The sequence below is a fragment of the Ochlerotatus camptorhynchus genome, unplaced genomic scaffold (assembly GCF_037179485.1).
Source record: "Ochlerotatus camptorhynchus isolate MF236.1 unplaced genomic scaffold, CSIRO-AGI_Acam_v1.1 ptg000432l, whole genome shotgun sequence".
Classification (NCBI taxonomy): Eukaryota; Metazoa; Arthropoda; class Insecta; order Diptera; family Culicidae; genus Ochlerotatus; species Ochlerotatus camptorhynchus.
Window position 1 is genome coordinate 706,012 of NW_027040918.1, and position 288,358 is coordinate 994,369.

At 42.0% G+C, this 288,358-nt stretch overlaps 5 protein-coding genes across 5 annotated transcripts; 3 read left to right on the plus strand and 2 right to left on the minus strand.

The window, feature by feature from the left end:
• The first annotated feature begins 18,199 nt into the window (after window positions 1-18,199).
• LOC135711357 (hemicentin-2-like) lies at window positions 18,200-142,152 on the plus strand. The gene is made up of 7 exons (XM_065234156.1): window positions 18,200-18,960; window positions 83,389-83,778; window positions 116,163-116,371; window positions 129,480-129,690; window positions 141,327-141,429; window positions 141,535-141,722; window positions 141,870-142,152. The coding sequence occupies exons 2-7, from the start codon at window positions 83,556-83,558 to the stop codon at window positions 142,091-142,093; spliced, it is 1,158 nt and encodes a 385-aa protein (XP_065090228.1). The 5' UTR covers window positions 18,200-18,960; window positions 83,389-83,555; the 3' UTR covers window positions 142,094-142,152.
• A 17,622-nt stretch (window positions 142,153-159,774) lies between these two features.
• Window positions 159,775-160,101, minus strand: LOC135711414 (toll-like receptor 6). The gene has a single exon (XM_065234287.1). It carries the CDS (start codon window positions 160,099-160,101, stop codon window positions 159,775-159,777), a length of 327 nt encoding a protein of 108 aa, XP_065090359.1.
• Window positions 160,102-212,160: 52,059 nt separating this feature from the next.
• On the minus strand, window positions 212,161-214,491 carry LOC135711314 (uncharacterized). The gene is made up of 2 exons (XM_065234103.1): window positions 212,250-214,491; window positions 212,161-212,217 (listed from the first exon to the last, which is right to left on the minus strand). Exons 1-2 carry the CDS (start codon window positions 214,380-214,382, stop codon window positions 212,212-212,214), a joined length of 2,139 nt encoding a protein of 712 aa, XP_065090175.1. The 5' UTR covers window positions 214,383-214,491; the 3' UTR covers window positions 212,161-212,211.
• A 12,382-nt stretch (window positions 214,492-226,873) lies between these two features.
• Window positions 226,874-228,757, plus strand: LOC135711415 (uncharacterized). The gene has a single exon (XM_065234289.1). The coding sequence runs from the start codon at window positions 226,874-226,876 to the stop codon at window positions 228,755-228,757; it is 1,884 nt and encodes a 627-aa protein (XP_065090361.1).
• Window positions 228,758-228,919: 162 nt separating this feature from the next.
• Window positions 228,920-233,044, plus strand: LOC135711416 (uncharacterized). Its single transcript, XM_065234291.1, has 3 exons — window positions 228,920-229,036; window positions 229,802-230,020; window positions 231,011-233,044. Exons 1-3 carry the CDS (start codon window positions 228,920-228,922, stop codon window positions 233,042-233,044), a joined length of 2,370 nt encoding a protein of 789 aa, XP_065090363.1.
• Window positions 233,045-288,358: the final 55,314 nt, after the last annotated feature.

Below are 288,358 nucleotides of genomic sequence, written 5' to 3' on the forward strand. Positions count from 1 at the left end.
GAATAATTTTGGAAGAAATACCTTTGAAGAAAAAAAGACGCTACAGAAGCACAAAAAATCCAGTCTGGTATAACAGACAAATAAAAAACTTAAAAAAATCGAAAACAGAAAGCACATAAACATTACAAAAAACACAATAATAGTGAAAATTTGGCTATCTATTTGGACTTATGCGATCAACTAGATTTAGCCATCAGTAATGCATTTGAAGAATTTAATTCAAAAACTGAACTTGAAATAAAGTCCTGCCCAAAGAACTTCTTTAATTACGTAAAAACCAAATTAAAATCTGACAATTTTCCATCAATAATGCATCTTGACGAACGTGTCGGGGATAGCTCGGAAAAAATTGTAAGCTTTTTGCAATTTTTTTTCAAGAAATCTATACGACATTTTCCGATGAAGATCGCGACCGCGATTATTTTGCATTTCATCCAGAATTTTCAAGGGACATTGGCGTCAATCAACTTCAAGTGCAGGATATTTTGCAGGCTTTAAAGAATTTAGACGCCTCAAAAGGTCCTGGACCTGACGGAATTCCTCCAGTATTTTTATAGAGTCTAGCAATGGAACTCACTGCTCCATTGTTTTGGCTTTTTAATATGTCACTGGAATCCGGAACCTTCCCAAAAATATGGAAAAGCTCATTTTTAGTACCTATTTTTAAATCTGGCCGAAAATCTGACGTACGTAATTATCGTGGAATAGCCATTATCTCTTGCATTCCAAAGCTTTTCGAGGCAATTGTAAATGAAAAATTATTTCTTCAAACCAAAAATAGAATTACTGACATGCAACACGGCTTCTTTAAAGGACGTTCGACCTCGACAAATTTACTTGAATTTATTGACTATTCATTAAATGCAATGGATAATGGAAACCACGTAGAAGCTCTCTATACAGACTTTAGCAAGGCATTTGACCGAATTGACATACCAATGCTTCTTTTCAAATTGAAAAAAAATGGAATTGAGCCAGGACTCCTGAAATGGCTTGAATCATATTTAACTAACCGCCAACAAATAATTAAATTCAACGGAAAGAAATCGACCCCAATTCAAGTCACCTCAGGAGTCCCGCAAGGCTCTCATCTGGGACCTCTTCTTTTTATTCTGTACGTAAACGACATTTCCTTCATTCTCAAAAAAATAAAATTGCTAATCTATGCCGACGACATGAAGCTCTTTTTGGAAATAAAAAATGATGAAGACATCAATATATTCCAGAGTGAAATACACATATTCTACACATGGTGTAAAAAAAGCCTATTAGAACTGAATGTAAAAAAATGCAACTTAATATCATTTAGCAGAAAAAGAACACCATCAAACATTTCAATTGCATTAGGAAATCAGAATGTAGAAAAATGTGAAAGAGTCAGGGATTTAGGGATTATCTTAGACTCCAAACTAACTTTCATAGACCATTACAATACAATTATTCACAGGGCAAATAACATGCTAGGCTTTATCAAGCGCTTTTGCTATAACTTTCAGGACCCATACACAATTAAAACACTATATATTGCCTATGTGAGGTCAATACTGGAATATTGCAGCATTGTATGGTCTCCATTTTCAATCACGCACGAAGAAAGATTAGAATCAGTACAAAAGCAATTTCTATTATATGCCCTTCGTAAATTAGGTTGGACATCATTTCCTCTTCCATCATATGAAGCACGCTGCATGCTTATAAACATACAAACATTAAAAGAGCGTCGTGAATATGCAATGGTTTCGTTTGTAAACGATATCGTTTCGCAGCGCATTAACTCAGCAGAACTTTTATCAAAATTAAATTTTTATGTACCTACTCGACAACTCAGAAATCGAAATTTATTTGCCGTAACCCATCATCGCACAAATTATGCAAAATTTGGGCCATTAAATCGCATGATGGCGTCTTACAATCAATACTGCGAAACCATTGACTTTTCAATGTCTCGGCATAAACTAAAACAATATTTTAACTCCATACGGAATCATAACTCGTAGGAAGTAAAAATATAATAGCTGACAATATATTTTTTAATATTCTTAAGAAAAACAAATTTGTATATGTATTTGTACTAGTCTACATCGGTTGATGAAATAAATAAATAAAAAATAAATATTGGACACGCGTTTAAGAAGATCTTGAAGGTGTTGATCATTAGGATTCCTCTTCACTCGTTTAATGTAGTTTTTTTTAATTCTGATCAATGACCACAAATTGAAACTCATCCATGGACAATAATTCCCTTTGGTATTAACTTGTTTAGTAATGATTTTCGAGTGTTTAGTTAGCAGCGAATTATAAGTTGATATAATGTAGGTAAAGCACAAATCAGCATCCTGAACTGTCCCAACATTATTTAGGAAATTGCTGAATTCCATGTCAAGCTTACCACGGTCGATGACAGTTTTAGTAAGTGTGACTTTTTCCCTCTCATCATGTAATTTGAAGGACAGTATAAGCATACAGTGGTCACTTACATCAGTAAATATGGTATCATTCCTCGATCGTGGAATATCATCAGCTCTACAAATAACATGACCAAGAATGTTCGAGCTTATAGGCCTGGTTGGAAAGGTGTTCATACATACAAAGCCGAATGATTCCAAAGTGATTTGTACCTCACGACCACATTGTTATTTTGATAATTAACGGGTATATTGACGTCACCAACAAGAAAACAAGAACGATTATTATTAGACGAATCAAGTATATTCTCTAAAATGTTTAAAAAAATATTTATTTCGAACGATGGAGGACGATAAAAACCATGAATATTATAATTCCGTCCACTTAAGCCAAGCTCAACATTTATATGGTGAAAGCCGTCAACATGAACATTGCGTAGAACGGTAAAGGATAAAGAGTGATACGGTCAAAATTTGGTCAATATCAACTTGACGTATTTCTTTCAATTTTGCATTTAAAAAACCTGAACACCCCTCATTTTGAAGGTGTGTGTGTGTAGAATGTTGCTCCTATTTTGATTTTGGAATTCACTCTTCAGTTGTCAAAATGCCGTCCAAGCAAGAAGAGCAGCGTATCAAAATTTTGCTCGCGCATCGCGAAAATCCGAGCTACTCGCACGCAAAGTTGGCAAAATCGCTAAAAGTTGCCAAATCAACCGTTACAAATGTAATTAAAGTGTTTGGGGAACGTTTGTCGACAGCCAGGAAGTCTGGATCGGGGGGAAATCGAAAACCGGAAGTCGCTGAGACGACAAAGAGAGTTGCCGGTAGTTTCAAGCGAAACCCTAACCTCTCTCTCCGAGATGCCGCAAATAAGCTGGGTGTATCGTCTACAACCGTGCATCGAGCCAAAAAACGAGCCGGACTATCGACTTACAAGAAGGTAGTGACTCCAAATCGCGATGATAAACAAAATACGACGGCCAAAGCGCGATCCCGGAGGCTGTACACGACGATGCTGACGAAGTTTGACTGCGTGGTAATGGACGACGAAACCTACGTCAAAGCCGACTACAAGCAGCTTCCGGGACAGGAGTTTTATACGGCAAAAGGAAGGGGAAAGGTAGCAGATGTTTTCAAGCACATGAAACTGTCAAAGTTCGCAAAGAAATATCTGGTTTGGCAAGCCATCTGTACCTGTGGCTTGAAAAGCAGCATTTTCATAGCTTCCGGGACTGTCAACCAAGAAATTTACGTGAAAGAGTGTTTGAATAAACGTCTGCTGCCTTTCCTGAAGAAACACGGTTGTTCCGTACTGTTTTGGCCGGATTTGGCATCTTGCCATTACGGTAAAAAGGCCATGGAGTGGTACGCCGCCAACAACGTGCAGGTGGTTCCCAAGGACAAGAACCCTCCCAACACGCCAGAGCTCCGCCCAATTGAGAAATACTGGGCTATTGTCAAGCGGAACCTAAAGAAGACCAAAAAAACTGCTAAGGGCGAGCAACAGTTCAAGGCAAACTGGCTTTCTGCGGCGAAGAAGGTGGACAAGGTGGCTGTACAAAATCTGATGGCAGGGGTCAAGCGTAAGGCCCGGCAATTCGGATTTGGAAAAGCGGAAACCTAACTGAATATTTTTCCTGAATTTTATACTAATTGAACTTGAAAAAGAAATTTAATTTGATTTTTTAAATAAACGATTTCACCGATTTACACGCGTTTTCCCTTGACCAAATTTTGACCGTATCACCCTTTATGCCACTTCTGATGAACATTGCCAATCCTCCATTTGAGTTGTCCCTGCATGAGAAAATGGAAATGTATCCAGGAATATTATACACCGATTTGTTATCTTCTTTTACCCATGTTTCTCCCATAACGACTACATCAATCGGGAACCGGCAGTGGTCAAGTGTTTCAAGGATTTGATCAAATTTGTTGAGGTCATTCATACCTCTAATGTTCCACTGTAATATACGTAAATGGTTTGCATTAGATTCATTGATCGGAAATGATTTGTTAAAATCATCAAGTTTATCATGGGAGAAATTGTTGACATTAGCCATTGTTATTTCATGATTAAAAGTAAAAAAAAAAAGAAACCTTTACTCACACAATTATTTCTTCTCGCTTCTCTTACGCTTAGGAGACGGAGAATCCACAGAGGAGTGAGATAAAGTGCCATTCATGAAGCTGCCTAAGTCGTTACGATTCCTAACCACTTCCGGTTTGGAGTGCTCATTTACCTTCACTAATATAATGCCGTCTCTGCCCGCCCAAACGTATTTCAGGTTCATTTTTTTTTTGTATTTCACGCATTTCTTGCAACAGTTCAAGAGAAAGCGGAGTCAGCTCATCCCGAACAGCAACATTCGTTGATTTCTCATTGAAGATCAACGATCGGTCAATGGATGATGATGGAAGTTGCGCATACTCTCTTTTTTTCGAAAAGAATACCTCCTTCACAGATTTATATTTGAAAACAATTCTAATTGGAACCAGTTTGTTTGCAGAAGTGTTTGAGGTATATACCCGAGAGGCTGAAAAAAAAGAGCACCAGAAGGGAGATCAACACCAATACATTGAGCCAACTTAGAAACCAATTCAGGGACATTTTCGTTAGCTTGTACTGGAAGACCAAGAATAACCGCATTATTGGAGATAGAGTCCTTGTTAGCCTTATCCGCTTTCACTTCCAGTTTGTGAACAAACTCTGTCAAAGACGACTGAGATTTTTGTAGGTCGTCTACTTCAGTTTTCAAGCGTTCATTATCCGACTTTATATCTTGAACATCGGTCACTATACCATCAAATTTGGACGAGAGAAATTGTTGCGAATCTTCTATTGCGTTGACGATCGTATTTACCTCAGCTCTTACAACCTGTAGTTGAGCAGACACAACATTGGTCACAGTGTTTTTTATCTCAGTACTAAGCTCGGCAATCAATGCGGTACGAGCATTTTGCATTTCAACAATTTTTTTGTAGATTTCAGAACATTTGGAGAAGCAAAAGTACATGTTTTCTTTGACTTTGCGAATAGCATTTCCAATGATATTGCGGCATTTGAAATGCGCACTTGAGAAGCAATACAGACACTTACGAGTTTGCTAGGATCACTTTCTTTTTTTTTACATTCAACGCAATAAACAACATCACTTTGATCTTCCGACATTCTTGAAGATGAGTACTGCAAACAAATTATAAACAAATTATTTTTTTTTTGAATGGGATCCACTACAACGAAAAAACTACAATAGACTATAAACGAACATATAGAGTGTATATCGAAAGTAAGAGACTGGCACAATACACTGAAAAAGTAATAACCAAAAGCAAAGCTTTTCCAATTCAACAATCGATTGTGGAAGAGTTTTCGTAACAACGGCAGGCATACAACAAATGGTGGTGTGTTAGATCCGACTATTAATTTGACTGATAAGGATCCCACGACCTACTGGCTACCAGAGGTGTCAGTTTCACTTCCGATTTTTTTCTATCCAACTTCGCTAAATCTGCAGTACTTGACCACAGCCACCAGCATACCTACAGACTATTTGGTGATAGCTGTACGCAGCGTAGATAGCCCTTGCCTTCGACAACAGAACCACTTTCATGTGCTACTGATGGATGTACTAATTCCAAAGACGCAAACCAATCAAGAACTCAGAAGCTTTCGCCCACGGAACCGAGCAATATCAGCCAAATGAACAGTGTGTGAAGCACACCACAGCTTATCAACACAAGAGTCAATACGAATGAAACTCAGCCCATCAATACAATTGCTTCAAGGAACAACAAAACCATTCGATGATCACTTTAACAGGTAACAAACAGGCACTTTTCACTTTTATTTTGATGCAAACTCGCAACACTCGAAAAAACTATGCAATAACCAAGGCTAAACTACACCTTTGGAACAAAATTATGATTAATTTAAACGTAAATCACTTAAAATTCTAAAAAAATAATTTGCACTTTAGGACAACAGTATTAGCTACCAGAAACAGGGGTGCAGATTTTAATCAATTTTAACCTTAACATAACCAGGAGTGCCAGCAATTTCGATTTTTTTTTTCAATTGTTCCTATATCTTATCTACCAAGGCCGCGCCATGTCAAATTTTAAGATTTTTCATTTCCATTTTATCATTTCTCAAAGTTTTCTCCGACGCATGTTTTCGACGCTAACATAGTTATGCGCAGCGTATTTTAAATATTTAGCATCTGAAATACAAAACGCGCTCTCAAAAACTGCATTTGTCTCAACCATTCAAATCTGAAAGAGCATTTCGTCATCGATATCGCCACAAGGGGACATTTTCCCTGACCGGAAAATCGATATAAACCTCTGGAAGTGACACACCGTTTGCCTCTGCGGAATGGCGAGATCTTATCAAAAGCACTTTACCGGCCGACCAATGCCAATGTGGGAATGGTGGTGGGAAAGTTCATCGCTTGTGGCATTCCCAGAGACCACCATCGACTGACTCTGCAGTGCCCTTTCATGCTGACTGTCCGGAGAGTAAACTCGGTTCGGGAGGGCGGTTACCATTTTCCACTCTGATGCTGTTCAACAACCGCGACTGATTTATTGGTCGTGACGATGATCAATTGCAGTGCGATGTTTCGGCATGCCATCAGTAGATAGGTTCAGGGAAGAAGAGTTAACTTGTACAACAGTGCCACTTCAAATATCTAGGGATAAATCATACACGGGTTTAATTGCCATTTCCTGTGACACTGTGAGTTGGCAGTTTTGTGAATAGGCACCCTCCAAGACTGCGCAGTCAGCTTCTGATTTATACAGCAGCAAAAATTGACCCAGCCTTTGCTGGATAACAATCCGCTGTGGAATCAATTGAACGTTCGCAGCGATGAAAGCCATCTAATCAATATATTGCTTGAGTCCGACAGTAAAATTAAGGGGCAGTAAAACCATGCTTGAGCCACTCCGAAGCACCAGAAGGGACGGAAACAAAAACCCAAGCGACCATGAGACGTCGCTCGGATGCCTTCCTGTCTGATCAGGACGATGGTCGACCGAACTATACTGCAACCAAATCATTCCCCATATGCCAATCACCACACTAGAGTCTTATTTTTACGACCGGACCAAGCTGGCCCCAACCAGAAAGGATATATTCCCACAAAATCAGACTTCCCCGCCCATCCCCTCATGATGGAACCAGTGATGCAGTACTGTTCCTACATTGAAAAGTGATTGAATATGCGAATCATGATTTAGATATCAAACAACTCAGCACTGGTCCAACCCATCCAGCCACAGATCGGTCTCGGTGGAGGTGGAAAGTTACAAACAACTCGTACATTCTGCTCTTATTAGTATCCACAGTAGGTGGTGTCTGCGCCCTCGAGAGAATCATTACTGACACTCGTCGATCTGCTGCTCTACTCAACTCAACATTGTGCAAGATGGCAAGTTTAGGGTGCCTTTGTGCTGCGCGCAACAGTTCCGACCGACCATCCCTTTTTGTGGCTAATCATTCAAAACAGACCGTCCAGCCAAGGTTCGGTCTCTCTTTGGGTGATGCTGAATGGAGAATTGATTGGAAGATTTACGACCGCGCTCGGTCCAAAATTGGATTCAAATTTTGCGCGGATCTCCGAAGGCTACACAGCTGGAAGTTTATCCTTCGAAAGCGTAGATATTGTCCGGAAATAGCAACTGACCTTCGGAGAAATGTTTATTTCCAGATCAAATGGCTAGAGATGCAGTTGGTTTTAATGGAAATTCTGGGTGATTGGCTTGTTACGAGGAGCGCTGAGATGACGCAGCTGTTAGGTGGTGGTATCTTAAATAAAAATTACTTTTAGATTCATCTGCTTCTTATTTCCCAATCTGCCTAGATCTTGTTCCACTTGTTTCACCTAGCGTCTTGTGCCGGCCAGATTCGAGACAGTGCTGTCATGGTAAATTTTTGAGCTGGTTACTCACTGATTTTTCCATATGTGTGCCCCCTTTAAGGTCTGAGGTCACATATCATAGGTGGTTCATTGTTAAACGAGTGTTTAAACCCAATGGTCTCGAGCTCTGGTAAAGATGATCGAAAAATCCAACTGGAAATTTTATGAAATTACGCCAAACAATATTTAGTGAAATTTTCAAACTCCTGGGACTTTCCAAGTTTAAAAAAATCTCAGCCCCCATTTTACACATCATATTTCAGTGTCTTTATGCCTTTCTCTCAAAGCTTTGAGTTGTTTGAAAAAAAGTTGGAGGGTTGTGTACAAGACACGACCGCATTGTTGACGTAGGACTTTGTTCGATTTTCTAGTTTGTTCTTTCGGATATTGTTTTGGAATAAAGTGAATTTCACAACTCAACTCTTTACAGGAATTTTCGTTGCGTTGTACACTGAAAACGAATCTTACTCAGAGAGTGAGTCACTTTTACTCATTCGTATGAAGAAATTTTTGAAAGCGTAGTAGTAGTAGTAGTAGTAGTAGTAGTAGTAGTAGTAGTAGTAGTAGTAGTAGTAGTAGTAGTAGTATTAGTAGTAGTAGTAGTAGTAGTAGTAGGTGGGGTGTGGTGATTTTGTAGTGGATTAATTTGATAACCTACCTAACTACAATATACATAATTATCATTACTGTACCAGCTCCTGAATAGCCGGTTGAACTGAGGCTCGGCAGCGCTCTCTGAACCGCTCGATAGATCCACTAAACCTGTTTCCAGAATCTCCATTCCAGCCAGACGATGAACCTCAGATGTTCGCGCCCTGGTCGGCAAGTTCAGGATCATTTTTAAAATCTTATTTTGGACCCGTTGTAGTTTTAATTGATGAGTTTTTGCGCAACTTTCCCAGGTAGACATGCCGTACTCCATCATCGGGAGGATTATTTTTCTGTAGACAGCAATCTTGTTCTTCATGGACAGGCTAGTTCTACGATTTATGAGCGGATACAGAGGTCGGATAATGCCGTTACATTTAACGACAGTTTTGTTAACTTGCTCCCTGAAGATAAGCTTGCTGTCTACACTAGACAGCAAGCTTATCTTCAAGGAACAAGTTGACAAAACTGTCAAGATAAACGGCTTCTGAGGCCCATTCCACCGTTGTGCCGTTTAACTTGATTTTGACATCCTCAGCCGGAACAAGTCTTGGTGATTTAGAGTGGGGGAATAGTATGGTCTGGGTCTTCGCGGCGTTGACACAAATCTTCCAGCTGGTGAAGTAATCTGTCAGGACATCCAGGCTCCTTTGGAGTTTCGCAACTAGCGCTCTGATATCTCTACCTTGGTAGATGATCGCGGTGTCGTCTGTGAACAGAGACAGAATTACGCCTTCTGGAAGTGCAGGCATATTGGGGGTGTACAGATTGAACAGCAGAGGCCCCAGGATACTACCTTGGGAAACGCCTGCAGCGATGTTGTACGCTTCGGATGTAGCTGCTTTCAAGGAAACCTGTGATGTCCTTGCCGACAGATAATTTTTGGTTACCTGCACCAAATAGCTGGGAAGATTGTATAGCTGCAGCTTGTACACCAAGCAGTCGAGCCAGACGTTATTCTACATCGAGCAGAGCCATTTTAGAGGTTTTAGACAAAGACTTGTTCCGTCTGAGGACATTTTTTACTGGCGCCCAAGGCGAAAACCAAACTGTTCCTCGAGTAAGATGTTGTTCTGTTCGGTAAATATTAAAAGACGGCTGTAAATTTCCCTGTAAACATCAGCGCGATGTGATCGAGGAACTGGTTGCTTAAGTGCTTAAGTTCCTAGTTAAGGCTACCGTCGAAACCTGAGGCCTACCTAATTTTGGATGTTTTGACATAGGTCGACAGTTCGTCAGCTTTGATCTCCATCTCCTCCGAGAAATCGTTGGGATATTGATGAAGGTTGTTGACAATATCTTCATGGGGATTGACAATGTCTTGTCCTAGATTATGCGAGCTGACGAAATGTCGAACTATCTCGGTAGTCTTCTCTGCAGGGGTTATCAAACGATCCACAGAGTTACCGTCTAGTGGAATCAACAGTGGAATGGGCCTAGGTTTGGTTTTCAAGATTATTTCTAACTTCCAAAAAGGCTTAGCACAATCTGGGAGAGCGCGGATCCTATTGGCAAAATTCTCATTTTTGAGGTTCGCCATTTTGGTTTGGATGATTTTAGTAAGACGATTATAATATGTTTTATAAGCAGGTAGACCAGAACGTTGGTACTGCCTGCGTATGGTGTTATGGAGAGTTATAAGGTCTTTAGTGGATCTATCGATTTTCAGAGTGCTATTCACCATTATAGGAGCTGGTACGTGTTGTTCCCTGGCCTGGGAGATTTCCGTCTTAATACAGCGGAGCTGGTGGTCGATGTAATCGGTAGAGACAGGGTGTACATGGTAGTTGATAGCATCGTTGACGCAGCACCGACACCGATCCCAGTCGACATGGTGATAGTCGCGTCTCGATTCCTGGAACCGGTTTACTGATAAGCCGACCTCAGCTCCCACCGGGTAGAGGTCGGAGCTGAGTTCTTGAACGACGACTGGTTTAGAGATGTTGGCCAAATTGGAGATGTAGAAATCGATGGTTGAATGAGCTCCGGATCGACTCAACCGGGTGGGAGAATCCGGGCTCAAGATGTTGTAGTGACCTTCTTCAACGTTGAAGTTTAAGATACTGCCGTTCCTGATGTTTCTGCTGTTTTCCCATGCTTGGTGTTTCGCGTTGAGGTCACCGGCGATGATGTACTTGCTCTGCCGCCGAGTTAACTTCATGAGCCAGAGACGAACCAGCGTTTGGCTGAAAGTCTTCTTAATAAAGATAACGAACTAACTAACTTCATGATGTCCTGTCGCAGTTTTGATGCCGACCCGTCGATGTTGACTTGCTTGGGGCAACATGCCGCGATGATCGAGATAGAGCCAACACAAGTGGAAACTTCCACACCGATGGCTTCGATGACTTGTAGATGAAAACTCGACAGCAGGCGGCAGCAGATGTTCCTTCTAGTGGTAATCGCGACTCCTCCCGCTCTGGAGCTGGAGCGATCAAGTCTGATCAACCTAAAATCAGGTATGGTATGGTGTTTATTCAGGAATGAGGCTAGCTAGGTCTTTTTTGCTCGGATTGAGCATGCATTTCAATTAGTAAAGCGCATGTTTTGGGGCTCATTTGACCCAATAGTTGTACAGAAGGTAGCCTAAGACCAGCATCTGGTCGTCGCAGGTTTTGCACCTTTTCATCGTGTTGTGCATCTCGGTGAAAATAACAGCACTCATCTACAACTTCTTCTTTTTCGACGCATTTCAAGCTTATTGCGTATGGCATATTAGCTTTTTGTGTGCTCTCAACTTAGTGTTCTAGATGCACTTACACAGTTATTAATTGAGAGCTTTCGATGCCTGTACAATTTTTGCGTTAGTATAGTTGTGTGGGAAGTACAATCATATCATATGCCCAGGGCAGTCGAGAAATTTTCCAACCTGAAAAATTCCTAGACCGGACCGGGAATCGAACCCAACCACCTCCGGCATGGTTTTGCTTTATAGCTGTGCCTTTACCGACTGAGCTAAGGGAGGTCCCACTCATCTACAAGTAATAACTAATAATGAAAGTATCAGTTGAAATATTAAATATTGCGCTTCCTCTCAAGGTGTTTCAGAAAGCTGTATTGGTGTCGATAGCATCCGTGAAACAACTTTTAACTAAAATGAAAGAGCTACACGAAGTGGAGTTTCTTATAACCTTCAAACTCAATCGGGACTTTGTGGAGAACCTTTTTGCTGTGATTCGTTTGTACGGTGGAATTCACGATCATCCCCCCGCAAGCTATGGATAGACGACTTGATCATTCTAGGAAAAAATCTATCCCAGCAGCTCAAGCGGCACCAAAATGCAGTGAACGATGTTACTGGGGAGGAATTTATTATAAGGCTGTTCCGCAATACGTTGACTATGCTTGATGATCATAAATTAATCGCGAAAAATTCAGAAAATGAATTAAGCGAAGACGAATGTTTCCAACTACTCAAGAAAGACCTACGTTATCAGAGGACGATGGTGCGCAGTATGTATGGGGTTACATGGCTCGTGGCTCATTGAGAACGTATCCTGAATTTGGAACATATACATTTAAAAACGAAAATGATCTGGATATGGGCCTTAACAAATAAAACTACGTAGAAGATCTGCCCCATGGTGAGCTTGTGGAATCTTCCAAAGGATTCGTAAATGTAGCAGAGCAACTTGAAACATACTTCAATTACATCCACAACACTGGGCAATAACTTGATCATCCAGGTTTTCGAAATCAAAGAGACGTAAAAACTCGTACTTTGCGAAAAATGGTTAGAAAATTTCCGGAAGTACCACAGGATATTATCAAAAGTTTTGTTACCAAAAGGATTAACGCTGATCGACCTATGAAAAAAGATCATGCTTGAACAGAGTCTACATAAGTATAAAAACATTAAAAAGCAAACCACCAAGAAAACTATTGGTGAGATCAATGGAAGTGAGGAACAGTGTGCCACTGTTTGTAAAAATAAGAGAAAACTAAAGCATTTTATTAATTAATTAATATGTTTTATTATTTTAATATGTACATATGAATATTAACAATATAAAATGTTCGTTGCAAAAAAAACTGTAATTGAAAACCAATGATGCTTCTAGAATCCACCGGGAATATGTTCGCAGGCTAATGTACATACAATGTTTACACTTTTTTTTTCAAAACATTTCATATGTTGATGCCGTATTTTGACTCCAATAAGCTTCCGCCAACAGCATTTTTATTGTGAACTAGCTGAGTGTGCCCGGCCTTACTCGAGATTCAATATTAGCTTGATTTTATGCGCCAATTTAAAAAATATGCTATATTGTATACCTCTCCCCTATCTTATCGAAGGAGCTACCCCCTATGACCACCACGTGCCAAATTTGGTTCAATTTGCTTGATTAGTTATGCAGAAATTTCTGATTCAGGGTCTCGAACCATCATAAGAACCTTTCCCTGCCCCAAAAACCCCTGCACACAAATTTTCATGCCGATTGGTTCAGTAGTTTCCGAGTCTATAAGGGTCAGACAGACAGACAGACAGACAGACAGACAGACAGACAGACAGACAGACAGACAGACAGACAGACAGACAGACAGACAGACAGACAGACAGACAGACAGACAGACAGACAGACAGACAGACAGACAGACAGACAGACAGACAGACAGACAGACAGACAGACAGACAGACAGACAGACAGACAGACAGACAGACAGACAGACAGACAGACAGACAGACAGACAGACAGACAGACAGACAGACAGACAGACAGACAGACAGACAGACAGACAGACAGACAGACAGACAGACAGACAGACAGACAGACAGACAGACAGACAGACAGACAGACAGACAGACAGACAGACAGACAGACAGACAGACAGACAGACAGACAGACAGACAGACAGACAGACAGACAGACAGACAGACAGACAGACAGACAGACAGACAGACAGACAGACAGACAGACAGACAGACAGACAGACAGACAGACAGACAGACAGACAGACAGACAGACAGACGCGCTAGGCATAGATGGCCCACAGCGGCTCACGAAGAGCTACTGAATCCTATCAGTAGTGGTGAGGCTTCTTTCTGCTTGTGGGCTGCACCTCGCTGCTTGCGGGCAGCCTTTCGTTGTGTACTGGAAAAAATGTACGACGCCACGCGCTGAAAGCACCGGAATTGGATTGTAATTGAATAAGCACCGTTCGGCGAGATCGGACTGTGTAAGGGAAATTGCAACAATTGGACATTTGTGTAATTTTCAATAGAGGCCTTTTGAAAATTGATAAAGCATTCATCTAAACAGATTTGTAGAAAAATTTCCAATCGATTGGTTTTTTTTTTTTTTAATTTAACTCCATCCGCTATTGACAGAGTTATAAGTGGTCAAATCCTTACCACTTTTCGTAACGCGATGAGATTTTGGTTTTTTTTTTGAAATTGCACCCCCAATATGTTGCGGAAAGACGTAATCCTACGTCAAAATAAAAAGTAAAATTTCAACTTCAAACAGTTTTCAATACCATGCGCTCTTTCCTGCTTTGTTTTGACTCTTTCGACCTCTTTAAACCTGAGGACGGCTGTTTGGAAGGCCTCTCCAATGTGCAAACAAACTGATGAAAGCAATGCATGCTTCTTATTTTGTTTTCATCGGATTGTGTTCCAACAAGCTTCGGTGAACTGACTGGTTAGGTACACGTATCTTAGGATCCCAGAGTTCTTGGTTGTAACGTTTTTATCTTTCTTTTGTTACTTTTCATCGTTAATCAAAAGCTTCTCATTTAAAGAGCACATTTAGGAAAGTAACTTTATCTCCACACCACTCTTCCACCGTTTTATGTTTGTCTCAATGTGCATGTATTTTCATAAAGCTGTGCATTAGTTCTCCTCAATTTGTTAAGCTGATTGTTCTTTGCTCTCAATTTGTGAGGAAATAACAAGCCTGCTGGCATTGATGATGTGGATCAGCATTATTTTAGATATGTTTGGAGCGCAGTTTAACTGATATGAACGCACAGTAATAGATAGGTCTTCAAAACTTCCTTTATGCATTTTGGTACACAGTTTTTTTTAAAGAAAATCACATGTAGAATAGGGTCTCAGTAAAGGCACGGTTTTCCCAACCCGGAGAAATCTTTGGTGGTGGAAACTTCCCAGGACACAGAGTATCATTGTGCTTTCGACACGATATACACATTCATGCATTGGTTGGCATAGAAAGCTCTCAATTAATAAATGTGAAAGTGCATCTAGAACTCTAAATTGAGAGCCGGAAAACATTCGCTGCAGAAGCGTAAAAGCTTAGAAGAAGAAGAAATATGTAGATTTACAATTCAGCGCACAGTTAGTTTTGACGTAAGACTACGTATTTAATTTCTATACTGGGGGACACATTAAAAAATCAAAATTCAGACATGTAACGAAAAATCCCAAACACGGACGCAACGATAGAGCGCAAATCGAACAAACGACACATTGCGCATGCTCACATGAATGATCTCAATGCTCGGTTGATCGACCAATGAAAGGAAGGGAGGAGAAAAGCAGAGGTAATAAAAACGCTTGCCAAACAGGGATGCCAAAAATACAGAATAATCTGTATTTATACTGGTTTGTTTAGCGGTTTTTAAACCAAGAATCTGTATATCAAATGTAAATGTATATACAGATATTTTGAGGTATGTCTTTAATACAGCTAAATTTTTGCGTCAGCCTTACTTCCATGTTACCGCATGACTTATAACCTTGCCTCGAGAGTTAGAACTCAATGAACTGGATTATCGGGGTGAGGTAATCGGGCACACAATTTGATGCAAAAGTGTAGTTTTATAACCGTTACCGCACTTCCAACACTTCTTTGTTCATTTTGGAGCGAAATACGCAATATTAAAACTATACAGATATTGACACAGATTTTTTGAAGAAGAAATACAGATGAAAAGATTTTTTATAAGAAAAATACACATTTGCTTTTGGCAACCCTATTGCCAAATCGTTTTCTTCGTCATTTGCTTTCAAGCAATACGAGCACCAATACGAAGACGACGACGACTACAAAAGCACCCACATCGACCGTAGGAAAGGCTTCCCGCAATAGGAAGCATGACTAGGCCGCCGTCATCCAGTCGGCATCGACTTGCACTGGTGTGGCCACCATTTGAAAAAAACCGCCCCTTTTCAGGGCCACCAATTCAAAAACGGAAAGAGTTAAGAACTAAATGATCAACATATTTGTTCCGTCCACTAGCGGTCCTACGTCAAGCTTCCGTTCGTGCCCCTATGCATAGACCCCTCTACTTTTTATTAAAAACGGGACAGCAATGGGGTTGTACGCAATGGTAACGTAGGACAACGTGGTCTTATTTAACAAATCTTATTTGTTAACTGCAGCAGGAGCTTGTGTTTTGTGATGGAATATAAACTTGAGCGGGGTTCTCTCTGTTTATACTCTTTAGTATGACGCGCTTGACATAGATGGTCCACAGCAACTCATGAAGAGCTACTGATTCCGATCAATACACACTTAGAAATAACTACTTTTACACGAGACGTAATCCATATTGGACGTAAATCATAGAACGTAAACAAAAAATTCATGTAAAATTGAGTGTTCTTACACCGAAACATCAGCGAGTCGATGAAGAGAACGTTTGATTGAATTGATTTTCACGTTTCATTCAACTGATTCTTATGTCAAAAGGCCCGCTTACATGTGTCGGTCTCAAGGAACCGAAATTTACATGACTTTTTAGTAGTGTGTAGCTGTGCCGCTTCTTCCTCCTTCTATGGATGCTCATGTGGGCTGCAGCTCGCTGCTTGCAGGCTAGCTTTCGTAGTGTACTGGAGAACACCATCACTCACCATGCGGTGATTGAATAAACACCGTTCGGTGAGACCGGATAGAATTCAACTTTGAAATCTGTGTTAGGGAAATCGCATTTCGCAGGCAATCGGTGATTATTTTAATTATCTTAGCAACAGTTGCGTAGGAATATTTCTGATCGATTGGTGATTGGTTTAGGGGCAGTTGAGTTATTAACGTTCAAAATCGTTCATAATTTCGTTACAGGTTCCATTTTCGGTTTTCACAAAGTGTACCCCCATATAGAAATCACAGACGTAGTCCTACGGCAAAAGAAAACGAATCGTTTTCGGAGCTGGTTACTCATGGAGTACCTGAGTAACCACCGTGACGCGGTAGCCACCATCTGCGGATTAACTTTTAATACCGTTCTTTATTTAAGAATCTGCCAACTGTTTGTCGACGTCGACAACAATACAGCTCATTTGTGATCAGGATAAGAACATTTGTCTGGTAAAATCAGCCACGATAGTGGCAGTTTGTGCATTGAATGAACATTGTCCTTAATCCGATGATAAAACTGGATGGAGCTTACCACCATTAATGCTCTACTCGCGAACCCACACATACTCATATATTCAGTTTCTCATTATCATCACCCCCAAATAACCCACCGACACTGGTTCCTCTTGTCTAAAAACTATTCCACTTCATTGGAAACACAACCCCCTTGCAGCGCGCACGGTTCCACCTCAACAGCATCCTCATTGGAAAGGTCGAAACTCTCATCCATCCATCTATCCATCCAGTTCGTTTCCTCGCTCCCTGCGGCTCTCGCAAACATCGACCATCACACGTTATCCTGCCGCAAGTACACCTTGCTTGTACACCTACCATTCCAACCCCAACCAACCACTCCCTGAGTTACACCCAGTCAGGCGAACCAACGTAGAGGAATGCATTTTCCTAGCATGTTTCACCGTTCGCAACACATTTTTTCTCACTCACCCCTTGCTTGAGCACTGTCCCCACTCTCCGCTCTTCATCTACCAAAAGTCGGTCTCGGTACGATACTTCATCCCGGAAGAGCAATCGCATGGTACCTATGGCTGCACTTTGTTTGTGCGTTTCTCTTTGTATAGAATAACAAAACCAAGAGAGAATGGAAAACCGGATCCCTCCACCCTTCCGCCGTGATGCTCCCGGTTATCAACGATGAGCTTTTTTCAGGCGAAAAGCGGAAATCGCACACTCGTACGCATGTGCGCGCGATCTGCAGACGGGCCAACCTGCGTTACGCGCGTTACGCCGTTTCGTCCTGTTACTGCACGGGAAGATGGCGTGTTGTTTCGGAGCGTCGGGTCGGGGCACGAAGTTTGACAGCTGCAATCTCTCTCTCTTCGTTGAGACTCCCGCTCCGAGTGGGAAGTGAATGGAATCCTGTTTGGGCCAGCTCGAGTTAGGTTGGGTGGTTGGTAAAATCGCTCGCTGCTCCGGAGCTCAGTGACGAGCCTAGCATGGCCCAGTCAAAGCCAACTGTGTCAAACGGTGCGGGTGTGCGAAAAAGTAGGCGCTGCGATTCGTGTAGGTCAGTGCGTGCCATTCCTCATCTGCTTACAGCAATCCTCTGGGAGTAGCATCAAGCTTTTCATCGAAGGAAGGAAGAATTTATGGCCAAGGCCTCTGCGTTCCCTCCGGGGGTTCAGTGACAATGATTTTCCGATTGCAGTAGTTTGCCAGCGGACCAGTGTCAGTAGGTGAAGCCAGTGTCAATAAAAACACCGAGCGAAGATTAGAATGAATACAGTGTGGAAACGAGGAAGTGAGTGAAAATCCTGTGGGTGGTAACTGGGCCAGTCAATGTGTGATGTGTGTGCGTGTGGATGTGTGATTTGCTATAGGAAAAAAGTGTAAGCAGTGGAGAGATATCCGGCTGTGAAGATTGAAATCGATACCCAGGTGGGTGGTTTTTGCTGGAACCTACGTCGTTCGGAAGGCGTTGGAAGATTGTGTGTTTGACAGACGTTTTTTCCGCACCCTATTGTGTGCTGGAAAGGAATGCGAAAAATGTTGCATCCGGAGGACAGTCTCGGGGAGAAAACTGCTTCTTCCTTGGTGGATGTCATCAGCTCGGGTCTATTCAAGTAGAAATCAAAACCAATGGACTAGAAGGAGGGAGCAGTGAGGGAAGAGAGTGAGCAGCAGCAGCAGCCTGAGAGCGAGGTACATAAGTTGACGGACGGTAGGAGGATGGCGAAATTGTGCCATAGTTTGAACTGATGTGACGTTTGCTGTGTGCCTTTGGGGAGTATCGTGTGAAGCGGGTTGGATCGATTTGCAGCTTTCTGTTTTGGTTGGGTACACCTATAGTCAATGACGAGACGGGCATCGATTGGATGATTGCTATCGGGTGTACGACATCGTCAGGATGGGTGCATTCTTATGAATCTCGTCTATATTGGTTCGGAGGTATTTTCATTTGCCGATTCTGAGGCTCAGACCGCCTCCGGATCAATGCCGGCAGTATTGGTTTATTATCATTTCTGATGGTGATGCTTGTGGAAGGCGGTATTTAATGTGAACCACTGGGTATTGGATCATTCAGACAGTTTCTATGAGAGTTATTAAGATGGCTGTAAATGTCGTTCACTAACTTTAAATAAACTTGAGGAAATTTCTCAATAGTTTCGAGTATATTTTGGCAAGCAATAAGCCAATAAACTTGCAGCGATTGCAGCGTGACTTTTTTGAATCGAAGGAACCAATTAAATGAGTTTAATTTAATAGCAAAAGCACATGAAATGTCTAAATAGTCAAAGAAAAATAAATCTTCTAATAGCCTAAGCGAATGAAAGATCTGTGCTTGGAAACAAGAATAAGAGATTATATTCCCACGGAGGCAAAATTGCGATAACTATTTAACCTAAAGTCTTAGGAAGATTCTTATTAACAGAAATTAAAGGATCTTGAGTTTCTGTCTTTATATTTGATTACAAGATTCAAACATACACATTAAGAAAAATTGATGTTAATTTAGGTGCTCTGAGACTAACATATACGAGCGTCAATTTGGACATAAAATTGAGTCATATTAAATGCGAAATTCAGCTCAATTAAACGTACTTTCGATCGTTCCCGTCTCGGGGCACTTAATTTAACATGACATGTTTGTTTACGTCTCATCATTTAGTTCAAAGATAGATTCCGTCACGTGTAAGATTAGATATTTCTTAGTGTATAAATCTAGTTCTTTTCGTAGGTTGCCAAAAAATTGGCAAATCTTAATAGTACCAACTTGGCAGTCTCTTTTGAGTTGCTATTAATAGTTGTAGAATTATATGAGGGTAAGGATTATCATTATCGCGCTAACGTTTAGTTTTCTGATTGATAAGGTGCAATTGATGCATTTTTGAAAAATCCGAATCAATTGCTTTTCGACGTATTGCAGATTGCAAATCACTTGCGTCATTCTGTATAAAATTTTAAAACTAATGTTATGGTGAGATGGTGTTTAAAATCCGAAATGATGCGTCAAAAAACTGGGTTTTGAATTTCTGGACATCGCGCCAGTTGCACTTTAAATGTGTTTTACTGAAACCAGATTTACCGGTAATACCGTGCTATTCTGAACGATCGACATACCGGTTTTTAACCTTCTTAAATCCGGTAATGTCAGTAATTTGAATATCAAATGGTTGATGAAAGTTATGAAGAGCCCAATACGAAAAAGTCATGTAAATTTCGGTTCTCTGAGACCGACATGTGTAAGTGGCTCTTTTGACAAAAGAATCAATTTAAAGAAACGCGAGAATCAATTCAATCAAACGTTCTCTCAATCGACTTGCTAATGTTTCGGTTTGAGAACACTTAATTTTGTTTACGTTCCACGATTTACGTCCAATATGGATTACGTCCCGAGTAAAAGTAGTTATTTCTTAATGTGTGGAATACTCACAAGAGCAAAACTAGGCAATTATTTTCCATTTACAGTCACCCCAGTATTATGGGCCACCCACAATCATGGGTCATTTTCATTTGATTAACACGGTGAAATGACTGACCCATAATAGTTATTAGCTGACCCATAATACTGGGGTGACTGTAATTCTACTTATTTTGTATCCATGCCAGGTACGTATTTCGACTATAATGACGAAGGGAATGACATTCATGAAGATTGCACACTGTTTTTTTTTTCCTTTGGTTTGTTTTTTCCGTCGATCTTGTTTTCCGTGCTGAGCACCAATGTTACCGACGTGCCAGGAAGGCAGCTCCCACACCTGGACCCTACCTATCGACCCATCAACTCATGAACCGGGGACCAACGGCTTTACTTCTCATCCGAAGGAAGACGTGATCAGAGATGTTATGCCTCAGAACATCCCGGCGGCGCCGACTGGGATTGAACCCAGGCCTGCTGGGGTGAGAGGTAATCACGCTTACCACTACACCACCGGCGCCGTTAATTGCACACTGTTGTCGGAATACGTATCTGTTATGGAAGTTAAGACCTGAAGGGTCTTTTCGAATTTTCAAAAAAGGACGCGAACTCGTTGCCGGTCGAAACAGAAGTGAAATATAATTTTATTTCAATTATGAGCAAAGTACAAAATGTAAACTAAGCAGCGGCTACTCGTTGACAACAGTTTGGATTCCTCACGGGTTGAATGTCTCGATGTGGTGCTCTGTCGTCCGGTGTGCTATATTGATGATTTGGTGGAGCGGGTGTTAACTGCTCCCCCTTTGAAATGTTGAGCCTCCTGGGTCAACGACTGGTAGAAATCTAAGCGTCAGCAAGTGTCATTGGTTGATATATGTAATGTTAAGGAAGAGCATGTGGTTTTTCGTGCAGTGTACTAATGTTGATTGAAGCGGCTTGTTGACGTGCCTTATCGAAGATTTAGAATCCAATTAAGATGATCAATGTTGTGCTGAACGATTATCTTCCCACAATGACCATGGTGTTACATCTGCCTTTGTCTGCAGGTATCCGAATTTGTTAATGTTTTCTAGATGAAGTAGATGTATTCTGTTAATGTTAAAGGTTTCGTAAGTTTAAATTCTGAATATGTTTAAATCAGTTGATGGCGTGATAAACGGCTGTTCTATGACTCGGATTATTGCATTCGTAAAAGTGTATTTTTGAAAGGTAATAGAACAGTTTTCATAAACGATCAGATATGAGCCTTGTAGGTGTCTGTTCGTAGCTCCGCAGGTATTGCGTAATGAGACAATGACTGGAATGTGATTGAAGACAGCTTCGTATGAACAGGGGATGCTAGGGGATCCTTTTATGACGTTGCCGATGCATCTATCGTTAGACACGTCTTTTAGTTCAAACGTTAAACACATGGTCCAGTTTCCCAATTTTGCACAAGGTGTTGTTAAGAGGTACAGGTTTGACTCGCTTTTGAAGAATAATTTGCCAAGTTTTATGATACGCTGTGCTCGATTAATCACGGCTTCAGCTCGAAGGTGTTGAAATGTGGTTTTGCTGAAGTTGGGCATGTCTACGATGTACAAGATGACTTCCCTATTGGTGACGACCGATGTAGTAACAAACTGCAAGGCTCCATCTATCAGGTGCTGGTGAATTCCTTGTGTTTCTAATCTTATTGTGATTTCTTCAGTTTCATCTGGGTTTAACAATTTATTGTTTAAAATATTCAATTTTGAAAATATATTCGCATTTCTAATAGCTTCGATTTCGTCATTTCTTCTTCTTCTTATTATTAGCATTTCAAGCTTTTTCGATGCCAATACCAATGCTTGAATTTGTACATTGTGTGGCAAGCACAATGATACTCTATGCCCAGAGTAGTCGAGAAAATTTCCAACCCGAAAGATTCCCTCGACCGGATCTGGAATCGAACCCGCCGCCTCTGGTTTGGTAATACCGTGCCTTTAGGGAGTAGGCTATGAAGCCCCGATTTTGTCATTTATGAGATCTAAATTGAACATGATTTTAAGTGAATCCAACTCTTTTGATATTTCTTTAAAGTTTTGGGAATGTGAGGAAGTAATGTTGTTCAAGTAGTTGGTCAAACTCACAAGGCTTACATGTAATTTTTCGTTGATTTTTACTTGGTCATTATTATTGTAAACAAGGTGTTTTATTGAATTATCTATAGCATTAAAGTCATCTGAATCAGGAGATCCAGCCATCCAGCGTCCCATCTTCTGACTTTATTGTTTTATAGTGGTTTAACCTGCGCCAGGCTGTTTTCTACAGTTTTGATTATATGAGCAAGTATGGGGTTTGTATAATTTTTTTCATTGACAATTTCTTCCTGATAAGACACAGTGGTTTGGATAAATGTAACGTTAACTTTGTGTATATTTTTTTTGTGTAGCCTTCTAATATTCTTCCTCTTTCTCTGGAGGGATGCAAGGATGGGAGGTATGCTGAAAGGAAAATGATAGGGGTGGCATTAGAGAAAGGTTGCAGGATTCACCAGAACTTCTCTAATGTTGGATTCGTATATTTAAATTCTTAATGTTTGATTCATGTAGATTTTGATTTTTCTCGTTTTCCACTGTTACTCTTTGATTAGTTTGAACAAAATGTTTTTTTGAAAATTGGTTTGTGTTTTACTTACTTACTTAAGGGTCCTGTGCACCACCAGCGGTGCAAAGGGCCAACGTGAAAGACTTCCATCCTGGGCAGCTGCTCACTTTTGCCTTGACATGGGCCCAGGTCAGATTCCTATCGACTTGCTTAATTTCCTTATTGAGACTCCGCCGCCATGAGCCCCTGGGTCTGGCTCTGCTGCGATGTCCTGCCGGATTCCAATCCAGCGCTTGCTTGCAGATTTCGGTTCCGCCCCGTCGAAGTGTGTGGCCGACCCGCCTTCACTTTCGCTCTCAAATTTCTGTTGCTATCGGCTTCTGATGACATCGACGATGGAGCTCGGCATTCGAGATCCAGTTGTGAGGCCACCAGGCACGAATTATATACCGCAGGCATCGGTTGATGAAGACCTGCCGCTTTTAAGTGTTCTCCGCTGATACACACCACGTCTCGCTGGCGTATAACAACACAGATTTCACGTTCGAGTTGAAAATTCGGATTTTGGTGCGTTGACTTATCTGGTTGGATCTCCATACGTTTCGTAAACTCGCAAAGGCAGCCCTAGCCTTCTTGATTCGTGCACCTATGTCGCTCTTGGCCCCGCCGTCCGACGCCTTCTCCACTGCTTGCCCCGCTTCCGTAAAGCTGGAAGGGTTGCCCGTGTTGACATCCTACGATTTGGTCTTGTTGAAGTTGATGGTGAGACCCGCCGCAGAGGAGCGTTCGGCTAGGTCATTGAGCTTACTCTGCATATTTGAGCGCCGTTGTGCTAGTAGAGCAACATCATCAGCCAAATCGAAGTCGTTGAGATTTTCCATAGTGATAGGCTGCCAAAGCAGCCCACGCTTCTGTTCACGGTCAATTGCACCTACCATGATCTCGTCGATTACGATGAGAAACAGTAGCGGTGATAGTATATATCCTTGTCTCACACCAGCGACTACCCGGATAGGGTCGGACAAGGCTCCGTTATGCAGAACTCTGCACGTGAAAGCCTCATACTGCGCTTCGATGAGGTTGACGATTTTATCTGGGACTCCCTTGCGTCTCAGGGCGCCCCACAGATTCTCGTGATTGAGACGGTCGAATGCTTTTTCGTAGTCAATGAATACCAAATAAAGGGACTCTTGGAATTCATTGACCTGCTCCAGGACGATGCGGAGCGTGACAATATGGTCCACACAAGATCTTCCGGCACGGCATCCTGCCTGCTGCCGTCGGAGAGTCGCGTAGATCTTCACTTCTGACTTGTTGCTAGGTGTCACATAAGCTCGGATGTTCAGATATAACATTATACCTCTTATTTCTGGTGACAAAAATGCTTTCTCGCTATCTCGTTGTCACGGCTGAAGGAACGATGTTATAGTATCCTTGAATGCTTGGCGAATGTGAACAACATGGCGGGATTTGATTGGTATCATTCATCCAAATTTTGAAAATTTGTATATGCTAGACAAGAAGTAATTGTTATCGACCTGGTTTATATATATATATGAATGATATCTTATGGGTGATTTGGAATAGATGTTTCTTGGATATGGATTTTTAAGGGATGTCTGTCATATTTTGTAGTGTTACTAGTATCACACTTTCGCACAAAGTCTTTAATTTTAGCAGAGATCTACGGAAAGTAATATTCACGCAAATTTGTTTGTTGTTTTTTATCAATGCCTCGGTGGACTCTTTCGTGAGTCTTTTCAATAAATTTCTCTTGCGAATACGGATCGATTACGTCAATCAGAAAATTTTGTGTTAATCGAATTTTCAATTAGTTTGCTTTGCTAAAGTATTTCCTATATATTTCCTGAAGTTGTCCGAGAATAGTTTCAGATGTGTATAGACCAGTAAGCTTACTCGGAATAAAGTACTCTTTCCCTCCCTGAGCTCAACCGGTCAAGGCGTAGTTACAAAAGAAGACCATGCTTGAGGTGGCTGGTTTCAATTCCCTGACCGGTCTACGATTTTTCACGTTGCAAAATTTCTCGACTTCCATTGTACACTATTGTACTAATGCAAAAATGGTACAGGCATCGAAAGCTCTCAATAAATAACGGTGAAAGTGCATCTAGAACAACAAGTTGAGAGTACACAATATTATAATTTGCGATAAGCAATAAGCTTGCAATGTGAAGAAGAAGCAGGATGTTCGTTTTGGCATTTCAACTGAAAATCGTAAGGTGTGACTAGAGTCGTTCCGTTATTACAAAATATCGATACTACCGATATTTCAAATCAAAATTTCGATATATCGAAACACGACATTTTTTGCGAAACTTTTGAAAGGCCTATCCTCGTTAATCGGACCTCTTCATCGACTTTCTCTTTGGTTTACCACGGCTACATAAACTAATTTCTCGTTAAGCTCGCAGCATAATTCGACAGAAAATGTTGTTGGCTTGCCCCTAAAACAACAAATTCATTTGCACTCAGGTTATCCGCGAAGGAGAAAATCGATGAAAAGAATCGATCAACAATGATAGGCCCTATTTTCGTGTTGTGCGAGATTTGATTGATTATCAAAACGGCAATGAAAACACAATTCCAATTGACAAAATATTTTATAACAAAAATGTCAAATGCTATTAAATACCTATGCAAATATTTTATTCAGTTGTATGTTGGTCGCTGTTGACATTCGACAGTGGTAAATTTTTATTTGGTCTGTTTTAAAATGGTTAATTTCAAATTGTTCAATTTTCATTTAGTAAATTTTCGTTTGGACAATTTTGAATTGGTCAATTTTCAATTGTTCAATTCAAGCATAACTTGTCAAAAGTACGAAGGTTGCAAAAATAAATAAATTGATGTTACATTGTTACATTGTGACTCATACATTACAATTAAATAAGTTCATGCTAACAAAATACATTATCAAAGGTCAGAAGATAAAAATTTAAAACTATGGCAATGGGTAATTAAACCTATGTCCAATGGAACGAAGAGCCATGCTGCGGTGGGTGATCCTGTATGCAAGCCCGCTTGGTATTCAGTTCCAGCAGTCGAGAAGGAAAGAGAAAAAAGGAAGCAAAGCTCTTCGTTGTACTAGTTGTTGGACAGGAACTCACCTGATCGTCAGTCTCATTTGTCATTTGTCCAGTAATCGACGTTGAAATGCTGCAGCGGATGAGTTGAAGTCAAAGAACTGGTAAACCTCATCAAATATTGCCGTCATAAATCGAATCGGATCGTGTTGGCCATACCATGCATAACGTGCTTCAAGTGACAATAAGTCTCGCTTGAGCTTGCTTGAGCTTGAGCTTGATTGCCCGCCCACGGTTGCTACTCTGTTACTGCCAGATCAGCTGTAATTACACAGAGAACCAATAGACGATGCTTGGGACTAGCACTCATCCTCAATGTGTAAAAACTGGTGATCTTAAATTAGGCAATACCAGCGCCGGCCGCGCCCGAACACAGGTCAAGAAAGGAATGGGAAGGATTGTGTTGACATGACACTCGCTTTGATGGAAGCCGAGAACACCTCTGCACTTCCACGAGGAATCACTGGGATGTTGGATAAGAGGGTTGGGTTTGCAGCAGGGTTCGTTTTGGTAAACGATAAGCTGAATTGATGTCCTAACGATCATATAACGCGAAGGAGCTTGGGACTAAACCCACGGTCTTCTGCTCAGCAAGCAAAAACGTTTGCCACTAGGCAGACGAGCACCTTTTTAATCACCGAGTTGATGTTATTACCATGTAGTCATGTTAACAAATAAAACGATTGACGAATCTTGAATGTGGATGGGTCTGAGATTAGACTCTTGATGTTCTGCTCAGTAAGCAAAAACGGTTGCTCTAAGGCCACCGAGCCCCACATATCACATAATACCGTTGCTCAAATTTGTGTATCCATTCAAACTCGGAACCAACGACAACAACGAGTTTTGCAAAATACACGATACACAAGCGATTTTACCATAAATCTCTTTGATATTTAAGGACCTGGGACCGCGTTTTTCTGCTCAGTAAGCAGGCCACTGTAACCGACGATCTTTCAAATCCGAAAACTAAAAACTACGAAAAAGTACTTAGGCCTTCATTAAGTTCCACTTTCACGCGACGTTCAATAACAGGGTCCTATCCAGGATTACATCTGAAAAATCCAAATCTGGCCAAAGCCCACCCTAAACCTAAACCTGTTCTAATCCACCTGCAAATGACTAACGAATGGAAGACTTTGACTACCCAGCCATGCAATAGTCTCATTCCGTGCCTTATGGCACCACCCAGGGGAGACTTGGTCCTGTACCCAATGCTTAACTTATCTCCATTCCACTCAGCTACTCGCAATTTCTTGTGATATAGTGGGCGGAATATTATTATATGAGACAATTCAAGGCAGACGTCTTTCCAAATTTGGCAGATCGACAGGTAATCGGTGAGTTACCACGATAGTTGCTATTCAACAACTCGACAACGTCCCATCGTCAACGCCTGCTATGCGAATTTCCCATTGCAGACGCCAACGAAATGACGTCATCGAGCTATCGATCAACTACCCTGGTTATCGCCTGGTACCTTATAGCACGATGCTAGGAGACGAACCGGAAGAATCGATGAGCTACCTCTCCCCCCTTCAAGTGACAATAAGTCTCGCTGTCGTAAAACTCTTTCGGGTGCGTAGACGTTCAGTTGGGCCAGTATTTCTGCTGCATCAGTTTCCCCCAAAATAATTTTCGCGACAAATAGAGCCTGTGGTCAACAACAAAATTCCTCAAATCACAGGCATTATTTGGCGTATCCCTGAAGGCAGCTGCAGCTTGTTCAGTAGAAGCGATATAACTATTGAATGCACTCTTGAAGTGAGTAGCGAATAGCTCGCACTTTTCAGAAGCGGATTTAGCGATACCATGGTGCAGAATCATCTCTACAGGTAGGCCACTTTCTTTACGTTTAGAGTTCACAAAAATCCGAAACTGGTTAGGGTTTCTCCGAAGGTTGTCTTGTGTGCGTAGAGAGTAAAGTTTGTACAGGAACCGGTTGTACAGACGATAGTTATTACTGGCACGGGTAAATTGCTGCCAGTAGAAAGGACAGTGGTTCCTACTATAACTCCGAAGGGTTCTCGATCTAATACGTTTGAGCCGTCGTAAATGAGCATTTCCCCAAGGTGGCTTTGGAGTGGGTCTACGTATAGGAACATGTTCCGCTAAGGCAGTGTTAACAGTACGTGAGAAATGACTAACTGCTTCGTCAATGTTCGTTGTCGATTCTAAAAACGTCCAATCCGTGTGATGAAAAACTTAGTTCGATGTTTCATAATCTGCTTTATTGTTATATAGCTCTGGCTCCTTTGGAAACTGTTAAAAAACTGATGGACATGGCACTTTAACTTTCACTGAAAGGGCGGAATGACCAGTGTCAATGGCAACTAGCGGTTCAATATTTTCAAGTAGCTTGATCAAAACTAGGTCGAGAAGCCGTCCATTCAAATTTAAAACTCCGTTGATTTGTTTCAAACCATTTAAACTGAAACCATCAAGTAATGCTGCACATGCAACAGAAATATGCGATTTTTTTTACATCGACAGTAACATAGTCGGAAGTAGTAGAGTTCCATACTAATCCAGACTGGTTAAAGTCTCCAAACACGAGTGCGTGATCTTGTTCTCTGAGGTTAGAGAAAATTGCTCTGGTGGATTCAATGTATTTGTTGATACTGACTAAGTAATTTTTTCGATCAGGTGGTAAATATAATACATCAATGCTAATTCGCAAATTAGACAACTTAAGAATCACCCAAAGTTGCTCAAGTGAACTATCAACAGGAGTTCGATCGATGCAACAGTTAAACAAAACTGAAACGGCAATAAGTACTCCACCACCTCGTGCTTTCCTGCTATTGAGGCGATTACGATCATTCCTGTACACATTGTATGAGTTTCCGAAAAGTTGGGCTGAGTATATCTTTTCGTCAAGCCAAGTCTCAGTAAGAATAATTATGTCGTAGTGTGATTCGGAGACTGCCACAAAAAAATCATCAATTTTTGTGTGCAAACCTCGCACGTTCTGACAGTAGATCACCAGCTCTCTGGACGACGTTGGAAGACGCGTACTGTTCTGCTCAGAAATCCGCGTGGTCTGAATCACTGGGAGCACGGCCACTGAGTTCGGCGTTACATGGACCTGCTTGGTTATTGGATCGGTGGGTATGGATATAATTCAGCGGTAACGGACTGTACGAGGTAGCCTCAGCTGAGCAACCGATGAAATCCGGCTCTAGCATTCTCTGAAATGGTTGATTATCACTGAGGGAGAGTGCGGTATCCACAAACGCTTCGGTAGGACATATACTCAATAAAGCATTACTTGGACCAGCCAGTTCTGTCAGCTGGTAAATGTCCAACGATGACAAAGGCCACGAAGCTGCTTCGGGATGATTCAATGTTTTTTATTTCCTATAATATGCTAAATAAATCCTTTTGAAAAGTTACGCTAGAATTATCAATTGGCCAATTTTAAATTGTTCTATTTCAAATTGGTCAACGTTCAATTTGTTAATTTTCCATTGGTAAATTTCCAATCGGTAACTTTTAAACTTGTTAATTTTCAATTGGGAAATTTTCTATTGCTCAATTTTCATTCGGTTAATTTTAAAATGTTCATTCGGTTAATTTTCAATTTTTCAGTCGGTAAATTTTCAATTGTTCAATTTTTATTTGGTTAATTTTCAATTGGTCAAATTTCAACCGGCCAATTTTCAGTAGGCCAATTTTCAATAAGTCATTTTTCAATTGGTAAATTTCAATTGGCCAATTTTCAGTAGGTCAAATTTCAATTGGTCAACTATCAATTGGTCGACTTTCAAATGGTAAATGTTCAATTGGGCAATTTTCTACTGCTCAAATTTCAACAGGTCGTTTTTTAATTGGTCTTTTTTCAATTGGTCAATTTTCATTCGGTCAATTTTCAATGGTTCAATTCTCAATTGGAAAATTTTCAATTGGTCAATTTTCAATTGGTTAATTTTCAATTGGTCAATTTAAAATTGCTACATTTTCATTGGGTCAATTTTCAATTGTTCAATTTTCATTTTGTCAATTTTCAATGGGCAAATTTCAGTCGGCCAATTTTCAGTAAGCCAATTTTCAATAAGTTAATTTTCAATTGGTAAAATTTCAATCGGCCAATTTTCAGTGTGTCAAGTTTTAATTGTTGAATTATCAATTGGTCGATTTTCAAATGGTAAATTTTCAAATGGTCAATTTTCAATTCATCAGTTATCAAGTGCTCAATTTACAATTGGTAAATTTTCAATTGTTTCATTTTAGCGGCGCGGGTGGTGTAGTGGTAAGCGTGATTGCCTCTCACCCCAGCAGGTCTGGGTTCAATCCCAGTCGGCGCCGCCGGGATGTTCTGAGGCTTAACATCTCTGATCAAGGGAAGTAAAGCCGTTGACCCCGGTTCATGAGTTGATGGGTCCATAGGTAGGGTCCAGGTGTGGGAGCTGCCTTCCTGGCATTGGTAACATTGGTACTCAGTACGGAAAACAAGATCGACGGAAATAAATTAAAAATTAAATAAATAAATCGGTCATTTTTCAATTGGCAACACACAAATTTAGCGTTTTCAAAAGTTTCGGGATCAATTCTCTAAAAAATAAGAAGATGAAGGGCAAAAGCAAATGGAGCGTCCTGAGCATCTGCAAATCTATTTCAATTTATTTAAAAAATTGCAAAATTCTAATAATAATCGAAGCACTTTAAACAATTCGCCCTACCAAATCTGCACTTTTTCATCAACTCTCGTAGCCATAAACTCAATCACAATCGCACCTAACCTCCCCCCTCATCGCTTCGTAAACTGTCAAAAGTGCACTCACACTGGAAAACCATATTTTGCCACCATTCCAATTTTCCGGACGCGAAGAAAAGTGAACCTGAGAGGAGCATTATAAAAAGCAGTGAGCAAATAGATAAATAAAAAAAAAGAACCCAGAAAAAAATACTGCTGACCAACAAAAGTTCCGCAGCTGGAACAGGAGACAGAGAATTGGCATTGGAACTGCACACCGATGCAGTTTTCCAGCTCCAGGCGCCAGCAGCAGCAGTAGCAGTGACAAAACCCGAGGTGACATCAAAAGGTTGCGTTTGTTCGTTCGCTTCCCTCCCATTTTCGATTCCGCTTGTTTACGCTCCTGAATGTGAAGCATCTGCAAGGATTGCGCCAAACTGATAGTGACACTTCAGGGGCATGCCATTTTTTTTCGTGCAATCATTTTTCCGGTGACGACGATGACAACAACGGGGGAGGAGCACATCACTTCCGTCAGATCGATCGTCCGCCCTCCAAACCAGGGATGGAACGGTGGATCTGGGTGTAGGTTTCGAGTGCGAGATGCTATACATTTCGATAAAGGTCGTAATTTTCATTGAGTCGATGAATACCGTTCTGATTCATAGTTTGGACACTTTGTTATTATTGCTTGAAATCCCTATGTAATGCTATTTATGCCTTAAAAAACCGAGGGTGGACTCTTAAGGAACAATCTTGACATATTGTTAATGTTTATGTCATATACCTAGGTACACTCAATTTTGTTTTTACGTGATTTTAATTTTTCCGATTTTGCCCGCATGCAGGATAAGCAGAGCATTTTTAATATCGACATTTTTTTTTTAAATTTACAAATGAAATTAAAATAATTTAACATCACATGATCAAAAATGGAGGCGGTAAAAAATCGCTTTTAATCGATATTTTTTTACGTAGGCGCACGTCTTTCGACAACATATTGGGGGTGCAATTTAAAAAAAACCAAAATCTACCGCGTTACGAAAAGTGGTCAGGTTTTGTCCATAGCGGATGGATATTAATTCTAAACTAGCCAATCGATTGAAATGTCATATACGAATCTGCTTAAATGAACACTTTATCAATTTTCAAAAGGCAACTGTTGCTATGATAATGAAAATTATCACCGATTTGCTGCGAAAAGCGCTTTCTCTAACACAGATTTTAAAATCGAATTCATTTTCAGCCATTGACTGGTTCGTCTTTTATCACGCAGCTTGATTTCACAGTTTAGCTATAGTTCAGTGAATGTATCCAGTAGCTCGTTTCTGAAGAGCTGGTAATCACTCTGATAGATTGCTACTGGAGTGGTGATTTCTACCACTGGATTGTTGAAGTACGCAGAAATCGCGCGCTTAGTGAACATATATGGTTATCTTGCTAGTTGATGTTGGCAACTGTGTAGTCTCGGATCCAAGTGTTCATGGAGCATCGCAACGTTTGCGCAGATTGCTTGTGGTCCAGCAGAGTCTAGAGTGTCACGCATTCTAAACATCTCATACGAATGAAACTGATAGCTCTGTTAAGCTGAGGAAATGTCTTTTGAGCTCTTCACGATAGCAATGGTCGGTCAGCGTTTCCGTATGCTGTTGGACATTGGGTCACGGTAGAAGCAAAACCGGTGTGAATTCACCGAAATGGTTTCAATTTGTGGAATCACACAACTCGACTCGTGCAGAATGATTGCAGTCCCTGGTGCAATGGAGCAGCGATCATGCAGTGCGATCCGATGAAGTGGTCACGGTCCGGATTACGATCTGGACTGCTTCCTTATCGCAGATGGCTTTTCCGGATTCCACTCCTGATTGACGTCCTGTCGTTGGTTTGACGTTTTATCGTGGTTCTGACGTGGAAACAAGGGCGTAGCCAGGTTTAGAATTAAGGGGGGGGGATTATTTGTTCATTATGAACGATTAGGTCAGAACGGGGCTAGGCCGAGTTCACTAGGTCAAATGCGTCGATTTACTGCATCAAAATGTATCAGTCAAAATGTCAAAATGTCAAAATGCATCAGTACTCTTCTAATTAGGACCAGCAATTGCCAATTAGCTTTTGATTCTGTCTTTTCCCAGAATGATTCAAAATTTTCCGTATATTAAGGGCCTGACACGCCGCCTTCTTTTCGTAGCCAGCATAAAAACGTGATCACATATCAATCCAAGCGGGCCCAGAGCGTAGGCCCACACCTTTGCTCGCTACGACTACTTGTTATTAGTAGAGATAGGGGTGCCACCTCCTTGTATACATTTAAATTAATGATAAATCCAAATGCGATTGAGCCGAAAGGATCGGTACGTCAGATGAGTCTTTACAAAGAAAGGTTAATTTGTCTACGTACAAACTACCTTGAAAACTCGTATACGTCTTCTTTTTTCTTTATTGCGAGCAGGGAAAAGCTCATTGGAATGAAGCTTTCTTAAAAGCTGGTTTTTTTTCAAATGGGCATAAAACCACCTCATCTTTTCGCATCAACATAACAGTACATTCCAAGTGATGAAGTATTAACTTAAGACTAAACAAAATATCACCTTATTTCTTACTACTACCAATAATTTACTAACTGAGCACTTGACGAAACCTATTTTTATTAATTAAACGTGACTGATGAAAGTCGAAGACATGGTAACAACGATTGAACACACGTAACATACTAATAAAAAGCTCATTATAGCCATAATTGGTACGGAATGACGATATACGAATAAATTGGAAAGAACGGAGGTTACGACGACGAACATCAAAATTCAACTCACGTAACATTGCAGGATTGAACAGCATCCGATATGCAAGAAGCCGTAGTGACAATCTCCAGAAGGTCAAGGTCAACTAGTTTACAACGCTCTTCATATCTAGAGGGATTATATGGATCATTCCAAGGCAAACGCCAAACAGCAAAGCGAATAAACTTATGTTGGATAGCTTCTACTCTCTGTATGCTGTTCTAATAGTAAGCAGCCCAAACCACAACTGCATACTCCAATGTAGAGTGAACTAAGGTACAATAAAGGGGCTTCAAACAGTCAACATCCGAGATGCAGCACGGAAAATAAAGCCCAGACATTTAGAAGCTTTGGAGGTTTTATATCCTACATGATCTTTAAAAGTAAGATTCGAATCTAAGAGAACTCCCAAATCCTTAACAGTAGATTCTCTCTTTAGAGATTTCCCGGCAATGGTATGATCAAATGAAATTACATTGCGTTTCCGTCAAAAGGAAATTACCGAGCATTTTGTTGACAATCAAACTCATGCGATTAGTTGCACATCATTTGGAAAAAAAGATTATTTTCTTACTAAAGGAAATGTACCTCTTCTTGATAGGCTATTACATAATAGAGTTTGAAGTCATTGGCATTTGATTAAACTTTGAGCACTAGATTGCCGTCATTCAGGTACAGCAAAAATGGTTGTGATATAGACATTGAATTGTTCTGATACAGTATTACCAATTTTAAGCGACATTGAACGACCAACAAGATAAGAGTTAAGCCAATCTAGCAACGAACCAGAGAAATCAAGACGTTCAAGGTTTACTATCAAGATTCCATGGTTGATTTTATCGAAAGCAGCTTCTATCGTTTTGATGATAAAGGACGTGTATGGAACCAGAATTGTCTCAACTAAGTTCTGCGACTCAACATGGGCTCATGCCAAAGAAATCCACCTTACCTTTCCATCTCTTTGGCATGAGCCCATGTTGAGTCGCGGAAACGTAGTTGAGACAATGATGCTTGAGGAAGTCGAGGACAATCAACTCAAATAGTTTAGACGTAGCACATAATACACAGCGATTTCTCTGTTGTTTAAAACCTCTCGTTTGTCGTCCTTTTTGAGCACGGGAAAAACGAAAATATGTCCATGTTTTAGGAAAAGATCCGGATGAGAGCGAGTGGTTGAAAGTAGTAGCCAGAGGTTGCAAGATAGCAGAACTAACAATACCGTAAGTTTTTTGGTTTGAAGGACATTTCAACCGAGCGCAAGCTGATTCAACAGTATTATGTGATATGTGTGGAGGTACATTAGCTGCACCATCAGTCACCAGATGTGCGTCAAATGTTTCGTCGGTAAATACTGCTGAGAATTGATCTTTGAAAAGGTCAGTTATGACCGGCAGAGAGAATGCTTCTTTATCGCCGGGCTTCATGCTTGAAGGTAGTCCTATTTCCTTCCCCTGTTCTTCGATAGATGGCCAGAACTTCTTAGGATTGTCTTTCAAATCACGTTGAATCCGACGCAGTTAAGTATGAAACAGTTAGTTGTTTAGCCGTTTGTATCTATTATTGCAGGCAAGGTAATACGACCGGTTGTAGGAGCTATGATTCGTGCCGATCTTTTAACCGACTTGAGATGCTTATTAAGAAGATTGTTGGACCAAAGTGGGTACACAGCATTTTGGGAGTGAACTGATCTATGGCGTAAGCTACGACGAAAGTAAACATTTCAACTGTTGTTTTGACGCTCAAATCCTGCAGCATAGAGCATAAAAACAGGTTCATTTTCGAGAAGCCCGTTTTCCTGAATGTATACCAGGTAGCTTCGGTGACAGGGATGAATTCATAAGGACAACATTCCTTTATGAACAATTGAAGAGGCGGATGATGGCGGCATTCCTTAACAAGTAGGGTTGCAGCTTCAGAAACTGTAGTATCAAGATTGAGATCTTGGCTCACAAAACAAGCGATGTTGGAGTTACAGACAGAGTTGAGCTGGATGAGTCCCGCTGTTCTGTAATGATCCAAGGGTTGATTTTGAACTAGGTTCATCGATGAGTGGGCAAGGTCGGGATACAGGTTATTCGATAAACTTCGAAGAATTTAATTGGAATATCCTCATGAATTATCTTCAAAATCTTTACCCTTCACAAAGTTCTTTTCAAAATTAGTCAATTTCAAATACAGGGTGCGTGACGAATTTTTGCAGTAAATTTCAAATAGTAATTTCTCATGCTTGTGCATCATTAGCACATATCATCGGCAAGAGACAAGAGATTTTTTCGCTAATTTTCTCACACGCACGTCTCTTGCCGATGATATGTGCTAACCTCTCAGTATCTTCTAACTGTCGCATATAACGAATAAAAATTGACTTTCAGTCGCTAACCTAAATCGAAAATTAATTTGATGATAAATCATCACTATGGCCCGGTGGTCGGAGGTGAGGCCAGCAGCTCATTGCTCTATTCATACTGCATTGGACATCCCGTATCCAACATGTGTGATGTAGAACAGAGACGAGTTGTGTTTGTTCACATCGACCGATACTGAGTGGTTGCGGTACAAGCACATATCGTCGGTAATAGACGATTGTTGTGTATTGAGAACGCTTGCGCAAAAAGACTAAGGGAGGGAAACGGATTCGAAACTTATATGTCATTAGCGAAATACATCCGTAGACCATAGGTCCACCGTTGTATAATTGGCAATGCACCCGTGTACTGAATGGGAATTGTGGGTTCGAATCCCACCGGTGCCCTTAGATTTTTTCGCAAATTTTCTCACACGCACGTCTCTTGCCAATGATATGTGCTAACCTCTCAGTATCTTCTAACTGTCGCATATAACAAATAAAAAAAATGGACTTTCAGACGCTAACCTAAATTAAAAAAGGCTTGGGAAAGTGACAAGACGGAGCACCTGCTCATACTGCTAATAAAGCACAGAAATGGCTTACGGAAAATATTTCGTAAATTTGGGAGGAAGAAATTTGGCCCCCAAGCAGTCCCGATATCCATCCGTTGGATTATTTTGTATAGGGCGTCGTCCAACGGGATACCAATAGAACCCCTCACACCACACTTAAGTCGCTAAAAGCTAAAATCAAGGCAGTGATGACATCTATGGATCGAAACATTTTAAAACGTGCATACTGCAGTTTCCGGAAGCGTCTAACTACAGTCGTCGAAAGGGAAGGCATTTTTTTTTAATAAGTTTACTTACAACTTCCATATGTTGCGAAAGAAAATAAATCGCACAAAATTCATTGCTAGAATAACTATTATGTGTATTTTTTCTCAAATATGCCATTTACTACAAAAATTCGTCACGCACCCTGTAAATTTAAAGCCGCTCTGAGATTAATTTTAAATTTTCTTTAAAATAGTTCTGAAATTATTTGCAGTACACTCCTAGCACAATTAAGTTATCTTTAGAATGACATGGAATTTTTTATTAGTCCTTTAAAATATAAGACCTTTTTATATAATTATGAATGAAAGTAATTATAGGTTGGAGGAACGAGTACATGAAAGAAATAATATTCATCTTTGAGGAAAGGATGTGCTCGGAAATACACTGGAGTCGCTTTTTACGCGGGTGATACGTCCCGCGTAAAAAAAAACCGCGTAAAAAAAACCGCGTTAATTCCGGAATCCGCGTAAAATAAACCGCGTAAATTCCGGAATCCGCGTAAAAAAAACCGCGTAAAAAAAGACCGTGTAAAAAAACCGCGTAAAAAGCGACTCTAGTGTATAATGATAAACCGCGTAAATTCTGATATCCGCGTAAAAAAAACCGCGTAAATTCCGGAATCCGCGTAAAAAAAACCGCGTTAATTCCGAAATCCGTGTAAAAAAAAAACCCCGTAAAAAAAACCGTGTAAAAAAAACCGCGTAAAAAGCGACTCCAGTGTATATATAAAATCCTTCTCAAGGGTAGTTTTCAGCGTCGTCGGTGAGGTCACCGTCTGGATCGAAGTCTAGTAACAGCAAGTTGAACAGGGACTTCGATCTACTTGTTTTGAGAAATAAGGAGTTCGGTGGACTTGTAGTGACCGATTTTGCTTACTGAGCAGAAAATCATGGATTCAATCCCAAGCCCATTCCTTCCATAAATAATCTTATGGAAATTTATTCTAGTTTTCTTGAAATATTTACCTCAATTTTCTTCCATCTTTCCACGTAATCTTGGTCCAGTTTTATTAGGGTTTTTTGCCGGAATGAATGTATATTCAGTATACTATTTCTTAACTGTTTCCTCTCTTCATCGAAATTGCTTCCAAAAAAATTTATGAAAATAGCGGAAATTGATTCCCATTTAATATTTTTTTTAATTAGCAGACAAGGGTCAATATTGGGATCTTGTGAAATTTTCAAAAGACTGAATATTACTTGCATTGATAAAAAAAATATTGGTGATTGGGGTCCATTTTGTATCCTGCTTCCGTTGTCACATTCCACATACCTTTCCTGATCGCATACTGCTCTATTGTACTTCTGTTTCACAAGCAGAATGGACACTTGCCGCAACAATCGCAGTTTGTGATTGCATCTGGCTTCAAAAAATGGATTTTCTCCATCCAAGTGTAAACCACTTTCCTCCTTCCGGAAGTTGGTAAGTTCCGCCATAATCGTCAATTCATACGTCTCCAATGCATCCTTCTAGCAGATTCTTCTCAGCAGTGACCATGAAGGATTCTCAATTGGAGTTCTTGTAGCCGCTTTGAATACAGATGCGGTGATTCTTCCAGCTCGAAGCTTCTCCCAATAGTAGATACGGAACGTTGACAAATGGTTATACTGGCAATTGGTCCAACCAGCGATTTTAAATAACGAAGGTCACATAGTGTTGAGGCACCTATTTGAAGCTCGTTCAAAGGCTTTCCAAAAGAATCGGGATCGAAAAAATGACAAATTAGCAGTTTCAACATAGATGAATCAGGATGGAAGTTTAAGAGTCAATATTTGAATGTCATCTTGATCGTACAATAAGTTGACCTATTGATGGATTTTCTCCATCTCTGACCAACTTTCCAACAAAGTCGCTCAAATCTTTCACAGGGCATTCAGGTACATGGAAGTCGTATTCGGGAGTTTGTTCTTCGTTCAGACTGAAAATGTCCTGAATTTCAGCATAATTAACTGCTTTCTTAGGTGGGACCAGTCGTTGGTTAAGAATATCTATGCATGACGGTTCATCAACATCCACCTCTTCACGTCCAATTTGTCCAAATTTGTTGGAAGTGTTTGATATATTTGATTCCTTGTTTCTTTTTTTCCTTTTGGTTTGTTTTTTCCGTCAATCTTGTTTTCCGTACTGAGCACCAATGCTACTGACGTGCCAGGAAGGCAGCTCCCACACCTGGACCCTACCTATCGACCCATCACAATTCATGAACCGGGGACCAACGGCTTTACTTCCCGTGATCAGAGATGTTATGCCTCAGAACATCCCGGCGGCGCCGACTGGTATTGAACCCAGGCCTGCTGGGGTGAGAGGTAATCACGCTTACCACTACACCACCGGCGCCGTTATTCCTTGTTTCTTATCCTCTTCAATATCCTCTTCATCTTTCGGTCCAAGACAGGATCAGCACGTCCAATCCTTTTAGCACTTCTCGGTTTCCTCTCGACCGTCAAACGTTCCGAAAATGATTTGAGCACACCATGTACAGCAGACAAGTCAGGATTTGCATTACGTCCGTACAACATCCGCTCGCGCACGTGTTTTTCATTCGTCGCCATCTTGAAAACTAAACATGGATTGTAAACACCAATCATAGTCTTTTTCATCAATCTTCATTCCTTTATTTAACGTCGGTCTCTGTTCCGCAATCTAGTGCCAATCACCGACGGACATCGATTGCCATCCATTGACGGCAATCGAATGTGCAGGAAGGCAGCTTCCACACCTGCGTAGGATATCGCACCCATTCAACACACATGGGCCGGGACCAACGGCTTTACTTCCCTTCCGAAGGAAGACGTGACCAGAGATTTTTATGCCTCAGAAAAATCCCACCGACCTCGGCTGGGATTGAACCCATACCCATTGGGGTGCTAGATAGCAGTCACGCTTACCACTACACCACCGGCGCCGGCTCTTTTTCATCGACTCCCAGCTATACCTCAGCGAAATTTTTTACTCCTGAATACTGACTAAAAGTAAATGGGTACACACAAAAAGAGCTGTAATTCGTGATTCAATAAGTTTAAAAAGTCCATTGATGGTTGCTTTACAGCACTTGTATTAAAACTTCAAAGTTACAGCATTAGATGGTTACATTTCCCAGTTCGAACGAAATCTCGAACCTTCCTCTTGATGGAGCCCATCAGCGCCCGCACAGTGGAAACGGACACGGAATCAGCGCATTGACTGCCTCGCCCATTCGTCGAAGTCGCTGCTTTGAAATTGCCCAGTATTTTTCGATTGGTCGAAATTCCGGGCAATTCGGAGAATTCATTGGCTTGGGGACAAAATCGATCCTGTTGGCAGCATGCCACTTCAGAGCCATCTTGGAGTAGTGGCAGCTAACCAAATCGGGCCAAAAGATGGCTTTGCTTGCGGATGAACTTGGGATGTCATCGTCGAGGATGTGACGAATGGTTCCGTTTTCAGGCCACATCGCTTGCCAAATCTTCACAAACTTGTCGGAAAACACGAACTTGAATCTTCCCGGCACATTCCCACGTCCAGTCGCGATGTAAAACTTTTGACCGGGAACTGCTTAAAATTGAAGTTGACTTATGTTTCGTCATCGATCAAAGTGCAGCCCTTGTGTTTCGTCAAAACACGGTCGTACAAGAGCCTTGCAAGCTTTTTGGCCATGGAATTCTACTTCATGTGCCGGTTCGGATGTTTACTGGCTTTGTACGACTGTACCTTCTGGCCACATCTCGGATCGAAAGACCGGAGTTGGCTTTAACGCTCCTCAACGCCTTGCTGCGCAGCGATCCATGGTTCCAGTTTTTTCGTAGGTCCGCTGATTCCTTTCCACACTCAGGCTTTCCTTGTAGGTTTTGAGCACTCGACAAACTGTGGTTTTCCGCATCTTAAGCACTCTGAAATGATTAATTTCCTTATTCAAAGCTTTATAAACGTTGACTGTCTTCCTTATTCAGAACCAGAAGTTTGATCTAATAACAAACTGAATAAGTGTAATTTGCACATACATTGTCGCTTTTATTCAATTGTTTTCAATTGATTGAATAAAATGCTTTATTAAACGTCTTATAAATGTTTTCTAGCTCCATTATTGGATTTCATTGCATTGCTTTACAATATTGCTGTATAAAGGGTGAATACACTCAGCAAAATAGCTCTTATACCACCCAACAAACAATTCAAAGTCACAAATAAGCATATATATTGAATAAATGCTGTATAACATTGTACAATGCTGAATAAAAAGAGCTGTCGAATTATGTGCTGAAAAAGCTCATTGAGATCGATAGATGCACATTTATTCCACTGTTTGCTCTGATCTGATTAATTTACTTATTAAAAGCTGTAAAAGTGTTAAATGTCTTCCCAATTCAACGCCAGAAGTTCGATCTAATAACAAACTGAATAAGTGTAATTTGTACATACATTGACACTTGAATTCGACTGTTTTCAATTGATTTAATAACATGCTTTATTAGACGTCTAATAAATGTTCTCCAGCTCCTTTATAAGATTTCATTGCATTACTTTACAATATTGTTGAATAAAGGTGAATAAAGTCAGCATAATAGCTCTTATACCACTATGCGTCCATGTTGTAATCACATGATTTGTAAATGCTTTATAAACGACGTATTAGATTCATTATTCGACAACACTGATTCAGTCTTACAACAAGGCGAAATCAGTAGAGTAGTGGTTCCCGTTTCCGCTTTCCAATTAGAAGGTCATGAGTTCAATCCCAAGCTCAACCCTTTTTTTTAACATAATTAATTTAAATAGTAATCATCGATCACATGACTCACGATAATGAATGCATTGATCTAGTTTAAAATATAACCGAGCATCCTTTCTTTCGACTTGGAGATGTGAAGAGGCAACATTGTTCTCATTCAAAACAACGATGAATGAATTATTCATTCCCACAGGACCTTGAAGGAGCTAGAGTTGCGATCGGGAGTGCTGATAGGTATTTACTTTCATGCAAGCTTTTATAGATTATTGAGTTGCCCATATGATGAATTCTAGGATAACTCAGATGAAAAGGCAAGCGGCTGGTGATCGGAAGGTACATGGTTCGAATCCCATACCATACAACGACATGTATAAGTATTTAATAAATTTTCTAATATCTGTGTGGTGCGAGCCACGTCAGAAATAATGAAATACAATACACTTAAGAAAAACACACCACACCCTTCCCTGTCCCCGTTCATCTTATTTTCGGATTAATTTTCCCACAGTTGAATAATCGTTTAATAAATGTATAATAATGTCTAATTAAACGTTATTTTACATGAGAATCAAGTGTATACAGAGCATTGAATAATCAAAAAATTTATCGTATAAACTCTGTTACAACTCATTATAAGTCCAATAAAAGCTTCTCGACATACCTTATTCAACACCAAATATTTCGATGTTGTGGTTGAATAAATTCTCCAGATTTGTGTGAACAAATCCTGAACAGAAGTTATTATTAAAAATAGTACAAGTACTATTAAGCATGCAGTTGAATAGACGATTGTTTGTTGGGTACTCATCCGATTGCTCCAATCAAATCTGATCTGTGCAAGATCTTACATGTGGTTATATCATCGGATGAGTCAAATTGAGAAAACCCAAACCACTTTTGAAAACAATAGCCAGTGCCCATCTCCCTAAGGATCTTCCATTGACACTTCTAACTTGTTACATCGTTAGCTTTCCAGAATTCATGACTTCCCACCTTATGAAAGCAAAATTTAATCAATTCGTTATAAATAGCTATATGTCAGCCAGCCAGCCAGCCTACCTTCCATTCGTTTCTCGCCGGAGGGCACATTGGTGAACAAATCGAGAAACAAAGCGCTTCTCTACCTGCCTACGAGAGAAAGGGTTGAACAACAACATCAACAGCGGCTATGACGACGATGATGCTTTTCATGCCCATCCACCCCTTCATAATCCAGAAATTTCAACTACAATAAGTGCGGGCTGCTGGAAGAGACCTGGGTGCTTGCGGTTGGTGCAGCTGGGAGAATGAGGTCCTAAATTAAAAATGCCTGCTTCGTCATCAGCTTTGTTTCGCATTTTTTTTTAACTTTCCGTGTTTGTCTCATCGCTCGAGGGGAGCTTTGTGGTTTCATAAAACACAAAAGAAAAGTCTGATCCTGTAACGAAGACAGTGTCCACCCCTCCCTGCCGTCACCCTCTCTGATGGGGAACCGGGATGCGAAACATAAATATGCTAGTAGGCAAAAGACTCGGAGAACGGTCAGAGAATTCACTCAGTATTTCTGGGGTTTGCTTGCTTATGCTGTGAAAGAAAACCTCAGACTTTTGGGACCGGGTGATGATGATGAGTTCGGAGCAAATTCTCCTTTTTTCCGGCTTTCCCCCGAGGCGCCTGGAGTTATGCTGCGTTCCAGGCTTCTCATTATAATAATTTCTTCGAGCAACCCTTTGAATCCACTCCACTCTTCATCGCCCTCCTTCCTTGCCACCGCCGTCTTTTCATTTCCACCTCTTCTGCATTGGGGGAGTTCGGGGAATGCCATCAAAAGCTAATTCCTTTGTTTGCTTGATTAAGTGGGACGATCCTTTTATCTGGGTGAGGCTTTTTGTTGATGTTGTTGTAGTTACTGTGTTTCTGGAGCCTTTTTTTCCTTTTTCAGCCACTCGAAGCCGGAGGATCCCAATGTCCCTCATGGCGATAGCTTGACCGCAAGATTATGTTTCGTGTAGATCTTGGGATTTAAATAGTGAATTAGCACTCGTTGAGGGTTGAAGTGTTTCCTTTTGCCGATCTGGTGGTTTAGCGCTTTTCAGGAGACAATCTTGATTGCGTTGAGATTTTAAATTTTCACAAGATAGGGTAAGGTTAAAGGTGCTTATTTTCAATTAGATATCCCAGTGGGTTTCAAGAATAAATGGTCGTGGATTTCACTTGCAGAGGAAGACTGGAATCTCACCGAAATGGGGATTAAACGTTCTGAACGGTCTGGTATGACGAAAACTTATGAAAAGTGCAACCTTTTTCTGCTTTGTTTTTTTCTTTTCTTTAACGTACTCACTAAACATTTGGGTCTTTCCTTCAGTTCCCGAGCAGGAGAAAATGTCTTATTAATACCAAATTCAGGTTTGAAAATAGCATAACTGGCAATCTCCATATGGGATGAAGGAGGGTGACATTAAAGGCAAAATTCCAATAATAATAGTTGAAAAATGTTGCATGAATAGCAAACTAATAAATAAATATAATAACTGACGGATAACTAACGCTTTTTTGATGCCAGAATACCATAATTTGTTATTTAAAAAGACTTTCAATGCCAAATCCAATAGCTCTTTCAGATGTAGTTGTCCTAAAACGGAAAGATAATGTTGGGTTATTTGGGTATTTATTTGATATTTTGCAAAATATTTCGATAACTAACTAATATCAAAACAAGGGTCCAAGCATACCGAAATAAGATGTCATGCCTAATATGTTATTTGTATTTGTATTTAATCTTCGATATATAAAAAAAAAAAAAAAAAACATCGTACAGACAAAAATAACTTATCTACTAATTCTAAGCTTAAACACAGTTTTAGTCATACCAAAATCAAACATATTGGAAACCTCGTTGAAACGATTACAGCAGACATCCAGAGGGTTGTTCATTCCATAGTCAGTACGGTGATTCGATCGGCGGAAGAACTCCGGTTGCCGCGTCACCCGAAACGGTGTGTTAAAGCGGAGTTTCTCAAGTATGTCTGCACAGTCGATATGGTCTGTCAGGACATCAAAGATGAGCATGCGTTGAAGGAATACTCGTCTGCTTGATAGTGTTGGTAGATCAATCAACATGCAACGGCTTTCATATGATGGCAGGTTCGTTCTATCTCTCCAGTGAAGGCCTCGAAGAGCATATCGATTGATGTGAACTGCATGGTACGGGGCCCAGACTTGCACCCCATATTCTAAAACACTGCGTACAAGTGAGCAATACACCGTCTTTAGACTGTACACATCTTCAAAGAATTTCGTGTTACGCTTCAAAAATCCCAGCAGAGAATACGCTTTGGCTGTTACTGAAGCGATGTGTTCGACAAACCTTAGTTTGCTGTCAACGAGAATCCCCAAATCCTTAACGGTGCTCGTACGTTTCAAGCAACAAGTTTCCATTCTGTACTCGAAAGCAATCGGTGTACGTGAACGACTGAATGTAATCACGCAACATTTCTTGATATTGGCTTCCATTCCATTCAAACTGCACCATTCCAGAAGTCCGTCGATATCCGTTTGAAGCGCACAGCAGTCTACCAGCGACGTGATTACTCGGTAAAACTTGAGGTCGTCAGCATACAAGGATTTTGGAGATTTTATCTTCATGCAGAGGTCGTTAATGAACAAAACAAACAGCAAAGGTCCCAAGATACTGCCTTGAGGCACTCCGGAATGAACCTGGAATGGAACAGAGTAGGACTCACCGAATTTCACCGAAGAACTGCGCCCTGTGAGATAAGACAGAATCCATTGTGTCAGCCACTCAGGAAGTCCTATCCTTTTGAACTTTTCAACTGCAAGGATGTGTGGCACCTTATCAAAAGCTTTGGCAAAGTCCACGTATACAGCGTCGACTTGCTGTCGTTTTTCCATCCTATTCACAAGAGTCGATACATAGCTTAGCAGGTTCGTTGTGGTCGAGCGCTTTTTCATGAAACCGTGTTGTTCAGTAGAGATTATACATTTGGTAGACTGGTACAGCACATCATGCACCGAGCTTTCGAAGATCTTCGGCAGACAGCTGAGAATGGAGATCCCACGATAATTCTCTACATCGTTGAGCGAACCAGATTTATGAATTGGTGTGATTGAAGCAGATTTCCAAATCGTAGGAAAGCACTTCTCGTTAAGTGAACGGTTGAACAAAATGCTTGCAGGTAACGCTAGAGAATTCGCACAATGTTTAACGACAAATGGAGGCAATTGGTCAGGCCCAGCGCCTTTTGAACCGTCGATTGATTGCAACTTGAGCAGTACATCGTTTGGTGAAAAATTCATCCGTGGCACGTTTACATCATACTGCGGAATACTGTCCAGGTACGTTACAGACAAAGGTGGTGAGTTATTACTTGACACACTTTGAAAGTAAGACGAGAACATATTCGCTGATTCCTGCTGCGTAGTGGTAGTCATTCCTTGGTAGCGCATGTTCTGAGGAATCCCTTTCGTCGATTTTCGGTCGTTAACGTAATTCCAGAATGATTTCGGGTCCGCTTTCACGTTGTCCTCGATGCGATGAATGTAGTCGCGAAAACATCTTGCGTTTAAAGAGTTGTATTGAGCCTCTGTATCACGCATTTCAGTTTTTCGTGACTCACTTCTGCGTTTAAAGTATCGTTTCCTAGATTTACGAAGACGATTCCGAAGGTGCCGAAGGTCCGCGTTCCACCATGGCTGGTTTTTGTGAAGTTTCCGTCTGCGTTTTCTCATCGGTACACTAGTTCGGATGATTCCAAAAAGCTCACCGTAAAAACGAACAGCTGCTTCGTCCACTGAATCTGTTCTTAATAATTGTTCCCAGTCAACTTGCTGAATTTTCCCATTCAACACAGTGAAGTCAAAGCGATGAAAATCAAAGCATTCAGACTCCTCTTCGACAAAATTGTTCTCAACATCCATTTTTAAAACGATCGGTTTGTGATGTCTGTCCATTTGCAACAGCGGTAAGGGTGGTTCAAACATATCTGCACAAGCTGAACTGTTGGTAAAAACCAAGTCGAGTAGCCTATCGTTGTCATTAACGAAATGGTTCTGCTGCTGCAGTCCTGTAGGCAACATAGATTCAACCAATGCTAATTCAGACTCCGTGGACGCATTTATCGGCAAGAAGCAGTTCATGTCCTCGTCATATTGCCAGCATAAGCCTGGCAGATTGTAATCACCCAACACAATCATCTTATCACATGCTCTAGCAAGCGATGTCAGTTGCTGAACACAAGTGGAGTGTGTTTCGTAAAGCGCAGGGTCAGAATTAGGAGGCAGGTATACTGTACAGAGAAAAATCTTTTCGTCCTTCAACTCAATGCAAACAGCTGTTTGTTCCAGTATAGCGTCTTCCGAGAAAGTAACAGATGTGCTCATCAGCCCGGTTTTGACACCTATCAATACACCACCACCTCGACGAAATTGGCTAGTGGCAGAATTACGATCACAACGATAGAGTTTGTAGCAGTCTGTAAGCTCCGAGTCGAGAATATCATCCTTCAGCCAAGTCTCAGTAAAAACAATGACGTCATAGTCACACGATGCGAGGGCAACAAATAGGTCGTTTGTTTTGGTTCGTAGCCCTCTAACGTTCTGATAGTAAATAGTCAGTGAACGTATAGTGCGAGAGTCGGGTGCGTGGCTGTCAGCTGTGGTCGATTCGTGAGTTTGGGATTGATCGGATACTCGTTTGTTTGAAGGAGTGACGTCAGTGCGATGGATCACTGGGCAATGTGATTTATGGACGGTTCTTGCTCGGGATAGCTTAACCTTCCTAATGTATTAGGAAAAAGTTACACACTGTGCATTAGCGGGTCAAAAAAGACCCAGACTGCATTTTTTGGACCGATTCTTGATCTATTGGCTTCAAAAGAAAGATGGAGGTTCCTAGAATGGCACCCAGGATTTCTACAATTTGGCCATTTAGGCTACCTGGCACCGGTTCCGATAGGGCACAAAAGGACACTAGCAAAACCTCATGGTACCGTCCGAGCGCCACTCCACTGAAATCTTTTTTTGACAGCAAAATGTTAGTTTTCGAAAGTTAGGTAAAGGAGTAAATTTCAGGTCTCTATCATATTTCGGTACAAAATAACAGCTTTTTTCAAATGATGCCTAGAAAGGTTAAGCTCATAAAGTGGTGAATTTAAAGCACCGTTATTTTCAATCTGGATTTACTCCAACTAACAATTTGAGCTGATTAAAGGTTGAATAAGCTATTATTTAGCTGAAGAAGCTTTTATTCAGCTTTTAATGTGTGTTGTGTGTTCCTATCTAGAAGTTGAGGTAGGAGTCGGCATATTTTAACCGTCAGTTCGATAAATTTCATCCAACTTCGACTCCAACTTCTAGACTCCAATTCTTCGAATACTCCAGCCTCAACTCTGACTCCACTGCCCTTCATTTAATAAATACAATGAAAATATTTGTACGAATTTTGCTTTAAAATAAATAAACCACCCTTTGAAAGCATTTCAAAACGTATTCTAGTGCTTGATGCACACACCGTATCAGTATTATTCTTATGGATATTTAATTTTTCATTGTCTCGATTGCAAGCTTATGATGCAAGACTTCAATTAAATATTAAACGGTACACCCTAACGAAAAATCTCGTACTAGATGCTAGTGATGGTTTAAAATACAAAATAATCAGATCTCCGGAATATAATGAATATTTCATTGGAAGTTTTTCAGATGAATGAATGATGTCCGATTGAGGCCAAATTTTGTACAGGATCTTTTTTCGAAGCAATACACATTGTTGGGGCAGGTTCGTGATTTCCGTTAAAAATTTAACCGTCGGGAAAATCAAATGTGCACTGTAACTATGCTAAGTGGGGGTGTGAGCATCAGCTAACACTCCAGTTGATTCTTGCACCGAACTTTTAGGTTTGCGACTAACCGTCACTAGGAGTCACTTCTTCTTTTGAAAGGAAACACTTTGCAACTTGGATTTGGATTTATTAAGTTTTAACTTGGGATACACTTTAGGTCTGGTTTTTTGGATAGCTCAATTTGGAATTATTTATTACTAATAATTCAATTAACTCTTAACCTAATTTGCTACTACTACTAACGTAATTAATTTTTACTCTACTTATTTCCAGTACAACGACATTTGTATAGCACTCATTTGTAGTACCAGAATAGTGGGTTCGGCGCGAATCTATAAAATAGATTTGGAAACTGGTTGAGAACAAACATCGCCGCCACCTGAAATTTCTAATTTCAACTGTTCTACCTCCTGTCAAACTGGATTGAATGTTTACATAGTTCAACGAGATTGCATAATCTTATGTTAATTTAATTCGTGCTTCCATAAAATACTCAAACATTTTCTTAATCTTCAGGCTCAATGTCGTCGTAGGGTAGTAGGCAAACCTTGGTGATCGGTCTTCGGATGATTTCCTTGCTGGTGCGAAGTGTAACGACGCGGATCAGTCCGTCGCTCCCTGGATGTGCTTCGGTGATTCGTGCCAGCGGCCATCGAACGGGTGGAAGGAATTTATCGACGACGAGGAAAGCATAGTTCGGTGTTGTTCGCTTGCCTTCTTTCTGCAGTTCCTGTAGATAATCCGTCCGCCACAGATGCCAGAATGTTTGAACTCGTTCCTGAAGCTTCTGATAATGATCGAGTCGATTGAGAGGAACCACAATGACATCAGCTTCGGGCAGAACAGAGAGCGAAGGTCCAACGAGGAAATGACCTGGAGTAAGAATTGTCAAATCGTCTGGGTTTTCAGTCATCGGGGTGAGAGGCCTCAAATTCATACAAGCCTCGATCTGCGTGATTGTTGACATGTCCTCAAAAGAAAGAGTGATGTTCCCAAGTTGTCGGTATAGGTGTTTCTTCGCTGTTTTAACAGCCGCTTCCCATAGCTTACCGAAATGTGGGGCTCTCGGCGGTATCATGTGCCACTGGATACCGTCTGTCGCGCAGAATGTAGCAATTTCTCCGGATGATTGCTCACGGTGCAGTAGTTGGTGGAGTTGTTGCAGTTCGTTTCGTGCCCCTTGGAAATTCTTTCCGTTGTCGGAGTATATGTGGGTCGGACGTCCACGGCGTGAGATGAATCGCCGTAGAGCGGCAAGGAATGCGACAGTAGAGAGGTTGCTAACTAGTTCTATGTGAACCGCTTTCGTTGCAAAGCAAACAAATATGCTGACGTATGCTTTGATTGTCGATGCTCTTTTGTGGGGTGATTTTACATACACCGGTCCAGCATAGTCGATGCCAGTGACGATGAAAGGTCGACTCGGTGTGATTCTTCGGTGTGGTAGCTGCCCAGTTTGTTGTGTGGCTGGCGTAGGAGATGCGCGCGTGCATCGAAAACAGTTGCGCATAATGCTGTTCATCAATCGTCGCCCGTTAATTGGCCAATATTCTTGTCGCATTGTTGCTAACGTTACACGGCCGCCACCGTGCAACAGTTTGAGGTGGTAATCGGTAGCAACAGAACGTGTGAACGGATGGAAACTGGGGAGTAGGATGGGGTGATTGGTAAGGTAAGGCTGCTCAGAAAGATTTAGTCTGCCTCCGACTTGGAGAGTGCCATAAGAATCGAGGAATGGACTCAACAAGCGCAAAGTTGATCGTTTGGAAACTGGGTTCCCTGCTCTCAAATTCCTGATTTCTTCGGTGAACGAATCCTCCTGGGCCAATTTCACAAGTTTTAGGCGAGACTGCGATAATTCTTCCACGGTGAGTATGCTGCTGCTTGCTGGTCGATCAGATGACTCTCGCTGCTGACATGCGTTGATGAACCGTAAGCAGTACGTTCTTACACGTTGCAGTCGCTGGTACGATGATATACGCTGGAATATTTCGTTCACGGTGGGGGTGTTCTGAAGGGCCGCCACCGTTACTCGTCGTTCCAAAATCTCGTCAGAAGTTTTCAACTCTATTGTTGACGTTGGCCACTTTTCCTGCGAGAGACTAAGCCAAAATGGACCGTTATGCCACTGCCTAAAAACTCATCCATTTTCATTCCTCTCGTTATCAGGTCGGCTGGGTTCTGGATTCCTGCAATATGGTTCCACTGTGATCCTGGGTGGTGGTTTGGATTTCGGACACACGATTAGCGATGAAAGTTTTCCAAACGTGTGGTGGGGAGCGAAGCCATTCGAGGGTAACTGTGGAATCGGACCAAAAATACGACGCAGAAATTGGCATATCGAGCGCTTCGACAATCTTTGCGTGCAGCTGGGCAGCTAGTACAGCAGCTGAAAGTTCCAACCGTGGTATCGATAGGCGTTTAAGTGGAGCGACTCTGGATTTTGCGGAGAGCAGCTGGACGTGTACTTGGCCATTGGGTAAAGTTGATCTGGCGTAAGTGCATGCACCGTAAGCTTGCTCGGATGCATCAGCAAAGGTGTGGAGTTGCACAGTAGCGTTAGAGAGAAACACACATCGGCTTACTGCGTAGGAAGATAGCTTCGGCAAATCGGAGCAATAAACCTCGGAAACCTGGTCATCTCATCCACATGGGAGTAGCCATAACTCTTGCAGGAGCATCTTAGCACGAATAACGACTGGAGCGGTAAGGCCGAGGGGAGCGAAATGCTTGGAAACATCAGATAAAATGGAACGTTTCGTTGGATGAATTTTGTTTTCGATGGGAGTGGAGTCAAACCGAAGTTGGTCGGTTCGGGGTTCCCAACTGACACCAAGAGCTTTGATTGGTTTCTCGGAATCGAGTTTCAGGAAAGCTTGAGTTTCAACTTGGGACGGATCGAGATCTTCCAAAACTTGCGGGTTGCTCGAGGACCATTATCGTAGCTTAAATCCACCTTTCGCCAGTAATTCGTCCAGTTCCTTTCTAGTCTGGATTGCTTCTTCGATGGTTTGGGCGCCTCCTATGTAATCGTCGACGTAGAAGTTCTTCAGCAGTGCGGGTCCTCCTAGTGGATAATCCTGTCCTTCGTCTTCGTAAAGTTGCTTGAGGGTACGAGTGGCGAGAAATGATGAAGATTCCAAACCGTAGGTCACTGTTAGAAGTTCACATATTTCGATGGGACCACCAAGGACAAAGCGCCAGAATATTCTCTGCAGGGTAGTGTCTTTAGGATCGACTAAAATTTGGCGGTACATTTTTTCAATGTCTGCGACAAGTGCAATTGGTTCTTCTTGCACTACTGGCCCTACCAAGAGAGCATCATTCAAGGAGTATCCAGATGATGAATGTATCGATCCATTGAACACAACACGCACTTTCGTTGTCGTGCTTGATTCATTCACGATAGGGTGGTGAGCAATATAGAATGCCTGGGAGGGCTCGGGCTCGCTGCTTGGAACGAATCGCAAGTGAAAGGAAGGAAATTCTGGTACTCCATTTTCAAAGCAGGATCTTGATCTAGACGTTTTTCAAGCGACATGAACTGACGCAAGGCGACTGCTTTCGACTCACCCAGCATTGGATCAAAATCGGGGTGGCGCGGTAAGCGAACCATATATCTACCATCGTGTGTGCGGGTGACGTTGGAAACAAAATGCGACTCGCATTGTTGTTCTTCAACAGAAAGGTTTGGTGTGTTGCTAACTGCTTCCATTTTCCAGAAACGTTCGACGGCGTCTTGAAGCGGATCTGATATGGATACGTGGCAGGCGGTTACAGGTGGAACTGACGACGGCATCTGATTCCTCCCAACAACAATCCAACCGAATACACTCTCAACGAGCGTGTGCTTCTGATCCTGTCCAATTTTGGTACCAGGATTGACAAAGGTGTAAAAGTGCTCTGCTCCTAGGATCAGATCGATTGCTCCAGTCTTATTGAAGCTGGGATTGGCAAGGAATAGGTCTTGTGGAATACGCCAGTTTCTAGCTGGAAACGTCACAGCAAGCAAGTCTATCGTGATGCGAGTTAGAACGAGGAAGTCGAGGTCGATTTCAAAATCATTTTTCCTTGAGCGAATGGAAGAATGAACGCTATGTTTCACGTTGGACGACGCTTCACCAACACCGTGAAGTGGAACGTTCACATTTTGGCGCCTTAGCTTCAAAAGCTGACAGAATCTCTCGCTCATTATGTTAGACTGAGAGCCACTATCTAACAATGCACGTGCAGGGTGCGTATCACCGTTTGAATCGACGACCAAAAGTACGACGGTGGACAGCAAAACATTCGAATTGGAAAGTGGTGTGGGGTTGCTGAGTTGTTGACTGGGGATGGAGTTCGTGCATGTGTAGGTGGTAGAGGTGGCGGGAGCGTGGTTTCGATTCGATGATGGCCTAGACGGATGAAGAACTTGGCTGTTAGGGCGTTGCGCAGACGAGTGGCTAGGAGCTTCGATGTAGTTATTGGTGGTGTGCAGCATGGTATGGTGTCTTCTCTGGCAGTGTCGGCAAGAGTATGTGGATTGGCAATTTCGGGCAAAGTGATCGTGGCGGAAACAATTTTGGCACAAACGGTTGGTATCGATTAGCCTTAGACGGTCAGGAATACTCATCCTCTCGAAGCGGGGACATTTGATGCGAAAATGACGTTGATTGCAAGCATAGCATTTCGGCAACTTTATTCGGAAATGGCCTTCCATTGGAAAGGAACTGATTCACTGGTGTGTGAGACTTCTGCGACTGGTGGTTGACGGACATTGACTCAAGTACCCGGATCCTACGTTGGAGGAATTGTACGAGGCAAGTGTAATTAGAATCATCGACGGTAGTGGCGTGATCTTCCCATGCTTTGAGGGTTCCATCGTCACGGCGAATGCACAGTAGGTGCTCAAGAATCGTACTCCATTTGTCAACAGGCTCTTCTAGGTGGCAAAGAATTTTGGTATGGCGTTCAAATTCACCCACTAGGCTATGCAAAGCCTCGGCAGATTCCCTTTTCATGCGAGGGCAATCCAAAATCGCTTGCAAGTGACGTTTTTTGAGCAAGTAGTCGTTTGTGTAGCGTGAAGTTAGCGTCTGCCAAGCGATGGAATAGTTGGCAGATCTGATGGAGATCGATTCGATTAATTGCGCCGCTTCACCCTTAACGGCAGCACGGAGGTAATGGCACTTTTGTATGTCGGGGACATCAATGTTGGCGTGAATGAGGGCAACAAAAGTATCATGGAAAGCCAGCTATTGATTGTAGTCGCCATCGAACTCTGGCAACGAAATGGTGGGAAGCTTGATGCCATTTAACCCAGCAGGGGCAGGGATTGCGCTTTGAGTCGGTATAGGATTGGCGGGTTAGGAGAATCGCAGAGCAGCCATTACTTTGAAGTATAGGGATTCGAATTTGTAACGGGTTTGGTTGTTCTGTTCCCTACCATCATTGGTGGTCTCTTCATCTTCAATTTTCGACTGAACATCCACCAGTTCCGTCCACACGTCGTTTAGGTTCTCGATGCGTAGCTGCACCTGAGCTTGATCTCGATCGGCCTGGTACTTTGAAACGAACTGGTCGGTTCTCCACAGTGATGCTGTTAAGGCGGTGCGACGGTTCGTAGGTTGTAACATCCGTTGTTCGTCCATGGCGGTGCGGTTGGAACGCGATGTAGCAAAATGGCGGTTCTAGGTGGAAGACACATAAAAAGGACCCGGTAGAACCGAACAAAAGGATTGGGATGGTTGGAATACTACTAACCTTTTCAAGGCTAGGATAATGCCTTTTTTTTATTGATAGAGCACCTATGATTGCAGCAGGTAAGCGGGTGGCAGGATGGCGGAACGGATGATAGCGACGGCGGTAGCTTGTTGGATGATTTTCTCGATGGGCGGTGGTACCCCGTTTTACGGTACACTGGATGGTGGCACTTCGTTTCACAGTTGGAAATCCTCGATGAGCGGACGGAATAGCGTGTAAAGAAAATCGGAAAAATCTCAAGGCACCCTTGGACAATATCTGCGCACTATGGAATTACACGTACCATGTGCCTGAATCAAATAGGCCTTGTATTAATTAAATTTGGAACGATGGCGGAAATTCAATAGCACTTATTTTGTATGATGGCGGTTGGCGTCCCTCGGAACGCGGACACAATGGCGAATTGGAAACCGAATCCTGGTCACGGCACCAAAATGTTGGGGCAGGTTCGTGATTTCCGTTAAAAATTTAACCGTCGGGAAAATCAAATGTACACTGTAACTATGCTGAGTGGGGGTGTGAGCATCGGCTAACACTCCAGTTGATTCTTGCACCGAACTTTTAGGTTTGCGACTAACCGCCACTAGGAGTCACTTCTTCTTTTGAAAGGAAACACTTTGCAACTTGGATTTGGATTTATTAAGTTTTAACTTGGGATACACTTTAGGTCTGGTTTTTTGGATAGCTCAATTTGGAATGATTTATTACTAATAATTCAATTAACTCTTAACCTAATTTGCTACTACTACTAACGTAATTAATTTTTACTCTACTTATTTCCAGTACATCTACATTTGTATAGCACTCATTTGTAGTACCAGAATAGTGGGTTCGGCGGAAATCTATAAAATAGATTTGGAAACTGGTTGAGAACAAACACACATTTTCTATATGGTCAGATTTGAAAATTCGTGGATCACTTTTTCCCTAGCGTATGTTCATTTGATGCATTTGTCGCTTGATTGGGTTGTGGACTAATTGCAATCTTTAATGCTCAAAATATTGGATGAATAGTTGACGGCACCGTCGACGTCAACTGAGAAGAAGAAAATGCCTCAATCAGCCTATCACTCTGCAAATAACTCCGAGAAAAGAGCGCCTCACTAGCATTTCGACAAAATTATCTAAACAATGTTCGAAAGATTTGCACCCTGCGTTCCATTCATTAGCATTATCTCCAAATTTGAATAATGCAAAACTCTTTCGCTTACCAGGCAGTCTCACACCAATTTGGCCACTCACAGTTTTGCTAAAAGGAAAAGTTTTCACTTCTGAAAAATCAGCAAACTTTGTCTTGATTCCATTAGTCATTAGCCCCTAGCCATCCCCCTTCCCCTCCCCGTCCAAATCCCCGGAACTGCACCTGAATCGAATAACCAAAAGCCTTCCCTCGGAATCGGAATATTGAAACATCGGTACCTAATTAATTTATTTCAATTATATGCTGCCAATGCGCGCTGGGAAAACTTTCCAATTTCGCTCCGGTCGGTTGGTTGGGTGTTTGGTCGTCATAGTCGCTAGCGGACTGCAAAACCGCAGCGCAAACCGCAGAACGCCTTCGTCGTCGAAGAATTGAAATAAAAATTGATAGAGAACAACTATTCTGTCCTCCCGCGCGGGCTGTGGTCGGTAGAGATGGTGTGAGAACATTGCGGGTATCGGTGAAATACTGGAAACTTTTCCGAATCATTTCCGTGGTCCAAGGAAACTGTCCCGGGCTGGGGGATGGCGGTTTGGTAAATTGATATAAAGATTTAATATTTATTACAAAAGTTGGTCGGTGCTTCTCCGTCCCCTGGTGTGTCAAAACGATTGGATTTCGGTGTTTTTCTCATTTGCAGCCCCTGACACGGAACAGCACAGGGGATTTACCGCGCGGATGGATCTGCGCCGCGAATGGGAGGTGTTTAATTGTTTAAGAAAGCGATAAGACGTTCGGAGCAAATCCGAACTAAATTCATTACGATCCCCTGTGTGAACGGATTCGTCCGTCCGTCCGGCCGTTCTCTCGGTTCGCGCATTTTGTTGTCGATAACTTAATGATGGATGTGGCCTCGGGATTAATGCTTTCTGAAAGCAATTAAGTTTTTCCGTCGGACGGAGAGCGATGGTTTTTGAGGTGTGGAACGAAAATGGTTCAGCGGGTGATTTAGCGTTGCCTGGGTGGCATAAAAGTGATTTATAATTGAAAAATTAGGCTACGCAAAGCTTTATTTATTCTTCTTGAGAATGCGTTGATTTATGTGTGAGTCATTTGACCGAATGTCGGTTTGCCGAATACTGATTAGTTAGATTTTATGGGGGTTTTCAATACAAGACCACTTGCCCACTTGACGAGCAGATGCGTTAACAAATCGATTCCATTGCTTCCGAAGTCATCATGTTGCACAATCGGTGATCGCTTTGGATTTCTGTGATTTACGGGGATCGATGACCTTATGGCTACCGTTTTTGCATACTGAGCAGAAGATTATGGGTTTAATACTAGCGCTTCAAATTGCTATGTTGATATGGTCACATAATTCACTTATCACGCTTTAAAAATCGCATCACTTGCCAACGTGAGTCCAGATCTAATTTACTCTTTCCAATAACAAAACATGTCCATGGCGAGGCGTTATTGGCCCCAATGATGTAACCTAAACTAAACATGAAAAGTACTAATACTAAACATCAATAAGTCAATAGTCATCTCGTAAAAAAAGGAACATTGCTAGACAAACTAAACTGATCTAGAAAAAAACGAACTAAACCTCCGGCGAAGCAACTGGCGAGTCAGGTCAAAGTAAAGTCAAATAGTGTGGAGACCCTATCATAGAACCTCTGTATACCACCGATTGCGCTTAACATGCTATAATTGGTTCGCTGTATGGGCAGGCTCAGCATTGAATTAATCCGTAGGGCTCGGGGTTGAACATTGGAATCGGTGGGGGCAATCGGTGCGTCCTTGCTAAATATCCGCAATTATCAATGCCCTTGCTGTATCTCTTCGGACCGACAGGGGCTCCAGATGGATCAGTTGCAAACGACTTTCGTAGCTAGGCAATCGGAAGGGATCCGTCCACGGCAATATACGCAGCGCTTATCCCAGGAACCGTCGCTGAACAGACTCAACTCTTTCAACACCGTTGTTGTAGTGAGGAGTCCAAACAAACCGAGCACTATTCTAATAAGGAGCGAGACAAGGAGCAGTACAACGATTTAAGGCAGTAGATATCCGTGAAGTATTTGGCAGTCCTGAAGATAAACCCTAGAATTCTGGAAGCTTTGTCGACGGCATACGAGATGTGCTGCTTGAAAGATAGTTGTGTATCCAGAATAACACCTAGGTCCTTAATTTGGCTGACGCGCTCAATTTCAGTGCCTAACAAAACATACTTGAACATAATAGTCTCTTTCTTGCACGAAAAATAGATAAACGAGCATTGGGATGGGTTAACCTCCATACGATTCAGAATACACCAATCACCAAAAGCATTCAGCTGACGTTGAAGGAAACAACAGTCTTCAATTGAGTGAATTCGAAGGAAGAGTTTAAGGTCATATGCGTAATACCCCAGACAGACTATGGCTTATATCATGTAATATAGGCTGTCTTGCAATGAGCACTCATACATCTAGTTTTCACTGGAAATCCTATGTATGAGTGCTCATTTCAAGACAGCCTATATTACATGATATAAGCCATAGTCTGTCCAGGGTATAAGTTAATCGTGGTCTATCAATTACTAGATTCACGTCGTTGAAGTAAATCAGGAAAATCAGCGGTCCCAGGTGACTGCCCTGGGGCATTTCGGACGTGCCAGCAAACATACGGGACTGATGATCATCAATGAGAACAGTAAGATAGCGATCGGTGAGGTACGACTGAAACCATAGCAAAAGGCAGGCGTGGCTACCAAGCCTGTTCAGTTTTGCGATAGATATGCGGTGATTCAATTTATCGAAGGCAGCAGATAAGTCAGTATGACATCCGTCTGAGCACGATCCGACATACTGCTTTAGATGTAGGAAGTAAGGCACAGCAAGTTAGCGGCAGTGGATCGACCAGCCATGAAACCATGCTAGTCGATACTAATATACGGCTTACAGTGAGCGAGTAACGGTTCCATAACAACGAGTTCGAACAATTTAGCAACAGTGCTAAGCGAAGTGATGCCACGGTAGTTTCCAACGTTCTGTTTGTTGCCCTTGCGCCGACAACAGTGGATACAACAACCTGTCCAAGTGCGTTTTGAGGAACGCCGATGGAATTCCGTCAGGACCCAGATTGTACAACGACTTGAGTTTCGAGGAAGCCCTGGAAAACATCTCGGAATTGATATCAATTCTGCTCATGGTTTGGCCAGAGAGTGGTACGTAACTGGCAGCCAGTCGGGCATGGTCGTCACTCAGTCTCTCGTCCGTTAAGACACTAACAGCTGACAGATATCTTGCGAAGATGAGGCCACGTTACCACTATGTATCATAGACGACGGCAGACCAGCTTCATGACGTTGCTCGTTGACAAACTTTCAAAACTGACGGGACGTGACCTAAGCATTACCTGCAATCCACGTCAATACTGAAGAAAACACAGTTTCACAACTCGTTTGTATTCGTGATTGATCCTGACAGTGTCGTTGAAGGGATAGTGTGCGATGCTGGGGGAATTTCCTAAGAGCGGCTCTCTTTCTTCGACTTCAGTCGACGAAATTCGCTCGCATGCCATGGTGGATGGGTCGCTATCAGGCTGTCAAGATAGGATCAACAGCCTGATAGCGTCAGATGGTGGGTGAAAGAGCGCACGCATCAAGAAGGCTATGGCTGCTTTTGCGAGCTTATGAAATGTATGGAGATCCAATCAGAAAATTCAACGCAACAAAATCTAAATTTTCAATTTAAACGTAAAATCGTAAGCTAGATGTGCGGAGCGGAGATCATTCAAAAGCTGCAGATCACTTGCGGTATATAATAAGTTTTCATTTCAAGCTTATTGCTTGCTTTTTTCAGTATCTGCCGTTCAGGCGTTCGGACGTGTTTTTTCGCTAGTTCGGAAAATTTTTCGCGCGCTTCGGAAGGAGATGGACGTTGACGAGACGCCGCCCGACGCGGGTGGTTTCTCTACGGGCGCCAAGCCCAAGAGGAAGAAAACCGAAACCAAGCCTATTGTTGACGAGGACAAGTTGAAGCAGCAGTTGCTGAACAGCAACACATTCATCACGCTGCAGCAAAAATCCCAAACCACCACGGATCAGTCGACCACGGTGGTTTCCCCTCCGGGTGTCAAAACACTGGTAGTCACCACCCCGGTGGTTACAAATCCGGTGGTTTCCAAGCCGGAAAATCCCGCCGGAAAGGGAAAGCTACCGCCGCTGGTGGTCAAGAACATCGATTTCGCAACTCTCGTCGATAAGATGCACACGTGTGATGCCAGGCCGACGTACAAAATCACCCGATTTGGCACCAAAATCAACTACACCTCCGCAGAGGAGTTCAACAAGTTGGAAAAGCATCTGAAGCGGTGTGGACTTGAGTACTACACACACGACAAACCAAATGAACGACCCTACCGGGTAGTGCTTCGTGGTCTTCCGCTGGTCGATCCAAAGTAGCTGCTGGGGCGCCTGAAGAACGAATACAATCTCACCGCCCAGGCGGCTCACATCATCAAGAGGAAGGGAGATTGTGCAGCCCTGGATGAGTCCTTCTATTTGGTGCACTTCGCCAAGGGGTACACCAACCTCAAGCAGCTGAGAGAGGTGAAACACATCGCGCATATCATCGTGCGGTGGGAAGCATACCGCAACAAACGGGCCGATGTAACGCAGTGCATGAATTGCCTCTACCACGGCCATGGAACCCGAAACTGTCACCTGAAGAGCAGGTGTAACAACTGTGGTGAAACCCACGCTTCAGAAACGTGTCCGACTAAGGACGCACCAGCGAAACGTTGTGCCAACTGCGGTGGCGCTCACTCGGCTACAGACCGTAGCTGCCCCAAACGTGCCGAATACATCCGGATTCGGCAACAAGCAACAACCACGCACCAGCCGGGACGGAAGGAATTCAAAAAGGTTCCTGCGCCTGCTCCGAACCCAAAGGATTTTCCTCCGCTGCCGCCCAGGCCGAAACCCGACGATGACCCACAGTCTGCCGGGAATAAACAACCTCGTATCGATCCTCGCACCAGAGCCGGTGCGCAAACCACAACGGATTCCTCTTCCGAGGAAAGCGAAGACAAGCTCTACAGTTCTGCCGAGCTGTGGGCCATCTTTAGCGAGTTCTGCGATCGTTTGAAGCAGTGCAAGAAAGGTACTGACCAGGTTAAGGTCATTGGTGAATTGCTCTGCAAATATGGGGTCAACTGAGCCCCGCAGCATGCGAATTGCCAATTGGAATGCTCGCTCAATAAGAGCGAAAAAGATAGAGTTGGGCAACTTCCTTGCTCAACAAAACATCGACTTAGGAGTTATCACCGAAACCCGGCTCAACCCAAAAACAAATTTCTCCCTCCCTGCTCACACGATGATCCGGCTAGATCGCCCCAACTCAACCGGCGGCGGAGTAGCTGTCATCGTAAAACATGGCATCCGCTATGAGATCGTACCACATCCGAAATCAACAATCGTCGAAGCAATCGGCGTAAAAATACATGCTGTTGATGGAGACATCGTGCTGTTTGCCGTCTACGTACCGAGGCAGTGTGCAGACAGTAATGGAACAGCAAAACTCTTCGCGGAAGATCTCCAAAAGCTCACCAACAATAGAACCGGCTTTGTGGTAGCCGGTGATCTCAACGCCCGCCACACCTTATGGCGAAATCACAACTGTAACAAAAATGGCACCCTCCTTGCAAACCACCTCAGCTCAGGTACGTGTGACATTCATTTTCCAGACGAACCAACGTTCCTCTCCCCAGCCGGAGTAACATCCACCTTGGACGTGTTCCTATCCGACCTGGCACTCTCGAAACCAGTCACCCATCATGAATTGAGCTCCGACCACTACCCGGTGGTGTGTGAACTGGATTTCAACCCAACAACAGCACCGGTATCGATGAGACGAGACTATCATCGCGTTAACTGGGTGGCATTCAGTCGCCTGGTGGACTCACGACTTCCCGAAGATATGGATCTGCCATCCATCGAAGCCATCGACACTCAGCTGGAAGCTTTCGAAGACATCGTACACGCTGCAGAAGAGGCTACTATCCGTTGGGTACCGGTGAGACAACAATTCACCACGATTGACGTCTACACCCGGCAATTGATCCAGCAACGAAACACCGTCAGACGGCAATTCCAACGGACCGGATGCCTTCTGAAAAAACAAGAAGTCTCCCACCTCAACAGCCAGATTGGGGACCGGATGGCGAAGATCAGGAACGAGCAGTTCTCAAGCAGCATCGAACATATGAGCGACCACTCAAGGCCGTTCTGGAAGGTGGCCAAGGTCCTAAAGAAAAAACCAGCAAAAGTTCCACCACTGAAAGACGACACCGGAGGCATCCTGGTATCCCCATCGGAGAAGGCCAACGCCATCGCTAGCAAACTCATCGAAGCGCACAACATCGGTGCAGGCATGGTGAGTCCCCACGAAGCTGCGGTGCAACGTACCATCAATCAGCTCAACGAACAAGTCGACGATGTGCCGTTCGACGGTCAAGTAACCGAGGATGAGGTGCGTGCAGCAGTGAAGCGCGGCAAAAACATGAAGGCCCCCGGCAACGACGCTATCTTCAACCTGGTTCTGAAGAAGCTCTCCAGCAAGGCGTTCCGTTTCCTGGCAGCAATCTCTACCAGATGCTTCCAGCTAAACTATTTCCCGACCAGATGGAAGACAGGGAAGGTCATCCCTATCCCAAAACCGGGGAAGGACCCAACTGCCCCATCGAGCTACAGGCCGATCACGTTGCTATCAGCAGTCAGCAAGATCTTCGAACGGCTCATTCTCCAACGTCTGATGGAACACATCGAAGAGCATCATGTCATCGTGCCGGAGCAGTTCGGCTTTCGGAAGGGACATTCAACCGTCCACCAACTGGTCCGAGTGGAGAACACCATCGAACGGAACAAGGCACTCTCCACCAACACGGCTATGGTACTCCTGGATGTGGAAAAGGCCTTCGACAACGTCTGGCACGACGGGCTAGTCCACAAGCTGGTGCAAGCGAACTTCCCGGCCTACCTCGCGAGAATGGTAAGAAATTATCTCACAAACAGAACATTTCGAGTACATCTTCCAGGTGCTGCTTCGGAACTCCAAGAGGTCCCAGCGGGTGTACCTCAGGGCAGCCTTCTGGGCCCCATCCTATACAACATCTACACCTCCGATGTTCCACAACTCCCTGCTGGATGCAGCCTCGCGCTGTATGCAGATGACAGTGCCATCATGGCCAACGGTAGATCCCCAAACATCTATCGGTATCGGCTTCAGCAGGGCGTAACGGCGTACGTCTCGTACCTGACCAGCTGGAAGATCAAAGTGAACGAAACCAAGAGTCAAGCCATCCTCTTCCGACATAGACCAGCATCAAGACTACTACTTCCAGCCGACTGCCTCATCCGAGTGAACGGCCGGCCTGTGGAGTGGGCAAACGAAGTCAACTACCTCGGAGTCACCATCGATGACAAGCGAATCTATCGTACCCACACCGACAACCTCAAGAACAGATGCATCGCGCTATCGAGATCGTTGTACCCGTTGATAGCACGACGGTCTAGGCTGTCGCAACGGAACAAGCTAGCAGTTTTCAACATGATCATCGCTCCGGTGGTCAACTATGCCATGCCGGTGTGGGGTACGTGTGCTGAGACCCACAAGAAGAAGCTACAAGTGGTCCAAAACCGGCTGCTGAGGACAATACTGGATGCCCCGTTCGGCACGAGGATACGTGATCTACATCGAACCGCAGGATGCAAGACGGTACAGGAGCGAATCGATGAATCGTTTGGAAATTTCAACGAGAGTGCAACACTCTCGGAGCATCCGCTCATCCGAGCGCTGGTAAACTAGGGTATGCAATATTAGGTTAAGTAGGTTAAGTAGATTATCAAATTCACAGAGATACATGAGTATCCAAACACACAATTATTCCCAAAGAAAAACAAACACATACATCACTGATGTAAAATGAATGTTAACTAAAGGTTGAAAAAGTTAAACTTAAATCACTTAACTAAATATCATGTACAAATAACAAAAAGATTAAAATAAATGAACATTTAAACAAAAAAAAAAAAACAAGCTTATTGCTTATCAAATATTAGCTTATTGCGTGCTTTCAACTTAGTGTTCTTGATGCACTTCCGCAGTTATTAAATGAGAGCTTTCGATGGCTGTACCATTTTTGTATTAGTGGCAAGAACAATCTACTCCAAGCTCAGGGAAGTTGAGAAATTTTCCAAACCGAAAGAGTCCTACACCGAACCGGGATTCGAACCCACCCACCTCCAGCTTTGTAGCTGCGCCTTTACCGGCAGATCCCCTGTACATTTTGAAAGCTCTTGGAATCTGATTAGGATTAGGGTGTTCCAGTTATCGCTATACGATCCTGTTAAAGACAGACTAGAAGTAAATTGGAACGCCCCTCGCGCGCCACTAGTATTGGGAATCGAAAATCTTTGACAGTGGTTTGTTTAAACTTCTATAGAGAACAACTGGTGCACGTTTGATCAAAGTAGTCGATCACGTTCAGAAATAACGTCAAATGGAACTCGAAAGAAGAAGCAGGCTAAAGTGCTGATGATGCTGAAAACAACAATGAAACCCTGCGTGTGGAAAGGAATCAGCGGACCTACAAAAAAAAAACTGGAACCAGGGATCGTCAGCAGCTCAGCAGGGTGTTGAGGTGCGTTAAAGCCAAACTCGGTCTTTCAATCTGAGATGTGGCCAGAAGGTACATCGCCAACATCCGCAAACGGTGCGTAACATCTTTGCCAGGAAGGATACAAGTCGCACTAAGCCAGTAAACATCCGAACCGGCCATGAAGCAGAATTCCGTGGCCAAAAAGCGTGCAAGGTTCTTGTACGACCGTGTTTTGACGAAACACAAGGGCTGCACTTTGATCCATGACGAATCATTACATCGCGACTGGACGTGGGGATGTGCCGGGAAGATTCAAGTTCGTGTTTTCAGACAAATTCGCGAAGAAAGCCATGATTTGGCAAGCGATTTGCAGTTGTGGTCTGAAAACGGAACCATTTGTCACATCTTCGATGCCAAGTTTACATCGAAGAATACCTGAAAAATCATCTCTTTCGAACAGTTTTGATAACCCTGAGAGAAGGCTGATTGGTCGATAACTTAAAGGAGAGGACGGATCCTTCCCAGGTTTCCAGATGGGTTTGACTTTAGCTGACTTTCAACACGAGGGGAAGTAGCCCAGTTCGGAGGCACAGATTAAAAATCAGTGCCAGATGGTTGTAGAATGTGGAACTCAAGTGTTTGAGTTCCAGATTCAGGATGTTGTGGAAACCTGAGGTCTACATGTTTTTAGATGATTTGAAATAGGCCAACAGTTCGTCAGCCGTAATCTCGGATTCCTAGAGGAAAATATTAAGAATCTTATGGAGGTGGGTTGCGTAAACAGCAACCTCAGATTCATGAGGGCTGACGATGTTTTATCCGATATTATGGGAGCTGACGAAGTGTTGACCTACCGCGGCAGCCTTCTCTTCAGAAGTTATCAGATGAACCACTGGGAAAGTGGTGGAATGGGTCTTGGCTTATTTTAAAGGATTTTGAATAGTTCTGATTTCTGAGGTCCACCATCCTAGCTTGGATGGTTTTTGTTGGGCGGTTACAGTGGGTCTTCAAGACAGGCAAGCCAAAACGCTGGTTTTGCCTTCAAATTGGGTTACGGAGTCAAATGAGATTTTTGGTAATCCTATCAAGGTTCAGAGTATTGCTCACCTGTCTGGATACTGGCACGTGTTGTTCCCTGGCCCGGGATATCACCTCCTCGATAGAAGGCAGACACCGGTCAACGTCTTCGGGCGTGTCCGGAAGGACACCGTAGTCGACAGTGCAGTCGACACAGTGTTGGAACTGATCCCAGCTGACGCGATGGTAGTTGCGTCGGGAAGCTTGGAATCGATTGACGGATGAGCCCACATCGGCCACCATTGGATAGTGGTCCGAACTCAGCTTCTGGTGGGTCACAGGTTGTGAGATGTTGTCTCCTATGTTGCTGACGAAGATGTCGATGAGAGATGGTAGTCCGGCGCTATTATCGTGTAGTGAGCCTCTTGCAGGTCGTCGTTCAAGAAGGTGCCGTTTTGGTTGCGTCGACTGCTGCCCCAAGCCTGGTGTTTGGCGTTCAGGTTAGTTAGTCTGATGATGTCTCTCCGCAGGTCTACTGCCGACCCGTCTCTGATGGTGACTTGTTTGGGACAGTAGGCCGCAATAATGGTAATAGGGACGACAGGAGTGGAGACCTCCACACCCACCGCTTCGATCATCTTCAGCTGGAAACTTGGTAGCAATCGACAGCCAATATTTCTCCTTAATGCGATAGCCACTCTTCCTCCGCAGGAACTGGTCCGGTCTACCCTTACGAGCCGAAAATCGGTGAGGTGAACATTTATCTCCGGCTTCAGGTGTGTTCCAGCAATGACAGCGATGTCTATGCTATGTTCCTTGAGGAAATTAACGAACTCAATGATTTTGCTCTTAAGCGAGCAAGCGTTCCAGTTGGCTATTTTGATTGCCTCAGCTCTGGTAATCTCTTCGGTCCCAAGCTAATCGATTCACCCCTCGAAACATAGGAAAATCTACTAACACCTCATTTTATCTGTCAAACTTTCATAGCGAATCAAAACAAACATTGTGTAGTACTAGAATTTCGACTAGAATGGGATACGTTAATCGTTTTCTTGGGACCAATAGGCTAGTCAAGTAGTGACCCAATTTAAAATTGTTAGTTTCGTATTGTTTGTTGGTAGAGACATGGCGATGCTGAACGGAATGATGGCTGGGACCCACTTGATCTGATGTTGGATTCACAACGAGGGGCGCTGGTTTAGTAGAAGCGGTACTAGGTTCGGGACGACGAGCCTAAAGAACTGGAAACGTGTCCATGTTGACAATAGGAGCACGATTATTGCGATATCAACCAGGTTGGTTCCTCGTGGAAGCCTGTTGTCGAATCTGGATGAAGGCCGCTCGTTTGGGATATCTCCTATCGCTGGCTGCCCAGATGGTTGGAATCACAGTTCACGCACTTAGGTTCAGCTTCTTCTTCCTTCTTGCAGGCGGTAGTATTGTGAGCCCCAGCACATTTGCCACAACGAGCCTTCATGTGACAATTCTTCGTACCGTGCCCAAACGCCAGACAATTAGTGCACTGTGTCACGTCACGGTGCCAAGGGCGATACTGCTTCCACTGAATCAAAATGTTGAACAGCGCGTGAATCTGCCTCAGAGCAGCCACACTGGTGGAGTCCTTATCGAAGTGCACCAGGTACAACTGGTCCCGGAATGCACTGGTTTCATCACGTCTCGCAATGGGAAAAATGTTGATTGGTTGCAGATGAAGGTGCTCCAATTCCGCTTTAATCTCCGCAACAGGAAGATTTGGAAGACCACGGATCACCATTTTCAGTGGTTTGCTTCCAGGAACGTCATGAGTGTAGAACTCAAACCGGTTCAGCTGAAGGCACTGAAGATTTGGATCCCCGTGGTGCACAGTTTGAATAGTGGATGGATTTGATTTTTAGCCACCTCATTCCTGAGCAACGCGAGTTCCTTCGTCGAGGTGAACAGTGGGGGCACTTTTTCCCTTTTCTTAACTGGATCTACATCTGCTTCTTCGGGGAGCTCCGAGAACGGATTACTCTGAAGCAACCTTTCCGTGTGGTTGCTGGCACCAGATTTCTTGCGAGGCCTTTTCGGGGCATCTTGAACGGATGCGGTTGCACCTAAACTTTGGCGACCCATCACCTTTTGTTTTTTTTTTTTTTTTTTTCAACGGGTGAGTGGAGGCATTCAGTTGTTGCTCCACTACCGCCGATTTAGCGACTGCCACAAATGAGGCGAGAACTGACGACATGTTGCAAGCCAAAACGAAAACTCGCGGCGGGTACCACGACCAAGCGAACGACTTAAAACCAGTCTTGTAAGCGGTCACGGTAGTCGACACATTTTCTGTGATAATTGACTGCCTTTGCCTCCGACACTTGCAAAACTTGCTATCATAGTACAGTACCAAACTAAAATGTCATATGATAGGCTCTGTCATACGACACTGTCGCCGAAGACCGTCACGAATGTATGTATTTTAGTTTTTCTCATAATAAGAGCTGCTGATGTTGTGCTTGTGTGAATTCTAAAAATAGCAACCGATGATGCCCTAGTAATAACATTTCTGATCAGAAATGGTTTAATTTATACCAAATTGAGGAAAAACAGTTAAAACACCGAACGACTCGAGAGAGCGAGCGAAAAGAAAATCGGACTGTACAGCTTGATGGTCAAGCAGAGAATGCCGTCAACGAGTAGTAGTAGTCAAATTTACGTTTATTTTCTGGGTTTTTATGTTTCAAAATTTGGTTTAACATTTCAATTGGCTAGCCTTTGGCTCTTCATCTTTGTTCTAGTTAATTGGTTATTCTAATCTGATGCTTGCGTTTAGCGCTAATTTACAGGATACCCTTTGTGGGATTGTTTTGGTTTGAATTCAAAAAAATGATAACCTACCTACTTGAGCACCTAACTACTTAAACTAGGTTTCCAAATCACGAATGATCTGGTGGTTTGATCGCAGCTTTAGGTGGTGGCACTTGGCACAACTCTCCCAGATTGGCATACCATACTCAATAGCCGGCAGAATGATCTGCTTGTGGACAGCAAGCTTGTTTTTGAAAGACTGGGTGGACTTCCTGTATATCAGAGGGTAGAGCGACCTGATCAAGATGTTACACTTGGTGGATGTCTGGTCCACATGGGATTGGAATAGCAATTTTCTATCGAGGGTGAGACCAAGGTAGACTACTTCACTCGACTATTCAATAAGAGTGCTATCAAGTTGGATCTTGACGTTAGCAGGCGGAACAAGCCGAGGTGAATTTGAGTGTGGAAACAGAATGGTTTGTGTTTTAGATGCATTGATGCCGTCAACCAGCTTAGGCATCTAAAAAAAAAAAATCTCGAACAAATAGATCTCTAGATCTGGCTTATCTGAGATATTTTGAAGTTTTGAAAAGTTTCCACAGATATTTCTCAAATTCTCTCCACATCTATGCATTTCTTTTGGCTTACGTTAAGTTCTCTGAATACTGAAATTTCTGACGTTTACAACTCACAAATGTAATCATGTTTTCAAGTGCGAAGTTTGTTATCCTCACTTTCGCTCCAACCAAAAATGATGGTTTATTATTGTTATCCTCACTTTTGAACCATCAATACTCAATGGACTTTAGTACGAATTGTACTTGACAACATGAAGCTATAGTCCTCGTGTAATAACAATACACACGACTTTAAACAAAAACCAGACACACAACCGCATCACCTCAAATTCATCGGACGAATCTAGCACCTACCTCAGCCTTAAACCACTGTAAATCATCGGAATTAATTAAACTACGCCAGAAATCCACTTCAAATGAAATTCACCCTTACTAGCATTATATTTAAACACCGCGCTACATAGCCTTACAAATGAATTAGACAGCTCCCATTGATTACCATTCCAGCAATTGTTTATTATTTGTAGAAATCAACAGCCCTGGCCACACCCGGAGGGATGGTGTTGGAAAATCTAATTTTCGATTACCCCACGTCCTGACAAACAAACTCGAATGCATTTATCACTCCCGGCAAACTCCTCGTTCTAGCCACGTCGCTTCTTGCTTCATCATAGTTTCCCTCCCTAACCAAACCCGATTTTGTTAGTTGGCAAAATAATTAAATAGAAAAAGCAAACATTCGAAGCACTGCACCGTCACCGAGCCAGGACCAGTCGCCACCGGAGTTCGTGCGTTATCACCAAGGCGTCATCATCAGGAGGGAACGCCTGTACGCAATTTCCTGATCCTCGCTCCTATGCTCGGAAAAAGGGGGACCGTGAGAGATGGGCAGGATCCGCACAAACAAAATGATTTTAATTAACGTGTTATAGCCTTTCATGTTTTTCCAACAATTAAACGCCACAACATAAAACGATCTGCTGTGATTATAACGATTGATATTTTCGAGAGCGAACAAAACTGTTTCTGACAATTCCGCAATCGAGAAGTCGTTGTTTCTTCCTCACACAACCGACGATTACCAAATGTTGATTATTTTAACGACTAATTTCAATAATAAACCATTCCCGTAGCCCGCTCTGACTCCCTGCCGGATCTCATTAACAGACGACGGTGGGGTTTTCAAATACGTCCAATTCTAAAAACGCACACCGCTCGCCCCTCTCCCCCCACTAATCACATCACACACACAATGGTAATTAGTGTCATCGTGGATTATTGAAATTTCAGGATTGGTTCGCTCTCACAAAAGGATTTTCATCCCGGCCACCCACAGAGTTGTCATCGACGAATCGAGTCGAGTGATTTTAATTACTGCATTTGACGATGACCCTACACAAACCTGGCAGCAGCGGAAAAATCCTCCCCTCCCGTGTGCCAGTGATTGCCAACTTGGTCGGGATGTGTGTGAGTGTGTGTGTGGTCGGTTCTAAAATATAGCTTTCGATCATGGTGCAAAATCAAATTATAATTGGTGGAAAATTAGATGTGGAATTCCCGTGACCCGAGTCAAATGACGAGGCTGACAACGTGTGTCATTACCGGAATTGAGGTGACTGCTGTCACGGGATGCGATGGTATTTGACGGAATGATTGATTATGTTGCTCTTTTTGGAGAATAGTTTTAAGTTATCCGGGAAATAATTTTAGGACTAACTCTAAACCCATGCCGATATTTTTTTACCGTGTCAAATTGATTGGCACGAGACTGTGAATTACTGTTTCGGATTGAAGGAGAATTTTAGATGGAGTTGGCATCAGGGTGTAACAATTTTTGTAAACAATGGCTTCTCTCTATGATTTCTAGGAATTCAAGGCATGCCCAACATAACCATCCGGTAGGGGAAGTCAACTAGTTCTCATAACTTTACCGAAGTTCTCATTCTCCTTGACCTTTTCTGCACTTCCAGGGTTTCAAATCTTTGCTGAAATTCCCTAAATTTTCTAACGTTCCTTAAATATTCATCATATTCATAAAATTCCCTGAAGACCGTAGATTGTAGTATGGCGTACAAAGTAGTGTTTTTGTTGAGTTGTGCTGTGAAAATAAATTAATAATTTCGTGTGAAATAGTGGCGTGTGCCGCGAAAGGATTATTCCAACGCGTGCCCGTGGTGTTTTTCTAACAGGATAAGTAGAGGAAAGGTTGTCTAACAACTAGTTTTTGTTTAATTTTGTATTTTCCCCCCGGCGCGCTATTGCTTTGTATAGTGAGCTTTGGCGGTAAAATTTTATTTTGTTTTCTCCTCCCCTGTATATGTCTGGTGCTAACAGTGTTAGCGTTTAATTTGGTAAAATGGATGTGTGTAATGTATGCGAGCAGTCTATTGCTATGAGTGGGCTCCCAGTTACATGTGTAGGTCCGTGCAATGGAACGTTCCATTTCGCTTGTGCGGCACTCACTAAGACTGCGGCGAGGCTTATAGCAGATAATGCAAATGTTCTGTTCAAGTGTGATAGTTGTCTATCAGATCAGAGTTGTGACGAGCAGAATGATCTGATCTCGCGCGTCAAAAGGATAGAGGAAGAGATAAAGAAGGTTTTTCAACTTTCGGACTCGATCACTGGCATGCGAGATCACATTGCTGCTCAGGTGGGCATCGCGGTTAAAAGCGGGATGGCAGACATTAGAATAAATGTAAATGGTCTTGAAAATTTAATTTGTGAGAAAAGTTCTTTTTTTTTAAATTGATGCGGAAAACCAATAAGCTGTAAAGAATGATCAGCGCAGTTCATCTAGGACGATTCAGTCAGAATCGGACCAAAATACCAGACGCAAAAATCGTAAATTAGTAATTAGTAATAGTGATCATGATGATGATGTTATTTTTCAAGAAAATGCGAGTTTTGAGGATGTTATAAAAAGACATAGTCGTGCTAGTCAAAGTAAAACTAATAGTAACAGTAAAAGTAACAAACCAGATAATCGTAAGACTCGTCCGGTCATTGTGATTAAATCAAAAGAGTCCAAACATCCTTGCGAAGATACTCGTAAGTCTTTGAAAACTCAGTTGGATCCAAAAACACACAAAATCAGTAATTTTAGAAATGGTAAATATGGCTCCATTACTGTTGAGTGTGCAACAGGAGCAAACGTAAGTGATGTGAAAAATGGTATTGAAAGCAATCTGGGTGAAAAATATAGTGCTGTTGTTCCCACTTCGGTGCCAAGATTGAAAATAGTGGGCATGAGCGATCAGTATTCCCCCGATGTCTTCATTGACTACTTAAAAAGTCAAAATGAAGGCATCGCTATTAATGATGTAAAAGTAGTGAACATGTTTGAAAATCCACGCTTCACTTATAACAAGTTTAGTGTTGTAATTGAAGTCGATGTCGATACTTATAAATGTTTGTTATGTGCGAAAAATGTAAATGCAGGGTTTGATCGGTGCTCGATAGTTCCCGTGATTAATTTGTTGAGATGCTTCAAATGTGGAGAATTTGGGCACAAGAGCATGGATTGTAAAAATTGTGAGAGATGCTCTAGGTGCAGCCAACAACATAAAACTTTAGAGTGTACGTCAAACGGTATTGAAATGTATTAATTGTTTGAAAACGAATAAAGAACGAAAAATGAACTTGGACGTCAACCATGCCGCATTTAGCTCGGAATGTTTGCTCTATAAAAGACTTTTTGATCAGAAGAAAAGCAGCTTGCGTTTCAATAAATAGCAGCCAAGTTCCAGGAATGTGAATCAATTCGATTTTTTATACTTGAATATTGCGGGGTTGACGTAGCATCACGTCAGATTGTTGAGGAAAAACGTCCTCTTTTAGTTTTTTTTTATCTGAAACTCATATTGTAGAAACATGAATGTCGTTTATTGTGAGATATTTGTTTCTTGTTAAATAATTAATTAATATTCAAATAAATATTTATGAACCAGCCTAAAGCGCGATCACTCAGATAGAGTTCACTTCATTCACTCGGTTCAGGAGCAACACGACCACGTAAAATGTAAATAATGAGTTCCCTACCTAAGCCTATAGCGCACATGTAATCCGCCGCCTAAAAAGTAGAACGATAGGAAAAATCACCAAAAATTGCGCGCTTGCTTCTGACCGTTGACCCAAGCAAAACGTATTCAGATTTCCTTGACCCGGTCGTAGCCTTTGTCTCTCTTCGAATTTGGGAGGGAAACGAGAGAATGGATAATGCAAAGTTGCTCGATAAAGGATACCCCACTTCCCCTTATCCTGTCACGTTTCGTGATAATAAACGAATCTAGAGCTTCGTCATTTCCCTCGGGAAATGACGCAAACTGATAGTGGAGATGATTTGAATCTCGCGCCTTATCTGAGGATTTGGGACTTGGTTCGATCACTTCGTTCTAGCTTGTGGAAGAGGCAGGAGTGATCAGTTTTAGTTCGCGCCGTGATGTGTAATTGGAGGTGATTTAAATTGACATGTGTTACCTTTCTGTGACTAACTTAGGCTTTCCCTTTAGCAGTTAATAGGCTTCTCGAACAAGTTTGTGCGTTGCTGGAAAATTGTGTGCGAGTGGTTTTGGGAAAACAGGTAACAGTGCGATCAAATTGTGTTCTTTGTGCGTGTGCTTATTCCGCTGCCAAACGGCATCATGTGTATCTATAGATTTGTGTCAGTCTTGCGCAACCAGCACATCACACCTGTAGTACCGATCGCTTCTGACCCCACCTGCTGGCTACGGAGTTCCCGGACGTACGGTGACCGGAAGAGGGTTGCGTTTGCCAATATCACGCCCTAGGCAGGTTGGCAAGACATCCGTTCGCCCTTTCGTGCGCCAATCAACGTGGAGACACAATCTGGTGGAAGTCCATCTGCAACGTCGAAGTTCACCCCCGATGCCACAACGGTCAAACCTCGATCACAAACCACGAGGCATCGACATCAGCGTCATCATCATCCATCGACGCGACTTCGATCAGCGGTGCACTTACTTGCGTAGTAGTGACCGTTGTGATTCCGACGACGACATTCCCGCCACGCCTCAAAGCGTAGGTACGCTGTAAAACCGTGAGTACTATCAGGCCTGATATAATATAAGACCATGCGCATGGCTCAGTTCTTCCCGCTACCGAATGACTACGAGTAGGTAGCGTGGTTACGACCGCAGAATTCTAGTGGCATTCATTCGAATCGCGCTTGCGCCGAATGTCACCCTGAGCACACACACTGTAGGATGAACACATCGCACGCACGCACCACACCCCCAAAATGAACAAAGAAGAATGTTAGGTAGAGAGAAAGGGAAAGCCCGTAGTACGTAGGCCTAGGCAATAGAGAGAAGAACAATATATGAGTACTCTGAAATGAAAAATTAAACTGTTTTGTTCTTTCCAAATGTGTTAGTCGATAATGGTAATGCAGGAGAAGGTAATTTGAAACCCAAAGTCGGCTTGATGAGTTCGAACCGATAAGAAAGTCACTGAGAGGGGATACATGTTAATCGCGTCGTAATTCTCTTCTTTACTTTATTCGTTTTACTGGGGAGGTTGCCCCGAGATCAACCAAGACCACTCTCGAGTCTTGTACTGTTGGAAGGGTGGTCGTCTAAGTCTCCCAGTGATGAGAAGTCGGTGGGTTTAGTTTCCGTTATCAGCTGGATTCTTTTGCTATCACGTAGACTTTCCTTTTCCACGACTTTCAGGTCGTATAACCAATGAGGCCTTTGCCGAGACTTTGCGCTAGCCAGCTCGTTTCCCTTCCCACTTTCGGGAGTAATTAGACCCTTCCCTGAGGGTCTCAACGGCCGGGCAAACCGTCAACTGGTAGGTGGTCTCCTTCGGGAGGCTTAAGCGCCAGCCACTTTTACTTGAAAACGGGAAGACTGCATGGCTGACCGGTTACATTTGGCGCCCAACAAAACAAGGCTTTCTTTTGGTTTGTTCGTGTAAAATATTTTTCTTGCTTGTCAATTTGTGGAACCCTCATAGTGTAAAGTCGTATTTATTTATTATTTATTCACTTGTTTATTTACAAAGTCATTTATTTACAGATATATTTATTACCAATTTACTTTTCATATAATTATTTTGATAGTTTATTTATTATTCATATACAAATCTACGTACTGGTACGTGTTACTGTTGAACAGAAATATTTACAACTTGTTGTTTCATCTTTTTGGCTAGTAAAATAAACTATCGGTTGAATATTTTCCCGTGATTGAAAAATTATTGGCTAGTAAAACTTTTCTTTAAAGTCAAAACGAATCCTGTATTCCCTTGTTCTGAATATTTGAACCAAGAAGAGGTCGACTATGAGCTAATAATTCGTAGTCAACCAGAAGACGTATTCGCACTCGATTTGGCAGGAAAACAAAGACTTCTGAGAAAATTGTTCAAGAATGACATTAAAGAGGGTCGTTCTTATCGTTCGCCATACACAATATCGGTAGAGGCAGAGCATGTTATAGGGAGAATCGATACACTTGAAAAGGCTCTCGAGAAAAAAGTGGAAGCTAAATATGAATCTAAGGTCCTACATTACTGGTATCGGTTAAAATGGAGTAAGGCAACTGGGGAAGAAGAGAAACAAATTCGTAGAGACTTGTGCAGGAGGATCGAGTCCATCATGAAACATTATCAGTTTGGACCACCTCAATCTCCGATCATCCCCCAAATTAATAGCATCATTGCGGGTAACAATCAAGAGGGAGCAGAAGGTGGACAGAATATTGGTGCTGGAGTATTTGAAACTAACACGACTAGCGATAAAGAACAATCCCCAGGGCCAGATATTTATTCAGAGGATGAACCAACACCTGGAATGCAAGGACTGGAGCTATCTCAAAACAACCAAAGAAATTCGACGAGAATCAGCCAAAATTCGAAGTTTCCCAGAAGAATGGAGTAATATGCGGAAGATAATGGCTGAGTTGGCGTTCAAAATATCTCAAGCAAACCTCTTAAATTCATTGAACAAAACAGAAAGGAGACAGACGTCCAAGGATCCAAACCCTTTTGAATTTCCGCCTCCTTTAAACAAATTGCAGCCAAGAACTAATCCTACTCCACGAATTCCAATCCAACAAGAGCGTAACCAAGAAGCAGAGTACAATCAAACCGTTGAACATCTACCAAGGTAACGAGTACGATACGAGCAGCGAAGAGGAACCCGATAGACTACGGCAACCATATGTACCAAGAAACAGACACCCACGAGCTGACGATCCAAGAACACAATGAAATCATAGAGGAGGAGGACTCCGAACACCGGAGGTCAGCGAGCAAGAGGAATCATCGGAACCGATCTATGAAAACACTAGACATCGAAATGCGTTCAGACATCCACACACACGACAAGGTCCTCTGTGCAGGCATGGTCATCAAAATCGCGTTGAAAAATGGAAGTTGCGGTTCTCAGGGGATCAGAGGTCAATGTCCGTAGAAACATTTTTGTACAAAGCAAAAAAATTAGCCGATCGAGAGGATGTCCCAAGGGAAATCCTACTGAGGGATATTCACATGCTGCTAGACGGTCCAGCATCTGACTGGTTTTTTACGTTTGTCGATGAATTGCAAACATGGGACCAGTTTGAAACCTCGATCTCGTATAGATTTGGTAACCCAAACATGGACCAGGGTATTCGATCGAAAATTCAGGAAAGAAAGCAGCAACGAGGAGAACCGTTCATCGGGTTCATCTCAGAGATTGAGAAATTGGACCGCTTGTTGTCACATTCACTTTCAAAACGCCGTAAATTTGAAGTGATTTGGGACAATATGCGCCAACACTATCGGTCCAAAATCTCTCTGGTTGAGGTAAAGGACCTCAGTCACTTGATTCGTCTGAATCATCGCATTGATGCGGCCGACCCTCAACTACAACAACAGTCAGGAGAGATGCCAGTACGTAGACCTGTGAACCAGATTTCTGCTGACCAGAGTGACTACGAGAGCGATCAATCGGCATCAATCAACGCGATCGGAAACCGAATTAACAGGAATATTCGACAAGTAATTCAGCAACCCAACCCAAGGGAACAACAAAACACTTCGACATACCAGGGTAATCAACAGCCCAACCAAAGGGAACAGCGAAGTGTAGCGACTCATCAAAGAAATCCAGGCCAGGCAAACACACTCAGTTGTTGGAACTGCCAGGAACGAGGGCATAGCTGGAGACAGTGTCAAAGACCAAAGGTGGTATTTTGCTATGGTTGTGGAAACCTTGGTAGGGTGATCCGTAACTGTGAGCGCTGCTCCAGACCGACGGATGGTACAACCCAAAACCAGGGAAACGAATAAAGAGGGGTGACGCTGGGAAGTCGTTAATCCCTCCGGTAGCCGATATTCCCAAAACATCATCAACTAATCAAATCTATGATCCCTTCTCTCAAATTTACCACATCAAAATCCGTAACACGAAATGTCCTCATATAAAGGTAAAGATTTTCGTGTCCGAATTTGAAGCCCTGTTGGACTCGGGCGCGGGCATTAGTGTCTTAAATTCACTCGACATTGTCAACAGGTATTCGCTGAAAATACAACCTGCATCCATTCGAGTAACAACCGCCGATGGTTCAGCTTACGGTTGTCTAGGGTACGTTAACGTGCCCTAGTTAACGTCGTTCAAAGGAGTCACCAAAGTGACTAGTTGTACCGGAAATATCTCGTCATCTGATTTTGGGGGCGGACTTCTGGGAATAATTCGGGATTAAACCAATGATTGACGTAGGTCAGGGTCTCGAAGAATTAGATACCATTGAACGTGGAAATAAGTCACCACTTTGCTTCACTATCGAACCGTCTGGAGAGCTACCAAAACTGGAAAACCTAGAGGAAGATGACACACTGGAAATTCCAGTCTATGAAGGACCAACCGATTCAACACCCGATCTAGACAGTATAGAAACCGAACACAACCTGATGAAGGATCAACTGAGGGAACTTTCGAACGTGGTTAGGCACTTCGAGCTAACGTGCGTGGGAAAACTCGGACGAACGAGTCTGATTGAGCACGAGATCGTTCTCAAGGAAGGCGCTAAACCTCGAAATCCCCCGATGTACAAGTGCTCCCCCTACGTGCAACAGGCCATTAATGACGAGGTAGAGCCAAGATGAGTGGCGCATAAGCCACCTTACTTAAATCCCGGGAAACTCGTTAGGCTGGCCGGTTACAACTGAAGCTTTTGATCAGTATAGTATTCCGGGATATATTGTTGCTGCTTGTTTATCACATTCAAGACACACTGGCGGTGTTGCTATTTATGTCAAAGAATCAGTTCAATTCAACCTTCGTACCAACGAAGTTATTGATGGCAACTGGTTCTTGGGCATTACAGTTGTACGTGGCATGAAGATGGGTAATTATGGTGTTTTGTATCATTCTCCCAGTTCTAGTGACCAGCGTTTTGTTGAAGTTTTAGAGAACTGGCTTGAGGCATTCCTTGATTCTAGTAATTTAAATATATTGGCTGGTGATTTTAATATTCATTGGCGTGATAACCATATTTCGAATCATTTGAAGCGTTAAGCTGGGTTTTTTTTTAATTTAAAGCAAACGGTAAATGAGTATATGCGTATTTCCAGGCACAGTAGAACTTTAATTGACCACGTTTATTCCAATTTTGATTCTATTTGTTCAGTTACGGATACTGATTTGAAAATAACCGCTCATGAGACTTTAGTGATTAATGTCTTTGCCCATGTTAACGATAACGATAATTTTGTAAAATTGAAGTGCTGGAGGAAATATTCGAAGCAAGCTGTTTCGAATCTCGTTGAGAGAAGCCTGGATTTTCCATTCGCGGCCGGTAACTTAGATGAATTTACAGCTGTTCTTAATAACGCTTTGAAAATGTGTACCAATCAACTAGTTGAGCAAAAGTTTGTTTCTTTGAAAAACTCGAACAGCTGGTACAATTTGGATCTTTTGCGTCTTAAACGGAAAAGGGATAAATGGTACAAAAAGTTTTGTAGATCTAATAATGACAATCATTGGACTAAGTACACAATCGCGCGTAATAAGTTTTCACAATCGATAAAGAAAACTCGTTGTGAATATGTTTAAAGGAAGAATGATCAGCATCAAAACATCAGCAAAGAGTTATGGAAAATTTTGAAATCTTTATTAAAACCTAGTAATTGCAAACCGCGGTCCATAACTTTTAATGGCACATTAGAACAGTCAGAACAAGTAATTGCATCTAAGTTTAATGATTATTTCGTAGACAGTGTTTCATTGATTAATCAATCTATTGAATTGGTCGATGAACCTGACGAAATAAAACAGCCAGTTAATAGTAGTTGCAGATTTGAAGTTTTTCACCCAATTACATTAGATGAATTTAGAGTTATTTGTTTTTCATTAGGAAAATCGGCTGGAGTAGATAATGTTAATGCTAGAGTTATTCAAGATTGCTTTCATGTCATTGGCCACATCTTTCTGGACCTTATTAATGAATCATTGCAGAATGGACATGTGCCACAAATTTGGAAGGAATCCTTAGTGATTCCTATTCAAAAAGTTGCTGGAACGATTAAAGCCGAAGAGTTTCGTCCCATCAACATGTTGCACACATTAGAGAAAATCTTAGAACTTGTTGTTAAAGGCCAGCTGATGGAGTATTTGAATAGCAACTCTTTGTTGATACCAGAACAATCGGGATATCGGGAAGGTCATTCTTGTAAAACTGCATTGAATTTGGTGTTAGCAAAGTGGAAAGACAACTTGGAGCGTAAAGATACGATTGTTGCTGTTTTTTTGGATTTGAAACGCGCTTTTGAAACAATTTCTAGGCCCTTACTGTTAAGTACAATCAAGCGCTTTGGAATTACGAGTACTGCATATAAATGGTTTGAAAGCTATTTATCTGACAGAACTCAACGGACTGTTTTTAATGATTCTGTTTCCAGTCCCGTGGGGAACAACCTTGGGGTGCCCCAGGGAAGTGTATTAGGGCCCCTGTTATTAATTATGTATATTAATTACTTGCGACGTGTTTTACGGTTTTGCGACATTAACCTTTTTGCAGATGATACTGTGTTATTCATTGCAGCTAAGGATTTAGAAGTTGCCGTCTCACACTTGAATGAAGATTTGCAGTATCTAAGTAGATGGTTGAAGTGTAAGCAGTTAAAATTGAATACTAGTAAAACTAAATTTATGGTAATTTCGCGGAATCGATTAAATGAGAACGTCTCTGTTGCAATTGATGATGAGACTATTGATCGCGTTCAGGAGATTAAATATCTTGGCGTGGTTATTGATGACAAACTTAAGTTCAACTCTCACATTGACAATGTCATCCAGAAAATTGCCAAGAAGTATGGAATTCTATGTCGATTGAAAAACGATTTAACTATTGCCAGTAAAATACAGCTATACAAATCAATCATCTCTCCTCATCTAGACTTTTGCCCATCCATTTTATTTCCGTCCAATGCAACACAAATATCGAGATTACAGCGCTTGCAGAATAAAATAATGCGTTTGATTTTTTTTTTTTTTTTTTTTTTTTTTGGTTTTGTTTATTCCGTCGATCTTGTTTTCGGTGCTGAGCACCAATGCTACCGACGTGCCAGGAAGGCAGCTCCCACACCTGGACCCTACCTATCGACCCATCAAATCATGAACCGGAGACCAACGGCTTTACTTCCCTTACAAAGGAAGGTGTTATCAGAGATGTTATGCCTCAGAACATCCCGGCGGCGCCGACTGGGATTGAACCCAGGCCTGCTGGGGTGAGAGGTAATCACGCTTACCACTACACCACCGGCACCGTTAACGTTTGATTTTGAGATGTAATAGATTCACTTCCTCAACTTTGATGCTAGACGCCTTACAATGGTTGTCGGTGAAGCAAAGAATTGTATATTTGGCTATGGTGTTCATTTTTAAAGTAGTTAACGGTTTGCTGCCTCGATATTTGTGTGATCGAATTGAAAGAGGAAGTGACTATCATAGATATAATACTAGAAACGCGGTTGAAATAAGAACACCACATTTCTTGACTTGTGCTTCACAGAATTCATTATTTTTTAAAGGAATAAATGTTTTCAATTCGATGCCTAGACACATTAAACGTTCAACAACATTAGCAGAATTTAAGAGACATTGCATTTTACATGTTAAAACTGTCTTTTGAACGGTTATCCAGTGATTTTTTTTTATGAATTGACAAATTATGTATCTTGACGAAGTTATTTTTAACGGATTATTTTGTATGGATAGCTGTTATAACGACTTTTTAATAATTATTGTAGCACTGCAAAAACTATTTTGTTCGCCACGATGGTGATGATGGATTTTTGATATTTGATTTAATAGAAGTAGTAGTAAAAAAAAAATAGTAGTCTACAAAGGTTTGAGCATCGCGCGTATTACGGATATAGAGGACTGAATTTAACATTTGATAAAAAAAAAAATGCAATTTTGAAGCTTATTTGGAAGATACCTTGAGTTAGTAGTAAGTTTTCTGGCAAATTTTGGGGGTTCGTGAGCATTCCTGACATTGCTGAAAATTATGATAGCATCAGATTGCGGGGTTGCTAGTGTAATAGGATGCTTTGTTGATTATTCATTAACTCTTGATTGCTTGTAATACTTATGAGTATTTTAGGTGGACACAAAGGTGAACTAAGAGGTGGACGCCTGAGCTTTTCCACGTTTATATCGCTGTGAAGCAACTGTAAACTCTAGAGGGAATTTATATCTGTAACTGAAACCAGTTCGATTTTGTTTGCCAGCCTGGTTAAATTGTCATATTTAATTATCTTAATGATAAATCGTCCAGCTCAAACCTTTGTATGGGTAAGAGGTGGGGCCATCATCATCATGAAGACCCCACATTGTTATTGAAAAATTGCATCCTTTATTTGAAGCTCTGAGATTATGGAAAAGTTCATAAAACTTCGTAGAAGTGGGAACTTTACACAAGTTTAGGGATCTCCATAGAAGTTAATTGTATTATGTCAAGGAACCTCTTTATTATTCAGGGACCTTTTTTATATCTTTAGAGCACTTTGATGAAATCTCTTGGACTGAATTCCGCACAAATTCAGGAAATTCCATGCGTCGAACTTTTTGGAAAATCAACGAGAAACGTAGACGTGCAGTAAACTTTGATGAAGTTTTGTAATAATTCAAGGAACTGCATAAAACTTCATAGAAGTTCAGGGAATTTTGAAGAGATAGAAGACTTCAGGGATTTTCGTTTCAGTTAAGGGAACTTCATAGCAGTTTGTCAGAAGTCTCAAAAAGCTCAATGAAATTCCTGAAGATGAAGATTTTGGACCATCGTTTTATTTCAAGGAACTTTGAAATTTGAGTAAATTTTCTAAAACTTATCGAAATTTTGTAAATGTTCAGGAAACGATGCATAAGTAACAAGATATTCTTTCAGATATGCTCCCTAGACAGCCAGGAAGTATAAAAAGACCAGCACTGGCTGATGTTCTTCTGATCTAAATTAGACAGCTGCTAAAAAAGACTTAAGAATGTGGCTTAAGTTTTTGAATATCATTTTTTTTTCAAATGTATAGACCAACTTTCAACACGGCATTTTCCAAATTTAAACCATACACTCTGGCAATCCGGCGAGCGGATGAGACGAGATTTTGAATTATATTCCGGTGCTGCGCCGAGCCTGTTGGCAACATGGCGATTTGATTGGTTGATCTGTTGCAGGTTGTAACGATGGCTGTACGACTTTCTGGCCAACCGTTTGTTGTAGCGAGATGGTGGCGCTTGGTGGAATTGGTCCCGATACTCACTGTTGGTATACAAAGGCAAGGTCGCCCATTATCGAACCGAAAAGGTTAGTTCTTCTTAGCGATTACGATGCCATCGAAACCCGCAGATCGGACCGTATATCGACTTAAGGAATTCCAAGATAAGAAAGTTTGGCAGTAACAAACAACATTTTAAGTATGTTGGCGAAAGAAAAACCAGTTTGATAAATTCACATTATTCATTGAAAATAATTTTAAATCAATTCCACTACAATAATATCTATCAGCCATTGTTCATTCTAGAGGAACAGTCTGCAGTTTAGTTCGTCGTTAAATTTTATGAAAGTTAATTTTCATAATAAAGTTTCTCCTTTACATCGTTTACCCAAACCCGTAAATTGTACAAAAACACGCAAAACTGGCTTGACATCAGCGGGAAAAGTTACCTCACCGAAAACACCCGCAAAATAGCTAAATTTATTCGACCGTAAGCGAAACAAAACTCAACAACGACAACAACAAACTGCCACCTCGAGTTGACAATAAAATTAATATTCAACTGTTTATGATAACTGTCGCGACAAACTGACTTGGCCGGATCCGGTTCGCCAGCAGGTAGCGCAGCAGGGAAGTGCATGAAATTTTAAATCTCATGCTGAGCTCCTCCACTACACCACACTTCTAACTGCACCGCCGAGCGGATGGTGAAAGTGTTCCTCTCGGAGTCGGAAGGATGCTCTCGCTTCACTCTGATCAGAAATTCAAATGTTTCATATTTAATAAAGCACTGTGTCCTTGCTTCTGCTGTTGGCTTCCGTGTTCCGGATGAGTCTGTGCTTTTCCTGGCTGGGATTGAAAAGGTGGGCCACGTTGTCTTTTGCCTGTTCCGGGGTTGGTGGAACAGTGTCATTCCGGGGTGTCGTTTAGATTTGTTCAGTCGTTCAGGGGACCTGGCATTCCACCGTAGAAGCAACATGTTTTGCACATTTTTTTTTTATTGGTGTGAGATTTTCCACTGCAAAGGCATTTATTAGTTTTTCAAGCATGGGGTCAGTGGGAATTTGTTTGGGATTTTCGACGGGAAAGTGAACTTGGTGAAGCTTTAAGACATGTTTCTTTTAAATTTATTCGGACATCTTATTTTGTTATCAAAAGCATTTATTCCTATTTTCGTTATTTTTCTCTTTCCAGTGATTTTCTCCACTAGACTAGAAACGACAAAACATGTAAGATAATCTTCCCACGAGTTGATCATATATCAAACGAAATACCCCTCCACGTTCGAGCTGCAATAGTTGTAATTGTAAGCAGTGTAAGTGTCAATCAAAATCATAAATCAATCAAAAAAACAATAAAACATGAGGCTTCAAGGAAGCGGCACCAGTCAACAATCTTCCGACCTTCTACGGCTGTCACACTTTCTCTACCCGATGATGTTGCTGAGTGCCTACGTGGACTACGTGGGCCAAGTGGAGGCAATGGCAGCGGCGTCCCCGGACGGACCACAGCAAATCGGCATCAGCTTCGCGCCCCGATCCGAGCAGGACAAAAAGACGGACGGACTAACGCTGCAACACTTTGGTAAGTGCATCCCTTATGATGATTTTTCCCACCGTAATACAGGCTTCCAAATCAATTAATCCCATACGCCAGGTCGGTTTCTATGCTCTCCAATTAGTGCCTCGTCCCTAAACTGAATGCTACAATATTCTATCTTACAACGGTTGAGCACACAGAGAGTCAAAAATCGGCTATAATCACACCCCCTCCAACCCCCTCCATGACCATTGTGTTGTTTACGGCGTTCTAACTATACCAGCATTAACACGATTCGACGGCAGCAGCAAATACACCTGTCAAGCGGAGAGAGCTGTACGGTTCTGGGAATTCTCTGCCTAGAGGTGGCGTCACACCAACCATCCTGATTCTACATACATATTCCGTATACATGAATAAGCCAGCTCGCCTACGTGCAGCTACACGTTTATTTGATTATCTTTTCGGTGATTAACTTTTCCGCATAAAACAATCTAATGAACACACGAACAAGCTACAATGAGGGCAGCAACAATAACAACATCAACTATATGAGCATAATATGGGTCGATCGGCCGTGGTGAACACGTTCTGCTCTCGCACTGTGCTCAGCTGCTGCTCCCCTCAGTTTCCATGGTGGTGTTGTTTCTGTGGAAGGTAGAAAATATGGCGAACAAATATACCTCGCCGCTCTTTGGAGGTCCCCATGCTCGTGTCCTTTTTAATGAATGTCTCCATTCTGGTTGCTTCTAGTCTAGCAACTTCCGCTGCTTCTGCTGCTGCTGCTGCTGAGGTTGGATTTAACTAAAGCGAGGAGCTAGAACATGGTGCAAGTCACGTGTCTCTCGGAAACTGGGGCGATTAGGGTTGAGCTTTCGTTGAGGTCCTGAATTAATCGGCTTGCTCTGGTGGAATGAATAGTTTGTTGTACAATTTTGGTGAACTAACATACCTAGAATTTTTCGTTGGTGACCCCAGTTGCAGTGTGATCAGTCTGCCTACGATAATACAGTTTCATTCTGGAATACCTTCTGGAATTACTACGGGAAAAGCGCGAATTATCTGTTGGCATCCACACATGAATGATGTATTCAATAACAAAAAGAGACCAAACTGGAAAGCGAAAATTACGAAGCGATAACTACCCTCAAGATGGGCTCAAACGATCATCTTCCATCGTTTATTGCATTGTTGGGAAAATATAAAACAATCAAATCTCACCAAAGAACAAGATCACGCTTGATTTTCGATGACAAAAATCAACAAGCAAACAACTGCTGTTGATATTGAAAGCTGTGATCAGAGATGCCAGGCTTAGTTTGAAAAAATCTGGCAAAACCCGAAAAAAATATCTGGCAAAAATCTGGCACAGCAAATTAACATAGGAAGCTGCCAGATTTCTCAAAAAATCTGTCTGGCAGAGTTTAAATTTCTCTGGCTGTGCCAGATAAATCTGGCAACCTGGCAACGCTGGCTGTGATATCACAGCTCGGAATATCAAGCTAACAAAACTCACCAGTTGCAAATCTCACCAAGCTGTGGTGAGATTGAGTTTAATGATTTTTGCTTTACACCCGAACGCAACCGTAACTTTCATAACAGCTGGCAGCAGTCGCTTCGTGTTTGCCATCGGTGAAGAGAAAAAAGAGTAAGCATTATTATACCTCCTCTTTCTAAGAAAACGAGGTGCAACAGAATCAACTCTCAGCTTCAATCGAGGCTTCAACTTTACACGTTGTGAATAGTCTCGAAATATCAAAGGAGCTTGTAAAATCAATATCAAGCATTATATTTCGCTCACGCGTGATATTGAGAGCGCGGAAAAATACCAATTTGCTAATGATCATGCTATCACTGGTTTATTGATACCTACTGGTGAAACAATTTGTGGGAAGTTAAAAAGTTACATGGCAAAATGAGTTACTCGACGGTTTTGAAGTCACTTACTTACTTACTTAAGGGTCCTGTGCACCACCAGCGGTGCAAAGGGCCAACGTGAAAGACTTCCATCCTGGGCGGCTGCTTGCTTTTGCCTTGACCTGGGCCCAGGTCAGATTCCTATCGACTTGCTTAATTTCCTTATTGAGGCTCCGCCGCCATGAGCCCCTGGGTCTGCCTCTGCTGCGATGTCCTGCCAGATTCCAATGCAGATTTCGTTTTCGCCCCGTCGAAGTGTGTGGCCGGGTCACCTCCACTTTCGCTCTCAAATTTCTGTTGCTATCGGCTTCTGATGACACCGACGATGGAGCTCGGCATTCGAGATCCAGTTGTGAGGCCACCAGGCACGAATTATATACCGCAGGCATCGGTTGATGAAGACCTGCAGCTTTTAAGTGTTCTCCGCTGATACACACCACGTCTCGCTGCTGTATAACAACACAGATTTCACGTTCGAGTTGAAAATTCGGATTTTGGTGCGTTGACTTATCTGGTTGGATCTCCATACGTTTCGAAAACTCGCAAAGGCAGCCCTAGCCTTCTTGATTCGTGCACCTATGTCACTCTTGGTCACGCCGTCCGACGCTATTTGGCTGCGAAGATATTGGAAACTTTCGACCTTCTCCACTGCTTGCCCCGCTACCGTAAAGTTGGAAGGGTTGCCCGTGTTGATATCCAACGATTTGGTCTTGTTGACGTTGATGGTGAGACCCACCGCAGAGGAGCGTTCGGATAGGTCATTGAGCTTACTCTGCATATCAGAGCGCCGTTGTGCTAGTAGAGCAACATCATCAGCCAAATCGAAGTCGTTGAGATGCTTCATGGTGATAGGCTGCCAAAGCAGCCCACGGTTCGGTACACGGTCAATTGCACCTACCATGATCTCGTCGATTACGATGAGAAACAGTAGCGGTGATAGTATACATCCTTGTCTCACACCAGCGACTACCCGGATAGGGTCGGACAAGGCTCCGTTATGCAGAACTCTGCACGTGAAAGCCTCATACTGCGCTTCGATGAGGTTGGCGATTTTATCCGGGACTCCCTTGCGTCTCAATGCGCCCCACACATTCTCGTGATTGAGACGATCGAAAGCTTTTTCGTAGTCAATGAATACCAAATAAAGGGACAGACCTGCTCCAGGATGATGCGGAGCGTGACAATATGGTCCACACAAGATCTTCCGGCACGGAATCCTGCCTGCTGCCGTCGGAGAGTCGCGTCGATCTTCTCCTGTATCCGATTCAGGATAACTTTGCACAGAACTTTGAGAACAATACACAGTAGCATGATGCCTCGCCAATTGTCGCACACAGTCAGATCCCCCTTCTTTGGGACCTTCACTAAGATGCCCTGCATCCAGTCGACCGAAAAAGTCGCGGTGTCCCAGATATTACAGAATAGTTGATGCAACATTTGTGCGGATAGCATGGGGTCAGCTTTGAGCATCTCTGCTGATATGCGATCGACCCCTGGAGGCTTGTTGAATTTTATGCTTTGGATAGCTGCTTCAATCTCCTGCAGTGATGGGGCCTCGGAATTGACGCGAGTGATGCGCCGCACTTTGGGCGGATCATGCCGAGATGTTGATGGCTGGTTGGCCGTCGAAACTTGAAGAAGTTGTTCGAAGTGCTCAAACCAGCGTTTCAGCTGGTCAGTGGGGTCGGTAAGCAATTGTCCAGTCGTGTCCTTCACTGGCATCCTCGGGTTCATCCTTGCTTCACTCAGGCGTCGTGAGATATCGTAGAGGAGGCGTATATCGCCAGTGTTTGCGGCTTTCTCCCCTTCGTCGGCCAGGGAGTTCACCCACGCTCGCTTGTCCCGTCTGCAAGAGCGCTTGACTTCCTTCTCTAGAGCCGAGTACCGTTGACGGGCTTCGTTCTTGGCTCCTCTGGTTCTCGCTCGCTCTATCGCGGCTTTTGCTTCTCTACGCTCCTCAATCTTCCGCCCGGTTTCATCTGTGATCCACTCTTTCCTCTGGGTGCACAGCTCACCCAAGTTGTTCTCGCTTGTTTCTTTAAAGGCATTCAACATTGTTCTTCTACGCTGCCACCTTCTGGAACGTCCGCAGCTCGATTCTCAAGTTCTTCAACAAAAGACCTTTTTACCGCTGGATCTTCAAGTCGGCCTGTGTTGAACCGCCACCCGAGTCTCCCCTCCCGTCGCCATGCGTAGGCGGAATTCGCCGATTAGAAGGTGATGGTCAGACGCGATGTCGGCGCTGCGTTTATTCCGGACATATCAAGAAGGCTCCGTCTCCATTTTCGGTTGATGCAGATGTGGTTGATCTGATTTTCGGTATGTCTATCACGGGAAACCCACGTGACTTTGTGCACTGACCGATGGGGGGAGAGCGAGCCCCCGATCACCATGTCGTTATTGCCACAAAATTCTGCAAACAGCTCACCGTTCTCGCTCATTCCGCAGAGACCATGGCGTCCCATGACACGCTCATAGTCCGTGTTGTCGGAGGCGATCTTCGCATTGAAGTCGCCAGTGTAGATCTTGATGTCACCCTTTGGAACCTTATCCAAGACGTTCCAAGGCATTCAGTTGACTGTAAAAATTCTCCTTGTCCTGTAGCTCGGCAGCATCGGTTGGCGCATAACATTGGATTATGGTAAGGTTACAAGCGCGTGTTCTAAATCTGGCAACGATTATCCTCTCATTAACAGGCTCCCACTTGATGAGCGCAGCACTTGCCTGGACGCTAAGTAGGAGACCAACTCAACGATGGCGGGGAGCGTTTTCACCTCGAATACCAGAGTATAGTAGTACCTGTCCCGACGGCAGTTTGTGTTCTCCAAAGTTTGGCCAATGAACTTCACTCAGTCCCAGGATTTCTAGCTTCATGCGTCGCGCCTCGTTGGCGAGTTGTGCCAGTTTACCCTGCTGGGCTAACGTCAATACATTCCATGATCCAATTCGTGTCCGTTGTTTTGCGCTAAAAGTCGTTGCCGTTATATCAGTTCGATGTCTTTCTCTGTTGGTTTCTGTAACAATTGTAAAGGTTTTAGAGACAGTAGGTGGTTGGCCTAAGGTCTCCTATCCACCGTGAAGGGGCTGCCATCTTAGGTGTAACTTCCGGGGAAGAGCATTTCTTATTCAGCCGCTGGATGCCAGTCAGACGCTGTTTGAGCCGCACCTCCATGGTGAACAGACGCTCGGGTTGGCGAACCATTTCCTCTATCACCGTGCTATGATTACCGCGCCAGTGTTCGCGTCGCACCTCCTCACTCTGCTATTGTCGGATTGACAACATTGCCCAGGCTACGCCAACCAGCTGTGTCCATGTTTCAGCTGGCAGTCTTTTGTGATCATATGACTCACTTGTCACTTGCATTCGTTTATTTGGTTCTACATCAACAGACTGGGTTTAGTCCTAATAATGGATTAAGCAATACTAGGAAATACAATATAGTCAAGAAGTAACAAGCTGCAAAGGCCGTGAAGTCCATCTTAATTCCTAATTCTTAAAAATATATCACGGAATCTTTGACGCAGCGGCCCAAGTGAAAATCAAATAAGAAAGTAACACGATTGAAAACCCTTTGTAGCCGTATGTCGGAAAAAGAACTTTTGAGGAAATTGGAAAGAAGCCTCCAGGAAAAGTTAAACGAATCTTCCGGTAGCAGTCGTATGCTACTTCTGAAAATGGAACTTTCTTCCTGGGAAACATGAAAGAACCTTCTTGGATAAATACAATTAAAAAAAAACGTCTGGTAAAGGGTGGAACGGTAAAAGTTGGTCGACTCAAATTTGGTGTATTTTTTTTAAATCGTGCACATAAAAAACGTGAATACCCCTCATTTTGTGTAGGTGTGTGCGTACGGAATGTTGCCTCTATTTTGCCATTCAAATTCAATCAATCGTACTTTTCGTCGAGTTGCGTACGTTTCGGTTTGGGATCACTTAATTTTACATGACATGTTTGTTTACGTGCCATAAATTACGTCAAAGATGGATTACGTCTCGTTTAAAAATAGTTATTTTAAAGTGTGTACCCTAATAAACGGGTATCATGCACTAACGATAGCATAGATCGTACGACCATACCAAATAAAATTGGGATGATATTCCGAATTGGTGGTTAGGCACTTATTATGGTTATTCTTTAGGCGGGCAACCTTTCCATCAGAGATGTCGGAAAGAAGTTGGGAATATCGCGCACAACAGCGCAAAAGAGCCAACAAACGAGCCGGACTGTCAACATACATGGTTACAGTGACACCCCACCGAGATGATATGCAAAACATCACGGCCAAAGCAAGAGCACGTAAGTTGTACACGACATTGTTGATCAAGTTTGATTGCATCATTATGGACTATGAAGCATACGTGAAGGCAGATTTCAAGCAGCTCCTAGGTCAAGAGTTTTACACGGCTACCGGAAAAGGACAGGTTCAAGATAAGTTTATGCAGACAAGTTGTCAAAATTCCCGAAAAAATACTTAGTTGGGAAGGCGATTTGCACATGTGGGCTGAAAAGCGGAATTTTCGAGACAACTGGCATTGTCAACCAAGATATTTATGAAAATAAATGTTTGCAAAAATGCCTGTTGCCTTTTTGAAGAAACACAGTTATTCCGTGCTGTTTTGGCCAGACTTTACTTCCTGTCACTACGGGCAAATGCCTCAGAAACGGTATGGCGCCAACAACGTCCAAGTCGTACCCTCCAAGACAAAAACCCTCCAAACTTGCCTAAGCTGCGCTCAATTGAAAAAGAGTAGAAGGATCTGTGCCTAGGGGCACTAACGGAAGCTTGACGTAGGACCGCTAGTGGATGGAACAAATGTGAAGAACATTTAGTTCTTTGATTTGATCGATCATCTATTATCTTAATTCTTTCCGTTTTTTAATTGTATGCGTACCAAATTTGTAGTATTTATTTACAGAGAAAGTTGATGAAGAGAATCGATCAAAATCACTTGCACTCCTGTGTCCAAGCTTGGTTACAAGATTAGAACTCTGGAAGGCATTTTGCGTGGTCGTTGAGGGCGTGTGGTTCTGAAAATGGACCAACAGGCACAGATAAATCATATTCCAACTCTTTGCTGTAATAAGCTTGTTGGCCCTGAAAAGGACCGTTTTGTTGCGAAAGTTGGTGATGATTTAACCTCCAAAATCGTATAGAGTGCGTCTGTCGCTTCAAAGCATAGACGGCATCCATGGCTGCTTACGCTTGGCGTGTTCAGAGTAGGTGACAGCATCATGGATCACATTTTCCAGGAACATCTTCAGCACACCTTGTAGATCAGACCTGAGATACGTTTGACACCGCCACGGCGAACCAGACGACGGATGGCAGTTATCGCGAAAAACCTTGCGATGAGGCTTGACGCCTTTCCTCCTTTGCCACGACCAGTCATTGTTGCTTGTTGGGTGCCACCACCTTCCTACTGCTGCTATTGCTGCTTCTGCTGCCTGCTCACCACACCGTCCGAAGCGAAAATGAGTTGAGGTCTGACAGCAGTGCTCTTTTATATCTTTTCAGGTTAAACCAGAATGATATGCTACCAAGTGGTACTCGATTATGATGACTGGGTTTGGGAAGAACGATTATTTCATGAAAACAGTGATAACATTATCACTTTTTATTTTTACATTGGACAATGCTTGACATTACCACTGTTTCAATAGTTTCTTGTCATAAATCATCAGTCAGAAGCATTGCTTTTGATGCGCAGAAATGTTTCTGAATGATTGGTGATAAATTTATTGAAATTGGTCCAGTGGCAACTGAGTTATTAATGTTCAAAATCTTTTATAATTTTGTTACATGTTCCATTTTTGGTTTTCACAAAGTGTACACTCATATAGAAATCATGGACGTAGTCCTACGTCAAAACTGGGCAATCGTTAAGCAAAACCTCAAGAAAGCTCAGAAAACAGTTGAAAATGAGAAACAGTTCAAAGCAAACTGGCGTTCAGCATCAAACAAGGTTGATACAACAGCGGTACAAAATCTGATGCATGGTGTAAAACGTGTAGCCTGGCAGTTCGCATTTGCAACGTCGGAAGCCTAATACAATAATATTCCTGAAATAAAGTTTGATCATCCATGTAATAAAATAATCAGTGTGCACTTAATGATATATGACCAATTTTTGACCGTTCCACCCTTTAATAGTCGGAAAGCATTTAGCTGATGACGTTTTTCGGGAATTTATTCATTTGAAAGTTATTCTTAAGAACTAGGTCATCTCCCGGAAGTTTCTTCCAACCTACCCTGTATGATACCTCCATCTTTCCACGAAATATTTCCGGATTATATTTTCAATGTCCCTCGGAAGTTTTTTCAAACCTTCGGAGTTTCCCCAGGAGTCCTACTGGTTTCCCCTGTAAGAGTCACTGAGACTTTATTTGAAGTATTTTTTTTTCAGATTTTCATAGAAATTTTTTTCACAGCTCCCCTGGAAATTCCTTCCAACTTTTCCTAGAAGTCTACTGCAACTTCCTCCTGAAATTTATGTGTTTGTGCTCCGGAAGTTTACATCAGCTAGGAAAATTTCATGCAGCTGCTTCGGAAAGGACCAGGTGATTTTTGCCAGAATTATTCTCCAACTTCAGCCGGAGGCATTTTCACTTGACACTAATGTGTCTTCCAAAATTTCTTCCAATGTTCATCGAAAGTTTCGTCTAGCTTCTCCTTCTAGAAGAGTCGACCTATTTTCTTCGGAAATTTCATCTGTCTTTCCTGAGAAGACTTTTACAACTTTGTAACCGTTTAGCTACAGTGTCCTAGGTTTTAATTTGTGCATGTTGTTTTAGGAAACTGTAGGTTTTTTTTGTGTATCAGTGGTGAAAAATGTATAGATTTGTGTTAGTAGGATTAGTTTGAAATCGATATTTTTATAAACATAATTGGGTGAGACAGGATCGAAAGGGTATTGTTATCAACTGTGGGAGGAAAACTGAATAGGAGAAGGAGATTATGTGGATAGGTGGTAATAAGCAACAAGGAAGGAAAATGGAGGAAATAAGGAACCGGATGGATAACTTAATGGGAAAAGAAGGGCTTTTTAAAGCTGGGATAGTCAACCATTGCCCAGAGGAAAATCCAAAAAATCCAAAATCTTGGAACGGCCGAAAATCAGCAAAATCACAAACAGAAAATCACGGCTGATTGTTGATTTTGAGGTAATAAAATCATCAAACGGAAAATCATTACCATGGTATTACAGTTAAAGACGTCCGCCATCATTTTGGATTCCAAGATGGCTGATAAAAATCAATTTTGGCGGCATCCGGACAGCAAATATGCATCTAAACCCATGCGATATGGGTATCTACGGAATGGGTTTGATGAGTGGAAGTGGAAAATTTACATCCGCCACCATTTTGGAATCCAATATGGCTGAACAAAATCAAATATGGCGGCTTCCGGACAGCATATTTGTAACATGGGTATCTATGGAATCGGCTCGATGAGTAGAAGCGGAAAATCAACATCCGCCGCCATTTTGGAATTCAAGATGGTGTACCAAAAACCAATATAGTAGAATCCAGACAACAAATATGCATCTAAACCCATGCAATATGGAACTGCACCAGAACAAAAATTGTACACACTAAAATAAAAATAATGCTGAGAGCATCATGCATATTCGTTGTTTAGAGGCCGCCATATTTGATTATGGTCCACCATATTTAATTCCAAAATGGCGGTAGATGTTAATTCTCCACTTCTATACATCTATACAAGCCCATTCCGTAGATACCTATATTACATGGTGCGCCATATTGGATTTTGGTCTGCCATCTTGGATTTTTGGAAGCCATCTTGGGTTTAAATTATCCATTTTAATTTCATCCGGAATGCTGACTTGAATTTCGGAATGCCCCAGACTCTAGAATTTAACATGTCTTCTAATCCTATGATTTTCGATTATTTTGATCTTGATTGATATTGATGCTGGTTCCTTGTATCGAAAATCACTGCTGATATTGGTGGAAAATCACGGTTGATTTTTGTAGTAATGGTGCATTAGTGCCTGTGATTTTAGATTATCTTGATCTTGAAAGATAGCTGATATCGATTTTCTGCTCTTGATTTTAGCCAACACTGCTCAGAAGTAAACCGGTGTTCGTACCTACAAGACGTGAGTGGATAATAAGTCAGTACATTTGAAGTACAGTGAATGACCATTTTCTGTTTCTGGTGTTCGTCCAGGTAACTGAGTTTGAGCAAATTGTTCCAGATTTCCCAAGTGACGATAGAGCGTGACTACCTAGGATCAGGGTTACTTTCACTCACTTGCTATAAAAAATGTTTTTCAGAATTATGAAAATATTAAATGTTATAATGATAATTAGTACTAGTAAGTTACTAGAAGTCGTGAAGTATGTGGTTGACACATAAAACCTGTCAATATTGCTTTCAGTGCGTCACATTGAGCGATTTAACGATTCGTGAGCGCTCACGAATCATAAGATCGCTGATTGTGACGCTCTGAAAGCAAAATTGACAGGTTTTATGAGACAAATACATACTTTACACCCTCTTCTTGATACTTTCAAGTACAACACATCATTATATCATCTAATGATTTCATAATTCCGAAAAACATTGTTTTATAGCAAGTGAGTGGAAGCAACCCTGCCTAGGATACCCAAAAGTAGAACACAAAAGGCTTTTGCACCAACAAATTATAAAGAGGTATTGGTACTTCATTTAATTTATTTATTCACACCTCCTCTTGACCCCACATCCCCCTATTCCTTCTTCCTTGCCTCCTACCACTTCCTTATCTGTTCATCTTCTCTACTCTGTTTCGTCCTTGTACTCTTAACGTTACGTTTATGAAAGTTCTACTCACGATGAGCCCATTTATCTACTGCTGAATCTGCCGAGGGTAACCTTGCTGCTGCACATGAGAGTGGGTTGTTCTCTACGGGGCTCTATCGACTTCGATGCATGGGCTCGACCAGAAAACTGCTGGGTTCCAGCTTGGATTCTACCGCTGGCTTCCCGTTTGGATCACGTGCGCACGGTTCTTCGTCTCGACCGTGTACGTAGGTACTCGTAGCCAACACGCTTTTGCCTTTGCCGTCCTTCCGTGAATCACACACGTCACTTCCGGCCGGTTGGCCAGTGCATGATGCTCTGTTCCGGTTGTGCCCGATGCTTGTCCCACTCGCAGCCGTAAGCCGTTGTTCTGCTCACACGCGCGGACCCTCGATCCTCGTCCTGTGCAAACCGTTCTCCGGCGCGCTGGAAAATCAGAAGAGATCAAAAGAAAGGCCCTGTGGCCCATCGGGGTTAGGATCAGGTTCATCTCCTCCAGAGAAAATACTTCTTTCGAAGGCCTTTCTGGTTGCTAGTTTCTCTCGGAATTCAAGCGGTGCGTTAAGCCTGCGCACTGACAATGCGCTACGTGTCTTTGAGCGTGTGCTAGTGCCAATCCCGTGAATTCGCAAAACAATGGGGAAAACTTTCGAATCACTACAAGGTTAGAGAAAAGCACTGGTTCATCATCTTGCCTTTTCAAGTGGTTGTATGTCACTCACCCTCTCGGCTCCGCCCGTGTTCGCTCCGTATGTTCCGATGGATCGAACTAATCCGATCCGATTTTGATCGTTCTCGTGCCTGTACTGTACCTCAATCAGGTAGCCCCAATATGGCTCTGCCCGTGCGAAGTTGGTGTCACTTTTTCTGCCAGCCACTGTCCGGCGAACGGTCAAGGTACAAATCCGATTCCACTTTGTTCGCTTTTGGGACCACCGACCGATTGTTTCCCCGCACGAGACGAAAACACCCGCGCACGGTGCGAGACAAGCAAACGTTTTTCCAGTCTGCGCGATTGCTTGCTTTCTCCTGTCATTCGCTTTCAGCGGAAGCCAATGTGACGGATGATATTCAGCAGATATTGTGTGCAAAATAATTAGCGGTGTATGGTGGCTGTCAAGCAATGCACCCATGCAGCATCTAATTACACCTCTCGGCCTACACTGAATCTTTTCCCTATATGTTGTTTGTTGGAAATTTTCCTTAACTATGAACTGTTCTAACATAAACTAAACTAAACGTAACAAAATTCAATTTTGGCTTGGTTTTAAACAACAATTTGATCTTCTGGACCTTATTTGTTCCGCGTATAGATCCTCACAATTGGCATGCTTCCACCAAGTCAGTCTCGACTGTCTTGGTGTAAAAGTCAAGGTTCTTCCACTCTCCGGCTTGATAACCGCAAAAAAGGAGAGCATCCCCGGTCTCGGAAGTTCTAATTGACAAGGATACCATGGCCTCCCCTAGGCCAACATCTTAGATACGCTTATGATCTTGACCCTTCAATCACAGCCAACCTTCCGAAAATGGTGACAAACCCTGTCTTTGGTTTTCTCGCCCTCCTTGAAAACTGTAGAATCCGCTGATGTAGATTGGCTTCGCTTCTGAACTTTGTTGATGGCGTTTCTTCATAATTTCATACGTAGGTTCCTCTTCAAATCGGTTCTCCAAGGTTGCTGTAAGCTCGTCAAAGAACTTGCGCACTAACCCAGCTTTTAGGTGCCCAGTTATTTTTGAACAGTGGAACTGTTTGGTAAATGTTAAAATATGTGTGAAAATTAGAAAATTTATCCCAAACTTGTACAGACTATGTTCTGTTAACCCCATCTAATGATAAAATATAAAATTTGTGGATTTAATTAATTCCTCATAAATATCGGTCATCTGAAATTTTATCGAATTTTCTGCAAATCAATGACGTAGCTAAAAAATAAATCCTTGATTTGTTTTCCATCGATCTTGTTTTCCGTACTGAGTACCAAAGCTACCACCGCTAGGGAGCCACACCTGGACCCTACATATCGATCCATCAACTAACTACTCATGGACCGGGGACCAACGGCTTTACTTCCCTCCCGAAAGAATCGTATTCAGAGATGTCATGCTTTAGAAAATGCCGGTGGCTTCGACTGGGATCAAGCCCAGGCCCTTTGGGGTGAGAGGCAATCACGCTTACCACTAAACCACCGGTGCCAGTCGAGTAAAAAATGTATTGACTCCTGTAAAATGATCTTAGTGTGTGGTAACCCAGACAACCAGAATGCACGTATATTCAATGTTGTTTTCTTGATATACAAACATATATACAAACCAACAAATCGTATAGAATGCAAAGAAATGGCTTATATGTACAAAAGTGGAGGCCATATACGTGCAAATTTAAATTTAATTTTAAACGAGTTGATTTAACATCATATATGATTTAATCTGAAATAACAAATTCACTTTGAAAAGTCTTACGATGTAACCCGATTTGATTTGTGATACAGTACGACGGAAAAATGAATCATCGCATATAAGTCGAAAATTTGCATTCTATACGATTAATCTTAAACATAATGCGATGTATGCCATTCTTATATGCGATTTTGACTTAAACTGTAGTAATTTACGATACTGTCTGCACATTGTTATACGACTACTGGTTGTCTGGGAAGCTTCTGAAGACCAGAATCACTTGCAGACCACTCTCCAGCATCGTACCGGCGATAGAAAGCTATTCAAATAGGTCTTCAAATGTAAACAGATGCACTTCAATGTCATCTCTTTCGTGATACTTCCATCCCGTTTGCAGCACTACTCTATCGCATCGCACTACAGCTACTTCTACACCAGTTTGCCATACAGACGGAAGTCACTCGAGAATCATTCGTCTTCATTCATCACCGGGACGCGTGGTTTCTACAAGTACAATGGAAGCCCCTAGTTCCCTCAACGCAGTCGTGCCCTTCCAGCCAGCCCTTGTTTGAGATGGACGATGGGGTCTTCCAAACTCCAATCGAAGGCAAGTACAATCAACCCTGGACGTCAACTCTGCCTGATAATATTTCGGTTTCTAGTGCTGTCGCTACACTATCGGCTCCTGAACAACTGTGTTTGGTCGACGACAACAGCGCTATCCCGACAACACGTAACGATAGCAATGTTCTCGCAGAACAACTTTCTTTTAACGCTAACGAGCCCAAGGATGATATGTTCACCGTTTATTATCAGAACGTTGGTGGTTTAAATTCTTGTTGTGACGATTACTTGACCGCCAGTTCAGATTTCTGTTATGATATTCTTGCACTAACTGAAACTTGGCTCAATCAGAACACTATTTCGAGTCAAGTTCTAGACCGTCAATATGAAGTATTTCGTTGGGATTGTGGTCCGCTCAATAGTAATAATGTTCGAGGTGGTGGTGTCCTCCTAGCTGTTTGTCGAGGCATAAAGGTACACTTAATTGAGGACGATGCATGGACTGCGGTGGAACAATTGTGGTTAGCGATTGAACTCGTAGATCGTACTCTGTAGTTGTGTGTTGTCTACTTTCCTCCTGAGAGAACGCGTGACGAATCATTGATTGAAGCCCACACGAACTCAGTTTCATCCATTGTTGACAGAGCTTCAATAACGGACGAAATTCTAATTATTGGTGATTTCAACTTGCCAGGAATTTGTTGGCAGTCATCTAGCAACGGACTCCTCTACCCCGATGCTGCACACTCGACGTTTCATCGGTGCACGACTAGGATCCTCGACAGCTACAGCACTGCTACACTCCAGCAGATTAATCATGCTGTAAACGAGAACAACAGAAGCCTTGATTTATGTTTTGTTAGCTCCTGTGACAACGCCCTATCGATAACGTTAGCCCAGCGCCGCTGGTGAAGTTCGTACCTCATAATCCACCGTTGCATCTCAATATCGAGAGAAGAAATGTAAAGGAAGACACTGTCAATCCATCTCCTGTCATTTACGATTCCAGGAATGCAGACTATCACAGCATCATTCTTCTTCTTGAGACACTAGACTGGGAGAACATTCTTGACGGAACCAATGTGAACATAGCTGCACAGACATTCTGTCATATTCTTTCATATGCGATCGACCGACATGTTCCCAAGAAGACGGTAGCCGTTGGTCGTACCCCATGGCTCATTCCCGAACTCCGAAGGCTGAAAAGACAAAAGAGAGCCGCCCTAAGAAGATTTTCGAAAAACAAGAGTGTATCGCTGCGTGACCACTACGTGAAGCTGAACATAATCTATAAACGCGTTAGCAAGAGATGTTAAGTTCGATATCAGACGGGCTTACAACGACGACTCAAATCCCACCCACAATCTTTCTGGGATTATGTCAAACAGCAGCGTAACGAGTGTGACCTGCCTTCTTCAATGAAGTGGAATGGGACCGTAGCCTCTGAACTACAAGCCATATGTGAAATGTTTGCCTCGAAGTTTTCTAGGACTTTCTCCAACGAATTGCTATCCGATAGACAGATATCATCAGCATCTAGTAACACACAGCCGTCAGGGCTAGCTATGCCTGAAGTCACTGTCAACAATGATGCGATTATAGCTGGTAGCTGCACGTAAACTAAAAGTGTCAACGTGCTTAGGTCCCAATGGAATTCCTTAGAGATGAAGTAGCCTATGGCTAAAAATCTCTCAAATAAATCAAAAAAAAAACAATGGAATTCCGTCGGTGTTTTTGAAGAACTGAATTGACAGCTTGCTCGGGCCACTTCAAATGATCTTCAGCTTGTCGCTTTCATCCGGAGTGTTTTCGTCCTGCTGGAAACGTGCATACGTGTTCCCTGTACACAAAAACGGCGATACGAAGAATGTTGATAATTATCGCGGAATATCCTCGTTATGCGCTGTTTCCAAACTCTATGAGCTTGTTGTAATGGACCAATTATTCTTTCATTGCAAGCAATTTTCAAGCCCAGACCAGCATGGTTTCATTCCCGGTCGTTCAACCGCGTCAAACCTTTTATGTCTCACTTCTTACGTAACCGAAAGTATGCTTGGACGAACACAAACGGATGTACTATGTTTGGACTTATCCGCATCATTCGATAAGGTCAACCATCAAATTGCTGTAGCGAAGCTTGAAAAGCTTGTAATCCACGGAACTCTTTTGGATTGGTTCCAGTCCTACTTGAACGGTCGTTGCTTGCAAGTAGTCATCGGCGAATCCACTTCAGCTTCATTTCCAATCACGTCAGGGATTCCGTAGGGAAGTCATCTTGGACCACTCATCTTCCTTTTATACTTCAACGATGTCAATTCAGTGCTGGATGGATCAAGACTTTCGTTTACTGATGACTTCAAGCTATATTTCAAGATTCGTTCGGAGGCTGACGCTCAGTTTCTACAACAACAACTTGATGCATTCGCTCATTGGTGCCAGATGAATCGTATGACCGTAAATCGTGCAAAATGCTCAGCTATTACGTTTTCTTGACCGAAAGATCCAAAACTCCACGATTATTCATTTTCTGGAGTACCACTGGTAAGAGTGAACGAAATCAAGGGCTTGGGAATTATCCTCGACTCCCAGTTGACCTTCGTGTGTGACGTGTCGTTCGTAGCGAATAAAGCTTCAAAATCTCTAGGCTTTATCTTCCGGTTAACAAAAGAGTTCACGGACATTTACTGTCTAAAGGCGCTCAACTGTGCATTAAAGGGTGTCCACGATGATGAGTTTTCATCCGATTGGCATCAAATTTTCAGGGATTGAGAAATAACTATTAAACTTCATTTTACCATTTTACTCGTATTTTATTTACAGTCCATACGCAAATGCCCGCACCTTGGTCTTAACCCCGGCCATAAGATTCTGCACAACCTGTGAATCAACCGTTTTTTGCATGTAAACCCATACTTTCTTCAGTTCCTCGACTGTCTTCACTACCTTAGGTCGTTTAAGAAGGTGCTGCTTCATAATCGCCCAGTACTTCTCGATGGGGCGGAGCTCCGGAGTGTTGGGAGGGTTGAACATTTTCGGCACGAAATTGACCTTATTGTCCGCATACCACTTCAGCACGTCCTTGGAGTAGTGGCATGAGGCCAAATCCGGCCAGAAGATTGTTGGGACGTTGTGGGCCTTCAGGAGAGGAAGCAGCCGCTTCTGGAGGCACTCTTTTATGTACACCTGTCCGTTCATCGTGTGCTGGGTCACGAAAGGTGCACTCCGCTTCCCGCACGTGCAGATGGCTTGCCAAACCAGGAATTTCTTCGCAAATTTGGACATCTTCTGAGTGCGGACATGCTCCGGAACGCTGAACTTATCCTTGGCCGTGAAAAACAGGTTGCCGGGGATCTGTTTGAAGTCGGCCTTCACATATGTTTCGTCGTCCATGATGCAGCATTCAACTTTCGTCAGCATGTTGAGGTACAACTTCCTGGCACGGGTTTCTCGTCGCGATTAGGGGCCTTTTGTACCTTGAACGTTCGAAGCCCAGCCTTAGTTTTGGCCTTCTGGACAAAACTTCGGCTTAGGTGCAGCTTCTTAGCCACATCCCTAACGGAGGCGTTCGGATTTCGGTTGAAGGCCCCAACTACGCGGTTTTGATTTTTGGTGTTGTACGGAATACTTTTTCCTTCACTTCTGGGCTTCCGATCGGTGGTCAACCGTTCCTCGAACCGCTTAATCACTCGCGACACCGTGGAATTCGCGATTCCCAACGTTTTAGCGATGGAACAATGCGAGAGATCCTTGTTCTCGTGATGAATGCGCAAGATTTTATCACGCACGAGCTGTTCTTTCGACTCCATTTCCGCGAGTTTTGATCACAGGACTTTAAAACTTGCAGGATGTAAATAATGCACTATGAACTAAATCCACCCAAATTTTCATTAAATTCTACCCAACGGTTAAAAAGTTAGAGCAATTTCATAGTGTGGCAATTTCATCGTGGACACCCTTTAGTTCGGTCGACATTGGAGTACTGTTCGACTGTTTGGAGCCCTCACTACCAAAATTGAATTGAGAGAATAGAATCAGTGCAACGGCGGTTTGTTCGATTCGCACTTCGTCGACTACCATGGCGGGATCCATTTCGTCTCCGAAACTACGAGCACCGATGTCAGCTAATTCGTACAGCTTGAGCTTGCTTGAGCTTGATTGACCGCCCACGGTTGCTACTCTGTTATTGCCAGATCAGCTGTAATTACACAGAGAACCAATAGACGATGCTTGGGACTAGCAATCATCCTCAATGTGTAAAAACTGGTGATCTTAAATTAGGCAATACCAGCGCCGGCCGCGCCCGAACACAGGTCAAGAAAGGAATGGGAAGGATTGTGTTGACATGACACTCGCTTTGATGGAAGCCGAGAACACCTCTGCACTTCCACGAGGAATCACTGGGATGTTGGATAAGAGGGTTGGGTTTGCAGCAGGGTTCGTTTTGGTAAACGATAAGCTGAATTAATGTCCTAACGATCATATAACGCGAAGGAGCTTGGGACTAAACCCACGGTCTTCTGCTCAGTAAGCAAAAACGTTTGCCACTAGGCAGACGAGCACCTTTTTAATCACCGAGTTGCTGTTATTACCATGTAGTCATATTAACAAATAAAACGATTGACGAATCTTGATTGTGGATGGGCCTGAGATTAGACTCATGATGTTCTGCTCAGTAAGCAAAACGGTTGCTCTAAGGCCACCGAGCCCCTCATATCACATAATACCGTTGCTCAAATTTGTGTATCCATTCAAACTCGGAACCAACGACAACAACGAGTTACGCTAAATACACGATACACAAGCGATTTTACTATAAATCTCTTTGATATGTAAGGACCTGGGACCGCGTTTTTCTGCTCAGTAAGCAGGCCACTGTAACCGACGATCTTTCAAATCCGAAAACTAAAAACTACGAAAAAGTACTTAGGCCTTCATTAAGTTCCACTTTCACGCGACGTACAATGTTTCAATTTGCTCTTTACGTATTGTTCAGGCTAGGCCCTTTTCAAAAAAACTGGTTCCAAACGATAACAAAGGCATAAGCAACGATGGATTGTTGAACTTTGCTGGCTCCGGTGGTGTAGTGCACAGCAAAAAAAAATGTAATATCGATCAACGTAATTCAAGCTGATGTATGGAATAATGATGTAATTGTAATTTTGTAATTTATCAGCACACACCCTGGTCGACCACTGTAAACCAATCTGCCGTTCAGCGTTTTCGGTTTTTGTTTCTGGATCTTTAGTTGCCTCTGTGATATACTTACTTGCGGCATACTATTTTGGGAGTGTATATGAGCGTGTACCATGTACGGTAGCTCATCTCTCATCGTGATGGTGGGACATAGTAGACAAATTAGAGAGAAAACAAGGAGGTATTAGTATTAGTTATATGTAAACAAACAAAACAAAAGTTAGATAATGCGGCACTGTAACTACTCCACCGATGTCAGCTAATTCGTACAATTTAAAAAGTCAAAATGAAGACATCGCTATTAGTGATGTAAAAGTAGTGAACATGTTTGAAAATCCACGCTTCACTTATAACCAGTTGATTGTCCTAAAATCCTACAACGAATCAACTTATATGTGCGACCAAGATCTCTATGGAACAATGCGATGCTACGACCTCAACCTCACCGCACCAATTACGGAATGAACAGTGCCATTACTGGGATACAGAGAGTTTTCAACCGGGTTGCCAGTCAATTTGATTTTAACGTTTCGCGTGACTTGCTACGTGCTAGATTTCTTAATGTTTTTAGATAATTCGAAACATATCTGTAGTTTTAATGTATATTAATTTAGTTCACTGGCAACAACTTATCCATCATTGGGGCCAAGAAGCCTGTTGATGAAGAAATAAATAAATAAATCAAAGATTCGTTTCGAAAGATGTACTTTTGAAGTTTGCGATTTCCTCTCGGGTTGTTTCATTTGCTGTACTCTGGATGTGACCATGCTGGTTCTGTTTCAGTAGTAAACCGATCGTCACGTGAGCCCGTTGGTCACCATCTTCCCAAGCAGTACCTCCGTTACATTCGACCGATCAACAGCAAGCTCAGACATTTTCTCTCGAAGTTATGATCCATTGAGTAGAAGGGAATATTGCATTTTGCATTGCATTAAAGGCAGGATTGAAGAGACCTCGGAAAACGACTGAAGCTACTCACATTTAAAAAGTACTGTTCGTACATCATGAGGCCTCAGATAGCCTAGTCAGTATAGGCATGAAATTGCCATTGTGAAGTCGGTGGGTTCAGGGTGGAGATTTTCTCGACTTTGTTGGGCATAGAATTGCATGTATTGGCCTAATAACTGTGGCAGTACATGAACAACTCATAGTTGAGAGTCGGTAAAAGAAGCACAGAAAACCTAGAAAAAGAAGATACCTAATCATCTTTAGGAACATAATTTTTGAATTATTCGAATTTGACGATTGGAAATTGAAGAGAACTCTCAAACACACCACCCTAACGCTTGTTTCCGATAAACATCCAAAATACAATGCCCACTAAAACATTGCAATCGAGGTAGCTCGATGAGCTGGTCCTCGTGCCCTCTCCAACCCACCAGAACACAATCCACCTCCAATCCGCAAACCCATGAGTGCATGAAACTACGGAAAGCCAAACCGCGCTGCAAATTCAGTGACAAAGATCGAACCGTATCGCTCTGTGAAACGTGAATGCGCTCAAGCTTAGGCATTGGTTCCCGTTCTATGCTTACCACCAATCTACATGGCAAAATAAAGAATTATTAATGGAACGGGATGACTCTCCTGCACTGCCGGAGGGCTGCCGTTTGCCTAGGGCGAGCTCGTACCAACCGGCAGCGGCACCAGGCGACTTTTGCTCGTACCCGATCTGTGACGCTGATCCGACAAGTGAGCTTTTATCGAATGTTACTGACCGGAGAATATGGTCGTCCTGTGTGCAACTAACCCAGCATTGTTCCGTCCACCTCCACACCTGCCCACTCGCAGTGTTTTTCCCCTGACCCTGGATGGGCACTCGGTTGGCCGGAGTCGGAGAAATGAAAAATGTTCATTATGTGCCGATAGTGCTTGCGTATCTAATGCTGAAAATGGCATCCCACCTCGATTTGCTTCGGGGCACATCCATAGGACATGCTGAGTGGGAATGCCGTGTCGTATAATAAGGAGGGAGGGCCTTCTCTCGACTGGTAGGAAGTGAGTGTTGTTTGGCGTTGGCATGTGGGATGTTGTTGAAAAGTGGTATTCCTGATTCCGGAGTCGAGCACAGAGCTTAGTGTCTGGATTATGTTTGCCGTATGGCCGGAGGTGAGCGAAAAAGGGGTGATGTATAGATTGGATCCAGTCGGATTAGTTCCGGTACTTAGCCGTGCAATGGACGAGTGGTGATTAATATTTTCATTTCTGCCCACCACAGTCGGTGCCGGTTTTTATCCGATACAGGGGGGAAACACATGAGTCTTGGAAACGTTGCAGGCTTTTCAGTGCCCATTTTGTACACAATCGGATCAGTTATTTAGCTGGGTATGGATGGGGAAATTTAATTTTCTGTTCGCGGAATCTATTTTAGCTGCATGCTTCATTTCGGGAACAGGTGTTTAAGCGTGTTGAGTAGGGTATTGATTTACACTGTGGAAATCTAAATTTTAAGCAGGCCAAGTACCAGGTACTCTGTTAATTACGGTGCCAGAACTGTGTGATGCAGCCGCAATCCAAATAAGTAATCATCGAAAGCCTTTTGTTTTGAATATTACAGGCGTTACCATTTTCGATGTGTAAATAAATCATTTATGGCAATTTCTATAAGATTAGCAGAATGGATGGTATGAATTAATATGCGTTATTTTGAATTGAGCTAATTTTCAGATTTCAAGTACTCTACGTACGTTATAAATAAACGTTTTAAAAGGGAACCAGCTTTTTCGTCGGTCCTAGAATATATGACAGTACGTGATTGGTTTCAGAATCCAACAACTACTCTATCTCCATTCAACCACGAGATTATACAACCGGTCATCCAACAGAAGGATTCCCTATTGAGTGGGGAGAAGAGCCCGCCCTTTTATTCACGAAATGTTGAAGACAGGGCGTTGGAATTTCTACTCACCCCATCCATTTCACTTCAATCGGGTGCAGTCGCTAACTTCGCATTTAGTGATTTATATAATAATAAAATGTTAAAATATTTTGTTTAAATCAGATTCATAGAGTTGAAGTCTCCTTCGCACCAATTTTGTGTTGGGAGTCTTTCAATTCATAGCATACGTCAGTGGTTGGTTCCATCAAGAGTAAGGTTCGAGATTTTGTTCGACCTGGAGAAATGTAACCATCTAATGCTGTAACATTGAAGTTTTAATAAAAGTACTGTAAAGTAACAATTAATGAACTTTTTAAACTTATTTAATAGCGAAGTACTGTGCGTATCAATTTACTTTTAGTCAGCCTTTAGTTGTCGCTCGAAAATATCGCCTTCTATTGCGCGCAACTTGCTCAGCGAGTCCGTTTTTTCAGTACCCGAGTTAGAGCAATGAGATGGAACCTAAACTAAGGTGAAAGTGCAGGAGCAATTATACAAAGCACTCAGAGTAGATAGTACAGCCTTTATTCGTCAGTTTTCCAGAGCGAGTAGACCTTATTGAACCCACCACGCCTCTATTGCCCGGTGACAATCACCACGTGCCTTTTGTTTTGCTGTTCGATGATTTAGTAGTACATAAAGAGTTGGACGATAACTTTTGCTACGATTTCCACTTTTGCGATTTTGACCACTTCAAAACGGCTCTGGTTGTCATGGATTTGGATTCTTTATCGCTAACCGGATCATTGGATGGAATATTATCAGCATTCTATGACAAGCTTTACCCAGTGCTTAACGACTATGTCCCTTGGAAAAGACGATCGTTCAATTCAGTGGTGGAACTCCGAACTACGGTATCTTCTTAACAACCTAAGAAAAGCACGTCACCGTTTCTTCCCTCCGAAGTCTGAGAACGACCGTGATTACCTTTTTGAAGTAGAGTTGCAGTACAAAACAGTTCTATTATCCTCCTATTCAGGATCCAGGACAGCGTGAAACGAAACCCATCTTGCTTCTGGGAGTTCGTGAAGTAACGGAGAGCATTCCATGCAACGTTAGCTTTAATGATGCCCAGGTTAATACAAATGTGGATGCTTCAAACCTTTTTGCCACGCTCTTCGAGAGCGTATTTAGCAAAGTGTCACCTGTACCAAGGTACGACTGTTTTGCTTACAGCCCTTCGCACAGCATCAACCTACCCGTTATTCAGTTTTCCGCAAAAGAAGTAGCAGAAGTCATCGATGACCTTGACATCAAAAAAGGACCTGGGACTGAAGGTATACCATTCCTGTTGCTGAAAAGCTGTTCCAGAGAACTAGCGAACCCAATTGATCGCTAATTCAACCGATCGCTTCACGAAAGAACCTTTCTGAGGGCTCCATGCCATGGAGCACCCCTCCATGCTTATGTACATTGTTCCTATTCACAAGTCTGGCAAATGTTATCAGGTGACAAATAATCGCGGCGTATCCATACTTTTCTGTCTCAGTCAAGTGTTTGAAATACTGGTGTACAACGTTCTATACAACGTGGCGTCATCCCATCATATTTGATGGTCAGCATGGCTTTATGAAGCATCGTTCTACAACAACGAACCTCATGTGTTACGTCACCGCACTGTCCCTCAAAGAAGCAGAGAGGCGTCAAGTTGACGCGGTGTATGTTAACTTTGCAAAAGCCTTCGACACTGTACCGCACATTCTACACGGCGAATGAGAACGACCCAAATTTGAGTTTAGCTTACTCATAAATTTGCCTCATGTTTCTCCAGGTTTGTCCAGGAAAAACATCCCGAATATGAGAAAAGTAAAGATTGGATTCATTCAGTCTATTGGTACTACTCCTTGACTGAGTAAAATTTTCGTCAATTTTCCTCATTTTCCAGCAGATTTTTGAGGTTTTCCACAGGAAAACATGAGGCAAATTTACTCTAATTTGGGTTGTTCTCATTCACCGTGTAGTTGTAGAGAAACTGAAGTACACAGGTTTTCCAGTTTGCATTACAGAGTGGATATATTTGTACTTGTGCGATCGTACCGCATATGTGCGACTCGGTGCGATCCCGCACTATCAACATCACATATGGTGTACCCCAAGAAAGCGTTCTGGGACCACTCGATATTTTCCTCGTTCAAGCTTTCATTTGCTGATGATCTAAAAATCTATCGTGTCATAGTTTCTTTTCTGGAATGTCCTGCTCACAAGAAGATATTGGAACGTGTGTCGTCAATCTGTGAACTCGGAGTTACCATCGCCTCTAAATCAAATAACCTGCTTAGCCACCGAGAAGCTCAACCACATCCTCGCTTACCTACTTACTTACGTACGCATCGTACCCGGCCATCTCCCTTCCACGCCTGCAGACGCCGCATGTGTGGAAATCGGAATCCTCCCTTTTCGCTATCGATCTGCTGCAGCCATTGCTACGAAAGCCGCTGCCCTCGCTGCTAAGACATGCGGGAACGAAAGGATCTTTCTCCTCAACGAGGGGAACAGAGCCCTCCGCACTGCAGCCAACGGTGACCTCCCCCGATGGTCAGGGTCCACTGGCATGGAAAGAAGAACGTCGTCAAAATAGATAAGCGAATTAAGAGTGGATTCCAAGCCGGAGATAACTCTGTAGCTTTGAGACGGTCGGTTTATCCGGGGCACGTTCATCGCTTTACGGACGGATCGTGGTCGCGGGCTGGAGTTGGACTCGGAGTGGCAGGACTAAACACTGCAACGAGCCTACCGGAGGAGTGTTCCGTCTTTTCCGATGATGCCGCAGCTATTTTAGACGCAGCCATCACTCCGGCAGATCAACCGATCCTCGTGTTAACTGACTCACACAGCGTAATCCAAGCGCTGGAAGCCGAAGCCCCGAGCTACCCCTGGATACAAGCCATTACACGGTAAGCCCCACCTTCAACCGTCGTTACGTGGATCTGCGGTGTTCCCGGAAACGAGACTGTGGACAGACTGGCATCCCGTCCTCGCTACACCAGGAACGTAATCCTCCTAGACGTCAGGCGTTGGATTGCGAATACTATAATGGAAGCCTAGCAGCAGGTCCATTTGCGGACCACTTTCCTGAGGAAGAGCAAGAAAACCGTACGCCTCTGGCTGGACAGCCAAAAGTACAAGGACCAGTGGATCATCTCAAGACTCCGGACCGGCCATGCGAGGATTTCCTGTAATTTCAGTGGGCCACCTTTCCGCAAGGTTTGTTCAATTTGCAGCATCCCCGCCTCGGTGGAATACGTGCTGTGTGTCTGCCCGGAGTTCCTGAAGCTACGCGAACAACAGGGACTCGCGGAGAACGTCAGGAATCTGCTTGGTTACGACCCCTCGACGTTGGCTGTGGTGATCGCCTTTCTGAAAGACGCCCACTTGTATAATCAAATCCAGCCCCCCCGTCGGTGGCTGCACTGATCGTGTTTTCCTCGCCTTTCTATTTTTTTCTGCCATCGGGGTTTCTCCACCGGACGGGGCACTGTCTCCTACGGTGGAGCTCTGCCTTATTCGCGCACCCAGTCCTCACCACAGCCGCGATGTAGTCCTGACTTTACATTCAGTTCTTAAAATGTTGTCTGTCACATTCGTTGGGTAATCAGAGCCAGTAATACGTGACGTAATAGTACGCGTGACGGTAATATCAAATTGAAACCTATTTTTTGAGGCAGGATCTAGCCTGACCATCTGCTATAGAACGTGATGAACTAGCCTACGGCTAAACATCACGGTAATAAAAAAAATCGCCTCGAAGCTCATATTCAACGAACACGTGAGCATTACGACTGCTAAAGTTCTTTCTGATTCATCCGTCGCCACGCTTCTGACATCCGACATCTACGCTCTACTGTTCGTTGATTCGTTGAATTCTGAAGTAGGTTCCCTTATTATGTAGCTCACGTGCTAACGATAGAACGGGTGCAGAAAAGGTTCTTACGTTTTGCGCTGAGACAACTTCCCTGGAACGATTCGACCAATCTACCAAGCAACCCTTTTGATTCGCGTCTTTGCTTATTCAATGCTATCTTTGACGAATTTGATTTTAACTTGATTAAAAACGATTTAGAAATAGGATAAGTAGTAACAACCGGTTGAAACTAATACCATCAGACATCTCATCATCATTCGCTGCCAGACTGTTGAGCAGTTCAGCCATGGGTAAGAAATCGCGCGGTAACGCAAGTGCCGGTTTACCGGGAAAACAGCCTCTCCCAGGAGACGGCGCGACCACCGAGCCTGCCCAGAAGAAGCAGAAGAAAACCCCATTGCCCGTCCCGACGGGCGTTGCGGACCCGCAGCCGGGGCCTCCCGGAACTAAACGACCCAGAACTGAAGACGGCAGCAAAAAAGCTGCTGAGCAACAATCCGTTCTCCGCCCTGCAGAACGGAGCCCAGCCGCAGTCGGACCCTGAGACGGTGCCGAAAAAAGTGAAGTTGCCACCCTTCTATGTGAAGGGCTTCCCTCCCGGGCTATGAGAGCAGCTGGATTACTACATTAAGGAGGGCCTTCGTTGCACCATTCAACGGTGCACGGAAGGCTACAAACTGATGGTCTCGGCCGAAAATCACTACTACGCAGTCCAGGCCCTTTTGGACAGGATGAAGCTGGAGTACTTCTCCCACGACGTCGAGGACACATGGACACCACCACCTTAATGGACGAGATTAAGGCGAACGGCCTCAAGCCGGTCGAAATCCACAAGATGACCCGCAGCAAGGCCATCAAGTATCGTGACCAGTTCTACCTGGTCCATCTGCAGAAGAACTCCACAACCGTGAAGGATTCCAGACGACACGCACACTGTTCCACATCGTAGTGAAGTGGGAGCGGTATAAGCCGACCCACCGTGGCGTCACTCAGTCCTCGAACTGCCTATTGTTCGGGCACGGCACCAGGAACTGCCGCATGGCCAGCCGCTGCATCAAATGCGGCAAAAACCACAAGATCGACGACTGCGACAGCATCGAGGAAGCCGCTCCCACATGCGCCAACTGCGGTGCCGCCCACAAGGCCACGAGTAAGGCCTGTCCGAAGCGGGCCGAATACGCCGAGATCCGGAAGAAGGCCTCGTCCGACAACCAGCCCGGTCGCAAGAAGGTTCCGGAAAACAACGTGCAGAACTTTCCTCCGTTATCACCGGTCCAACCATGGCCATTCCAGTGTTGGCGCCGCTCCCGCTCAACCAACAGTTGGCTGCTGCCCAGTCGACTGCCGCTGCAGTACCCGGTCAAGCCTCCGGCCCATCGACGGATCCCCCTGCTCCGGGATTGGCTGGTACAACCGGCGAAGCATCCGACGATTCTCCGCTGTCAACGGATGGCTCAGGCCATCATCATCAAGCGCACCTGCGCTACAAGAACACAACAGCTCCAAGCTATCATCTGCTTCGTCGCTAATTATGGACCGTGAAGCCATAAGGATCGCCAACTAGAACGCTCGCTCCGTAGGGGCGAAAAACATTGAGCTTGCAGACTTCCTCCGCAAGCACGACATCGACGTGGGCCTTCTCACCGAGACCCACCTCAAGACCGGTGACAGCTTCTGGCTGCCCGACCACAGCATTGTCCAGCTTGATCGCACCAGCTCCAGGGGGGGGGGGGGGCGGTGTCGCGGTCATCATCAAGAAAGGCATCAAGTACTGCACCCTACCCCACTACCGCACTTCCATCATCGAGGCCGTCGGCGTTGAGGTGGAAACATCGACCGGAAACGTCCGATTCATCGCCGCCTACTGCCCCGGCAATGTACCGTTAGCAATGGTACAGCACAGCAGTTCAAAAACAACCTTGCCATCATAACCCACACCAATGCCCGCTTCGTAATCGGAGGGGACCTGAACGCCCGGCACGAGGCCTGGCGAAACTACCAGCAGAACCAGAACGGCCGCCTATTATTCGACCATTCCCAGCATGGTCTCTATTCCGTCTGGTTTCCGGACGAACCAACCTTCACATCACCGGCGGGCAACCCATCGACGCTGGACCAACCAACGACCTGAGTTCGGACCACCAACCGGTGCTGACCGAGCTGGGCTGCAACGTGGCCCCTGCACCGTGCCTGCGGAAGGACTACCATCGAGTCAACTGGGTCCAGTTTCGGCGCGTGGTCGACCGCCTCATCGTCGACAACCCACCACTCGACACAGTGGAGGACATCGACCAGGCCCTGGAGGGTCTCCATCAAGCCATATCCGTGGCTGACGAAGAGTGCGTTCGACGAGTTCCTGTGAGGGGTAAGTTTCAAGCAATTGATTCCCACACCAAACTCTTGATTCGGCTCAGAAATGTTCGTAGACGCCAGTTCCAGCGGACTGGGGATCTGCAGCGTAAATACGAAATGGTCGATCTGAATCGGCAGATCGGTTCCAGAATGGTCTCAATCCGGAACGAGAGTTTCGGGCGGCTCGTTCAGAACCTGGACGACCGTTCCAGACCATTCTGCAAGGTTGCCAAGGTGCTGAAGTCTCACCCCAAGCCCATTCCACCACTTAGAGTCAATGACGAACGGCTTATCACCAACGAAGAGAAAGCCAATGCGATTGGGAAGCACATTGCCCAGTCGCATTTGCTTGGCTCCAAAATCCCAAGTCCACTCGAGAACCAGGTTGCGCAGTGCGTCCAGACGTTAGATGCCTCCCCTTGTGCCGTCCCTCCATAAGAACGGATTACAGAGGAACAAATTTGCTCAGCGCTGAAACACAGTAAGAACATGAAGGCTCCCGGGTTTGACGGAATATTCAACCTAGAGATGAAAAATCTCAGCGCGAGGGTGCACTCGCTGCTGGCTGCCATCCTCAACAGGTGCCTGGAGCTGCACTACTTTCCAAGCATCTGGAAGGTGGCAAAAATCATCCCGATCCGCAAACCTGGGAAAGACCCTTCACTACCGTCAAGCTACAGACCGATTAGCCTGCTCTCAGCGCTGAGCAAGCTGTTCGAAAAATTGATCCTCAGCCGACTAAACAAGTTTGTGGAGGAACATGACAATCTTCTTCCGGAACAGTTCGGGTTCCGCAAGGGGCATTCCACCAATCATCAGCTAGTGCGGGTAATGAATAACATCCGAAGTAACAAAGCTGTATCCAAGTCCACAGTCATGGCTTTGTTAGACGTCGAAAAGGCGTTTGACAATGTCTCTTACGGTGGAGCTCTACCTTGTTCGCGCATCCATTCCTCACCACAGTCCCGTTGTAACTCCCACTTTACATTAAGTTTTTTAAAATGTTGTCTGTCCCTTTTGGTGGGTAATCAGAGCCAGTTGTACGTTATGTAACGATAGACTGAAACGCTTTCTTTCGAGGCAGGCCCTAAGCCTGACCCTCGATTATCAAATGTGATGAACTAGCCTACGGCTAAAAATCACAAAAATAAAGAAAAAAAAAAAAAAAAAAAAAAAAGACGGACTTATATACAAGCTTTGTAATTCTAACTTTACACCATACCTTGTGAAAATCACCCGTAACTACCTCCAGCAAAGGTCGTTCAGGGTGTCGTTGAATAGTTCCCTTTCGGGACAATTTCCGATCCCAGCAGGTGTTCCGCAAGGGAGTCTGCTGGGACCACTGCTTTACAGCATCTACACGTCGGACATCCCTCCTCTAGGAGACGGTTGCGTGTTCTTTCTGTTCGCAGATGACACCGCGATAGCCGTCAAGGGTAGGATGCCTCGTGAAATTACGAACAAGCTCCAACGATGCCTTGACACCTTTACTGATTATGCCACCACGTGGAAAATCAAAATCAATGCCTCGAAAACCCAAGCGATCATGTTCCTTCACAGACAATCACCAAAACTTAAACCGTCTCCCTCCTGTACCGTAATAATGGATGGTACAAGGTTCGAGTGGTCCACTGATGTTACTTATCTCGGGATGTTGTTCGATGAGAAGCTCCTGTTCCGCTCGCACATAGAGAAAACCCTAGTTAAGTGCTCCGCCTTGGTTAGGTGTTTGTATCCGCTCATTTGCCACAGATCCCGCCTCTCAAGGCAAAACAAACTGGCTGTCTACAAACAGATCATAGCCCCCGCGATCTTCTATGCCGCCCCGGTGTGGGAATCGTGCGCTCAGACTCACAGGAACAAAATCCAGGTTGCACAGAATAGAGTGTTGAGGATGATCCTAGATCGTCCATTCGACACAAGAATAGCAGACCTCCATCAAGAGGCAGAAATCAGCGGCGCCGGTGGTGTAGTGGTAAGCGTGATTACCTCTCACCCCAGCAGGCCTGGGTTCAATCCCAGTCGGCGCCGCCGGGATGTTCTGAGGCATAACATCTCTGATCACGCCTTCCTTCGGATGGGAAGTAAAGCCGTTGGTCCCCGGTTCATGATTTGATGGGTCGATAGGTAGGGTCCAGGTGTGGGAGCTGCCTTCCTGGCGTCGGTAGCATTGGTGCTCAGCACGGAAAACAAGATCGACGGAAAACAAACCAAAGGAAAAAAAAAAAAAAAGAGGCAGAAATTGCCAAAGTAGATTCCAAAATTGAGTATATAACAACCAAATTTATCCAAAAATGCAATCTTTCTGAACATGCTTTAATAAGAAATTTGTACATAGTAGGTTAAGTGTATATAGTAGAGTAGGTTAGTTTTAAGCTGTAAATAGTAGTATTAAGTAGTTTCTCTTCAAATTCTAAAAACAAAACGAACCAATCCCACCAAGGTGGTCGACCGTGTACTAAGTCTAGGACTAATTCTGTAAAACAAATTTTGAACTTTGCCCATACCTAAAGATGAAGAAAGCAATTAAATCACTTAGACAAATGTATATGGTAATCATCCAAGTTGAACTGAAATAAAGATCATTTAAACTAAACTAACTAAACTAAGAAACTAATACCATTAACCGACATACAAAGCAGTACCGTTGTACTCCTTTAATCGAGTATCTACCTTAAAAGGTACAATTTGAGGTACTAGCTTAAAGAAGTACAACGGTAGTACAACAGTGTACTTTGTTTGTCTGTACAGATCTAATGATTTAAAATTGGCTCACTACTTGACTAGCCTATTAGTCCCAAGCAAATCGATTAACGTACCCCATTCTAGTCAAAATTTTAGTGTAGTATGTTTGTTTTGATTCGCTATGAAAGTTTGACAGATAAAATGAGGGGTTCCTGGATTTTCCTCTGTTTCGAAGGGTGCATCGGTTGGCTTTGGACCGAAGATAGCACCAGAGCTGAGCCAAACATTTGAACACGTATCTTCGGGATCTTCTGGTCTTAGAGTTATCTCAAAGGTAGTAATCTCTAGTTTATAATTAGAAAAGTTCAGTCTGTACGACTAGTCGAAGACGGTGATATATAAATAAACATTGCTGCATTACAAACCGGTGAAAGTGAGAGTTGATGACGATGCACAACACAAAGTTCAAAATGTTGATCAAAAGTTTTTGTTCTACGATTTTTAATCAGTTGTTAAGCATCCATTGATTTGAACATTTCAAATGTTTGCATTTTTTAAATTTTCGGACCAGGACGTTTTGGGATATTTGGGTTCTGAACATATTTTTTTGAAGTTTTACTAAAACAAAAACCAAAAATAGTTTTTGTTTGTTTAACCGAGAAAGAGATAATTTTTCAACTTTTTCCCTGACGTTATTTCGAACAGAAATGCCGTTTTTCGAAAATTTCAAAGCCAAACTTTAGCAAAAATGCAAATCATTTCCCAAAACAAACAATTATGCAAAGTTTCATAGAAATCGGAGAAGGTCGAATCAAAAATTCAATTTATTTTTGTTATTTTGCCTGGAACTGTAAATTACTGAGTCCTGCTCCTGGTCATCAAATTCACATGCATCAACTCCTCACAAAGAGCGATTATCCGCCCACATAAGGGTCTTTATCAGTGTGTGTGTGTGCATCACCGTTGCATGCTCGACATCAAAATCACCTAGCTTGTGGTACCGATCGATGGCAAACTTTACTCCCAGCATCTGCACCTGCATATCTCCTGCAAGCTAAAATCGGTGAAGCAAAACTTTTATCTTCCTTCCTTCCTTCCTTACATTCCGAATGCTCTGAGGTGGTGAATGGAGGAACTCTTCAAAGAGTCACAACTCTCGCATCCAGTCTCTGACTGACTGATGTTGTGAGGTAGGTTAGACGCCTACTTCGTCATCATCAGAGATAGAAGAAGCAACCAGCACAGAGTTGATCTTTTCATTAAACTGAACGTTGAGCTCCCATTTGGGGTGGGTGGTAGTTGACGACTTGAAGAAGGGTCTTGGAGGTGGGGAGTGAGCAAAAGTTTGACCGTGTAGTAAAGTTCTAGCAACCGACCTTCCCCTCAGCCTTGGTCTCGGCCGGCGCACATGCTGCTTCAGGGAAGGAATTTTGACAAAATGTGTGTGCATAATTTATGGTTTTCCGGAGAAAGTTCCTCGTCAGCTGGATCCGAGCCAGAAAGGAAGGATGCAACTTTGTTCCTCGAACCGAACGCCCAATCGCCCTGCTGGGTAAAAGCTTGTCCTAGTCAGCGGGACTGTGATTGTCCGAAAATTGAACGTGCAATGATTTCTTTGTTCGAGGAGTCATTCGGAAAAAAACGTGTAATTGAGCATAACATGCTTGAGTACGCTAATTTTCACACCCTTATACTTGATTGCCTGGAATTAGTCGAATGTAATTTGATTTCCCTTTTCTGAAATACGCAATTTACCTTTTCTCCAAAACAGGAATCACATCATCGCCGATGTTTAACGGGAACTCCGGAACCGGAGGAGGAGCTGGAGGAGGAGGAGGAGGCATCGGTTCGGTCCCATTCAGTTTTCCCCCGCCGGATAATAAGCCCTACTTTGACGACGTCAGCCCGCGGAACGTCACCACGGTGGTGGACGATACGGCCATCCTAAAGTGTCGCGTCAAACACAAGGGCAACCGAACGGTAAGTCATATAAATTGTTATTACTGATTTAGTTACGGAATGTTTAAGCTCTGTCATTTTCCCTTTTGGTCCGGATGGCCTTCAAATTGGGTTTTCGTCCCCGACGAAGTGTAAGGTTTTTGGCGCTGAAGTGGAAATTATAGCTCCATAAAAATGGGGATGCTTATTGCGACAATGGGTGGTCATCAGTGTTTGGGTTGCTGGATCTTCTTACTCTGTTTTACTCTTCTTACAACGAAGGGTATACCGACAGCTTGGAACAACTACTTTTGATCCGAGGCCAATTGTCATATGCCAGTATAGATGATGATGATGATGATGATGATGATGGTCCCACCTCTTACCCCTACAAAGGTTTGAAATGAACGATGTATCTTTAAGATAATTAAATATGACAATTTAACCAGGTTTGCAAACAAAATCGAACTGGTTTCAGTTACAGATATAAATTCCCTCTAGAGTTTACAGTTGCTTCACAGCGATATAAATGTGGAAAAGCTCAGGCGTCCACCTCTTAGTTCACCTTTTTGTCCACCATTCATAAGTATTGCAAGTGACCAACAGTTAATGAACAATCAACAAAGCATCCTATTACACTAGCAACCCAGCAATCTAATGCTTTCATAATTTTCAGCAATATCAGGAATGCTCACGAACCCCCAAAATTTGCCAAAAAACGCGAGGCTCAAACCTTTGTAGACTATTTTTTTAAAAAGCTATTACCAATAAATCAAATATTAAAAATCCATCATCACCATCGTGGCGAACAAAAACAGTTTTTACAGTGCAACAATAATTATTAAAAAGGCATTATGACAGCTATCCATACAAAATAATCCGTTTGAGATAACTTCGTCAAGATACATAATTTGCCAATTCATAAAAAAAAAATTACTGGAAACTGTTCTAACGACAGGTTTAACGTGTGAAATGCAGTGTCTTTTTAATTATGTAAGTGTTGCTGAACGTTTGATATATCTAGGCATCGAATTGAAAACATTTATTCCTTTATAATATAATGAATTTTGGGAAGCAAGCAAGTCAAGAAATGTGGTGTTCTTATTTCAACCGCGTTTCTAGTATTATATCTATGAAATTCACTTCCTCTTTCAATTCGATCACAGAAATATCGAGGCAGCAAACCGTTAACTACTTTAAAAATGAACACCATAGTCTAATATACAATTATTTGCTTCACCGACAACCATTGTAAAGCTTCTAGCATCAAAGTTGAGGAAGTGAATCTATTACATCTCAAAATCAAACGCATTTTTTAAATTCTGCAAGCGCTGTAATCTTGATATTATTTTTTACTAGTATGTTTATTGGAAGGCTCAATCGCGTTAGCTTTACGGAGCCGATAGTTCAGTGTTCTTTGTTTGTAACAAAAATCTCGATATTTGTGTTGCATTGTTTAAAAATAAAATGGAAGGGCAAAAGTCAAGATAAAGAGAAATCATTGAGTTGTATAGCTGTATTTTACTGGCAATATTTAAATCGTTTTTCAGTCGACCTAGAATTTCATACTTCTTGGTTTTTTTGATGACATTATCAATGTGAGTGTTGGACTTAACTTTTTCATCAATAATCACAACGGCGCCGGTGGTGTAGTGGTAAGCGTGATTACCTCTCACCCCAGCAGGCCTGGGTTCAATCCCAGTCGGCGCCGCCGGGATGTTCTGAGGCATAACATCTCTGATCACGCCTTCCTTCGGATGGGAAGTAAAGCCGTTGGTCCCCGGTTCATGAGTTGATGGGTCGATAGGTGGTAGGGTCCAGGTGTGGGAGCTGCCTTCCTGGCACGTCGGTAGCATTGGTGCTCAGCACGGAAAACAAGATCGACGGAAAAAACAAACCAAAGAAAAAAAAATCAATAATCATGCCAAGATATTTAATCTCCCGAACGCGATCAATAGCCTCATCATCAATTACAACAGAGACGTTCTCATTTATTCGATTCCGTTTTACTTGTATTCAATTTCAACTGCTTATACTTCTACCATCTACTTAGAGAACGCAAATCTTCATTCAAGTGTAAAACGGCATCATCTAAATCCTTAGCTGCAATGAATAACACAGTATCATCTGCAAAAAGATTAATGTCGCAAAGTCGAAAAACACGTCGCAAGTCATTAATATCCATAATAAATAACAGAGGCCCTAATACACTTCCCTGGGGCACTCCAAGGTTATTCCCCACGGGACTGGAAACAGAATCATTAAAAACAGTCTGTCAGACAAATAGCGTTCAAACCATTTATATGCACTACTCGTAATTCCAAAGCGCTTGATTGTTCTTAACAATAAGGGCCTAGAAATTGTTTCAAAAAGCGCGTTTAAGATCCAAAAAAAACAGCAACAATCGTATCTTTACACTCCAAGCTATTTTTCCACTTCGCTAATATCAAATTCAACGCGTTTTCACAAGCATGACCTTCCCAATATCCCGATTATTCTGGTATCAACAAAGAGTTGCTATTCAAATACTCCAACAGCTGGCCTTTAACAACAAGTTCTAAGATTTTCTCTAATGTGTGCAACATGTTGATGGGACGAAACTCTTTGGCTTTAATCGTTCCAGCAACTTTTTGAATAGGGACCACTAAGGATTCCTGCCAAATTTGTTTATTTATTTATTTGACGTCAATCAGTGTAGACCGTTTTAAATTGTTGTTTTAAGTGCTATTTTTACAATTTTTTCTTTGTATATATTTTTATAAAATGTCTTAAGAACAAGTTGAAAAAAAAATTACTTCTAGCTGACGTTATGCGAGGAATTAAAATATTGCTTTAATTTGGTTTTTGTCATTGTAAAGTCAATATTATCGCAGTGCTTATTATATGTGTCCATCATCTGGTTCAAGGTTCCAAATATGGTATAATTCGTACGATGACGATTTGTAGCAAATATATTTCTATTTCGTAAATGCCTAGATGGTGTATATACATTTAAGGATGACAATAGTAACACCTGGCACATGTCTTGTTTGCTATGAATTCATTGATAAGGTCCAGCAAGATGTGGCCGATGACATGAAAGCAATCTTAAATAACTCGAGCATTAACATTATCTACTCTAGCTACTGTGTCAGGGAAACCCCATTATCACGGAAACGCCTCGTTTTCTCATGACAAAAAAAAAGCATTTTCGTGCACAAAACGCCTGCAATTTTTGTTTTATTCATCAGATAATTTAAAAAAAGTTAAAATTTTGTTAAAATTTTCCAATAGCGAGATATTTGCGATCAATCGTATGAATTCGAGATATTTTTGCTTTTTTCTGGCGTCCTGGAGAAAACCTTACCTTAATTTTAAGTGTTTCTGGTTTATTAACAAGGTCATGTGGCATTCGGTCATTGCGAGTTTTTTTGTGTGCCGCTTCGATACTGTTACGCATTTGACCACAAACGTTTGGTTCAAAGAGTTTTGGGGGTGATGTGGCTGGCAGCAAGGCGAGCGAATGTTCAATGAAAATTAACTCTTAAACAACAATAATATATGGTACCTACTTAGAAAAATTGATGTAAATTTAGTTGCTCTGAGACTGACATATACGAGCGTCAATTTTGACATAAAATTGAGTCATAATAGACGCGAAATTCAGCTCAATCAAACGTACTTTCGAACTTTTCAGTCTCGGAGCACTTAGTTTTACACGAAATGTTTGTTTACGTCTCATCCTTTATGTCAAAAATGGATTCCGTCACGTGTAAGATTAAGTATTTCTAAGTGTGTGGTCCTGAAAAGAACCATTTTGTCATGGTGGTTGAATTATGCTGAGCAATTAAGGTGGACAACACGGATGAGGCTGGCGAGCTGTATGTTGCTTAGAACGAGGGTGACGTGCTTGGCATAGATGGCCCATAGTGGCTCACGAAGAGCTGCTGAATCCAGCGGTGCGGCTTCTTCATCCTTCTTCGGTGAATAAACGCTCATGTGGGCTGCAGCTCGTTGTTTGTAGGCAGCCTTTCGTTGTGTACTGGAGAACAATATTCAACGGCACGCGCTGAAAGTACTGCTGATTTTTTTTTTAAGCTTTATTATAGAGATTTTTAGCCTTAGGCTAGTTCATCTCTAAAGCACTGCTGATGACAACCGACCGGACAACACCACACACGGTGAATGAATAAGCATCGTTCGGCGAAACCGGATGGAATTCGACTTTGAAATCTGTGTTAGGGAAAGCGCTTTTTGTAGGTAATCGATGATAATAGTCGCCTTTTAAAAATTGATAAAGTGTTAATTTTAACAGATTTGCAGAAAAATTTCGAATCGATTGGCATGTTTAGAAATAAAATCCATATGCTATTGACAGAGTTATAAGTGGTGAAAACCTTTGTCATTTTTCAATAAATTGTAGCACGAAATGACGTCTTGGTCAAAATTATAGGGAAAAATTAAGATTTTCTGGGAAAAAATAAAAAAGCACACTTAGGCTGTGTTTCATTTGGTTAATTTTCACTTAAATTTGACACTTCGAAAATGTTCGAAAATCTCTCTGTTGCTGACCTTCCCATTTTCGAGAAGGTGTTTGTCAAAATTGATTCCTGGTCGGTCAGAAATAAGTCTGGTACAATAGCAGGTTTATTTAAAAATGTTCCATCTGTCGATTTTAAGTGAAAGTTCACCAAATGGAACACAGCCTTAGATTTTACAGGAGTAAGTATTTTTTACTGTGTTTCTAAATGCTGAAAAAGTCGGTAAATTTTTTAATGATAATTGTTCTGGCAAGGCGGACCGTTCCGCCTCGCGATCGGCCAATAAGGTGAGAAGTGGTTTGGCCGATGAGGCATGACAAGGTTACAGGTGAAGTAGAAGTGACGGGTGAGAAAGAGGGAGAGAGAGAGAGAGAAAAGATAGTTAGAAGTTGATCTGAGAGAAGCAGAGATGCCAGATCTACGGAAATCTCCGCAGATCTACGGATTTTACAAATTTTTGCAGAAATACGGATCCGTAGGCAAAATCTACGGAATTCGGTACAGTTTCTACGGATTTTTTCTTAAATGTACGTTTCCCTTCAGAATCGAATTTTACAATCTGATTCTGAAGGGAAAGAAGCATAAAGTTAAAATACACCTCTGCAACTTGTCAACCGTTTTCTTGCTCACTTATCCGGTTTTTGAGTAAACAAACGTCAGACTGTGCGTGAAACATGGCGGCCTTCGTACTATCTCTTCACTCCATCGAAAGTTCCCATAATATACAGTCAATCTTGCTTGAAGAGAAAAATTTTCGACGGTGCCGTGTGAAGGCGAATAAAAGTCATGTCGAGACCAGTCTTGTTAGCGGTCACCGTAGTCGACACATTTTCTGTGCAAAACAAGCTTTCAAATTACAGTACCAAACTAAAATGTCATACGACAGGCTCTGTCATACGACACTGTCTCCGAAGCCCGTCACGGATGTAAGTATTTTAGTTGTTCTCATAATCAGAGCTGCTGATGTTGTGCTTGTGCAAGCAACGATGTCATAGTAATAACCTTTTTGATCAGAAATGGTTTAATTTACACCAAATTGAGGAGTTGCAGAATGAAATCACACATGTCATATGATAGTCATTTGATAATTTTCTTTTTGCTCGAATGTTGTTCTACCGTTTGCGTTATGTAAGAGAGACGACGCTCTCTTCCCCGTCAGCTTGATGATGATCAGGCCTTCAACGTGTTCATCAAAAAGCACGTAATCCATAACTCATTGTACTTGTCCGGCTTTATAAAGGAAACTACGGTTAAAGCGTGGCTTTCTTATTAGATTACGACACCACTGTATCACCGCTACGGGATCACAATTGATCAGATCGCCATAGATGGTCTTGAAACCCTGTAGTGGATCCTCAAATCGAGCTGGAAACCATTGCCGTGGATAATGAGACAGAATTGCTGCTTGGGCAACAGGAAACGCTCCTTTGGAATGAGAATAAATGCCTGGAGATCGCTCCCGCGCTAAACAGGGTTCCTCTGTCTTTAATATATGACGAGCACGGCGAAAAGATAGCTTTTCCTGCCATTTGTTTCCGCCATCTACAGAAATTCAAGCCAGGGATTCGGGTGACATATTTCATGATGGCATCCAATGAAACACGTCGTCAAGACAGGCCTGTGGTCAAACCACATTTGTTGTATATGACAATGAAAATTCTTCGACTTAGAGTTTCCGAAGACTTGCAATGCACTTTTAAGTGCACGGGGACCGCTAACATTACATGTGTCAACCTTAAGGACCGCCTTATTCATGGAGCAGTGCATTGAGCGAAATCTATCCTTCCTCAAATCAATACCAAATTCAGTACAGTATTGGCAACAAAGGAAGAGAAATTTGTTCACCATGATGCAACAATAAGGAAAGCGTACGATGTTCCTCACACTCAGTGCGAGTGAGATGAAGTGGCCCATTTGTTGAATATCCTACATCGATTGTCAGAAGGACACAATGGCGATGACTTAACAGATCCTATCCAGGAATTAACTGCACTACAAAGAGCAACTCTGATGAATGATGATCCAGTCACGTGCTGCGTGTACTTCAACAAGCTGCTATGGCTTAATAAGGATCCCCGGGAAGCAATCAGTGAAAGTATGCCAAAAACTACAGGTGCAACAGTATCATGGTATTCATGCCTGTACTACCAAGATTTTCCAAAAGAGTTAAATTTCTGAACATGTCCCAACTAAAATTCATATCAAAAGCTCCTTTTCAGGGCAATCATAGTCATACTAAAGAGTATAAAAAGAGAGAACCCCGCTCAAATTCCTATTCCTACACAAAACACAAGTCCTGCTGCAGCTAACATATAACATTTATTATATAAGACCACGTAGTCCGACGTCACCATAGTTTACAACCCCAGAGGGCTGTCTCTAGTATTTTTTCAAAAGTTCTTTCATCGATTTATCATTTAACGTAAAATATCACCTTAGAACTAAAAAAATATCACCTTCGACTAAAAAAAATCCGTAGAAATCCGTAGATTTGAATAAATCTACGGAATTGCATAGAAAATAATCTGGCATCTCTGGAGAGAAGTCGTATAGAGGAGAAGTTAACAAATTGAAAATAAAGGCTGAAGATTAGTTTCTTTGTCGATTGAGCGGGTTTTGTTGGAAAAGGTAAAATCTCGGTACGTTTTTTTGGGAAGTTAAACGCAATTTAATATACCAGGTTAGTTCAACATACAAAGATTGAAACACGTTCAGAACGAAATTACAGTTTTTTACGACACAAAGAGGAGGTTAGTCGATGATAGATACAGACAAATAGAAACTAGACAGAAACTTCTGGAATTTAATTGGATACTCTTTGGCCAATTGGAGGTGTAGAGAATAACATTCCAAAATCTTCATGTCCAGTTTACTATATAGCCGTCTGATGAACTCTTCTTCCATTCTCTTTACTACGCTGGGTGGGGTGGGTGTCCGTACCTTAATCCTATGGCTTATAGGTATAACCATAAAGGTAACACTAAGACTAGAAGATCCCGGTGAAACGTGGTCAACTTTTTTGCTAAGAGATGTACTCTTCGAAACATAAGAAAATCCACGAGCCCCTCATTTTATCTGTTAAACATTCATAGCAAATCAATACAAACATAGTGTAGTACTTTGACTAGAATGGGGTGCGTTTATCGATTTGCTTAGGATCAATAGGCTAGTCAAGTAGTGAGCCAATTTTAAATCGTTAGTTTCGTATTGATTGTTGGTATAACCTTATATTCTTACGAAGCGATGCGATGGTTTTCTTCAATACGATGAATTTATTTGGCTCCGACGGCTTGGTTGCCATGATAAATCCAAATGAATGTGGGTGTCCTTGGAATACCTTCATCACAGAATACGGTCAGGACTATCACATCGAACATAATCAAGGACGGACAAGAACAAAGTTGCGCCAACGAGAAGGAGATTCGGATTGTAAAGGAGCTGAAAAGTACAGCAGTATACTACGTTAAAGCAGACAAGGGCAACGTGGTCCTTATCATAGACAAAGACGATTACGACAATCAAATGACAACGAAGATTAACAACGGACAAATCCACAAATTTTAGATGAGATCAACAGAATTTCTCGATATTCTAGTCATCAGGGAATCGTCATCATCATCTTCGCTTGAATACGAGATTTACAGGAAACCAACAAGCACTAAAAGAGTTATCCCCTATGCTTCCAACCATTCGTTCCAGCAAAAAATGGCGGCCTTCCACCACATGATTCATCGCATGCAGACTTTTCCACGCAGCGATACAGGAAAGGTTAAGGAATTACAGTACATCTTCGAAACAGCGAGACTCAACGGATACAAGGAGACCACAATCCAGGCAATCATTGATAAAAAAGCGAGAATTCTACAAAGGAGATTATTTACAACCCTCACCGCAGAACCTGAACCCTTGAAACGAGTTTCCGTTCCATTTGATCAAGATATTACTTGTAAACTAAGACCACAGTTAAAACAATTCGGATTAGATTTAGGTTTCACCAGTAGACATAATCAGTTGAAATCATTGTTAGGATCCACTAAAGACCCATTTAATGTCTTAAGCAGGTGTATATAAAATAAGCTGTAATCATTGTAACAAAGTATACGTAGGACCAACCAAGAGAACTTTAGCAACTAGATTGAAAGAACATATATCGGTTAATAAGGCCAAAAAGCAAGAGGAAAAAGGCCTAACATATGATTTCAAATCAAAGGTTGCACAACACATCTTCACAGAAGACCACCAACTATCAACGGAGGACATCACGATTTTACGAACCGTATCTACACTAAGGAAACTGGATGTTGCAGAGAGCCTCGAGATCAACAAATAACGGAATTCAACTTTACTCAACAGGGATCAAGGAAACAGACACACATGGCTTTTCAAGTTACTACCTAGGACACTCAACGAATAAGCAGTGGAGTATTAAATTAAATTTAAGTTTACCTTGCTTTTAAGTGAAAATGTACCTGTGTTTCTCTTCAGTCGAGTATTAGTACAAGACACTGAAGAAGTCTGCACATTGTAGACGAAATACGCGTATCTGTCAAGGATAAGCAAATAAGGTAGTGGAATTAAATGGAAATTACTAATCTTTCTCTCTCTCTCTCTTTATATACTAAAACTCATGAAAACACTGTACTAATTTCAATGACTTTATCATAAAAAATGCAGTTTGACCTCCCTGCAAGAAAAGGTTGATTCAAGAACGGTTTGTTTTATTTGATCCGAACAGTATCTTAAAAGCTACCTGCAAAAAAAATCAAATATTTTAATTTTTTGTTAGTACGCTTTTTTTAATTTCTACACAGGAAACAATAAATAAGACATTCTTAATCATTATCTGCGCAATAATTACATTGAAAAGCTTGGTAACAAGAAGTTTCAAAATATGTCCAAAAGATCTTGTTGCTTGCATTTTCCATAAGTTTTATTTAGAAAATAAATTATGAATTTTGAAGATATACTTTTTGAAAAATTTCCAAACTTATCAATTTCAAAATTTTCAAATAACTATCATATCAAGACCAACAATTGAAAAGGCCTTAACTACATTTTGTTAACAAACCTTGTAAAGTCATTTTGTCGCAAACCGAAACCTCAATTCGCAAACCTAAAACACAATCAGGTAGAGGAGGATTTGCCCTACCTGTTCATTTTGTTGGTTTGTGTTGGTGAATTTTGGTTCGCGGAAAAATGACATGTTGTTTGCAAATTGGAGTTGAGGCCTTTTCAATTGTTGGTTTAGATATGACATGAGTGATTTCGTTATAATTCCTTAATTTGGTGTAAATTAAACCATTTCTGATCAGAAATGTTATTCCTAGGACATCATTGCTTGCTATTTTCAGAATTCACACAATCACAAAATCAGCAGCTCTTATTATGAGAAAATTAAAATACATACATTCGTGACGGTCTTGGACGACAGTGTCGTATGACAGAGCATGTCAAATGACATTTGAGTTTGGTACTTTACTATGATAGCTTGTTTTACAAGTGTCCGAGGCAAAGGCAGCCGATTATCACAGAAAATGTGTCAACTACCGTGATCGCTAACAAGACTGACAACGAAAGAACAATGAAAAAAAAAATATATAGAAAGATAGAGTGATGTGACATTCGTCACCAATGGCTACAGCTCCAAGGTTGAGCTAAACAACACCATCTTGTAAAACATGGTGAGCTCTTGAAAATATTTCTACAAGTGGCATTCATTCTGGAAGGAATTCTTTCCTTAGACATTCGAATCCCAAAAAATAGAAATGTCCCCACCATCGAATATATTTCCATTCCACCTTCGCCGGGCCCATAAATCCTTCTCCTTCGTTTACGCTTTTGGTGATTTTTTTGTACCATCAGGCAGCCCGCCGAAACACCATAAATTTTTGGGAACAAGTGTGGCTGACCAAAAGTGTGACATTGTGGCTTCCTGTGCGGGCACCTTTTTCTTGGAGACTGAGAAGCCATAGCCTAGTTCGGAACGAACGGCGACGACGGCCACGCGATGACAGTGGTATCGCAAAAGCACCTTCTAAATGGTTCCCAAGAACCCATAATAGGGAAAATACATTAAAATAAATCACGACTTTTTGCATCGTCGTGTGGGTTTTCTACATATCGCATCCTTGGTTATTGGCACACACAAAAAAACCCAGTCCGTAAATGGATGGTGATACGTCCTCACTAATGTCGGTATTGATTGGTTTGCAATGGGAACTTTTAAGTAAACGAAATATTTTTCTTTTGTATTCCCCCGGGGGGGGGGGCGAAATTTCTGCCGAATAAACTGGAATTGAAACAAATGTCCTTAAATCTGGTTGACGAGTCAACTCTTGCTTGTTCGATATTCGTCAGTAAAGTTATTTAAATATCAAAAAATAAATTAGATTAATCTTGACATCATCTTGCATGAAGATGTCAAATAGGGTTATATTTATCGATTGATAATTATCGTGTCCAAGGAATGTTATTAAAGTTTGCTTTTTTTATGAACTTTTTTAGAGATCAATTTAAAAATTTAGCAAGGAAATTTTGAGATATTTGAGGTTTTATCATATTTTTGAACTTTTACTATAAATGACTTAAAAAATATCGTGTATATTTTTCACGTGAAGTCTTTATTTTTCTCTACAACTTGATCTAATCCGTCATTTCGATCAGAAGTGACGTTTACAAACCACATTTTTTTTTAAAGCCAAAGACGCCATTTAAAAAAAAATACAATAAAATGGCCAAATTTTAGTAAATATGAGAATGATTGCCCATAACAATTAAGTATGCAAAGTTTCATGTACATCAAATACGGTCCAGTCAAATTTTGTTATCGCTTTTTGGTCTGGAACTGCTCCGATATCTGAACATAGAAAAGCTCCTTATGCAAAATTTTGATTATGGCTTTTACGCCACATTGTTGTCACACGGCAGCTGCGACTGGTCTGTTGTCATCCGCTTGCCTCATGGAAGCGTGAAGTAGAAACTTGCCAGTACCAGAGCTCCATCTAGGTTGTCACCAGCTGCAAAACAATCATAGAGTTCCGGTTAGCCCACCTCCAGTGAAACTTTCTCATTACATGACAGTTTCCAGTGCTAAAGTTCGCATATGCCACTGACATGTAAAATTGCTAATGAACTGCACTGATTCTATAAAATCCAATTCGTTAAATTAGCACCCACCGAAATCACACGCCTGACTAAGCTTCCAAACAATGCCAAGTGCTGTGATGCCTCGTCTTGTACCTAAATAATCAACTCTGGCCCTAACTGGATTGCACTGTCGTCCGCATGGGCAACCCAATCAACGAACCAATATCCAATCAATTGATTACCGTCGCCGTCCGGAAAGTACCTACAGCCATCAACTCGATACTCATTTCGTGATTTACAACCACTAAATTTTAACAACCCTCGTCGGCAAAATATAGTCCCGTCAAAGCTCCCAAAATTTATAGACACCCCATCACGGTTCGCTTATCTTCCCTACCGGCGGTAGGTAGGTACAGTGGCCTCAGTATAAATTGTCAGCAAAACTCAAAGTAAAAGTACCCGGAGGAGATTAAATCAAAGCTGCCGTAAATTTTGCGCTAATTAATTAGTCTCGTTCGATGCCAGAAGCGAAAAAAGCGGAACACTTTCTTCGGCTCTTCGCTGTCGCCAGCAATGCGCCACCAGGGACAGATTTAAAGCCAGAATCGGCAGCGCGGAAATACGACCACGCTAAAAGACGCCAAGGTCCTTCCCTAGCATCGTGGGCCAAAAGAAGGCTGAGCCCGGAATCTCACGTACCGTCTATCAACTTGATTCATGATCAATTATCGTGTCGTTCGGAGTGATGCTACCTGACGTGCTTGCTGCCTCCTACACTCATCCTCACCTGCACCGTTTTTGAACTTCTTCGGTTCTGCCAGGAAAAAAGTGTTCCATCATATTTCATCACTCCGCCCATAATAAGCCAATTAAGATGATAGGCTTGCGACAGAATGGCACCGGAAATGCTCCACAATGGCCAGGAATGATAGAGGGAAGGGCAAAAATCAAAACTTCCGCTTTCCCTTACCATGATGGCGTTGATGATCAAGGAGACGCTTCCGGTTCCCAGTTTCATTTAACGGTTACTGGGCCGCGTAAAAATGTTTCGGGGAAAAAATAATGGTTGTTAATATTTTCCCACCTGGGAGCCCTGCTTGGAACCAAAGTTGTGAATTTCATCCCCCCTTCATTAAATGGGCTCACACCTACCAAAGTGTGAGCGAACGGACATCAGTGGACCCAGCGAGAGATTAAATTTAATGCAGTCTTTGTGACACATTAAGTCGCCAGAGCTGTCCCTTTGGGTCAAAGGTCAAACTTCATTTTCCCGAGCGAGCAACGGAAATGCAAAGCAGAATATCGAAGATTATGACAGTCGTAAAAGTCTCTTTCACTGTCGACCGACCGACTGACGATTGATGGACGCCGGCCACGGGAAGGGGATGGAGAGGGCCTATTAAATTTGTTCAATTCAATTTGCCTTAATGGCTCTCCTGGCGCAGGCGATGGCTGGCTGTTGGGAAAATTTCATTATACTGATATTTTGGAATTTGAGAAATTGTTCGCATTTATTTCATGATAATTTTCTTTCTCCTTTAAAGGTGTCCTGGATGCGCAAGCGGGATCTGCACATTCTGACATCCGGTACGCATACCTATACGGGGGATCAGCGATTCTCCGTCCATCACCCACTGGACTCGGACGATTGGGATCTGAAGATATCGTTTGCCCAGCCACGCGACAGCGGCATCTACGAGTGTCAGGTGAACACTGAACCGAAGATCAATCTGGCGGTGTATCTACACGTTACAGGTGAGTCCATGGTTTGTTAGCCATATGTGCCATATCTCACTTCGCGGCGCTACTATACATGTGAAATTCTCGCATATAAAATATCTCTAGATCCTTACCAGATAGGAAGTAAATGTATTCGGCAAAGTTTTTCAGGAAGTTAAAATCTTTTTGTTGGGTGACAATACACACCAAAAAATTCTGAATTTTACTGGCGATGTAAACATCCATGCATGCAAACATTCATACATGTAAACTTCCTTTTCACGTAAACTAGCAGCTTGCATGAAATGTTGCAAACAAAAGTGGACAGTTGCTTACAATATGTGGAATATTGAATGACATGTCTCATAAATTTACTCGATCCATAATCTAAACTTGTATGATATATGACGCTCTATTTATGTGCATCATAGTAACGGAAATTTACACTATTTTTTTTAGTTATATAGCTCAGAATTTTTTGACTATGGGGCGCTAGTATATACGTGCCTTTCTAGCATATTTAGCTCGAGATCTTGATCAGCTAGAAAGTTGCTGTCTTCGACAAAGTTGTTTAGGGGTTCAAGACTTTTTGGCTGGTAGACAGTAGTTAAGCATTTTCTTACCACGTGGCAAATTTTTCGCTGAGAACCAGCAAAATAAAACAGCGAACTGCTCGGTGGTGCCCATCTTGGCAAAAACATTCTAAGTGTGTAGGTACATTCAAAGTCATAAAGAAAAGGCCTGATAATATGAAATTACCATCTCTTTCATTATACCGCTATTCCTACGCTACAAGGAGTGTGCCTTCGAATTTGTGGTTACATACACCTTATCCTAAATCAAAACGAGAAGAATCTATTCAGTTCATCTGAAATGTGTAATTTAATGTAAAATGTATAAAATATATAGACACGAGTTAGTCAGTCCAGCCATAGGACTATCTCAGTCGTGAGATTAATTTACTCAGTTGTCTGGAGAAATTTCCAAAAGCGTAGTTCACTCAGCGCTGAGTAACCTACACTCACGATCATATGCTTAAATACACTCCCAAAATACATGCAAATGTGTTTTGTTCAAAGCTATCTCATTTTACGTCCAATTTTTGATCTTCTTAGGTTATTTGAATGGTATGAATGACATAGAATAAGGGTTCTACTACTACTTTTAATTTCAAATATATATTTTTCAACTCAAATCTGAGAAAATCAATCATGATTCTTCAGAGTACATTTTGAAAAATAGTGTAACTTTGGGTGAACCTTTGGTATACAAAATTTGAAAATTATATGGAGCAATTTGCCTCTTCGTATTTCCATTCAAAGTCTTTCAAATGTTCTAAAAAGAACGAAAATTGGACGTAAAATGACAAAGATATGAACATAACACATTTGCATGTTTGTTGGGGGTGTCCTTAAACTTATAATCGGGGGTGTACGAATTTATAAATTTCTCCATTCAACTAAGCAAAAGTGCCTACCTCTCAGAGTTAGTTTCGTTGTTCATGCACACGTAAATACAGGGATTTTTTTTTGTTCTAGACCCCTCGATAATACATTTTGAAATTAGCCTAAAATGAAAGGGAGAATGTTTTCCATCTGAGATACGTGTTACCACTAATTTATCAGAGGTATACAAGTGGAACGACTCACCCCAACTTATGTATCCACAAATCTACATGAAAATCTACACCAGTAAAAGAAATCCAGAATATATTTTTCTTATCCCACTTAGGCTGATATAAATTGTATTTTTATTTAATGATATTTGATATGCGAGAATTTCCCGCCAAATTTTGAGAAATTTCTGAACTACTTTTCATCAGCCAAATGATCTTTATCTCCTAAACAGCTTTGCCAAAAACAGTAAATTTCTAGTTGTTCAGGATCTCGAGATATTATATATGCGAAGATTTCACGTATACCCTAGCGCCGCGTAGTGAAAAAATTCTGTACTGTCGACCAATGAAAAAGTTTTGATCTTCTGGACAACTTTGCCGATGACAGTTTAGTAGGTCTCGAAATATATCTAATGCGAGAATTGCACATACAAGCGCAATGATGTAAAAAAAATGAATTTCTGTCCACCTGAACCTGAACAACTTTGCCAAAGGCAGTAACATTCTATTTGGTCAGGATCTCGTGATATTTTATATGTGAAAATTTCACGTGTATACTAGCGCCACTTTGGAAATTCTCAACTATTGTACACCAAGCAATAGGTTTTGACCTCCAGAACAACTTTGTCCAAAACAGTAACTTTCTATCTGGTCAGGATCTCGAAACAAACCACATGCGACAATGTATACTAGCGCCACGTAGTGAGACAACTTTGAACTACTTTTCACCAGCAAAAAAGTTATGACCACTTGAACAACTTTGTCGACGACAGTAACTTTCTAGCTGATCAGAATCTCGAGATATTTTATATGGGAGAATTTCGCGTGTATACTAATGCCACGTAGTGTGAAAATTCTGAACTATTGTGCACCAAGCAATATGCATTGACCTCACGAACAACTTTTTCGAAAACAGTCATTTTCTACCTGTTCAGGATATCGAACTATAGTATACGCGAGAATTGTTTACGTTTACTAGCGCCACGTGGTGAGAAAATGTTGGGCTACTGTCCACCACCCAAAAAGTCTTGACCTCCTGAACAAGTTTGTCGAAGACAGTAACTTTCTATCTGCTCAGGATCTCGAGCTATTGTATATACGAGAGTTGCATGTGTATACTAGCATCGCGTAGTGATAAAATTCTGAGCAACTGTCCACCAACATAAAGATCTTGACTTCCTGAACAACTTTGCCACCGACATTTATTCTCCATCTGGTCAGGATCTAGTTATGTATTACATGCGAAAACTTAACATGTATACAAGCGCTACCTAGTGAGAAGATTCTGAATTAATTAATTAATTTAGCTTTATTTAGGAGGCTTTCAGCCTTAGGCTGGTTTGCCTCCAATATTCTGAATTACTGTTTACCAGCGAAAAGTTTATGATCTCCTGAACAGCTTTGCCGAAGACAGTAACTTTCTATCTGGTCAGGGTCTCGAGATATTAAATATGAGAATTTCACGTGTACACTAGCGCCGCGAAGTGAGAAAATTCTGAACTACTGTTCACTATCCAAAAAGTCTTGACCCCCTGAGAAAGTTTGTCGAAGACAGTAAATTTCTATGTGTTCAGGATCGCGAACTATTGTATATGCAAAAATTGCACGTATATACTAGCGCCACGTAGTGAGAATTTTCGGAACTGCTCTCCACCAGCAAAAAAGTTATAATCTCTAGAACAACTGTGCCCAAGACAGTAACTTTCTATCTGGTCAGGATCTCGAGATTTTCCGTGTTGTAACCAATTAAATCAAATCCCACATAGTACGGACACCGTTTACGCGGTTTCCATTCACATTTTCGCTATTATCTGCATTTTTGGGGGTTAACTGTGATAAGAGTTGAGCTTGTTTAGTTAAAAACAAGTTTTTTTTAAGGAATACCCGTTGGTTTCATATCTATTGGTAGCTCGGCTGCAAAATGACAATAGAAAGCTCACCCTGTTGTACAAAGTACAACGCGCGAGTACTCGTGTTACAAAAGTTGGCGCGAGTAACGGAGGGTTAAAGGCTAGTTTTCGCTCGAAAATATCGCCTTGCATTGCACCTAAACTAAGCTGAAAGTGCAGGAGCAATTCGACAAAGGACTCAGAGTAGATAGTATTCCAACTACTACAAGTGCTTCAGCAGCCTCATTGAAGGAATGGCCTTCAGTTTGTTTAGGCTGTCCAAGAAAATGAAGTAATGATCAGGAGGACGTGAGGCAATGAGCTCTAATGCTTATGATATAGCTACTAGCTCCACAACGTATACGGAACAAGGTTTCTTAAGGTTATAGGAGGTTCTATGAAATTGAATACCCTAAATCCAGCGGACGCATTTATTGTAGACACATCTGCGAAAATCCTCTTCGTGGTGCTATTTTATTGCGAAAATTATGGGATCAACTATAAAGCGATGCACAATGGGCAAAATCGATTATTTTTGTCACCGTTTGAGGTCGTTAACAACTAGCATTTAGTAGCCTATTTTGCCCCAATTCCCCTAAGTCTACCATTATCGTTTAATGTACCGTTCCTCAAATCTTGATGAGTAATTTGAAGCATTTAATGATTGAAAAATGCCTGGGAAACATATTTCCTACAGTTCGTTTTCAGCTGTAGACACAGTAGCAGTGTTAATTCTCGGTGTCGATACTTGGACCGATTACTCCATCAAGAATAAGTTCAAGGCCGGTTCCAACCCTCTAGTTGTCACCTGGATGGGTGTTGTTATAGGGGTACTGCAAGAACCCCCTCCTACAACACGACAGCCGTGTTTACCGACTCGGCTACACACTTAGAAATACCTAATCTTACACGTGACAGAATCTATCTTTGACATAAAGGATGAGACGTAAACAAACATGTCATGTAAAATTAAGTGCTCCGAGACTAAAGTACGTTTCCTTGATTTTTTTTCCGTCGATCTTGTTTTCCGTGCTGAGCACCAATGCCACCGACGCCAGGGAGGCAGCTCCCACATCTGGACCCTACCTATCGACCCATCAACTCATGAATCCAAAGGAAGGCGTGATCAGAAATGTTATGCCTCAGAACATCCCGGCGGCGCTGACTGGAATTGAACCCAGGCCTGCTGGGGTGAAAGGTAATCACGCTTACCACTACACCACCGGCGTCGCTTAAAGTACGTTTTATTGAGCTGAGTTTCGTGTCTAATTTTATGACTCAATTTTATGTCAAAATTGACGCTCGTATATGTCAGTCTCAGAGCACCTAAATTTACATCAATTTTTCTAAGTGTGTAGTGTAGGGGTAGCCCTCGATTCAGACATCTTCAAACACCTGTGGATCAAATGCATCCAAAGGTTTGCCTCACTCGATACTTCACACTTAGAAATAACTATTTTTACACGACACGTAATCCATATTTGACGTAAATTATGGAACATAATAACATAAACAAACATGTCATGTAAAATTAAGTGTTCCTAAACCGAAGCATACGGAACTCGACGAAAAGTACACTTGATTGAATTGATATTTTGACTGATTCTTACGTCACTGAAGCCGCTTGCATGTGTCTGTCTCAGGGCACGGAAATTTACATGACTTTTTCGTAGTGTGTACTGTCCACGCATTGAGAATCCTCTTCGATGAGCTCCAACGCCTGGCAACGGCTGAGCGATCTATTCAGAAATGGTCACTGGCTCAGGGGTTTTAGCCACAGAAAGTTAAACTCTTAGTTTTGAAAAAGACTGATTGGTTGGCTGTGTGGTTGGCTTCGGTCAGGAGAAAAAGAGATGAACTCGCGGCGTTAGATTGTACATATTGTACGTATGATCTGATGATTTGATCTCAGACAGGCGTCTCTGAACCTTTCCAGGATGAATACTCTCCGTTCTTATAATGTCTGAATTCCAACCAGGAGGTGGATCTCAGAATTTCTAGTCCGCGGGGGACTGTTTAGGACCATCCTAAGGATCTTGTTCTGGATCCTTTGGAGTTTAAGGTGATGGCATTTTGCGCAACTCTCCCAGATTGGCATACCGTACTCGATTACAGGAAGGATGATTTGTTTGTAGACAGCAAGCTTATTTTTCAGGGACAGGGTTGACTTCCTGTTGATAAGTGGATACAACGATCTTATCAAGATGTTGCACTTGGTTTTCGTTTTGTCAACGTGCTCCCCGAAAAGAAGCTTGCTGTCTAGTGTTAGCCCGAGGTACACGACCTCTTTGGACCATTCCACCACTGTGCCGTTCAGGCAAATCTTGTTATTCTCCGATGGAACACGTCTGGGAGATTTAGAGTGTGGAAAGGGTCTTTGCCGCGTTGCTGTTGAAGTATTCAGACAGGACGTCCAGGCCTCTCTGAAGTTTGGCAGTCAGAGCTTCGATGACCCTACCCTTGTAGACAATGGATGTGTCATCTGCAAACAGAGACAACGATCCACCATCAGGGAGAGCCGGTATATCGGAGGTGAACAGGTTGAATAGGATGGGGCCAAGGATGCTGCCTTGTGGAACCCCGGCACCGATGTTGAAAGCATCCGATGTGATGCCATTCAGAGAGACTCGGAACGTCCTGTTTGATAGATAGTTGTTTATTATCTTCACTAGGAAGATTGGAAGACCGTACTGCTGCAATTTGAACACCAGGCCATCATGTCAGACATTGTCGAACGCTTTTTCAACGTCCAACAACGCCATGGCAGATGTTTTCGAAACAGACTTGTTCCGTCATTTGTTTGTTACTCGAGTCAGCTGGTGGACGGTCGAACGACCTTTCTGAAAACCAAACTGTTCCTCGAGTAACAAGTTGTTTTCATCGACAGATGTTAGGAGCCGGTGGTAGGCTGATTGGTCGATAACTTGAAGGAGAGGACGGATCCTTCCCAGGTTTCCGGATGGGTATGACTTTAGCTGACTTCCAACACGAGGGGAAGGAGCCAAGTCTGAGGAACTGATTAAAAATCAGTGCCAGATGGTTGTAGAATCTGGAACTCAAGTGTTTGATTTCCAGATTCAGGGTGTTGTCGAAACCTGCGGCCTTCATGTTTTTAGATGATTTTATATAGGCCAACAGTTCGTCAGCCGTAATCTCGGATTCCTCTGGAAAAATGTTAGGAATCTGAAGAAGATTGGTTGCATTTTCAGCAACCTCAGATTCATGAGGGCTGACGATGTTTTGTCCGAGATTATGAGAGCTGACGAAGTGTTGACCTATCGCGGCAGCCTTCTCTTCAGGAGTTATCAGATGAACCACTGGGTCGCCGGGATGATCCAGAGGGGTCAGTGGTGGAATGGACCTAGGCTTGTTTTTAAGAATTTTTCTAAGTTTCCAGAAGGGCTGGATCTGGGAGAGAGCGGATCTTACTAGCAAAATCGTTATTTCTGAGATCCACCATCCTGGCTTAAACAATCTTTGTTAATCGATTACAATTGGTCTTCAAGTTAGGCAGGCCAGTACACTGGTACTGCTTACGAATGGTGTTACGGAGTCTAATGAGATCTTTGGTAGGGCTGTCAAGGTTCAGAGTGCTACTCACCTGTCTAGATACTGGCACGTGTTGTTCCCTAGCCCGGAAAATCGCCTCCTCGATGGTTTGTAGACACCGGTCAACATCTTCGGACGTCCCCGGTTGGACATCGTAGTCGATGGTTGTGTCGACGTAGTGTTGACATTGCGCCCAGTTGACTCGATGGTAGTTGCACCGGGAAGCTTCGAATCGGTTTACCGAGTATCCAACTTCGGCCACCACCGGGTAGTGGTCCGAGCTCAGCTACTGGAATGCCACAGGTTGCGAGATGTTGTGTCCCATGTTGCTTACGAAGATGTCGATGGTCGCATGGACCCCAGACCGACTCAACCGGTATAGTGACCCTCTTGCAGGTCTTCATTGAGGATGATGCCGTTTCTATTGCTCCGACCGTTGCCCCAAGCTTGGTGTTTTGCGTTCAGATCGCCAGCGATGATAAAGTTCCCGCTCCTCCGGGTGAGTTTGATGATGTCTTTCCGGAGGGCCACTGACGACCCGTCCCTGATGTTTGTTTGCTTGGGGCAGTAGGCCGCGATGATGGTGATTGGGCCAAGTGATGTGCTCACCTCCACTCCGATGGCTTCAATTGTTTTCAGCTGGAAGTTTGGTAGCAGCCGGCAACTGATGTTCCGTCTTGCAGCGATGGCCACTCGTCCACCTCCAGAGCAGGTGCGATCAAGTCTGACGAGCCGAAAGTCGGGAAGGAATATGTTCAGTTCGGGCTTCAAATGCGTCTCGGTGATGATAGCAATGTCGACCTCCTTGGTGTTGAGGAAATCGAGTAGCTCTCTATGCTTGTTCGTCAGTGAGCAAGCGTTCCAATTTGCAATTTTTATAGCTTCACGGTCCATACTTGGTGACGAGTGACAAGGCAGCATGAAGCTGTTCAGATCGAGTCTTGCAAGTACGCATGATGATGATGACCTCGACCACGAGCGTCACAAGTTCCTCCGAGGTGAACGGAGAATCGTCGACAGATTCACCTGAGACAGCACCAGCGTATGATAAACCAGGGGCGGTGGATGAACCTGGAATTGGCTGGGCCGCTGCAGAACTGTCCGACTGTTGGGAACCATTTGGATACTCGCAGGATTGGCTTGTTGGTTGTTGAGCGGAAGCGGGGCTAGGTTCAGAACATGTCTACGGGGCTGGAGAGCTGGGTACTGGACTTCCGTTAGTACCGGAGGCGAACGATGATTACGAAGGCGACCGAGCTGGTTGTTGATTGTGGCCTTCCGACGGATATTAATGAACTCCACTCGCTTGGGACATCCGCGATTGGAGGCTTGGTGGTTTCCACCGCAGTTGACACACGTTGGTTCGATGTCATCAACGTGCTCACAGGACGCAGTTGAGTGAGTTCCAGCACACTTGCCGCAGTTTGTCTTCATGTGGCAGTTTTTGGTGCCATGGCCATAGGAGAGCCAGTTAATACACTGCGTTACATCACGATGTTGGGGTTTGTAATGCTCCCAACTGATGATGACCTGAAACAGGTCCCGGATTTTGGATCTCAGAGCCGCAAGACTGGTAGATCCCTTCGTGAAATGCACCAGGAACAACTGATCACGGAAGCTGGTGGTTTGGTTGGGACGCCGGTTCATCTCGAACACGGCCTCAGGTTGGAGCCCAAGCCGCTCCAGCTCGGACTTCACCGCAGCAGCCTCGAACGACGGTAATCCATGCAAAACGACCTTCAGTGGCTTGCTCGGTGGCAGATCATGCGTGAAGAAGTCCACGTTGTTGTTCTTCAGGAAACTTCCTATTTGTTTGTACTCCTCCAGGCTGGAGCACATGATTTTGGTACCGATGCTGCAAAGCTTGAAGCGAGGCAGTAGCTTGTTTTTTGCCAGTTCGGCACCCAGCTTGGCAACATCCTTCACCGGCGTGAAAAGCGCTCTCGTCTTGCAATGGGAATGGCGTCACCATCGCCATTTTCTTCCAGGAGTACTGCATACTGGTTGGCTTGCAGTACTCGTTTTCCGGCGTCATCCTGTGACGCGCTGGGCTTGAATAGTACCTTCTTTGAAGGGCCCGCTGCTGACTCATTGGCACGTTTACGCACCATTTGTTTCGTGTTTGCAAGTTCAATTAAACTTGCCAGAACGCGAGAAGGTGGCGACACTTCCACGGCGCAACGTGACAGCACAAAACGAAACAAAATCGAATTGAGAACTCGAACGAAAATACGGACTGAACAGCTCGACCGTCGAGCAAAGAATAATGACGAATGACCCACATGGACAGTACACGCTCTTTAAATAACTGAAGGCTTTTACACTTCAACCAATCAGAGATTGCGAAGGAGAATTCAATCTCATTAGGGAAGTTCAAATATTTTTATTACTATTATTATTACTACAATTAGGAATGGCGGTTACCAGTTGATTAATGGGGAAATGACTTCGTATTTTCTATTCTGGATATTAAAACACAATTATTATTTTCTAATTTGATTTTATTTATTTATTTTATTTGCTCATCGCACCTTCATACTACAGAAGGATGCTTGCATGGTCATACCGTACCAAACGCTCCAAGTTATGTAAGAGTGAATGTTACAATAACATGTGATGTAATGACTGATTTTTATAATAAAGTATAATGGACAGATCTCACCAACTGCCTCCAATGTTAGCCAAATTCCAATTTTATAGATAAAAAAAAGGAATGATCGCAACTGAACTGGTCAACTTTTCCGAGCTCAGAAAAACTGCTATGAAATGTCACAAATGGAAACCTCCTTCGGTCGCTTCTTTCTTTTTTCGTAACTACCACTTGATGAACCATGTGGACCCTAATGGGGATATATGAAGTTACAATAATTTTTCAAACCTTTTCCAGAATTTAACTATAACTAACGGAAACATCAGCACTTTATTCTATCGAAGTAAAAACAAACGCGGAGCGAAAGCACAAATACGTCATTCTTCATAATAAATATTAAATTATATAAAATGCAACGGTCTCACCAAAACGGATGGTTTGCATGACTGATCAATCTTCATAAACTTTTTCATCTCCTTTTTTTCTATTCTTCTGTTATTTGTAACTTCCTTGACGATGATTCTTCCTGCTTCTATTCAAGTCACATTTCAACTTGGCAACGACCACAATTCTTTCTCTAGCCCAATCTTTCACAGTTATATTGGTAGCGCTTCGCCACCCGGCAGACCCTCTCAACCGGTCTTTTCCCTAAACACCAATTACGATATTTTCTTAATTAAAACACACGCGCATAAGATTCACTACAATATCAATCAATCGTGCAAATACTTATCACACATTTTGTAAAAAAAAAAAAACTAATTTGAACTTGAAAAATCACTCCGCGGAAAAACAGATAAATTCGTGACAGCTCATGAAAACCCAACCATCCGTGGGCTGAGCCTACTGCGATCCCAAGCGGATCCAAAATGGTTGATTTTGTTCAAAAACATGAATGATCGCTCATAGCACACAAACATGCAAGTTTTCACAGATGTTAGAATGAATTCGAAAAATTAAGCCTAGTTTCTCACTTTCTGGTAGATGCTTCTAAAATTATTGTATTGGTAACCGCAAAATTGGGCATGTTTGTAGTTCTGTGACGATGATTTCTGTTCATTTGATCATAGGAAAACAAAGGTACAATATGTCAAAGTCTACCATATTCAGAGTTGGGGGAAATGCTACACTAATATAAACATGAAAAAAAAAAAACGATAATTTATTAGCTAGAGAAAGTTCTGAAGAGGATAGTGTGGAAAATGAACATCCGGAAATAGACCAATAAGTGCAGCGTTATCATTTCAACTTTTAAATATGTTTCTCAGATTCATGAAATGCTTCAAGTCACCTATCAAGATTTGAGGAACGGTACGTCACCAGATGGTTTAATCGCCACAATATTATACGAGGATTTCTTCAGATTAATGGCAAATTTTGGGAGAATGGGGCAAAATAGGCCACTTCCCGTCTTCTACCGTTGATGAAACCATGTGTTGATTCGATATGTTGTTATTTTTTACATAAGAATAGTTAGTTTTTAATGAGCTCAGGCAGCGACAAAAATAAGATCCGTTTTTTGATTTGATTACGCCAAACGGTAGGTATCTGGTATTCCATGGATTTCCTGCTTCATAGCCAGAATAAAAAAGAACAAAGCAACTACAGAAGGCAGCTCAATCTTCAGCGTCATGTACTTTTAATGCAGACTCATGAGTGATGTTTGAGTGTTTCTCAAAGTTCTCTGTAACCAATGGGTTAATGTGAGTGTTTTTGTTAAATTTGATTAGTTTTCATCCCTGCCTACAGACACATTATAAACTTACAATAATGATGAATCATTTTTGATATGGCGCTTTTATGGGTCATCTTCTTCAATGGAAAAAGATTCTTTTATCTTTGAAAGATTTTCCAAAGAACAATTCTTAGATATGAATATTAACCCGTGGACTAAAATAATCCATAACGAATGACCTTGAACAGTCATATCACGCAGTGTGTGGGAACTCTTTAAATGATTAAACCTTCCAAAATGTATTTCACAAACTCCACTCACCCTTCTCTATCAATCCTCTTCAACCTCTTGCAGCTGCCCGAGCAAAGATTCTCGGTTCACAGGAAGCCCACGTGCGGAAGGGCAGTACCATCTCCCTGTCCTGTGTGGTCAACTTTCACGCCCCGTCAATCACCTGGTAAGTGGTCGTATCACTTTCACTCTTCTTATACCGTGCGTGGGGGTTGTACCGCAGAACAGCAGTAACACCAACGACCAATTTTCCCTATAACCTCAACCGCAGGTACCACGGCACATCGATTGTCAACTTTGACTCGGCACGCGGAGGCATCAGCCTGGAAACGGAGAAAACGGACGCCGGCACCAGCAGTCGGTTGCTCCTGACCAAGGCCACAGTCAGCGACTCCGGCAATTACACGTGCGTCCCAGCGGGGGCCATCCCAGCCAGCGTCCAGGTGTACGTGCTGAACGGTGAGTTGCTATCGAAAACGACACATTTCCCATCATGAAAATCCCTCCCACCTCTCGGTCCCGGTCCCAGTTTACAATTCTCCCACTTGTTAATGACAAACGTGTTTCTTTTTTTTTTTCAACTCCGCATCCGGGATGCGTGTGTAGGTGAGCATCCTGCGGCGATGCAAACAAGTGGACAGATGGCGCTGCGGTTGGGCTCCGGTTGGCATCCGTTCGTGGCCGCCGTCGTTGGAGCAACGATAGCCATGACATGGATGCTGGCCATTTATGGGCAAACTTTAACTTTAACGACGACGACGACGACGACGACGGCAGCGAAGGCAACGGCGATGATGATGGTTAGTGAAAAGCGCTTCTGCAGTAGGTGATCCTGTACATAATCAAACAGCTGAGAGAAAGAGAGATCTTCGTAGATGATTGTAAATTTTAAGAGAAAATAAATTAATGTTTTAAAAATTGGAATCGGCGGTCATTTTTAGAATGCCGAAAGTTTAGCGGTTGGAACTTTCCGATGTATTAACGGGTAAGTAAGCATTGAATCCCGGGAATGTGAAATGAATTCAGAAGAACGGTGGGCAAGCGCCCTTTCTCGGAAGACACTTGTTTGCGTGTATCGTCCGTTATTTTTTCGAAAAATCCTGAGCAAACCGCAACCCGTTTCCATGAAGAGAAATTTTGTGGGTGCTTGGAAGTTCTGGGAAGGTTTATTTTCTGTTTCGATCAAACTACGAAAAACTCATGAAAATTAAGTTATTCTGCGACTGACATCCGAGCGTCACTTTGGACATAAAGCTAAATCAGTCGTACTTTCCGGTTAGTAGCATTTTTTTTCGGTCGGGAGCATTTCATTTTACGTTGCATGTTTGTAGGGTACCTGAAAAAAAAAGTTGTTATATCTCAGTTCACAGAGGGAGAGAGATTGCATCCAATTGAGTTTACGTCTTGAGTGAAGGATTAATTAGGACTACAATTTCTTGAATAAAAATAGTTCAAGTTTTGGCCGCAAAGATGGCTCAGTGACAAAACTTTTTTTTTATTTTGCAAGATAGAGATTTGCTGTCTTGGGCAACGTTGTAGAACGTAGAATTTTATGAAAAGATACCAGCTGTTCATCTTCAAACAACTGAGATGCAAGTAGTTTTATAAAATATTACTGAAATTGATGTTTTTAATATTTTTTGAACAATTGTTCACTAAAATGCTTTTATCTTTTTTCCTGGCACTGATGATTTTTTTTACATATTCAACCTATGTAATTTAAAAGTGCTGAAAATTATATCTAACGTAAAATTTGATGAGAAATACATGATTCCTGAGCGAATTTTCAAAAAATGCGCTAGTGAACGCAAAATGTGATCAATGATTCAAAATGTAGATGAAATTCACTTTAATTCCTCAAAATATCTCAGAGGTATATTCAGCCAACCCATAGCAAAACGAAAAGTGGTTCTCAGAACTTCGTAAAAAATTGTAGTTCTGTTCCTTTTCGCAAAATATTAGACCCGCATTTTTGTTAAATTTTGTCGTTAGAGTGACCATTTCCATTCCACCGAAAAAAATCAATTCAAAATTGGCTTTTTTTTCAAAAATCAAAATATAAAATGAAATTTTATCAAAAAATATTTTTAGGATAAATAAAATCATATTAAAATATTTAGATTTTGATTTGAAAAACATTTGAAAATTTAGGCTTTTTTACACATTATATCACAAAATCAAGTTTTGGGTTTTCACTCAATACTCCATCCGTCTTCATCGATTTATAGCGACTGTAACATGGTCACGTATTTTTCCAATAGTTGATCGAAGCTCACTTAGTGGCTTATAAATGGTATATTTGGAAAATTCCAAAGAAAGATATTGTTAACTTAAGCCAATAAACCAGTTCAAATGCTTTCAATTGATAAAAGATTAAGGGGTAAATCAGACTCTCATAATGCATTTATTTGTTCGTACACAGTACAAAAACAAGCACATGTGATGCTTAGATTCCTTTTTACTTCAAGAAAACTTAACTCTCGTATCAGCATTTTGGCGACAGAAACTGTTCAGTCATCAGAAATCTTACAAATAAAGTGAATTGTTTTAATAAAAGATACCGGGGCAAAATACGATCAAAACATGCACTTGAATCAGTTTTGTCCTTTAGACTATTGTAATCCACTTTCTGAGTGTTTTGTATGAGATGCACAAATTATCTTTTTTAAATATTTAGTTTAAATTTGGAAAACATTAATATTTTATTTCACAATCCGGCTTATTTGACTCCATGCTCTCCTATAAATGTTTTCAATAGTTTTTAAAAGGCACAAGCTGACTACTACCGTATGCGTGATAATGTATGCACCATTGAGCAATGTCAAAATTAAAACAATTCTCAAAAATTTCGTTTTCGAGTTTTTTATTAATTCAAAGGGGGATGTTTCTCAGAGTCTTAAACTATGTTAATCATCGATCGAGTTTCCACTTGCTGCAATTACGGCCTCCACACGCTTCCGGAATGCACGGCAGGTTCTAATAATGTAGTCTGGATCCATTTCTCTCCAGGTACGGGTCAATGTTTGTCTGAGGCTGGCTGTACTCGGGTGGCGTTTAGAACAGGCCTTGGCCTTCATGACGCGCCATATTGAGTAATCCAGCGGATTAAGATCGGGGCTGGATGGCGGCCACATATCCTTCGCCCAGAACGGAAGATGTTCCTGCAACCACTTCTGAGTGCGGTTCGAGGTGTGGCACGGAGCCCCATCTTGTTGAAATACAACATTTGGCTTCGGACCGTACTGTTCTTTGATCCACGGAAGAACATACTTACTTAAAATCCCGATGTAGACCTCCGTGTTGACCTTGTCGCCTTCTGGAATGAACACCGGGTCCATTTTTTTGCCATCGGAAGCCATCAATCCAAACACCACAGCGCTAACAGGTGCTTGGTTAGGTACACGTTCTTGTGCTTGTCGGCTACGTCTTTTACCGGAAGAGAACTAAAATACCGGTCGGTTCTGGAATTTGATACGGGATCGACGGTAAACATGCTCTAGTCGGTGAACAGGATTACCGGATTTTTTCGCTTGAGGAAGTTCAAGATTTTCTTGCATTGTTCGACTCGTAGCTCCCGGATACGGTTGGTAATCATGTGAGTTTTTTCCGTGCCCTCGACTTCGCCCCGCAATCTTCCTTTACGATCTTCCGTGCCGTAAAGTCACTGATATCGTGTTCCTTTGCCATTTTCCTTTTTGAACGCACTGGATTCAACCGAATCTTTTCTCGGTCTAAAGGGTGATACTGTCAAAATTTGGTCAACATCAACTTGACGTATTTCTTTCAATTTTGAATTTAAAAAACCTGAACACCCCTCATTTTGAAGGTGTGTGTGTGTAGAATGTTGCTCCTATTTTGATTTTGGAATTCACTCTTCAGTTGTCAAAATGCCGTCCAAGCAAGAAGAGCAGCGTATCAAAATTTTGCTAGCGCATCGCGAAAATCCGAGCTACTCGCACGCAAAGTTGGCAAAATCGCTAAAAGTTGCCAAATCAACCGTTACAAATGTAATTAAAGTGTTTGGGGAACGTTTGTCGACAGCCAGGAAGTCTGGATCGGGGGGAAATCGAAAACCGGAAGCCGCTGAGACGACAAAGAGAGTTGCCGGTAGTTTCAAGCGAAACCCTAACCTCTCTCTCCGAGATGCCGCAAATAAGCTGGGTGTATCGTCTACAACCATGCATCGAGCCAAAAAACGAGCCGGACTATCGACTTACAAGAAGGTAGTGACTCCAAATCGCGATGATAAACAAAATACGACGGCCAAAGCGCGATCCCGGAGGCTGTACACGACGATGCTGACGAAGTTTGACTGCGTGGTAATGGACGACGAAACCTACGTCAAAGCCGACTACAAGCAGCTTCCGGGACAGGAGTTTTATACGGCAAAAGGAAGGGCACATGAAACTGTCAAAGTTCGCAAAGAAATATCTGGTTTGGCAAGCCATCTGTACCTGTGGCTTGAAAAGCAGCATTTTCATAGCTTCCGGGACTGTCAACCAAGAAATTTACGTGAAAGAGTGTTTGAATAAACGTCTGCTGCCTTTCCTGAAGAAACACGGTTGTTCCGTACTGTTTTGGCCGGATTTGGCATCTTGCCATTACGGTAAAAAGACCATGGAGTGGTACGCCGCCAACAACGTGCAGGTGGTTCCCAAGGACAAGAACCCTCCCAACACGCCAGAGCTCCGCCCAATTGAGAAATACTGGGCTATTGTCAAGCGGAACCTAAAGAAGACCAAAAAACTGCTAAGGGCGAGCAGCAGTTCAAGGCAAACTGGCTTTCTGCGGCGAAGAAGGTGGACAAGGTGGCTGTACAAAATCTGATGGCAGGGGTCAAGCGTAAGGCGCGGCAATTCGGATTTGGAAAAGCGGAAGCCTAACTGAATATTTTTCCTGAATTTTATACTAATTGAACTTGAAAAAGAAATTTAATTTGATTTTTTAAATAAACGATTTCACCGATTTACACGCGTTTTCCCTTGACCAAATTTTGACCGTATCACCCTTTAAAACCCTTTTGACGGTCCACCGGGACACTGCCACGGCGATTGAAATGTCTTTTTGCGACATTTGCGCGTGGGGCAAATCACGAATACGCTGCCACTTCGTCATGGTGCAACTGTCAAACTAATAGTGAATTCGTTTATTATCGGGGTTAACACCAGTTCCAACCCAGTGCGAAACCGAACTTTTTGTCAGTGTGAACCTCAACCTTAGCTAGGTTTTAAAAACAAACGAGCAAACTGACGTTTGCCAGAAAACAAGCAGACCCGATCTTGATACCCGATCCAGGTTGGAACTGAATAATAAACGAATTCGCTGTAAGTAAATCATTTTCTTTTATACACAGCCTACTACGGTATGAGCTAAAGGTTACGTGCATGCAAAGAAAACCAAGGTATTGTATGCACAGGTGAAACGGGAACCATATTTGTACGATGAGGCAAACATTATCACGCATACGGTAGAAGACATATTGGCTACTATGTATGTATGTATGTATGTATGTATGTAAGGTAGCCACCATCCTTTCAAGACTTGTCTTGTATGCAGCTCCACTTAATAGCAAGATCAATTTGAGCCACCGATCTGAATTCACAATATCGCTGTATGAAGGGCCAAAAACGGAAGGGCGGACACGTAAGCAGAGACACTTACGCGAAATCCACGGGAATTTAAGAATCTCCTTCCAACGACACGCTCCAACAAATCGAATAACACAATTCGCAATACTTCCTACTGGATGGTTTGTTAAGAAGGGCGCGTCAATCGCCCTGAAACTGTTGAAGTAGAATTCACACCACCACAATCGAATCGGTAGGATAAAGAAAATGATAGTGTTTATTCCCTCCTAGACTCCGGCTGTCAATCATACCATCGTCCAGTTGTCCAGAAGACATATTGGCTACTTCTGATAAAAGGTACTGACTATTTGAATCAGTGAAGTGTCCTAATGGGGAAAATAGGCTCCAAACATGCACTTATAACAGCGTTTGCCGATTGAAAATATGAATAATAAAATTCTTGACATTTTTCCCAAAGAAAGTCATATGTTACAATGGTGGTTTCAGCGGAAGACAATTTCAAGCCTTTTTGTTGCCAAAATCCCTACTGTGCAGTGTTGGGCTTTTCCTTTCAGCTGCTTGATCAAAACAATCTTCATAACTTGACCATTCGCATTTTACAAAATGGTCGACATCTTCTTGAAAATGGTCAGAAAACGTCGAAGAAACTTCCTGTGGTTGGACAATGTTGTTGGAAAAACCTGTCCATGGTGACGACTGGAAGTTCGGATAGTTTTTTTGCTTGAGTTCCATTGGCAACGGGCTGCTGATTCGAATGAACACGAACGCATGAAACTGAACTAGAGAATTCGTTGGATGCTCCTCGGCATGACATCTGAATCCTTCTAGCTTGAGTATCGTTGGCAACGGGTTGTATTTCTTCTCTGTTCCTTCTTAAAGCTACTTATGTTTGAAAAATATTTCCATCCCCTAGAATTAATTCTTCTTGTCTCATACTGTTTTGCTTGTTTCCATCCCCTGGAACGGATTCCGGTTGTCTCGTACTGCTTCGTTCCAGCTCTTCGGAAGTTTTTTTTACTCCCGAAAAGCATTTTAACTCGTATCCCACTTCTGAAGTTTAGTCAGTTGCTTCTTATCGCTTCGTCCGTCATAGTCAAGGCCTACTTAATTTAAATATATTCACCGTTGCCTATAGACGTCTTTGAAATTATTCAAAAAGTTCTAGAGACAACAACAATGATTTCCTCAAAAGTCCGAAGTAATTCAGCGGATACACTTGAATGACCAACTAGGAGCATGAGCATTATTTGTATAATAAATTATGAGCACATGCATGATCACACTTGTAAAGTTTTTGGATTTGTTCATAGTTTATTATACAAATAATGTTCATGTTCATATATTGTCATGCAAGTGTATCCGCAGCAGGTCACTCCGCACACCAATCTTGGGTCAAAAAATTTCTCAGTGTGCCGCAAGTGTTGCTGCAGGTGTGCCGGCAGTGCCGGTCATAGAGCAAGCTGCGATTTTTTTTTTGTGAAATACGAATATTATGGTACATTTGGCAACCCGTTTTTTTCTGACCGCGTCAATGGTTTGACTTGCAATCGCAAGGAAAACATCAGTCTAGCGACAACCAAGCAGGAATGCTGGCGTGATGGACCGTGAGTGGTCTCAGTCGTCCAGCAGGACACAACAAAGAAAAAAGCCGGAGATCAACCGGACCCCGCATCGAAAACCGTTGGATGCAATAATTGAATGGCCCCGAAAATGTCGAACATCGTGGCCATCGTGCTCGTTAAGGATTCCTTCTACCGACGAATAAAACGCCTCTACGCCAGCTGGAAGGAACCAGAGTTTTCCCTTGATGATTCGCTGGAGAAGCTGGATTGTATTCTGATGGCGGTCGGCGAAGACGAGGAAACCATCTACAGCAAATCCACCTCGCTGCAGACCTGGTTTATGGGATACGTGCTGACCGATGCGATTACGGTGCTGTGCGATAAGTCCATCTTTTTCTGACCAGCAAGAAGAAGATCGATTACTTGAAGCAGATCGAGAAGGACGGTGAGGAGGGCATTCCGTGTAGGAAGCTGTTGGTTCGGGATAAGAACGACAAAGACAAGGCCAATTTTGAAAAGCTGCTGAATGCGATCAAGGGATACAAGGATGGCAAAACGTTGGGCGTCTTCTCCGGGAAAATGTTGCGGATCGTGGCAAGCCTTCGTCAAGGACAAGAGCTTCAACACGATGAACATCAGCGTCCCAATCGGGTACATCATGTGCTCCAAACAGGACTCCGAGGTTATCACCATCGTTACGTATTCAACAATTATTTCAAGGATCACATCATGGAGATCATCGATGCGGATAAGAAAGTAAAACATGTCAAACTGTCGGTGGGTGTCGAACAGGCTCTGACGGACAAAAGGTACGTCTTCGGTGTGTGCTGTGATGTGATCATCTGTGCTCTGGGTGCGCGTTACACAAGTCCTACTGCTACAATGTCGTCCGTACGGTCATTCGACGGAAACGATGCTCAATTTGGAAGAGAAACTGCTGAAGGTGATGATTCCGTGTAAGAAGCTCTCGGAGGTTTTTAACGTAAAATTGAGAAAACTACATGAAGCTTCTTCAGTGCTTTTAATATAAATAGCAGCCAGATGGCATTCTTATACTTAGCGTTTTTAAAATCGTGGTTCATGAAGCGTTGTTATAAGTGGTCCCCTTACTATTAAAGGATGTTGAAGGTGAAAAATATATGACATATAACAAAACACAACATATAATATACATGGGCAATAAGAAATCTGTTTCCGTTTGCGAAACCCAACCGAATGAAGCCTGGTCGCTCTATTTTGAGTCAGTCTGAACGACAAATCAAAACACAGGGTTAATGTCCAGCCATACCGATGCCAACGTCTTTGCTGCCCTACGCTCTACTGATTCCACAATCTTGGAATTCACCTCACCGAGACGCACGCCACAAAGCATCTTGGAAGCCCCCAAGCCCTCCGACCCAGTCGAGCCTGCAACGCCAACCTCCTCACTTTCACTCTCCGGTGTATCCTGCCATCAAAGTCGTCTCGGCCCTGCGGTCGGAAATGGTGAGGGGGTCTTCCAGTCGGCGTTGCCAGGCAAGTACTTCGATTCGACGTTCCATCCGCCTCCTGATAGTTTCGTGGTTTCCAGCTCATTATCCAGCGATGTCAGCAACAGCGCATGCACATACCCTCGCATTCAAATTGATCCTATCTTCACCATTCACTACCAAAACGTAAGAGGTTTAGGAACGAAGACAACCGAGCTCCGCTTAATGCTTTCAACATGCGACTACGACTTTCTGGTTCTCACCGAAACCTGGCTTCGAGCGGACATTCAGGACTGTGAGCTATCGTCAGATTATCATTTCTTCCGCTGCGACCGTAATCGAGCTACCAGTCAGCTTTGCAGAGGCGGCGGTGTACTTATTGCGAGAAAGTCCAAGCATTCATGCACATCAGTTTCACTCGAAAATTTTGACCGTCTGGAGCAAGTGGCTGTGCGCATCACTCTGCAGCACCGCTCGCTATTCATCACCGGAATCTATCTCCTTCCTCTCTCCAGCCCGGATTTATACACGTCTCACACTACTGCACAACAGACTATCTTTGAGAGATCTTCGAACGCCGATATCATCTTGGCAATGGGCGACTACAACCTTCTGATTCTGAGTTGGACTTTCGACGAGGACGTGAACGGTTATTTACCATCAAACGCGTCCACTTAACAGAAACTGGCTCTCACGGAACCGATGGTCGTCAATTCACTGTCTAATTTGAATGGAAGACTGCTTGACTTAGCCTTCATCAGTGATCCGGATAACGTTAACCTTCTTGAGCCTCCGGTCCCCTACTGGATATCGATCATCATCATAAGCCATTCATCTTACGACTTGATGCCGACTGCAATCCGCCCATGATATCGGATTGTGATTCGTATCCACCTGAATTGGATTTCAGGCACTGCGATTTCGGCTCGTTGAATAATGAACTGTCCACCATCAATTGGCAACAGATTCTGGATGGTGTTTCTGTCAACGCTATTGCTGACCAATTCTACGACAATCTGTATGAAACACTCTATGCGCGAGTTCCTCTCCGGACGCGTGTTACGAGGTTAACCTCAGTGCAACCCTGGTGGAGCCCTGAGCTACGTAATTTGCGGAACGTATTGCGTAAGTCGCGCTAATTCTATTCCAGTACCAGAACCAACGAGAGCAAAAATAGTATCCGATTAATCGAAACGAGATACAATGGACTGTTGAAGTCTAGCTATGGAGAGTACGTCCAGCGAACGCAAGCGAATCTGAAGAAGCACCCATCAGTCCGCATCGAGCTCTCTTGCTGTGCGGATCTATTTGCTTTTTGCTTAAGGAAGTGTTACTACTATCTAAAGCTACAACAAATTTAAACAGCACTTTTCAGTGCTCAACCTGTAAAAAATTTTCTACCTTGTTCAACTCTTATTCCTCTTCGATCCTTGTTTGGGCCCTACCCGAGGTAATCCTTCTTGGATACCGATTTGGAAAATTCCTCTTCGATCCTTCAGATTCTTATAGTAATCTGCTTGGAAGTTGATTTGGATAAAAATTTACTGCCGCCATGGCGCCTAAACGCAAAAGAAAGGGGCAAACTCTTGATCCCCCTTCTAATGAAATTTATTTGAGTAATCAATTTGATTTGCTCACGGATGATGAGAATGATCCATCATCCAAGAAAAATTCTAGTAAACTATCCCGGCTTAATGCCCAGAAGGTAAAGATTCCCCCTATTGTGATAACCACTTCCGATTTCCATGCTCTTCGCACGGAACTTTTGAACTTCGTGAAAGTTAAGTTTTCACTACAAATTTGACGTCGGGGAAAATTCCGTGTATTGGCTGAACCCTTGGACGGATTTAAATGTCTTCTCAAGTATCTTACTGAGAAGAAGCACACATTTTTTACTTACGACACCAACACTGAACGTGTGTTCAAGGTTGTCATGAAAGGACTGCCCAGTGGTGAATCCCTGGATCAGATCAAAAATGAACTAGCAAAATTACTTGGAGTTGTGCCACTCCAAGTAATCCAAATGAAAATGAAATCCCGTCCTGGTGATTCGCGCAACGGGATTTCTAATGATAGCCTTATGCTCCAAGTCCGAGTGAAGTGGGAACACTTCAGGAAGACTGGAGGAAATTTCCAAAACCTCACCCAGTGCCGTAAGAGCCAGGGATGGGGTCACGGAAATAAAAATTGCTACATGCCACCTAAATGCATGAATTGTGGTGATTCCTCTCACGCAAAGGACGACTGTCCTGTGAAGGAAGATCCTAAGAAATTTAAGTGTTCAAATTATGGTGAAAACAACAAATCCAATTTTGGGAAATGTAAGACTCGCAAAGCAATCCTACAATTTCGTTCTAAGCGACAGGTAGGAAACGCTCCACGTTTCCGACCAGGTACAAATTTCTCTGCTGTTAACAACGGTCAGCGAGGAACAAATTCTACATTCGTACCCGTAGGTACAAATATCACCCCTGCTTCAAATTTTTCATCTATGCCTACTCCCCTCGCTGCTAACAATGTTCAGCGAGTAAATGGAGCTACCTATGCTGCCATTGCAGCGGGTAGAAATCAAAATACTAACCAACGTAATTCTAACGAAAATTTTAAAAATTTTGACTTAGGAAGCATTACTGCTCCTAAAATGGAATTTTTACAGGAATCATTAATTGACATGATTTCTGATATCCTTAAATCTAACTCCATGTTTGATGCTATTCTAACTGGAGATAAATTTGCAAATAATATTGTCATGACTTTAAAATTCAGTAATGGATTTTAAAGCATTAAATATTTTAAATTGGAATGCTCGATCTCTTAGAGATAATTAAGACGAGTTATTTAACTTTTTGATAGGTCATAACGTGCATATTACCGTTATAACTGAAACGTTCCTTAAACCTGACCATAAGGTTAAAAAAGACGCAAATTATATCATTTATAGAAATGATCGTCTTGATGGACCCTGTGGTGGCGTTGCCATCATTGTTCATAGACGAATCAAACATCAAATTCTTTCTTCATTTGAAACCAAAGTTTTTGAAACTTTGGGAGTTTTTGTTGAAACAAAATTTGGACAACTTACGTTTATAGCTGCCTATTTGCCATTCCAATGCGTAGACTATAGCAAAAGAATTTTCTCAAGGGTGACCTTCAGAAACTTACCTGTCATAGGTCTAAATTCTTCATGATTGGTGATTTTAATGCAAAACACCGCTCATGGAATAATTCCCAAAGCAATTCCAATGGTAAAATTCTGTTTGATGATTGATCTGCAGGTTATTACACTATTCAATATCCATACAGCCCAACATGCTTTTCTTCTGCAAGAAACCCCTCAACTATTGATTTGGTCTTAACTGATTCATGTCGACTTTGTAGCCAATTGGTTACTCATGCTGACTTCGGTTCTGATCACCTTCCAGTAACTTTTGAAATATCCCAAGAAATAATGTGTAGTCCCAACAGCTCTACTTTCAATTACCATAGATCTGATTGGGAGCAATATCGAACATTTATGGAACATAAATTCGATCCAAACATTCCTTTGCAAACCAAAGATGAAATTAATTATGCTCTTGAATCTCTGACTACTTCTATAGTTGAAGCAAGAGCTGCCTCAGTACCAAAATGCGAGGTTAAATTCGATTCAATTATAATAGAAGACGATCTTCAGTTCTTGATCCGTCTTAAAAATGTCCGTAGGAGACAATATCAAAGAACACGCGATCCTGCACTGCACTGAAGCTTCTAGCTACCGCCCTCTGCAGGTAAATTATCAAAATTCCAAATCTGAACGACTACCTGTTAGAGCAGGAGTTCCTCAGGGTAGTATTCTTGGGCCTATATTGTATAACATTTTCACTTCGGACCTCCCTGATTTGCCTCAGGGTTGCCACAAATCTTTGTTCGCTGATGACACAGGCATTTCCGCTAAAGGAAGAAGTCTTCGTGTTATTTGCAGCAGACTTCAGAAAAGTTTAGATATTTTCTCTTCTTATTTACAAAAATGGAAGATTTCTCCCAACGCTTCCAAAACTCAACTTATAATATTTCCACATAAGCCCAGGGCTTCCTTTTTGAAACCTAGTAGTAGTCACATAGTCACTATGAACGGAGTTCCAATTTCCTGGTCAAACCAAGTGAAATATCTTGGATTAATACTTGACCAAAAATTAACTTTTAAAGATCACATTGAGGGCATTCAAGCCAAATGTAACAAATTTATAAAATGTTTGTTTCCTTTTATAAACAGGAAATCCAAACTTTGCCTAATGAAGAAACTTCTAATATTTAAACAAGTTTTTAGACCGACCATGCTTTACGCTATGCCAATATGGTCTAGTTGTTGCACTACCAGGAAAAAAAGCACTTCAAAGGATTCAGAACAAAGTTCTGAAGATGATTTTGAACTTGCCTCCCTGGTACAGTGGTACAGTACTACCGAAGTACGTAGAATTCCGAATGTTGGGACTTTAGAACAAATGTCCATCAGAATAATTAATAATTTCAGGCAAAAATCGTTGCAATAAATTTAGATAAAATTTAGTGTTAGTTTTTATTTTTAAGATTTCAATTGTTATACTGACATGCAGGTTTAAAAAACATGTTTAAAATACTGAATTGCCAAGGCAGGAACAATGTAAAAACACTTAAATATATATCATAACAATTAAGGCTGGTAAGTTACTGTTGTAGCTGAAGCACCAAGGTTAAAATTAAATATAATTTATTTTGAATGTGGAACAAATAAAGAGTTTAAAAAATAAAAAAAAACTCTCAAAATAATTTTTTTTTCTTGAATTTGTGTGGTTTACATGCATGCATTTTCAAGTGCCACAGATATGTCCTTTCAATTTTAGTTCTTTTAAAATTTATTATTATTATTATTATTTACAGTTCCTAGTCCTGCAAGGCCTTTCCAGAGAATGGTTGGTGGGATTGGTTTGTTTGAAATTGGAAAGAACTACTTAAAACTACTATTTACAACTACACCTTATCATGGCAATCATGATCATCATCACAACATACGTTCACCTCGGGGTGGAAATTGGATATTTTTGTATCGAAAGGACAATCAAAGATCATCCTCAGCACTCTATTCTGATCATCACGCCGTCCGCTGCGAGGAAAAAAATCCACCTCTTACCGCCGTCAGATGCCAAAATGAGTGGGAGTGTGACAGCAGCGCTTTTTTATAACAAACGGTGGTCTTCGATTATGACGACTGGGTTAGGGAAACTGTTTTTTTTTTTCATGAAAACAGTGATAAAATTATCTCTTTGTATCCTAACTTTTTCCAAGTTTTTTTTATGAAAAATTTGCAATTATTTATTTTAATCAGATTTGTAGTCTTCTTTGCTATCGATTGGTATGTTTGGATTTTAATTTCATGTATCAATTACAAAGTTAGAAGCACGTAAAGCCTAACAGCGTTTCGTGACGGTCGCAATTTTAGATTTTGGATTTGTCCTCTGTACCCTCCCGTACGACGTAGTCTACGTCAAAACGCGAATTTCTTAGACCGTTTCGATAAAACGGTCATCTTTTTCGGTGAATAAGGTTATCCGGATTGATTCCGAATAGTACTGAGTTATATCCACTTTAGTTAGACCGTTTTCCGGGTAGCTTTCCTCTTTGCTCAAAACTCTACGCAATTTAATCAGAAATCATGGATCTCTATCGCTACTTTCATACAAAGTTTATTTACCTGGTGAATCCAGATTTGCGGATAGCTACCATGTGATCATACAGGCAGGCATGGAAAATCATTTTAATTCATTCCGTTTATTCATTTACATTAATTCGCCTCTAACTTTTTTCATCAGCAGAATTTTGTAAAATTATGTATAGAACTTTTGTAAATTATGTATAGAACTTTTGTAAATTATGATATAAGCTAAATTTTTTGTAAATAATTCAAATCTTTATCTCTTATGCATATGGAACTAAAGTGTGCAGAACTTGTTATTGTTTTTCAGTGAATGCAATTTACATTAACTGAAAAAATAATGGTGCGTTCTGTTCACTTTGGTTCAATATGCATATGAGAGACAGATTTGAGTTACTTACAAAAGTTGTAGCTAATGTTAAAACCAACAAAAGCTTCATAAATCATTTTACGGAGTTCTGTTCATAAAAAAACTAGAGGTAAATGAAATTAAATAAATGCACAAAATTAATAAAAAAAATTACCATGCCAGCATACAAAAGAAAAAATTTCAATCCTTACATTTTATGTTATCTTGGAACTGTTTTTTAGTCTAGAAAAAAAATGTTTGATTCCACACGCATATTTCTCAGATTTCTCACAGGTTCATTCCATTCCAACTGACCAATGACAAGTTCAATCAGTGCCCTATCTGTTCCGTTGGAAAGCTTTCAAATGGTAGCACAATCTTAAAATGTTATAACCACATTGCCGAGAACCAGCCATATCAACATGAATCGACACGCACTTTGCTGGGCTTGGAAGAATAACTGTTGATCGCCCCTTGGGTATTTTTTCAGAAACCTCCTTTGAATCTCGCAATCAGTTCGTATCGTTGCATATGCATGCACGTTGGCAAACCCCGGTTAGTGTTATTGTACGATTTACTTCTAGAGAAATATGCAAATATAAACAAGATTATAAGACAGCTAGGCATCTTCCTTCCACACAGCCGGTAATTAAAACCTTTCAACCCAGTAAACTATGAAATAGCACCAAGCCTTCCGAAATTGCTGGGTTAATAAACAACCGGAGTCTTTCGCCAGATGGGTAAGATTACGACCAGTGTGTTGAGCTTAGCAAGAATAAAGCAAAACTTGCGTAAGAAGCACCCCAATCGCCACAATTTGGTAAACAACTCCCAGTGGGAGTCAGTGGCAACAGCCAACACCGGTCAGAGTCCAAACCGCACCCCCTCCCTTCCCCACCACCTGAACTCATATTAAGTGCAATAACAACCGGAGGAGTTTGTAGGTCCAAGTTGTAAACGAGACTGAATTTATATTTATGTGCAGCATAAATTTGCATTACACGCAAACACATGTCGATAAATAGTAAAAGTCTCTCGAGAACAAAACTCGAGCGTCCCTCCGGAGCACACAGGATTTGCTGTACTTTGGTATTTATACAGCCTGTGCCCTCCGTCGTCGGTTATCGTAGCAGCAAGGGTTTGTGTGGTTACTGTGTTCATGTTTGGCCCAGTCCGGAGCCAGGCATTCAGGAAGACAACCCACTGCTCGCTCTTTCTCGGTCCGGAAGTGCCCTAGGAACGCACTTTATGGTTTGGTAGGTGGGCGGATCCGACCGGGCAGAAGCAACATTATACATATTCCAGTAACAGTCGCAGGGGACCATTCCCATCAACAGCTTCGAGCCGAAGAATGAAAGCTGCTTGATTATCGTAACATCCGGACGGGCAGGACTGGTTTTTGTTGCATACTTTTGTGGGAAGATCGCTCTGGGAAGGTAAGTCATATCCTGCTGAGAGAATGTAATAAGAGAAAACTATTTTATAGGAACGAATATCCGAAAACGCATCAAAGGGGTTGAGGAGTGGAAAGAACTTGACTTTTGTCGGTAATAAACAAGATGCTATTTACGGGCAGGAAGTTCGAGCTGCTCCAACAGAAGAAGCATTTCAAGTTAATTTTTACAGATCTGGATGGACTTTAGGGGGTTCGTTGCAATACTTTCGAATCAAACTAATTGAATTCCGCATACCGATAGATAGCAGAGGGATTTCTAAAATGTGTATGAATAGCTATGACTTCAACAATGAAACCATTCAAAATGCAGCTTAGTCAAATTGAAATTTATTACATCTGGGACCATTATCCAGTGCAACAAAGAATTACTCCCTTCCAAAGGAGGAGGACATAAAAGGTCTTCTCCCGGAGCAGTAAATGTGAAGCAACAATTGCAGAGACACATCTTTCTTTCTTTGCACAGCCAGAAAGAAGACCGACGATTTTCTTTTGAGAAATCACTCAAGCAACTAAACACAGAGGTTACCCCCTAAATGGGGCTGCTGCAACAAAAAGAAAGTTCTGGTCAACTGCATTGTCCCGGTGGTAGTGGTGATGCTGGTCACTGTCCGTTTCAGGATGAATCTTACGCTTCGGTTGGACCATTTTATACGATGACGACGACGACGACGACGACGATGGCTACGGAATTGGGAGAAAAAGAAATCCAAAGCACGGCAAGACCATCCAACCAACGTCCACTTTGCCATTGTTGGGCTGTCATTGCAAGGATGTAGATCCGGGTCCGGTATGGGATCTGTCAGCTGTTCATTCAATTTAATTGAATTAAAGTGTCACATTTGCATTTTAATTTATGTCGCTGTGGTTTGCAATTGAGCGCTTGGGGTGGCACGCGAAGAAATGGCTCATTGCTAGGTAAATTAAATTGGAGCTACAAGAGATGAAATGAAGCTAAGAGGCGGTCCCAACATTATATAATCAGCAAATCATATAAACAGAAAATCTGAGAATCAAAATGTCACAAAATCAGAAAATAAGAATATCTGAAAACACAAGAAAAATTAAATCAGACAATCATAATAAACGGGAAATCAGAAAATCAGAAAATTAGAAACTCAGAGAATCAAAAAATCTAATTATCAAAAAAAAAACATAAAATCAGGGAATTCATTCTTCAATCAAATCAGAATATAAGAAATTCAAAAATTATAAAATCAGAAAATCAGATGATAGATTTGAAATAAAAAAAAAACAAAAAATAATAAAATCATATAGTAAGAAATCAGAAACTTAAAAAATAAGGCAATCAGAAAAAAATTAAATTAAAAAGAAAAGAAATAAAAAATTAGAAAATAATTATATTAAAAAAACTTAAAAAAAAAGTTTTAAGAAAAACAACAAAAAAATGTAAGAATATATATTTTTCACATATCTGCAAATTATAAAACATTAAAAAATGATTTTCACAAAATCGGAATATATTGAATTAAAAGAAAGACAGTCAGTAGAACAGAAAAAAAAATCTAAAAACCGTCTTATTCAAAAAGAAAAAAAAAGAAAAAAAACATCATAAAATATGAAAAAAAAAAAATAAAAAAAAATAGCAAAACATCATACAGTCAGAAAACCAGATCCTCCGAAAATCTGAAAATCTGAAAACCTGAACATCGGATCATTAGAAAATAAGAAAAAAAAAATGATTATCAAAAGATACGAAAATCTGAAAATCAGAAATTAAAAGAAAAATTTGAAATTCTGAAAATTATAAAACTACATTTAAGAATAATAAATCGGAAACTTTTAAAATTAAGGAAAAAAATAAGACAATCAGACTATCGGTGAAGTCGTTCTTGTCCAGATCCAGCCACTGCAGTTGCGTTGGGATTTGCGAGTAATCAAAGCTTTCCAACCGGTTGCTGGGCATTTTGGTGAAAAAGCCTTCGATGTCAGTTAGAAGGTTGCCATCCAGGCGGATGGCTTGAACGTTGAAGGGCGGTTCAAAGGCACCCGACTCTAGGTTTTTGATTTTATTTCGAGCCAGATTCAGGATTTGCAGACTGGGTAGGTATTTGAACGCCTTACGGGAGATGTTATCAATTTGGTTGCTTATTAGACGTAGACCATAGAGATTGTTCATTCCACGGAAGCCGGGTTCTACAATAATGGTGATGGAGTTCTCGCCCAGGTCAACGGTCCGAAGATGACGCATATCCTTGAGGGCAGTTGCGGAAAGCCGGTCATGACGTTGTTGTATGGGGGTATGCATCATGATATTTGATTTTGTTATGGGATAGCAGCAGTGTGTGGAGGTTGTTCATGGGAAAGAAAGTATCAGCAGTGACAATTTCCTGCTGGTTGTGTCGTAGGTTAAGGATTTAACGAGTATACAAATCCGGAAAGATCTCCGGCTCCAGCTTATTTAGAGCTTCAACTCCTTCAACCCATTTAGAGCTTTGTCAACAACCACGGAAATCTCTTTGTCGTGGATTTTGAGTAGCTTCAATCGTTTCAACATTCCAAATCCACTGCCTGGTAGCAGGACAAAGTCATTCTGGGATACATCCAAATCTTCCAGATCCAAGTTGCAACTGACTGTGGTACTGTTTCCACTCTCATCCTTCACCTGTGGCTTCTCTCGGACGCCCAAATCATTCACGTCCTGCAGCCAGTTGGAGCTGATGTTCAATGATCTCAACCCATTTAGCGAACAGAACAAATGATCCGGAAGCGACCAAATGTTTTTCATGCTCAAATCCAGTAATTCCAAGATTTTCGAATGGGCAAACACCTCCGGTTCGATTGTGTGACCAGTGCTCCAACGAAAGACTTTTAAGCCTTATCAGGATGGGCAAACGATTTGGGCTGCAGTTTACTTCGTGCCATAATTGCATCGTTACAAATCACCGTCAGTGAAGCCGTATGCTCCGAAGGTATCACACTAAACCTTGTATTATCAAATTCACTGTTCTCAGTTCTTAGATTACAAACTAGGTCCACTACGTCGTCGGGCGTAACACTAGGAAATCCTAAAATCAGGAAATCTGATCATCCAAAAATCTGAAAATCATGAAATCATTCTATAAGATAATCAGAAAATCATAAAAGAAGAAAATCCAAAAATCTGAAAATTAGAAATTTATAAACTCAGAAAATTTCTAAAACTCCAAAATCATATAATCAGCATGGCAGAAAATCAGGAAATCAGAAGAACAAAAAATCAGATAGGCAGAAAATCAGAAAACCAATAAATCATAGAATCGGAAAATCATCAATTCAGAAAATCAGATAATCAGCAAATCAGAAATTCAGATCATCAACATATTATATAACATCAGGAAATTATTCTATAAGATAAGAAAGTCATAAAAGAAGTAATATTCAGAAAATCAGGAAACCTTTATATTTGACAATCAGAATAGAGGAAGTTTAAAAAAATCAGAGCATCACAATATTAGAAAATCTTAAATCATTCTTCAAACTCAGAATATTCTAAAATCAGAGAAAAAGAAAAACAGATAATCAGAAATTCATGCAAATTTAAAATAAAAAAACTAAGAAAATAATAAAATCAAATGAAAAAAAAAATCTTATAATAAAGTGTTTAAAAAATAAATAATCTGAATATCTGCAAATCAAGACACCAGAAAATCAGAAATAAGAAAACCAGTAAATCAGAATATTTCAAACATACAAAAAAAAAGAATAACGAAAAAAAACTTTATGTTAATGAATAAATTTGAAAATCAGAATTTCAGACAACCATAAAACAAGAAAAAATTAAAACAGATCATCAGAAAATCAGAACATCAGAAATTCTGCTTTCCTGAATTTCTGATGTTCTGATTTTCTGATGATCTGTTAATCAAAAAGCCAGTAAGTCAGAATTTTAGAAAATTACAATATCAGAAAGTCAGGTAATCAGAAAATCAGAAAATCAAAAAATCATAAAACCTTGAAATCGGAAAATCAGAAAATAAAATGATGAGCAAATCAGGAAATCAGAAAATTCAGAAAATCATAAAATAAGAACATAAAAAATATTGAAACAAGAAACTAATACACTGAAACCTCCGTTTACGAAGTCTTTTTTAACGCAGCATTCAATTTACGTCCCTCTTTTTACGAAGTTAATCCCAAATAACGAGGTATCTTTTAACGAAATAAATTCCAAATAACGGGTTTTTCTTTGTGATTTTGGGAAACTGGGATATACTGTGAAATACCCCACAATATGGGTTTTTTTGAAATCAGGGTGACGTGTAGGGACCAGAAATCGATGTCTGACACCATTTGGAAATCCAAGATGACGGCTTCCGGTTACATAAAAACTTGGAAATTCTGTCGAATACCCAACAATATAGGTATTTTTGGAATCGGAGTGACGTTAAGGGACTGCAAATCGATGTCTGACGCCATTTTGAAATCCAAGATGGTGGCTTCCGGTTACATAAAAACTTGGAAATTCTGTCATATACCCCACAATATGGGTATTTTTGGAATTGGAGTGACTTGTGAGAACGGGAAATTTATGTTTGACGCCATTTCGAAATCCAAGATGGCGGCTTCCGGTTACAGAAAAATTGGAAAATACCACCACGTCACCCCGATTCTTAAGATACCCATATTGTTGTTTATTTAACATTATTTTTATGTTTTTATGTAACCGGAAATCGCCATATTGAATTTCAAAATGGCGTTAGACATGGGTTTTCAGTCCTAATAAGTCACCCCGGTTAAAACAAAACCATATTGTGGGGTATTTGATGGTATCTTCCAGTGTTTCTGTAACCAAATGTCACCATCTTGGATTTCAATTTGATGTTAGACATGGATTTCCGGTTCTCACAGGTCACCCCGATTCCAAAAATATCCATATTGTTATGTATTTAACGGTATTTTTTTGTTTTCCTGTAACCGGAAGCCGCCATATTGGATTTAAAAATGGCGTCAGACGTCGATTTCCAGTCCCTACACGTCACTCCGATTCCAAAAATACCCATATTGTGGGGTATTTGACAGAATTTCCAAGTTTTTATGTAACCGGAAGCCGCCATCTTGGATTTCCAAATGGTGTCAGACATCGATTTCCGGTCCCTACACGTCACCCTGATTCCAAAAAAACCCATATTCTGGGGTATTTGACAGAATTTCCAAGTTTTTATGTAACCGGAAGCCGCCATCTTGGATTTCCAAATGGTGTCAGACATCGATTTCCGGTCCCTACACGTCACCCTGATTCCAAAAAAACTCATATTGTGGGGTATTTGATAATATTTTCATAAACCTCTTTTTACGAATTAAATCCCAAATAACGAGTTTTCTTTTTACGAAGTAAATCCCAAATAACGAGGTTTTTTTTTACCCACTAATTCAATTTACGAACCCCCATTTTGGTTCGTACATGGAGGTTCCAGTGTACTTTATAGTTGACGATGCTGATTTCAAATAACATTGAACCACTGATATAAAATTTAAGTGGTAATTTTTAAAACATAGAAGAGGAAATGAAAGTATAGAGTTGATAGTTCCGTTAGAGTACGGCAGTGTGAAAATTGTATTTAGAGAGTAGAAAGCGAGCAAGGACAACTTTTTAGGAAGGTACAAATCGGTTTGATCATCTCTCATTACCAAACTCCCCCGTTAGAGAAGTATGGTGAGGGATATTCCTCCCTGCCACCACTGGCCATCCCAAGAAATGAATCATATTTAAAAATCATAAAATCATTAATTCATAATAAAAACATGCAAAAATAACATATTAAAAATTTAAAAAAAAATCGTTAAACATAGGAACCAAAAAAATTTAAAAATCATACCACCAGAAGATTTTAATAAATAAAAATAATTTAATCATTTAATCAGAAAATATGAAATTCAAAAATAAAAAATTTAAAAAATCTGAGATCAATAAATCAGATAATTTTAAAAATTTCAAATTCATTATATGTGAAACACAGAATTCATAAAAAAAACACATTAAAATCAAAAATCTGATAGTCTTCAAATTGTAAAAGTAAATCAGAAAATATGAAAACCAGAAAATATGTCAATTGGAATATCATAGAATTAAAAAAAAAACAAAAAATAAGAGAATCAAATTATTATAAAATCGAAAAATCAGAAAACCAGAAAAACTTAAAATTATAAAATCAGAACATCATCAACTCAAATGATCATAAAATTGATGTATCAGATCATCAGAAAATTATATCCTTCGAACAAACCAAGAAAGGAGACAATCACTACCAGAAAATCAATTTGAAAAAAAAAGAACATAAGAAAATCAGAAAATTTTATAATGGGAAATTACAAATTCCGATTATCAGTAAATCAGATATTCTGAAAATTGGTTAATCAGAACATAAGAACATCAGACAATCTCAACATACAGAAATTCAGAAATTAAGAAAACAAAAAAAAATTAATATTAATAATCATAAGACAGAAAATAAGGAAATCCGAAAATAAGCAAATCTATAAACAGATCATCAGAAAAAATGAAAATCGTAAATTATGAAAATCAATAATTTAAGTTGTCAAAATATCAGAAAATCTAATAACCACAAAAATCAGAAAATCATAATATTGAAAAATTCAAAACACAAAAATCAGGAACTCCTAAATAAAATAAAAAAACAGAAAATCATCAAATCGAAATTTCAGAAAATCAAAAACCTGAACATCTGAAAATCAAAAAATCAGAAATTTAGATAATCATTAAATCAGAGAAGCTGAAACTCAGAAGATCGAAAAATGAGAAAATCTGAATATCATTAAATCAGAATAACATATAATCAGATAATCAAAGAGTCAGAAAATCATAAAAGCTAAAAAGTGGATCATCAGAAAATCAAATAATCAAAAATTTAAAAAATCAGAAAATCATGAAATCTTATAATTGGAAATTTGAAAATTAGGCATTTAGAAAAACAATAAAACCATAAAATCATAAAATCATTTAATACATAATATCATAAAATTAAAAAAAAAAGAAACCAGAATATAAAAAAAAACTTAGTTGTCATAAAATCAGATATTCAGAAAACCAGACAATCAGAAAAACATAAATTAAAAAAAAACGAAAATGATATATCAGAAAACCAAAAAAAACAGTGAATCAGAAGATCATTAAATAAGAAAATTTTAAATTTTGGGTAACAGATAGTGAAAATATCTGTAAATCAGAAGATCCTAAAATTAGAAAATACTTAAATTTGAAAATTCAAGTCACAGCATTTCAAAAAATCTGAAAAACAAGCAAATCGGAACCTTTTAAAAAAATACATAACAAAAGACTATTAAACACTAAAAAAAAAAGAAAATCAGCACATCGGAAAATCAAAAAAATTACATTATCAGCAAATCACACAACCAGAAAAACATAAATGAAAAAATCAGAAACTCAGATAATCAGAAGGGCAGCAACCTGAATATCTCAGAAAATCAGAAAATTTGCGGTGCCAGTGGCCTGGGAACAATCCCAGTCGGCACCGTCAGGAGTTTCTGAGGCATAAAATCTTTGATCACGCCTTCCTTCGGAAGGTAAGTAAAGCCATTGTTCCCCGGTCTACGAGTTGATGAGTTAATAGATAGGGTCCAGGTGTGGATTGCCTTCCTGGAGTCGGTACGGAAAACAAATTAAGGAAAAAATAATCTGAAAACCAAAAAATCTGATATTGAGAAAATCAAGAAATCAAAAAATTTGAAAATCAAACAATCAGAAAATTTAAAAATCAGAAAATATGACAACCTGTAAAACATAAAATCAGATGAAAAGAAAATAAAACAATCAGAAAATGACTGTTAAACAAATAAATCTAAAAATCAGAAAATCTGAAGATCCGAAAATCGAAAATTTGAAAATTCCAATCACAACAATTTAAGAAAGACTCAAAAATATTAGAAATTAAAAAAAAAATGAAACCAGGCATTGGGAAAAACATAACATAAAATTATAAAATTAGAAAAACAGGACATCGGAAAATCAAAAAAATATGAAATCTGAAAGCCAGAAAATCAGATAATCAGACAATTAGAACAAATAAATCAAAAAATCAGAAAATCAAATAATCAGAAACCCAGAAAAACAATGAATCAGATTTTTATAAAACCATGAAATCATAAAATCAGAAAATCAGAAAATCAGATAATCAGAAAATCAGAAAATCAATTTATCTGATAATCAAACAATCAGAAAATTTAAAAAATCAGAGCTCTGAAAATAAGAGCATTGGAAAATCAGATAATCAGAAAATCAGGAAATGTAGAAATCAGGAAATCAGAAAGCAGCAAGCAAGCAGAAAATTAGGCAATCAGAAAAACAAAAAAATCATAAAACATAAAATAAGGAAATAAGAAAATCAGTAAGCCGCATGATCAGAAATCCAGAAAATCAGATAATCTGACAATCCGAAGATCATAGAATCGGAGAATCAGAAAATCAGACCATCATGTAAATAGAAAATTGAAAAACCATTAATTCCCAAAATCAGATAATCAGAAAATCATAAAATTAAATAGCAGAAAAGCAAAACATCATGATGTGAGTAAATCGTAAAATTATAAAAAAAGAAAATCAGACAATCAGTAAATCAGAAAATCAGTTAATCATTAAAGGTGAATCAGAAAAAAATGATGACCTAGATTACAAAAATGTCCATTATAAATGTATAATGTCATTAAAGGCATATGGTAGAATGACATTGACATAATCTGAAGTACCAAAGCCAATGTACCAAAAAAATCAGAAGTTTAACATTCAAGAGTTTAAAATTGAATAGTTGCACATTGACCTGTTATTGACCACTAGAGCAGACTTTACCCACTACATTTTGTCCGCCATACTTTTGTCCACCGGACTTTTATTCACCGGACTTTTGTCCACCGGAATGTATGCTCTGGAATTTGCCCAGTGGATTTCCAGTAGTAAAAAGTCTGCTGAGCAAGGTCCACTGAACCAACTTCACTGCATTCAAAGTGTTTTTATGGGAAGTCTACGGACATACTTCAATTCCCCGCGTACATCGTACGGGCTACCCAACTAACATTTTCAGCTTTATAAGCCAACTTTTTCAGCGTAGTGCTGTAAAGTAGCTGAAAAGAAGCTGCAGATACAGCTACAAGCAGAAGCTAGCAAAATAATTTTGGAGAGCGTTTACTCAACTTTTTCACAACCATTATTCAATTTGTCAGTCGCACTGAATAACAACCGCTAAAAAACGCTTATGTATCTTTTATACATATACTAATCAACCTTCAACTTGTTACTGCAAAACAAAGCTAATAAAGTGAATATATTACTCATTTGATGGCTTCTACACAACCACAATCAACCGCTGAATAACATATTAAACATCAAAAGTGCTTTTTCAACAACAAAACAACCTGTACTCAGCTAATAAACTGTGTTAGAGCTACTTCGGAAGCATTTTCACAGTCAAATAGGTTTATTTTTAGACGTGTGCAGTTTTACAGCTTTTACTCTGCTCCTTTACAAAGCTGAAGTAACTAGTCGAGAAAAGTGATTTATGTGCACTATTATAAAGCCTCTACTCAGCGATTTTGTTGTAGAAGGGCATGTTGATTTGTTTACATCAGTGCAAAGTGTTGGCGTAGCACAGTTGGTAGTGTCAAGGTTTGCCAATGCGATCGTCTCGAGATCGATTCCAGGTTCCGGTGCAGGGTAAATAATTTGGTGATGACTTGTTACTGATTTCGATTAATTTGATTCACAGCAAAAAAAACTCAATAAATTCCTCCATAAAAAAGCGTAAATAGTATTTAACCCGGCTTTAAGAAAAAGCTGTGTAGTGATTATTGGATAACCGGGAAAAGGTTGAATAAGCGCCTTTCCAGTTGACACACAACTAAACAGCAGGATAACAGCTGTACAGAAGCTTTAATGGATATGCAATAAGAGCTTGTCCTAACCGTCACTACAGCCATAAGTAGCTGACTAAGTTCGCCAGATTTGCTTGTATAGAGGTTGAGTAAAGGTTTCCTCATTTCGTACAACGTTTGAATACAACTTGAGGCTGTATAAATGAAATGAGTAAAGCGTTAACGTTGTGAAAATTGTTAGTTAGGTAGGCAAAAGATGTGTGTTTGACTTTATACTGTCGCATTAATGGCCCTTCGCTCATTTTCAACTTCTATTCAATTTTATACGGCCGTACTCTAATGGAACTATCCACCTACCCTCTTCTAAAAGATCATTCTCTAGCTAAAAAATTATCACAATAAAGCTTCATGTTAGCATTTCCAACCAACTCCAACTTCACTGATTAAAAGTCTGCAACTACCGAAATTTGTCCACCAAACATAGATCACTGTATCACCAAACTTTGTCCAGCGATTATTTTTCGCCCGGGTTTTGCCTACCAGATGAACTTTTGTCCACCGGTCTTTTGTCTATCGGACTATTATCCAGCGGATTTTGTCCCACCGTAATTTTCTCGTCGGTGTTTGTCCAGCGGATTTTGTCCAGTGAACTTTGCTCAACGGACTTCTGTCCACCGGGATTTGTTTTAAAGACATTGACCACTGAGCTTCATGTGTGTGTGTTTCTACAATCCATTTCCCACTAGCCTGCAGTGCTTTTATGAAAGAAAACTGTTTGCATCTATTTTTATACTTAGATGCAAACATTTTTAGCCCTGGCGATGGAAGGTAAAAGTTCTACTGTACATCCAACGATCCATTTCAAGAATGCCTGTTCATGTACGTACAATCTAAGGTCGCCTTCATATACAATAAGCCCCGCATGAAAACATCGATATATCAATTGGATCACACTTCCAGAATAAAAAATATTTTGATGCGTATTTAGTTTAAGCAATATTTGTTTAAATATGATCATTAATTTAAAACGATCTCACCAACTTTCGCTAGTTACTTCACTCTTCTGTCCAATTGTCGTGTCTTTTTGTGAGCTCGTTGTCCTTCTCTGCATCACTTCTTGTTCCTGCTAGTCTTCTAAAAACCTCCCATGTTGTATTCATATAATCGTTCACTAGATTTTGACCACTGCACTTTTGTAAACAAAATTTGACGTCCAGATTTTGTCCGGTGAAATTTGATCAACATGCTTTGTCCATTAGACTTTGCCCACATGACGTTGTCCAGCAAAGTTTTGTCCACCGGAAATTGTCTATTCACTGTTGTTCTATACTCAATTTCTCATGGGGTAGATTAGTTGCCCTTACCACAACAGCACAGACGAAAACCTACCTTGTGATCGAGCCACCGACAGCTATGCACTTCACAGCCACCAGCGTATGGATCGAAGAGTCACCGTTGGCTGTACACGCTACAGCCACCAGCGAAGCGACACAACTCGTGATCAAGCCACCGACAGCTGTGCACTTCACAGCCACCAGTAGTGGGACGATGAGCCACTGACAGCTGTGCACACCACAGCTACCAGCGAAGGGACGATGGGTCGCCGATAACGTTTCAGTCGTTGAACTGCCAACAGCTGTAACCACTACACAGCCACCAGCGAAGTAAACCTCTCTCTTTCGAAGGACCACGGCAAAACTGCCGAACACAAGGCTCCGATGAGCAGGGAAACAGGAAAGTTCAATTCTTTTAAAAGTGTCCACTAGGTGGAGCTTATGGAAGATGAATCTAACATCACATGCAACCAGTGGATGAACGAACAGGAACTGGACGAAACACGAATGCTCGGGAAATCTCCGTTCTCGGACGAAAAGAATGAGACACTGTTCTAAATTCTGCCTTTTATTATTCGCTGCTTCCTCTTCAATGGTTAAATATAGGGTATAGAATGAAGAATGAATTGCAATGTTGATTACTTTTATATTCTTGCTTCGGCTGCGTCAGCCAATCAGGATGCGAAAAATCGATGACGTCGTTCATTTTCCTACTGGAAGCAGTGATGCCACATTTTTTAGATTTTCAATCTGTATTTTCATCGCAAAAAATCTTTTTAATCTGTATCTGACTGACAAAAATCTGTAAGCAAATCTGTGAAATTTCTTTATTATGGTCTTAGTGCAGCTTTACGTAACTCTCCATTGAGATAATACATAGTTCAGAAGGGCTTTGTTCAAAGTTTAGAATCTTGAAAAATTACTAATGTTTGCTTTCTAAAGAATGTTTCGATTTGAAAGATCTCGAAATCCTAATTTTTTTTTTATGTGATGTATATCTTTTCTGCAGATTGAAAATACAAAACATTTGTTAGGTTGTGAGTTGTGAGAGGCGAATCTGTTTCCGGCTGAAGATTTTCTTAATGAAGTAATTATCGCAATTTTCTAGAATTTTATTTTTTGTATGTCTGTAATAACGAAAACCTTTATCTGGACATTGTTTTTTTTTTCAACTCCGTAATTTTTCAATAAGTTTTTCCATTCTCAATAGAGCGTTAGCGGGTTGGGATGTGGAAGAGGAACTGTAAACCATCAAACCAATACGGTGTTTAAGCATTGTTCAATCCCACGCTGGAGCAACATCGTCAAACCAGTTTTAAATCATCTGATCGACTCATTGCGTGTCCTCAAAGATATAACCCAAGTCTATCGTATCGATGAGTATGATGCCTTCCCCTGAAGGACTGTCATACTTTGAAAATAGGATTCTCAGCCACCACAGAGTTCAGCGGAAGCGCTTTATCAAGCGCCTGTAGATCTGCATAGAACTCGAGAAGATTCCGCCCCATCCAGTCAGCTCCACACAGATGACAAACGTGGGCGATTCGTGATTCAAGAGCATATAGCACTACAGATACACCTTTCAATATTCTATGGACATCGCTATAAAGTCCTGTGGTTGTTCTATCAAAGTCCACACCAATTAAGACTAATGACCGACAAGAATATCCGAGGAAAAAATAGTGAAAATTTCCGTCCCAAAGATGCTCGGCAAGAATGGGAGCCAAATCTAGCCGCCCCCTGTGATAAGCTTGTTTTCTTCTTTATCGTTCATTATGCATAACAAAATTGTTGATGTACCTCAACTCTCACAGAAGATCCTGCTCTGATCCTTAGTTGTACGCTTCAAGATTGGATACACACGATAGTATCAAATGTTATGTTCAAGAATAAGAAGTGTGTTATGGAATAAAGCCACCAGTGGGACAGCATTTGGGCTGGAATGTGAGCAGCGTTGGAACAATTTCACGATATTTCACGAAGTTCATCAAGGAAAAAGTTCGTGAGACCTAGTGCGTTTTGGTTAACTTTTCCAATACTGAATATGAAGATTCATCAAGCTATAGATGCCCGATGCTCATGGTTCCACGATTAAATCCGATCTTCGCAGGTACTCTTCTTTCGTACGAATAACAGCATATTGTAGGTGTTCTGCCATCCCGTTGTATAGTTTGAATCCATTTGCTTGATATTGATAAAAAAATTTGGTGTGGCCGTTCGAATTTATCATCAAAGGCAACCATCGGGCATTTTACACAATAATTTCATCCTCAATCGAAAACTAATCGTTTCTAGAGGAAATCCGTTTCAGCCAGCTAGGTGGCATCCCTATCTTGTTTGCCTTGCCTTGAAAAGAGCTAACATCGCTGCGGACCCGCGAATTGCGGGCCCCACTGACAGCTCATAATTTGTAAACAAATAGAAGATTCAAGCCAGAATTTCAAAAAAGGCGTGACTGATATTATGGATATTCTTAATATTTTTGCTTACATTTTGTGAAAAATAAACTTAGGACTCATAAAATATTATTTTCTGATTTTCTACCACGAAGTCAACCATTTATATGGCATAAAAGGGAAAATAATTTCATTTGATAAAAATAAGACAATTCAGTCACGCCATTTTTGCAGTTCACACTGGAATTGTGACGTTTCAGATGTTGGTTTCAATAACATGGCGGCATGCCACCCAGCTGGTTTCAGCCGTCTTGACTGCCGTATCGACAAGACGCTCTGGACTGGCGATGGTGTACATATTGTTGGAGGTAGAAACCTAGCAAGCGACGAATAATCGAAGCAACCTACAAGTAAATGTATTCTCATAGTCTGAAATAAAATGTCATTCCAAGTTTGTCTCTCATCAAGCTAAGACGTATTTTCAAGTAGTAGTAAATCCGGTCTACGGCCATATCACATTCAAGAGGTTTTGGGCCCGAAGAAGTTTAAGATGGAAAGATCCGGAATAACGAAGCTGACGAACGAAAACTACGAAACCTGGAAGCTGTAGGTGGAATTCCTGCTGGTTCGCGAAGGACTATGGAAGTACATCGTGCCCGGAGTCAAGCCGGAAGAGGCTGCAAACCGAGCGAACGCGGCGGAGCTGATTGCCTGGGACGAAGGGGATCAGAAAGCGCGTGCGACCATTGGGCTGCTGCTGAGCAGGAGTCAACACGGCCATATCCGGGCTACGAAAACCGCAAAGGAAGTATGGAAGAATCTGGAGAAGCAACATGAAAAGAAGTCACTAACGTCGAAGGTTCACCTGCTGAAGCGGATTTGCGATCTCAAGTTCCAAGAAGGAGACGACGTCGAGGACCACCTGGTAGAATTCGAGAGTTTGTTTGAAAAACTGGCCAACGCTGGTACGAAGCTCGACGACGATTTGCAGGTAATCCTGGTGTTCCACAGTCTACCAAGCTCTTTCGACGCGCTGACGACTACCCTCGAAAATCGGTCGGAGGACGAGCTGACGCTGGCCCTTGTAAAGGATAAAATTATCAATGAGGTGCAGAAGCGAAAACGGACTGTTCCGGCGGATTCAGCGGTATTGAAGGTGGCCGGGAAATCGAAATCCATTGTGTGCCACCACTGTCAGAAGGTCGGCCACAAGAAGCGAGACTGCAGAATTTGGCAGAAGCAGAGCCAGGATGAAGTTTCTCGAAGTGAAAAATCGATTGTTTGCCAAGTTTGCCAAGCAACAGGCAAATGCAAGAAAAACGGAGCCCACTGAAGAGGATTTCGTTTTCAGCGCTCGTGAAGGACCAGTGACGAAATGAATCGTGGATTATGGAGCCAGCTCCCACATGTGCGCCAATCGAAAGTTTTTCGTATCCGTTGAGAAACCACGAGATGATATCCCAAGTTTCGTTACTGTCGCTAATGGGAAGAAAGCATTCATGAAAGGTGTGGGGAACTGCCAGATCCATTGCTACGGGAAAGACAGCGAAGCGAAGCAAATCGTGCTCACCGGTGTCCTGTACGTCCCAGATCTGGATATGAACCTCTTTTCCGTCGTGAAACTCGTCCAGAAAGGCGCAGCGGTAGAGTTCAACGACAATGGCTGTACACGGATTGCGGCTGTAGCAAGGCGTATCAACGGTCTCTACCACTTGCAGATGGAGGAACGCGTGGGTGCGGCAATTGAGCATTGCAATAAGAAGAACTGTTTGCATGACTGGCACCGTAAGCTCGGTCACCGTGATGTCAAGGCAGTCCAAGAACTGGAGCAACGACAATTGGCGACGGGCATCAATATTAAGCAGTGCGGTTTGGTTTTGCCCTGTGAGACCTGTCTGCAGGGAAAGATGGCACGACTGCCATTTCCAAAGGAAGCAACGAAGAAAACGAAGGCTGTGATGGACCTGGTACACAGTGACCTGTGTGGACCAATGAGGACGGTGACCCCGGGTGGTCGTCGTTATTTCCTGACACTTATTGACGACCACAGCCGGTACACAACGCTGTATCTGATGCGAGAAAAATCAGGAACATCTGACGCTATCCAGGACTATGTGCAGAAAATGAAGACAAAGTTTGGCAGACCGCCGAAAGTGCTGAGATCCGACCAGGGAGGCGAATATCGTGGCTCGAAGATCATGGCGTTCCTCAAGCGTGAAGGTATCCAGCAACAATTTACGGCAGCATATTCACCGCAGCATAACGGAGTCGCAGAAAGAAAGAACCGTTCCTTGGTGGAGATGGCCAGGTGTATGCTTTTGGAAGCAGGTATGCATAATCGCTACTGAGGAGAAGCAATCAACACAGCAAGTCATCTGCAAAACATGTTGCCAACGAAAGCGGTTAATCAAACTCCGCACGAGATTTGGCATGGAGTCAAGCCGGACGTTTCGAACCTCGATTATTCGTCGCTTGCTAGGTTTCTACCTCCAACAGATATGTACACTATATATATAAGCTGTCCTAAATGAAAACACGATGCTGTGATTCGGAAGAGACGGACTTAGTTTTGCTAGGTTTGAAGAGATTCACGATTCAGACACTACTTGCAAAATTTTTCGAATGATCCCCAACACCGGTGGGTATCCGTTTGTCATTTACAACTTCTTGATTGAATCCTTGTATCACCAGTTTTATGTATGACATTCTCTCACTAGTTTCATTTGTGAGTAAACAAAGTATTGACCCGATTAGTAAACATCAGAAACGATTGGCTAAAATGTTAATACTCAACAGTGATGCCGTTTTGTATTATATTGATTGTGTCCTACTTGTCAAAGTGTGCCTTAATGTGCCGAACAGTGTGTCATGCTGTGTGCAGAGTTGATTGCCCCTTGCAATGTTCTTTATTTCTGAAATTTTGTTAATCAAATATCAATATACCCTGTTGACTCCTCGACAAATAGAAAAGGAAACTATTATTTCTTCGAACGAGAAATCAGAGCATCTGAACATCAGAAGTCCATTCAAGAGATTCCAAGTCCATTCAAAGCTAAAACAATAATAATTTATTTAGTGAAAAAGACGATTTGGGTTTGATGCTCGGATTGAATTCAAGCTGTTTGAAAGAAAGAAAAGATTATTATTCGGAATTAATAAATATAAAAAATAGTATAACATATTTTCCCCTTATTTGAAAAATCTGTATATTTTTGAAAAATCTGTAATCTGAATATACAGATATCTGTATCAAAATATTGACAAAAATCTGTTTGATTACAGATAAATCTGTACATGTGGCATCACTGACTGGAAGCGTTCATCGCGTACAACTGTACTAAAATTTGACCACCGAGTTTTAAACAGTGAAATTTGTGTACCGGAATTTGATCACCAAACTTTGTCCAGGGTTGTGTGAAAAACAATTGACTTACTTGTCTTTGAACACCAGATGATGTCTTCCGGAATTTTTTCTACTGTATTTTTGTCTACTTGACTTTTGTTTACCATGCGTGTTATGCCCACCAGAGTTTGACCACCATTATTTTCTCTTCGGTCTTTTCTCAGTGGAGTTTGTACACCGAAATGTGTCCATTGAACCTTTCTTATCGTACGTTTGTCCATTAGGAGTGATTTTAAAGAAAAACCCAATGACGAAAAGAACGATGAGCAAAGTCCACTGGACAAACTGCACTGGACAAAGACCGAAGAGAACATAATGTCCACCTGAATTCATGCACTAGATTTTGACCACTGTTCTTTGTCCACTGGAATCTGACCACCGAGTTTTGTCCACCTTAATTAGTCAAGTAGACTTTGTGCACTAGACTTCATTCAGTGAAGTTTTTTCCTCCAGGATTTGCATTTCAGACTTGAATTTATCTACCAGAATCTATCCACTAGATATTGGCCACTGTTTTTATGGCACTGGAATTTTCCCATCGGATTTTGTCCAGTGAAATTTGTCCACTCGAATTTCTCCATTAGAATGTCTCCACTACACTTCGTCCAGTGGACTTTTGTTACTCGTGATTTGCTTTACAGGCTTTGGCCAACGGACTTTGCCTACCGGAATTTGTTCGCTTGATTTTGACCATTGGACCGGAATTCGCCTACCGAATTGTGTACAGTGGAATATTTCAAACGAAGTTTCTTTCGTTCACTGGACTTTGCTTACTTTGATCACCAAATTTTGCTAGCAGCCATATTTCACCAATCAATTTCGGCCAACTCTGAATAAAAATAAAAAGCTCAAACTCAAAAGTTTCATTCATGGTTGAATCTTTGTAAGCGAATTCAATAGTGGTTTGATGATTCCGGTCTCTTTTGAATTTAATCATTCAACTTTGCTCATCGGATATAGTTATTAGGGGTTTGTTGGACGAACTTTGCTCCCCTTACTTTGTTCATCAGTTCTGGAGCAACATGTGAAATGAGCCTATGTGCCAGTTGTAAAAAATGAATTAAATTTTGATTTCAAGCAAATCAATTGCAGCATCTGGCAGAGGATGTTGCAGTTTTTTATTACTTGAAAGAAGTTTACGTGTTAAGTCACTGATTAAATTTGGCACACAGGCCCTTTTCACATGTTGGTGTGTTTTAAGTTCTTCTTATTTTGTACCCCAGGTTATTTTTCACCAAAGTTGTGAGCTTTGTTGATTGGATTTATTTCACCGGACTGCTCTCTTTAGAATTACTTTGCATGAAACTTTGTTTATAAGTAATCAATATTGAAAGTTTGTTCATTTAATCAACATTTGATCACCTGATTTTGTTTGCTGGACCAACATGAAGTTTATCGGTGTCTATTATAAAGTGAGTTTTCCACCATCCACGTAGTTAATTCTCCAGTCATTATTATCGAAATTTGTCCCTTAGGCCATGTTCAAAGAACATTATTAATTGGTTGTTGATAATTAATGCTTGTTTACCGGACTCAGCTCACCAAGCGATTTTGTTCGCCTATTGTTTCCATCGGAATCCGTACCATCAAAATATTTTTTGAAGAATTTTGTTTTTGCCGAACTCTTTTGACCGAACTATTTTTGTTGACCTTTCATCGTCATTCTACATTTTAATTCAACCATTTTGATTGGTCCATTTTACCGTTAGTTTCATGTAAATAAAAAAATATATAAATAAGAATGCACTTGCCCAAGCCGAGTAAATTTCATCAGAAAATATTACCATCCCGGAAAATTTATTGCCACCATCTCCTGCAAGGTTGGTTTATTCGAGCAAAACAACATTCCTCTTTTATGATCGCCACTTTCTGTACTCGAAATATTTCCGGCGGGACGACAAAAAAATCCAATCCAGGAATCAGCAAGTGTCTGCTCTTCGTCGTCAGGCAGTTCGCCTTCATCCCGGATAAATATTTCCGGATTCACCGAACTCACACGGCCCCCTGCACCAGCGTTAAATCGAAGAATGGTCCCATCAAGTTTTACGACTCTAAATAAATTCCCTGCCTCGCCGTGGCACCGTTTTACGAGTCAGGTCAACTTCTTGGATCATTTCCATTTCAGTCGGTCGACTTTCACCACTGCGGGGCATATAGATTGCAACTTTTGGGTTCCGTCCAGATCAATTTCGTGCAACCAGCAGCCACCGCATGCGGAATCGAAAAGGATGTGCACTGTGAAAATTTTCACCACCCGGACCATGGACATTCTGGAAAATCGGACGAAATTTCCAACGGTGCCCGGTGTTCCAGCAAAGTGGAGCAGTAAAGTTAAGCAGCAGTAAATTGACCCCCTTTCCGTGTTCATTCTGGTTCTAGTCAGACGAGTGTTGGCAGTTGGCGGACTGACAGACTGCCTCACTGACGGGAGCTCCCGAGATTGATTACTGCTCGGGATCGTTTCCGTCGAAGGGGTTCGATTTTATGACTCCGAACGAACGATTCGGCATTCAAATGTATGGCTGCCAGTTGGGTTGGCAAAATGGTTTAATGGGAAGTTGATTAAATGGGCAGAACCGGAAACGGGTACGTGAGCATATTTTTGCCAGATACGCATGATTGATGCCCAAATGAGACTATATGAAGAATTGCTACTTGATGAGGCAGAGGAATGGCAATGAATGATTCATGAAATATGATGAAATTGCTCTTGGTATGGGTTTAATAAGGTTTTATAGAGGCAAAGGCTGCTTTAATCCTTGTTAAACCTCTTTTCAAGCCAAATGATCATCTCTATGATCAGTTTACATTTCTCAAATGATGTTAGCCGAGGCTATAATTCAACACTGATTAAACGAATTCGTTTTGATCTACTGATAGAGCAACCGGGTCGCAAAGATTCTAGGCGAAAGATAATTATGCAAATGATTCGTGATTGCAAAATCTGCACCCATGCAGAAAGCATTCCAAATACTAGGAGAGACAGTAGTGCTGCCAAGCACAATGCCAATATAAATTACCTTCCCCTCTCTCCCCCCCCCCCCCTCTGGGGCATCTCCACCGTAGTTGGTGGGTTGGTTGCGTTGCAGGTTGGACCCATCCAGCCATTGTTCCATTATTGTCGGCTTTGGCAAAAATGGTGCACGCCACACCAAGTTAATAAACTGCGAGATGAATCGACAGAACGTGCCGCACATTAATTAAAAATCAGCCAGTGGCGTCAGTTTGCCGGCGCTTTTTTTCCCTTTGCATCGCGTTCCGCTGGAGCGCCCGAGTCCCTGATTGGGATGAAAATTTCGTCCTCAGTCAACAAACACAAACAAACCACTCACGCGTTTTCCCGAGTTTCCCCTTATAAGAATGAGATTTTGTTTTTATCGGTGGCACTTACCGTTCATTCTTTTTGATTTTCTTCATTTGGGTTTTTTTTTTGGCCTTGTTTCGGGCGGTGAGGAAAACGCAAAAGTAAATGCAACTTCACGCTCGCACACGGCGACGGCTGGTGTACCGAAACGTACAACAAAATCGAAAAGCAATCAAGAGTGATCTTGGTTCTGATTCTTCTCGTTGAATGCTGAGGCCGACAAGTGTCTTTGGGACCATGCACTTATTACATAACATTTAAAAAAATTCATTTTCATACGTTTACTTACAAGGTAGGGAGGTCATCTCAAAAATACAAAATATTAAGGGGGAGCTGGGATAGCAAAATCCATAGAAAATTTTTACGTAATAAGTGTATGGTCCCTTTACTGAACAAGCCTCGAACTTGGATTTATTTGATTTATATACAGTTGCTGGGGCAGTATTTGGAGAATTTCGGTAACTGTTTGATGAGAGGCCGCTCGATGAGATGAAATTGAGGCAGGGCTGTACCTGAAATTGAAAGAATTCAAAGAAAGACACTTGGCATCAACGGACGAGACGTAATTATTGTCTCGTCCGTTGATGCCAAGTGTTGAAGTTAGTTATGAAGTTAGTTCAGGGGTAAAGGTCCCCAGTTGCGCTTTTTTTTGTCTTTATTATAGAGACTAGCCATGTGGCTAGTTCATCTCTTAAGATAGTATAAAAAAGAAAAAAAAATGGGTTCTCAGAAGTCCCAATCTTGGCTGTGGTACATTTATCTTGCTATAATGAAAAGGTGTAGAAAACAAAATGGTGAGTGACAATCTGGAAGGAGCGATATAGCTAGCTCCGGTGGTCACAAGCTCCTACCTCATGCCTCCACGAGTCATATGATCACAAAAGACTGCCAGCTGAAACATGGACACAGCTGGTTGGCGTAGTCTGGGCAATGTTGTCAATCCGACAATAGCAGAGTGAGGAGGTGCGACGCGAACACTGGCGCGGTAACCATAGCACGGTGATAGAGGAAATGCTTCGCCAACCCGAGCGTTTGTTCACCATGGAGGTGCGGCTCAAACAGCGTCTGACTGGCATCCAGCGGCTGAATAAGAAATGCTCTTCCCCGGAAGCTACACCAAAGATGGCAGCCCCATCACGGTGGATAGGAGACCTTAGGCCAACCACCTACTGTCTCTGAAACCTTTACAATTGTTGCAGAAACCAACAGAGAAAGACATCGAACTGATTTAACGGCAACGACTTGGAGCATGGAATGTATTGACGTTAGCCCAGCAGGGTAAACTGGCATAACTCGCCAACGAGGGGTGACGCATGAATCAAGAAATCTTGGGACTGATTGAAGTTCGTTGGCCAAACTTTGGAGAACACAAACTGCCGTCGCGACAAGTACTACTATACTCTGGTATTCGAGGTGAAAACGGTCCCCGCCATTGTGGAATTGGTCTCCTACTTAGCGTCCAGGCAAGTGCTGCGCTCATCAAGTGGGAGCCTGTTAATGAGAGGATAATCTTTGTCAGATTTAGAACACGCGCTTGTAACCTTACCATAATCCAATGTTATGCGCCAACCGATGCTGCCGAGCTACAGGACAAGGAGATTTTTTACAGTCAACTGAATGCCGTCTTGGATAAGGTTCCAAAGGGTGACATCAAGATTTGCGACTTCAATGCGAAGATCGGCTCCGACAACACGGACTATGAGCGTGTCATGGGACGCCATGGTCTCGGCGAAATGAGCGAGAACGGTGAGCTGTTTGCAGAATTTTGTGGCAATAACGACACGGTGATCGGGGGTTCACTCTTCCCCCATCGGCCAGTGCACAAAGCCACGTGAGTTTCCCGTGATGCACATACCGAAAATCAGATCGACCACATCTGCATCAGCCAAAAATGGAGACGGAGCCTTCTTGATGTCCGGAATAAACGCAGCGCCGACATCGCGTCTGATCATGACCTTCTAATCGGCGGAATCCGCCTACGCATGGCGCGGATCCAGCGACGGGAGGAGAGACTCGGGCGGTGGTTCAACACACGCCGACTTGAAGATCCAGTGGTAAAAAGGGCTTTTGTTGAAGAACTTGAGACTCGAGCTGCGGACGTTCCAGAAGGTGGCAGCGTAGAAGAACAATGGATGGCCATCAAGAATGCCTTTATAGAAACAAGCGAGAACAACTTGGGTGAGCTGCGCACCCAGAGGAAAGAGTGGATCACAGATGAAACCTGGCGGAAAATTGAGGAGCGAAGAGAAGCAAAAGCCGCGGGCGAGAACCAGAGGAGCCAAGAACGAAGCCCGTCAACGGTACTCGGCTCTAGAGAAGGAAGTCAAGCGCTCTTGCAGACGGGACAAGCGAGCGAAGGGGAGAAAGTCGCAAACACTGGCGATATACGCCTCCTCTACGATATCTCACGACACCTGAGTGGAGCAAGGATGAACCCGAGGATGCCAGTGAAGGAAACGACTGGACAATTGCTTACTGACCCCACTGACCAGCTGAAACGCTGGTTTGAGCACTTCGAACAACTTCTTCAAGTTTCGATGGCCAACCAGCCTAGGGTGCGGCGCATCACTCGCGTCAATTCCGAGGCCCCATCATTGCAGGAGATTGAAGCAGCTATCCGAAGCATGAAAGCCAACAAGACTCCAGGGGTCGATCGCATATCAGCAGAGATGCTCAAAGCTGACCCCATGCTATCCGCACAAATGTTGCATCAACTATTCTGTAATATCTGGGACACCGCGACTTTTCCGGCCGACTGGATGCAGGGCATCTTAGTGAAGGTCCCTCTTAGTGAAGGGGGATCTGAATGTGTGCGAAAATTGGCGAGGCATCATGTTACTGTGTATTGTTCTCAAAGTTCTGTGCAAAGTTATCCTGAATCGGATACAGGAGAAGATCGACGCGACTCTCCGACGGCAGCAGGCAGGATTCCGTGCCGGAAGATCTTGTGTGGACCATATTGTCACGCTCCGCATCATCCTGGAGCAGGTCAATGAATTCCAAGAGTCCCTTTCTTTGGTATTCATTGACTACAAAAAAGCTTTCGACCGTCTCAATCACGAGAATCTGTGGGGCGCCCTGAGACGCAAGGGAGTCCCGGATAAAATCGTCAACCTCATCGAAGCGCAGTATGAGGCTTTCACGTGCAGAGTTCTGCATAACGGAGGTGTGAGACAAGGATGTATACTATCACCGCTACTGTTTCTCATCGTAATCGACGAGATCATGGTAGGTGTAATTGACCGTGTATCGAACCGTGGGCTGCTTTGGCAGCCTATCACCATGGAGCATCTCAACGACTTCGATTTGGCTGATGATGTAACTCTACTAGCACAACGGTGCTCTGATATGCAGAGTAAGCTCGCCTGAGCTGGCGAGGTGGTCGGCTATTACGTTCCCTTGGATCCCGAAGGGCCACATGAATACAGTGTTGGACGGTGCGTACTTTATCGTCTCTTCGATCCACGGATGTTTCGGTGTTTCTGTTGTAAGGGCCAATATCACGCTGTGTGAGTCAGTTACGACTAATATCCCCAAGTAACCACCAAGCCCGCTAACTACCCGATAATAGCCCTTTTTGCGATATAAGGCAAATAGAGGGTTTCCGAACTTTATATCAGTCGTATATCAGCCTTATATTGCATAAAGGGCGATTAGCGGGCTTGTTGGTTACTTGGGTCGGCTGGTTGGCCGGTAACTTAACCACGTGGAGAATGGCCGCTACCTCAGCTGAGAACAACAAGCAGACCATCTCCAGAGACCCCCATTCCCACTCCGCTCCTGGAGAGAGAGCCGTCGGTGTACCTAACTTCATAACCTTGGTAGTGCTCCCCGAGAGTTTCGACAACTGTCCGGCGTAAAGCCAGCGAGTTGTCTCCTGCCAACTTTTGTCTCCGTGCCAGTGGACCCTGGCCACTGGAGAGAGATCTACGTTGGCGGCCGTGTGGAGGATCCTGTTGTTTCTCGACGTTTTAGCGAGAAAAGGCAGTGGCTTTGGATACCGGCTTCAACGCATACAGCGTCGGCCGGGGTAGAGGTCAGGAGACCAGAGATTGTTCGAACTTAGCCGTTGTACACCGGTTCCAGAATCTGGACGGCTTTTTCGGCGGCAAGGCATGTAATTTCTACACCGTACAGTAGGCGACTGTCGATGATGGCTCGAGCTACGCGGAAGCGGATTTCGTGATTGTTGGATCAGTGGGGGCGGGAGATGATCTTATTTAGGTTGGACCGACTGCGATAGTCCTTCGACAAGTTATGTTGAAAGTGCGGCTCAAAGGATCAATTCCGATCGAGGAGCACTCGGTGTTTTTGGTCGGTATTGCTTGTTGTTTAATCATGATGGGCTGTCCGTTGTTGCGATGCCTGGTGGTACATATATGACAGCGCATGCTCTTGCCGGCGGAAAGCTGGAAACCAACAGAGTCAGCCCATCTGACCACCGAAGAGACTGCCACTTGCGCTCTCAGTTTCGTCCTCTGCAGGGTGGGACCCACCGTTACAATGAGGACGTCATCCGCGTAGACGAAGATGTAAACGTTCTTGGATAGTTGGTCAAAGACCCCATTCATGACCACCAGGAAGAGGGTGATCGCGATCACCGAACCCTGTGGCACTCCGGTTTCCTCACTGTCGGATTGCACGTTTCCGATCGAAACCCGAAAAGATCGGTCGGTCAGAAAGTTCCGGTCGAAGTGATGGATGTGTCGTTTCAGGCCCCAATCAGCAAGCTTCTTCAATACAGCTGGTGTCTATGTTCGGTTGAACGCTATGGAGATGTCCAACGAGACGATATCTGCGTGATGACCTTGGTCCTGTGCCAGGACTTCCCCAAGAGTGCCGAAGTAGGTGGAGGTGCCATACCCTTGCCTGAAGGCGTGCTGCCGATGGTCAATCAGCCCCTTGGCCTCAAGATATTGCTTCAGCCTCCTGTGGACCATCCGTTCCAGGATTTTGGCCATGCAGCAGGTCAGTTTTCGGTAACGGTATAACTCTTCAGTTTTCCGGATATTCTTCAGCGGTCCAGAGTTGGTTTTAAAGGTCGAGAAGATTCGTTTTGCCTTCGGGTGGAAGGTGCTTTAGCAGCGGGTAGCCGATTTCGTCCAGTCCGGCCAAGATCCCGTTGCTCCGACTGAGAGCGAATACGAGTTCTTCCCAGGAAAGTGGGCTGTTGATCGGTAAGTTGTCGTTGTCTAGAGGAATTCCGACGGAAGACACAGAGGACAGAGAGGGGCGCTGAGATTAATATGGTGGCCCAATTTGACTCTTTTCCAAACCATTACCGTGAAGTGTTTTTTGGTTTACGTGGTCGAAATTGAAAATTGAAACGAGTTTTGCTTGAAAGTTTAAATTATTGTTGTGGAAATTTGTTCTAACGTCTCAGCATTCAAAATTATATTGATCACTTGTTAAATGAGTCATTACAATGACCGAAAAGTTTGTTTATGTTCTAACCAGCGACAACATCAGTAGCTCCGAAACGAAACATTTCCGCAACTTGGTGTCTCCAGATATGTTAAAAATTCAATTTCTTTTAAGTTTTTAAGCAACAACCTTGTGATTGAAAATTTCGAAGAAATGCTCGAGCATCAAGTCTAGTGCGAAGTCAGTGCGAATCTATCTTAATTATATGTCATCGGATATTAGCCTTCCGTGCTATTACCCCCCTCGTTTATGCTTTACTAACAATTAAATATGATCTCTCCATGAAACAGGCTATTCTATGCGTTCCAGATCAACTTCGACCTATCTCAATTCCTCGTAGTGTTGCTGAAAAGTACCAACAAGTCAATTGTAATAGAAGATTTTTCATTGATGTATCTCGCATTGATGGATCCACTGGCTTCGGTGTCTTCAATGATGAAACTTCAGGAACCTTGTTCCGTTTATGTTGCTGAGCTAGCAGCAATCAACTTCGCATTGGGGATGATTTCCGACATGCCCACAGACCATTACTTCATCTTTTCGGATAGTCTCAGTTCGATTGAGTCTATTCGGTTGATGAAACAAGGTAGGCACTCATCTTATTTCCTTTCAAATTTAAGGGAGCAGATGAGTTTGCTGATCGAAAGATCATATATATAATTACCTTTGTATGGGCAGTGCTGAGTTTCGTCACTGTACACTGACAGCCTACGGTTAACAATCAAATCAATTGACAACCCTCTCTCCGTTAAACTTCTCACTAGTATGACACAACAACCATGAGATATCTTTATTTTCTCATCTCATTTCGAGCATAAATACGATTTTGACGGCCTGCTGGGGTGGGAGGTAATCACGGTTACCACTACACCACCGGCGCCGCTATCTTTAGGTTAAACACAATATAATATTTGTTTGCTTTACCACAGTTCAGGATTATTTCAGAAAAAAATGTTGACAAGCATCAAATTCAAGGGTCATACAATAACGTTGACTGTTTTTCGGGATTTTTCAACTTGCCCTCTCCCAATGTAAGACTTTGTAGAATCATACCAATTGCTTCTCCACCCTTATTAATATCCTACAGCGTTCTGCATTTGATTCCTTCAGATATTTCCCTCCCTAGTAAAAATATCGTTAGAAAATTGCAAGCACCCTACCCTCTTAAATGCTTACACAATGCATGACCAACAATTGAAAAGGCCTAAGCCTTCATTTTGTAAACAAACCTTTTAAGGCCATTTTCTCGTGAAACGAAAACTACATTCGCAAACCTAAAACACAATCGGGTAGAGGAGAATTTCCCCTACATGTTACTTTCGTTGGTTTGTGTTGGCGGACTTCGCTTTGCGGCAAAATAGCTTAACGAGGTTTGTTTACAAAATGGAATTGTCCATTATAAAAACGAATTTTCTTCAGATGAGGTTTCAACGATCAAAGTAACCATTGGTATCGATCAACATAGAAAACTTCAATCACGGAGAAAAAACACTACCCAAAATTTGAGTTCATTTTACTTAATATTGAGTTCTGCCTCTCACTTGCACTCGTTCTTCTTCTTCTTATTCGCATTTCAAGCTTATTGCTTAGTGCACATTAGCTTATTGCGTGCTCTCAACTTAGTGTTCTAAATGCACTTCCATAGTTATTAATTGAGAGCTTTCGATGCCAATACCAATGCATGAATATGTATATTTTGTGGCAAGCACAATGATACTCTATGTCCAAGGGAAGTCGAGCTAATTTCCAATCCGAAAAATTCCCTCGACCATACCGGGAATCGAACCCGCCACCTCCGGCTTGGTAATACTGTGCCTTTACTGACAAGGCTATGAGGCCACCCACTCGCACCCACCCACTTGCACTCGTTATTGTTGTCAAAAAAGGAACGAGCGATTCGACCCAACGATATAGTTCAGCCCAATAAGCTACTTTTGAGTAAATTGCATATCATCAATTGAAATGGCCTTAACTCCATTTTGTAAACAAACCTTCTAAGGCCATTTTCTCGCGAACCGAAACCTTCATTCGCAAACCTAAACCACAATCGGGTAGAGGATAATTTCCCCTACCTGTTCATTATGTTGGTTTGTCTTTGCGGACTTCGGTTCGCGAGAAAATTATTGTAAGGCCATTGTTTACAAAATGGAGTTAAGGCCATTTCAATTGCTGGTCTTGATATTCTCAAATTTAGGCGAATTAAACTTAATTTTGGGTAGAGTAAGTATTTTTTTTTCTGGTGTTAAATGGAAACTACTATATGCGATTTACCTAAATTTGAGTTATTGCGCTAAGCCCCGGAATTGGGGGAAAAGTACTTAATTTTGGGTAGTTTTTCATCTCCGTGAATCGTTACTTTGAAGTCCGTAAGGAAACGCAGTGTATTTCAAAAAATCTTCGCTAAAATTAATAGTGAATTTGGGTATTATTCAGTTTCAACCTGGATCGGGTATCAAGATTGGATCTGCTTGTTTTCTGACAAACGTCAGTTTGCTCGTTTGCTTTTTAAACCCAGCTCAGGTTGAGGTTCGCACTGACAAAAAGTTCGGTGTCGCATATATAAAAAAATAAACTACAAGGGACAGCCCTATGGGGTTGTTCGCAATGGTGACGTAGGACTACGTGATCTTATATAATAAATCTTATTTGTTAACTGCAGCAGAAGCTTGTGATTTGTGTAGAAAAAGTAATTTGAGCAGGGTTCTCTCTGTTTATACTCTTTAGTATGACGCGCTTGACATAGATGGCCCATAACTACTCACGAAGAGCTACTTATTCCGATCAATAGCTGTGCGGCTTCTGCAGGGGGAGGTAGCTCATCGATTCTTCCGGTTCGCCTCCTAGCATCGTGCTATAAGGTACCAGGCGATAACCAGGGTAGTTGATCGATAGCTCGATGACGTCATTTCGTTGGCGTCTGCTATGAGAAATTCTCATAGCAGGCGTTGACGATGGGACGTTGTCGAGTTGTTGAATAGCAACTATCGTGCTAACTCACCGATTACCTGTCGATCTGCCAAATTTGGAAAGACGTCTGCATTGAATTGTCTCATATAATAATATTCCGCCCACTATATCACACGAAATTGCGAGTAGTTGAGTGGAATGGAGATAAGTTAAGCATTGGGTACAGGACCAAGTCTCCCCTGGGTGGTGCCAGAAGATGAGCGCAATAGAATCATCAAGTTGCCATAAGGCACGGAATGAGACTATTGCATGGCTGGGTAGTCAAAGTCTTCCATTCGTTAGTCATTTCAGGTGGATTAGAACAGGTTTAGGTTTAGGGTGGGCGTTGGCCAGATTTGGATTTTTCAGATATAATCCTAAATAGGACCTAGATTATTTAATACACTAGTAACCTCAACTTCTGTCACAATGTTTCATTGTGACTAATCAACACTCAATGGGTAAAATATCAAATTTGCGGTAAATTTGAAAAAAAAGGAACTTGGAGTGTAGAGCGCACTGCCCACTGGACGATTCTGAAGCCTGACCAAGTGAGTGGGTTACGGGTTTATTTGATTGTACGTCATTTCCAAGTTATATATAGATACATTCATACCATTGGCATTTTGTATTTGAGATAAGACAGAGACAGGATGCGGAGGGCCCGCTTAGGGGGAGCGTAACCCATGCTATGGCTTCCATTTATTAAATAGTTCAGATAGGCTGGAAATGATAGGTTCATGGTGAGAAAATGTACCATATGGTGCCCGTTCACTGATCAAAATTAGATTCAAATCGTCAGGCCCTGCCCTGGAATAAGGGAATTGACGATGATTTGTCAAGTTTCATTTTGCATTTGCATATAATTGTAAGTTTAGGTTTGCTTTTGTAATTGTAAGATAGATAGTTTGCCTCAATTGAAACATTGAGTTAAACATGACGAATCATACCTCTAAAATAGTAGTAGTTACAGTGCCGCATTATCTAACTTTTGTTTTGTTTGTTTACATATAACTAATACTAATACCTCCTTGTTTTCTCTCTAATTTGTCTACTATGTCCCACCATCACGATGAGAGATGAGCTACCGTACATGGTACACGCTCATATACACTCCCAAAATAGTATGCCGCAAGTAAGTATATCACAGAGGCAACTAAAGATCCAGAAACAAAAACCGAAAACGCTTTACGGCAGATTGGTTTACAGTGGTCGACCAGGGTGTGTGCGGATAAATTACAAAATTACAATTAGGGTAGATGTACCAGTTGTGGCTGTGCGTTCCTGTTGTGGTGTGTTCCAGTCATGGCCTATGGAAATCCTATATGCCATGATTGGAACACATCATAATAGGAGCGTATAGCCATGACTGGTACATCTACCCTACATCATTATTCCATACATCAGCTTGAATTACGTTGATCGATATTACATTTTTTTTGCTGTGCACTACACCACCGGAGCCAGCAAAGTTCAACAATCCATCGTTGCTTATGCCTTTGTTGTCGTTTGGAACCAGTTTTGCGAGGTAGGTGACGATTGTGCGTATTTCTCGCGTAAATTTTGAAAAGGGCCTAGCCTGAACAATACGTAAAGAGCAAATTGAAACATTGTGCGTCGCGTGAATGTGGAACTTAATGAAGGCCTAAGTACTTTTTCGTAGTTTTTAGTTTTCGGATTTGAAAGATCGTCGGTTACAGTGGCCTGCTTACTGAGCAGAAAAACATGGTCCCAGGTTCTTACATATCAAAGAGATTTATGGTAAAATCGCTTGTGTATCGTGTATTTTGCGAAACTCGTTGTTGTCGTTGGTTCCGGGTTTGAATGGATACAAAAATTTGAGCAACGGTATTATGTGATATGAGGGGCTCGGTGGCCTTAGAGCAACCGTTTTTGCTTACTGAGCAGAACATCATGAGTCTAATCTCAGGCCCATCCACATTCAAGATTCGTCAATCGTTTTATTTGTTAATATGACTACATGGTAATAACAGCAACTCGGTGATTAAAAAGGTGCTCGTCTGCCTAGTGGCAAACGTTTTTGCTTACTGAGCAGAAGACCGTGGGTTTAGTCCCAAGCTCCTTCGCGTTATATGATCGTTAGGACATTAATTCAGCTTATCGTTTACCAAAACGAACCCTGCTGCAAACCCAACCCTCTTATCCAACATCCCAGTGATTCCTCGTGGAAGTGCAGAGGTGTTCTCGGCTTCCATCAAAGCGAGTGTCATGTCAACACAATCCTTCCCATTCCTTTCTTGACCTGTGTTCGGGCGCGGCCGGCGCTGGTATTGCCTAATTCAAGATCACCAGTTTTTACACATTGAGGATGATTGCTAGTCCCAAGCATCGTCTATTGGTTCTCTGTGTAATTACAGCTGATCTGGCAATAACAGAGTAGCAACCGTGGGCGGTCAATCAAGCTCAAGCTCAAACTCAAGCGCAATAGCTGTGCGGCTTCTGCCTCCTCTATGGATGCTCATGTGGACTGCAGCTCGCTGCTTTCGTTGTGTATTGGAGAACACCACCACTCACCGTTTGGTGAGACCGGATGGAGTTTAATTTTGAAATCTGTGTTAGGGAAATCGCTTTCCGCAGGCAATCAGTGATAATTTTAATTATCATAGCAACAGTTGCACATTCGTGCAATTTTCAATATTGACATTTTGACAAATGATAAAGTTTAAATTTAACAGATGCGTAGGAATATTTCTGATCGATTGGTGATACAATTATTGAAATTGGTTTACGGGCAGCTGAGTTATTAACGTTCAAAATCTTTCATAATTTTGTTACACGTTCCAATGTTCCATTTTCGGTTTTCACAAAGTGTACCTCCACATAGAAACCACAGATGTAGTTTTACGTCAAAAAACCCTGTGAGTTAATTTTCGTCCAGAATTCTATTCTGAATCTATCGTTACCATTCGTTTTGACACTATACGGGTTTTTTTTCTCAGGGATGTTTTCAGGGTTGGTAACCAGTCCACAGGAAAATGCCACGTTGTGATGCATCGAGCGAAAGTGCCGAATAAAATTTCCGCTATCGTACTTTCTCCGAGAAAGATTACACTTGGACGATGGATCAATATTGCATATAAATCTTCCGTTGCCCTTCTTAACGTAATCCCACGCAATTTCTGCAAATGTCCGCTTCTTCCGCTTCTCGTTTGATTTCATCGAAGGTCCTGCTGTTGGTTCCATGATGGTCTTTGCAATTTTTTGGAGCAAATCAAAAACATAAGATTTTTCGCTTCATTTTGCGCATGAAGCATAAACACTTTGAAAAGATATTTGTTTTGACAATAAAATTCTCGTGAGCTTGTTAGTTATGAGCTGTGTCAGTTTTGAGATTAATTAAGCATGGAACATAAAAAAGTGAAAGTGCAAGTTAAGAAATGGCATTTTTAAGCATGAGCATGATTGACCGCCCACGGTTGCTACTCTGTTATTGCCAGACCAGCTGTAATTACACAGATAACCAATAGACGATGATTGGGACTAGCAATCATCCTCAATGTGTAAAAACTGGTGATCTCAAACTAGGCAATACCAGCGCCGGCCGCGCCCGAACACAGGTCAAGAAAGGAAGGGGTAGGAATGTGTTGGCGTGACACTCGCTTTGATAGAAGCCGAGAACACCTCTGCACTTCCACGAGGAATCACTGGAATATTGGGTAATAGGGTTGGGTTTGCAGCAGGGTTCGTTTTGGTAAATGATAAGCTGAATTGATGTCCTAACAATCATATAACGCGAAGGAGCTTGGGATTGAACCCACGGTCTTCTGCTCAGTAAGCAAAAACGTTTGCCACTAGGCAGACGAGCTCCTTTTTAATCATCGAGTTGCTGTTATTACCATGTAGTCATGTTAACAAATAAAACGATTGACGAATCTTGAATGTGGATGGGCTTGAGATGATGTTCTGCTTAGTAAGCAAAACCGGTTGCTCTAAGACCACCGAGCCCCTCATATCACATTATAGCGTTTTTTTTTTCCTCTGTTCGGGACCTAACACTACTGCGACCAGTAAATTGATCTATTGTAGTATATCCCGTGTCCTTAGTTTAGTGCATGTCGTATTACTCCATCACTATTGAGAAATGATGAAGTATTCGATTTTTTTTACAGTTGCCACTCTTGCATTTATCGCAAGGATCCGAATCTAATTGAAAGGTCCTGCTATTTATACCCTTCGGAGTGTTGAAACACCCTCCAAAGGCGCGCCTCTTTGTCAGTCAAAATTGAGTTCCTTAGCAACAAAATTAAGCTATGACACCGATAATGACCATGCATCAGAACCCTAGTCTTAACCCCTTCAAACTAGGGAACAACGAAGAGAAGATTAGGAATCACATAGATGAAGACAACTAACTCATTTTTTTGCCTTGTTTCAAGATCATCCTCGGTAGACAAAGCCGAGTCTTGTCACTATCAACAAGGCATGAAAAGTAACAAGGACAAAGATGTGTTCCTTGGATTACTGAAAAATCCTGTTCCCCTAGTTTGAAGTAGTCAGGACTAGGAATCAGTGGAAGATCTTACATCCCGTAACGTACCACGAAAAGGTGATCTACCCACGTTACGGGGTTATAGCGTTACTCAAGTTTTATAACTATTCAAACCCGGCGCCGACGACAACGAAAAGTTTTACAAAATACACGATAAACAAGCGATCTTACCATACATTTTTAATATTAATGGACCTGGGACCGCGTTTTTCTCTTTACGCATGGTTCAGGCAATAATAACAAGCTATGACCGACATGACGATTGTTTAAGACCTGGTTGAACAAGCTATTCAAATGAAATTACGTTCTCGAATTTCACTGGGCATGTAATGAACAACAGAAATACGCGATAATTCATATTTTCAGCAGTTGGTGGTTAATTTTAAATATACTAACGGTACTGCCTACGACTACGACGGCGCCAACGAAAACGACAACAGCGAATTTGTAACTTACCATTTGTCTAGGATAAACATCTTTGCCCCGCACCTCCAATGGTTCTTCATGTCACTATCTGTCACTGTTTGCAAAATATCTAATAGCAATTACCATCCAATACCAATACTTCCTGTATTGCCATGGTCAGCTGGGAGGAGGATCGCATCTAGTGTTTTCCCCAGGAACCGTTCATGGCCACCAGCTACTGCCCGTCCAGTCTTGGGCGTATCCAGTGAGGCATCCTTCAGATTACTTACAATCTCCGACATTCAATGCAAATCGCAGGCACACTTACGCTAGTTACAAAAAAAAAAACACATCCGTGCAAAGAAACGGATCAAATAAACACACCCGTCGTCGTCGAACGAGCAAGTTAAGAAATGGCATTTTTGAAGGAAAACGGATATTTTTATACATTGTATCGTAACAGCACCCACATATTTATTTGTTACAAGGATAATGAAAATCCAACGTTTTCTTCAAAATGTTTCGTATGTTCTGAGCTTAACAACTTTTAGCAAGAACAGGAAAATGAGGGAGCATGAGTGAATGGTTTTGCTACTCTCTCCTTGTCAGTTAATCTATCTATCATGGATGGCTTTTATGAAAACGGTATAGTGAGGTAGAGGTGTTTCCAAGTGATATGCTAGTTGACCGTCATTTTTGGGATGTGACGGTTATGCGAGGTAAAATAACCGTTATGATAATGCACAGCACTGTGTATGGGTCTTCTCATATTGCTCAATTCCAGGCAATGAGAAGGCAGACTCTCGCGCAAAGGTGGGCGCACAACAAGGCGTGATTTATTATAGAAGAATTGCACATGATGATTTTTTTCCCATTAGTACGTCAGAGTTCTCTTTTATGTTGGCAAAACGATTGGGCAAGTAGTTCTCTTGGGCGGTGGTAACATTCCATTATGCCAAATGTTTCTTCGAGAGCGTGATTCAAAGGTCTGGATGTAAGTCGGGGCTGCATTCGCGTGATGTCAAGAATTATGTCCAACCACTACTTGCAAGACGCACATCTCAACAGTTTAAACCTCGTTGACAGCAATATCGGTATGTAGATGCATAACCGGTAATGATGACATCGATTACGCAGTTTGGTATTTCCCGGGTAATGACGCCTCCAGAGCACGACTGTAGACAACCCTTTCGTGAAGTAAGAGATGTATTTGGAACCTATGATTTTCCCTACATTCAGGCGATCTACGAATTCCTTTGCTTGTCTGATGTTGGAGTTTGATGTGACCAGCCCCTCCTTTCCAAACAATTTCCAGCCATTGTGTCCCAGTCTTATTATCCTCCTGTTTCTGTGTTACTTGCCCCTGTCCAGCCAGAAGCGTGTTTATATCTTTTCAGGTTAAAGCAGAATGATGTGAAACCAAGTGGTACTTGATTATGGCGACCGATTTTATTTCATGAAAACAGTGATAACATTATCACTTTTTATTTGTACATTGAACAATGCTTAACATTACCACTTTACAATAGTTTCTTGTTAAAAAAAATCTTCAATCGAAAGCATTGCTATTGATGCGTGAAGATATTTCTGATCGATTGGTGATAAAATTATTGAAATTGGTCCAGGGGCAGCTGAGTTATTAATGTTCAAAATCTTTCATAATTTTGTTACATGTTCCATTTTCGGTTTTCACAAAGTGCAAATAAAAAAGTGCCCCCATATAAAAATCACAGACGTAGTCCTACGTCAAAAAAGTTTTTAAGCGGTGCAAATAAAAAGTTTGTATTGTTTGTGCCACTACTCTCACTGAAAAATGGTGTTCAAGCGATCAATTGCAAATTGTATAACCTAGTCAGTGCACAATTTTACATAGGAAATGATCAGCAGCGTCATCAAATAGCACAAATAGCGATCGATAAGATCGGTGAGGGTAATCATCATTCGTTAATGTCAGGAACCTTTATATTAGTTTTGTTCATTCTTAATTAGTGATACGTATTTTCGTATCATTTCGGGTATTTCTTCGAAGCACTTTGTTGTCAGACATCCATCTCATGAAAATTCACATTCATCGTTGCAACAGAAATCCTTCTGAACCACTATGGCAGTTCCTTCACGCCGATATCATCTTGCCATTTGAAGCCACCCCTGTCAACGCCAAAATTCTAACGTCCCAAAAACTCAGCGACGGTCGTCCGACCGGCAGAGAGGAAGCGTGGGAATGTCATTGCATTAGCAATTCATCATCTTTCACTTCACGTAATTTAATTCATTCCCGAAGAAGTGCCCAATAATCCAAGGCAACCGGCAGAAACTATAACACGTGTCCCGTCGACGATCGATGCTGAGGCTGAGAAGAGACATGGGGCCCGAAACTCTATCGCTAAGTACAAGTTGTTGGAGGCTGATGCCAACCATACCACCGTACCAAACTCGTGACAACCAGACACTGGTGAGGGGAGAGGGGGGAAAGTAAGGAATTTCCAAAACAGCGCTTTGCACGAAATTAAGCGAACCACGAAAAGTGTTCACGCTTCCTTGGTAATACTAATTAGAAAGCCCGGCTTGCTCAAGGAGCTCAAGAGCGAGGGAAAAGGTCAGCTACTGGTTACGCATAGTTCGGTTTCACATTAAATAGCTGCCGACGGTCAAATTTATTCAAAATCCCTTAGTCACTGCTCTCCGTTCGCACTGCACATAATATTCATAGATGATAATGGATTCCTCGCTGATAATGAGTTAAGCTGCGCTCGAGGGCACGCCCTTCCTATTCCAACGCTCCACAGTGCAGTCCCGACTTCTCATTATCTTTTATGACTCGTTATCACCCCTTTTCCTTCAGCATCGCCCCTTCTCGGCGGAGGGAAAACTTATCACACCTCCCTTCCCAGTCCGTCAGCGGCTCAAGAAGCTGTTTATAATTTTAAATGAGATTTTCTCCGAGCTATAAAATCGAGACGAAACTACCTTCGGTACTGGAAAAAAGGAACAAACTAGCTGCCATTCCCGGTTCGGATCGGCTTCGTACCTATTTGCGTCCCACCGCACCCTCGTCATGCCGGATCACCGAACGGATAGAGGACAAAATGTGGCTTTGGGAAAAATCCCCGCCGAGGGTGTAGAAGGGCGTGATGTGAAAATTTTGAGGATAATTTACTCCCCTACCTCCTCCGAGCTCTTCTGCTTTTCGACCCTGATAAAACATGACAATGATCTTTCCACCTGCTTTCCGCCGATGACGACGACGACGGGGGATGACATCGAATCCAATCTTTGTCTTGGTCGTAACATTTAGCGAAAAATGGCTCATCGCATTCGAGGTGGAGGCAGTCTGTGTGGTTGTTGTCGTTCAGAATGTGATGAAGTGGAAAGCGTAAAATTCTTCCTTGAAGAATTAGCTCGATGGGTTGAACGTGTCGGTGGGCAATCCTAAGGTAACTGTTTGAACACTGTTGAGCAATCGTAAGCGATCAACCAGAATAGATAAATGAAATGCGTTGGAAGTTAAATTGGCGTAAATGAAATTCCGCGGTATATCGAATACAAGACGATTCGTTAATCCGATCGTTTCATTATTTTAATAAAGGGTGTCCACGTTGAAATTGCCACACTATGAAATTGCTCTAACTTTTTAACCGTTGGGTAGAATTTAATGAAAATTTGGGTGGATTTAGTTCATAGTGCATTATTTACATCCTGCAAGTTTTAAAGTCCTGTGATCAACACTCGCGGAAATGGAGTCGAAAGAACAGCTCGTGCGTGATAAAATCTTGCGCATTCATCACGAGAACAAGGATCTCTCGCATCGTTCCATCGCTAAAACGTTGGGAATCGCGAATTCCACGGTGTCGCGAGTGATTAAGCGGTTCGAGAAACGGTTGACCACCGATCGGAAGCCCAGAAGTGAAGGAAAAAGTATTCCGTACAACACCAAAAATCACAACCGCGTAGTTGGGGCCTTCAACCGAAATCCGAACGCCTCCGTTAGGGATGTGGCTAAGAAGCTGCACCTAAGCCGAAGTTTTGTCCAGAAGGCCAAAACTAAGGCTGGGCTTCGAACGTTTAAGGTACAAAAGGCCCCTAATCGCGACGAGAAGCAGAACAAGTCCGCCAAAACCCGTGCCAGGAAGTTGTACCTCAACATGCTGACGAAAGTTGAATGCTGCATCATGGACGACGAAACATATGTGAAGGCCGACTTCAAACAGATCCCCGGCAACCTGTTTTTCACGGCCAAGGATAAGTTCAGCGTTCCGGAGCATGTCCGCACTCAGAAGATGTCCAAATTTGCGAAGAAATTCCTGGTTTGGCAAGCCATCTGCACGTGCGGGAAGCGGAGTGCACCTTTCGTGACCCAGGACACGATGAACGGACAGGTGTACATAAAGAGTGCCTCCAGAAGCGGCTGCTTCCTCTCCTGAAGGCCCACAACGTCCCAACAATCTTCTGGCCGGATTTGGCCTCACTCCAAGGACGTGCTGAAGTGGTATGCGGACAATAAGGTCAATTTCGTGCCGAAAATGTTCAACCCTCCCAACACTCCGGAGCTCCGCCCCATCGAGAAGTACTGGGCGATTATGAAGCAGCACCTTCTTAAACGACCTAAGGTAGTGAAGACAGTCGAGGAACTGAAGAAAGTATGGGTTTACATGCAAAAAACGGTTGATTCACAGGTTGTGCAGAATCTTATGGCCGGGGTTAAGGTCAAGGTGCGGGCATTTGCGTATGGACTGTAAATAAAATACGAGTAAAATGGTAAAATGAAGTTTAATAGTTATTTCTCAATCCCTGAAAATTTGATGGCAATCGGATGAAAACTCGAATTTTGCGAATCAATTTTGTGTGTGGCAATTTCATCGTGGACACCCTTTATTACGAGGGAGACAACTCAACTCCCACTATAAGTAAAGTTAAGGATTCTGAAGTAATGAAATTGGGTTGTTAACAGCAAAAAAGGGTTATCTTCCATTCAATTCAACTTAAATAATTTTGGAGGTTTAATTCCACTTAAACAATTTTGGTTTGATGAAGACTGCACATTGTAGTCGAAATACGTATCTGTCATGGATGTGCTCCACCGTCGAAGGAATATGGCAGATTTCACAGGTCTTCCTGAAGGGTCCATCGCTGAAATCCCTTTAGTTAAGGAGTGTCCTGTCCGGGGTCTGGAAAAAATCCTCTGATCTCGCAGGTTTGTAAGCTCCGTCCACTTTCCAATGTCGCCTTTAATTTTTCTAATAAATGGAAGTCTGGCATTGGACCATTCCGTTGCCCACACTGTCCGCACTGTGCAAGTGATCCATCTCTTCACGTCCTGCAACGGTACCTTGTGCGAGTACCGAGAACCAGATGGGCCAGATCCGGCAAGGTTGTCCGCCTCGATCCATGCGTAGGAAGTGTTTGGTGGCGCAACCTTCAGGATGCCCTGGATCCAAGGGTGGACCGTGACCTTCGACGGAAGGGCCTGAATAACACTGTGGGAGTCCGACAGGATCAGGATTGGGCGAGCCGCTGCTTCTGCCGAGAACACCGAACACTGTTTTGACAGACTTCTACTCGTTGGGAAAATGTCACCAGCGATTCCCAGTCCGACTCCAGCTCTCGTTCATGACCCGTCCGAGTAACGATGCATGTAGTTTGGGTACAATCCGGTCAGCTATGCTACCGATCTCCTAAGGGCTACGAAATTTTCCCCGGCTCTGAAATTTTCCTTTATCCAGCTGTCGATGTTTGATGCGGGAGATTGCCAACTCTTATCTCCGTACCAGTGGATCTTGGCCACTGCAGGGAGCTCTGTGTTGGCGATTGTACGGAGAACTCTGTCCCCCTCACTGAGGAGGCAGATTCTGTCGTTTCCGACGGTATTTGCTGAAAATGCAGCGGCTTTGTTGGCAATGGCTGCGTAGATGCGGTACCGGAAAGGGAGAGTGTCGGCTTCGACACAGCTGTACACCGGAGCGAGTATTTGTATTGCCTTGTCGGTGGCGATGCAGGTTAGCTCGAGTCCATACATCAGCCGGCTGTCTACGATGGCCCGGGCAACACGGAAACGTTCTTCTCTGTTGTTGGACCGGTGGAGACGGGAGATTGTGCGGGTGAGGTTGATCCCGCAGCGACAGCTGGCCTTGATCCCTTGAAGGTGCTGGTCAAAACTCAGCGACCGGTCAATGACAACCCCCAAGTGTAAGTGTTCAATGTGTGATGTTTGGATGTTGAGTTCATGTGCCAGAAAAATCACCAATAAATTGTACGATTATGCAGTGGAAAAAAAGATTAAAATAGATGAGAGTAGCTCCTTCATTTGTCAACGGTGCTACCACAAACTATATGAACCCAATGATGCCGTGACCGAAGAAGCCGTTGCAGGACCATCCAGAATCGCTGCTGCAGGTACGTTATTTGAAAATTCATGTGATTCTTCTTTAAATTTCAATTCTTTTCTTCTAACTACTAACTTAAACTCTTCTTTTTTGCAATCATTTTTCAGAGTCCATCGAAGCAACCAGCATTGAATCAATTTCCGTTGCGGGACCGTCCAGAATGGTTCCTTTTCCCTGCCAAGGTAAATAATAAAAAATAAAACATTTGTATGTTTTTTTTCTAATAATCAATCATTTTTTATATTTATTTTCAGAATCTGTGGAAACAACCAGTTCTGAATCGATCGTTACCACCTACAACGCACCTTTGTCGTACGAAAATGAATTTCTTATACAACTTAAGGATACATATAAAGAAACAAGCGACAGCAATGAGCGATACAGGATTTTAACCACACTTCCCAAAAGTTGGTCTACATATAGAATTATGAAGGAGTTCAATGTTTCCCAACATATGGCCAACCAAGCAAAAGCACTGCAGCAAGAGAAAGGAATAATGTCGGTGCCTGTAAAGAAGTTAAGCAGAGCTTCATTAGGAGAACCAACGATAATGCTTGTTCGTGATTTTTACAATAGTGACGATATAAGTCGTGTTTGTCCGGGGAAAAGAGATTATTTAATATCTAAAAATGATGAAGGCGAAATCTACGTACAAAGAAGATTAGTTTTGTGTAACTTGCAGGAGGCGTACTCCATCTTTAAAGATACATATCCTGATATAAAAATAGGATTTTCCATGTTCGCCAGTAACCATCCGAAACACTGCATTTTGGCAGGGACAAGTGGCACGCATACCGTATGCGTTTGTATATATCATCAGAACGTTAAACTTATTTTTAAAACACTACAAAGCAGACAATCACTCCCAGATGGTGTTGATTCCTATCACGATTTGTTTAAAAAAATAATTTGTCAAAATCCAAGTGAACAATGCTGGCTGCAGTGTTGCAAAAATTGTTCAGGAACGCAAATTTTGGCCACAGAACTAATGACTATTCTTAGTAACGGACATGTTGAATCAATACAATTCAAAAAATGGCGTCAAGTAGAGAGATGCATTATGGACTTAGTTGAAATGGACACACAGGAATTTATTGATACTTTTTTAGAAAAATTATTCAATTTATTGCCGCATAGCTTTATAGCTGAGCAACAGGCAAATTACATGAAACACGTCAAAAGCAATTTGAAAGCTACAGAATGCATCATAATCTGTGATTTTTCGGAGAATTATTCTTTCGTTGTGCAGGATGCAGTTCAAGGCTTTCATTGGGCGAACGCCCAATGTACTATTCACCCTTGTGCTATTTATTTTAAAGACGAAGAATCTAACGATTTGAAATTTACTAGTTTTATTGCAATTGCTGATTTCACTAAACATAATCATGTCGCAGTTCGTTTATTTCTTACGCATTGTCTAACGTTCATAAAATGTAAATTGCCAAGCTTACAACAGATTTACTTTTTCTCAGATGGATCAGGAAGCCAATATAAAAATAAGATGACCGCTTTTAATTTATGCAACATGGAAAAAGATTTTGGCATTGCTGCCGAGTGGAATTTTTTCGCAACTTGTCATGGAAAGGGCCCTTGTGATGCTTTGGGAGGAGTATTAAAACGAAACGCTGCGAAAGCGAGTTTGCAAGGCCATCATATAACAACGGCCCAAGAACTTTACTCATGGGCTATTTCTAAGCCAGATTCAAAAATACACTATCAGTTTTTTTCGGAATCCGATTACAATAAAATGGAAAGAAAATTGAAAAACCGTTATATACATGTGAACCAAATTTCGGGGACACAGTCATTCCATAGTTTTAAGCCTCAAAACGAAAAGTATATTATTGTCAAACGGTATTCATTTTCAACGGAAGAAAAATGTGTGAAATTGTAATTAAAGAAAATAAATGCTTCATGTTTTACTTATTTTTCTTCGACCTCGTCATTATTTGTAGCATTTAAGTACTTCTCCCAGAATTTTGATACCAAAATTAATAATGTCAAACTGGGGCCTGTTTTAAAGCCACGAAGACTTCAATGGGGGAGGGGAGTCCAGCCACAGTATACGCTCGGTAAAAATATTTTAAAATTTTAGTAAAGTATACGAGGGGGGAGGTAGGATCTGCAATGTTTAAAACTTGGTCTACGTGGTTTATGGACAGCCTCCAGGCTGAACTGAATGTTGCACCCAGCTTGTAAGTTACTCATAGATTTCATTAGTCACAGCTGCTGTGACTCGATGGAGACGCATTGTGAACTACCTTGCGTCTTCATCGTTTCCATGCACGTGTGGTGCATATATTGCGGAACAATAATTTTTTTATTTTAAAAAAATTGTATCTCCAAAACTGCTTCTTCGACATCGCTAATTTTTGATATATCATGTAAAATTAAATGATCTTTCAATTAAAAATACTAAATAAGAAGTTGTTGAAGACCCTCGCAGTGAAAATCAAGAAAAAGCATTTGTAACACATTTTTTTCCTACAAAATCAAATATCTCTGAGTGTTTCATAATTTTTCTTAAAACAACATTAAAACATCTTTCATTTGAATGGTCAATCGTAAAAATCGGTCAAGAGGTTCAGAAGTTATAAATTTTTGAAAAAAGACATTTTTGAAAAAAAAAATGATTTTTTGGACCACCCTTACACGGAAATGGTCACCCTAATGGTGCAATAAAAAAATACAAGTCTAATATTTTTTGATAAGGAAGAACTATACCAATTTTCATGAAATTCTGAGACCCACTAAAACTTTTTTCTATGGAATTGCTGTATAGATATGTAATAAAATGTAGATTTTAATGCTAGTAGTAAACTGTATTTGTTTTTGCGTTGTAAAAATGAGGTGAGAAATGCTCACTACACATCTCGGAATGTAAGTGTTAAATTGATTAGTGTTGATTCAAATGTTAAGCTTTATCTAATCTTCACATATCTACAGTAAACTATGAGCCTAATCTATCAATTACTTTAAAGAAAAATAAATTTCAATATCTGAGTGAAAAGTTATAACCAAATGAGCAGTTGGTGTGTACAACTGTGCATGCCAAGCATGGCTGCAACTCGATTGGGCAATCTACAAGAACCAGCATCAGCCAGCAACACTCGACACCTTTGGTGAATTCATGTCAAGATTGGTGACAGCAGCAAGCGAAGTTTCCTTTACCCTCCCAGGATTAAGCACCACTCAAAGGTTTATCATGTTCCCGGAAACCCGGAGCAACAAACAGAAGGGTGGAAACATAGGTGTTGTTCAAGATCACTCCGCAGATGAAACTTCAACTAGCACTAAACCAGGAAGGCAATGCGTATCGTGTGGACGAGTGGGCCATCGAGTGGCTGAATGTCAACAGTTCAATGGCGCCAGTGTGGATGATCGTTGGATTCTAGTTCAACAAAAAGGACTCTGCAGAACATGCCTCAACAGTCACGGCAAGTGGCCGTGTCGATCCTGGAGCGGTTGCGGTGTCAGCGGGTGTCGTCAGAAGCACCATACTCTACTGCACTCCACCACTCCTTCCGAGTGAATGAATGTTTCTTCTAGCCACGTAACATCCGGTGATTTGCAGTGGCCCCTTTTCCTACATAGCAACGATACCTCCCAAACAATCTACGCCTTCATCGACGAAGGGTCGTTTAAAACTCTCTTGGACGAATCTGTTGCGAGACGGCTTGGTGTCAGCGGGAAATCAGAAACACTCACTCTGAAGTGGACCGGAAACGTGACACGGGTCGAGCCAAAGTCACAATGTGTACAACTCGACATCTCCGGAAAAAGTACCAGTGCCCGACACACACTTCACAATGCTCGTAAGGTTAGTCATCTCGTTCTGCCTACGCAAAGCTTGAAGTATCTGGACCTTTCAAAACGTTTTCCTCATTTGCGTGGTCTTCCACTCGAGAACTACGAGTCGATCGAGCCCAAATTAATCATTGGTCTTTGTAGCATATGTGATAAAGTAGTGATCAATTAATAATAAATTTACCTTTATTTAGTTTGAAGTCGGCAAAAGGCATTTGGCAGCACGGGAAGTCGACATTCATAAAATAGAAAAATGACAGATAAGCTCACCTTGGATAAAACATGAACTTCGGAAAGCTCCGAATATACGAATGCGATTCGTGTTATGAAAATCGAAGTTTGGCTACGAAACGATCAAAACACAAGACTCGAAGTGAGGAAGATAGGACTTATGCTTAACATGACGAGATGGGATAGAAGAGTGTGGAATGAGATGTACTATCAGATTCATCACGCTCATTCATGGCTCGTTTGTGGATTCTGTTAACCGGCTCATTTCATGACCGCTCATTATTTTAAAAATCAAAACTATGTTCACTCAAAATGCACCAACACTCGACTAACACTTAACTCATTCATCACCTCAATCAATAATCATCAATAACTTTGTTCCGTAAACAAGCAACAAGCACCAGCCTTTCCATAATCAATACAAACAATACCATCAATTTGCCAAATTATCTATCATCCTCTATACCATTTTCATGTGAACTATTGTCTTTCACTAATCAATTTCCCTCACACACATTTATTCATGTATCATCAATAGATAGTCTAGTATGTCTTTCTCAATAAATCACTTTTCCACCTCGCAAGCACTACACGTTACAAAACTATCAATATTTTACAGAATCATTCGTTTTTCCGCATCCAAATGGATCATCGCTTACCGCAATCAAGCTTGACTCCTTGTTATTAATTACCATATCAACATATCTTGTTGAGATCTCACATTCTATTTTTAATTCTAATTTCACTACATACTCTTTTCTGAGTAGAGATCTTACGATAATCCACCCTTTCACTATCAAATTAAGATTCCATAATATTTTTTTTCCTTTACCGGCTAAGAGACGTACTCGCTCTATAGCTGTTTTTTACCAAGGCTAGGAGACCTGCGCGCTTCATCAGCCATTTTTTTTAATCAGGCCTGGAGACCTACTCGCTCCAGAAATTCTCTATTTATTCATCTGCATTGGGGACCTACTCGCCCCAGCTATTTTTGTTGGCCTAGAGACCTACTCGCTCCAGCCTTTTTATCATGCTTGGGGACCTGCTCGCCCCAAGAATTATTTTCTCTTTTTTTTTTCAACAGGCCACTCCGTATACTTTGGTTCACTAACTTACCTACTGCGCCATGTCGTGATCTGGTCGAGGTTTCAAGTATCGACCATTTGTCACTATGATGAATCCTTCCAAATTGTCCCGCGTTTTTCGTAGCGTCCGTATGCTTTAAAATTTGTCAACAGAATCCACAAACGAGCCATGAATGAGCGTAATGAATCTGATAGTACATCTCATTCCGCACTCTTCTATCCCATCTCGTCATGTTAAGCATAAGTCCTATCTCACTCACTTCGAGTCTTGGGTTTTGATCGTTTCGTAGCCTAACTTTGATTTTCATAACACGAATGGCATTCGTATATTCAGAGCTTTCCGAAGTTCATGTTTTATCCAAGGTGAGCTTATGTGTCGTTTTTCTATTTTATGAATGTCGACTTCCAGTGCTGCCGAATTCACTTCACACTAAATAAAGGTAAATTTATTATTAATTGATCACTACTTTATCACATCAACTACAGTCTTGACAACCTGAGATTATGCGTCCCTCTAAAGCTACGAGAAGGAGGGCCATCCCATCCTGTCGGTGCGAAATGTCGGCTACGGTGGAGCATCTATGGCTACGTTCCAAACCAATCGACCCAATCAACGATTGTCAAGGATGCTGAAGTAGCTGAGCCACGTCAAGTTCCTGAGTCGACGCTTCTCGCACACCAACTGATTAAGAAGTCAACCCGACGCACGCCTACCGGTTCGAACTTCGAAACCAGCCTGTTATGGAACTCTGACAACCCTAACTTTCCCGACAGTTATCCCATGGCTGTCCGACGTCTGGAGTCACTAGAGCGTCGGCTTCAACGAGAACCAGAGATGCAAGAGCGTGTACGTGAGCAGTTCTTGGAATATGAACGGAAAGGTCATGCACACCGGGCGAGTTTGGCCGAACTGACTTCTGTTGAGGCAAGCCGAGTGTGGTATCTTCCTCTAGGTGTTGTCACCAACCCCAGAAAGCCTGGAAATCGGTTGATCTGGGATGCGGCAGCCAAGGTGGGTGAAGTCTCTTTCAACTCCCGACTCCTGAAGAGACCCGATCTACTGACTCCACTCCCTCATCGCGGTGACACTTTACACGATGGCGCTGCGTCAGCTGTCAACATAGTGACATCGATCCCGAGGAACGTCACGAACTGTCGGAACGTCAACAAAAAGGAAGAAAGATAAGAACAACAAAGTAAGTTATAATGCACAATTTATTGTTCAAATCAATACGGTTTACGGTGTAAGATGAATTTATCACAATTGTTAATCACTAATTAAATCTATCTAATGCTAACTATTTACAGTGCTAAAATCTAAACCTATATTATAATTATTGTATGTACGGATTGATGAAACGTAAATTGAACTTAATACTATTGTTGAATTTATAGATACAGTTTAGTACAGTTGTTGCGACAGGTGATGAGGTTTCGGACCATCCAGTTAGCGAAACTCGATTTTTGTGGAGTTTGCTTTTAGCTGCAATTTAATTTTTAATTCAATTAGTGTTATGTTCACAATTGGTAGCCCGTAGGCATAGTAATTCATTAGTTTAGATTAGTTTTAGTTAGTTAAGTTAGGATAAGAACAATTAGCTTTAATGTAGTATATAAATCTTACATTTTTAGTCCCTTTTATGTACTTGTCCTGTGTAACAATTATTAACTTGTGCCTAGTATAATTATTTTAACGTGTGTATCTCGCGAGCAATCTGCATGTACTGAGTGGGCTACGGACTTGTGGATGATCGACTGCTGATCGTGAGTCGATCGTTTTGACACTCCGCAGTTGGTAATATCTGCCCCGCTGTTAATAATTCGGCTGGTTGGGCACCGTCCTGAACATTCCCCGACCCGTATTGCTCGGAGTTCCCTCGAGCTATATCAGCCACTTCCAGAACGGCCAACTTTGCCACCGGACGCCGAAATATTCCAGTAGATGTTTTGACATCCGCGCTACGACACCTGCCATCACGCCCCAAGAATACGCGCAGCACTTGCCCTCTGGTCCAGCCGTTCCGGAGATGATCATCTACGATGATCACTAAGTCACCAGTCTCAACCGGTTTGGTATCAACGAACCACTTTGTTCGTTTGGTGATGGTGGGAAGGTACTCCTTGATCCAGCGGGACCAGAATTGATCCAGCAACCGCTGGTACAAATTCCAGCTGGATCGAAGCGCAGATTTATCTCCATAAAGTTGTCTTGGACGTTGATTGACCCCACTAGTACTCAACATCAAAAAGCAGTTTGGAGTTAGGGCTTCGTGCTCTGCCGTTTCGAGTGGCATATATGTCAATGGCCTCGAATTCACCAGTGATTCGGCCTCGACGAGTAAAGTGACCAAAGTTTCTTCGTCGGGCTTACGTTCGTTAGACAGCGATGCTAACGCACACTTCACCGACCGAACCATGCGTTCCCAAGACCCCCCCATGTGTGGTGCAGATGGTGGATTGAAGCGCCATTGGGTAACATTGTTTGTGAACGTCGCTGCCAAGTTCATGCTGATTCCGCGTATTTGCTCTCGTAACTCGCGGCTGACTCCAACGAAGTTCGTCCCTCTATCGCTGTAAATTTCCGATGGCGCCCCCCTCCGTGCTATAAATCGTCGTATTGCCATTTTACAGCACTCCATCGACAGATTCGATACCAGCTCAAGATGGATTGCCCGGATGGTCAAGCAGGTGAAGAGTGCGACCCATCTCTTTACTACGCGTCGACCCTGTGTAACCTGTAGTGGGCCGAAGTAGTCAACTCCAACGAAACTGAACGGCCTCACGTACGGGGTGATCCTTGCCTCTGGTAACGGTGCCATTCTAGGAGTTCGTGGTGCCGCCTTGTATACCTTGCACCACGTACAAAACTTTCCAGCCTTCCGAAACGCAGCTCTCATCTCCGACAAGTGAAATTTCTGCCGCATTTCGTTCACGGCTGTCTCTCCGTTATAATGCTTGTACTGCCGATGATACCAGTCGACGATAAGTTGTGTTACGTAGTGGTTCTTAGGTAGCACAACGGGGCACTTGAAGTCGTAGGGACCGTCCGAAAATCCAGCGATCCTGCCCTCCATTCTCACTACGCCTCGCTCATCCAGGAAAGCAGATAACTTGAAGAGCTTGCTGGATTTCTCCAGTCGATGTTGTTCCGCCGGAGGAAGCTGTTGGTTTCTCTGCATCAAGATGACCTCATCCGAGAATTCTTCGTTCTGCGCCAGTCTGCATATAGTCGCTTCTGCTCGCTGAAGTTCTGCTCGTGTCAGCAAATCCAAAACATTGGATGCTTCTCTGCGTCGTTTTCGTTGTAGCTGATCGATGAAACGATGGACATAGGCGACGGTCCGCTGGCATCGTTCCCACTTCGAGAATCGCCTGAAGTTCACGAACTGTTCGACCGCGTTCTCTCGATGAATGTGCACCGGTCGCAGCTCCTCGACCGTCTCTGTGGGAAGAGGTTGCTGTTGTGGCCACATATCTGGAGGATTCTGCAAGAAATCAGGTCCGTGGAACCAACGGTGACCGTTGTCGAGCCGTAATCCATCCTTCCATTTAGTGGCGTCATCAGCAACATTCCACCGTGATGGGACATGTCGCCATTCACTCGTTGTCGTAGTATCGAGTATTTCTGCCACACGAAATGCTACGAATTGTTTGTATTTACGTTGGTCCGACTGCAACCAAGCCAGAACGGTGCTTGAATCGCTCCAAAAGGTCCGCCGCTTGATACTCAATGAATGGTTCTCCTCAACTGACTTTGCTAATCTGGCACCGAGAAGAGCAGCCTGCAGCTCTAATCGAGGGACAGAGAGTGGCTTTAGTGGGGCAACCTTTGTTTTTGACGAAATCAGAACGCACCGAACTTGACTTCTATCCACGATGCGAAAATATGCAGCCGCCACATACGCTTCTTCACTGGCATCAACAAAAATGTGGAGTTCTAACGAATCGTAGCTTTCAGGGCTATAGCCCGGGAAATAGCACCTTGGAATCCGGATGGTATCGAGATGTCCCAGGAATCGAATCCATCGCCGCCATTGACCGAACAGTTCGTTGTTGATTTCACCATCCCATCCGATGTTTGACCGCCATACATTTTGAATAAGTATCTTGCCGTGGACCACGAATAGTGACACAAGACCAAGCGGATCAAAGATACTCATTACCACCTGGAGTAGCTGCCTTTTTGTTGGAACGGTATCTCCTTGTAGAATTGGTACTAATTCTTCTCGAAACAGTCCAGTAAAGACAAATTCGTCCGTATCTGGTAACCAGCTCATTCCCAGCACGCGTTCGGATGTCGAAGAATTGTGAGCTTTGAAGCATTTCACTGGTTCTCCTGCCGAGTCCCCGACCCGTGCAAGAACATCTTTAGAGCTGGACATCCAGTTTCGAATGTGAAATCCTGCCTTGGCGTGAACAATCCTCACTTGCAGCGCTAGCTCTACTGCTTCCTCGATGGTATCCAGACTGTCTAGATAATCGTCCACATAGTGGTTGTCGACGATGGCGACAGCTGCTTGTGGATACTGGTCTTCAAAGTCCTTTGCATTTCTGTTTTTGATGAACTGCGCAGAAGAAGGTGAACAAGTCGCGCCAAACGTTGCAACGTCCATCACATATATGTCCGGGATCATGGATGGATCGTCTCGAAACAGGAACCGTAGTGCCTGCTTGTCTTCTGGTCGGATTCTGAACTGGTGAAACATCTCTTTAACATCGCCACTGATTGCTACTTGGCGTTGACGGTATCGAGAAAGAACAGATGTAAGGGACGTCAAAAGATCTGGCCCGGCCAGTAGGGCAGAATTAAGTGATTGTCCTCGTACAGTGGCAGCTGCATCCCAAACTAAACGGACCTTGTCAGGCTTCTTGGGGTGCACAACGACGCCCAGAGGTAAGTACCACACTCTGTTCGGATCTGAACCGAGAATCTCATCCTGGGTAATTTTGTGTGCGTATCCTTTCTCCACGTATTCGACTAGCTGCTTCTTTACGTTCTCATAAAGCTCAGGGTTCCGCACCAACCGACGTTCCAATGATTTAAGCCTTTGCTCTGCCATAGGTTTACTGTCCGGGAAATTAACATGGTCGTACCTCCACAAGAGTCCTGTTTCAAAGCGTCCTGATGGAAGACGAATCGTTGTATCCTCAAGAATCTTCCTGGATCGCTGCTCGTCAGAACCTTCCAGCAAAGGAACCACAGCAACCCCAACATGTTCAATGGAGAAAAACTGCTTCACAAGATTGTGCAACTCATCGTCCGGATTTCGATCCTCAATTTGCGAGTGGAACTGACATCGATCTGTCGTGTGTGCTGTTCCGGGAACCTCACCGTACACGGTCCAGCCTAGCCTGGTTTTTGAAGCAGCTGGCTGACCAACCTTTCCTTCACGAATCTTCAACGGAATTTTCAGATGCATGTTGTCCAGGCCAATGAGGATGGCTGGAGTTGCGTTGCTGTAGTCTTGAACGGGTAGGCCACGTAGGTATGGAAACTGATTGGATAACTGACCAAATGATAAGCTTTGGCTAGGAAGGCCTAACTTTTCAACCGTGTGAGCCGTTTTCAACACATGTCGTCTGACAGGCGCTTCTCGTCCGGAAATTTCCAAACGTATCAATTGTGAGTCCTTTTCAGATCGTTCGACGTCACTGGTCCACTGTAGACAAAGTGGTTGGACTTCACCTGTTACTCCTAACTCTCGAGCAATTCGAGCTTCAACCAATGTCGTTGAAGAGCCTTCGTCCAAGAACGCAAAGGTTTGTATGGACCTATTGTTGCCAAATAGCGTCACCGGTAATATACGGAATAGCGTAGTAACCTGACGATTACGATGGACGTTTATTGTCGCCGTACCTTTTGATTGGTTAACCGTCGTTGTTGATTGTGGTTTTCCTGGATGAAGCAGCTTGTGGTGTCGTCCTTCACAGCCTTCCACTTCGCAGGCCGATGCTTTGCAAGGAAACTTTCCATGCGCTACCAAGCATCGTCTACAAAGATAATGTTCCTGCACGCGCTTCCATCGATCTTCCATACTGCAACTCTTAAAGTCATTGCACTCTCGAACTTTATGGCCTAACTTTTGACAGATTGGGCAGGGTTTCGGTGTATACCGCTTACCTCCTGAACTACTGATGGCTTGCTGTTTATCACCGGTATCCAGCTGGCTGCTAGACGAGTGGGTGTTAACGTAAAGCTTCTCTTTTCCCTTTTGTTTGTCTGATTTGGTGGAATGGAAATCATCAGATGGTTGAAAGGGGGTAACGTCACTTGCAGCTACCACTAATTGGGCCATGTAGTCACCAAATGTACTGAGGTCGACGACAAGGCATTTCTGCTTGAAAAGAGCCCAATCCAATTTGATGTTTGCTGGTAATTTATTAACCAATTCCTGCAATAAAGCCGGATTGGAGAAATGTGCTTGCTGTCCTGCTGCTCGTAGATGCCCGCAAAGATTTTGACAAGCGAGACCGAAGCTAACAAGCGTTTCCAATTTTTCAGGTTTAGGAGCCGGTGTAGCACGCACTTTTTGCAGGAGAGAATTAATGATTAAATCGGGTCGTCCGTAGAGAGTTCTTAGTGTTGCAATAATCATGGGAACCGATGAAGGGTGCAAGAGAAAACTCCTTACTGCTTCTAGAGCGTTCCCCTTGAGGCTCCGCTGCAAACGCATCAAATTTTCTCCATCAGAAAATCCACACAGCTCTGTGGAGTTTTGGAAGCAACTCAGGAACAAGGGCCACTCGACAGAATCGCCCGAAAAGGGAGGAACGTCTTTGGGAACGATGTGTCTGGCAGCCAATTGTTGTGACGTTGGAACACTAATCCATTGAGGCGGCGGCACTGGAACAGAGGTGGAGACGATAGGCGGATTTGCTATTGCTGCCCCGGTGGTGACAACGAATGGTGAGACAACTGGAAACTGGTTGCTCTGAACTGTCTGCACGTTCGACAATCTTGGCAGAAACGGTGTGGAGACAGGCAGATAGCTGTAGTTCACAAAGGGCACGGAGGGGGCACTCGAAGGCGGGGCAGAAGGAGTACTCATATGCAAAGGATTGAATGCAGGTACCGTGCTTGAGAGAGGTAGGGGGGGTAGGCATGGTTCGGTCATGGTGGGGTGAGTGTTTTGAAATAAAGATGAAATCTTTGGTGTGTTGAAAGTAACTTTGTTATGCTGTGTTGTTACATTTCGTGGTATCATTGGTGGTGTATTCTTATAACTAGAGCACGTTTGACTCACCGGAACAGCAGAAGTATGTTGACCGTTGGGTGGGATTGGAAATCCAAGGCCGGGGAACTGATCACTGTTGCTTACACTGCGTTCTGGTATAACCTGGATTTGCTCCGGAACACATGTAGCTGGTAGTGTCGGACGACCTCCTAGCTGCAAACCGCTAAATCTCTGCTGTATGTCACGCAAATCCACTGCGAGCTGACCTATTGGCGCTGGATATGGTGCGGCTGGTTCATCCCAATTCATGCTCCAATCCAAAGGATTTTGGGTTTGGTTCTCTGGGGTGACCTGATCTGATTGCTGCTCTACTTCTGCTTCGGGAGATCGCCACTGCACGACGTCATGATTCGCTGGTTGCCTCGGAGTGAGCCCGAAAATTACACCTGCTTGTTTCCCTGGTAGTGGTGTCGAAGCCGAAACTGTTGTCACCGTCACTGGAAGGTTTTGCTTGGGAATAGTTCCAGTCCGGGAAACTACGCCAGCGGGGACTTGTTTAAACCCGATGTCGGAGTTTGTTGTCAAAACTGGTTCCTTCTGCAACCATTGGTTTACCTTCTGCATGCTTGACACTGTGCGACGGCTTCTTACACTGCTCACGTCCTTCTCGTCGTCCAACTGAGCGTACAACAACTCGTACTTTTTCGCCAAGAAATCCTTTTCCCGTCGGATCTTGTCTTCGGCAGCTTTCTCCTGGATCAATTTTTCTTCTTCCAGCCGATTTAAGTCGAGAAGTATTCTCGCACGAGTAGCAGAATTCGAGAGTGATTGCGGCGGTGCAGGCTCTCGATCCAAGCAATTGGTACACATATTGCGTTCCATGTCGGCACTTTTCAGCACCACAACACAGAAAAGATGAATGCCACGCAAACACCGACTACACTGCGCCATCTTGTCGTTCGCATTGATCGTTTGACCGCATGTGCATGTATCTCTCGATTCCGCCATTGCTAAACCGTGAGATAGCGTGGTTTAACTACTAGACACAAATTCGTTTTTGTGTGATAAAAATCTAAAAGATTTTGTTGCGACAGGTGATGAGGTTTCGGACCATCCAGTTAGCGAAACTCGATTTTTGTGGAGTTTGCTTTTAGCTGCAATTTAATTTTTAATTCAATTAGTGTTATGTTCACAATTGGTAGCCCGTAGGCATAGTAATTCATTAGTTTAGATTAGTTTTAGCTAGTTAAGTTAGGATAAGAACAATTAGCTTTAATGTAGTATATAAATCTTACATTTTTAGTCCCTTTTATGTACTTGTCCTGTGTAACAATTATTAACTTGTGCCTAGTATAATTATTTTAACGTGTGTATCTCGCGAGCAATCTGCATGTACTGAGTGGGCTACGGACTTGTGGATGATCGACTGCTGATCGTGAGTCGATCGTTTTGACACTCCGCAGTTGGTAATATCTGCCCCGCTGTTAATAATTCGGCTGGTTGGGCACCGTCCTGAACAACAGTTAAAACTAATGCAGTGGACAGTGAGAATCAAGCCGCACCAATTCCAGAGACAGTACACCAAATGTGTAAGTCGTACATATCAGGATCGCTATAAAATTATCCTAAATAAACATTTAATTGCAACTCAAAGCTCATACACAACAAAAACGTGTTGCTCACCTAGAGTTGGTAATCCTAACCCAACACAATATGATACAAGAAACCGATGCACATTGTTGACGAAATACACGTAACTGTCAAAAGATAAGCAATTGTAACGGAATTCAAATGAAATAAATCAACACACTCAAAAATCCCCAGAAAATCAGCTCACCGAAAAATAGTGTTGGGTGGACGGTACCACCCACCGCATATAAGGAGGAGTTACTGTATTCCAGATTTTCCATGAACTCGGTTCGCTGTCCACCGGCAAAAACTTGTATTTCTTCCTGATGAATGTGGGCGTCTTAGTGGAATACCTGTATAATGAGAGAGAGAAGGATTAGTATTTTCCATTTAATTCCACTACTTTATTTGCTTATCCTTGACAGATACGCGTATTTCGTCTACAATGTGCAGACTTCTTCAGTGTCTTGTACTAATACTCGACTGAAGAAAAACATCGCATTTACCGAATATATATTAACACAGGTACATTTTCACTTAGAAACTAGGTAAACTTAAATTTAATTTTCTATAGGAACAGGTACTCCGCTGCTTACTCGTTGATGTGTCCTAGGTAGTAACTTGAAAAGCCATGTGTGTCCGTTTCCTTGATCCCTGTTGAGTAAAGTTGAATTACGTTGTTTGTTGATCTCGAGGCTTTCTGCAACATCCAATTTCCATGGTGTAGATACGGTTCGTAAAATCGTTATGTCCTCCGTCGATAGTTGGTGGTCCTCTGTGAATATGTGTTCTGCAACCTTTGATTTGAAATCATATGTTAGGCCCTTTTCTTCTTGCTTTTTGGCCTTATTAACCTCCGCTATATGTTCTTTAAATCTAGTTGCTAAAGTTCTCTTGGTTTGTCCTACATATACTTTGTTACAATGATTACAGCTTATTTTATATACACCTGCTTTACCTAAAACATTAACTGGGTCTTTAGTGGATCCTAACAATGATTTCAACTGGTTATGTCTACTGGTGAAAACTAAATCTAATCCGAATTGTTTTAACTGTGGTCTTAGTTTACAAGTAATATCTTGATCAAATGGAACGGACACTCGTTTCAATGGTTCAGGTGCTGTGGTGAGGGTTGTAAATAATCTCCTTTGTAGAATTCTCGCTTTTTTATCGATGATTGCCTGGATTGTGGTCTCCTTGTATCCGTTGAGTCTTGCTGTTTCGAAGATGTACTGTAATTCCTTAACCTTTCCTGTATCGCTGAGTGGAAGAGTCTGCATTCGGTGAATCATGTGGTGAAAGGCGGCCATTTTCTGCTGGAACGAATGGTTGGAAGTATAGGGGATAACTCTTTTGGTGCTTGTTGGTTTCCTGTAAATTTCGTATTCAAGCGAGGAAGATGATGACGATTCCCTGATGACTAGAAGATCGAGAAATGCGAGTTTCCCGTCTTTTTCTACCTCGTGAGTGAATTTGATATCCTTATGAATTCTGTTGATCTCATCTAAAATTTGTGGAAGGGCTTCCCGTTTAACTACGCTGAAGATATCGTCAACAAACCTCCACCAACGGTTTGGTAATAGTCCTTTCTCCTTCAGGATTGTCTCCAAGTTGGCCATGAAAAGTTCACACAAGAAGGGGGATAGGGGGTTTCCCATTGGGGCTCCTTTCGTCTGCTTGTAGAAGTTACCTCGGAAAGAGAAGTAGTTCTCTTCCATACAAAGGCGGGTCAGCTTAAGGTACGTCCGAACCTTGTTTCTCCATGCTGCATCCTCTCGTTGTGTTAATAGCCAGTCCTCCAAATGGTTGATCGCTTCCTTGACCGGTACGCTGGGAAAAAGAGCTGTGACGTCGAAAGATACCATAATCTCGTCCTCGTTGATGTCTCCTGAAGATTGTAGTTGCTGGGTGAACTCCTGGGTGTTACTAACTGCTTTACTCTGGAACTGATTCGGCATACTCTGGAACTCTTTGACTAGCCACTTCGCTAGTTTGTGGGTGGGGGAACCAACTGCAGACACGATCTCTCGCATTTCATTTCCTGGTTTGTGGACTTTGGGAAGACCTTTGATCCTGGGTAGAATGGGATTGGGTTCCCGTATACGACCTGCTCCATCTCCTAATATCGATTTGCACTCCTTCAGTGCTTTCTCCACGCGTTTCACTATGTTCTGTAAGGGGTCTACTCGAAGCTGTCTATACGGTCCGTTGTTAATCTTCGTTATCATTTGATTATCGTAATCGTCCTTGTCCATGATAACGACCGCGTTTCCCTTGTCTGCCTTTACGTAGTATACTGCTTTACTTTTTAGCTCCTTTACAATCCGAATTTCTTTTTCGTTGGCGCGTCCGTCCTGTCCGTCCTTGATTATGTTCGATGTGATAGTCCTAACCGTATTCTGTGATGTTGTTGGAAGCGTCTTGGTAATCGCTGTTTCTACGTCAATGATGATCTGCTCCACGTCTGGCTTGGTTGTAACCGCGTATCCTAGCCCCTTGTTGAGGTGTATCAATTGTTCTTCCGTGAATGCGGTCGTCGATCGGTTGACAACCAACCCATCAATGGAGTGAACCCTCGGCGTCGTGGTGATGGTTGATGGGATCTGCTCACCCGTTCGGTGTGTCGTCCGTCTCCGTTGAGACTCCTGCCGTAGTCTGTTTAGCTTCCTATCCTGCAGCTTCCGCTTCCTATCCGATTCGCACTCCTCTGCTACCTTGGCCCTAGACAGAAACTCCTGGAATTTAATTGGATACTCCTTGGCCAATTTGAGATGTAGATAATAACATTCCAAAACCTTCATGTCCAGTTTGCTATATAGCCGTCTGATGCTATCCTTGATGAACTCTGCTTCCATCCTCTTTACTACGCTGGGTGGGGTGGGTGTCCGTACCTTAATCCTATGGCTTATAGGTATAACCTTATATTTTTGGCATTTCTTCAGAAATGCTACGTCCTTGTGAAGCGATGCGATGGTTTTCTTCAATCCGATGAATTTATTTGGCTCCGACGGCTTGGTTGCCATGATGAATCCTGATGAATGTGGGCGTCTTAGTGGAATACCTGTATAATGAGAGAGAGAAGGATTAGTATTTTCCATTTAATTCCACTACTTTATTTGCTTATCCTTGACAGATACGCGTATTTCGTCTACAATGTGCAGACTTCTTCAGTGTCTTGTACTAATACTCGACTGAAGAAAAACATCGCATTTACCGAATATATATTAACACAGGTACATTTTCACTTAGTCCTTGTGAAGCGATGCGATGGTTTTCTTCAATCCGATGAATTTATTTGGCTCCGACGGCTTGGTTGCCATGATGAATCCTGATGAATGTGGGCGTCTTAGTGGAATACCTGTATAATGAGAGAGAGAAGGATTAGTATTTTCCATTTAATTCCACTACTTTATTTGCTTATCCTTGACAGATACGCGTATTTCGTCTACAATGTGCAGACTTCTTCAGTGTCTTGTACTAATACTCGACTGAAGAAAAACATCGCATTTACTAAGTGAAAATGTACCTGTGTTAATATATATTCGGTAAATGCGATGTTTTTCTTCAGTCGAGTATTAGTACAAGACACTGAAGAAGTCTGCACATTGTAGACGAAATACGCGTATCTGTCAAGGATAAGCAAATAAAGTAGTGGAATTAAATGGAAAATACTAATCCTTCTCTCTCTCATTATATTGTATTTCTTTCCTCTGCACAACTGACGTAACACAATAAGTCACATGTCCGGCTTTCTCTTTGATAACGATGCAGCTTCCCTGTAAACTTTTTCCAATCATTCATGATGTGGTTATAGGGATGCTGGAAATGGTTGGAATCCCTGAAATGGATGCAAAGTTCCTTTGTCATCATGGGTGGAGCATTTCCCGGGATTCACTTATGGGGATAATTTGAAAATGCTTGATCACTATCTTAGATGGCTGTCTCTGCTGATGAGAAGAAGCCCTTTCGTTGTTGACGGACGTAGTCGTTCCATCATTGTGTCATCATCACGTTACTTTTCCAAGCAAATTGAGTTAGCAAGGAAAGGAATGAGCTGATCCATCGATGGCTTTGTGCGCTTTGAAAGTTTTTCAATTTTAGCCGTTTTTTGTTTTCTCGTTTATGGACACAAAATCCATTTGGTCGCCATTTCCAGAAACCGATTGAATCACATTCAATTAAGCAAACAGAAAATGCATTAAATTGAGCGTGCGATTTATTCGATTATGGTAATCATGGCCGAATGGTGCAAAAACCTGTCACTCACTGCATCTCAACCGCAGGGCACGACATTTCCTCCCGAATTCATATCACCAATCAGTGCCTGAAGTATTTTTTTTTTAACTCATTACGTTATCCTCATTATGCACCAGAACAGGGAAAATAAAAATGAGGACCGTCAGTTTTGCAATGTGAAGCAACAATTCAATTAATTATCGAAATAAGACAAAGCCAATAATGGGGACCCTGAATTGAAACACACGAGCTGCCTTTGTCTGTCTTTTTTTTTTTCGAAATTGGCAGGGGAACTGCGAGCACGGTTTGTATGGGAAATATTATAAAAATTGCAATTTTTCCGCAAGCATTATTATATCCGAGGAAAAGCAACTTCGATGAATGATATGAGGAAATAATTAAAAACCCAAAAAAATCAATTATATTGATGAGGTGCATACTTCATCTGGCTGTTTGTCGCCACTGGGGTAGGTTTGCTTGCCAGTTGGCCAGCCGATGGCAACGGTTCATCAAAGAGAGATTCAATATTTTACGCCAATCAGGGTCAAGCGAGGCAATAAAAGCCCCATTTGGGATAACCGCGACGACTACGACGAGTTGAGTATTTGGCTGGTAGGAAGTGGAGATGTGTTGCTGTACCGGACGTGATGATGCTGGTGGAAATGGTTGAATCGAAGCGGATATCCAGGGACATGCTCGTTTTAATTGCTAGAATGAGAGGGTTGATTTTAAAGCCTCAGGATTATAAAAATTGCAGACTTTTCAGTAAGGTTCACGATCAAATCGTATAGAAACAATACAGTTAATGGAATGCTGATACTTCTCCTGCTAATGAAATATGTGTTTTGGAAGCGTCAATCTTGTCACCGTTTCATGTTTCTGAGCTTACCGATGGCACTTGTCTGTAGCGTAATTCATGATAGCTTGGATTTTGTTTGGAAGACCAGTATGTTGTGAAAAGTCTTTTCTGGAATTCTGAAATCATCGATGCATCATAGTATGAATCGTTATGTGGAATTTTACAGGAGCAGTGTTTAACATTGGTTTCACAATTAATCAATGACACGGGAAAGAAGAACAGTTCTTAAAATGGAATATAGTGTTTGATTTGCAAAGTTTTTTGTATGAACGATTTCAGAAGATACGTGAGTGTCGCTAGTATCCAATCTACGAAGTATATCATAACAACGCTAACGCTAACGCAAAGGTTTTTTGTATGAATGCCCAGAAATGACTGAAAATCAATAATGCAATAATAATGCATTGAAAAAAAAAAAAATAATTCGTACCCCAAAATGGCACTTTGTAATGAAATTTGGAGGCTAACCCTTCAAACAGTAGGTTAGGGTGTTACAATCAAACTTTTGTATGACGACAACTCTGGGAAATGCAGGTTAGAGGTTTAAAATATGAGATTTAAGATGCACTTTTTTCAGTTTATATCAAAATTATATTACTAATGATATCAAATCTTGTGAAATATAATCCTTTCATTTATGTTTTTACCGATTTATTAGGGTCCATACTAGTAGTAAAATTGCCACGGCTTGTTTTGTGTCAATATTTTGTGTTACATTTTTTTTTATAAATCTCTAAATGATTTTTTAGGTCAATTATGGCATTTAGTCGACAAAAATGCTGTTGTCTACAGTGACATCTGTTTTCCGTTAATTGTTCACAGAGGACAGTGCAGTGCAAAACGTGTCTGGTGCACACTACTAAAAAGTCATGTAAATTTCGGTTCACTGAGAACGACGCATGTAAGCGGTCCTTTTGACATAAGAATCAGTTGAAAGAAACGAGAAAATCAATTCAATCAAACGTTATCTTCGTCGAATTGCTTATGTTTCGGTTTGAGAGCACTTAATTTTACATTAAATGTTTTACATAGTTGAAGATGCTAATTTAAAATAACAGACTAAAGTGGTAATTTTTATACGATAGATGAGGAGGAGGAGATGAAGTATATAATTGATAGTTCCGTTTAGATTGCGGCAGTGTGAAAATTGCATATAGAGAGTAGACAGCGAGCTGACAACTTTTAGGAAAGTAAAAATCGGTTTTATCATATATCTTTACCAAACTTCCCCTTTGGAGAGGCAAGGCAAGCTCCCCTTTTGGATAGGGATGGTGAGGGTTGAAATGTTTTAAAATTCTCTTCTCGTGAAGAATGTTCTGTATATATTTTTTTAATTTGTTATTCTACCTACTTAACCTAACTTACCTAAACCTAACCTAACGTGACAGATCCCTGATGATCTGTTGATCGGATCGCCTACAACAATCTCTGAACCTTGCGATGGAGTCAGCTCTCCGTAACTCCAGTGTCTGAAGACCAGCCAGGCGGTGGACCTCAGAGTTTCTAGTCCACGGTTGACTATTGAGGATCGTTCTCAGGATTTTGTTCTGGATCCTTTGTAATTTGAGATGGTGGCTTTTTGCGCAACTCTTTCAGATTGGCATCTGGTATTCTATTACGAGAAGGATGATATGTTTGCAGACAGCAAGCTTATTTTTCAGGGATAGAGTAGACCTCCTGTTGATGAGTGGATACAGTGATCTTATCTAGATGTTACACTTGGTTTTGGTTTTTTTATCGTGCTCCCTGAAAATAAGCTTATTGTCTAATTTTAGGCCTAGGTAGACTAGCTATTTCGACCTTTCCACCACTGTACCGTTCAGGCAGATCTTATGTGTCTCCAACGGAACAAGTATGGGAGATTTAGAGTGTGGAAAGATGATGACCTGGGTCTTTGCCGAATTGATACGGATCTTCCAGCTGTTGAAATATTCAGACAGGACGTCCAGGCCTCTCTGAAGTTTGACAGTCAGAGCTCCGATGACCCTACCCTTGTAGACGATGGAACAGAGACAACGATCCACCATCAGGGCGAGCCGGCATATCGGAGGTGAACAGGTTGAATAAAATGGGGCCAAAGATGCCTTCTTGTGGAACCCCGGCACCGATGTTGAAAGCATCTGATGTGATGCTATTCAGAGAGACTCGGAACGTCCTGTCCGATAGATAGTTGTTAACTCAAGTGTTTTAGTTCCAGATTGATAATGTTGTCGAAATCTGGGGCCTTCATGTTTTTAGATGATTTGATATAGGCCAACAGTTCGTCAGCTGTAATCTCGGATTCCTCGGGAAAATTGTTGGAAATCTGATGGAGATTTTGTTTGCGTTTTCAGCAATCTCAGGTTCGCGAGGGCTGATGATGTTTTGACCGAGATTATGGGAGCTGATGAGTTATCAGATGAACCACTGGGCGCCGGGACGGGATTTAAAGATTGTTGTTAGCTTCCAAAAGGGCTTTGCACAATCTGGGAGAGAGCGGATCCTGTTAGCAAAGTCTTGATTTTTCAGGCCCACCATCCTGGCTTAGATGGTTTTTGTTGCAGTGGGTCTTCAAGACAGGCAAGCCAGAACGCTGGTAGGGCTAACTACCCCATTTTCAGCCTATTAAGCACAACCCGCACTTAGTCTTTCCTAATCTAGCGAAGTTTAGCACAAAACGGAATGTTATTATTACTTATGGCTTCCAAATTTATTTACCTTTCCGTACGTACCATAAGATTTGATAAAGAGAAACCAATCGCTGAAATATTGTCAAAAGTCTAACACTGCTTCTTGACGCCAAACTCGGCCTACGGATTCAAAACTTGGCCTAACCCATTGAAATGCCATTGAAACGCCAATGAATTCACTTCGGCCTATCGGATGAAGATAAAAATTGATTCGGTCCACGCGTTCTCATTGACTTCGTTCCGTAGCTTATTAACTAAAGCATTGTACCAAACGCATAATTGACTTGTTAACTCTGAAATCATGGTTTTATTCGAAATTTTCTGCTCGATTGGCTCAAAATGGGCGATTAGGCCGAAGTAGTTCTTTACCCTATTGCCTTCGAATGGAGTTACGGAGTCTAATGATATTTTGAATCTTGATCCCTGGCCCGGGATATTGCCTCCTCGATGGAACGCAGACACCGGTCAACGTCTAAGGGGCGTCTCCGGAAGGACACCGTAGTTGACAGTGGAGTCGACACAGTGTTGGAACTGATCTCAGCTGATACGATGGTAGTTGCGTCGGGAAGCTTGGAGTCGGTTGACGGATGAGCCCACATCGGCCACCACCGGATAGTGGTCCAAACTCAGCTTGTGGTGGGTTACAAGTTACGAGATGTTTTGTCCAATGTTGCTGATGAAGATGTCGATGGTGAAGTGTACACCAGACCGGCTCAACCGGGTGAGAGTGCCCGGTGGTAATATGGCGTAGTGAGCCTCTTGCAGTTCGTCGTTCAGGATTGTTCCGTTTTGGTTGCGTCGACTGTTGCCCCAAGCCTGGTGTTTCGCGTTCAGGTCGCCAGCTATGAAGTACTTCTCACGCCGTCGAGCTAGTCTAGTGATGTGTGACCTTGCAAATTAGTCTTTTAAATTTGTCGAACCTCTTAACGGAATCCCCTTATGAAGAGCTTTGAGTGTGATGGATTCTTTCCTTTTAATTCCGTTAAAATTGATTATCTTTTGACAGATACGCATATTTCTTCTACTACTTGCAGACTTCATCAGTGCCAAGTGTTGTTGAGTACTTGGCACTGATGAAGTCTGCAAGTAGTAGACGAAATACGCGTATCTGCCAAAAGATAAGCAAATATACCGGAATGAAAAGGAAATAAACCAACACACTCAAAGCTATTGCAAATTAATTTAAATTATTTATAATTAGGTAGGTAATCAAATTATTTATTTTTTTTTTTCAATTAAGCCAAAAATGAACCCCAAAGGGGTATTATGTAGACTAGTTGGAAAACGTGAATACGTAAATTAGAATAACAAATCAGACACAGATGCAGAGCCTGATAGGCTTATCAATTAAAATTTTAAAACAATGTAAAATCCTAATTAACAGAAATAAACGTAATTTTACTACTGCTACCTCTGCACTTCCACGAGGAATCACTGGGATGTTGGATAAAAGGGTTGGGTTTGTAGCAGGATTCATTTTACTTCTCTTACGTACCTATTTTTAACCTAATTTCATTACGCTCAGTAGTGCAAGGGGATTGGGTTCAAACCAGGGGTTGAAAGTGTTGACGTTTTTACGACACACGCTTCGTTGTCATGCGCGACAGTCTGTTTTTATTCGTACTCTCATGCTCTACCGTCGTCTCTCTCACACAACACAAACGGTAGAACAACATTCGAGCAAAAAGAAAATTTTCAAATAATTATCATATGACATGTGTGATTTCGATATAATTCCTCAATTTGCTGTAAATTAAACCATTTCTGATCAAAAATATTATTACTAGGACATCGTGGCTTGCTATTTTCAGAATTCAAACAAGCACAACATCAGCAGCTCTTAATATGAGAAAAACTAAAATACATACATTCGTGACGGTCTTCGGCAACAGTGTCGTATGACAGAGCCTGTCATATGACATTTTAGTTTGGTACTGTAGTTTGATAACTTGCACTGGTACTAACCCACGATATTCTGCTCAGCAAGCAAAAACGGTCACTCAAAAGGCCACCGTGCCCTTACATCACAACAAGCTACGCTACCGCCCGTCAAGTCTTGGGCGTATTCAGTGAGGCATCCGTCAAAGTGCTCGCAATCTCCAACACTGGCGAGAGACCAGCAGCCGAGCACTTTTACAAGCGGAAAGCTTTCTGACGGAAAATTTGCTGGTTCACGGCCACCAAATCACCACCAAAACTCGTGGCGGACACATTATCAGCACTTTCGCAGGCTTATTCGCCAACCAGACCGGTTTCAAACTCACCCACGATGACGAGACTCTCGATAAAACTACACGCCGAAAGTGTGGAATCTGAACTCGGAGAACCGGTTTCCCTGGAGGCAATCCACTATAGCACAATTGCATGAACTCTTAAAACTCCTTAATCATTGGCTAGCACAAACAAATGATGTTTAATGCATCGTTTTTAGTAAATCGAACTTTGCGTTTTCGAATAGTGGAGTGGTGTCTCTTACCGGTTTTTTTTTTACCTGTGGGTTAAATTTCATAAAATTCAGCGACCCTTCGTTCCAAACATGTTCGATGATTTAAAAAATCCTCATTGGAAGTTTTATCGAGATTTTAAAGCATTCTTCATCATTGGCATCGTTTGCATTAAAAAAATGGACTTTTTTTTCGGATGGTGATAAAAAAAGCTAAGACAGATAATTTCTTTTGATAAATTTCCCATGGAAGGTAATTATTCAAGCTTACTTGCAGTTAACCGGAACATTCGCCATGGCGGACGAAAACATGCGTGTAGTTCATCGTTTCATTTATCAATTCCTCCTCAGTTTTCACGACAAAATTGTTGGAGTAGATCTTACGCTTCAGGTTGGCCCAGAAATTCTCGATGGGACGCAGCTGGGGGACGTTGGGCGGGTTCGCTGACTTGGGTACCACATCGATATTCAGTCGCTCCATCTCCTCCAACGATCGGTTCGAGTAGTGGGCCGAGGTGGTGGGGGAAGTGAACGTCCGGCAGGCATTTCGTACTATAAATTTCCCCCTTCACGGCCAGTCCGGAGCGAAAGAAGAGCGGCTTTGACATCCCCTTCTCGCTGATTGTCAGCCACAGCAGCACCTTCTTGGGGAACTTGGTGTGTGAAATGAACTTCACCTCGGAGCTCACTTCCTTCGCGGGGGAAGTAAAATACGAAGTGCCCTGCCAGTCGTTGCCATCCAGGGTGAGATAAGTCTCGTCGTCCATCACAACCGCCACGTCGCGATTTGCCGGGAAAAACCGCTGCCGCTGGGTCATTGCCTGCAGCTCCGAAACCAGTGGACGTGACTTCCGCTTCCTGACATGTATGTTCATGTTCGCCAGGTACTTTTTCACTGTTTGGCCGGTTGCACCGACCTCCCGGCCAAGCGCACGCAGCGATGTAGCCACTTTTCCCTCGGTCTTCCTCTTCAACATCCTTTGGAGCTTCTTGTCGCTCAGGGTCATCGGCCGTCCGGAACCGGGCTTTCTTTCGATGCTCTGATTGTTGTCTAATAGTGCCAAGATGTTGTAGATGCCGGAACGGGCGTATCCGGCGTCCACAAAGTCCACACGGTATCCGTTTTCGACGCGGCGGGGGTCGTTCTTTGAACGCGCACACTTCTGAACGTAGTTGCTTCACTGTTTTTGCCATCACGGTTAGAGTTCGACTGATAGAGCTGTCAAATTTTGTCTGCTGACTCATGGGTTACTATGATTGATGCTGCATGGGTAGTTTCGTCAGTGTGGGTGAAGGTCACCGCCCGAGCATCTAGACAGAAAACCTTAGTTTCACGTACCCACTTGCAAATTGTAGATGTCTCCACCGTACGTAAACAATGGGGTCAGCCATCGTTGGTAGCACAACTTTTTTCACATCAGAAAACATGTTTTTGTTTCACTTCATGTGGATGTCGAAAGGAAACCAAGAATAAATTTTGAGTGAGACGTATTACTGGTGTTGTATTGTATCTTGGAATTCAATCGATTTAATTATATCAAAATTCATCATCATCGCTTGCGTGTGTGTGTGAAAGATAAAGAGAGAGAGAGAGAGAGAGCGAGAGAGAGAGAGAGAGAGAGAGAGAGAGAGAGCGAGAGAGAGAGAGAGAGAAAGAGAAAGAGAAAGAGAGCACGTCTGTCGGGACGGTCGGGACGGTCGGGACGGTCGGTACATGTAAAGCGTAAACAGCATAAAGCAAAGAAGTGGATGTGTCATTTCATTTAAGTCGTTACACACTAATCGAGTCAGTACGGTTTTTCCGAGTTTTTGAATTGCGGAACTGTTCGGTAAAAGTTTAAAAATTTGTGGAAAATTTATTAATGAGAATATTTGTTCTGAACTTGTACATACTTAGTTCTGTTAACCCCATTAAATGATAGAAAATAAAATTGGTCGATTTCATTGATTCCTTACGGATAACGGTCATTTGAATTTTTACTGAGTTTTTCAGCAATTCAAAAACCCAGTAAAAAAATACTGACTCCTGTAAAAAATCTTAGTGTGTACTTGTTCCCGATGTGCGGTATAATAGGTGAGGAGAAAGGAAACTAGTGGACTCTTTCGTTCTCGCGTCTTCTTATGCAGCAACAGACGTGACGTCACGTCTGTTGCAGCATAAGAAGACGCGAGAACGAAAGAGTGCACTAGTTTCCTTTCTCCTTACCTATTATACCGCACATCGACTTGTTCCCGGATGTGTTTTTCAATCGCCCTAGGCTATATGCTGGAACTAAAAGCACTCGCAGTGTAGTGATAGTTACGATTGTTTTTTTTTTTGTTGAAATCCCTCGGTGCAGGACTATACAGTGTATACGTTTTATCGTTAAGTAATTTTAGTTTTATAAGTGTTAATAGTAGTTGCTCACAATCGATCGTGTACATATTAGTTTAAGATTTCATCACTGTAAACAGTATTTTTAAGTTTTTTTCTAGTTGTTTAAGTGATATAGTGTCCGTGATCTTTCATTGCTTTCAAAACATATTCTAAATTTAAAATGCGTTGTACTATCGAGCAATGCCATCGGAATCTTTCCAACGCTATGGATAATAGCAGCCACAGGTAAGCATAAAAGGTACTGAATAATTAACAATTCATGTAATTTAATATATTTATACGGTCGTGGCGGCCTTCTTTGGGCAGTATCAAGGCTTAATCAAATGTCAGCGTATTTAAAAATAACTACTTAATTATAGTACCGTGGACTCCCGGTGATAGGATCGCTTTTAATATGATATTTTTAAAATTGAATTCCGTTGATTTGCAAGATTCAGCACATAGAGTAAAACGAAATTGAACGAGCGTAAGCTAAATAAAAATCAAAAAAGAACAGCATTTAAGGTTACCATAAACATGATTCTTTGATGCTCATGCACATTCCAAGCGAACGGAAGAGAAAAAATAAAATGTCACAACCTATTCTTTTCCAAATAGTTTATTGTAGTGACATTTTAGCTGTAAGCTTGCGTGTGACAGTAAATTACCAACTCCCTTATTTAAGTTTAATTTTAACATTTATGCTTAGGAGTGGTCAGTATTCATTCTTATCTTTTTATTCTAAGCAATAAACATCAAATATATGCAGTAATTAGCCAGAAATCACCAGCATTCTACATTCCATAAATGTATGTCGCACGCACCGCCAGTCTTGTCTGCTTCTTTGTGTAAAAATGTTCTGACGCTGTCAGGAAACAGTTTAGAAATGTCATGACATTTTTGCAGCTTGCCAGTTTGTTTTTGTGTGTCGTCACAACATTCATTGCGAAAAGTCTTATATAAAGGAAAAAATGTTAAACTCCAGGAATCGTGTGATCACTGTTTAAGATTCTCTTAAAATTTGAAGGAATAATTAACTATCTTTATTAAGAAGATTTTCAGCTAGAGCTGGTACATCTCTAGGGATTTGTAGAAATAGTTTGCAATGCACGTGAGTTTTTTATATCGGGCGTTACATGAAGAAATTTTTGCTGTGTATTTGTGGAAGCACATAAATCCTATGAACACATAAGCTATACGCGCAATTATTGATACATTTTATTTGACAAATTAACTTCATTGACTTATTTGCTTATTAGCTGACTCACAAATAGAGTTTGGGTAACGTTTATACCTTTATACCTTTCAAGCCAACGGTACGAATGTATTGAAGTGACTACACTTATCGTTCGCTGATTGAAATTTGCTTTTGTTTGTTAACTGATATGGATTTTAAAATTCAAACTAACTGCCAATTTAATTTTAATCTTCGTGTTCGCCTTGTTTGTCGTTTTGAAATGACAGATTAGTGTCCGATAGCTGAAATTTCTTTCAATAACCATCTTACATCGTAAATTACATTTTACTTCCATTGAAACCTCTTATTAGATTCCCAGCAGACCAAAATAGTACGAAAATGTGGATCAGATCCATTTTAATATTTACTGGACAGCACATAGACATAGAAACTTCAAAGAAATCTAGGATCTGCAGCAATCACTTTCTTGAGCGTGATTACAAAATTGACGCAAACAAACGTACTTTGCACAAGCATGCATCACCCGTAATCTTCCAAAAAAATCTGAAAGACGAGACGTAAGTTCATTTTTTTTATGTATTGGAGAATCTGTACTGATCAATTCTTATGTTTTAGACAAGATATAGAGCTCATTTTGTCAGATGATGCACCATGAGATTTGATTTAAACTTAAATAATTATTTATAACCGTATTACTTTAATATAGGCTAAAGCTTAACGCAGACACTTCTAATGACAAAGATATTACTCCTCAAGAAGCCTTGCAGATTTTACCGCGTCTTCTTAAGGCTCATGAACTAGTGAAGAAATCTAAAAACACATTGAAACAGAAATGTAGGCGTCTCAAGAAGCAAGTTGAATCACTAGAACAAGCAGCTTGTGAACGAAATTTGATCCCCCAATGTGCTACAGATCATCTGAAGGTACTAAATAAAAGTGGTCATAAATATTTTGTTTTAAAAGCTATTTTAATTTTCAAGGTTTTTTTGTGGACATAACTTACTGTTGGAAGAATTGAGCTCTGCACATGGAAAAGGACGAGAGTACAGTGAACAACTGAAATGCTTTGCTGTAACCTTACACTATTACTCTCCCAGAGCATACTTATTCGTTCGACAATCGTTTGGAAACCGTTTGCCTCACCCAAAGACCATTACTCGATGGTATCGGTCTGTAGATGGTGAGCCAGGTATTACATCTGAATCAATGACTACTTTGGAGATATTAGCTACAAAAGCTAACGCTAAAGGTGAACGAATATTGGTATGTATGATGATGGACGAGATATCCATAAGACGGCAGTTTGAATGGAACCATCGAACAAAAACATTCGAGGGATCTGTTCAGTACGCTGGACATCTTCCAGACACATCAGACGAGTTACCTATGGCCAAAGATGCGATTGTGTTTATGGTTACTGGTGTACGCGATGAACGCTTCCAATAGGAAAACGAACGACGTCATCGAATGGCGCATCCTGATTGGCTGACGCAGCCGATGAAAGAGTATAAAAGTAAACAACATTGCATTTCATGTTTCTTTCTGTATCCTGCATTTAACCATTGAAGAGGAAGCAGCGAATAAATAACATTTGGTCCTTCGAGCCGGATATCAACCGGTGTGATACGTCCATCCGCGAATATTCGTGACCCTTCCTTCCAACGAGTTTGTGCCCGAATGAGTAAAAAGTGTTTGAAACCTACTATCGTAGTACAGTAGTACCCTTAAAAACTGTGAGTGTTGAGAGTGAACTGTAGTGAAAAGTGTAATCATGACGAAATTGAAGCAATTAATTCATCAACGAGAACAAGTAAAGGCGCGAGTGTCAATGATCGTCCAGAAGCTAAACGAAGCTATGGATGAACCTGAAACAGCGAGCCTTTCCCAGTTGAAGGCTTATGAGAAGAAATTGGAACTACATTATTCGGAGTATGCGGTGAAGCATGACTTGATCGTGGCTCAGTGTACTAGTGAAAACATGGAGGATCAGGACAATAAGTTGGACGAGTTCGACGAGCTGCACACGGAGGCGCTAGTGAAGCTGAATCAACTGTTGGAGTTACTTCGTGCTGATCCACAACCTAATAATGGAGTTCCCCAAGTGATTGTGACTCAGCAACCTCTGAAGACGCCGATCCCAACCTTCGATGGGAAGTACGAAGGTTGGCCAAAATTCAAAGCTCTCTTCAATGACTTGATCCGAAAGTGTGGCGACTCCGATGCAACTAAACTGCAATACCTGGACAAGGCGCTGATCGGTGAAGCTTCCGGTATCCTTAATGCCAGAATTATCAACGACAACAACTATCAGCAAGCATGGGAGTTGTTGGAGGAGCGCTTTGAAAATCCGAGAGTGATTATTGACACCCATATTTCCGGTTTATTGTCGATGAAACCGATAGCCAAACAAAGCTTCAAGGAGCTAAGAAACCTTATCGATACATGCAATCGCCACGTGGAAGGATTGCGGTTCATGGAGCAGGAGGTTGTTGGAACAGCCGGTCTAATCGTGGTGAAGCTACTTACAATGTGCCTTGATGGAGAAACGCGGAAGCAGTGGGAGCTCACCATGGAGCACGGAGAGCTTCCTGACCTTGAAGAATCCATGAAGTTCCTAAGAAGTTATTGCCAGGTACTTGAGAGATGTGAAGTAGACAAGGCGTCCTCAGCTAAGGCAGCTGTTAACCCTCCTATGATGGGGAAAACCAGCTCATCGCAAAGAACTTCCAATCCAGCAACATCCAGTTCACCGGAGAATGTGTGTGAAATATGCGCGGGTCAACACTGCAATTACAAGTGTCCTTCTTTCTTGAGCATGAGTGTTGATCAGCGCGTTACCAAGGTGAAGCAATTCGGACTATGTTTCAACTGCCTTAGGAAAGGCCATCAAATCAGGTCTTGTCCATCAGATAAGTCATGCTCGAGGTGTTCCAAAAAGCATCATACCATGTTGCACTTCGAGCAGGTATCCCAAGCTGAGCCGAAGATGAAAACTCCAGGTGGAACATCCAAGCCGCAGGAGATGCAGACAGCAGCAGCTGTTCCTGAGGATCCTGTGTCTACAGCCTGTTCCAGTATGCAACAACGAGCGAAACAAGTGTTTTTGATGACCGCATTGGTGAATGTTACGTCAAAGAGTGGAAGGAATTTCAAGTTGCGTGCTCTCTTCGATGCCGGGTCTCAGATCAACCTGGTTTCTGAATCTGCTGTAAAACTGCTAGCGCTTCCGAAGTATCCTGCCAACGTGCCAGTCGTAGGAGTGGGTGGCGCCAGATCTCAAATTCGTCATCGTGTGATCCTGAAGTGTTTCTCCGACTACACCGATTTCCAAGGTGACATGGACTGTTTGGTGACAGCTAGAGTGACAGGAAAGATTCCATCTGTTCCAGTTGACATCTCGGAGTGGAAGTTCCCGAGTGGTATTGTGTTGGCCGATCCAAGCTTCAACGAACCGAGAGAAGTGGACCTACTGATCGGTGCCGAGCTGTTTTTCAAAATCCTGAAACAAGCTCAGCTGAAACTTTCTGATAATCTACCCGTACTGTACGAGACTCAGTTCGGATGGGTTATTGCCGGTGCTTTAGAAGAGTCCGAGGAGGAAGTCGTCAACGTGCTGTGCGCCACAAATGAGGATCTGTTGCTGAAGAGCATTCAGAGGTTTTTCGAGCAAGAAGAACTTCCAGAAGAAAAAGTCCTGACGAATGAAGAGTAAGCGATAGAAGATCACTTCTGCAAAACTTATCGACGAGATGAGGATGGCCGATTCGTGGTTCAACTACCGTTCCGTGAGTCCATCAATGAACTAGGAAACTCCCGATCATTAGCGTTGAAGAGGTTCCTGTCAATTGAGAAACATCTAACCAATAAACCCGAGATGAAAGAGATGTACCAAGAGTTTATGCAGGAGTACAAGGACCTTGGTCATTGCCACGAGATCCGTGAGGAAGACGATCCGCCTGGCCAACAGAGCTACTATTTGCCACATCATGCTGTACTTAAACCTACAAGTACCAGCACAAAGTTACGTGTTGTATTTGACGCCAAGGTGAAGTCTAACGGATTATCCCTCAACGAAGTTCTGATGATTGGACCGAAGATTCAGAACGATCTGTTTACAATCCAATTACGTTTCCGGATGCACATATATGCATTTTCTGGAGACGTTGAGAAAATGTTTAGGCAAGTGAAACTTGATCCAAGACAGACACATTACCACAGAACTTTCTGGCGTGACCAACCGATGGACCCGATAAAAGTGATGGAGTTGTTAACGGTGACCTACGGGACGTCTTCTGCATCGTTTTTGGCAGTGAGGTCCATGGTTCAACTAGCGAGAGAGGAAAGAGCCAACTTTCCTGCAGCTGCAGAGGCGATATTAGAGGACTGCTACATGGACGATATATTGAGTGGTGCCCCAACACTTGCATCCGCGAAGCAACTGCGAAGTGATATCGAGGAGCTTATGATGAAAGGAAAATTTCCTATCCGAAAATGGTGTACCAACGACGACGAAATTCTTGAAGGTGTTCCGGATCAAGACCGTGAAAAGCTAGTTCGAATAGGAGATTCTGGTACCAACGAAGCGATTCGAGCTTTAGGTGTTCTGTGGGACCCAAGATGTGATCAGTTCCTGTTTTGGAGAAGCCCGGAAGTGATGCAACCGGATGTGAAGGTGACTAAAAGGTATGTTCTCTCACACATCGCCAAACTGTTTGATCCCCTTGGCCTCATATCACCTGTGATCGCTTTGGCTAAGTCCATCATGCAGCAATTGTGGGCTGATGGTCTGGGATGGGACGAGACCCTAGAGGGCGAGAAACATCTGTCAATTGAGAAACATCTAACCAATAAACCCGAGATGAAAGAGATGTACCAAGAGTTTATGCAGGAGTACAAGGACCTTGGTCATTGCCACGAGATCCGTGAGGAAGACGATCCGCCTGGCCAACAGAGCTACTATTTGCCACATCATGCTGTACTTAAACCTACAAGTACCAGCACAAAGTTACGTGTTGTATTTGACGCCAAGGTGAAGTCTAACGGATTATCCCTCAACGAAGTTCTGATGATTGGACCGAAGATTCAGAACGATCTGTTTACAATCCAATTACGTTTCCGGATGCACATATATGCATTTTCTGGAGACGTTGAGAAAATGTTTAGGCAAGTGAAACTTGATCCAAGACAGACACATTACCACAGAACTTTCTGGCGTGACCAACCGATGGACCCGATAAAAGTGATGGAGTTGTTAACGGTGACCTACGGGACGTCTTCTGCATCGTTTTTGGCAGTGAGGTCCATGGTTCAACTAGCGAGAGAGGAAAGAGCCAACTTTCCTGCAGCTGCAGAGGCGATATTAGAGGACTGCTACATGGACGATATATTGAGTGGTGCCCCAACACTTGCATCCGCGAAGCAACTGCGAAGTGATATCGAGGAGCTTATGATGAAAGGAAAATTTCCTATCCGAAAATGGTGTACCAACGACGACGAAATTCTTGAAGGTGTTCCGGATCAAGACCGTGAAAAGCTAGTTCGAATAGGAGATTCTGGTACCAACGAAGCGATTCGAGCTTTAGGTGTTCTGTGGGACCCAAGATGTGATCAGTTCCTGTTTTGGAGAAGCCCGGAAGTGATGCAACCGGATGTGAAGGTGACTAAAAGGTATGTTCTCTCACAAATCGCCAAACTGTTTGATCCCCTTGGCCTCATATCACCTGTGATCGCTTTGGCTAAGTCCATCATGCAGCAATTGTGGGCTGATGGTCTGGGATGGGACGAGACCCTAGAGGGCGAGTTGTTGAGTAGATGGGTGACCTTACATCAGTCATTGGTACAACTGATCGAGATACGAATACCGAGATGTGTTATGGCTCCTGGAGCTCAACGTATTGAGATTCACGGCTTCTCTGATGCGTCGTGTACTGCTTATGGTGCATGCGTTTATTTGCGTTGTGTTCAGGAGGACGGGGCAGTGTCAGTTAGGCTGCTTTGCAGTAAGTCAAAGATTGCCCCTCTGCGTCGTCTCACAATACCTAGATTAGAGCTGTGTGCCGCTGTGGTATTGGCCAAACTGGTTAGTGTAGTGATCCCTATTCTGAAAACCGAATTCCACGATATCAAGCTGTGGTCTGATAGCCAAATTGTGCTGGCATGGATAAAGAAGAATCCGGATCAACTTCAAGTCTACGTCAGAAACCGAGTTTTGGATATTAACAAACTGACTAGTGCCTACGAGTGGAAGTACGTCAGATCCGAGAATAATCCTGCGGATTTGGTGTCCAGAGGGTGTTACCCTGGTGTGTTGCATCGTTCTGATATGTGGTGGAATGGTCCACTATTTCTGCAAGATGTTAACTACGATATCCAGGAGACTCCGGTGATTCAAGATGAAGAGTTACCAGAAATGCGACAAGCTCAAGTGTGCAACCCAGCGGTCGATGTTGAAGACGATCCGGTATTCGAGCGGTGCGGATCGTTTTCCAAGCTGCAACGTGTATTGGCGCAGGTGGTGAGATTCACTCGACTGATACGAATGAAAAAGGAGAATCGTAAACATGCTAGATACATTTCTGTGCAAGACATGCGGAAGGCATTGGATTACATAGTAAGGATTTTGCAGAGGACCGGATTGAACGAGGAGATCCAGTGTGTTCAGCGTAAGGAGTTGCCGAAGCGATTGGCGAATCTTCAACCATTCCTGGACGAAGAAGGTTTCCTTCGCGTCGGCGGGCGTCTACAAAACTCTAAATTACCGTATGACGCCAAGCACCAATTACTTCTTCCACGCAATCACCGAGTGACGGAAATGTTGATTCGTCAATATCACGAGGAGAGACTGCATGAAGGGCCATCCGGTTTGCTGGCAGCAATAAGGCAGAAGTACTGGTTGGTAAATGCTCGATCTGCCATCCGGAAAGTGACTCGAAGCTGCGTAAAGTGTTTCAGGACTAAGCCGAGAGGAATTCAGCCCTTAATGGGAAATTTGCCGGAGGAGCGTGTGAATGTAGCAGCAGCGTTCGAACTCACTGGTGTGGATTACGCCGGCCCAGTGATTGTGAAAGAAGGAAGGTATAAGCCGAAACACGTAAAGGCATACATTGCACTGTTTGTCTGCCTAACAACGAAATCGATTCACCTCGAATTGGTTTCGGATTTGACAACCGAAGCTTTTCTCGCCGCTTTGGATCGTTTTATCAACCGTCGTGGAATGGTTCGTAAAATTATGTCAGATAACGCGACCAATTTTATTGGTGCTTCGAAAGAACTCCACAAATTGTACTTGATGTTCCGTGACGAGACCGCAAGAACGAAGATCAACGATTTTCTGCTCAAACGAGAGATTGAGTGGGAATTCATTCCGCCTAGATCACCCAACTTTGGGGGTTTGTGGGAGGCAGGAGTAAAGGTTGTCAAGTCCCACATATATCGGACTTTGGGCAACGCAATTTTGACGTTTGAGGAGTTCGGAACAGTATTGACCCACATCGAAGCCATAGTGAATTCCCGACCCTTGTATGCACTGTCTGAGGACCCGAACGAGCCGCTTCCGATAACACCTGCTCATTTGATGATTGGAAGACCATTGGAACCAATTTTGAAGCCGTCGTACTCCGATGTAGCAGTGAACCGTCTGTCTCGCTATCAGTATATGAACAATTTGCGTGATCGGTTTTGGGCAAAGTGGTCGCATGATTATCTATCAACGCTTCAATCGAGGGCAAAGTGGACAAAAAGTGAACCGAATGTGAAAATGGGTACTATTGTGCTACTGATGGAAGACAATCTACCAGTTCAGTCATGGAGGTTGGGTCAAATTGTTGCACTTTACCCGGGAAGGGATGACGTGATCAGAGTCGCCGACGTGAAGACTGCAACGGGAGTATTCCGGCGCTCCATTCGGAAGTTGGCGCCTCTTCCTATTACCGACAACGACCAATCGAAGATTTCCGCTTTTGGAATGGTATTCCAACCGGCGGGAGTATGTACGCGATGAACGCTTCCAATAGGAAAACGAACGACGTCGTCGAATGGCGCATCCTGATTGGCTGACGCAGCCGATGAAAGAGTATAAAAGTAAACAACATTGCATTTCATGTTTCATTCTGTATCCTGCATTTAACCATTGAAGAGGAAGCAGCGAATAAATAAAGGTAGAATTGAGAACAGTGTCTCATTCTTTTCGTCCGAGAATGGAGATTTCCCGAGCATTCGTGCTTCGTCCAGTTGCTGATCGTTCATCCACTGGTTGCATGTGGTGATCGATTCATTTTCCATAAGTTCCACCTAGTGGACACTTTAAAAAGAGTTGAACTTTCCCGTTTCCCTGCTCATCGGAGCCTTGTGTTCGGCAGTTTTGCCGTGGTCCTTCGAGAGAGAGAGAGAGGTTTACTGCGCTGGTGGCTGTAGTGGTTACAGCTGTTGGCAGCTCAACGACTGGTGGCTGAAGAGTTATCAGCGACCCATCGTTCCTACGCTGTCCGCTGTGGTGTGCGCAGCCAACGGTGCATCGTCCCTTTGCTGGTAGCTGTGGTGTGCACAGCTGTCAGTGGCTCATCGTCCCACTACTGGTGGCTGTGAGGTGCACAGCTGTCGGTGACTTGATCACGAGTTGTGTCGTGGTCCTTCGTTGAGAGAGGCATCCCGTCGCTGGTGGCTGTAGCGTGTACAGCCAACGGTGACTCTTCGATCCGTCGCTGGTGGCTGTGAAGTGCATAGCTGTCGGTGGCTCGATCACAAGGTAGGTTTTCGTCTGTGCTGTTGTGGTAAGGGCAATGAATCTACCCCAAGAGAAATTGAGTACATAACAACTGGAATCAAAGAAAAATTCAAAATTCCAGTGGCCTACTTTTTCACTGACTCCCTGGATACGCTACAAAAAACCAGTCTTATCACAACGATATTGACAAGCTTGCACGAAATTGGAGTTACTGTTATTGCGCTTAAGTTTGATGGACTAAATACCAATATCAGTACCGCGAACGCCCTTGGTGCTTCTTTGAAGTTTAATGAAAACTTTAAAACAAGCTTCAATCATCCATGTACTGGCGAACCCATCTACATAGTAATGGATATATGCCATATGCTCAAACTTTTCCGTAATACACTGGCAGCAAAAGGTTGTTTAAAGTCAATATCAGGGGTAGTCGAGTGGAAATACATCGCTATGCTCAACGATTTGCAGAATTTGAGTGGAATGAAGGTGGGAAAACTCACGGACAAACACATCAATTTTCAAAACGAGAAAATGCGAGTGGATCTGGCGGTACAAACACTCAGCCGTAGTGTTGCTGATGCTTTGCGGAGACTGAAAGTTACCAATAATGAATTCAAAGATTGTGACGAAACAATCAAGTGTATTGAAATCATTAACAATTTATTTGATATTTTCAACAGCAAGCACCAGCACACTACCGGTTTTAAACGTCCAATAAATGCCGGGAATATTGAAAGCTTCCGGCAATATTTTAACATAGCACGGGATTATATTTTAGAGCTGATGGTGGAACAAGCCCGGAAGGGAAAGAAGGTGTGGGCTAAAATAGTTGATACTAATAACAAAACTGGATTCGTCGGCTTCCTTGTTGCGATTCAAAGTTTCACCGATATGTATGAACGCCATGTTGAAGAACTTGGTGAACTACAGGAAATAGCGTGCTATCGTGTAAGCCAGGATCATCTAGAGACGTTTTTTTTCTGCCATACGTGCCAAAGGAGGAAATAATAACAATCCAATCACAGTTCAATTCAAGGCTGCGTACAAAAGAATGATTAAAAACAACGACGTTACATCATCAACTTATGCCAACTGCAAAAATTTTGACGAAATCAAAATGCTACATGCAGAGGAAAAATCGAAGTTCTACATTGATTCAATGAGGAGCTCAATGGTCACTGAGAATGAAAACAATGAAGAAGATACCTCTTTTGAAGAAATGATCTCGGACGCAGTAGTAAATGAACCTGTTGATGATAACTTTATTGAACAGTCATTGATATATTCAGCGATGCACGTTCAAAAACAACGCACCACCAAGTTGAAATGCGAGGATTGCCTGAAAGAGTTGACCGGAAACGCTCAGAGCCTTGAAGTACATGGTTGCATTCTTCTAATATGCAAAATTTCGGAAGTAGAGCTAAAGATACTCGTTAATAACAAGGATAACTTTAATGTCGGCAAATTCTATTGTTTGCTGGAAAATCGAATACTAATGAATATTTCCAACTATCATACTCAAATCTTTTATCGACTGGCAGAGCACATTTTAGATCATGATGCTGTCAACAACCATCGAAATATGTTGATCAAATTATGCATTGATTTCTATCTTAAATATCGACTGGAGCAGCACGCCAAAAACTTCGGTGGGATCAAGATTTCACTACGTAAAAAACTTACTAAACTGATACTGTTCCGTGGAGAATGAAGGAGAATTGATTACTGTATAGTTCAATAAACGTCACAATAAAAAAAACTTTATTAATCCACCAGTGGTGTGATCTGGCACTTCTTATTTCTGTAAATTCTGATATTCTTTTTAAAAATTACCCCGAAAGCACCACCCTAATAAAAATGTTCCATATACGAACCATAACCCAAATGGTTTAACCATATGACACATAGTTCGGAACCTGCACAGGTTTTTAAGCACTTTTTATGGTTATTTCCTATGTGGGCACTGGGCAGTAACCCGATTAAAGGGTTTCGTTTATTTCGGTTATGTGGTTGCCGACAAACATCACTTAGTTCCCGGATTTTAGGGTCTTGTTCCGTCCATATATCCGGAACCAGTTAATCGATTGAAAGCAGTGGCGTCACGTGAGAAAAATCACTAGTTGTGCACCTAGTTTATTTATATTTTGTTTGTAACAGTAGAAGCCAATTTTGATGCATAATAAAAAAATTGGATGCAAATCTTTCGACGGGGGTACCTGCATAAAAAATAAACGAAATGATAATGGGAAACAGTTCTGCTACCAGTTTTGCTTACTCTTGCATAGAAACATTGATTTTCTTTTTAAGTCTCATGTGTATGATTCTTATTTAATTTTGCACTATGCTATGAACAATATTCCATCAATGCTCTGAGGCTACTGAATGAAATGCAGACATGGTAGTGAGAAAATTTAAAAATTTGAAAATTCGATGTGTGCGTGTAGGTAGGTATACAACGAATGACGGCTCTCCAAGATTCAATCAATTCAGAGAGAAACTCAAATGCAACGTAGCCTATACGTGCCAATTTATTCTCTTCTCTTTAAACTGTGCAAAGATAGAAGTGCACAAAATAAACACTAACGCAGCGGCAATTATGCTTACGGGACTTCAATACATATACAACTGATCTGGTTGTAAATACGAGCGTTTCTGGTGCACAAGCATAAGTGCTCAGACTGGGAGAACTAAGCATGCGGTGGCTGTGGTAGAACCGGTAGAACGAAGGCATATTTTCCTTGCTTGTTTTGTGTCGCTCATTCGCCATAGAAGTCCAAAAAGAGTGTTGTCTGCACGTGGTAAAATCCCAGCGTGCCCGTACGTGAAAACAAGATCGCTATGCCTCGCTTCTGTTTTACGTACATTTCTTTCAGTGGTGGGTAAAACGGAGGTGGATAATTCAGTTACTATCCATATGAAACCAATAAATAGGGCGGACAAAAATGGTTTCAATTGAGTATTAAATTTTTGCCTCTTAATTTTTATGAAATATAAATTTTACTTTTTGAAAATTTGAGACTGTGCAGTGCACGAGGTGCACATATGGACGAGACGCCACTGATTGAAAGTCTATTAATAAACATTCTATAGAATCATGGTAGCTTTCATTTGGTTGTTGTTGCGTTCAATTCGGTAGAGTGGTTGCCGAGAAATACATATAAGAAAATTGTCTTACGCGCTCCCTCACACATAAATAGACAGACATTTTCCGATCCCGTCATGCTGAGTCGATTGGAAGACTATTAGAAAAAATATCAATGTTTTTATAAAAAGTTAAAAAAAAAACAAAAAACTTAAAAACGGGAAAAAAAAGTTGATAAAAAAATAAGACCAATTGTAAATTTACTCCACCATTATTCGATTTGACAGAACCAGAGTACCAGAATTTTCGGGGTACATTAGCATTACACTGGAGCTGTTTAGTTGCTCCCGGGGTGGTGAAGGTAAACCCATGAAAAATCGACAATTTTTCTCCTTTTTTTAAATGCAAACGTTAGAGAACCCCCATAAAACGAAAATTATTACTTGAGATATGTACAAAACCGTACCGAAACACTCGCTGACTTGCGAAACCTGCGCAACAGGCTCTGAAAAATCCGAAAATGCTTTTTCGCATCTAGAACTGACGAAAACAGAGATTTTCTCCGACACGATGAAACGACCTATAATTATCTTCTTGCTTCAAGTCACCATGATTATTTGCTAAGTTCGCAGTCGTCTTTGAAGCAAAACACATCGATGTTTTGGAAATTCGTAAAGGCGCAAAGATCCAACAATCGTGTTCCGAACAATGTTAGCTTCGATTCATCTACGGCCACCTCGCTATTCTTTTTCCAAACTTCTTTCAAAGCGTGTTCAGTTCAACGTCGCCTCAAATTCACCCAGATTGTTTCCAAAATGTACCTTCCCATGATGTACTGCTGCTGCCTCCAGAGGAAGTTCAGAAAGATTTGGAAAATCTCGACGTGTCAAAGGGAGCTTGGGTCGATGGTCTGTCACCATATCTACTGAAAGAGTGTGCTGCTTTTTTAGTAGTACCATCGATCAATGGAAGAAAAAAAAATTCCCAGGCCTGCTTCAATGATTCCCATTCACAAATCCGGCAGCCTTCAACGTGTCGAAAACTACCGTGAAATTTCGATACTCTGTTGTTTATTTGTTTATTTGTTTATTTGTTTATTTGTTCTTCGTCTTCGACAGTGTCGTACAGACTAGTTTAACTTATGCTATGTTTTTAATCCTATTTTTAAAACAATTTTTGGACACATTAAAATCAAACAAATCACTAACATTGTTGAAAGCTCTGAGGCAAGAACTGAGCGGGTTGTTATGACCATAACATGTTCTATGTGCGGGAACTGCGATAAGTGCTGAGTACCGCAGCTGACGCTGTGGAACGTTCAGTGATACTTGCAGGAGAAGATCCGAACAGTCGACGTTATTCTGGACGATATCGAATATAACCAGCCGCTGCAATTTCAGCCGTCTTGCCGATAGCAGTTCCAGATCAATTAGTTGACATCGTTCTGGATATGCAGGTAGATGGACAGGATCATTCCACGGTAGGTGCCGAAGAGCAAAGCGAATGAATGATTTCTGCACACGTTCGATGCGGATCACCTGAGATGTATGGTACGGTGCCCAAATGGGAGCAGCATATTCCAGGATACTTCGCACTAAAGCACAGAACAAGGCTTTTAATGTGTGCACGTCGGTGAATTGAGATGCATTGCGGCGAATGAACCCAAGAACGGAGAAGGCTTTGGCAGTAACGGTGGATATATGTTCGTTGAATCGAAGCTTACAATCCATGATAACTCCTAAATCACGGATAGACTGCACACGTTCCAGCGGAGCAGTGTCAATATTGTAAAGATGATTGATGGGAATCCAACAACGGCTAAAAGTGATCACCTTGCACTTATTGATGTTCACGCACATTCCATTTTCCTTGCACCATCGTGAAAGGGCATCGATGTCAATCTGCAGAGCAACACAGTCCAAAACAGACTTGATGACTCTGAAGATTTTGAGGTCGTCGGCAAAAAACAACTTTCCAGAAGATATTTGCAGGCACAAGTCATTGATGAAGAGCACAAAGATCAATGGACCTAACACACTCCCTTGTGGAACTCCAGATGGAATGTAGAAGGTCCTGGATCGTGCTGAGTTCACCTGGACGAATGCTTTCCTACCAGTCAGGTAAGACATTAGCCAGTCGGCTATCCAATCGGGAAAACCCATATGTCTCAGCTTTTCCACGGCATAGCTATGCGAAACAGTATCAAATGCTTTCGAAAAATCAATGTATACAGAGTCCACTTGATTCCGGCTTTCAATCTCACGAAACAAAACGTTGGTGTAGCATAATAAGTTGGTTGTTGCAGAGCGATGGGGAACGAATCCATGCTGGTATTCCGAAATTATCGGTTTTGCTGCAGACAGTAGGACCTCGTGGACCAAGGATTCAAAGAGCTTTCCCAGGCAACAGAGAATCGAGATCCCGCGGTAATTTTCAACGTGCCGCACGCTACCCGATTTGTGGATGGGAATCATTTTGGCAGTTTTCCATAAACCTGGGAATGTTTTTTCATTTAACGATCGATTGAACAGTATCGTCAAAGGTTTAACTATAGACTCGGCGCAATTCTTCAGCAGTGTTGGAGTTAAACCGTCGACTCCGGCTCCTTTCGACGCATCTAGTTTGGCTAACGCTCTCAACACTTCCTCACGAGAAAAATTGAAAAAAGGAAGGTGGATATCATGGGATGGCACATTTTGAAAACAACCCGGGTGAGGTTGGGGCGACTCCGCATTAAACACACTTTGAAAGAAGGTCGAAAAAAGATTAGCTGCCTCTTCAGAAGAGCAGGCCAAAGCGTCACCATACTTGACATTGTCCGGAACACGATTGCTTGCCCTTTGTTGCTTCACGAACCTCCAGAACATTGATGGGTTTTGTTTCAAATTCGATTGCAGCCTCTGCATGTATTCATGGTAGCTTGATGCTACGAGCTCTTTGTAGGACAGTTCCACAAGGTGAAGCGATTCTCGGTTTTCAATGGTTTTGTTAGCGAAGAATCGTTTACGTGCTTTACGCAGTCTGTTGCGCAGGTTTCTTAACTCAATGGACCACCAGGGCTTCCTGTTGGCTCCACTAATAGCAGGGCGGCGCCGAGAGACCTTCAAGTGGAGAATTTCGTAAAGCTTGTCGTAAAACAGAAGAACAATATCATCGACAGAGTGCGCCTGAAGAAGCTGCTCCCAGTCAACCGATGAAAATTCTGCATTGAGAGATTCGAAGTCGCAGCGCCTAAGATCCAGATCAATAGAGTCCGACTGAGCGTTTGCTGGAACGTGCACACATCTATGTACATCAACTTGAAGTTCTAACGGCGGATGGTGAGGATCGATAGGCAAGAGTGGTAAAACAGGATGCGATATTTCAAAATCGTCAGGAGCGTTCGTAAAAGCCAGATCGAGTAGCCTGCCATTCGGGTTTGAGATTGAGTTTAGTTGAACCAAACCACATGTAGAAATGGATTCGGTAAGTACGAGTTCTTGTTCGCTGGAGGCATTCGCAGGCAGGTATCCATTGACATCTTCATCGAAGGTCCATTGCAGCTGAGGGAGATTGTAATCCCCAAGAAGTAAGACTATGTCGCTGGCCGCCGATCGATCAGCAACATACTGAACAGCGGAAGAGTGGGTGGAATATAACGCAGGATCAGAATTCGGACGAAGGTAAATACCGAAAATGTGCAGAGACCGGTTTGGTAGTTTCACGCACACAGCGACTTGCTCAAGCTGTCTACAGTCGGTTAAAGATACCTCGGTACAGTGCAGACTCAATTTTACTGCAACGAGCACACCCCCGCCTCTCGACAAGTTGCTTGTTGATTCACTACGATCACATCGAAACAGGGAGTAATCCGATGTTAGCTCCGCATCGATTATATCGGGCCGGAGCCACGTTTCGGTGAGAACGACCACATCGTAATCGCAGCTGGATAATCCTAACTTCAAGTCAGATGTTTTCGTTCGTAGACCTCTGACGTTTTGGTAATAAACCGACAGAAATCGATGTCTTGATGGGGTTCCACTACTGCCCCCACAGTCGTCGAACGAGGTCACGCAACGCTGGTAATCGGGTGCACTAGAAAGTGAATGATCATCAGGGAGCGAGCAGGTTGTTAAGCTTGAGTACTTGCCGGTGTTCACTGTTTGGAAGACCCCCTCTCCACTCCCGACAACGGGACCGAGACTCTGATGGCAGGATACTAAGTTGATACGGGATGCAAACTGGACCATGTCGGGAGGATCGGGGGCTTCCATGATGCTGTATAGCGGACGTCTCGGTGTCGAAGTGTAGTTGGTTTGTATCGATGAAGTAGTTGATGCAGTATTAGCAGTCTCGGTTTCGATCTCGTCATTGGTGTTTGAACAAACAGAAGTCACAGTGCTATAAGTCGAAGGTACATCAGGCGAAGCATAAGTCGATAGTGGAAAGTACTTGCCTGATAATTCCGGTTGGAAGACCCCCTCCCCTACCCTAACAGGCCCGGGACGACTCGGTTGGCAGGATGCAGGAATGGGCACGACTGTTTCAGGTGGCTTGGGGGCTTCCATTAGGCTATCGACGTTGCATCCCGGGATCAGCCAGTAGGAGACGGGTTGACGGGCTTTCGAAATTTTTGGGAACCGTTGAACTCTCGAAACATGATACCTTCCGGCCACGTTGAAGGGTCCAGCGCTTGGGATTTCAATCCAGGGTCCAAACCAATTTTGAAGGAAATAAACGTTAGGTTCGATACGTCTTTTCCTTTGGGCACTAGTTTGACTATGTCAGGATTTTCACTGAGATTCAGGTTTGCCTTCACCATCCCCAGAACTGACTCGTTTGCCACGTCAGGCCTGATTCGTGACAGGTAAAGCCAGAATTTCTTCGGCTCCGAGTACGTTGGGACGCATACGACATCCTGGCACGATGCTTTGGATCCAGACAAACAGTTGTCAACGATGCGAGGCTTCTCAACTTGCGGAATCGGCCTAGGCGTTGTTGTCTAGGAAAGATCCTCGGATCCTTAGTACACGAAGTCATCTTGACTGCAGCAAAACCGCTGATATCTGAATACCAGCATGGGTTTGTTCCTCGTCGGTCAACCGCAAATAATGTGATGTGTTATACGAGCAGCTTATTCCGAGAGATGGAACGTCGGAATCAGGTTGATGCTATTTACGTCAACTTTTCGAAGGCGTTTGACACTGAAGAAGCTGAAATTCATGGGTTTTCCGGAATGGATAACGGACTGGTTGAAGTCATACCTGACTGGTCTTAAAGCATTCGTCCAGGTCAACTCTGCACGTTCCAAAGCATTCGAAATACTATCTGGAGCTCCTCAGGGTAGCTTGTTAGGCCCAGTTATATTCGTCCTCTTCATAAACGATCTGTGCCTTCGTATGTCGTCCGGGAAGCTTTTATACGTGGATGATCTAAAGTTGTTCAGGGTAATCAAGTCTGCACTGGATTGTGCGGCTCTACAAATGGACATCGACATGCTTTCACAATGGTGCAACGAGAATGGTATGAGCGTAAATATCAAAAAGTACAAGGTCCAGTCGTTGCTCCATCGATGCAAGCCCTCTGGAACGTGTTTAGTGCATTCGTGATTTGGGTGTTATAATTGACCAAAAACTGGGGTTAATTGATCATATTGCTACCATAACAGCTAAAGCTTTCTCTGTTCTTGGATTCGTCCGTCGCAACGCTTCGCAATTCAATCGCTTTTGAAAAAAAAAATCTCATTCAAATTGGTAAAAATCGAGTATTACACATTGAAATGTACATTATATGGTCAATGAAATAAAGGAAAAATAGGTTTTTTTCGAATCATAATTTTGATTTACGGCTGGAGATGGATAAATTCGCCATTTTATTGAATCAGAGTGCCAGAAAACTGATGTAATAGAAGAAGTCGTCATACTAAGTTGGACGCTGTTGCTGACTAACAATCGTCCGCTGCCTTTCCTTGAACAGATCAATCACCGTGCTCACTTCATGCTACACGGGAAGGCTTTTATCGCAAATTGTTTACGAAAACATTTTCATCGCTGTTTGTTTGCAGGGGAATGAACTCAAATCAAACCAAACTTCTCCGAGCACTGAAAATAGTCCCGCAGCTCACCGTTATATTTCTTCGACTTTATTGTTAATGTAGGATTAAGCAAACATCCGACGGAATTGACCATCCCACGCCAGGTAAGCCAATCAACTTTCACTCGCCCACCTGCACTGATTGCTCACATCCTCCCTCAACCGCTCCCCAACCCGTCGGAAAGTTTCGCACCCAGCGGAAAAAGGATCCAGCAGCCCGAGGCGTGTAATTTTCCTAGATCAAAATCTTGCAAAATACATTCCCGATCCAGAATGAATAGACGGGAAAACGGCCGGAAGTGAGGGAAAGAGGTCAAACCAGGAACACAAACGCCCGTGTGAAACGGACGGCAAAAGGCAAAACCGAATTCCCCGCCCCCCTCGAGGACCGAGGACGACCCACGAAGCAGCTGGGTGAAATAGGCGGAAAATACAACACTAAACCAATTTGCATAATTTTTGGTGCGGTTTCGCCAAAAAAGCGGCTTAATAATATATGTGTGTGTGTGTTGCTGTTGCTGCTTCCAGGTTAGGGTATAGCTCTCGGACAAGTCTCACGTGCGCCCATTTCCCAAGCGGCTAAGTAAATCATTTATGCATAATTTATGACCGCACTAATTTCAACGGGATCCCTCCCTTCGACCTCGTTCGCATCGCGTTCCCCATGCATCGGTTCCGCTTCCTTTGTTTTTCCTTTTCGACACACGGAGCCCGAGGATCACGGGTCAAAACTGCCGGGAAAATGCGGGGTTGCAGGATGGCGGTTACTGCAAATCCTTTCTTCGTTGATCTACTTCTCGATGGTCGAATGGAAGTGGGCCCCAAACAGGACCGGGAGTGATTAGCGTGGAAAATAACGATGTGGGACCTTGTCCAAACACACAAGGAAAACAGGTCTTCTGGAAAAATCGGATCCTGAAAAGGTGTGTGTGTGTGTGTTGTGTGTGGGCTCCAATTTATCGCCTCCCGAGGACGTTTTGTCGTGTAGTTTGTTCTCGTTGGCACTTGATGCGATGAAAGAGGTATGGATGACGCTATTTTTGAATACCGCCCAATTGTGTTGGGGGTGAGAAGAAACTCGTAGCCGGAAGCAGTTGGGCTGAGTTATGTTTCGAGAAAGACGTAAATAATGGTTAAGAATTAAATTTTAAGTGTATTTCAGAATATTCAGAGAGCAACCGACTGAACTGCCACATCAATTTCACTCCATTAACAAATCAAACGAGTATCTTGATCGTAACCAAAAGATGACACTGTAGCTGTCATCGACAGCAAGCCAACAGGACAGCAGCTTCCGATAACAGCGTGAACCAGAGAGAGAGAGAGAGTTAGAAGCTAAACAATTTACATACGAATAGCGACGCTTCGCACGTTGGTACTGAGTAAAGGCAGCGTCTTGCTGGGAAAGGGTGCTCTAAGGAAATCGACGACGTGGGGACGGAAAACAACCTTCAATCAAGCATGTGTGACAGGTCGAACAATGGGTTCGCCCCATCGACAATTCAAATTTGTCAATATTTATAAATTCACTGTCGGCACCGATGATTGGACAAAGCGAAGTCGTCTGCGTGGGAAGGGAAGTGAACACCTTTTAGGAAGGAAACCTTACAACCTGTGCTCGAATGGAAACCAGGTGTTGGCGATTGGGAATTGAATGGCAAATATAAATACTATAGCACATGTTCAAACACACACACACACGAACAAGCAGACAGTCGAAGATGGTTGGTGACACACAGTAACTGCAACAACGGCGTTCGGGGTCCTAGGAATAGAGTGCTCCTGTAGCACCGTTGCCATAGCTGTCGGGGGTGGTAAAATTGATTTCATATGTGATTTGAGGAATCGATGTTAAATTGAGAGGAAAATTTGGCAATTTTCCGGAAGGCGATTTGTGATTTTGCTCGGAATGGAATTGAATCGATGATGGAATTCTTCGGAAAGCTATTATTGCATAAACGGGTGTCACGTTGTTCGCTTAATGCTGATGTTGCGTAACTTTTTTTTCTCTCGAAATTATTTGACAATGACAGAAATTCCTTGAATTTATATTTGTTAATAAGTTACGTGGAAAAAGGATTGCCTCATCATTCAGGTAGGCCTGTTGTTCCAGTTGGATTCGTAATCATGAACCAATTCGGATTGTCTTCCAACATTCTTATGGTATGCCGAGCTCACCGTGTTCCTCCGATTTTTGAGAGATTGTTTTCAGTTGAAAAGTTTTCAGGAGGATTCCATTTATTTCAGAGCAGGACCAAGATATTGTAGAATTGTGAGCTTTACGGAAGCTTTTCTGATCTGGACCGATCAGAGAACTTAAGTATAATTCTCGATAAACATTTCAAATGGTCCTATCACCTCTGATCGATTCTCTTCATCGACTTTCTCTATTCATAATCACTGCTATGCAAACAGATTTCGCGTTAATTCTACCACATCGTTTGATAAAGGAGGTACTAGTCTAGCGTCCAAAACGTCGAATACAACAGGAAAACGTTTTGCAGCTAGTTATTGACGAAAGAGAAAGTCGATGAAGAGAATCGATCAGTGCAGATAGGACCTTTTGAAATGTTTATCTAGAATTCAAATAATTTCAAGAAAATTTCCGAACGCTTTGGAAGGAAATTTTGGAATTTAAAGCAAAGCTTCGCAAAGCAAAGGGGATTTCTAGAAAATGAAGGAATATATATAATAAAATCCATAAAATTTTGAAGTTTTTTAAGAACATTATACGATTATCATGATTTTCAGCGGCACGAATGTCATAGAAGTGATAAAGTATCACTAATAAATAATAATAATAATAATGATTTTCAGAATTTCAACAATTTGCGAAAATGTAACTAAGTTGATTAGAGAACTTCAAGATAATCTCATTATTTAAAAAAAAAATAGAAAATCTTCTAAAACTTTGAGAGATCTTCAAAGAGATTTAAATACTTTTTGATAGTTTCGTGATATTTAGCGAAGTCCCAAGTACATCAAGGACAACCAAATAGTTTCAGAGCAATCCAATTGAATTAAGAAAATTTGCAGAGACTTCCAACAAAGTTCCATGGAATTATGGAATATTCCTAGAATTCTACGAATGATCCGAGATCTTCATAATCGTCAGGAAATAAAACATATTAAGGGAACCTCAGAGAAGCATAGAAAACTCCAGGGATGTTCTGGAAAAATTCTAGATTCAATGCAAAGTTCCGTGAGCGTTAATCAAGTTAAAAAAAACTTTAGGAAAATTATGAAAATTTCAAGGTAATGCAATTAACTTCAGTAAAATTTAAGCTATTCATTAAAATAATTGAAAAATTCAGAGCATTCTAGAGAACTTTATGGAAATTTTGACATCTTTTGATCGGTTCGAAAAGACAAGTCAAGAATATTGGAAAATTTGTGTCGAGGGCAGTTCCATGAATTTCAGGAAAACAACGAAAACTTCAGTGGAAATCTTCGAATTCGAGACAGAAGGGAGTCTTTTGAAGGCCAAGTCTCAAGTGCACAAGCCATACTCCAGAAGGCGAGTGGAACATGATGATCGATATGATCTATATTAGTTATTCCGTAATGATTCCAGACAAATTGACGGAACTTAAAAAAGCTTCAGAGTTTTCACGAAAGTAAAAACATTTCAGAAAATCTTCAAAAGCTTCACAAAAGTCCAGGGATTTTTAGAAAAACTTCGTGGAGTTCATAGAATTCCATGGAACTTAAGGAATGATCCGAGAACTCCACGAATGTTACATAAAAAAGAAGTTTCGTAAGCTCCAAACGTTCTGGAACTCCAGAAAATTCCGTAAACTTCAGAAAATAAGCGGGAAATTTTGAGAAAATCCCGAATTTTCAGGGAAATTGAAAGGTTTTCCTAGATTTTCGGAGCCGTTAGGAATTTTTAATGAGTTATTCACAAAAGTTCAGTGAGCTTGATGGAACTTATTTTTTTTTTATGTTTTGTGCTAACGTAAGAACTACACGACATTCACAAGACGCGACGCGAGACAAGACACAACACTTATCGTTCTTACAACTTTAAAATAAATTAAAATTTACCTTACTGTCGACCGGTTTCGGGCGTGATGCTGCCCATCTACGGGACAATGTCCGACTGATTACTTGGATGTTCATACGTTGTTCCGTACACGTCCAAAAAGAAGAGAAGAGAAGCTACTGGATTCTCAGATTTGTCAGGTTGAAAAGGCAGGATATAATGGGGGGTTCATCTTCATTCATTAATGGTTCAGCAGCATTGGTGATGAATGATGATTCCCAGGCGTTTAGATGTGTAGTTTTTCTGACGGATTTAATGAGTTTTGCACCTTTCCAGTCAATGTTATGGTTTAACGTAATTGTGTGTACTGCCACAGCTGATTCGTTTGATTTTCTGTTGTCTACAGCATGTTTATGTTCCTTTAGGCGGACCTTTACTTTGCGGCGCGTTTGTCCAATATAGACTGAAGGACAATCCTTGCATGGAATTTGATAAATTCCAGACTGTTCATCCGGCGGAACTTTATCTTTCAAATTACACAACAGGTCACGCAAAGTGTTGTCGCTCTTGTGTACTACCTGTAGTCTTTGTCGCTTGAGTGTGGATTTGATTGGATTCGTAATTTTGGGATTGAACGGCAGGCTGATTCTTTTTACTTCCTCTCCCATTGGTTCTAGTGTGGTTATATTTTGTCGGTGCTTCTTTCGTTTGTGTTTTCGGAGAATTTTGTCCACGAACTCCTTTTCATACCCATTCACTTCAGCCGCTTTGTAGATACGAATTCTTTCCTCTGCAAACTCGTCATCCTCCATGGGTACATTGTAAACACGGTGTGCCATGGAATGAAAAGCGGCTTGCTTTTGAGCTCCAAAGTGGTTGGAATCGGAAGTAATGTAGCGATCGGTGGACGTCGGTTTGCGATAAATACCAAATTTCAGGGTGTCGTCCTCCTTTCTGGTTATCATTAGATCCAGAAAGGGCAATTTCCCATCCACCTCTTTTTCTACCGTGAATTTTATTGAACTGTGCCGGGAGTTAAGTAGACTTACAGTTTGTTCTAAGTAGCGCTCTTTCACTGGTGCAAAAACATCATCTACATAGCGCCTCCAAACACGTGGGAAAAACTTGTGTTTTTCAGCATCGGCTTCAAAGTCACTCATGAAGATGTTCGCCAAGAGAGGCGAAAGTTTGCTGCCCATGCTTAGACCAAACGTTTGTTTGTAAAATTTCCCTCTAAAAGTGAAAAAATTCTGGTTCATGCATACCTCAGCCACAAGCAGATAAGCCTGGATGTGATTGTGTGGCGCTCGACTGCGTTCTAGATGTTGACGCAGGCTTCTTAAAGCGTCGGCGATTGGTACGCTAGGGAATAGTGCTGCAACATCAAACGATACCAAAATCTCACCTCGTCTCAACTTGAACCCTTCTAGCTGCTCAACCAAATCTACCGAATTTTTAACACTTTTTCCATGCGTTACGGGGTAGTTCTTCATTTCATCTACTAGCCACGCTGCCATTTTCTCGGTGGGTGTGCGGATATTTGACGAAATGGGTCTCATTCCAACCGGATTTTTGTGGATCTTCGGTAGACAGTATAGCGATGCCACCATCGGATTGGGGACGTTGAACTTTCTTACAAACTTATCTTCTCCCATCAGACGCGCTACATTGTGCCGTGCAAAATTTGATTCCTCGATCATTGCATTGAGAGGATCTTTAGACTTGCCATTCTTAAATTTGCATTCTTCGTACGGACCGGAGCTAATCATATCATGGACGCGTGAGTCATAATCCTCCCTGTCCATGATCACCACGGCGTTTCCCTTATCTGCACGAGAGTAGACCACATCACGGGTTTTCAATAGCCGAATCGTACACCAAGTATCGAAGTTGGAGCGCTCTCTTTGGTTTTGTTTGCTGACCGTTCGCAAAATGCATTGCTTTACATTGTAACGGGTTGCCGATTTGTACGCTTGTTGGTCATATTGAATGGCACTTTCAATATTGTTAACAATGTCGGAAAGGGGAGCACACTGGGGGGCAACAGCGAAATTTAACCCTTTGTTGAGCAGATCGAGCTCTGCCTGAGTGAATTGCGTGGATGAGAGATTTACTACAAAATTGTCGATGGTTTGCGGTGAACATTTCTTTTTACCCTGTGTCTGTGTGCACTCAAGAGAGCGTAATTTTCGGCGGTGTCGCTGCTTCGTTTTGTACACACGTTTTTCAATATTACTATTCAAACTACACAGGGATATTTGCCAGCACTCTTTCTTTTCTTCTACACATTTAAACACAATACACTCGGCTGAACTATGGTACTCGCATTCTTTCAGCAACTGCATATGAAGTGGGTATAACTGCTCTTCCACTACCGATAATTGCTTATGCTTACACCTGATTTCTTCAACGAGCCAGATCTTCTTAGCACTATTGGTTGCTCTTTCACTTGCTTCACTATTGGTGGATGGTTTTATATTCCGATTCCAACCACTTTGGAGCTCAAAAGCAAGCCGCTTTTCATTCCATGGCACACCGTGTTTACAATGTACCCATGGAGGATGACGAGTTTGCAGAGGAAAGAATTCGTATCTACAAAGCGGCTGAAGTGAATGGGTATGAAAAGGAGTTCGTGGACAAAATTCTCCGAAAACACAAACGAAAGAAGCACCGACAAAATATAACCACACTAGAACCAATGGGAGAGGAAGTAAAAAGAATCAGCCTGCCGTTCTATCCCAAAATTACGAATCCAATCAAATCCACACTCAAGCGACAAAGACTACAGGTAGTACACAAGAGCGACAACACTTTGCGTGACCTGTTGTGTAATTTGAAAGATAAAGTTCCGCCGGATGAACAGTCTGGAATTTATCAAATTCCATGCAAGGATTGTCCTTCAGTCTATATTGGACAAACGCGCCGCAAAGTAAAGGTCCGCCTAAAGGAACATAAACATGCTGTAGACAACAGAAAATCAAACGAATCAGCTGTGGCAGTACACACAATTACGTTAAACCATAACATTGACTGGAAAGGTGCAAAACTCATTAAATCCGTCAGAAAAACTACACATCTAAACGCCTGGGAATCATCATTCATCACCAATGCTGCTGAACCATTAATGAATGAAGATGAACCCCCCATTATATCCTGCCTTTTCAACCTGACAAATCTGAGAATCCAGTAGCTTCTCTTCTCTTCTTTTTGGACGTGTACGGAACAACGTATGAACATCCAAGTAATCAGTCGGACATTGTCCCGTAGATGGGCAGCATCACGCCCGAAACCGGTCGACAGTAAGGTAAATTTTAATTTATTTTAAAGTTGTAAGAACGATAAGTGTTGTGTCTTGTCTCGCGTCGCGTCTTGTGAATAGCTTGATGGAAGCTTAGACATTTTTGGGAGAAGTTCAGGAAAATTTTGTGAAGTTTCAAATAGGTCTGAAAACCTCAAAATAGCCCAGGAGATTTTTTTTCTTGAAATTCTCTAGGAGTTCTACCAAGCGATCGCTTTGTATTCTCCCGAAATTCCCATGGAAATATTCTAGAAATTCCATATATTTTTATAAGCTTTCCTCAGATATCGATAAGAAGCGGTTTTTTGATTTTTCTAAAAAATCAACCGAAATATATTTAGGATGCTTATTCTACCTCCCTTGAAATAATCTTCAAAACGTTGGAACTATCCTCCGAATTAAATCTCTTACTAAGAAACTCTTTGGAATAATTTTCGAAATTTTCATCAAATCCATTTCAGAATTCCCTTTAAAAATCACTCCTTTCTACTGAAATTGAAAGTTTGCTAAGAATTCGTTTGCATTTCCCCACAAAAATTCATTAGATTTTTCCTTAAAATATGCTTGACAAACGTTTCTGTGATTATTTTCCAAAATCCTGGGGGTTACTCTCAGGTTTACTTGTGATCCTTCATTTAGTATTCTTCTACAATTTCCAAAAAAATATTGTTTGTCTTGTCTGTCTTGTCTGTCTTGTCTGTCTTGTCTGTCTTGTCTGTCTTGTCTGTCTTGTCTGTCTTGTCTGTCTTGTCTGTCTTGCCTGTCTTGTCTGTCTTGTCTGTCTTGTCTGTCTTGTCTGTCTTGTCTGTCTTGTCTGTCTTGTCTGTCTTGTCTGTCTTGTCTGTCTTGTCTGTCTTGTCTGTCTTGTCTGTCTTGTCTGTCTTGTCTGTCTTGTCTGTCTTGTCTGTCTTGTCTGTCTTGTCTGTCTTGTCTGTCTTGTCTGTCTTGTCTGTCTTGTCTGTCTTGTCTGTCTTGTCTGTCTTGTCTGTCTTGTCTGTCTTGTCTGTCTTGTCTGTCTTGTCTGTCTTGTCTGTCTTGTCTGTCTTGTCTGTCTTGTCTGTCTTGTCTGTCTTGTCTGTCTTGTCTGTCTTGTCTGTCTTGTCTGTCTTGTCTGTCTTGTCTGTCTTGTCTGTCTTGTCTGTCTTGTCTGTCTTGTCTGTCTTGTCTGTCTTGTCTGTCTTGTCTGTCTTGTCTGTCTTGTCTGTCTTGTCTGTCTTGTCTGTCTTGTCTGTCTTGTCTGTCTTGTCTGTCTTGTCTGTCTTGTCTGTTTTGTCTTGTCTGTCTTGTCTGTTTTGTCTTGTCTGTCTTGTCTGTTTTGTCTTGTCTGTCTTGTCTGTCTTGTCTGTCTTGTCTGTCTTGTCTGTCTTGTCTGTCTTGTCTGTCTTGTCTGTCTTGTCTGTCTTGTCTGTCTTGTCTGTCTTGTCTGTCTTGTCTGTCTTGTCTGTCTTGTCTGTCTTGTCTGTCTTGTCTGTCTTGTCTGTCTTGTCTGTCTTGTCTGTCTTGTCTGTCTTGTCTGTCTTGTCTGTCTTGTCTGTCTTGTCTGTCTTGTCTGTCTTGTCTGTCTTGTCTGTCTTGTCTGTTTGTCTTGTCTGTCTTGTCTGTCTTGTCTGTCTTGTCTGTCTTGTCTGTCTTGTCTGTCTTGTCTGTCTTGTCTGTCTTGTCTGTCTTGTCTGTCTTGTCTGTCTTGTCTGTCTTGTCTGTCTTGTCTGTCTTGTCTGTCTTGTCTGTCTTGTCTGTCTTGTCTGTCTTGTCTGTCTTGTCTGTCTTGTCTGTCTTGTCTGTCTTGTCTGTCTTGTATGTCTTGTCTGTCTTGTCTGTCTTGTCTGTCTTGTCTGTCTTGTCTGTCTTGTCTGTCTTGTCTGTCTTGTCTGTCTTGTCTGTCTTGTCTGTCTTGTCTGTCTTGTCTGTCTTGTCTGTCTTGTCTGTCTTGTCTGTCTTGTCTGTCTTGTCTGTCTTGTCTGTCTTGTCTGTCTTGTATGTCTTGTCTGTCTTGTCTGTCTTGTCTGTCTTGTCTGTCTTGTCTGTCTTGTCTGTCTTGTCTGTCTTGTCTGTCTTGTCTGTCTTGTCTGTCTTGTCTGTCTTGTCTGTCTTGTCTGTCTTGTCTGTCTTGTCTGTCTTGTCTGTCTTGTCTGTCTTGTCTGTCTTGTCTGTCTTGTCTGTCTTGTCTGTCTTGTCTGTCTTGTCTGTCTTGTCTGTCTTGTCTGTCTTGTCTGTCTTGTCTGTCTTGTCTGTCTTGTCTGTCTTGTCTGTCTTGTCTGTCTTGTCTGTCTTGTCTGTCTTGTCTGTCTTGTCTGTCTTGTCTGTCTTGTCTGTCTTGTCTGTCTTGTCTGTCTTGTCTGTCTTGTCTGTCTTGTCTGTCTTGTCTGTCTTGTCTGTCTTGTCTGTCTTGTCTGTCTTGTCTGTCTTGTCTGTCTTGTCTGTCTTGTCTGTCTTGTCTGTCTTGTCTGTCTTGTCTGTCTTGTCTGTCTTGTCTGTCTTGTCTGTCTTGTCTGTCTTGTCTGTCTTGTCTGTCTTGTCTGTCTTGTCTGTCTTGTCTGTCTTGTCTGTCTTGTCTGTCTTGTCTGTCTCGTCTGTCTTGTCTGTCTCGTCTGTCTTGTCTGTCTTGTCTGTCTTGTCTGTCTTGTCTGTCTTGTCTGTCTTGTCTGTCTTGTCTGTCTTGTCTGTCTTGTCTGTCTTGTCTGTCTTGTCTGTCTTGTCTGTCTTGTCTGTCTTGTCTGTCTTGTCTGTCTTGTCTGTCTTGTCTGTCTTGTCTGTCTTGTCTGTCTTGTCTGTCTTGTCTGTCTTGTCTGTCTTGTCTGTCTTGTCTGTCTTGTCTGTCTTGTCTGTCTTGTCTGTCTTGTCTGTCTTGTCTGTCTTGTCTGTCTTGTCTGTCTTGTCTGTCTTGTCTGTCTTGTCTGTCTTGTCTGTCTTGTCTGTCTTGTCTGTCTTGTCTGTCTTGTCTGTCTTGTCTGTCTTGTCTGTCTTGTCTGTCTTGTCTGTCTTGTCTGTCTTGTCTGTCTTGTCTGTCTTGTCTGTCTTGTCTGTCTTGTCTGTCTTGTCTGTCTTGTCTGTCTTGTCTGTCTTGTCTGTCTTGTCTGTCTTGTCTGTCTTGTCTGTCTTGTCTGTCTTGTCTGTCTTGTCTGTCTTGTCTGTCTTGTCTGTCTTGTCTGTCTTGTCTGTCTTGTCTGTCTTGTCTGTCTTGTCTGTCTTGTCTGTCTTGTCTGTCTTGTCTGTCTTGTCTGTCTTGTCTGTCTTGTCTGTCTTGTCTGTCTTGTCTGTCTTGTCTGTCTTGTCTGTCTTGTCTGTCTTGTCTGTCTTGTCTGTCTTGTCTGTCTTGTCTGTCTTGTCTGTCTTGTCTGTCTTGTCTGTCTTGTCTGTCTTGTCTGTCTTGTCTGTCTTGTCTGTCTTGTCTGTCTTGTCTGTCTTGTCTGTCTTGTCTGTCTTGTCTGTCTTGTCTGTCTTGTCTGTCTTGTCTGTCTTGTCTGTCTTGTCTGTCTTGTCTGTCTTGTCTGTCTTGTCTGTCTTGTCTGTCTTGTCTGTCTTGACTTTTATATTTTTTTTTTGTATTTAGCTCTTTCGTTGTTATATGCGAAAACAAAATACATGAAAAAGATTGTTTACAAGAAGTTTGAAGATATAGTAAAAGTGTATGTTGAACAATTTCGTCAATTTTAAGTGTCTATGGGCTAAATAAGATTGAAGATGCGCTTTAAAATATTTCAGTTTTTTTGGAATTTTTACTCAAAATTACTAATATAAATAACCGCTTATTTTTTTCTCAGAAGAATTTGTTAAATGGACAACTTTGTTTCAGATGTAATTTAAATCAGAAGTGACTATTTCGTCAAAGACGTCATTTTGAAAAAAAAAACTGCAAGAAACAAAACGGCCGAATTTTTGAAAACATGTCAACTATCGCCCATGGTTAACAATAATGCAAAGTTTCATGCAAATCGGAGAAGGTCCAGTAATTTTTTTATTGTTTACCCATTTGCCCTGGAACCCTTAAGCCATGAAATTTGTTATTGGTTACCGAAAAATATTTCACAGCAGATCTATTAAGTTTGATTAATGAATGAAAGTAATGCATTGCACTCGCAAAAATATCCTTAGTAAGATAATTTAAAAATTTTGCGGGCAATGATGAGATTCCGTGACAATTCCAGGTATTTTCAAGAAAAATAAAATTCCCTGTGAATTCTCAGTTTTCCAACCCGTTCATGCATGCACATTCTGGGACGCACAATGGAAGCCACCAATTCTCTCACCACAGTCGAGCCATTCGTGCCAGCGTTCTACAGTCGTCCTGGCCCTGTGTGTGAGTTGAAAAGGTGATCTTCCAGTCTGTTACGTCAGGCAAGTGTGATCTTTTTCTCGATCAGTACCACTCCTGATTCGTTCATTGGCTCCAGCCATCAATCATCCGTCACCTACCGGTCGCCTAAGGACTCTGTGACGCATTGAAGTTGGAACTACGAAAGCCCCTTCTTCTCCCGCCACAGTCGAGTTAATCCAGTCGTCGTCCTGCAGTCGTCCTGGATCTGTGTGTGGGCTTCAAGGAGGGGTCTTCCAATCTACAATTCAAGGCAAGTATGATCGTGTCATGATCAGTCCCGCTCTCGATTCATCCATTGGTTCTAGCGCTTTACCAACCATCAACCATGCATCATCTGCCTGTCACCTGAACACTCTGGGACGCATTGAAGTTAGCACTACGGAAGCCCCTTCGCCCGCCACAGTCGAGTTAATCCAGTCATAGTCCTGCAGTCGCCCTGGACCTGTGTGTGGGCTTGGAAAAGGGGTCTTCCAACCTTCAATTCAAGGCAAGTATGGTCGTGTCATCACCAGTCCCGCTCCTGATTCGCCCATTGCTTCCAGCGAATCATCGCCTCAAGAACAACAACCGGCTGGTTCGACTGATAATCGGATCTGGGTGTATTACCAAAATGTACGAGGTATTCGGACAAAAATTGATGATCTACGTCAATGTTATGGAAGCGCATATTGCCTCAGTCAAAGAGTTGTGCGACAAGGCAGCTTGTGATGATAAGATTCTTGCTTGTGGCGATTATAATCAGCCTCGGCTTCAGAGAGGAATCGATGATAACAGGGTCTACTTCACCGAAACATCATTACTGACCGCTGCAAGTATTGCTCTCGTTGATGGAATGGATTTCGTTAATCTCAGTCAACACAATACAGTCCGAAATGAGCTTGGCTGCACGCTGGATTTGGTATTTTGCAACGGCAATGATTTCGATATCGACGAATCCGCTGTGCCGCTTTTACCTATTGATGTCACCATCCTTCCTTAATTATGTCGCTACCTGCTCCACTTGACTGGCCATCTCACCCAGCTTGCAACGTGGATGATGGAGCAGGGCTTCTAGACTTCAAGAAAATTGATTATGTCTCATTACTGCAGTATATTTTTGATCAATACTGGGCCGATGTGTTTGAATGCATTGATGTTGATGAGATGACTGTGCGTTTCTGTAGCATTATTCAACATTGGTTGGAATCAAATGTTCCTCTCAAAAGACGACCAATTTCCCCAGCTTGGAGTACTCCTCAGCTTAGAGTTCTGAAGCGTAAGCGTAACGCAGTCCAGAGAAAACTACGTAGTCACAGAACAGCTGACACGAAGCGTGACTTCAAGCGTGCCTGTATCGCTTACATTAAACTCAACAGTGCCTTGTACAAATCACACGACCTCAGAGTCCAGTGGAATTTGCGGCATAGCTCCCGACATTTTTGGAGCTTTGTCAACAGCAAAAGGATGCTACTCGATGGGAAAGAGTCCACTTCTCTTAGCGAAGCGTGTGAGATATTTGCTAAACACTTTGCATCTGTCTTCGATAAAAATTTGACAAGTGACGTTGAAGCTGAATCTGCTGCCTCTGATACGCCTAGTGACTTAGTGTGACTGAGCACATTCTAAGTATCTTGGGATATGGTACTTAAACCTCACTCTCTCATGGTTCCGATGGAATTCCGGCAGTGGTGTTCTGCCGTTGCTCAGCTGCCTTAACAGAACCTTTAGCAGCCATATTCAATGCATCCTTTGTGCAAGGAAAATTCCCAACATTGTGGAAGCAGTCGTATGTGTTTCCTGTTTTCAAAGCTGGCGATAAACGGGATATTAAGAACTATCGAGGTATCACCAGTCTTTCGGCAGCGTCCAAACTGTTTGAGATCATCTTGAGCGAATTTGTCTTGAATCGTTCGAAGAACTACATTTCAACTGACCAGCATGGATTTATTCCCGGTAGATCGGTAGCTACTAACCTTTTGGATTGCACCAGTACATGCATCACCGGCGATGGAGGATAAGGCACAAGTCGACATCATATATACTGATCTGAAAGCCGTATTCGACAAAATCGACCAGAAGGTTTTGTTATGCAAGCTTTCCCGACTAGGAGCGTCTGAGCAACTACGGTCGTGGTTACATTCCCACTTGACTGGACGAACTCTTCCAGTACGACTAGGATCTTGTGTCACTTCTACGTTTACCAGCACCTCTGGAGTACCTCAGGGAAGTAACCTGGGTCCACTTTTGTTTAAGTTATTCTTCAACGATGTAGCAGCTTTGTTGGGAGTTAAACGCAAGCTCGTTTATGCAGATGGTCTTAAGCTCTACGTCATAGTTCACTCGATTGAGGATTGTCGTCTTCAAGCGCTGTTAGATTTGTTTGTGGATTGGTGCCGTCACAATAAGAGTTTAATCCTTTACGACTACTGCATTGACAATGTTACGCTTCGCAGAGTAGAACGTATGACTGATCTTGGTGTTATTTTGGACCCAAAGATGACCTTCAATCTTCACCATTCCTCGATCATCTCTAAGGCGAATCGTCAACTGAGATTTATTTCGAACGAGATGCACGAGATATCAAAGACCCTCACTGCTTCAAGGCACTGTTTTGCTCTTTAGTTCGGCCCATACTTGAGAATGCATCTGTGGTCTGGTCTCCATATGAGCTAGTGTGGAATTTTCGAATAGAACGTGTTCAGAAAACGATTTTTGAGGTTGGCTTTGCACAGCCTGTCGTGGCGCGGTCCAATGAATTTGCCACCTTATGCAGACCGATGCATGCTATTGGACCTGGACACATTGGAACACATAAGAAAAATGAAACAAGCCTTATTTGAAGCGAAACTTTTGAATAGCGATGTGGACTGACCTCAACTGCTTTCACAATTAGACTTTCGTGTTCCTCAAAGGATGTTGCGGCAATCATCCTTACTACAACCAAGAGTCGATCGGACTGCATATGGATACCATGAGCCAATGTCTGCGATGATTCGGACATTCTCCGTTGTGGAAGAAGCATTTAAATTCGGAGAAACATCGAACCAATTTCGAAACCGATAGAAAAGATTGCGATTATTTTTTAAATCTGTTTATCTGTTGCTTTTTTGTGTATTATCCAAGTTTTATTCATTAAGACAACTACTGTCAGATGAATTACAATAAGTAAATAAATGCACCTTGACGATTATGAAGTATAATGACTTATAAAGATATGTCACTCATCATTTTTTTGGTACTGGCAAAATGTACGAAAATTAATTATTGAATAATTCTTGACGCCACATTTTTGTTCACGCTAGTGCTATTTTGATATTGCGTCTGTAGCGCCAAACGAAAAAAAAATGCGACTTCTTTTAACTCTAATTTTACGACAACAGCACTCGTAAAACAATCCAAAAATAGCCGGCTCTGAGATCTATTCCCGACTGCATTCCGCCTGCATCTCGGAATAATTCCCGTCGTCTTGAAGCATTTTTCAAACGTCATATTTTCCATATTTCCCCCCCAGGCTCAGTCGACCTTAATCGGCAAAACATCAAAAGCAATCGATCAAAACTAGCAACAGTACGTCGCCGCCAACGTTACTCCCGGATGCCATCGCTCTTGGCCTTCTCCGTCCCCATCGCAGCAGTTTTCCCTGCCTTTTCCATTAGGATCAATTTATTTTCAATTTTACGCTGAATAACAATCAATTTAGCGCACTTCCGCCCGTACTCTGGGGCACTATCAGTCGAACGGTCCGTAGACCCTGCAAAACGGCCAACCAACGACCAGACTAGCAGCGGTATTTATATCCTCTCGCAGCTGATATCATGAATTCTTGATTCTTTCCTTTGCCCGGGAAGTGTATAGCCTTCAAATATCTACAAACACATATGCCAGTCAGGGGCTCAGCCAACATCCTGCTTCGACATCCGAAGACCCCCCGCCAGTCAGCCACCCCTCGGGTCCAATCGACAGCAAATCATATTCAAACATATCCCCACAACACGAGCTGTGCTTAGACAGATCCGACACATACACTAACACACACACACACACACACACACACACACACACACACACACACACACACACACACACACACACACACACGCTCGTTTGTATATCAGATTGGATGCCTTGAAGGGGACCCTCCCGGGAGAGCCATTTTTCCTTATGCCTTTCTTTACGAGTAGTTGCCATAACTCAATCGACTGCGACCGACAATAACGCGCCGATGGAGGGTGCTGCAAGAAGCGTCAATTTTGGAACGACGACGACGATGACGACGAGCCTTAAAGGTTGTTCCCAACGACTTCCGCTCCATCGCCTAGGCCGCCACGGGTGTTCGGATATGGCAGAGGTGCACGTTGACAGGCAGCCGGGTAGACAGCCACACCGGAAGTTCTGAGGAAGGTAAGGAAGCGCGACAACGGACCAACGTCAACAAAACGGTCCACTGGGAGGGGACTAGAGGGTGAGGGAGAAAGAAAGAGAGTTCCGGACATAGAATCCACCAGAGGCACGTTTTGAGGTGGATCGACCCGTCGTCGATCCACCTGGGGCCTCTATGTTAATGATGGCGAAAATGATTGAGGTTGAAATGTGAGTAGGCGGTTGTGTGGAATTTTGATATTTTGGTGTTTTGAATGCGAAATGTGCAAACAACGGATTGGATGGAAGCACTTGCAGCCACGGCCAGCTATGATAGCCAAACGAACAAACGATACTGGAAGACGTTTTTGGTCAACTGGTGGGTTCAAGTTTCTGGGATGGAGGAAGCTCAATGGTAATCGTCATTAAGATCACCCAGGTTAAGTTATTTGATTTTTTTTATGATTTCTGACTTCAGACTACTGTTTTTTGAATTCTGATTTAAGTTCTTATTTTCATCATTCTAATATTTCCCACCAAACATCCTTCTTCTTCATCTTATAGGTTTTTACGCTTCTGTAGCGAGTGTTTTGCCAGCTTTCAACTTTGTGTTCTAGATGCACTTCAACAGGCAGAGAGAGCGGCACCGGTGGTGTAGTGGTAAGCGTGATTACCTTTCACCCCAGCAGGCCTGGGTTCAATCTCAGTCGGCACCGCCGGGATGCTCTGAGGCATAACGTTTCTGATCAAAGCCGTTGGTCCCCGGTTCATGAGTTGATGGGTCGATAGGTCCAGGTGTGGGAGCTGCCTCCCTGGCGTCGTTAGCATTGGTGTTCAGCACGGAAAACAAGATCGACGGAAAACAAATTAAAAAAAAAAAAAAAAACAGACAGAGACGTAGTGAGGGTTTGCTACGCTTTTGGTGAGTCATGAATATGACGCCTCTTTCTTACTTGTACGAACAAAAGAATGGTATTTTTTATGGAATCTCTCTATTTTTGTGTTCAAAATTTAAGCTGAATCCGGGATGTCCAATTCAAGCCCCTCCACGTTTCAGCGCAACGTCTTCTTCACCACCGACTGAACCTCGCCTTTCCGATTGCCAACCTATGTTATCCGATAGACTTGTGGTGTATTATCAAAATGTTCGTGGTTTGCGAACTAAGATTGACGACTTATTTGTGACTTCAGACCGCTTCTATCCAACTACGATGCAATAGTTCTTACCAAGACCTGGTTAGATTAACTAATTCACACAGCATAATTATTTGGCAGTAGGTTCTCAGTTTTGACGTAGAACTACGTCTGTGATTTATATATGGGGGTACACTTTGTGAAAACCGAAAATGGAACATGTAACAAAATTATGAAAGATTTTGAACGTCAATAATTTTATCACCAATCGATCAGAAATATTTTTACGCATCTGTTGAATTTAAGACTTTATCATTTTTGAAAATGTCACTTTTGAAAATTTAACGGATGTGCAACTGTTTCTATAATAATTAAAATTATCACCGACTGCCTGTGAAAAGCGATTTCCCTAACACGGATTTTAAAGTTGAATTCCAGCTGGTCTCACCAAACGGTGTTTATTCAATCACCGCGTGGTGAGTGGTGGTCTTCTCCACTACACAACGAAAGGCTGCCTGCAAGCAACGAGCTGCAGCCCACATGAGCATCCATAGAAGGAGGAAAAAGCCGCACCGCTATTGATCGAAATCAGTAGCTCTTCGTGAGTCATTGTGGGCTATCTCTGTCAAGTGCGTCATACTAAAGAGTATAAACAGAGAGAACTCCGCTCAAATTCCTATTCCTACACGAAGAACAAGCTCCTGATGCAGTTAACAAATAAGATTTATTATATAAGACCACGTAGTCTTCCGTCACCATTGCGTACAACGCCATAGGGCCGTCCCTTGTAGTTTTTCGGAAGGACCGTAACCGGATGAACAGATTACGACGTCACACAACATGATAAGCATCGGAGTTATGTACCTTCCTGCTGACCGTAAATCTAATTTGAGCTGCGTTGAGAACCATACCAGTTCCAATGGTGCTGTATTGTCTCGATTACATCACAACGATCTAGCTCTGCTATTTGGCGACTATAACCCGTCTGGGCTTGTTTCGGATATTTCCGCGAATGATCATCCAACCATTGACATTCTTCGGTCTTACATGCCTGCTTCCTGCTGTGCTGTTTTGGATGGTTTCAGCCTGCAATGCAAATTAATTCTGTACCAAACAGAAACTCTCGGCTGCTTGATCTGGTGTTGGTGAACGTAGCCGCCATAGGCATCCGAGCCTTTGATACATCTAGACGCCGATCATCCAGCGTTGGAAGCATTCACCAATCGATCAGCTCCTGTTCTCTACGAAAACATCGTTGATGTACAAAGCTTGGATTTTCGTAGAACTGACTACGTTGCATTGAATCACTCACTGGTCGAGGCAGATAGGCAGGCGCTTGACTTGTGTACGTCCATTGTTGAAGCCGTTAACTATTTCGACGAAGTTGTGAGCCGATTAATAATGGATTGTGTGCCTCTGAGGAGACCTGCTCTAAAACCTACTCTAATTCTCGATCACAACACTTGAAGCATGTGAGATCGAAGGCTCATCGAAAATGCAGCCAGTCCCGTAATCAATTCACCAAGCGATTATTTTCGACTGTTATCTATGCAAGAAGTACTCAAGACGTATGCAGACTAATCTCCAGCGTAATCCTAAGCTATTCTGGACGTTTGGGAAGACAAAAAGGAAAGAGGATAGGCTACCGGTTTGGACTTCTTTGCATTACTTTGAAGTCCCTAAAAACACAGGGAATTCTCTTTACGAAGACGTTGTTTTAATTGTTTGAATAATGATTATTTATTTCAGTTCAGTATCATAAGTAAGTTCCTTAAGTCTAGTACTTCTCTAAGTTTTTCCTAGGTGGCGGGAGAATCTTGAAACAACCATTTACCAATTAACAAATCAAAGGCAAGCAAAAGATAAAGACAGATACCAATACGTGTACGCGACCGCGTCACTGCCCAACAAACAATTTTAGCTGCAGCTTAGCTTATACAGGCAAAAAATAGCTGCATAAGGCAAATTTTGGCTGTATAAGCTAATCTGCAGCTAAAATTGTTTGTTGGGTGGTATGTTCAAGCTATGCGCTATTGGAATAGGTCAGGAGTAAAAAGGAAAGAATATAAGTGCATAACGCATTGGGTGATTTCTATGAAATTCGATGCCATAAGACCGTTTGTCGTTTGGTGCAACATGACTAATAATTATGAGTCGACACTTTGGTGTCTGGGAACACAAGTGCATTGGACTGATCGCAACACTTGTGTGGTACAGTAATAATCGATTAGCTGTGAATTGACATGACCAGTGTTGGGAAAATATCAAAAAATCAAAGCTCACCAACGCCCAAGATCACACTTGATTTTTGTAGACAAAAATCAACAAGCAAACAACTGCGGTTGATTTTGCAAGCTGTGATATCGCAGCTCGGAATATCAAGCTAACAAAACTCACCAACTGCAAATCTCACCAAACTGTGGTGAGATTAGCTTTAATGATTTTTGCTTTACACCCGAATGCAACCGAAACTTCCATAACGGCTTGCAGCAGTCCCTTCGCGTCTGCCATCGGTGAAGATAAAAAAGAGATAACAAACTATGCTTTCTCTTTCTAAGAAAAAGATGTGCAATGGAATCATTTTTGTGTCGAGTCAACTCTCAGCTTGATTTTTGCACGTTGTGAATAGTCTCGCAATATCAAAGGAGCTTGTAAAATCAATATCAAGCATGATATTTTGTTCCAATATCACGCGTGATATTGCGAGCGCATGAGAGCGGAAAAATATCAATTGATTTCTGATTTTGCCAACACTGGACATGACCCAGATATGTTTGTGGGAACATGCCATGTAAGAAATATGAATAAGCCCATTCAACTTGCGCGTGGGAATGTTCAATGGATTTGGTTACTTTGGTTTCAAGTGCGTTTTAAATTTCATTAGAAAACATTAAGATCACTGATTTATGATCTTAGGAAAATCTGTTACAGTACACCGGTTGAGGTTCATCTAAGTGATAAAAGAGCCAACACTTCTTTAGAAAAATGTAACCTCCTGGCTGAGCATTTCAAAAGTTTTTCAACGACTCGACGGCATCGTTAAGACAAGTTGTTGAAGGGATCAGAAATACTCCCAGCGTCGCGTTCAGCTTTGATATTTTCACGGTCACATTGGACTTTGTCAACTCTGCCATCCAGAAGCTAGAATTCTCGAACGCTGTTGGGCCTGACGGCATTCCATCGTCCATACTCAAAAGATGCTCAACGGGGCTTTCCTCTCCACTTTCAAAGCTGTTCAATATTTCATTACAACAAGTTGTATTTCCTTCTCGTTGAAAATCTTCAATCATGTTCCCGAGTCTCAAGCAAGCAGATAAGCGAAATGTGGAGACTTACCGAATAATTACTTCACACAACGATGCTTTATTTACCAGCTGTAGAAACTACATTTCTTCTGACCAACATGGTTTCCACCCCAAACGTTCGGTGTCAACAAACCTCGCTCCTTTCATTTCCCTTTGCCTACGGAAAAGGAGTGGACGTCGTATACACGAATCTAAAGGCTGCTTTCGACCGGATTGATCATGCCATTCTACTAGCCAAACTCGAGAAGATCGGTGTCTCTCGTTGACTCACTCGTTGGTTTGAAGCGTATCTTTCCAATCGAGAGCTTTGTGTGAATATCGGGTCTGATCGATCAGGTTTTTCTTAAGGCTACAATTTGGGACCGCTGATATTCTCGATATTCATTGACGAAATCGGTTTGATACTGGTTGCCGGTCATTCTATACATACGATGTCAAGATGTACGTGGTTGTCCGATGCTTCACTGATTGCCTGCGGTTGCAGTACCTGATCGAGTGGAATTTTCTCACATTGAGTGTTCAAAAATGTAATAGAGTAGAGAACAACTTCAGCCTAATCGTCCACTTTGGGCCTATCGAGCAGAAAACTTCAAATAAATCCATGATTTCAGAGTTAACAAGTAAATTATGCGTTTGGTACGATACTTTAGTTAATAAGCTACGGAACGAAGTCAATGAGAACCCGTGATATAAAGGTTTGCACCCATTATTCCCAAAAACAAAAGAAGCGCTCCGACCGAATCCATTTTTATCTTCATCCGATAGGCCGAACTGAATTCATTGGCGTTTCAATGGCGTTTCAATGCGTTAGACCGAGTTTAGAATCCGTAGGCCGAGTTTGGCGTCAAGAAGCAGTGTTAGACTTTTGACAATATCTCAACGATTGATTTCTCTTTATCAAATCTTACGGTACGTATGGGAAGGTAAAAAAATTTGGAAGCCATCAGTAATAATAACATTCTGTTTGATGCTAAACTGCGCTAGATTAAGAAAGACTAAGTGCGGGTTGTGCTTAATAGGCCGAAAATGGGGTAGTTAACCCTATCATCACTTTCCATCGCAAGCTAACACCTATTGCATTCAATTATACGATCGATAACCAACCTCTGCTGCGTGTGGACAACGTTAGTGATCTAGGAATTACACTTGATTCTGCTTTGACATTTAAGCTACATTACACGGATATCATAGCCAAAGCTAACAGGCAAATCGGATTCATTTTTAAGATCTACGATGAGTTTCGGGATCCTACCTGCCTGACAGCTCTGTATTGTTCTCAAGCGCGATCGATCTTGGAATTTGGTATATAGTAGTATAGTGTCCGTATGAAACTGTTTGGATAGCGACGATCGAGTCTGTTTAGAGGAAATTCGTTCGTTACGCTGTTCGCCACCTTCCTTGGCATGATCCAACGAACCTTCTACGCTACGAAGATCGTTGCCAACTACTGGGTATTGAAACTCTTGAACGTAGGTGGAAGACTAACAAGGCAGTTTTTGCAGCAAAAGTGCTGATAAGCGAAATCGACTCTCCCGGGATTTTGGCTGAATTCTAAATCTATGCACCTGAATGAGTTCTACGATCGAGGAGTTTCCGGCATCTCGAATCCCGAGCAATTAACTACGGATAACATGATCCAATACGTTTCATGTCTGTGCGTTTCAATTGTTGTGGTTGTTGTTTTTTATATGAAGATAATGAGTTCTATACTTTTTTTGACTTCAACTACACAGCGGAAACCTTTCGTCGAAGCATTTCTTGCTAGAAAGCCATCTCGATAACCACTTGACAGATTGTGACGAGATCACATGTAAACACCACAATCTAAACTAGTTTTGTTTAGAGTGTAAAGTTTACATGTGATCTCGTCACAATCTGTCAAGTGGTTATCGAGATGGTTTCCAAGCAAGAAAAGCTTCGACAAAAAATTATGGCAGCGGTCATGGAAAATCTAGGCCAGTCCCACAGGTGGATCGCGAAACAGTTTGGAATCGACAATTCGACCGTTTCCCGTGAGGTAAAATCGTTCAAGAGGACCCAGACGACCCAGCGGCGAGCTTGCAGCGGAAGAAACGCGAAGACGACCGATCCCGTGAACGCAAGGAAGGTGAGGGATTACTTCAAGCGCAATCCGATACTTTCGATTCGGAACGTGGCCAAGAAGGTCAATTCTTCCGTTTGGTTCGTCCAGTAGACAATGAAGCGGGCCTTGAATTCATGTCTTCAAGGTAAGGAAGGTGCCTAAACGAACCGATAAACAGAATACGGTGGCCAAATCCCACGCCAGGAAGCTGCACTGTGAGTGGTTGGTGCAGCCGAAATGCATCGTAATGGACGACGAGACGTACATTAAAGCGGATGCCAAGCAGATCCACTGGAGTTTTTCATCGGAAAGTCCCGCCTGGATGTTCTGGAAGAAGAAGGTCGACAAATTTGCCAAGAAGTACATAGTGTGGCAGGCGATCTGCGGGTGTGGAAAATTCAGCAACATAACGACATAACGACCAACACCATCAACGGCCAAATATATAAAGAAGAATGCCTCCAGAAGCGCCTGCTGTCCTTCCTCCGGTGCCACGAAGGTGACACTCTATTTTGGCCGGATCTGGCATTGTACCATTACGCAAAACGGGTGACGGAGTGATACGAAGTCAACGTTGTTGTTTTTGTGCTGAAGGAGGCAAATCCGCCAAACTCGACAAAACGCAATTGAAAAATTGTGGGCGATTATGAAGGGCAATCTCCGGAAAACAGGGAAGGTCTTCAAAAACGACAAGTATTTGAAGAAAGAGTTGATGAAAGTGTGTAAGAACGATGGCGCAAGTGTTGCACAGGATTTGATGGGTAGCGTTAAGTCCAAGGTTCGGGCATTTTGCCTTGGTGAGAGGTGGTTGAATAAACCAATTTTGCAAAAACATAGCTAATATGTGTTTAAAACAAATAAATAAAGCAATACATAATTCAATAAATAAATAAATAAAAAAACAAATAAATAAATAAATAAATAAATAAATAAACAAATATATATTAAGTTAAATAAATCAATAATAAAAATATATTAATGAAGAATAAAAAAAAAAATAAATAAATAAATAAAAATACATAAATAAATTAATGAATGAATCAATAAATAAATGAATACAAAAAATTAATAATAATATACATTAATAAATAAATAAATAAATAAAAAAATAATTAAATAAAAAAATAAATAAATAAACCAATAATCAAAGGATTATTGAGACATTGAATTTAAAAAAAAAACTTTTTGGAACTTTTGCTCAAAATTGTTTTTAAAATAAATACCGTGTATATTTAACCTACAAAGACATTATTTGTTTCTACAAGTGTGTCTCAGATGTTATTTCGATTAAAAGTGACATTTTCATGCTACGAACAATTTAAAATATCAAAAACGCCATTTTGAAGCAATTTGCAAGATCTTAAATGGAAGAATTTCAGCACAAATTCGAAGGATTACCCATACCACATAATTATGCAAAGTACAAGTCTGATCGAATTGTCAGTTGGCGTGAAACTATTAATGCTACTTGGGAATCGTTATTGCAATTAATTACATAATTTTTATTTGTTATTTTTATGAGATCTCTTGACATATTCCTCACAATTCATTTAGGGGTTATCTATTAAGTACGTCACAGTCTAAGAATTGAGAGTATTGGTTTCAAAAATCTGTGAAATTCAATTTATAAGGTATAGGGAAAATGTTACGTAAGGCTGGAGTGGGGTGTTAGTTGTTATTAGAATTTTGACATGACGTATTCAATGGATGCCTCCTCACAAAAGCTTTAAAAATAATCATGGAATTATTCTCAGAAATTCCAAAGAATTCTGCCCAGAGCCTCATGGAAGTTCTTCTCATAATTTTCCGGTAAACTTCATAGGATCTTTCTTAAGAGATCTTACAAAATGAACATGGTACTCTTCCAGAATTCCACTGGAATTTAGTGATTGTGCTCCCTTTTTTGTCAAATGTGTCCCTTTTTGTGTCAAATGATTATCCCATCCCATTTTCACAGACATTCTAAATCAGAGCCACGGTGTCATTGATGTTAAACATTAAATTAAAAAAAAAATCCGTTCACGAAACCTTCTACATTCAAAAAAGGGACTATTCCCGTCATTTTAACATTATTGCTTAAAGTTTTCATCGGGATTTTTTTTTTCGATACGAAAAGACTCTGACAAACGTGACCAATAGAATGAAACGCTCAAATTTACCCATTTTTTGTATGAAAAAATTCCCCAATGAAAAATTTAACTGAAATATTCAAAATGATGGGAAAAGCACCACTTTTGAATGGTGAAGTTTTCATGAATACAGTGAGCTACCTTGGAATTCTACTTAAAACTACTCCTACTACTACTGCTACTACTACTACTACCCGAGCAAAACTGGTTAACGCAATGAAAGCAAATCGATATTAAAGTTTGCAGTTCTTATGATAATAAAAACTCATTTTGATTTCTATTGTCATGACAGAAGTCTGACCCCATATTGTGCTTACATTATGCAGTTAAGACTTTTTAAATGAAAGCAACTTAACTTGTAGTTCTGCTGTAAACGTCTTGCTTAAAATTTAATTTAAGTTCATCGGTCGTTGAACTAACGATTATTGTTTATTTGTTTTGTTTAACACATTTTAGGACATTCGTGACTTGCCCGGGGTGAGATTTGAGCTCAAGTCTTGCAGTGTGAGAAGCATGGATGCTAATCATTCACGCCAGGCCAGTATTCAGTTAAACATTATGAATGCAAAATCAGTAATCAAATTGATTTAATTGAAAGCAGGATTAGTTCTCCGTTTGTTTCTACAGTGTAAAATTTTGCTCTTTGTTAAATCAACCAAAATTATATCAACTGGAGTATTCAAAATAAATGACATCATAACAGCAAATTTTGATTTCAATTTGATCTCCAGCTTTGCTCAGGTAATCTCCCTCGGTAATGCTTTAAACATAAGATTTACAAACGATTCTTTTCTTTAATTTTGATTTATTTTGATACATAATTGGGGTGAAGAACGTAACTTACTCCTATGACCACTTTGTATATTCCAATTAATTGAATAACAATGGAAGGAATTAAGTGGATAATTTGCTAAGCAGAACCTCTCTGAATACGCCCTGGTTGCATTTTTGCTACCCCCTTATCACGTACCTGTTCACAGTTATTGATTAAGACTCTTCTATGTCAACAAATGCATGCATTTGTATATTCTTTTGCAAGAACAATGCCACTCTATGTTCAGGGAAATTCCCGACCGAACCGGGAATCGAGTCCACCACCTCCGGCTAGTCCACACCGTGCCTTTACTAACTAAACTATCTAAGGCCCAAACATCCATCCCAAACTTCCAACAAGTCAATTTGATGCCTCTGTTTACACGCTTGATTTACACCCCACACTAAACACACACACACACACACACACACACACACACACACACACACACACACACACACACACGCAGTCAACAAATTTACAAACCAACACCCCCAGTACAGTCGGTTCCAGTGGTATGGAAAAATTTAATAAGCATCAAAACCATAAAATTTGTCACCATCCGAGTGTATGCGGCTCACATGTCGCCCGTCGTAAAATGCTTGATCTTATTAATCTGACTGTATCTCTTATACACCCCTACCTCCTCCCACCGCCCCATCCTCTATACCTTCTTTCACTTGGGAAGTCCTGAAGCACTTAGACCCCCCACTTTTCTCAAATCCTCAATTCGAATGAGACAACAAGTCCTTCCTTCTCACTACAGGGTTGTTGCTAGCTGGAAAGGGGCTTGTCAAGAAGAATTTCCTCTTCCACATAAGAAATCATGTGGTCGTAAATCACGTGACAGATATGGGGCACCGAGCGTGAGAGAAGCCTTACTGCGACCGAAAAAAAAATGTAAGTAATGACTCCACGCTAAAACGTTTAATAGGGAAATAAAGCAATCCATTGCAGTTGGAATTTCGGAAATTTGAAAGCGATACGAGCCAGTAATTGAACTAAATGTGATCATTATTTTTGGAAAATGGGTGCCAAGCGTGAATGTTCATCGTAATAACTTAGCTTGCAAATGGGAATGCTATAAATCCGAGCTTCTGAGAAAAAGTTTCACTCTCTTCACTCGAAGTAGTATGTCTTAAACGGTGGTTTCGGTGAAGCCACGTTGCAGCTGACCCTGCGATGATCTCTCATCAAATATTAATTTTGATATCGTCAGCTTCACGCCATGCTCGCGTTCCGCCTTCCGATGGATTATCATTCCGTCATTTCAACCACCATCAGAGGCAGCGTTCTGGTCTCTAGAACAATGGTCCTTCTTCTGCTTGTTCTTTATTTCAAAAGTCTTGGTTGTTTCCTGCCTCGGGCGCCGGAACAGACCGAGTTATTTCTGGCCTTTTGCTCTTTGGGAGGAGCTTTGGGAAGGCTAGCGAGAGTTTATGTTAAATTTTCCCATCAGAGAAATACAAATTGAAGTTTAATTCAAAGCCATTGCACCACCAGCACCACCGCTTTCGAGTCCAACCGATCCGACACATGATTTTTCTCCGGTCCCAGATGCATTTAAGAGAAAACGAATTTCGCGTCTGGGGGCTGCTTTCTTCGGCGTCGCATCTGATTTTTGTATCTGAAGTTGGATTGCTGCTTTCTTTTTTTTTCGTTGGTTAGTAAACCAGCAAAGGGTGATGGATTTTCTCGGTCTTATCGCAGTAGCACAGTGGGCTGAATGTATTTTTTTTTATTCAGCTGAATTCTCGTTCACGATATTTTAGATCAACATAGAGCGTCACCAATAGAGTGTATAAGGCAGGTATGCGTCACTCAACGCATGATCAGCACAGTAAAAAATAAATTTTAATATTACATCCAAGAGGATGCACTTCAATCATGTAGAAAATCTCATGTAATTTTTATGGCCACACAAATAAACAAAAGCAGTAAAAGCAACGTAATGCCAGTTCATGCACTGTATTCATGATAATTTTGTCCTTTTTGGCAATCACTTTGATGTGATATCAAAATTAATTTTTGTCTGTGAATCTATTCTTCGTCTGTCGTCTTAAAAAAGAAGGTGTTTTTTTTTGGCAGCTAGGATTGGATTTCATGACGATTTTTCAAAAATGTTTACCAATTTCCTAACAGTCGAATAGAATTGTGGTCTTTCCTTTACTTATTCAATTTTTCACATTCTAACATAAACATTCTGATGCAAATGCTGACCGCAACCCACTCCCTTTAATCTAATCAAAACTGCTGGAGACCTCGAAAAAAAAGGAGAAAACTGAAACAGTATTTGTAAACTTATAGGATAAACGCTTCTATACTTACAGTACATTAGAAGCGTTTGTTCCTATAGTTGCTTATGGAGTTTCCATAAGTTTCCTGGTAGTGCAACAACTAGACCATCAGAGTTGGTTGGAAATGCTATCTAACATGAAGCTTTAGTGTGATAATTTATTAGCTGATAATGGTCTTAGAAGACGGTAGGTAGATAGTCCCGTTAGAGTACGCAGTATGAAAATTGAACAGAAATTGAAAATGAGCGAAGGGCCATTAATGCGACAATACAAAGTCAAACGCACACTCTTTGCCTAACCCGTACGATGTACGCGGTGATTTGAAGTAGGGGAAATGCAGGTAATGTCGGCCTAAGTGTCTTTAATTTGAGCCCATACATAAATTCGGTAATCGACTAAATTTTCAATAGCACCCACAAATATCCATTAGTAACGTCCCAATAACGCGTTCATCTAGATACAATTGATAAATAGCAGATTTTTAGCGATGGGTCCAATCTTAGAGCCATAGGCCAACATTAGAGACATTTCCCCTTTGTCTTAAATTATACAGACAAAAAGTGTGCGCCCACCTTTGCTCATTACTGTCTGCGGCTGTGGAATAGTTCTAGCGACGATTCATCACTACCTAAAGCCCCACGTTGCCGAGAGCGTTTCCAGTCGATGGTGTGTTATAATGCAATTCGACAGTGAGCATGCATAAGGGCCTATACACGATGATCGATTCTCTTCGTCGATTTTCTCTTTTGATAATAACTCGTTAGATTTAACGTTTCTCGGTGCGTTTGCTGTTGCTTTCGATAGCCAATACAACCTGTTACTACTCTGCATTGAACAAATTCTAGAAAATTGTTTCGCCTAGCTGTGGCAATGCAAAGAGAAAATCGATGAAGAGAATCGATCATCGCGTATTCGCCCTTATCAATGCTCACTGTCCAATTCTTCTTTACCCAACTATTGTGTTGCTCCTCTCTTCATGACAAACGTAGTCATCTAAGAGAGAATGCAGTAGGGTGGTTGTTGCGTGCTGTACCATCATCAGCATTGTTTTACGGATACTCCCGCCTGAGTTGTTACATTCGAAGTGTTTTTTATGTTACTTCATACGCAAAGTTGGCGATTTTCAGAGTTGGTTAGAAATGCTATCTGAAGACATACTTTAAATCTCCGTTCCAGAACTTTATGAAATATTTTATTTGGAAAATTATCAAAATGAGAGATAAAATGATAAGATAACCCAACGTAAGACGGTGAGATATCGTTTTCAAATGATCTAGAAAAGTGTTTCTCTAGTCACTTCCTACAAAAAACTTTCGGACGACAATGTCATAATATACTTCAGTTAGGCAGTATACGACATCGGGATAACATACCAAAATTCATAAAGATGTAGGTACCAAAAAATTAGGACGTATTAGGATTTATGTATGTTCTAGACTTTTACTCAGAGGACAACAAGAAAGTCAAATATAATGTTTTTTTCAGTCCTATAACGTTATGTTCTTTTTATAATCAGACAAGGCCAATAATATTTTTAAACTGAATAAAATTACAATAAAGTATGATTAAACTCAACGGATTTAGAGTGTTTTCATTCTTTTGGCTTGTTAAAATAATTAATTAACGGAAATCTCAACATACCAACACATAATATGTTTTTTACAGTGAATTTCTAAGAATTGAAGATTTTTAGGGGGGTACTCTATTTCAAAAATAACCCCAACGAGGGGTAAGAAAACGAGATATCGTTTTCAAATATTCTAGAAAAATGTTCTGCAAGTAATTCTCTACAAACATTTTTTGGATGGCAATGTCGTAACATGCTTAAGTTAGGCAGACATCGGGACAACATACCACAATTCATAATGAGGGCGGTACCAAAAATTTAGGACGTGTTAGGGTATAAGTTTGTTCGAGACTTTTATTCGGGGGACCACGAGAATGTTAAATAAAGCAAATTTTCTCAGTCCTAGAAAAAAACAAGTTCCGATATTTTGCACAGTGTAATTTAGATAATCATTACAAAATTATTGAGAAATAAATTTTATTCTAAATTAAACAAACATTCGATGTATAGTTTTGAAATATGAAGATATTTAATAAACTTAATTGAATTTAATTTTCATATTTCGAAATTTAGATCCTATCCCATTCAAAATTAGGTTCCAATCATGCATAAAAAATTTTCAACTACCTGCTGAATAATGTTTATTTGCAGTAACCGGAGTGGAAGCTCGTTATTTAAAATGCATTTCATGTGACAAACCGGTTTTGAAATACAAATAAGTACGTCACATTATATTATTACATTTTATTGCTGCAAAATTATGACCGAAAAACTAAATATCATTTGAGTTGTCCTTTATCTTTATTCAAACAAAAATCTATCAAATAGCGAACACAGTAATTCAATAAATTTGCTTCATATTACCGTATTTTTGTGAGTTTGAACTGATCCATCCTCATTTACATACGACATAGTGCTGTATTTAAATTTGTAAACATTATGGTATCATTTGAATAAGTCTTTGTTTCGCTGATGATCTAAGATTGGACCCATCGCTAAAAATATGCAATTTATCAATTGTATCTAGTTGAACGCGTCATTGGGACGGTACTAATAGATATTTTTGGACGCTACTGAAAATTTAGTCGATTGCTGAATTTATGTATGGCCCAAATTAGGGGCATGTAGGCCGACATTACATCCATTTCCCCTATGTCATGAAAAGTGAAAATCGTATATTGAAAAATCAATACGTTACAACAGTGTTCACTCGGCTGTCGACAAAAGCAGGCCACTCTCGATGTGTGCCACGCGATCGTCTGTTTTCTCGGCAGAAACCATTGCACTATGGGCAAAAATGGGTCCAAAATTACCCAAAATTCAATATCTCAACAGCACGCTGAATTCCGGCCATGAAAAACAACTTTTCCGAAGGGAAATCGTCCGAGGAATCGATTGCACGTGGTCCCATAGACCGGAGAGCCTTGTAGGTATGTATTTTGGACTATTTTACCCCATTTTCCCCAACTTTTTTGAGGAAATGTTTTTTCACAGCTCTATTTTTCGTAAAACATAAGCACTTTATGCATGGTTTTTGAATACTATGTCTTTAAACAACAGTTCATGAGATATTAGGGGAATACGGGGTACACTTTATAGGGGAGTAAGGGGAGTAAGGGGTAAAAGTGAAAATACAATCAATGTTTTTTATATAAAATCCTTTTTTTATATCATATTATTTTTTTCTGAAAAATACTTTTAATTAACTTTCATTTGGTATTTTGAGTTCCGTCATCGGCCAAACAGTTCAAAAGTTATAAATTTTTGAAAAAAATAAAAAAAAAACATTTTTTTTACCGCTCTAATATATAAATAGTCAACCTTATGACAAAATAAAAAAATACGGGTCAATATGTTGCGATAAGGAACAAAACTATCAATTTTTACAAAATTCTGAGAACCACTATATCGTTTTGCTGTATACAGACAAAAAAAGTGAAAACTCTTTTAAAACAGATAGCAGTAAATTAAAACTTATTTAACCCCAATTAACCTTAAAATTTCGAAAAAAAATCTTATTATTGCAGGCAACCTTTGGGGTCATTCAAACAATCGCATCGTTCAACATTTTTATAAATTAAAATTAATTTAGCGAGGGTTCACTTTTACCCCTTACTCCCCTATAAAGTGTACCCCGTACTCCCCTAATATCTCATGAACTGTTGTTTAAAGACATAGTATACTAAAACCATGCATAAAGTGCTTATGTTTTACGAAAAATAGAGCTGTGAAAAAACATTTCCTCCAAAAAGTAAGGGAAAATGGGGTAAAATGGTCCAAAACACATACCTACAAGGCTCTCCGGTCTATGAGACTACGTGTCATCGATTCCCCTGACGATTTCCCTTCGGAAAAGTCGTTTTTCATGGCCGGAATTCAGCGTGCTGTTGAGGGTAATTTTAGACCCATTTTTTCCCATAGTGCATTGTGTGGTCCTCCTCATTGTTCTTCATCAGCAGTTCTTTCGGTCGATGCGTCGTCGACTTTGGAAAACAACCGTTTCGTGATGAGTGTGTGAGTGTTGACCACGTTGTGCGTCCATTGCTGCAATAGAAGCGCTTTGCCCCACGATGGCGTAACTGCCATACAAGTAAACCACTGGGAGCGGCTCCAGTTCTGATGGAGGAGGCTTTTTGGATAGCGGAAGATTATGTTTTTATTGGGTTATACCTTTTGACTATAGTTTTAAGATGTATTGTATAGTGACCAAGAATCCTCGGCTCTGTAAAGTTAATTCGGTTGAGCCTTATCAAATAAATTAATGAACAAACAAAAAATACGTTACAAGCCAATACGTTAGAAGTAGGTTTCCTGGATGGCGGCCATTTGTTGCTGGCACAAATGGTTGGAAGTATAGGGGATAACTCTTTTGGTGATGTTTGGTTTCCTGTAAACTTCGTGTTCCAAATAAGAAGCTGATGACGATTTCCTGATGACGATTTTCTGATCACTAGAAGATCGAAAAATGCGAGTTTTCCATCGTTTTCTACCTTGTGAGTGAAATTTATATCCTTGTGAATTCGGTTGATCTCATCTTAAATTTGTGGAAGGGCTTCCCGTTTAACTACACTGAAGACATCGTCGACAAACCTCCACCAACGGTTTGTCTTTAAGTTAGCCATGAAAAGTTCAAACAGGGGAGGGGGATTTCCCGTTTGTAGAAGTTACTTCGGAAAGAAAAGTAGTTCTCTTCCATTCTAAGGTGGGTCAGCTTAAGGTACATTCGAACCTTGTTTCTCCATGCTGTATCCTCTCGTTGTGTTAATAGTCAGTCCTCCAAATGGTTGATCGCTTCCTTGACCGGTACGCTATGACGTCTGAAGATACCATAATCTCGTCTTCGTTGATGTCTCCTGAAGATTGCAGTTGCTGAGTGAACTCGTGGGTGTTACCAACTGCCTTACTCTGAAACTGATTCGGCATGCTCTGGAACTCTGTAACTATCCAATTCGCTAGTTTGTGGGAAGGGGAACCAACTGCAGACACGATCTCTCGCATTTCATTTCCCGGTTTGTGGACTTTGGGGAGACCTTTAATCCTGGGTAGAATGGGATTGGAGTGCTTTCTCCACGCGTTTTACTATGTTCTGTTAGGGCTCTGCTCGAAGTTGTCTATACGGTCCGTTGTTAATCTTCGTTGTCATCTGATTGTCTTAATCGTGCTTGTGCATATCGACCGCGTTGCCCTTGTCTGTTTTCACATAATATACTCCTTTAGTTTTCAGCTCCTTTACAATCCGAATTTAATTTTCGTTGGTGCGACTTTGTTCCTGTCCCACTTTGTTCAATATTAGCTCAGACAAGAATATCTTGTATTTTCATTTTTTAACACATTTTCAAAGTGTATTCGAATATATTGAACACCTGAATCTTTTTTTCCTGGTTCAAAGTCCTTATGAATAGACTAGCACAGGCTACTTAAGGCTACCTGAATCTAGCAAATGGAGTGTGAACTGTTTGGCAAGGCATTCATGACCTCTCTTAACAGTGAGACTAGGCTTTCTAAATCTTTCTAAAGATTCTTGTTATCAAGGCTAAGTGAATCATGAGCTTTTAAAGTCCTTGTGAACCATGAACAATATTTTTTTGATTATTGAGGCTACATGGAACCTCCCAACAAACATTGGAAGCAGTATACCCATAGTCTCAAGTAACCAACAAGCCAACTAATTCCCTTTTTTGCAATATGCGGCTAGTATGCGGCTAATATAAAATTAAGCATGCCCTATGTTAGCCGTGCATCAGCCTTATATTACAAAAAGGCGAATTAGCGGGCTTGTTGGTTACTTGGGTAAGAGCTTATTCAGGCAAAAATTTGCATCTTCAGCTAGCTACTGGCTTACTCAGCCTTTAATCGGCACAAATTGCTTGTTGGGTTATAGCATCGCATATTGATTCTGCCGAGAGATTATCTTACTCAGTTCTCTCAAAATTATGGCAAGGCTCTTCAAGTTCTAATACTCGTAATTCTTAAGCCAGACTTTCAAACTCTTAAAGCAAGGCTAACTTTATCGAGAACAAAGGCTGATTAATGTAGAGTTGGTACTGATCGGGAGTTCAGCTACTCTGCTGCCGTTCACAACGCTGATCGGGATCCAAGTGCCCGACTCGTTTGTTCACGCGTTTTCACAACTAGCAAGCCGATCACACTCACACAGTAACACAGACCATTGGTGAATCGGCCTTTCGGTGACGGTGCTCTTCAATGGGAATCGGAAATTTCCTCCAATGTGTTACCGATCGACGATACTCGACGATCACTCCCATTTTTCTTCAAAACAGTAAATTTCTCTAGTCTAAACTTTGGCTCTAGTTTCCCTGTTTCGTAGTTCCTAAGCATCACGAAATCACCTACTTCTATATCAGACGGCTTAGCCTGCCTACGTCCATCCGCGTAGTGCTTCCCTTGCATCTTTTTCATAGCATCTTTTTCTCGTACCTCAACATCTCGGCGGCAGTTTGGGTCCGTTCTCAAAGAAGGCAGAAGATCCTTAACCGGACGTCCGGTCATTAATTCTAACGGAGCTTTCTCTGTTACAAAGTGTGGTGTAGTATTGTACATGTATACGTAGTCTTGAACCGATTTCCGCCAACCGCAATTGGTAGCCTTCGCAATACGCAACGCTCGCGGAATCCTTTGGTTTTGCCTCTCTACTAGCCCGTTCATTTGCGGCCAATTGGGGATGGTACGAACCAGCCTGATGTCGATGTTCCTGCTCTCGCAATATGCTGCAAACTCTTCGTTTGCAAACGGTGGGCTATTATCATTCCAGGGAACAATCCTGTCATTTCTTATCACAATGCCGTCGATCACACCGAGTTCTTTTTCAAAAGCTTGATATCTAATCAATTCCGGTGACCAACATTGCGTGTCCAGAGCCTACATAACTGATACCAACGTTTCGTCCTTATTCGTTGCTTGCCTTATCTTATCTAAAGTAATCGCCAAGGGCCGTTTACCCACTGCAAATAGGAAGTGATCTGCATGCTCATCGAATGGCTTTTCGGACTCAATCACCAGACGGCCCAAGTGACAATTAGGGTTTTATGGGGTTTCTGTAGGCTATGAATTAGACTTGTAGCATGCTTTAAAACCGTGATAAAACTTACAATGTTACTTGGGGGGATAGTACATCGGAAATTTTCGTCGGTCCAGGAATATACCTGATCTTGAAATCGTACGGCTGCAGGCGGAGTGCCCGACCTTCTGCTCTCGAGCACACACGTCTTCCATCGCGATGTTTCCCTCCGTATATATACTCAAGAGTTTTATGATGAAAATGGTGAATCGAAAGCCGAAAAGATACAGATAAAATTGTTCAATCGCCCATACAACGGCTAGTGTCTCACGTTGTGTTTGTGGATACACCCTCTCAGCCGTTGTCAGACCCTTCGACATGCTTGGCATGCACAGTTGTACACACCAACTGTTTATTTGACGCAAATCATCGAAGGAATTCATTTGATCCACACCGAATGTATCTACTTCACCCCTAAGGAACTTCCTTAAAGATTCTGTTCTCGTGGAGAGATTTGGAATAAATTGACCGACAAAGTTAACAAGTCCCAGGAAGCTGCGGACTTCTTCCTTGGATGACGGTTGCCGAAAATTTTTGATAGTCCTTATTTTCTCTTCGGATGGACTTACACCGAACGCGCTCACTTCGAAACCCAGGATCTCAAGTTTATCGACTCTGAAGACACAGTTACTTTTGTTGAGCGTAGCATAGTTACTCTCCAACACCGCTAAAACCTGCTGATAACGCCTGTCGTGCTCTTCTTTGTTCCTGCCCGATACGACGATATCGTCAATATAGACGATAACACCCTCGATACCAGCAAGCAACTCCGTCATAATCCTTTGGACAATTTTGGATGCACAGTTGATCTGGAACATTAGCCGATTGAACCGCATCAAGCCCCTTCCGGTCATAAATGTTGTTACGCTTCTTGATTCGGGATGAAGCTCGACATGGTGGTGCGCAGATGTTATGTCCAATCGTGAGTAAAATGTGCTTTAAACTGTTCCCCTGGTAGAGGAGAATTAAGTTCATTCGAGACGGTGAGTAAAATGTGGACCCCTTAAGCTTGTTCAAGAAAGTGTCGATGACGGGCGAAGGATAAGGATCTATTCGGCAGGGCCTTCCACTCTTTCGATTACGTCACTGCGGAGCATTTCTTGAATTTTATCGTCAACCTTTTGTTCCAAAGCAGAAGGGACTCTCAAATATGCGATCTTCTTTGGCTTTACTGTATGATCAATGGATAGCTTCACTTGGATACCAGGATACCGAAAACGGTTTAGCTGACGGGTTGACCTCCATGTCAATGTGTTGCTCTTCATGAAGAACATCGAGCCCGACTTTCAAAACCCTCAGATCCTCTGATGTTCGCTTACTTAGAAGAGGTTTTCGTGCACCTTCGATCACAAACGAAGCTCTTGGGCTTCGTTGGGTTTACAGATATCCAAGCTTCAAAAATAGTCGACACGTGCAGTGGATCATGGTTTGCACAAGCGTAAAAGTTTCGGTCACACTGGTACTTCTTGATACTGCTTTCTTCGTGATCAACTCATTCCATACATCGCCCGTGACGGCGTTAATGGTAGACCCAAAATCAATAGTAAATTTCACTGGCACATTGTCAATCTGGCATACTATAGAGTCACTATTGGGGGCTTGGGGTTCCACCTAACGTAAAAAAAAAATGCTTTGTAGTTTAAATCTTTATTTCAATTGAAGGAGTTCACTGAGCCGTTAGAATTGCTTACAATAAAATCGTACCTCAGCGATGTCATCGATGGTTGCACGGCGAGGAGCTTCTTCTTTCCATGATTCCGATGCGTTCACGAAGTTCGCTTCTCCAAAGCCATGACGTCTCGGTTCGCGTCTCGATGAGCGAATTCCTCGCTGAGCGGATTCCTCGCTGAGCGGATTCCACGCTACGAATGCCGCACTTCCTGACGTAGTGGCCTAGCTGTCCGCAATGTTGCAAGTCGCACCTCGGGCAAAACATTCTCGGGATTCTCCGGAATGTCGGAACGAACCGCATCGCTTGCATTCACCCATGGAACGATTGTCACTCTGCCTGTCTCGCAGAACTGTTCGCTGTCTTCCAAATCGCTGGTTTTCTTCTTCATCTCGCTTCGAGTTTGTATTTCGGCTTCGGAACTGGCTAGAGCTCACACTGTTCAATTTCGCTTAGGCACGGAATGGATTCTGTTTCTCTCGTTGATTAAAAAGGACCTCACGATTCATGGCGTAGGTAATCACTTCATCCAAGCTCATGACCCTAATCCTTTTTTTTTTTCCTTTGGTTTGTTTTTTCCGTCGATCTTGTTTTCCGTGCTGACCACCAATGCTACCGACGTGCCATGAAGGCAGCTCCCACACCTGGACCCTACCTATCGACCCATCAACTCATGAACCGGGGACCAACGGCTTTACTTCACATCCAAAGGAAGGCGTGATCTGAGATGTTATGCCTCAGAACATCCCGGCGGCGCCGACTGGGCTTGAACCCAGGCCTGCTGGGGTGAGATGTAATCACGCTTACCACTACACCACCGGCGCCGTTACCCTAATCCTTTGTCACGCCCTTTTTTGTTACGTGCCCACATCGTGATTTGCTGAAGAAGTTCTGTCTCCTCGCATTCCGAAAACTCGCATCTAGCAGCTTGGGCACGCAGTCTGTGGATAAATTTATTGAAAGCCTCCTCACTCGTTTGTCGGAGTGATCGGAAAACTTCCAGCTCCACCCGTTCGTTGCGCTTACCGACGAAAAATTTACCGAACGAATTGACAGCGTTGTCGTATTTCGGGACTTCTAGCGGCATCAGAGGTACCTTAACTGGATCTGGGAAGATTTCTTCTACTACTGGAAGTAAATTATATAAAATACACTGCAGTCCCCTTCCTCCAGCCGTAAGTATGATTACCAACATTTCATGTTGGGTTTTCGATATTTCGTAACTGAAGATTCAGCTCGAATGCACTGTGCCACTCCTCCCATTCACGGCGTATGTCCTGTACATCAACTTTGTCGTTGAATGCTCCCAACGGCATACGGTATTTTTACGGTATTTAGATTTTTTTATTTTAATGATAACAAGAACCACCCTAGAAGTCATTGTCATAAAAATGAGGGTAGAAGAGAATTTTAGTCTAAAGCTTCAATTTCAGACTCAAAACGCTCAAAACATATCCTTCCACCTAAATCTGCATTCTGGACCACTGTACATTGGTGAATCGGCCTCTTCGGGGTAGGTGGATTTTATAAATAAACACTGGTCCTTATTGTCTCTATTAAATAGTTTGAACTCTACAATTAAATTTTGATGTAAGCTTATCTGAATTCTGAGCAAAAGGCACTCGTAATCTTGATACATTGCCGTATCTGCAGGAAGGCTTTCGAAATCCTCTTTGATTGTGATTTAGAAAAGATTTTTTTTTTTAAATGATAAAAATAGTAAAATCACATGGCTTCCAAATTCAAGACAGCCCATTGTACACCGTTTCGAAGAAGACAAAAAAAAACCAACATCACCACTAGGGCAAAATATTCCCGGAACATGAATATCAGCGCAATTCTCTTTTCACGGCGAATTTCGCCATTCATTGCAAAGTGGGTGGAAAATCAGCGGAATAAAATCAGCACTCACGGAGTTAGTTTCTATTCTGGCTGGCTGCGAGTTGGGTCAATTCCCCACTCACTGGATCCCCAATCTGCCCACCAAGATTACGGAGACTGAACGGTGTGCGGTGCGGTGCGGTGCAACGAAAGCCCTACGCTGCTGCTGCTGGGTAGGAACCGGAATACCAATCAAATACCTTTCGCTTTTGGCTTTCACTGGCGTCGCCGTCGCCGTCGCCACCGCTGCTGCACGTCTCCCCGAAGTGGAATGAATAAAATATTATCAAAATTGAGTTTGTTTATTGAAAGTATGTGTGGTATATACAGTCTCCCTCTGCGCTCTCCATAATAGGAAGGAGTTTAGTCGTCGCCTTCCCTGCCGACCACCAGCAACCACCAATAGCCTGCCCGATCTGGGGGTGGGAATCATTTGGAGGGGCTGCAAGTTTGAAGCTATTTTCCGGTCGAAGCATAACATAAAAGCACAGAACAAAGGATTACTTTTGATCGTTGCTGCACCCATGTATCCATTGTTTCTGAGTTGGGATGTTTTCCATTCGGAACAGAAGTGCTTGTTATACCAAACTAAATTTTGCAGAGTGAGTGGTGAAATTTAAAATCAAATAAGACTGGGACGGGAGCCGGGGAAGGGGATTGCGATGATATGATGGAAATTGGAAAATATTCTAGCATAATTGGATGGCAGCAACGGGAGATTCACTCGCCATTTTCATCATACCGAATGAGCATTCTAGTCACGATAACCGTATTATGCATGGAAATAAACCAGTTCCCAAAAAATTTATTACTCTCTCCCAGTTAGTTATTTTCATCTTTGATATCTCTTGGAACACCTCCTGCGAAGACCACCCCATAGGAACTTTTTATTACACGGACTTCCGCCGGGATACAGGAACAGGACTCAGCGTCTGCCAGCGAATAAAACATCAATATATTTTTATCTTGAACGCAATTCACGGGACGCCCCCTTTCTATGGGTTGGCAATGCATTGCCAGATATGGCGAAAATGATTGGTGCAGAGATAAGAAGCGTTTGTTGTGGGGTTTAATGGGGGTAGATAGAGGGGTCGTGCAAAGCGTATGCTAGAATATAATAGGATTAAAGGAGTAGTAAATGATGGGTGGCTTTCCGGGTTCTTTGGGCCCGGGGCTGGGGAAGAGTGACGTCTCTTGGGGGGAAAGGGGTTGAGAAATGATGGAAGAGATTTATGGCCTTCGTAGCGAGCGAAAGCTTTCTTGAAGCGAGACGACTTCCAGATTCGGGAAGTAAACATACACACACACACGAACATCATACCATGTCAAAAAGGATGAATTGTTGGACCGTGAAAAAAATATCTGGGTCAAAGGATCGGCATTGTTTATTGTCGGGATCGATGGAGGGGGTCACAATTCACAATGCGTGGTGGGAACGATTTTTTTTAGTAAATAAATAGCGAAGGATAAGTCATTTCCATTTAATTCCACTGCCTTAATTGGTTATCGCTGACAGATATGCGTATTTCGTCTACAATGCGTAGAAAGCTTCAGTGTCTTGTACTCATACTTCACTGAAGAATCGCATCTTTCCGAATATTTATTAATAGTGAATGTATCAATCTATCATGATCGGTTTGTATGCAGTAGTTCCAGTAACATCAGAAAAATTTCGGGTACTTTTAAAAAGTTTAGAGACTGTCATTGATGTTCCATGTACTTCAAAGATGATTCGAAAATGTCAGGGAGGTAAACCACCAAAAACGTCTGGAACTACGGGGAAATTTAAAGATTCTTATGAGAAAGTTCCAACAGCTTCAACGACTTTAGTGAAGAGCAACGAAGTTCATGGCAGTTCTATAATTATCAGAAAAAATACAGAAAGTTCCGGGATCATAAGGGCAGTTCCATTACTTAGGGTAGCCCATTAAAACTTAGACAAATTGTAGGAATTTTATAGAATATTTGAGGAATGAAAGGAAATGCCAAGAATTTCAGGGAAGTTTCATAAACAAACTGTTGGAACCAAAGGGAATTTCCGAAAACTTTTGAAACATCTTTAGAACTTCAGGGAAGCTTCAGTAGCTTCACGGTGGTTTCATTGGTGTCAGAAAATCTGCTGGAAATTTAAAGAAGAATTAAGAACTTCAATGATATCCAGATAACTATTTTTGATAACTATGATTTGTTTTTCGTCGATCTTGTTTTCCGTGCTGTGCACCAATGTTACCGACGCCAGGGAGGCAGCTCCCACACCTGGACCCTACCTATCGACCCATCAACTCATGAACCGGGGACCAACGGTTTTACTTCCCGTGATCAGAGATGTTATGCTTCAGAACATCCCGGCGGTGCCGACAGGGATTGAACCCAGGCCTGCTGGGGTGATAGGTAATCGCGCTTACTACTACACCACCGGCGCCGGTAATCTCTCTTTGAATGTAATTATTATAATGGTTCACTTTTTTACCATTATATCGGCAACACTGCCAGCTTTTTCTTGCAACATATTTTGAGAAAGGCAACACGTGGCTATTTAACGGTTAAACATGACCTTAAAAACCCAAGCAACACACATCTTCTCAAACAGTTTATATTACCTTGGTATGAATGGTTTGGTTTGTTGGTTTGGAATTTGTGTTACTTGAGAAGAAACAAAGTCAAAGATCTGGAAGACCTATAGACTTCCCCCAGTAGATCGTCGTGTGGATTTTGTCCAGATTTTCCTGTGGACATAATCCAGGTCTTAATCGTAGACTTCCTCTAGATATTGCTGTGGACTTCCTTCAGATGATCCCGTGGACTTACTCAAGATCTTTTTGTAGACATCACCTAGATCATTATCGTAAACTTCATACAGATATTGCTGTAAACTTCTTTCCTGTGGACAATATCTTCTAATGGACTTCCTCTAGGCCATGAAATTCGTTCGGATAATGCTGTGTATTTCGTTTAGATCTTCCTGTGGAGGTCCTTCAGATCATTTTGTAGATTTCCTCCAAATAATTGTGTGGCCTTTTTCAGATCTTTCTGTTGACTTCTTTCACATCTTTTTGTGGACATTCTCCATGTCTACCTGTGGACTTTCTACAGATCTTCCTGTGGACTATATAATTCAAGATTTTCTTCTAGACTTCCTCAAGATCCCTTCCACTAGATCTTCGTAAGAACTTCCTTCAGATCTTCGTAAGAACTTCCTTCAGATCTTCGTGTGGACTTCCACCATATCTTTCTGTGGACTTACTCCAGATTTTCCTGTGGATTTCGTCAGATCTTAATCGTAGACTTCTTCCAGATTTTACTGTGGACTTCCTTCAGATGATTTAGTGCACTTACGCTAAATCTTCTAGTGGACTTCCCCTAGACCATTATATGGACTTCGTTCAGATCATTCAGTGGAATTTCTTATGGCCTTAATTCTTAATTCTGTGGCTTTTCTTAAGTGTTACTGAACGGTAACAGTGTTTTGTTTCGTATAGTTGTGAGGCGATGGGGATAGAAACAGTGTTCAGTTTGTTAGCCAACGGCAAGTCAGCTATGCACATTGTGACGGATTGGACTCCCATAATGAATTGGGCTACGATGGAGCAGCGGATGGAGCCAAACGCATAACGAAAGGGAGTTTCTGGGTGGTGAATGAGCTACTAAGAAGAGGAGAGAGAGCCAGTGAGTCTGGAACTGTGGAACAGAGTAGACCTGGTTAAGTTTGGTTCGTGTTCAAATACGTAAGGCACGTTGTTAGAGTGCACTTCTGGAAGATGTGTGTGAAGAGCCTATGAGACGGTGATAGTGGCCGACGACAGTTACGTCTTCTTTTATCACAGCCACTGGCAAGTTATGCATTTCGGAGATCGAGATTAGATCGTGGTCTTCCGGGTTCTAGGACCTCTACGTCAGTCTACACTACCATCGCCGATAGCCACGAAGATCGGTAGCTTGATATCGACAGCGACCAGTTTCTCTATTGTGGTGAAATCCAAAACCGCCATCAGGACATCACCTAAGCCGCTGAGGCCTATAAACCCTATAGTAAGCCACCACCGACAGTGCCTGGAATTTCGAGACCACCATCGTCTGCGGCCTTCCACGTTAAGAACACCCTACATCCAGCCGTCTTCCCGGTCACCGGCACCCTCTAGTAGCAGTAATCTGACACAGTTTGGCGCTATTTGTATACTCCCACGTATCGGGCATCCAAGTCCATTCGGGTTGCTGAAATATTCCGGCGAATTCCCGGCGAATTCCTGGCGACCACCCCACGAGCTGCGCTGATCGTAGATTGGCTTGCCGATAGCCACCTTCGACCTCCACCTTCGGCCTCCACCTTCGACTGCGGTTGATTACGTACTGGACGGTCTATCCCCGGTAACGTTGGGTAACCTCAGCCACGTAACCAAAGTCGAAAAATGCGTTAGTTTTTCATCAACCGCCATTGGATCAATAAAACCATTAAATTAAAGGCTAAATGAGCCTTTTTTGTCAGGTATCTCAAAATTCCTAAAACTCTCCTTATCTTAACAACGCTCGGAAACCTAGAAGCAAAAGAGACCTTTGGTGCCAACTCCAATGCCTACCAACTGGCTCAGACCAGCAGTCAGGGGCTTAGACACGTCCCCTTCTGGAACGGCGCAGAATATCCCGGGGTCAAACAGTTGTGAGTTTCATCATCCTGCTGACTTCCTCTTTCTATGAACTTATTTCAGATCTTCTTGTGGAGATCCTCCATATCATCCTATGGACTTCCTCCAGATCTACCTAACTGGATTTTTTCCAGGTCTTACTGTGGACATCCGTCAGATTTTCCTGTGAATTTCCTTACAGATCATCTTGTGAACTTCCAACAAATCTCAATGTGGAATTGTTCCAGATGTTCTTCTGGACTTCCTCAAGATCTTCCTGTGGACTTCGTTAAAACTATCATGTGGACCTCATTCAGATCTTCCTGTAGAGTTACTCTAGATTTCCCTCTAGACTTCTTCCAGATCTTACTGTGGAATTCCTTCAGATCTTCCTCTGGACTTCCTCCAGCTTCAGCTGTAGACTTCTCCTTAATGTTCCTGTGGAACTCTTCCAGAACTTCCAGTTCAATTCTTCCAATGTATCTTGCGGATTTCACAAAAAAATTCCATAGGACATCCTACAGATCTTTAGATCGTTGGTCTTCCTGTGGACTTCCTCAAGATTTTCCCCCAGATCGTCATGTGAACTTCCTTTTGGCCATTTTATGGATTTTTTTTCAGACCATTCTGTGGACTTTTTTTTTCAGATCTTTCTGTGGATTTCCTCCAGATCTTTCTCTGCACTTCCTTCAGATCCTGTGTCCTTCTTTAAGATCATTCTCGTGGATTCTCGAGATCATTCAGTGAACTTTCTTCAGATCATTCTGTGAACTCCCTCCAGATCTTCTTGTGGACTTTCTTCAGTACTTCCAGATCTTCTGGTCTTCCAATGGATTTCTTCCAGATCTTCCTGATCTTCCAGATGTTCCTACAAAGCTTCATCTAGATTTTCCTGATAACTTAGTCCATATCTTCCTTTGGAATTCTTCTTGATCTTCCTGTGGAATTCCTGCAGATCTTCCTATGGACTTCCTCTAGATCTTCTGGTGGACTTCCGACAGGTATTTTGGACGACTTCTTCCAGATCTTCCTGAGGAATTCCTTCAGATCTTCCTGTGGAATTCCTTCAGATCTTCCTGTGGAATTCCTTCAGATCATCCTCTGGACTTCCTCCAGCTTCAGCTGTAGACTCCTCCTTAATGTTCCTGTGGAACTCTTCCAGAACTTCCAGTTCAATTCTTCCAATGCATCTTGCGGATTTCACAAAAAAAATCCTTAGATCCTACAGATCTTTAGATCGTTGGTCTTCCTGTGGACTTCCTCAAGATCTTCCCCCAGATCTTCATGTGAACTTCCTCTTCGCCATTCTATGGGTTTTTGCAGAACATTCTGTGAACTTTATCCAGATATTTCTGTGGTTCCTCCAGAACTTTATGTAGACTTCTTTCAGATTATTATGTGAACTATCTCCAGATCCTGTGTCCTTCTTTAAGATCATTCTCGTCGACTTTCTCAAGATCATTCAGTGAACTTTCTTCAAATCATTCTGTGAACTCTCTCCAGATCTTGTTGTGGACCTCCTTCAGTACTTCCAGACCTTCTGGTCTTCTAATGAATTTCTTCCAGATCTTCCTGCAAAGCTTCATCTAGATCTTCTTGAGGACTTCCTACAGGTATTTTAAAGGACTTCTTCCAGATAACTTACTCCATATCTTCCTTTGGAATTCTTCTTGATCTTCCTGTGGACTTCCTCCAAGTCTACTTGTGGACTTCCTACAGGTATTTTGGACGACTTCTTCCAAATCTCCCTGTGGAATTCCTTCAGATCTTCCTCTGGAGTTCCTCCAGCTTCAGCTGTGGACTTACTTCAGCTTTTTCAGTAGACTTACTCCTGATTTTTCTAGGGACTTCCTCCAGATCTTCCAGTGGACTTCCTTCAGATCTTCTTGTAAACTTCCTACAAGTATTTTAGAGGACTTCTGCCAGATCTTCCTGTGATTTTACTCTAGATCTTCTTGAACAATTTGCCCAGATTTTCCTGGGGACTTCCTACTGCTTCTACTGGGGACTTCCTCCTGATTTTTCACGGGACTTCCTCCAGATCTTCCAGTGGGCTTCCTCCAAATCTTCCTGAAGATTTCTTTCACATCTTTTTGTGGACTACTTCCAGATTTCCATGAGTAGTTTTTCCAGACCTTGCTGAGGACTTCCTCCAAAACTTCCACTGGAACTATTCCAGATCATCTTGTGGATTTCATAAAAAAATCCCAGGACATCCCACAGATCTTCAGATCGTAGATCTTCCTGTAGACTTCCTCAAGATCTTCCTCTAGAACTTCATGTGGACTTTTTCTTGGCTATTATATGGACTTTGTTCAGATTATCCTATGGACTTTGTTCAGATCATCCTGTGGATTTGCTTCATATCTTTGTGTGGACTTCCCAATATATTTATGTGACCTAGCGTCCAGTGGAATTCATCCTGATC

Bases quoted from the DNA above. Each gene is read 5' to 3' on its own strand.
- LOC135711415 (XM_065234289.1), top strand. From the start codon at position 226,874: ATGATCGTCCAGAAGCTAAACGAAGCTATGGATGAACCTGAAACAGCG.
- LOC135711314 (XM_065234103.1), bottom strand. From the start codon at position 214,382: ATGGAAAATACTAATCCTTCTCTCTCTCATTATACAGGTATTCCACTA.
- LOC135711414 (XM_065234287.1), bottom strand. From the start codon at position 160,101: ATGAAAAACATTTGGTCGCTTCCGGATCATTTGTTCTGTTCGCTAAAT.
- LOC135711416 (XM_065234291.1), top strand. From the start codon at position 228,920: ATGAAAGAGATGTACCAAGAGTTTATGCAGGAGTACAAGGACCTTGGT. The intron at 229,037-229,801 runs GTACTTAAACCT...GCTTTGGCTAAG, and splicing joins ACTATTTGCCACATCATGCT to TCCATCATGCAGCAATTGTG. The intron at 230,021-231,010 runs GTACTTAAACCT...CGTTGTGTTCAG, and splicing joins ACTATTTGCCACATCATGCT to GAGGACGGGGCAGTGTCAGT.
- LOC135711357 (XM_065234156.1), top strand. From the start codon at position 83,556: ATGAGGCTTCAAGGAAGCGGCACCAGTCAACAATCTTCCGACCTTCTA. The intron at 83,779-116,162 runs GTAAGTGCATCC...TCTCCAAAACAG, and splicing joins ACTAACGCTGCAACACTTTG to GAATCACATCATCGCCGATG. The intron at 141,723-141,869 runs GTGAGTTGCTAT...ATGCGTGTGTAG, and splicing joins CCAGGTGTACGTGCTGAACG to GTGAGCATCCTGCGGCGATG.